Below are 288,358 nucleotides of genomic sequence, written 5' to 3'. Positions count from 1 at the left end.
TTGCCTTTTTGTGAGTTTCTTTTTGCCACAAATCCACAGTTTGACATTTAATTGTGTGGATTTGGTTTGCCAGAGGACTCCAGTGGTTCATTTCATGCCTAGGTCTGAAATAGAGTTGCTCGCAGCCATATTGCACTTGAAATGAAATTTTGAGGTGAATGCAAGCACTTCCTGTTCAGGTGGAACATTTGAGGAGTTTCAAGGGGAGGAGGAAGAATTCTGATAACAGCAGCAAAATCGCTCAGTACAATTTTGAACAGTGCCGTGTTGAAAATTCATCCTGTGAATTTATCTCACCATTCTCCATCAACTAATGAGATAAGAAATTGCATTCAAAAATTAGGGAAAGGGAGAGAAAAAAAATAGATGAGCTCCTCAAGAATGGGTTGCAGGGTCTCTGCCACATCTGCCTTACTTTTGAGGTGTCTTTATTTCATTCTACAAATCATCTCACCAGTGGTTTGCACACGGAAGCTTTCCTGGGTGATAGGCCAGGGAAATTACCATCATAAGTTCTGTGATGGGACTGTTTCAGATCAGTAGCCTGGGCAGCCATGGTTGAGGCTGCAGTCCTATACCCCGCTTACTTGGGAGTTTGTGCCACTGAACTGAACAGAGCTCACTTATGAGACTGCTCTGGCAAGATCTTAAAAATGACTCTAGTGCTGGAGGGCAGTTCTATAGCACCATCCATAAAGTATGCCACTGTTTTTAAAATTATTTTATTTATTATTTTATTTTATTTATTTATTTAGTTAGCCCTTCATCTGAGGATCTCAGGGCTGTTCACAGGATAAAATACAGAATAAAACCACAAAGTACATAATACGAACCAGAACAAAACAACCCCGCTCCCACCTTATCACATGGTTGCCCCCTTGATAAATCCTTTTCTTGTCAAAACATTGCTGTCCCCTCTTGGTGAGTGATATCCTCTATGGATGCTGTCTACTCTACTTTTTTTTTTTTTTAAGGCAAACAGCCATGTGTTCATCACAAGTCTACCCCTTGTGCAGCATGGCTGGCACTTCCCCCATTCATTATCTGAGGACTGGATTTCACAGCACAGGCTGTTGATAAGGATGGACATGGATATAGTCTTGAAGGGAAATTGCAGGCTTTCAAATAATTTTCTGAAAGGGGATTTAGCATTGAAAGGTGGCTTTAAAAAGATAAAGGGTAAAGGGACCCCTGACCATTAGGTCCAGTCGTGACCAACTCTGGGGTTGCGGCGCTCATCTCGCTTTATTGGCCGAGGGAGCTGGCGTACAGCTTCCTGGTCATGTGGCCAGCATGACTAAGCCACTTCTGGCGAACCAGAGCAGCACACGGAAACGCCGTTTACCTTCCCGCCAGAGTCGTACCTATTTTTCTACTTGCACTTCTACGTGCTTTCTGCTAGGTTGCTTTACTCTCTGCTAAATTTTAATCAAGAATTTTGGGACTCGACAGCAGATTTGCATTTCTCTGTTTTATTCAGCAGTTCTTACTACTTAACTCATCCATAATAGTCCCTGAGCACAACTCAACACCAACTTGATCCTCCCCTCCATTCATGAAATATTTCCTAGGACATGCTGAATATTTCCATATGAGCTGAATATTTCCATACGGGCCCATTGTGAAACATTTGGACTACCAATGGCATAGGCCAGATTTCATACTAAATGGGCAACTTGAGTTTACCAGATTTAAATATATAAATTGTGCCTGCCATTGAGTTGTGCTCATCTTTCAAAGAGACAGGAATGCAAGCAGGAAACTTTCCCACATAAATATTAAAAGCAATTTCAAAAAAGCACAACAAAATCAGCGCCTTTTCTTAAAAAGCAGAACTAATCTAGCTCTGTAAAATGATTCAGTCAAATTTAAATCCCCCCAGCAGAATATTGAGTGACTGCACACTCAACTAATGAAACACAAGGTCGGGGGATTACATTGTAGGAACAACTCTCTGTGCCTAATCATGCCCGGAGGCCAGGATGTAAGAGGCCAACTACTTCTGAAAGCTGATGAACCTCTTTGATAGCATCCCATTCCTGCTCTTGCCTGGGCAGTCTTTTTGCACTTTCTGATCACTAGGGCTAACGTAAATAAACAGTAGCTTCAGTTGCACGGACTGGAGCTAAGTATGTATGACAGGGAATAGAAAAATCTGGCATTTAGGCCCACCACTCTTACACCGACTTCTGTCCAGCTTCAAGGTAGCGGGGAAGGTAGAATTAGGCACAGTTCATCCTATCATATCATTAAGGTAAAGGTAAAGGGGCCCCTGACCATTAGGTCCAGTCGTGGACCACTCTGGGGTTGCAGCGCTCATCTCGCTTTATTGGCTGAGGGAGCCATTGTACAGCTTCCGGGTCATGTGGCCAGCATGACTAAGCCGCTTCTGGTGAACCAGAGCAGCGCACGGAAATGCCGTTCACCTTCCTATTTATCTACTTGCACATTGACAAGCTTTCGAACTGCTAGGTTGGCAGGAGCAGGGACAGAGCAACAGGAGCTCACCCCGTCCCGGGAATTCGAACCGTCAACCTTCTGATCGGCAAGCCCTAGGCTCTGTGGTTTAACCCACAGTGCCACCCGCGTCCCCATATCATTAGTGTCTAATTAATGCATATGTGAAGGGTGTGACCCTTGGCAGATGTAATTGTCCAGCATTTTGGAGCTTGAGTGAACATGGAAGGTCCTTAACTCAAGATGTTAAACCAAACAGTTGGTTGGCACCGAGCAAAACTCCACAGGGAGAGCATTTCTTTGGAAGGATATGATCTTGAAAAGCAGCATCAAAGTCACTCAAATAAATCAGTGAAACCATTCAGTTTGTAAGAATGTAAGATCCCTGATGGATCCAAGCAATGCAGTGGTCCACCTAGTCCAGCATCTTTTCCCCCACAGTGGCCAATCAGATGCCTCTGGGAAGTACGCAGAGAAGAGATGAAGGTAACAGCCTTGTCACACTGGTGTTTTCCAAGTATTCAGAGGGATAATGCTTCAAATTCTGGAGCCATCATGAGGGGTACTCATAGATAGCTTTATACTTACTTGTTTAATCCCCTTTTAAAGCCGTCTCAACTGGTGGATATTGCCACATCTTGTGGCAGTGAATCCCATAAATTAATTACCGAATCCTTCTTTTGTTAAGTGTCTCTTGAGCAGAATGGCCAAACGCCAAAGGTCTTCTCAGGAGGATAATATACATGCGAGCCGCTAAACCCCCTGGCACCTGGGAGGTGGCAAATGTCATTACATTACGATTATTATTGTCTTTGCAATTTTCTCTGCTTCTTGGACAGCAGTCCTCCTTAAATGAAAACTTCTGTGGCCTAGTCTAGTTTTAAAAAATGAGGTGTTTTTTGTTTTTTTAAAAAGTCACTGGCAAAAGATTGCAGCAACTGTTACTAAGGCCTAGAGCTCGGATCTGCCCATACCTGTCCAACAGTAAACAGAGCAACATGGGAGGACTTAGGGCTAGCTGAACACCTTGGTCACACGCTAAGCAAACTACCAACAGGTGTGCTTGCAGAACGGGCTCTCCATCAGCGTCCTGTCATGCATAAAATGTTTATCCAATTTGTCAAGCTAATCTTTCCTCAAATAAGACGAGGGTCTAGGCCCCAGGAACAACCAGAATTCAGGTGGTATAAAGTAACTCTCTCTCTCTTTTTCTCTCTGTTCCTCCTCCCCCCTTGCCCCTCCACAACTTATTCCCCCTCCCCCCTCTTAATCGCTGTGTCAATGTTTCCTCGGCTTTAAGCAAACCAAAAGTCATTATATCATCTGTAATGGGAGATATCTTTTGACTGGGGTAGCTGATTTGCCAGCTAACTTCAAAATGCTCCTAAAGGCGCTTGTATCTCTTCCCAAATACACATTCGCAGATGTTCCACAAAGTCAGGTACATCAATGACCTGACAATTTGTTTGACTAGCCGCGGATAATGGCTCTTTGATGGCTAAATTGGGGGGGGGGGCATGTGTAAATAAAATAGATGCTGAAGGTAGATCTCTAGTGCTAGTTTGCCATGATGAATGGGTGAGACCAGTGGCCTGTATGGGGTGAGTGACTCAGCATTTTAACCAAAGACACTGAGCAATTGGAGGTCATTTGCAGGAACGTTCACGGACAGGACACGGTAGTGACATACAACCGCTCCTGCCACGACTGGCAACCATAGAAAATCGGCAGGTGCAGCATTTATCGCCAGATCTGACACTCAGCTTCCTGAGGACCCCGGCTTCTATTTGTTTCTAGAAAATAGGTTTCTAGTCCACATGGCTGCAGAAATAGGCTTTAACCTCAGGCGTGTGACCTGAGGCTCAGGAGCCAAATTCTACCTTTCAGGCGTCTCCATCTGGGTCTCATGACTCTTTCCAGGCCACACCTCCTTCTTAGCCACACCCACTTTCTCCAAGCTAATCGTCTCACCGGACCTGTTTTGCACCCTCCTGTATATATATATATTTTGCCTGGCTGGAATGCATCCTAGCACTCTTTCTTGCCTGGGTAGATAGAGAGGGGCATCTGAGTGCGGGTAGAAACTGGCCTACTGTGCAAAGGTGAAATTTACACCAATTGCTCCTCCCCCCTTTCCTTTGGCCCTGCCCACCACTCACATGTGGCCCCTGGGAGGCTGCTCAGAAATGAATGAGGCCCCTGGTCTGAAAAAGCTACTGCACCCCTGCTTTAACTAATATGTGTGTGCACCCCATCTTTAGCCCTTGAAAAGACTTCTAGGATTTATGGGATCACTCAGTGAGGTTTCTGTGCTCTGTAAGTCATTGTTCCATCTCTTCGTGATGCCCAGAGCAGAATACATTATGCGAAGGAAAGATGAATAGGCAAGTATCATCTAATCTGCGTAATTTATTCAGTGCACAGAATTTATTCAGTGCACAGAATCCAGCTTTTACAGCAGGCTCTAGATTACTTCAGTACAAGTTAGAAAAGCGCACCGCAGAATTAACGCAGCCTCACCTGTCTGTAGGGGGACGCAGGTGGCGCTGTGGGTTAAAGCCTCAGCGCCTAGGACTTGCCGATCGAAAGGTCGGCGGTTCGAATCCCTGCGGCGGGGTGCGCTCCCGCTGCTCGGTCCCAGCGCCTGCCAACCTAGCAGTTCGAAAGCACCTCCGGGTGCAAGTAGATAAATAGGGACCGCTTACCAGCGGGAAGGTAAACGGCGTTTCCGTGTGCGGCTCTGGCTCGCCAGAGCAGCGATGTCATGCTGGCCACGTGACCCGGAAGTGTCTCCGGACAGCGCTGGCCCCTGGCCTCTTAAGTGAGATGGGCGCACAACCCCAGAGTCTGTCAAGACTGGCCCGTACGGGCAGGGGTACCTTTACCTTTACCTTGGTCTGTAACCAACACAATTTGATAAAAGAATATGCCTCAGAAAATGGGGGTTGCACTTCCAGTTATCACAGCGAGCCCACCTCCAAGAGATGAATCCTCAGTTTATTCACATTTTCCCTTTAAAAAAGACAATTATATGGGGGTGTGATTGATTTGCCTGGCACTTCACACACCTGCCTTCCTGAGCCACACCCTGTTTCCCAGCAAAGGTGAACTTCCAGCTCATTTCATTCAATTTAATACATTTGTACACTGATGTCCTTCGAGGGGTGAGCAGTGCAATTAAAATAGCCATTTAAAAGTTTTCAAAACAAGCAAGAAAAGCAGACAAACACAATACAAAATGCATACTGAACTGCCTCTAAGCAAGGGCAAACCCTGATGATGTAGGAGCATTACCACTGACGGTTCAAACTGCAAGCTGTGTTCAGCATGGTGGCATGAATCTCCGCCCCTTCTTTCCCCCTCTCTTTTTCTCCTCCTTGGCTTTCTGAATTTCACTTGGCAAGTAACAGTAGAATTTTCGCTGGCAGTGATTGACAGCTTCTGGCACACGCAATTCATTTGATTTATCTTCTGATTTATGAGTGATAACACCCTCGAGGGCGTGTCTGCCTAAAGACAATATTCATCTTTTTCTTTGTCAGGTAACATCATTCTGCCTTGTTTTCGCGATCCTTCTGAAGTGTATGCTCTATTCTCTGCTGCTGCTGTTTGGCGTACATCATTCTGAAAGATCCTAAAGAGCTATAAGTGCAATCCTATGCCTATTCTGAAGCAGGCTCCCTTGAATTCAGTAAGTACGCCTCTGCTCTGCCTCCGCAGTTAAGAGGCAGTAATCACATACATGCATTTCAATGGGTCTACTCTAAGTAAAACACAGTTGACTACCACTCCATTATGCAAGTATTTTAACTTGAAGTGAAGCAGATTTGTTCCACAAAGTATTCCTCTGTGAATTCTGATCAATAGCATCTGTGTGTTCAAATACTCAGAGAATAGCCAGCTTGGGAACCCAACTGGGATGAGCGATTGGGTTAGGAAGGTAAGGGAAATAAATGAAGAAATAAATATTAGCCGGGCACTCACAGAATATTTTATAGTTAGATTTTATTTCATATGCTGATGGTTTATCATCTGCTTGCTGAGAACAAACATACCATAGCATTTAAGCTGTTGCCCTATTCTCACTCAACTGGGAAATTAGGTCCCTTTACACTCCATGGGGCTTACCTCCAAGTAAACACGCATATCATTCCACTTATTTGACATTGATTGATAGATGACATGCAATGGTATTTAGTACACTTGGTATGTCACGCTATATGCTGTCTTTGATAGGGGACAGCCTGCGAGTTTTCATATTTGATGCCTCTCCAACTGCAGAAAGATGGAAAGATGCTAGCAAACGTAAAGCAGTTAAACACACACACACACACACACACACACACACACACACACACACACACACAGTGGTAACTCGGGTTAAGTATTGAATTCATTCCGGAGGTTCGTTCTTAACCTGAAATTGTTCTTAACCTGAAGCACCACTTTAGCTAATGGGGCCTGAAGTGTATGTAACCTGAAGTGTATGTAACCTGAAGCGTATCTAACCCGAGGTACCACTGTGTGTGTGTGTGTGTATATATATATATATATATATGCAGGTTTTGGTGTCCTCGGGTGTCTTCCCGTGTAAAAGTTGGGGTGTCTAGGCGACGTTTCGACGAGGTCTCACTCGTCATCTTCAGGCTGGTGCTTTCGGCTTCTTGTTACTGGAACAGAGCAGGATCTCAGTGTTTGAGTTCCTATAAATACTGTTGAGGGGGTGTGGTGTATAGCCTCCAATGTTCTGGGCAGAGAGGAAGTTCCCAGGCTAGTGTGCCTTTTCTTCTTTTGTTCCTTAATTACTTGAGGGATATCTTGAGTGATTTCTTGAGTGATATCCTGAGTACCACTTAGGTGGGTCATTAGGTGTGGATTAGTTGCTAAAGTCTTTGTGTCTTGACCTCTTGAACTTTGTGAAGAGTTTTTCTGAGAAGATGGCTGTACTGCACTTAGTTGTGCTCTGGCTTGGCTTCGTGTATAGGGGCGAGCTGTGGTTTTGTGGCCTGTGTCAGCCAGATCTGTGTAGGGATTGCAGGGGGGTGCAGCATCCGGAGGTGCCACCATGGTTTGGCTACTGGATGGTGTCTGTAATTTATCTGTGGAGAGGGTCTGGGTTTGGGTCTGGTGTGGTTGATTGGTGATAGCGTTCTGTGTGCTTCTGGATCTGGTGTCAGTTTTTGTGGGGAGGGCTAATTTCCAGATGTCTGGCAAGCGGGATGTGTCGTCACGCTTGTTCATGTTGTGAGGGTGTTTCTCTATCTCGATGGCCCTCCCCACAAAAACTGACACCAGATCCAGAAGCACACAGAACGCTATCACCAATCAACCACACCAGACCCAAACCCAGACCCTCTCCACAGATAAATTACAGACACCATCCAGTAGCCAAACCATGGTGGCACCTCCGGATGCTGCACCCCCCTGCAATCCCTACACAGATCTGGCTGACACAGGCCACAAAACCACAGCTCGCCCCTATACACGAAGCCAAGCCAGAGCACAACTAAGTGCAGTACAGCCATCTTCTCAGAAAAACTCTTCACAAAGTTCAAGAGGTCAAGACACAAAGACTTTAGCAACTAATCCACACCTAATGACCCACCTAAGTGGTACTCAGGATATCACTCAAGAAATCACTCAAGATATCCCTCAAGTAATTAAGGAACAAAAGAAGAAAAGGCACACTAGCCTGGGAACTTCCTCTCTGCCCAGAACATTGGAGGCTATACACCACACCCCCTCAACAGTATTTATAGGAACTCAAACACTGAGATCCTGCTCTGTTCCAGTAACAAGAAGCCGAAAGCACCAGCCTGAAGATGACGAGTGAGACCTCGTCGAAACGTCGCCTAGACACCCCAACTTTTACACGGGAAGACACCCGAGGACACCAAAACCTGCATTCCTGTACCCGTGAAAATCTACGAAAGCAAATATATATATATATATATATATATATATATATATATATATATATATATATATATATATATATAAAAATCTGAATTTCAGATATGTCACAACTGAAAGACATACCTTTGGCTGGATTAAGCTACTAAAGTTAGAATCATCTCAGAATTTCAAAGTAACTTGAAGAGGGTGAAGCTTAGAATTCAAGTGTTTGGAGGAGATAGAATCAAGAAGTTATGAACAAAACTGTGCCGTCGAGTCCGTTTTCCTAAGCCATCCGCCGGCGTTTTCCTCCACATGTCCCCTTGCATAGGTCAGGCCGTCCGTTCATTGTTGGCAGAGAAAAGATTCTTTCCCTCGTGTTTTGTGTTTGAGTTTCCTTTATCCTCTGTGTTTGTGTGTATCATTGTGGACTCTTGTTTGTATCGTTTGTGCAGCGCACGACTCCACATCCAAGAGGTTTGTTAGCAAAGGAGACGTGAACTATGAACACACGGCCCTGACATTTCAGGCAAGAGAAACAGGATCGTACAATTCTCTCGGGACCAGCCGCAGACTTACGAGCGAGCCTCTTCAGTATGAAACTCAGGTGTAATTGAGCATGCACAAAGGACGGGCAACATGAAACCCATGAGAATTGTGTCCGAAAGCTCTGCTGCCAGCAGGATTTCCACAGAATTTCCAGCTCTTCATCCAGATCCTGCTTGAGATTGGATGGGTGAGGCAGAAAACAGAGGGAAATTCTGTGCAATGCGCCTAATGCTGATGGATCAGACCATTGGTCCATATAGCTCAGTCTTGTCTACACTGGCAGCTCTCTAGGGTTTAAGGCACGTGTCCCTTCTAGCCCTACCTGGAGAAGCTGGGGATTGAAGCTTCTGCACTCAAACAGCTGCTGTACCAGCAAGGGTAGGGGACGCGGGTGGCGCTGTGGGTTAAACCACAGAGCCTAGGACTTGCCGATCAGAAGGTCGGTGGTTCGAATCCCCACAACGGGGTGAGCTCCCATTGCTCGGTCCCTGCTCCTGCCAACCTAGCAGTTTGAAAGCACGTCAAAGTGCAAGTAGATAAATAGGTACCACTCTGGCGGGAAGGGAAACGGGGTTTCCGTGCACTGCTCTGGTTCTCCAGAAGCGGCTTAGTTATGCTGGCCACATGACCCGGAAGCTGTATGCTGGCTCCCTCGGCCAATAAAGCAAGATGAGTGCCGCAACCCCAGAGTCAGCCACGACTGCACCTAATGGTCAGGGGTCCCTTTACCTTTACCAGCAAGGGTGCCAACTTGAATAAAATATTTGGGGGGGGGCAGGTAAACCTCGCCTTGCATAATCAATCACAATACACGGTGCATGCATACCATTTGAATGGCAAGGTCCATCAATTTTGGGAGGGCCCAGCCCCCTCAAATATTTCATTGTGGGGCCCGAAGGGACCTCAGACCTAGAAGTTGGTTCCTATGTGGACCAGTACGGCTCCATCATGCTAGTCCCACATGCCAAGGCTCAGGCCCTGTGTATTGTGATTTCGGGGTGTACATGTGTGCTACCCCTACACTTAACAACATGGGAACCTTCAGACTTCCCCTGCCCTGTTTTCCTTCCTTGACTAAGGATGTGGCTGCAGACTTGCATTTTTATAACCTGGCCAGTGTGCTGTATGGAACCCTGTTAATAAGCACAATATGTTACCTGGGCTTATTCGTTTATTTATTTAAAAGAATTTGTAAACCGCTTATAATTATATATATAACAAAACCGTTCAATTCTCTAACCCAGCAGTTCTCAATCTGTGGGTGCCCAGATGTTGTTGGACTACAACTCCCATCATCCCTGAGCTCTGGCCTTGCTAGCTAGGGGTGATGGGAGTTGTAGTTCAGCAACATCTGGGGACCCACATGTTGAGAAAGGCTGCTCTAACCCCTTTGAGGGTGCCCATGGTATAGTGTCCTTTGGTTGGCCATATTTTAACCCATTTGACAGCAGTGTGCTGCTCTGATTGGTGCTGGTTGCCACTAGGGGTTGCTCTACACCGCAAGCATGATGGCGGCTCTCTGGTGGAATTAATTCCCCAGGGAGCTTTGACTGGTGAACTGGATGAAGACTTTTCTATTTCCCCCAAGCCTCTTTAGTCACCAATATTTCAAATTTTTTATTTTAAGACCACAAGAACCCTGCTGGGACAGATCAACTGGCCCCGTAGTCTCCTACCCTATTTCACTCAGCATAGACAATCCTTCATAGACAACGATTGTCTATGAAAAGTCCACAGGCAGCGCCTGAAGACCACAGCTTTTCCACCTGCAGCTCCCTAGTAACTGGTCTTCATTGGCATATTGCCTCTGATCCCAGGGGCTGCGTAAAATTACCTTGGCTAGTAGCCAGTAAGGATTGGGGTGGGGGTGGGGGTTAGAGAGGAGAAGAATTCAATTTAGTTCACATTTCAATGCAAACCTACCTAATTCACACCTCCAGAAACAATGTGTGCATTGAAATGCAGATGCCCTTTGAAATTTGCAAACTTCTCCAAACTTTCTGATGCAGGTTCCCCAACCGAAATGTGCCTACGAAAAGCAGCGGCATATATACTGGTGGAAAAGTGTTCATAAAAGTTCACAAGTTGGTGAAAATGGGATACAAAGTGTATTGCATTGGGGAAAATGGGAGAAATTCACATCAAAATACTAACAAATTTTAATGACGAATTTTAAAAACAAACTAATGCAGAAATGTGGCCAGTTAAACTCAAGTTGGAAGAAGTAAGAAGTTCAGGAGAAACCAAAAGTGACAGATTTGTCCATCTCCACTCACCAGAGGCAGACCTCTGTTGCATAAATTTGCCCCGAAACCTCCTTTGAAGGGTACAGTTCTCTGTGATTTTGCCCTTTTTGTGATCCATTAGAATCTAGGAGATCCAAAGGAAGGGCAAAACCCAACAGGGTAGACAAATTGGTCTGCATCCTCTAAATTTCTAGCCTGCCGCCCTGGCCCCTTTGTCATTTGCGGGGACTCGCCAAACTTCACGCTCCGCTTTGACTACGGTTGTTATCACTTTTCCTAAGGAGGGAACCACGAAGCAGCTTCAAACAGCAAAGAAATCATAACCATTTTAAACAGATTAGATAATTGTGCTTAGCTGCCTGCCGTGATCGTGCTGTGTTTTCATTTATTTCTGAGCTAGAGTAGATGCATCATGTTGAGCAATACTTTCCTTCCCTCCCTCTTTTTTCTTTTCTTGCAGGGGGTGGTGGGAGCTGGAGGAGGAGGAGAAGGAATCACGTGCAAATACAGGCTAAGTCCTGATAAGAATCCTGAAAGTAAACAATGAATTCCTACTAATGGCTAAGTCACCAAGGTAAGATCAAGTCTAAATACACACCCTTAGTTAAATATGATTTCATTAACTCACATTACGTGGCTCTGCTGAAGTTTTTCTCCTTCTGATCCCTGTCGGGTGAATTGCACACGAGGTTGATCAATCATTTTCTGACAGTCTGTTTGCATCCGCTCCGGGTTCGAAGCAGGGCAGCCTGTGAAAGGTTTTGCTTTGCTTTGCAAGTCTCGGGCAACCACTGCTTCTCTCGGCCAGCTCCCCTTGCTGGGTCACAAGTCTGCCCTTCTCCAGTGGCTAGTGCAGGCATAGGCAAATTCTGGCCCTCCAGATGTTTGGGACTAAAATTCCCATCATACCCTTGCTAACAGGACCAGTGGTCAGGGATGATGGGAACTATAGTCCCAAACATCTGGAGGGCTGGAGTTTGCCTATGCCTGGGCTAGTGAGACTGGATAGGCTTGCTTAGAGAACACCAGGGGCTTAGAAACTTAGGAAGTCAGACCAGTATAATTTACCCTGATAGGCAGCAGCTCCCCAAGGCTCCAGGCACCCTACCTGGAGATGTCTAGGATTTAACCTGCGGCCTTCTGTATGTGGAACAGATGTTCCACCACAGACCTATGGCCAGCGGCTCATGTTGAGCAATGAGAATGATTGGGCAAAGGTTGGGGAGATCAAATGGTAGGTGGAGCCGGAGCCAATGACAGGCAGTCAACTAACTCTGGTTTTGTGCCGCCCTCCCTCCACATTGAGGTCTCCTCCCTTCTGCAGGCATCACCTGGTTTCAGTATATTTTTATTTAGCTTTTCGGATCTACAAACAGTTCTCAGCTCCAGGATATCGTCAAACCAGCAATTGTCCTTATCCGTACACAAAATAAACTGTGAAGCTTATGTAAGAACGCAAAAACCACAGGTGTATAGTAGTTCTGAAAGTTTTACTGAGGGCTGCAAGGTGGCCACATAATCACAACATCAAGTTTATGCTATATGTAATTCCTTGACCAAATCCACTCATAAGCAAGAGGGGGTTCTAGACTGTGTTCCTCTTTACCTACAAATGAAATAAAAGTGAACTGAAATGGCCCCTGGTAACTATTAATTTGCCTGTTAATTTCTCCAGAAGAGCAATATCCCAAACTTTAGTATACCAGCTTCTAATATTAGCCCCAGTAGTTAATAAGTGGCTATGGTTTTCCCAGTAGTGATGTATGGAAGTGAGAGCTGGACCCTAAAGAAGGCTGATCGCCGAAGAATCGATGCTTTTGAATTATGGTGCTAGAGGAGACTCTTGAGAGTCCCATGGACTGCAAGAAGATCAAACCTATCCATTCTGAAGGAAATCAGCCCTGAGTGCTCACTGGAAGGACAGATCCTCAAGCTGAGGCTCCAATTCTTTGGCCACCTCATGAGAAGACAAGACTCCCTGGAAAAGACCCTGGTGTTGGGAAAGATGGAGGGCACAAGGAGAAGGGGACGACAGAGGACGAGATGGTTGGATAGTGTTCTCGAAGCTACCAACATGAGTTTGACCAAACTGCGGGAGGCAGTGGAAGACAGGAGTGCCTGGCATGCTCTGGTCCATGGGGTCACGAAGAGTCGGACACGACTAAACAACTAAACAACAACAACAGTTAATAAGTGGGGGCTAGTTGAGAGTAGACTGAGGTTGGTAGGGCAGCACCCCAATAGTCCTAATGGACCAACCAGCCCCCATTGCCTATGGCCCCTTTCATTTGTTTGTTATCCCTTCTGTAGGCATAGTCTGGTTTCCATACAGTTAATGAGTGGCAGTGGGCTACCATTATTGAAACAAAGTTGGTTGCTTTGAGGTGAGGTGGAAGTTTTCCTGTAAGTGCCATATCTGTACTGGATCATTCCCATGTAGGGCTTGTTGTCTCCAATCAGTAGCACAGTAACAGTCAGAAAGGCATACATTCACAGACTTGATGGGCAAGTGGCTAAAAAGCATTCACTGCTGCCTGAAAGGCTGCTATAACACAGCAAAGCAAGCAACACTTTTGGAATTATTATTTCCACCACGTAATCCTTTGAGAACTGTGCAGTTGTGTTTCAGGTGCAGGCGCCCATTTTTTGGACGATAGGAATTACCTGTAACTGGAGCAAGGGTTTGTGCGACATCAAGAATCCGTATCAGATGTTGTAACAACATTCTCTAGTACAGTAAATGCACCCTTCAGTCTTGCTCAGCATCCTGTAGCCCTTTTTGAAAGTGCTTGCAGAGGGTTTTGGTTTTTTAAAAAGTTGTCAGTTGAATGTGTCAAACCAAAATTCGAAAGTCTGTGCATTTGTGGGGGCAGGAGAGGAGGAGGGTAACCAAGCTATTTAGAGGAGTGGGGGAGAGAAAACATCAGTTTTGATCTTGCCCCAAACTGACAGAACACCCAAAGTAAAGACAAGGTAAAATGATCCACTCTTCTCTTGAGTCAGGACTTGAGAAAGAAGGTAAATATCCATTCCAAATGGTATCCACTAAAGGCTTGCTAAATAAACAACTGTGCAATGCTGAAAATGTTCCCAAGAAGATGCAGAGGAGAGAAAGAGTTAAGATGGGCCAAAGGAGCTTGTGGGGAAAGTGGGCAAGCAGGTTTATTATGTGGAAAACAGATGCAACATCAAATCGCAAGTGGGATTATTATTGTGCAGCAGACTTGTACTGCTGTTGCTCAGGAATGCTAAGGAAACAAACAAACAAAAAATCCATTTCAGTTTTGAAATCAGTGGTTAAAACTAGTACAGCTTTGATAGGTTCAGTACCCTGTCTTGGTTCAAAATGGGATGCACTTGTATCCAAATGCATTACAAATAGACAAAAAACATTTCCTAAATATATACTAAATTTGCTTTGTACATTTATATCTTGCTGTGGTTCCATGGAGCTTCCCCCACCCCAATGTTTAAATCCTCACAGCAACTCTGTAAAGTGGGCTTTGACTAAGAGAGAGCAACTGGTCCAAGGTCTTCTGACAAGCAACAGGTTTGATACGACATTTGAACCCAGGTCTCCTGAAGTGTACTCTGCAGTCTTGCTGCACATCATGTGACTAGAGAATTTGTTCTTGTTTAGTCGTGTCCAACTCTTCATGACCCCATGGACCAGAGCATGCCAGGCACTCCTGTCTTCCACTGCCTTCCACAGTTTGGTCAAACTCATGCTGGTAGCTTCGAGAACACTGTCCCACCATCTCATCCTCTGTCGTCCCCTTCTCCTTGTGCCCTCCATCTTTCCCAACACCAGGGTCTTTTCCAGGGAGTCTTCTCTTCTCATGAGGTGGCCAAAGTACTGGAGCCTCAGCTTCATGATCTGTCCTTCCAGTGAGCACTCAGGGCTGATTTCCTTCAGTATGGAGAGGTTTGATCTTCTTGCAGTCCATGGGACTCTCAAGAGTCTCCTCCAGCACCATAATTCAAAAGCATCAATACTTCGGCGATCAGCCTTCTTTATGATGCAGCTCTCACTTCCATACATCACTACTGGGAAAACCATAGCTTTAACTATACAGACAACTATACAGAAAAGTTACTGCCAAGCATAGTTTGCAGTCTAAATTTAGACCAATGCCATCAATTTGCAGACTGGCTGGGGGGCGGGGAGGAACCAGGTCTCTTGTGTGAGTCCCCTTCTTTTGAACAGGACTAGGCTGTCCACCTGTTGCAGCACCTCCCTCCCAGCAGAAATGCATGTCCCCAAAACGGTAGAGATTTGCATAAAACTTGCAAACTTTAGAACTAATCGCTATCATTTAAATAGAAATAATGGCTGCATACATATTATACAGTACCTTTAAAGCACATTCAAAGTACATTTTCCCATAAATAGTTCTGGGCATTGTACCCCCAACAGCAACCCTCAACAAACTATGCACAGTGCCCAGAATTATTTGAGGGAGAGAATGTGCTTTGAATGTGATTTAAAGTTATAGTGCATAGGTGGCCGAAGGACATCTTCACCATATTGGCGAAGGCTGCGGCCATGTGACCTGTCTGCTGTCCAGGTGCCAACTCTGGGTAGGCAGCTGCAAAGCCCCTCCTACTGGCTCTTTTATCTTTAAACCAGACTTGAACTGGGCAGCTCTTCAGACGGACGGACTGCTCTGAAAAACAGGACACTGTGGCCAGTCTAAATGGACTGGTGCAGGTGATGCTGCGTGTGAATTGAACCCCAATTAGCCAAACCCATCTTTAAAGATCTTTTAAACTTTAAATTCCCAGCAGCCCTTAAAACTTCAGGGGAAGTGACTCCCTGGGAATTGAGGTCATATCTAGCATTCCCCTTGGCTGTGGTGTCTAAAGCTGGGCAGGCTGTTTGCTTAGTAATCTCCTTGGCTCTGTAAGTTGTTAGGGGTAACCAAAGGCAGCTGATTTCTTAATTGTTTAAGGCAGGAAATCAGCTTCTTTCATTAGTTGCCATAATAATCTTGAGAGCAAACCAGGATTCTGCCTGAGTGAGTTTTTGATCTTCTCCCATACAAAAGAGAAGCATTTTCTTGGTATCGGCAGTGAGCCTTTATCCTGAGAAAGCTGTTGTTCTCTTAATAAACAGGACAGCGGTTTGGGAACAACAACAACAACAATATCAGATTTCTTTCTGTACTAGGTTCAAGAACTTCTCATGTCTTGCAGTCCTGTGCCTGTTTACTCAGAAGTAAGTCCAACTGTGTCCACTGGGGACTGTTTTTGCTTATTTGTTTATACATCCATTCATCCATTCAGAAATGTTTATCCTGTTTTTCTTTCAAAAGTAAACCCAAAGCATATTAAAAAAAACGCTAGAAATTATTATTTTATGACACTGTTTTTAATTGCGTTTTATTTCTTGTAGGCAGCCAGGATCGGCTGTCATATAAAATAAAATAATATAATGATAAAAATGTATATAGCACACAGTGAAATTACTAAAATCAATTTCATACAATAAAACCAAAAGCAGAAAAAGATGATTACCAGTAAGTTTGTGTTTAGGATTGCAGCCTTGGCTCATTAAACAAAAACAGGTTGTTGGGGGTTTTTTCTGGGGGGGGGGACAAGAGGTGGTGAAATGTCCTGAGAGACTGAGGGAGGGGGTTGGTTTTGGTGTGTTTATTGTCCATTCTGACCAACTACTCCTTGGCAAAAAACAACGTAAATGGGGGAAGACTCTAAGCATTGTTTAAGGGGCAAGGAAGATCATTACCATAGTAACTGACATGATTTGCAAGGTTTAATCAAGGAATTGCAGAGAGGTGAGCAGTTAGGCATGCCTCTATGGTGAGTAACGAATGTGTGGGCAATTCCGCACTACAGCGATGGATGTGGGAGCACAGTCCAGCCTTTAATGAGCTATCATTCTTTGTTCCTTATACAGAGAGTTCTGTGACTGTGTTAGTTCATCCTTGGGACATTTTGGACTGCAGAGAGAAGTGTTTTAGGTTGGTTTGGGGGAAAAACACCCTTCTCATTCACACCAACAAGTGGCTGATAAGTGACCTCTTTAAATCCAAATCATGTAAAATCTAAATTAACTTGTTTACAACAGTTTGCAAGCTGAGCCACAAATCTAGGAAAAGCAACAGTAGCATAAGGAGGGTGGGTGTGGCATAGCGTTTAGAGACTTCAACTAAGGTGATCAGAGTTCAAATCTCCAGTCGGACGTGAAATTTGCTGGGTTATTTTTGCTGGTGGCCTAGTGGAGGTGAAGGCTAATGGAGTGCAGATCTGGAACTTTTCTTCATCGAAGGAGTGAGGATTTAATCCAGCGGTTCTCCAACTCATCCCCAGTGACGCCTACTCCACCCTATAAAAAGCATTATTCGGAATAGCAGTTTGCATAAATCACTGAGGAAGTCAATAACACGATAAAATTCAAAACAGTAACAATTAATTGCACAAATACAGTGGTACCTCAGGTTACAGACGCTTCAGGTTACAGACTCCGCTAACCCAGGAATAGTACCTCGGATTAAGAACTTTGCTTCAGGATGAGAAGAGAAACCGCGCGGTGGCGGCAGTGGGAGGCCCCATTAGCTAAAGTGGTATCTCAGGTTAAGAACAGTTTCAGGTTAAGAACGGACCTCCACAATGAATTAAGTTCTTAACCCGAGGTATCACTGTACTCAAAATCGAATTAAAACTACTTAGTTTAATTAATTGTTCTGAGAGGTTATCTATTAATAACCCACATCCACATACGTTGTCTTGAGCTCAGCAGATGATGGATGGGATACAAATAGGAGGATAACGATAAAAATTGTTGTATGCAGTGTTGTAAAAAAAGTTGTATGCAATGTTAGTTCTATGGCAGAGTAGAACCACTGAAATTGGTGGACATGACTAACTTAGGTTCATTTATTTTAGTGGGTCTACTCTGAGTTTGGAAGATCCCATTATTTTTAAAAGCAACTTTAATTTTTTAAAAATCATGGTCATACAATTTCCTAACCCTTGCCAGGCATGTCCAAAGTACATTTTGGGGGCCTAATCTGGCCTGCTGGTCGGTTTAATCCAGCCCCTGTGGCAGTTATTTCCTGGGGTAAAATCCTTAAAAAACCTCAATGATTTCGCTCAGCCCTCACGGCCCTTCACTTCATCAAATCTGGCCCTCTTTGAAAAAAGTTTGGACACCACAAAGCAGGGGGTATACCTGGCTTGAGACCTCTAAGTGCTTTCCAGATATAGAAGGGCCATAGCCTGAAGGTGCAGGATTCTGGATTCTGAATCAAACCAGCTATGAGTCTGGTCTGATGGAAAACATCTTGGAACCCTCTGTTCTTTCATTAGAAGAAGAGCTGGATATGAAGCCGAGGTATTTGGTTGTACCAAATATACCTAAGTACCAAAAGTTGCTGTGCACGGGGCATTTTTGATTTTGTAAATTTATTTCCCTGTCCTTCCTCCCAGAGAGCAGGACTTCTCCTTACTGTGTTGTTGGATGAACATTTTAGGAATTTAGTACTGTCCATTGTACATTGAAATGTTTGCTTGCTTTATGGGCATTGATTTGATCTGTTGGTATTGTATCTTGATAAATTACTTGGAGACTTTATTAAAAAAATAAAAAGCAACTAACAAATTTAACCAATAAATAAACTCCTGTGCTTACACCCCTGTGTAATGTGTCAACAGAAATAAACAGTGGCCTTCCTGAATTTGTCTGTTTGAGTCCTTCGTTAATTATTTGCATCCAGATGCTTGCCTTTTGAGAAGGGTGGGCTGACTCATTTGTTATATTTTGGTATGGCAAAGCTGTCACGAGATGCTTTCAGCTCTTTGCTTCCAGGCAGGGAATATTTCTGATGTATTTGCCCCTACGTGGCAACAGCTGGAGTTTGACACACCAGGACAGGCTTGAGGAGAACTAACAGGCTCTGCTCTGAGTTAAATACCAGCTCCCACCACCTCGGGGCATAGTATTAAGGAACACTTGCCATGTGGCACTGACAAAGCCAAATCATCTCCTCTGATGACTCTCTTTACTGTGTCAAAAAGCAACATGTGAATTGCTACTTTGACTTCCTTTCCTTGAAAAGTCCGGCATTGTTTAATTGACTTTAATGGATTTCATTGTAATAAAACTAATTTCCAACTGAGCTGTATTTGCATGCATGGACGGTGTCCTTATATTCAGTTTGGTAAAATCAAAGTAGTTTCTTTCATTTCCCCATTGCAGCGGCTCATAGCCTACTCAGAGGGAGTTCATACATTACATTTCCCTTCGGACGATTGCAGCTCTGACTTGATTGATTGAATCTGGGAAATCCCAGCGACCCAAAGGGCCAATCCCAGCACTGATTGGCATTAAAGATAAAACTGTTTCCCAGTGAATCAGCTGCACATTTCTTATGCAGTCTAATTTATTCCGTTAGTATTTTGTTTTCTTGCTGCAAGAGATACTGGCCATATGGCATTCCCTTAAGACTGCACAGGGAAATTCATGGTGGGTTTCAATACAGAGCGCACACATTCAATACACATGTTCTGTTCTGACATGAAGATGACTCCTAGGTAATACTGACCATGCTGAACAGGTGTATTTGGAGGTTCAGATAATCATATCTAATACTTGCTATCATCTGATGAAGATCTGCTTTAGAATGGGTCAGCAGACCAGCCTCCTCTTGCAGCTGAAAGCAGGTATCGCTGAGTAGCTTGGAGGCATGATGGATTATATTTTAACTTTAAGAAAGGTGGGAACATACAAGAACCTATCTGGTCCTGGAGAACACTCAAGGTTCATGAAAACACTTGGCTAAGTATGTTCCTCAAGTATTGTGATCCAGAAATGCCATGAATTTGAATACTGCCATCTCCTACAAAGCAAAATTAACTGCACTGACTATTTGATTGTAGAACATATACTCGACAGTTAAATAAGAGGCTGCTTTTTAATCATCACCATCGCCATGGTGGTAATAATACACTCACTGCTATAGCTAGCTACGTTCTTCATGTGGATCCTTTTGAATAATGTGGATAGTGGCGAGACAAGAGTTCCTGGGAACTACAAGAGATTTCTCCACTTTCCTCCACCTGCACATGCCCTATGCTGTCCCCAGATATTCTCCAGAGGATTGGGGGAAATTCCAGAATAGATTTAGAGAGCATTTGGTGGAATATGGTTCCATTGGGCAAGGAGAATTCCTTGTGCTGACAGGATGATGATGATGATGATAATAATAATAATTAATAATAATATATTTATTATCCCACCCATCTGGCTGAGCTTCCCAAGCCATTCTGGGCAGCTTCCAACCGAGTGTCAAAAACAGTACAGCATTAAATATTAAAAACTTCCGTAAACAGGGCTGCCTTCAGATGTCTTTTAAAGATAGGATAGCTGCTTATTTCCTTCCCATCTGAAGGGAGGGTGTTCCACAGGGCGGGCGCCACGACTGAGAAGTCCCTCTGCCTGGTTCCCTGTAACCTCACTTCTTGCAATGAGGGAACTGCCAGAAGGCCCTCGGCACTGGATCTCAGTGTCCGGGCTGAACGATGGGGGTGGAGACGCCCCTTCAGATATACTGGACCAAGGCCGTTTAGGGCTTTAAAGGCCAGCACCAACATTTTGAATTGTGCTCATAAACGTACTGGGAGTCAACGCAGGACCGGTGTTATGTGGTCCCGGCAGCCACTCCCAGTCACCAGTCTAGCTGCCGCATTCTGGATTAATTGCAGTTTCCGGGTCACCTTCAAAGGTAGCCCCATGTAGAGCGCATTGCAGTAGTCCAAGCGGGAGAGAACTAGAGCATGCACCACTCTGGTGAGACAGTCCGCAGGCAGGTAGGGTCTTAGCCTGTGTACCAGGTGGAGCTGGTAAACAGCTCCCCTGGATACAGATTTGACCTGTGCCTCCATGGACAGCTGCGAGTCCAAAATGACTCCCAGGCTGTGCACCTGGTCCTTCAGGGGCACAGTTACCCCACTGAGAACCAGGGAGTCCCCCACACCCGCCCGCCCCCTGTCCCCCCAAAACAGTACTTCTGTCTTGCCAGGATTCAACCTCAATCTGTTAGCCACCATCCATCCTCCAACCTCCAACAATCTGCTTAGAACTATGTTGACTATGACTCAATCTGATTGTACTGCTTTTGGTTTGATTTTTTGTGTATTATAGGGATTTTGTACTGAAGTGGGATAAAATGTCAGAATGGCACTCCATTTGTGCAAAAAAGAAAAAAAATGAGAAAAAAATGAGAGTCTCTATCCCGTCCCTAGAAGAAGCCCATCAAAATTGGTGAGATTACTTTTGCATAATGAATTTCATTTCTGAAACCCCAAACTGCAGCGGAACTTTTCTTTTGAATTAATCATGATTGGTCCCAGTCTGAAGCAATTGGCCTGCTGCTATAGCAGCAGATTTTACAGTAATTAAAAAAACACACACACAACACAACCACACGCACAACTAAGAAAGAAACTTCTGATGCTCATGTAATATTTCCCTGGAGGGGGAGTCAATTTCCCACAGCAATGAAGATATAATTATCCTGATGTAAATCACAGCCGGATAAGTAAGAAGGATTGGCCTTTCCTCCTCTTGAGCTCATTGGAAGATTTTATCTTTCTGACAGCTACTGTCTGGTAGAGAGAAAGGATGCTTCCCTTATAACCGGTTTGCTTGTGGAAGAAATCAACATGTCTCAGGAAAAATGAAGGAAGAGATACTTCGGAGACCTGTAGCTTTCCTATTATTGATTAGCAACCAAACTGCTGATGCATTAAAAACAAGAGCCGCCACCAAGAACTATAGAGAAGACTGGAAAACGTTTATTGAATAGATGGGGGGAAATTGCGTACACCTGAAAACGTTGGCAGTGTTAAGATAAATTCAACAGTGAAAAGAAGTTTTGATGGATGCAATAATGGAATACTGAATGGTTTAATTTTGGTAAAATATGCAGAGTCAGTGTGGTGTAGTGATTAAGAGTGGTAGTCTCCTAATCTGGTGAACTGGGTTGGCATCTCCGCTCCTCCACATGCAGCTGCTGGGTGACCTTGGGCCAGTCACACTTCTTTGAAGTCTCTCAGCCCCACTCACCTCACAAAGTGTTTGTTGTGGGGGAGGAAGGGAAAGGAGAATGCTAGCCGCTTTGAGACTCCTTAAAGGGAGTGAAAGGCAGGATATCAAATCCAAACTCTTCTTCTTCTTCTTATGATATGCAAAATGAACCATGGAAAGAGAAGAAGGGAAGTCATTGATATATTAAGGATGTTCAAATGAGTATTTTAAATTGTAAAACAGAAAATTTAATTACACACACAGAACTACAACCCTTGTTCAGCATCATCTAAATCTGGGTCATGCAGGTGCCCTGCCCCACATGCCTGTTTCTGAATGCTGATAAATTTAGAGGGTTAAAAAGTGTAAAAGTGAGACCTGCACTGAAGGTTGCCCTGTGAGATGCTTCTGTTCATGGTGCCAGTCAGGCCCTTTCTGCCATGATGCCCCCCCCTAGTTTTCTGTGGCCTCTTTCCCCTGCAAAGCCAATCAGCAATCCCTGGGCACTAAACACTCTCAGTTCTTATTGGGTGGTTTGGGGGTTACTGATCCCTTAGGGCTGTTTCTCCTAAAGATTTTTTTTTGGGGGGGGGGATACTTTTGCAAACCTTGAGATTTCTCCAAGTCTACTGAGACCTCCCTTTCGTGTGTTGGCTTGTGCTGTTTTGGCTATGCAAAGTCACTGTGCACCCCTGAACACCGGAGATTGAGGGAATGATTGAGTTTAAGTTGGTACTGAACTTTGTGGCCTTAAAAATTAGGGCTGTAAGCTTTAATCAGAAAATCAATCAAATTGCAGTTTAACTTGATTAATCGCTGGAAGCCAATTTGAATTGGAGAAGGTGAAGTTTAATCAGCAGTGCTGTGAGTTATAGACAAGCTTGTGTGTGTTTGTGTGTGTGTGTGTGTGTTGCAGTTCTGTCGTGTTAATACAGTAGGGAACAAAGCTGGAAGTATAAAGGAAGGCTTTCTTTTCTGACAACAAGTAGCAGCTTTTGTTGATTAAACTGTAAATTATCCAACAGGTTTTTCAGCATTTCAAAAAGGTTTCAGTATTGAGGCTTCAGTACAAAACTTTAAGGCTGTCTCTAAATAAAAGGACTATTATTATTATAATTATTATTATTATTATTATTATTATTATTATTATTATTATTGATTTCTCCATTTCTTCATTAATTAAGGTCCCAGCATTATGCACACTTTCTTGGGAGTAAGCCTCACTGAGTTCTTCTGAGTAAACACAACTAGTAAGCACAACTAGGATTGTGCTGCATAGCTGCATAAATAGCACAACATTTCTTTTAAGATGATGTGCACAGATAGAGGTCAAGGTAAAAAGGACCCCTGGACGGTTAAGTCCAGTCAAAGGCGACTATGGGGTTGCGGCGCTCATCTTGCTTCAGGCCAAGGGAGCCGGCGTTTGTCCACAGACATCTTTCTGGGTCATGTGGCCAGCAGGACTAAACCACTTCGGGTGCAACGGAACACCATGACAGAAACCAGAGCGCATGGACAGATATATGTCAAGCAGACAGATATATGTCAAGAAGCCATCCCTTGAATATGAGAAAGGGACGCACCAATTCTAATATGGGTGCTTGCTGTCCATCATAGCTGTCAACTTCTTCCTTTTTCAAAGGGAAATTCCCTTATTCCAAATAGGATTCCTCACAAGAAAAGGGAAAACTTGACAGCTATGCTGTCCATAGTTCTTAATCTATTGGATTAATCAACTACAATTTCTTACTTTGCAGAATAAAGGTGCAATCTTAACTCTAGATCTGTCAGGATGGGCAGTTAGGGTCTGCCAGGTCTCCAGTTCATCTGGGCTACACTGTCTTAAGCCCCAGCTTTGGTTCCTGGTTGAGCTGAGCCCTGTGGAAATTAACCCAGAATAAGCCCTGAAAAATGTGTCTTCCAGGCGAGTGGTGGGTGTGCTCCAGGTGAGTGGATCTACCTTGTTTTTATGGTTGTTGGTTGAGCTAGAGGAAAGGGGGCAGCCCCACCCACTTTGACATGAGCAGTGACGGACCTACATTTTGGGGACCCTGGAGCTTGAACTGTCATGGGGGCTCCCTCAGAACCAGGATTGTTCTTTTTTTAAAAAAAATAATTTTTATTCATTTTTCAAACACATAATAAAAAACAAACAAAACACAAAACAAAAACATACAAAACATTTAAACATGTATAATTTCATAATCTTATTTTCATGCACCTTCTTTCCTCCGACTTCCCCATACCTCCCTTTCGCTGCCAGGATTGTTCTACACTTCTACTGACTCTCAGACTCTGGGATTGTTGAAATATATGCAACCACAAAAAATTCAATTTGAGTTGTGTGACTCAAATTGGGTCTGCTAGACACAAATTATTTAAAGCAATGTGGACTAACGTCACTTCTGGGGCCCCTCTGGGATTAGAGGCCCTGAAATTTAAGCTTCGTTCGTTTCGTAGCAGATCCACCACTGGGCCTGAGCAGGTTGTTCTAAGGGAATGTGGTCTTTTCCTGAAGGAACAGATCTGACAGCATGACTCAGTGATCATCACTGAGGGAGTTCCCTGCCAAAGTTGGCATTCACTACTATGTGAAATTCATTCTGTAATGGCCTTTTTCTCACCTGCAGAATTGTAGCTACAGCTGCCTTGTAATGAGCCGTACTATTGGTTCCCCTAGCTTGGTGCCATGGCGCACTGAAGGACAGCAGCTCTCCAAACCTTCCACCTGTGGCTTTTTCTAGCTCCACTTCTTGAGTTCTCTGCAACTGGATCTGCCCGTGATTGAATCTGGGTTTCTCTTTTCACAATGCGAAGCCTGTGCTGTACTGCTACAGCTGGAGGTGTCTAACTTGCCAAGGGGGCGCCAAGTTCTATGGCCAATGCAACAGACAGTCTACCTCTGATTCCTTGGAAGCTGAATATTGCACCCAGCACTGTGCTGCTGGGCTTGTGTGGAATATATTGCAAAACACACATAAAGACACAGAGCCCTGCTTGAGCTATGCTCCTTCTGCCTGGAAGACTCGTTTCCCCTGTTATCAATCCGGCACCTTCCTTGCCTGCTGCTCCACATACACTTAAACGCAGCTGAGATGGAAAAATAAAATAGATGTCAATGAAATAAAACCCAAATGTTTTCCTTGATCATTTCATGTGGGGCCAATGCCTCTTTAGTCTTGGATGTTCCAAAACAGGATTCGCCTCTGGCTGCGGCGCCATCAGGGATCAATGAAGTGAGTGATTCTGCCTGCCAGCTGTAGCGTGTGGATCCACAGGGGGAAAAATTGAGCACATCAGAGGATGGCCTTTTTGCAATGGCTCACTTTTGATTTTGCTCATTTCTGTGGCAAGATTGGGCTATGCCCTATTACTTTCTCACAATGGAGCTTTTTCTCCGGTGCACCTTGCAGCACACAGCTGGGCTAAACGCAGGGGAGCTTCAGGTGGTCTGGGCTGCAGCGTCTAAGTCAACCCCCTGAAACCGGACAAGAGGAGCAAGCTCACCCCCACCTCCCTGGCAGTGGAGCTATTTTGTCCCTATAACTTTGTGATGTGTGTGTCTGCAACAAATCTCTCTCTTTCTCTCTCTCATCATTATCTATATCTATATCTATCTCTATCATCTATCATCTATCTATCATCTATCTATCTATCTATCTATCTATCTATCTATCTATCTATCCATCTATCTATCTATCTATCATCTATCATCTATCTATCTATCTATCTATCATCTATCTATCTATCTATTTATCATCTATCTATCTATATCTATCTATCTATCATCATCATCATCTATCTATCATCTATCTATCTATCATCTATCATCTATCTATCTATCATCTATCTATCTATCTATCTATCTATCTATCTATCTATCTATCTATTTATCTATCTATCTATCTATCAATCATCTATCTATCTATCATCTATCTATCTATCTATCTATCTATCATCTATCTATCTATCTATCTATCTATCTATCTATCTATATCTATCTATCATCAATCTATCATCTATCTATCATCTATCTATCTATTTATCTATCTATCATCTATCTATCTATCTATCTATCTATCTATCTATCTATCTATCTATCTATCTATCTATCTATCTATATCTATCTATCAATCATCTATCTATCTATCTATCTATCTATCTATCTATCTATCTATCTATCTATCTATCATCTGTCTGTCTATCATCTATCATCAATTTAATCTATCATCAATCTAATCTATCATCTTTCTTCTTTCTTTCTTTCTTTCTTTCTTTCTTTCTTTCTTTCTTTCTTTCTTTCTTCTTTCTTTCTTTCTTTCTTTCTTTCTTTCTTTCTTTCTTTCTTTCTTTCTTTCTTTCTTTCTTTCTTTCTTTCTTTCATCATCTATTCCCTTATCAAAATGAGTTTTTAATAACGAAAAGAAGGCATTCTGATAACCTCTGTGAATAGTGTGAATTGTACTAGTCTGAATTTCAGTCTGTGGCATGATGCTCTGCATCCTACTTTACAGAGGACAGTCCTCTATTAGACGAAGCCTGCATCTCTAGGTACAAATCAGCACATGTCGATTTTATGCAAACCAACGCTCCTCTTTTTGGTCAACACATCTGTGGCTGCCCTGCTTGATAGTTCTGAGGGTAGTGGCAAAACTGTGTCTCTGCACAGCACAGACAATGGTTCAATGACTGAATTCTCCACCTTGCAACAAGAGATTCCTTTTGCATTGAAAGTTACAGCAGGAAGAAGGGTGGGCTAAAATCCCCCGCAGGCATTTTATGTGGTTGATGTTGCTGCTGCTGTTGTTATTAATCACCTTCCCTTCACCCTAAGGTCCCAGGGGGATACAATAATTAAAATACAACATTAATATTAAAAACAGTATTACACAATTTTTTTTAAAAAAAGTTTAAAACAACTTTAAATTACAGAAATAAGGTGGGTTCTGAAACTACAGAGGAGTGTTTAGGAGCTCTTCTGCTCATTCTGCTGAGAGAAGCCCTAACAGCATTACAGTAGTACCTCAGGTTAAGAACTTAATTCATTCTGGAGGTCTGTTCTTAACCTGAAACTATTCTTAACCTGAGGTATTCTTAACCTTAGCTAATGGGGCCTCCTGCTGCCGCCACACCACCGCTGCACAATTTTTGTTCTCATCCTGAAGCGAAGTTCTTAACCTGAGGTACTATTTCTGGGTTAGCAGAGTCTGTAACCTGATGCGTCTGTAACCCGAGGTACCACTGTACTGTTTGCTATGACCCTTTCCAGGCAAGGTAATGACAGGAGAGAGAAAAACAAATTATGGACCACAAAGCTACTTTATTTGGGAGTGTTTATACCTTACCTCTAGGGACGTGGGTGGCGCTGTGGGTTAAACCACAGAGCCTAGGACTTGCCGATCAGAAGGTCGGCAGTTCAAATCCCCGCAACGGTCCCTGCTCCTGCCAACCTAGCAGTTCAAAAGCACATCAAAGTGCAAGTAGATAAATAGGTACCACTCCGGCGGGAAGGTAAACGGCGTTTTCGTGCACTGCTCTGGTTTGCCAGAAGCGGCTTAGTCATGCTGGCCACATGACCCAGAAGCTGTACACCGGCTCCCTCGGTCAGCAAAGTGAGATGAGCGCCGCAACCCCAGAGTCGGTCACGACTGGACCTAATGGTCAGGGATCCCTTTACCTTTATACCTTACCTATTCAGCAAAGTTCTCATGGCACCTTGCAATATATTTTAAATATGTTAAAATAGGCAACAATACATTAATTACTACAGCACGGCTAAGTGTAGATTGGTTTCCCTACCACCCCTTGTTCTGTGATGTTCCAACAACGGTCATTCTGCCACTGAGTCTCTCAGCCTAGAACGGATTGTTGAAGGGCCTCGAAGCAGCCAATGGCCTCCAACATCCTGTTCTTGCAGCAGCCAACCAGATGCCCATGGGAGACCTTCAAGCAGGACTCGAACGTAAGTCCTGTGGCTTGCGGCAACTGGTATTCAGAAGTGTTACTGCCTTCAAACATGGAGGCAAATCATAGTCATCATGGCTAGTAGTCACTGATAACCTTCTCTTCCATGAATTTTTCCAATCCTCTTCTAAAGCCATTCGAGTTGGTGGTCATCACAGCCTCCTGTGGAACTGAGTTCCATAGTTCAACTATGTGCTGTGTAAGTACTTTCTTATATAAGAACACAAATGATACATTCCCCCCCCCCCCCAGTTCTCAGATGTTCCAGCCAACAGTGGCTTGGTTACACATGTTGAAGAACAATTGAGAGTCCGCTCACACAAGCATGAATAAAAACCACAATCATTCCATTCTTAAGGGATCTATTATATAGACCATCTCCACTGAAGAGCATCACATCTGGGGTGGGGAGGGGGGAAGGCCCAGAAGTGCTATTTGATGTGTAATGGATCCTTTATGCATCATCACTTGTACATCTGTGTGCAACAACCTGAGCCAATTTGCTGTTTAATTTTTCACATGGTTTTTAAAAAATGTTTAAACCAGTGCTTTTTTTCTGGGGGTACACAGGGGTACACATACCTCTAAAGATTTTGTGAATCTAAGTTTGGCCTCGTTGAGAGGCGATATTTAAATATGAGTAGGAAAACGAGAGTACCCCTAAACATTTTTTTAGGGGGGGAAAGCACTGGTTTAAACCATCTACTTCCAAACGTTCTACAATTAGAGAAGTGAACAAATGAGGCGCTGTTGAGTTCTGCTGCTTCAGATCACAGGGAGAGCTGCAGTACCCACTCTTGGTTCTTACACACTGGGAATTACAGTCTTTTTCTTAGATGCCAAAACAAGGCGGTAATAATAGACGGCATTCCTAGCGACATGAAGGACCAGCAAAACAACCACCCCCACAAAACTGGAAGTGTATTATGTTACCCTCTTTTTTTCCTTGGGGAGAGGGGTGGGCAGACTGAAAGAGCATCAGACTTATTTACAGGAAGGGTTTGGGGAAAAGGTCAGGGAAAGTGTATAATTATTATCAGCTTTGCCAAGGCCACACCTGGATGGGGTGCTTAGTTCTGAGACAAGAACGAACTTGAGCTGCGTTTGGCAAGCACCACCAGCAAAGCTAACCGTAGAAATTAACAGGTCGGAATTAAAAGTGTATTAAGAAGGCCACGTCAGACGATGGAGGAAGCCAGAAGCAGCCCACGGAGATCTCGGAGTTGTAGCCAAGGCCACCCGAGTCTTTAATGGGGAGGCGTGGTCCACAAAGACTTCACTTCTGCAATGATGCTCCAACATGATCCATGAAGACAGTAGCTTAAAATTGCTAAATTTCATGCAAGCTTTCATGCGTCTGGCAAGTTCAGAAAGTCAGGTTGATTTTTCTCACTCTCCAGAGCAAGATCTTCTTTCTTACATCGAACTTAGTATATGTGTCTTTTTGTTTTTCTTCATTTGTATGTGTATTCATTTACCGTAATCATGCACGCACATGCCTCATAATAGAGGAGACCAAATTGTGTGCAGGAGAGGTGGGGGAGCTTCCAGACTTTTGCTGTTTTCGGGTGGCATTCCATTTGATACTGGCAAATTCAGGTTGCAAGGTCATAGTTATAGTTGATCCCCCCACCAGCCCAGCAGGGCTACAGAGAGCAGTCAAAGGTGCAACTGAGGTGGAAGATGGGGACGGATGGAGTTCTTCTTGCTGATATCCCCCCTCAGGCAGTGCCCAGTGGGAGTTGTATGGAAGCTGGCAGGGCTGGAGCAGAGGATACTCCATGCACACCTTGTTCCAGTGTAAAGTGGGTTTGGATTGCTCTGCTAGTGATTTTTATTTATGCAATTTTTAATTCTTGCTGGGTTTTTAAAATGTTTTAATACTGTTCTATGGCCTGTATTATGTTTTATATTCCATCCCTTGGGCGTTCTTGAGTTCAGGGACTGCCTGAACCCTTATATTCCAGCTGGATCACTGAGATCATCTGCAGGAGCATCGCTGGTCATTCCCAGGGTTAGTGAGGCTCCTTTGACCATAACAAGGGACTGAGCCTTTAGTGTTATTGACCCGGTATCTGCCAATAGAGATTCAGTAGGTGTCTTCTGTTTCAACTTCTAAATGCCTGCTGAAGACTTTTCCATTCTGCCACACTTATGCAGGCAGCTAAGGATGCATCTTCCGACAATAGCAACCTGATTTCTGATTTTTAACTTGTAAACATGGTTTCTGTTGTACAGGCAATTCCCCATTTGCACAGTGGTTGTGTTCTAAGGCACCACACACGTCGGCAAGATGCACCAAAGCCCGCCCTACCCACTTCCAGTGCTGAAAATGGTGCTTACGTCAGTGGTTGCAGATGACTTGAAAGTTTGCAAATGGGGAGTTGCCTGTCCTTTTTCTAAAAACAAAAACAAAAAACAAATGTGTTTTTATGAACCAGTGGTATATAAATATTTTAATAAATAAACAAATAAAATAAAAAGGGCCTTTTCAGTGGTGGCGCCTCAGATTTCAGGGTTGTTTGTTTGGCAATCCATCTCTCTCTCTCTCTCACTTTATTTTTTTATTTATTTAACTCTGTCTGTTCTGAGGTCCCATCTCTTTATAGTTTTAGGGAGCAATCTTAAACACAAGAAGCTGGAGCAAAGCAAACCAGTGTACGTTAAGGCACCATATGACCCAAACCCCATTCAGGAGGGGGTCTAATGCTGCCTGAACTGGTCACAGCCCCATAGAGGGTGTGGGGAACCTTTAAACTGGTGTTTGAGTTACATGTCCCTTTCTCCTGGCTTGATTTATGCTGGGTTCCCCTCACAGAACTACAATTCCTGTAAAGAGGGATAGATTGTTAAACCACGCTGAACTGTCACCCTGTGAAAGGAATTTTGGTCTCCTAACAACTCTCAACACCCATAACAAACTACAGCTCCCAGAATTATTTGTGGGTGGAAGCCATGAAGTGGTATCCTAGTGCTTTAGATGTATGGGGTGAATATGGCCTATGAGACGCCATTTTGAATTTCCTGCAATGCCCACCAAGTGATGTTGCGATTGTCATTCTTTGCACTGTTGGAAATTTGAAATAATGGCTGCCACCAGAGAGGAACACTGATGTCTGAGGTGGTCACCATCCCAGAGGTAAATCACCAGATATCTATTTTAGGTTTCCAGATGCTTGGCAGCCCCCCCATTTTGTTTTCCAATCTCGAGTAGGCTGAAAAAACAGGTTTAATGAGCCCTGATAGGTGCCATATACCATAACCACACTGGGTTCAACATGGTGATTTGTGGGTTGTGCCTCAGGCAGGAATCTAACCACTCCTCACACTTCACATTTTTCTAAGTGTATCCACTCCAAATGCCATTTTGCACAAATGCTATATATTGAATTAACCCTGGCACTCAGCTAAGGTCAAATAGACACCAATTTTGTTATAATCGTTCTTTAAAAATAGGATTCGATAATGACTCCAATTTAGTGTTTAAAAAATTACCAAAAAAAATTGCATTAAGGGTTACTGGTCGTGCTACTAGGGTACAACTATACAGAGATTGTATCTGGGGTCAGCACAGATGCCCATTAACTCCTGTGGATCCTCATTGAGCTCTGAAAAGGTGTTTAGAGAACCAATAAAAACTATTGCATTACGTTCTTCATTAAATTATCTTTCCATTCGATATAAAGTTTTACAGTATTACCCCCCCCCCAAAAAAAGTGGTGTTATGAGCCATCATTGCCAAAACAAGATGACATCTGATTGGCTCTCTAAACATTCCCTTTTCTGGTTATTTGGCTATAACTTTTGATAGAATACAGATAATTGAACCGCCCTTGTTGCATTACATTCTTCATCAAACGATCTTTCCACTGATACATACTTTGATGGTATTACTCTAAAAAGAAGTGATGGCAGGAGCCATCAAACCGCACAAATACACTTTTCCCAAAAGGCTTCCACAATTTTGCCACTAGTGTAGTTACATGCCATCCATATCTCCACGAGCAGTGAGAGATTCCAGGGGTTGCAGGCGTGCTTACCAGGGTCTGTATTTCCTTTTTGGACAAGGAATTATTATTATTATTATTATTATTATTATTATTATTATTATTATTATTTACACCTCGCCTGTCTGGCTAGGTTTCCTCAGCCACTCTGGGCAGCTTCCATCAAAATATAAAAACACAACAGAGACTGTGGTGTCTTTATGATGTATGGTTTTATTTACACATATAGGTAACCTGTAGCTAGATGGAGGTTTTTGCACAGAGTTCACACCCTATACTTAACTGGCTTGGCTTCTTAGCATAACTAAATCCGGGGGGGGGGGGGGGTCCATGTTTGGCGAAGTTTAATCAAACACTGATGAATTCAAACTTTTACTGAATCCAGGAATTATGGAGAGGATCTGACACTCAGGAATTTAGGAGAATCTGGCCCCCCACAAACCCAAATTCATAAAATATTATACACTTCTGCCCCCAGACTGAATTACTTCAAATGAGTGTTTGTCGATTCTTTTTGAATTCTGGATCATTTGGTAAAAAATAATAATATTGTAAATGAAGCGCATTGATTACTGACACATACTTGCAGGTACATGAATATTCACATGTGATGTGTGGATCAGAAACAAATTTGTCATAATTTCCTTTGGAGCCAGGATGCAGAACTGGAGATGAGGAATGGCAGTCTGTCAACAACAAAAAAATACTCTGAATGCGTAATCCACTTTCTAAGCCCTAGATGTTCCTCAACTTCCTTATGACTAATAGGTCCTGATCATAACTTAATTGCTGTGCAATTATTTCTTCCATTGCTTAATAACTAATTTTTCTCATTCATTAAGGAGCTTCTCCCGCTCTTCACACTGGGGATATGATGGTCCTGTTCATGTGCAAATGAGTGAAAGTGATGTGTTTGGGCCAATTCCACCACAAACAGCCAAGTGGATTTACCAGATTTTTCTCCCGCAAAATTCATGCTGAATTCTTATTTCGACAAAACACTTTCTCATAATTACTCTGCTGCAGCCATTAAGGCTGGCCAAACAAGCCCCATCCGCATACCAGCAAATGGAAGCCAGTTGTTTTTGCCATGGCATGGCCATTTGATTGTCAGATTGTTGTAACACAGAAGTTGACGTTTGCACTGGTGACCCCAGTGTTGCAGAATATTCTCTCTGACGAAATAAGAGAGACCCTTGATCACCTGACCTGAAGCTCCCATTCAAAAGAGTAATCCGATGCACAAACATCTGGCGTAAAGCATGCTGGTGTAAATTAAGCTGCCACAATGTTAGGCTAGATCCATACTCCATAACTGGCAAGTGCCCTGGAAAAAAATGGGGCATCCCATGTTATCTCACAAGATCTTGGTGGCCATTTTGGGTGCTGCGCTCTTGTGTGCTGCACTATTGACCCCAAAAAGCACTTTTTTGGGTGCCACATGAAATTTCAGGAGGTGGGGCTCATATGTTTCGCCCAGGAGCATATCCTAGAAGACGAGCATCCCAATTTTGGATCAGGAAAGTTGGAAGGTATGATACAGTACTCCACTCACCCGGAAGGCCACTGCTGCCTGAGTTGGCCTAAGCTTGGCAGGGAAAACAAGCCTTGAATTACACCACCCTCTTTGTCAGCTTAATTCATGCCAAGTTCCCGGGTCATGCGACTGTTGTCCTAACTCCTACTGCAGCAAGGATGAGTTAAACGGGAGTAGCCAGGGAACTTTCTGGCTCAGCTAGTGATCTTCTGGATCCTAACCCTATCATCCTGGCAGAACTTGCTATACGATTGCTCCTTTAATTGTTGTATGAACTGTTTTAATTGCTGTTCTGTTTTAACAGGCTTGTTTTATTGCACATGCTAATGGCAAGTGTTTATTTTAATATTTCTGTGGAATTATTTTGTCAATTACGTGTGTTTGCATCTTTGCAATCTATTTTATACCTGTTAACCACTTTGAAGCCAATCTGACAATTAAGCAGTCTACTCAACATCCATTTTGGAAACCATCTGTATTTATTTCACAGGGTGTCCATGATTTAATCGGTCTCTGAATTAGAAGTGCATTAGGCCTCTGCGCAACTCTGGAGTGCCTCAGGCTATTGTCCAAGTTGTGACATCATCACCATGAACCAGAGCGTGAGGACTCAGATCAGATTCTGGAAGAGCCTTCATGCTGCAGTCTAACCAGGTTCTATGGCACATAGGAAATTAGTTCCCTGACATGCCTTCTTTCTAGGTACAGTACAGGGATTATTATTCAATGAAGTGAGCTTCCCAGTTTTACCAGCTCCATGAAAGCCTGCCCTTCAATTTGTCATTTTGCAAAGATACATTGCAGCAAGTTGTGTTCACTTCGAACCCTTTCCATGATGAAAACTCAGTGCAACATTGCCCCATCTGAAACTTTAAGTAGTTATCACGATTCTAAAAAGTGAGGGGGATTTTTCTTTTTTTCTTTTTGGTAACAAGAGTATTTAATTTTCCAAATTCTCCATGGGTGAAATTAGGTATTGAAATGATACCTACAGTATTTCTAATTGCAATCTTATACTGCATAATAATAATAATAATTTTTAATTGCATCTCACCTCAGCTCCCTACCCCACCTCAGACACATTTTATCATTTGCAATTGTCACTGGTAATTTGAAATTGCCTGATTATCAAAAGCTTCATACCACACCCATCACTATGATATTGGAATACTTCAAGTGACAATTAAATAAGAAGGTTTTTAAAAAAATCCCAAAATCATCCTGGGAAGTTTTAGCACTCTTTTTAATTAAATGGTAAAGTTGGCAAGAGTTAAATAAATGTTAACAAATATTCAGGATTTTTGAAAGTGTTCAAACTCACTATTCAGTGTCTGAAGGCAAATTTTTAAATTCACAGTTGAATTTTGCATTTGCATGAAGAAGGTCTCCTGGTCTCCTGGTCTCCTGGTCTCCTGGTCTCCTGGTCAGGTCAGGCTGGGGGTGTTGCCTATTCCAGTGTTTCCCAACCTTGTGCCTCCAGATGTTTTTGGCCTACAACTCCCATCATCCCTAGCTAGCAAGACCAGTGGTCAGGGATGATGGGAATTGTAGTTCAAAAACAGCTGGAGGCACAAGGTTGGGAAACACTGGCCTATTCGATACCCTGGAGAGCCGCTGCTCCTCAGTGTAGAGAATTCTGAGCCAGAAGGTCAAAGAGCCTGAACTGCAGCCTGATGACAGCCTTACATTATTATGTATATGGGAAGATATCTAATCCTGTTTGGACCAGTTCTCCCGAAAAGAAGTAAAATCTCATTCTGACCTTGTTCTCTGCAGATCTGAGTTGCAGCCTGGAAGGCTTGCGTTGTCTTTTCATATCATATTTTTTAATCTCAGCCAGATCCAACCATCTATTAATCCTTCTACTACAGCTAAGTATCTTGTCATCTGCACTTACAACATGTTTGCTGTTCATATTATCAATAAAGTGGAAGATTGATTTCAATGAAAAGTGTGGCATTTATTTGTTTGTCACTTTGCTTCTTCTCTCTTCCTCCAAAAGGAGCTGAGAGCGGTGTACAATAAAAATTCAAAACAGTAGATTTCAACTGAAATAAATAAAACACACAATTAACAACATTAGAATTTCAAAAATCACAGCACAGTCACAAAACTGGCAACAACTCTTTGGTGCCCCAGCTGTCAGTCCTGCTTGCAGACTTTCCACAGGTTGACCAGTGTGAGAAGGAAGCATTGGACTAGATCCCAAACTTGGGTCTCCAGCTGTTTTTGGACTACAGCTCCCATCATCCCTAGCTAACAGGACCAGTGGTCAGGGTTGATGGGAACTGTAGTCCCAAAAACATTTGGAGACGCAAATTCGGGAAACCCTGGCCTAGATGGACCCTTTGGCCTGATCCTGCAAGGCTCTTCTTATGTTCGCCATATTTCTGGGGACCAGAAATCACAGTGGACTTTTACAATGTTTTATGTGTGGCAGTAGTGTAGACATCTAGAAATAATAAATGTCAGCAGTCAAGAAGGCCTACACAAGGACAACTATTTAGAAGGTAAAGGTAAAGGACCCCTGAATGGTTAAGTCCAGTTGAATTTGAATTCTCACTTCAGGCCAAGGGAGCCAGCGTTTGTCCACAGACAGCTTTTCTGGGTCATGTGGCCAGCATGACTAAACTGCTTCTACCACACGGAAATACTGTTTACCTTCCTGCCACAGTGGTGTTACCTATTTATCTACTCACACTGGTATGCTTTTGAACTGCTAGGCTGGCAGGAGCTGGAATTAAACCTTGCTTAGAGTCAAAGTAGCCACTAGATTTTATTGTTTATAGCCAATGGCCAAATGTTTGCTTGCCACTCAAAATGATGTGCACAGATCTCTGTTCTGTTAGATATTGTTGTGTTTGCATCCTGTCCTTCCTCCAATTTTATGACCCAAAATGCTAGTTATTCCCCCCCCCACCTCATATCCATCAATAGGTTATAATTTTCTGATAAAACCCCTTTCGTTTTATATTTTGTTATCCCCCCACCCCAGTTGATGGTATCTGTTGGCTTCTGCATGGCTGCTATGACCAAACAGAGCTTAGACATGTGTGTTTTACCTTCTCTGGTCAAGTCGGTCTTCTTAAAAATAACAGCTGCTTGGCCGAAAAGATGGGTTAATGCTCGCTGCTGCTCATGTTTATTTCAATCCATTTTATGCTGGCTTCCCTTTTTCTTTTCTTTGCCCCCCCCCCATTTTTTTGTATGTGTGCAAAATCTTTCATACCCGAGCCATTTATCTTCTACAACAGCTACTTAGTCGCAACTTTAGTGTTAAGAATTTGCCCTGAGATGGATGGGAAATGAAGGAAGCAAGACAGGGGTGGAAGTGGGGAGGGTGCAGAGCAGATGCTCATTTTTTTTTTTTAAAAAAAGGGGGGAGGGAAAAAAAAGAATAGAAATCAAACAGTATCAAGCCAAAGCACATGCCACCTCTTGTGTATCTTATTCTACAATTCTTTGAAGTCTTAATCTTTTGAAAAGAAAAGCCTTTCAGCTACTCTGTGGCAACAACTCGGGATTGTAACTTTTGACTCGCGGTTCATAAACGGATCTCATCCGTTTCCTGACAATTAGTGCTAAGTGAGTTTAAATTTCATCCTGAGCTGCCACTGTGTCAGCTCTCTGGGAATGGTCCCCCCCCTGTCTTTCCCCTTCATGTTTCCGCATCCCATTTTAAAACACACACAATCTAGCTGAAAACCAGCCTCTTTTACATCAGCATGCAAAGCAGACAGCTGTCAATTAGTCCTTTCCAGCTCCTGCCAAGCTAGCAGTTCAAAAGCACGTCAAAGTGCAAGTAGATAAATAGGCACCGCTCCGGCAGGAAGGTAAACAGTGTTTCCATGCACTGCTGTGGTTTCGCCAGAAGCAGCTTAGTCATGACCCGGAAGCTGTCTGCGGACAAACATCGCCCCCCTCGGCCAGTAAAGCGAGATGAGCACCTCAACCCCAGAGTCGTCCGCAACTGGACTTAACAGTCAGATGTCCCTTTAAAAAGGGTAAAGGGGAACCCTGACCAATGGCCGACTCTGGCGTTGTGGCGCTCATCTCGCTTTATTGGCCGAGGGAGCCGGTGCACAGCTTCCGGGTGATGTGGCCAGCATGACTAAGCCTTCTGGTGCTCTCAAACTGCTAGGTGGGCAGGAGCTGGGACCGAGCAATAGGAGCTCACCTTGTCGCGGGGATTTGAACCACTGACCTTCTGATCAGCAAGCCCTAGGCTCTGTGGTTTAACCCACAGCGCCACCCGCATCCTATGGGGTCCCTTTTTGTTGTTGTTGTTGTTTAGTCGTTTAGTCGTGTCCGACTCTTCGTGACCCCATGGACCAGAGAACGCCAGGCACCTCTGTCCTCCACTGCCTCCCGCAGTTTGGTCAAACTCATGCTGGTAACCTCGAAAACACTATCCAGCCATCTCGTCCTCTGTCGCCCCCTTCTCCTTGTGCCCTCCATCTTTCCCAACATCAGGGTCTTCTCCAGGGAGTCTTCTCTTCTCATGAGGTGGCCAAAGTACTGGAGCCTCAGCTTCACAATCTGTCCTTCCAGTGAGCACTCAGGGTTGATTTCCTTCAGTATGGAGAGGTTTGATCTTCTTGCAGTCCATGGGACTCTCAAGAGTCTCCTCCAGCACCATAATTCAAAAGCATCAATTCTTCGGCGATCAGCCTTCTTTATGGTCCAGCTCTCACTTCCATACATCACTACTGGGAAAACCATAGCTTTAACTATACGAACCTTTGTTGGCAAGGTGATGTCTCTACTTCTCAAGATGCTGTCTAGGCCTGTCATTGCCCTTCTCCCAAGAAGCAGGCGTCTTTTAATTTCGTGGCTGCTGTCACCATCTGCAGTGATCATTGAGCCCAAGAAAGTGAAATCTCTCGCTACCTCCATTTCTTCCCCTTCTATTTGCCAGGAGGTGATGGGACCAGTGGCCATGATCTTCGTTTTTTTGATGTTGAGCTTCAGACCATATTTTGCGCTCTCCTCTTTCACCCTCATTAAAAGGTTCTTTAATTCCTCCTCACTTTCTGCCATCAAGGTTGTGTCATCTGCATATCTGAGGTTGTTGATATTTCTTCCGGCAATCTTAATTCCGGCTAGGGATTCATCCAGCCCAGCCTTTCGCATGATGAATTCTGCATATAAGTTAAATAAGCAGGGAGACAAAATACATCCTTGTCGTACTCCTTTCCCAATTTTGAACCAATCAGTTGTTCCATATCCAGTTCTAACTGTAGCTTCTTGTCCCACATAGAGATTTCTCAGGAGACAGATGAGGTGATCTGGCACTCCCATTTCTTTAAGAACTTGCCATAGTTTGCTGTGGTCTACACAGTCAAAGGCTTTTGCATAGTCAATGAAGCAGAAGTAGATGTCTTTCTGGAACTCTCTAGCTTTCTCCATAATCCAGCGCATGTTTGCAATTTGGTCTCTGGTTCCTCTGCCTCTTCTAAATCCAGCTTGCACTTCTGGGAGTTCTCGGTCCACATACTGCTTGAGCCTTCCTTGTAGAATTTTAAGCATAACCTTGCTAGCGTGTGAAATGAGTGCAATTGTGCGGTAGTTGGAGCGTTCTTTGGCACTGCCCTTCTTTGGGATTGGGATGTAGACTGATCTTCTCCAATCTTCTGGCCACTGCTGAGTTTTCCAAACTTGCTGGCATATTGAGTGTAGCACCTTAACAGCATCATCTTTTAAAATTTTAAATAGTTCAGCTGGAATACCATCACTTCCACTGGCCTTGTTATTTGCAGTGCTTTCTAAGGCCCATTTGACTTCACTTTCCAGGATGTCTGGCTCAAGGTCAGCAACCACACTACCTGGGGTATACGGGACATCCATTTCTTTCTGGTATAATTCCTCTGTGTATTCTTGCCACCTCTTCTTGATGTCTTCTGCTTCTGTTAGGTCCTTTCCACTTTTGTCCTTTATTATGGAAATCTTTGTATGAAATGTTCCTTTCATATCTCCAATTTTCTTGAACAGATCTCTGGTTCTTCCCATTCTATTGCTTTCCTCTATTTCTTTGCATTGCTCGTTTAAGAAGGTCTTCTTGTCTCTCCTTGCTATTCTTTGGAAATCTGCATTCAATTTCCTGTATCTTTCACTATCTCCCTCGCATTTTGCTTGCCTTCTCTCCCCCGCTATTTGTAAGGCCTCTTTACCTTTACCTTAATTCCATTGGGTGGTGCATCCCATTCAGTATGGATATAATATTTCTTTTTGGAACAATCTGATCGCTACCTTGATGCTGAGGCCACTCCCACACCATCCATTTAAAGCACTATTATGATCACTTTAACGGCCGTAGCTCCCCTCCGCCAAGAATTCTGGGAACTGTAGTTTGTTAAGAAGAAGAAGAAGAAGAAGAAGAAGAGTTTGGATTTGATATCCCACCTTTCACTCCCTTTAAGGAGTCTCAAAGCGGCTAACATTCTCCTTTCCCTTCCTCCCCCACAACAAACACTGTGAGGTGAGTGGGGCTGAGAGACTTCAAAGAAGTGTGACTGGCCCAAGGTCACCCAGCAGCTGCATGTGGAGGAGCAGAGATGCAAATCCGGTTCCCCAGATTACGAGACTACCGCTCTTAACCACTACACCACACTGGCTCTCAGCTCTTAAGGGTGCTGACTGAGAGTGGTCATAAGTCTGATAGTCTCCTCACAGGGCTACAACTTCCAAACTTCCCTGGGGGAGAAGGGTTGATTGGGAATTGTATAGGCGATTCCTAACAATTCTCAGCACCCATAACATACTACAGTTCCCAGGATTCTGTTAAAGTGGTTTAACAGAGTTCTAAACATGTGACCTGTATGTTTCCAGAAGAGGTTTTTCCTTTTATTTGTTTCCAAAAAAAGTTTGCATAGTCCTGTCCAGCAGCATCATTCCATAAGGCTCTGTTTCTGGGAGCAGATGATTATGTTGCCTCTGGCTGACTCAAAAACATCACAGCTAAGCTTCAGCAAATTAAGACTTATTAGAAACTGCAGCCAAAGACTGATGGCTTATTCCAATGAAATATAGGGAACTCACCCGCCTTCCAATAATACCCTTGCCCAATAGTCTATGGTCCTACGACAGCTTCCACAGATTTAGTATTTATTTATTTAACAAGATTTATATAATGCCTGATCAAAGAACTATCTCTAAGCGGCTTACATAAAATGCCTCTCATTTATCAATGAGCAATATTTCAGTGTGTCTTCCAGCAAAAATGTTCACAGATAATCTTTGTAAATAAATCCAGTTAACAAACAACTGAAGCAATGGGGTTGTATCTGAACTTACCCCTACTCACAGTAGACCCATTGAAATTAATGGACACGGCTAACGTAGGTGCATTAATTTCAATGGGTTTTCTCTGTGTAGGCCTTCGTTGGATGCAACACACCATTTTTGCATTTATGAAATGCTCTTGCATCTGATTCCCAAGTAAAATTGGTAGGATTTTATTTTTTAAAACGTCTTCACCAGCTTCCAATGAGAGATCAGGGTCAAGCTGTAATTAAACTTTTTGGAGCACATGGAGAAATAGTTTAATAAGGCACCTTCCTACGTTTCTGTCTCTCCTAAAAGAGGCTTTACTTTGAATTTAGATGGTGTTCAGTAGAGTCAATGGATGTGCTGAGATAGAATAATAGAATCATAGAACTGTAGAGTTGGAAGGGACCCAAGGATCATCTAGTCCACCCCTCTGCAATGCAAGAATCCTGCCCACAGCTGTCCCTGGGTGGGCTCGAACCACCAACGTTTCTGGTTAACAGCCAGATGCACAGACCCATTGCGCCACTTCCTAATCCAGTGATGGCCAAACTTGGCCCTCCAGCTGTTTTGGGACTACAACTCCCATCATCCAGTGGTCAGGGATGATGGGAATTGTAGTCCCAAAAATAGTTGGAGGGCCAAGTTTGGCCATCACTGTCCTAATCCATCAGCAGACACTAGAGAATTCATTTCCCTCTCCCCCTTCCTGCAGCCCCCAGCACCTCCCAATCTGTTCCAGGTGGTCCCCCAAGCTCCCAGGGCAGATTTTGGAGGTGCATAGAGGGCTGTGGGGGAGAAGAGGGGAAAGTCCCATTTGCGTAAGTGGATTGTTGTGCATGGAACTGTTTCTTTCCTAGCCATCACAGCTCATTTGGAAGCTGAGATTCCCCACCCCTGATTTAAGCAGAGTTTCCCTAAAGGTAAAGGGACCCCTGACCATTAGGTCCTGTCATGGCTGACTCTGGGGTTGCGGCGCTCATCTCGCTTTATTGGCCGAGGGAGTCGGCGTACAGCTTCCAGGTCATGTGACAGCATGACTAAGCCGCTTCTGGCGAACCAGAGCAGAGCACGGAAACGCCATTTACCTTCCCGCCGGAGCGGTACCTATTTATCTACTTGCACTTTGACGTACTTACGAACTGCTAGGTTGGCAGGAGCAGGGACCAAGCAATGGGAGCTCACCCCGTTGTGGGGATTCGAACCACCAACCTTCTGATCAGCAAGTCCTAGGCTCTGTGGTTTAACCCACAGCGCCGCCCACGTCCCAGAGTTTCCCTAGGCCTAGATAATAGGTCAACGTTGATTTAAGAATGTTTTCACATGTATCGGATGAGAATGTGCAGGCAGCAGGGTCCACGCCGGTCCTCCTGTGCATTCCAGTTCTCAATTGGCAATGTATTTTCTATTGGGAAAAGGAAAGCATGTCCCATTCATAAGAAACCTGAACCTGAACGGACAGCAGAAATCTTGAGCTGCTTGTCGAAGTGTTATCTCCTGGATTACAGTTTATAATCAAATGGATGTGTCACTTGGGGCACCTTGCATTGGATCTTTGCCACATTTCAAGGTGAAGTGAAGCGGCCTGGTGTTTACCTGGGGCAGCAGGTGAAATCTTATGCCCAGAAAAGTCCTCGTTCCATTAAGCTTTAAACAAAAACAAAAAAAGTCTACCTGAGGTGTTAATTAGAATCTAGATTCAGGTGCTAACCTCTTTGACTGAAAGCGCCTGTTGAGTAATTGCAGGAAAGGGGCCCATTTCAGGCAGAGCAGTAATTACTGAATTAGTAGAAAAGTTCAAGTACAGCTTCAGATTTCCAATCATTACGGAGTTTTCTGAGAACTGGAACAGCTAATCCTGGAGGGACTGGACTTCTTTCTCACCTGTTGACATGGACATTGGCATGCTTTAAGGAACTCAAAGTTTCCAGTTAAAAAAAACCACTCAAAATTGTTGGGGGCTGCTTGTTAATTTTGTTTGCTCATTTCTTGTTGTGCCATTAAACAAGCATGCATGATGTTGAATACTGGTAGCTTTGCATGCAGAAGGGGCCTGTTTTCTGTTGAAGAGATCTCAAGCTGCATGCTTGGGACTTCTGTATCTCAGAGCTGTTGCTTATCTGAGCAGGGCAGCCTGCCCCAAGTTGGGGTTCTTCAACTGGAGAGCGTAGGTACAGATCAGGATTCAGCAACATAGTGCCCTGCAGATGTCTTGACCATCAGCTCCAGCCAGTATGCGCTAGGATGGTGAACCCTGGTAGAAATAGTGCAGCACTAGATAGATCAAAGGCAGGTTCATATGTCCAAACAGGATAAATAATATTTTCGGGATTTAAAAGATATTGCCAAACCTGAAGGGTGATGCCATGCTGACCCACACTATGTTTAAGTTCAGACATGCATACTAAAAGAAAGCAGAAGTCTGCCGTAAGAAATGCCTCGCCCACAATTTTCCAGGAAGAAGAGCGGGGTGGAGATCGGGATTTTGCGGGAGATCCACTTAATCATCCATATAGATGACTGAATGTCTGATGATTGAGCAGTTGGAGCAAACCCATGCTTTTCTTGGCAAGCATTAAGCATCATCACTAATACAGTCAAAACATTCTATGATGGCTTTTCATATGCCATTATATTAACCTAAGGCATTTCTAAGGCATATATGTCACTTGTTCCCACCAGTGAGATCCAGATCAGGTGGTACTTTCTCTCCAATTCTGTCTTATGCGTGGTGGGGATGTGAGGGCATGCCTGTCCTGGCAAACACCTGCATATAAGGATAATGTTTGAAATGGATTACACGCCCTCCAACACCTCTCCAATGATAATAGGGATGTCCTAAGGAAAAACGGGACATTCCAGGATCAAATCAGAAGCCGGGATGGCTTCTGTAAATCAAGAACTGTCCCTGGGAAATAGGGACTCTTGGAGGGTCTGTGATCATGTGTAAAAAAAGAAATAAATCTAATCTAATCTGCATGGGCCAAAATTGTGTGTTTGGTTTTGGTATTATATGATGAAACTTGATGTGGGCTAGATTGATGACTTTTATGAAGCGTCGGGTTACAGACGCTTCAGGTTACATACGCTTCAGGTTACAGACTCTGCTAACCCAGAAATATTACCTCGGGTTAAGAACTTTGCTTCAGGATGAGAACAGAAATCGTGCTCCGGTGGCGCAGCAGCAGTGGGAGGCCCCATTAGCTAAAGTGGCGCTTCAGGTTAAGAGCAGAATGGACCTCCGGAACGAATTAAGTTCTTAACCCAAGGTACCACTGTATACTGAACAGAGTGAGAGGCGATGGAGACCATTTTATTCTCTCTCTCTCTCTCTCTCTCTCTCTCTCTCTCTCTGTGTGTGTGTGTGTGTTGGGGGAAGATTTCAAAGCCTTTAGAAGAGGGGTGCAGAACCAGACGCTGTTGGATTTGAACTCCCATCATCCCTGAGAACAGGCTGGGCTTGATGGGAGCTGGAGTCTAAAAACATTGTTGCAGGGCGGGCACAGGTTCCCCTGAGCTAGGACCAACCATTTGGGCCTGGTACTGCCCATCAAATCCAAGCCATCTGACTTGTTAAAGGCCCAGTTACCCAGTACACATCCACAATATTAAGTGAACAAAGAATAATTTGCAAACAACTTGTAGAATTAGGTTGATTCACGGTCTGTAAATCACCCTCAGTCTTTTGCTTGTAGAAAATGCCTCTCACGACTGCACCCTCCTCTCCCCGAAGTTGTTTTTCAAAGTAATGGGAAAGAGGAAAAACATGTTAGGTTTGAAACCTGTGCCTGTTTATCTGATCCCCCCTTAAACCTTTTTTGACATGTTTAGAAGACAGTAACGTAGGTGTCCTTCAGGTGTGTGGGCTGCCATGTTCACTGGCAATGTTTGCTTTAGGAATTTAAGTGTCTGAACATTTATAATATCTAAAAGGATCTCCCGGCTCCAGCATGATGCAGCTTGCAGCCCCAGGCAAAACAATTCACGGAAATATAAGCACTAGTCCTCCTTAAGCTGACGAAGTTATCAAAATTCAGAAGTTCAGGTAATCAGGTTTTGGAAGTGAACAAAAAATCAGAGAGGAAAGACGTTTTAAAAATGTGCATTTGTGGGTGTGCTTTGGTGGTTATTTTCAAGGACTTAGCCAGATGCACATTTTGACAGAGCCCTGATCTTGTATAAATAACTTGGGCACAAAATATCTTAAGGATCACCTGATCCCTTATACTCCACCTCAATCACCAAGATCCTCTGATGGGGGACTGTCGGTGGCTGCCCAAGCCCCTGAGGTTCATTTGGACTTCAATAGGAACCGAGCATTCAGGGTGACAGGCCCTGCCCTGTGGAAGTCCCTGCCTCCGGAGGTTCAGCAGGAACAGTCGCTGGATTCCTTCCGATGTCTCTTGAAGACGGCACTTTTCAAACAGGCCTTTGCAATGTGCATTTTACTTTTTAAGCAGCCCGTATCCTTTGCTGCTTTATCGATGCTTTAAATTATGTTTTCCATACTGCACACCCTCCAATTTTTCTCTGATGAACATAGGGACATCCTATTCAACAACAACAACATATTTATTTATACCCCGCCCATCTGGCTGAGTTTCCCCAGATATTCCCCAACAGAATATTAAAAACACGATAAAACATCAGACATTAAAAACTTCCTTAAACAGGGCTGCCTTCAGATGTCTTCTAAAAGTCAGATAGTTGTTTATTTCCTTGACATCTGAGGGGAGGGCTTTCCACAGGGCAGGCGCCACTACCGAGAAGGCCCTCTGCCTGGTTCCCTGTAACCTCACTTCTCACAGTGAGGGAACTGCCGGAAGGCCCTCGGAGCTGGACCTCAGTGTCCAGGCTTAACAATGAGGGTGGAGACGTTCCTTCAGATATTATTATTATTATTATTATTCTACCCCACCCATTTGACTTGGTTGCTTCAGCCACACTGGGCAGCTTCCAACATAAAAGGTAAAGGTAAAGGTACCCCTGCCCGTATGGGCCAGTCTTGACAGACTCTGGGGTTGTGCGCCCATCTCACTTAAGAGGCCAGGGGCCAGCGCTGTCCGGAGACACTTCCGGGTCACATGGCCAGTGTGACATCGCTGCTCTGGCGAGCCAGAGCTGCACACGGAAACGCCGTTTACCTTCCCGCTGGTAAGCGGTCCCTATTTATCTACTTGCACCCGGAGGTGCTTTCGAACTGCTAGGTTGGCAGGCGCTGGGACCGAGCAGCGGGAGCGCACCCCGCCGCAGGGATTCGAACCGCCGACCTTTCGATCGGCAAGTCCTAGGCGCTGAGGCTTTAACCCACAGCGCCACCTGTGTCCCGTGGCTTCCAACATATATAAAACTTAATAAAACAATGTTAAAAAAACCTATACAGGGCTGCCTTCAGATGTCTTCTAAAGGTTGTATATACTTATCTCCTTGGCTCAGGGGGTCGCATAACTCCATACCCTCCAACATTTCTCTGATGAAAATAGGGATGTCCTAAGGAAACGCGAGACATTCGGGGGTTAAATCAGAATTCTGGACAGTTTTTGTAAATCCAGGACTGTCCCTGGAAAATAGGGACACTTGCAGGGTCTGATACCATCCAATTTTTGGACAGCCAAAATTGGGATGCGCATGTTCCAGGACACGCTCCCAGGTGAGTCATGTGACCTGAGCTTTGCTCTCGCCCTTCCCAAGCAGGTCCCAGCAGGATGAGGAGAAGATGATTAATTTAAGACTTGCAGGGATGAGATCAGCAAAGCTAAAGTTCAGCATGAAGTTGGTTCAAAGTCAAACTAACGTATGAATTGTGTGAACTGAATCGGGCCCAGTATTAAATAGGGAGCCACTGCAACTCCCAGGGAACAGGTGTATTGAGGGCTATACATCAGTACAGTGCTTAGACTTCTGTTAGAATCAAGCCTGTTGTTCATGTATGTTAAATTCATGGAAGATTGGTCTACCAATGGTTGTTTACCAAGGCTGCTTATAGTTCTTTGACTCCTGCAGGTTTTTTTTTAAAATAAATTTTTATTCAAGTTTTCACCAATTTATAACATTTCCACACAACACAATAATCAACAGAAAAAAAAGAAAGAGAAAAAGAAAAAAGACATTATAGTAGAAAAATACAAACATAAAACACGTATAAATTCAAATTTTTCTTTCTTATAACTTACTTTCCCGACTTCCTCATACCTCCCCTTTCTGTATTCTAATTTCTGATTAAGTTATCAGCAAATTCTTCCCTTACTTATAACTTAATTTTAGTATTATTTAATTTCTTTAAATTATCCTTTGCCGCAATTAACCCCTTAATTTATGATCCAGCGTCTTTCTAGCATTCATTAATTTTACAGTATTTCTTTAGATATTCTTTAAATTTTTCCCAGTCCTCTTCCGCCGTAGCTCTTCTCTGGTCCCGGATTCTGCTCGTCATCTCTGCCAGTCCCATATAGTCTAGACTCCTGCAGGTTTTTTTAATGGGACTGGAAGGGGGCTCCCATCGAACTCTTTAGCAGCCAGGCCTGTCTGTCTGTCTGTCTGTCTCTTTGGTTGTTCCACCACTGTGCACCTGCTAACCAAAAGTCTGTTAAAAGACAAATACTTGAAATAAATCAATCAGCAGGTTTTATGAAACAGTACAGACAGAAGCCAGGAGCATCGCAGAAAGTAACGTGGTTAGCGGCGCTCATCAAAAATGAAAAATATCCCCTGAAGAAATAAGAAAAGGGGGTGAGTGGGCATTAACAGGTGTTGTGAATAATCAGACCTACATTTATGATGAGTGGGACCTCTTGGGTGCATAATCAGATCACACACCTCGAAGAGCATTAATGCACATAAAATAGGTTCTCCGTGGTCTGTAATAATTATGCTTAAGTTGTTTTGTTGCTGAAATAAAATACTTGCCGGGGGTGGGGTTAAGGATAAGTGGCTGGGCGATCACTGCCCCTAAGTGGGGGTGATGGCTGTACCTTTAAAAGCACAGCACATGGCAATGATGGGCAAAGGCTCAGGGATAGATCAGCTGCTTTGCATGCAGAAGGTTCCAGCTGCTACTGGTCAGTGTAAACATTAATGAACTAGATAGAACATTGGCACAGCTTAGCAGAAGGCAGATTTCTGCATCTCCCCTCCTATTTACATAACTACACACTCACTCATATTCATGCCTCTTAGCTCTTTAATTAACTTGCGTATTTCATGCATCTAGCAACAAGGTGGAGAAGGAGTGTCAGAAAGAGAGGGGGGAGAGAAAAGGGTTGCAGAGAAAGTACCACTCATCTTTTGCTTTGGTCCTGCTCATTTTTGGCCCTCTCTCCCCACGTGTTCTGGCTCTGCCCCACCCACTGCCAGAGTGGTACATCTGAGAGAACACAGCCAGTAACAGGTTACCCCCAAGGAATGTGGCTCTCAAGAGAAAAATGTTTCCCTTCTGATCTGCATTCTGGAATGGGAAGGAAATTTCTGTACACCTTCTTTGGAAGACAGTGTTGGTAGCAGCAACGACATTATTCATTGCTTTTTATAAGACATCTAAAGTAATCAGCAAAATACCAAAATGTAGAATAACTTAAAGGTAAAGGTAAAGGGACCCTGACCATTAGGTCCAGTCGCGGACGACTCTGGGGTTGCGGCGCTCATCTCTCTTTACTGGCTGAGGGAGCCAGCGCACAGCTTCCGGATCATGTGGCCAGCATGACTAAGCCGCTTCTGGCAAACCAGAGCAGCGCATGGAAATGCCATTTACCTTCCCTCTGGAGCGGTACCTATTTATCTACTTGCACTCTGACATGCTTTCGAACTGCTAGGTTGAGCTCACCCCGTCATGGGGATTTGAACTGCCAACCTTCCGATCGGCAAGCCCTAGGCTCTGTGGTTTAGACCACAACTTACCCAAAGAAGAAGACGCAAAATAATACACAATTATGATAAAAGGGTTCATTCACCCAAAGTGTTCGTCCTACCCCACTAAAGAGACTATCCCCAAAATACACCAGAATCATACCACATTATGAATGTATTAAGATAAAAATACTGTTTTTGCCTGGAGCCTAAAGGCTGATAACGTTGGTGCGAAGTGAGCTTCTCTGGGGAGAGCATTCCACAGTCAGAAAGCCAACACTGAAACTATGATGAAACTACACCATCATAATGCCTAGCATTTATATAGTGCATTTCAAGTGTTCAAAGCATACCCCAAGAATCCCAAAGCCAGTCCTGCAAGGTTGGTCACAATTATTATCCCCATATTGCAGATGGGAGAGAGTGCTAATGAGAATTATGCCTTGTTCTTCCTGGAGGGAGTGCAGAGCAAGCAGCTTATATATATGGTTTGCACCTACAAGGCTCGAATTTGATTAGCTTTGGACATAAAATTGCATCGTGTATCTTCATTCACGATGAAGATACACAAGGAGGGCACAAGGAGAAGGGGGCGACAGAGGACGAGATGGTTGGATAGTGTTTTTGAGGTTACCAGCATGAGTTTGACCAAACTGTGGGAGGCAGTGGAGGACAGAGGTGCCTGGCGTACTCTGGTCCATGGGGTCACGAAGAGTCGGACACGACTAAACGACTAAACAACAACAACAATCTTCATTCTATTTTTTTCTCTCCTTTTTGGCCACTCTGTCTTAGCCACTGATCCTTACTAGTCTGCACAGCAGTTCTCTGTGCTTCGAGAGCTTATAAAGAACTACTGGGACTATTCATTCATTCATTTATTTATGGATTTGCCAACAGAGCTGAAAAACTGTAGCTGCCTAGTTTATGGCATTCGCAGTCAAATTCATGAGCTCCCATACAATGTGCTCCTGCACTCCTGACACAACGCACATGTTGTGCGTAAACCCATAAACTTTAAGGACAAATAAAACCAAATAAGATACAACTGGAATGCCTAAGTACTCTCCAGGACCCTCATTAAAAAATACAATAGGATGCTTTCAGCAGCTGGCAGTACCTCTTGATGAGAATCACAGGGTATGGACATGGCTTTTACAATCACACAGCTAGCAAACTTTGCGATACACACAAACACACACACAACTTGCTGTTGGCCCTAGGTAGACTGTTACTTGGGGCAGCGGTCCTGGGATCTGCATATACCCAGGACCAAGAACGTCAGCAGGCTGGTAGATCATGTTGATAGCAGTTGTAGTTATTGAACTCCCCTCAGCTGCTTGGGTGAATAGGGTCCCTGCAGGATCCTCCTTGTTATTTAAAGAAGAAGAAAGCTGGTAGAGGCTGGAATCATTATAGCCATCTTTAGATAGCTTAAGGCAGAGGGTTTTTTAAAGGTTTTTCCCCCAGGAAATAAGCTGCCACAGGGGCCAGATTAAACCAACCGGCAGTCTGGATTAGGCCCCTGAAATGGACTTTGGATATGCCTGGCTTAAGGGCTGTCACAGGGAGAGTAGGGCAAGCCTGCTCTGGAGGGTAGGACCTGCACCGATGGCTACAAGTTACAACAAATGAGATTCCGACTAACATCAGGAAGAACTTTCTGACTGTAAGGCTTGTTTGGCAATGGAACAGACTCCCATGAGAGGTGGTGGACTCTCCTTCCTTGGAGGTGTTTAAGCAGAGGTTAGATGGCCATTTGTTGTGTTGAGATTCCTACTCTGCAGGGGGTTGGACTAAATGGGCTTTGGGGGTCCCTTCCATCTCTACAGTTCTATGATTGTTCTGTTGCTTGGCTTCTTCTGGGTCATGCCATATTCAGGCTCTGGGGATTTGCAGGAGTTCAGCTTCCTGCACTGATGCCGGAGGGGCTCATCTTTCTCTTTCCATTCAATAAACATAGCAGGGCCAAGTCAAGTAACCTTTATTGGCACCACATAAGAACATTCAGAATACGTTCAGAATAGATAGGCCAGTGCGATCTCGTCGCCACCCCAACAACACAGTCACCCGCCAAAGGGCAGAAGAGGCGAGCAATCTGCCTCATCTTTGAGGGTTTCCAGCAAGGGCAGGATCCTGTAGCATACTTCGGCGACAAAACAATCAAATAAAGGAACTTAGCTACTGTCTTGGTGAGCTCTTGGTCTCTCCCCTGTAATGAGAAGTGCATAACCTCCGTCTCTGGCTTCCATGCTGGAATACATAGATGGTCTAGAAATTGTTGGTGGAGATCATCATACATTTTACATTTAAGGGCCGTGTGAGCTAGAGTTTCCACCAGGTGGGCATTGCATGGGCAGATCCTATCTCCTTCTGCCAAACTCGCAAACCTATCCCAAAGGAGGTTAGAAGGATTAGAATTGAACCTAGCCAGGGAAAAGGAGCAGGGCCAAGTGAATCTTTAAGCGAAGTACTCTGTAGCTTCAGGGCACCACACATTGTGTGCCACGGAGTATGGAGGATAACAGTGAAACCTATTCTGTTTTAATCTGAACAACTTTTGTTCCAAGGTCCCTCTTTAATTTAATGAACTGGGCTTCTTCTAAATTGGAAACCCAAATATCAGCTGGATTTATGAATTCAAAATTTGGGGATTCCAGCTTTTCCAACGAACCCACCCACCCATACGAGACAATGGAAGACAAACTAGTGCTTAATTGAACTCTTTCAGATCTCTAACCCTCCAAGAGATTCTCTGTCTCCACCCCACTCAATGAATCATTGATACACACATGATAATATCATCTACATTTATCCTTGTGCCTGCACTCCTATTATCCATGCACCTCAGAAGTGGCGCTGGCAAACAGATATTAAGGGTGACAGTTTCCTGCTGAATTGGTGCGTACATCGTGAGAGGCAAAACGTTGTAACTTAGTTCCACTGGGCTCTGTACAGATGTAAGGTTACTCACAGATCCGCCTCCGTTTTCATCTTTGCTTCTGCTTCACTGCCCACATATGGGTTTCTTGAGCATGAATTATTAATAACAGAATCATTTCTGAAATGCCGGATGATGTGCCAATTGTTGTCAGGTTATAAATATGCTCCTTCTAACTAATTGCATAGTTACCATTTACTATACCACATGAATCCAAGGATTTATAATTGTTAGAGAACACGTTCCACCCTTCCGCTAGTTGGTGGGAAGTCAATTGAGGCTGGGAGAGAGGGGGAAAATCTATATTATTATTATTATTATTATTATTATTATTATTATTATTATTACTTTTTTTCAGCCAGAACTCAGTTCTGGCACCTCTCAGGTGGGTGCCATTGCCATTCTATGAGAATGAGGGAGGTGTTCATGGAGAGTTCCGGCACCTCTCATTCTAGAAAAATATCTATTATTATTATTATTGCTATTATTATTAAGCAAGAACATACACCCTGTTACTTCTGTCTCTGTACAAACACAGGGCAGGAGATTAACCCTTTAAAAATACAATCCAGTGTTTCTAAGGGAGTAAGGGAATAAGTGGAGGGGAAGGAGTTCAAGAAATCAATGGTTCTATGACCAAAACTTTCCAGGGGCTGTCAACATGATGGTCTCCAGATCTTCCTGGACTACAGCTTCCACAACCCGTAAGGATTGGCTGTGGGGCTTCGGATGATGGGAGCTGGTCCAACAACATCTACAGATCACAATATTGGCTACCCCTCCTTAGGCAGTATTGTTGTTGTTAAAGGTTTCTATTAAGATTTTCCTGGGTAACAAGAAAATCTTGAACCATTGAAACAAAACAGTCCTCTTCAGGGTGAGACATTACTGTTATATGCATTATGGGCTTGAAGGAAAAGAGAATAATAGAATTGTAGAGTTGGAAGGGACCCTGAAGATCATCTAGTTCAGAGCTTTCCAACCTGTGTGTTGCAACATGTTAGTGTGTCGGCCGCAGTGTGTAGGTGTGTCATGCGAACGCTGCCTGCACTCCTCCCAGGGCTGGAAAGGGGTTAGTTAAACCTCTGGTTTGCTAATAAAACTGAATTACTGTGTCGCGAAATGATGCACATCTAAAAAGTGCGTCCCTGACAAGAAAAGTTTGGAAAGCTCTGATCTAGTCCAGCCCCCTACAATGAAGGAATATGCAGGTGTCCTAGTCAGCATCTTAAAAACCAGAGGCACCACCTTGCCAACAAAGGTCCATATAGTTAAAGCTATGGTTTTCCCAGTAGTGATGTATGGAAGTGAGAGCTGGACCATAAAGAAGGCTGATCACCAAAGAATTGATGCTTTTGAATTATGGTGCTGGAGGAGACTCTTGAGAGTCCCATAAACTGCAAGAGACTGCAAGAAGATCAAACCTATCCAAAGGATGAGATGGTTGGATGGTGTTCTTGAAGCTACCAGCATGAGTTTGATCAAACTGCGGGAGGCAGTGGAGGACAGAAGTGCCTGGCGTGCTCTGGTCCATGGGGTCACGAAGAGTCGGACACGACTAAACGACTAAACAACAACAAAAATATGGAATGTGGCTTTTGCCATATTAACTTGTTTGCCTGGTTGAGCAAGCAAGAAGCTGAGCAGACATCACAGCCTTTCACTCCCTCATCATAAAAAATGGGGATAATGCTTATTTGTCACATTTATATCCCACCTTTTCTTCGCAGTGGCAGTTTTATCCCCATTTTATCCCCACGGCAACCCTCAGAGGCAGGTTAATTTTACCATAACTGCACTGGGAGCTCTTTGGAACCAAAGGGCAGGATATAAAAATACATTAAGATTACAGTCCTATAACCATGTTGTTGTTGTTTAGTCGTGTAGTCATGTCCGACTCTTCATGACCCCATGGACCAGAGCACGCCAGGCACTCCTGTCTCCCACTGCCTCTTGCAGTTTGGTCAAACTCATGCTGGTAGCTTCGAGAACACTGTCCAACCATCTTGTCCTCTGTCGTCTCCTTCTCCTTGTGCCCTCCATCTTTCCCAATATCAGGGTCTTTTACAGGGAGCCTTCTCTTCTCATGAGGTGGCCAAAGTATTGGAGCCTCAGCTTCACGATCTGTCCTTCCAGTGAGCACTCAGGGCTCATTTCCTTCAGAATGGATAGGATTGATCTTCTTGCAGTCCATGGGACTCTCAAGAGTCTCCTCCAGCACCATAATTCAAAAGCATCAATTCTTTGGCGATCAGCCTTCTTCCATACATCACTACTGGGAAATAACCATAGCTGTCAACTTTTCCCCTTTCTTGCGAGGAATCCTGTTCGGAATAAGGGAATTTCCCTTTGAAAAAGGGAAACGTTGACATCTATGCCTATAACACTTTACTGGGAGTCTGGCCCACTGAACCTAAGAGGATTGGCATCCACATGAGGGTTGCAAGGTCAGGAGCATCCTGGAACTTGAGATTTCAGGGCCCAGACCTAGGGTCTAATCCCAGGTGATGGAGGCACAGGAGCTAAAGTACGTAATCTGCATCTACAATAATCTCTCTCTCTCTCTCTCTCTCTCTCTCTCTCTCTCTCTCTCTCTCTCTCTCTCTTTCTCTCTCTCTGTATGTGTGTGTGTGTGTGTGTGTATAAAATTAAAGGCACTCTCACCCAGGGGCGTACCTGGGGTTGGCCAAGTTGGCCCCCCACCAGGGGCGCAGGCCCTGGGGAGCGCACAAAAACCTTGCCTCTTGACTGTGGCTTGGAGCGGTTAGGAGCCTGCCTGTTCCCTACTCCTCTACTGCTCTGGATGTTCTGGTGAGGCACAAAGACTCATCTGGTAAGGGACACAAAGGGTGGTGCAACAATATGTCTTATTGCCAAGGGTGCAAGGTGTGTGTGTGTGTGTGTGTGTGTGTGTGTGTGTGTGTGTGGTGCTTGCTCCTGGGGCTAGGCAGCCTAGGTATGGCTCTGCCCTTGCCCACCTGGAGATTCAAGCCAGACCTGGAGGGGCCAAGCAAACCTGGAGACTTCAGGTCAGACCTAGAGGTCTGGTAACCCATGTAGTATTGTACTGTAAATACCTTAAGCACACTGTAGGTGAGAGGAGAGAATGCTCATTACTGCTCCTTCACCATATGGAGATAATCCATAGCTCGCTGGGCTTGTGAATCAGTCCTACGGTTGCTGTATTATTTGCCAGACAAAAGTTGCATTGATGCGATCGTTGCGATGTAGTCAAGCCACTGCGAGTTGCCTTTTTTATTTTTAGTTTCATGAATGCTCTGACTCATTTGAAGATCACAGCCAACACATTCCCCCTCGGCCCACAAAATTTGACGTAGGTTTCACGTAGCTCTGCAGGCGCAGATGGAAGAGAACATGCCATCATTCTTTTTAATTTGCCAGTTTGGGTGTGTGAATTGGGCCCTCAGGCCAGGCCTGGATTTATGGCACAACAAGGCCATCTTTGAATTTTTATTTGGGTTGGTATTTTTTTCGAAGTCACCCTCACCCCTGCCCCAGTTGCTTTGAACTTTCAGATTGAAAAAGCCGATAAATTTTAGCAACCTGTTGCAGTCAAGGAAGATTTTTTATTGCTTCTTCCCGCTTCTCATTAACCATATGGCGTGCCATTCACCGAGGGCGGCCTAATGAGAATTACGTTTGCAGGTAATTTTCTGTTGATTGTCTTGGGATAAACAAATTTTTCGTACTTGTTTTGCTAATATATTCAAGTAGGCTCACAGGGGGAAAAGATTAATCATCTAAAAAGCAAGCTGGGGCCTTTCATTATGCGGAAGGAGCCAAGGATGATCAGAGCAAAGCCACTTGTTGCTATGACAGCAGATACCTTTTTGTGAGGTAAATGGTGCCTCCCGAGCCGATTGGCCAAAATTAGATTATCAAGATGACCAACCACAGGGAGTTAACTTCATCAGCATGGAGAAATGGGGGGAAATCCTGTTGGGATCCTACAAAGGAATTTTTATGAGAAGGCAACCGAGTCAGGGGTTTGCTTTCATTATAAGGAATATGTTGCATCTAATAAAATAATTTGAGAGAAACAGACAATGGAATTAGCCTATCTACTATTGTAAGATATCCACATAAGCTTTAATCTGTTTTCCACTAATACCTCCATTCAAAGTAAAGAACCCCTTATTTTCTCCATAATTCCTCTGCTACCAAACACTGTCATCATGTACCTGTTTATATAATTGGAGATAAGCTAATTGCAGGCAATTCAAAAGGGGCTGGCGGTGTTACAAATATTTACTAGAAACATTACCAGTGGATGGGAAGAATGGACACAATCCATTTCAAAGAAGAAATGGTCTCTTCTTAGGAACATAGGAAAATGTCCATCTAGCTCAGTATTGTGTACACGGACTGGCAGCAACTCTCCAAGTTTCCAGGCAGATGCTAGGGATTGAACCTGCAACCTTCTGCATGGAAAGCAGATTCTCTACCACTGGGCTACAGCCCTTCCCTTCTTTGAATTGTGTATTGGGGTAGTAGCCAATGTGCTATTCTTCAGATGCAGACTACAACTTCCATCCTTCTGGACCCGTGCCTATGCCGCTTGGATTGATGGGAATTGTAGTCCTATGCATCTGAAGCGCATATTGTCAGATAGGCTTGCACAGTTGTAACCCACAAAGCCCAAAGCAGTCTTGTGGTTTGTCATGCATTGTGGCAAGCCCTCTGCTTTTTGTGGCCAAAAAAAGTGGGGCAGGCTGCCGTACGTGGCTCCTGGTGGGTCACATTTTGCATGGAGAGTTTGTTGCAAGCTGCTTAGGTATCTTATAGGAATTTTCATTTTGCAAATGACGGAAACAGGGATATGGATGCAAACAGAGGGGCACGAAGAAGCAATTGTGCTAAAGCTAAGCAGGTTTGGATCTAGTCAGTGCCTGGATGGGTTAATACCCAGGAACTCCACATGTTGTTATTTATTGAATTTATATCCTGTTCTTCTTCCCAAAGAAGCCCATGGTTGCGATATCGGCTGATTTGACTTCCAACCTGGAAGAAAGATTGGGTAGATAGGTAGATAGTTTAACAGTATTTGTTTCCTTCAAGCAAATACTCTGTACTTTGCCTTATAGCGAGTCAGAGCATGAGACCCTCTAGTGCAGGATGCTTGGAACATTTGCCTTTGAAAAGAAGAAGGATAGAGTGTTGAAACACTCTGCTAATTTTAGCTCTAGAAGGGGAATAGGGGTCTCTTAATACAGTGGTACCTCGGGTTACAGACGCTTCAGGTTACAGACGCTTCAGGTTACAGACTCGGCTAACCCAGAAATAATACCTCGGGTCAAGAACTTTGCTTCAGGATGAGAACAGAAATCGTGCGGCGGTGGCACAGCGACAGCGGGAGGCCCCATTAGCTAAAGTGGTACCTCAGGTTAAGAACAGTTTTAGGTTAAGAACAGATTTCCGGAACGAATCAAGTTCTTAACCCGAGGTACCACAGTAACTCTCAGCAACAAGGCTTTTTTTCCAGCTGGAACTCACAGAATCTCCGTTCTGGAAACTCTCAAGTGGGTGCCATTGCCATTATAAGAGAACAAGGGTGAAGGGAACATGGTGAGTTCTGGACCCTTTTTTTCTAAAAAAAAATAAAAAATAGCACTGCTCAGCACCCTTAACAAACTACAGATCCCAGGATTCTTTGGGGGGGATCCATGACCGTTTAAAGTAGTATCATAGTCACTGGCGGAGGAAGGGGGTGCACTGGGTGCGTTCCGCTCCGGGTGTCATCCCTGAGGGGGGGTGACATTGCCACACTGCCCCCCTGGGACACTGTCGCTCGCCATGGGAGGCACCTCCTGGGACGCTATCCCTGCCCCCGCGGGTGGCTAGCCCCACGGCACACAGCATCTGATCATAGTGCTTTAAATGTAGGGTATGGATGTGACAATAGATGGAGACCATTCTTAGCTTTAACAATGTAACAGCATTAAATGCTCTCTGACTATTACAGTGGCGCCCCGCAAGACGAATGCCTCGCAAAACGAAAAACGCGCAAGACGAAAGGGTTTTTCGGTTTTTGCGTCGCTTCGCTAGACAAATTTCCCTATGGGCTTGCTTCGCAAGACGTTTCAAGTTCTTGCGAGTTTTTTTCCTTTTTCTTAAAGCCGCTAAGCCGCTAATAGCCGCTAAGCCGCTAAGCCATTAATAGCCGCTAAGCTGTTAATAGCCGCTAAGCCGCTAATAGCCGCTAAGCCGCTAATAGCCGTGCTTCGCAAGACGAAAAAACCGCAAGACGAAGAGACTCGCGGAACGGATTAAAATCGTCTTGCGAGGCACCACTATAATCATTTGTGCTTAGCTGGCTTCAGTCTAGAAGAGGTGTGAAACTTAAATGCATTGCAAATCTCATGTTTGTTTGCCATGTGAATTCAATGTACCGTATTTTTTGTTCTATAAGGCACACCAGACCATAAGATGCACCTAGTTTTTGGAGGAGGAAAACAAGAAGAAAAAATTTTGAATCCCAGAAGCCAGAACGGTTGTTAGCTGTTCTGGCTTCTGGGATAGCCGCATGAAGCCTCTTCAGGGCAGCGGGATGAAGGCTCCCCATGCCTTGAAGAGGCTTCGCGCAGCGAAGCCAGAACAATAAGAGGGATCACTGCGCAGCAATCCATCTTGCTGTTCTGGCTTCTGGGATAGCTGCGCAGCCTGCATTCACTCCATAAGACGCACACACATTTCCCCTTACTTTTTAAGAGGGAAAAAGTGCGTCTTATAGAGAGAAAAATACGGTAATCATGAAGATTGTTTTGGGGTTTAAATCAGCATAGTCAAAGTGAGGGAAGTTACTATAGCTGTGAGCTGTAGTAGCTGTTTTAAAGCTTTTTTTTTTAACCTGAAAATGTTTTGCACTCTATTTTAAAACACTGCAATGGATAATGAGCAACATAAACATGGATGACACAAGGGAATATTATGGGGTACACTGGTATGAATTTGGGATCTTAATTTTCTAAGGTCAATGAAAGAGAGGCTGAAGTTTTGAATGTTGTGCAAGAATCTTAGCAATACAAATACACTGATTTAGGCTTTTGCTCTTGCTCGCTCTTTGCTATTTTCAGCAGACACGCCAAAAAGGAACCTTTCTCAGAAATTGTATTAACCTGAATTGACTTGATTTCTAAATAATCCCTTATAACTGCAACATTTTCCTCCTGATCCAAAGAAGATGGAGGGCGGGGGCAGAAACAGCATATGCGCGACACAAAGCCCACCATGTGTAGCAATGCATTGTTGATTTTTTAAAAAGCATATTTAAACCCTTCAGGAAACCCCTTTTTCATGTAAATTTAGTGATTTAGATTATTTTTTAAGAGTGCCCGAAACAAACTGTTTCTAAAATGTTTTCTTCCCTCCTGTGAAAGAATACTACCAGTGTAAAGGTAAGAGGTTAGGTAGACGAGGAATAATTCTTGCTCCATTAAAATTCAGCTGTCGTTAATACAGAAAAGTTGCAACTCAGAACTATTTCAGCCACACTTACTCAATTTGTCTCAGTTAAGGATGGGACGTGGGTGGCGCTGTGGGTTAAACCACAGAGCCTAGGACTTGCTGATCAGAAGGTCGGCGGTTCGAATCCCTGCGACGGGGTGAGCTCCCGTTGCTCGGTCCCAGCTCCTGCCAACCTAGCAGTTTGAAAGCACGTCAAAGTGCAAGTAGATAAATAGGTACCGTTCCGGCGGGAAGGTAAACGGCGTTTCCGTGCACTGCTCTGGTTTGCCAGAAGCGGCTTAGTCATGCTGGCCACATGACCCGGAAGCTGTCTGTGGACAAACGCTGGCTCCCTTGGCCAATAGAGCGAGATGACCGTGCAACCCCAGAGTCGGTCACGACTGGACCTAATGGTCAGGGGTCCCTTTAGCTTTTTAAGGATGGGAGAGAAGAATTGTGATCCAGTTCCCACTTAAAGGCAAATCTACCTAATTTGAACTTCTCAAAACAACATAGGAACTGAACCAAGGGGGCAAGAAAGAGATGGCTAGATATTACTATTAGAATCATAGAATTGCAGAGTTGCAGGGGACCACGAGAGCCATCTATTCCAACCCCCTGCAATGCAGGAATCTCAGCTAGAGAGGAAGACAGGCTCTTCTTATTTATCCCATAAGCATAACCTCTTATTTTGCAGTGCAAATAAGCGGCAGTATAATTTTTAAACTCATTTTTAGAATGTTTGAATAATATCGTAATTGATTTTATTGCCTCCCTGGGCTCCTTTGGGGAAAAGGTTGGGGTATAAACAGTGGCGTAGCATGGGGGGTGCAGGGGGGCCCGGCCGCACCGGGCGCAACATCTGGGGGTTAGGGTTAGGGGGCGCAAATCCACGGGTTAGGGGGCGCAAATTACTTGCCTTGCCCCGGGTGCTGACAACCCACGCTACGCCACTGGGTATAAATTGTAACAGCAATGGCAACAACAACTACTTGTCCTAGTCCTAAAAAACGAGACCATTACAGCACAGCTAGAGGATGTGTGGCCCTCCAGATCTGCTGGACTTTAGCTCCCATCATCCCTGACCATTGGCAACGTTGGATGAACAGCCATCAAGCAATGCCATTTCTCTTTAACCAGGCCTTTGGCTGATTAATTGTATTATTAATGTATTTGTATGGTTTTATTGTTTAAGCTTGTGCCAATAAAGGCCAATAACAATGTGTAGAGCTGCCATACATCTGGATTTTCCCAGACATCACCAGGATTTGACAGGTGGAATTGGCATTTGGGGGGAATTTCCAAAAAGGCAGCTCTTTGCCCTGGATGGATCTTGGACAATAAAAAAATTGCATTTTTTTTTTTGGGGGGGGTGTTTTGTAAAACAATTGTGGGAGGTCGGGTTATTGGTTTGTTTTCATTTTATTATGTATTTTGTGTTCTCATTTTGTATTTTTATGTTGTGAACTGCCCTGTGATCTTTGGATGAAAGGCTTATAATTCATTCATTCATTCATTCACTCTTCAAAGGGCCACAAGTTCCTCACTGCAACCATAAGCCACTTTTTGTGTGGAGAGAAAAACGTTCACAAAAGCTCTGTTTCAAAAAAAAAAAAAAAAAGATCTGACAGGAAAAAGGATTCCCAAGTCATCCCTAGCAGGTGAAATCAAGGAAGAGGTTATGGTCTCCAGTGTATGGTCTCCAGCTAATTAATATTTCCACCTTGTTAACTGTTGTCTCAAAACATTGAACTCATGTTTATTACATCCAAAATTGCCATCCCAATGGATTCTTACACCTCTAGCCATGAGAATATACTGTATTTTTCGCTCTATAGAATGCACCCGACCATAGGACGCACCTTGTTTTAGAGGGGGAGAACAAGAAAAAAAATTCTCCCCCCTCTCTGCTCAGCGCCCCTTCAGCGAAGCGGCAGGAGAAACGGAGCCCCTTCCATTTCTCCTCCCGCTTGGCTGAAGGGGCGCTGTGCAGCTCTCCCTCTCTGCTGAAGCCGGAAGAGCAAGACTCTCCTGGCTTCAGCAAATGGAACCTGAAGCCTGCGGAATGCAGTGGGAACTCGCACTGTGTTCCGGAGGCTTCACGTTGCTTTCGCTGAAGCCTGGAGAGCAACGCGAAGCCTCCGGAGCATGGAAGGAGCGCTCCCTCTGCGCTTCGGAGGCTTCACGTTGCTATCGCTGAAGCCAAGGAGCCTGCATTCGCTCCATAGGATGCACACACATTTCTCCTTAATTTTTGGAGGGGAAAAAGTGCATCCTATAGAGCGAAAAATACGGTACTTTGGGACTGGCTTTTCAACAGGCCTCTGACTGTGCTGCATCCAGAAATTCACTTGCTAGTTCTCGCCTGCTAAACTGATAAAAGCACAGCTACAGAGGCGGTTGAAAAGTTGGCAACTCTACTTTTTCTTTTTCATCCACGCATATGTTCCCATAACTGTTGCAGGCATCTCTCAGAAGTGGATGTTTATCAGCATGTTTATCAATGTGTGTGACTGACAATAAGATGTTAATAAAATGTGACTGTTCCTCCCATGGCATTTATTTCCCACCACAAACCTTTTCGCGAATTCCTCCACCTAGGATCAAAGAACGTTGGATATGCATCTATAGAATAACAGGGAAGCAGGGTAGGGGAAAAGAAAAGGAAAATGTTTTCCCCAAATTTATAGATAGTTAAAATACTGTGCACACATAATTAATGTCAGAGCCAGATCACAAGATAGGCAGGTGGGGGAGAGTCTGATGTTAAAAGCAGAAGAATAAACTGCTTCGTGACTTGAGGAGGGGAAAACCAGAGTCTGCAGCAGGTTAGATTATCCCTATAGATACTCCGACGGCTCCTGTCCCCTCCTGTAGAAAAAAACAGCTGGTTAGCAGGGAAGCAACTGAAGAAAGATCTTTTGCCTTTAATCTACTACAGTGCTGTTCTGTGCCCAGTTTAGTATAAGACTCAGTAGCTGGAGGACAAAAGCTGTTGATGGATCCACACAATTACCTGCTCTAATATTGCTCTCAGCTGTCTGCCCTGACTGACGATTGTGGATAAAATTTAGTTAAAGTCTGTGAGGTGGGGGGAATGCTTTAAAAATGTTTTAAAAGGTTGTGGGGGGGGGGAGAACCCTACATTCCTGGCCTTGAGATCATTCTGTTTTGGTTTGAATTCATTTTAGAATAATTATGGTGATTCAAAACGCCCGCTGGACATTGATATTAGTAATAGAAATAATAAAAATAAAAATAAAAATAAATAATAATTTTTATTTATACCCCGCCCTCCCCACCCAAGACCGGGCTCAGGGCGGCTAACACCAAATATAAAACAATTGATTGAAATACAACTTAAAAACAAGATTAAAATATAACATTAAAATGCAGCCTCATTTCAGCAGAAACTCAAGAACTTTTTTGGGGATGAAAATGTCAAGTCTTCACCAAGGCTAACTATCCAGACTGGTCCTGCGTGGGCCAGAAAAAAGCCAGGGAAGTCCCCAAGTAGGAGTTCTGTCACAGAAGGAAAAAAGAAAGAGGGGGAGGGGATCAAGTTAATTCCAAGCCAAAGGCCAGGCGGAACAACTCTGCCCTACAGGCCCTGCAGAAAGAAATCAGATCCTGAAGCGTCCTGGTCTCATGAGACAGCATTCCACCAGGCCAGTACTGAAAAGGCCCTGGCTCTGGTTGAGGCTAATCTGACCTCCTTAGGGACCACTAGGGTGTTGCTATTTATGGACCTTAAGGTCCTCCGTGGGACATACCAGGAGAGGCGGTCCCGTAGGTACGAGGGTCCTAGGACGTGAAGTAATCCAATATGTTTACATCACAGTACCTTAAGAACACAAGATCAGGCCAAAGATCCAGCACCCTGTTCTCATAGAGACCAACCAGATGCACACAAGGAGGATCTGAGTGCAATATGGCTTATAGCCCTATTCCTCCATGAATTTGTCTAATCCTCTTTTGAAGCCATCCACTCTGGTGCATAGCTGTCAACTTACAGATTTGAAAATAAGGGACCAGCAGCCTCGAAAATAAGGGATCAGCAGCCAAAATAAGGGATTTTCCGAACACAAGTATCTGTCTCTATGCTTGTTGATACTGTTAAAGAAATCTGGAAGGTTAGCGAGACAAAACTTACCCTTGCAGAAGCCATGCTGGTTCTGATTCAGCAAGGCTTGTTCTTCTATATGCTATATAAGGATATCTTTAACCTAATGCAATATCTTTAATATGGTGAACACATTGCATATAACAGGAATATTCAACTTTGAAACACAGTCAACACCATTGTAGGAGTCTGATTTCTAATCCAGTTTTTAATATATGCTAAAACGATTTTAAAATAAAGACTGCCTCCTTCCCTACAGACCCTCTCGGTGGCTAAGATCAGCAGAGGGGGCCCTATTGGTAGTTCTACCATCTTCAGAGGTTTAGGAAGTGATCTGGAAGAGGGCATTCTTTGCAGCAGCCCTATAGCTATGTAATTCCTTCCCCAACAGAGGGGCATCTGGTACCTTCATTGTACAGCTTTCATTTTATGTTGAAGATCTACCCTTTTATGTTGAAGATCTACCCTTTGGGTCCTAAAATATATATTTTAGGACCCACCTAGCTGTAATTGTAAGGGACGCGGGTGGTGCTGTGGGTTAAACCACAGAGCCTAGGTAGGACTTGCCGATCAGAAGGTCGGCGGTTCGAATCCCTGTGACGGGGTGAGCTCCCGTTTCTCAGCCCCTGCTCCTGCCAACCTAGCAGTTCGAAAGCACGTCAAAGTGCAAGTAGGTACCACTCCAGTGGGAAGGTAAACGGCATTTCCATGCACTGCTCTGGTTCACCAGAAGCGGCTTAGTCATGCTGGCCACATGACCCGGAAGCTGTACGCCAATAAAGAAGAAGAAGAAGAAGAAGAAGAAGAAGAAGAAGAAGAAGAAGAAGAAGAGGAGTAGTTTGGATTTGATATCCCGCCTTTCACTCCCTTTAAGGAGTCTCAAAGCGGCTAACATTCTCCTTTCTCTTCCTCCCCCACAACAAACACTCTGTGAGGTGAGTGGGGCTGAGAGACTTCAAAGAAGTGTGACTGGCCCAAGGTCACCCAGCAGTTGCATGTGGAGGAGCGGAGACGCGAACCTGGTTCCCCAGATTACGAGACTACCGCTCTTAACCACTACACCACACTGGCTCTCTAAAGCGAGATGAGCGCCGCAACCCCAGAGTCGCTCACGACTGGACCTAATGGTCAGGGTTCCCCTTTACCTTTACCTAGCTGTCTTGAGCCTCATATACTGGATTTTTGGTAGGAAGGCCCCAAATACTTAAAAACAACAACACCCAAGTGAGTTAGAAATTATATTTGACTGCTTCTGCTGTCAGTCCAGAACAATGAGGGAAACCCCAAATGTTCTTACAATGATTTCACCTGGTTTATTGCTTCCACCTAGGTTCCCTGGGCAAGCACAGTAAAACCCTGTTAGTGAAAGTGAGCTCTGTTCTCTCCCAACTATGTTTGTTTGATGTCACTACATCCTGGAACCACCTATGGAATTTGACTGTAAACCCTTAAACCGTTCGTTGATCATCGTGTATTTATGTGTTTCCAGGAGAATTAAATTACAAGGAAATGAAACGAGAAGGCACGCACATCTCCGAGCAAAATCCTGAGGTTTCCTTGTTGCCCTACAAATGACTGCAGTAAGTCTTTCTCTGATCTCCAGCCACAAAATCTAAGCAGGGCTGTGCGTGTCTGAAACTTGGGAAGCTGGGCTTTCGCGCAGCAGCGTTTGACATTCCAAGTCCTCCGGGCAAGTTTCTAGCCCTCAAAACACAGCAGGAAAGTTTTGAAAAGGAAAGGGGCAGTGCTTGCAACCAGGGATTAGGGAGCCCTTTTCAGACTGAGGTTTACATTCTCCTCTGGGAAAACCTTCAGGCAGAGATGTACTTATGGGTTGGGGAACCCGACCCCTGCTGGGGCGCAGACCTAGGAGAGGGTCCTTTATCGGACTACCCTTCAATATGTGGGGCAGGTGATGGCACTTCCTCCACTCTTCCAGCTACAGAATTATACCAATGCCCAACCGTCAATACCAAGAACGTTGTGACAATTTGCTATGAGGTAGGCGAAAACCAAGTGGCTGGTGCCAATTTGCCAAGTGGAAAAATTCCTACCAGGTCCCTCAACAGCGACCAACCAAGGTCCATAGCAAGGTCAAGGAACAAAAATCTTAAATGGCGGGAGGGTGGGAAACAGGAGCAGCTGGAAGTGGCAAAAGAGGGAGATCCCTGGCCGTGCCTGCCTTAAATAGGGCAGGCCACGCCCCCGAGCCAGCCAATTGGCTGGCCAGGGGGTGACACGCCGAGGATTCCCTGAATTGCGCGGAGGCTGAGCTCCAGCCACCGCGCGTGTGGTGGGGGCGTGAAGCCCGCAACACCACCTGCTTTGCAGGGCGGAAGTGGCTTTGTTGTTCATGGAAGCATTCCTGCCAGGCAAAAATACTCAAGGTGGGTGCAAAGCATTGCCAATGAGGCATATGACCTGGAGAGAAGGGACATGGCTGGAGGAGAGTCTCAAGGTCCAGATAGAGAGGGCTGGGGTTTTCTTGGTCTCCATCCCTGGCCTAGGAGAAGCCACAGAAAGCTCGCTTACATGGAGCAAATCCCAGCGTAGGCAGCAGGTGGGCTGTCAAACGTGTCGCCCACCACAGCCCTGCCCACACATAAAATATTATAAGACCTGAAAATGATTGCTCAGTACGGTGATTCACACAGGGTCACACTGAACCACATGGGTCTGTAAGGAAGCAGGTATAAGATTGCCCCTCTTGGACCTACTCTGCCACTGGGGTGAACTGTCCTGAGATCATATTAAGAAGGGTGGTATATAAATCTAATAAATAATAATTGTCAGGGAACTGCCATTGGAGCCAGAGGTGGAGGGAAGGCTCCAGAGGGATGCCGGAGAGGGTCCCAGTAGGGAGAGAGGCAGCCCATCTGCTGGGGAAGGAAATCAGCGTAGCACCAGTGGAGAAGGGGGGCAGATGGGGGAATCGGCGAGGGGGCTCCAGGACTCCTCGCTGGAGACCAGCGGGGAGAGCACGGGTCCTCCGCTGCCCACACCCTCCCTGCACAGAAGACTTCTGCGCAGGGAGAGTATGAGGAGACTTGGTGTCAAAGAACATCTTTGCTGGAAGAAGTTCAAGAAACGCCCAGTAATGGATTCTGCCAGCGATTGAGACAGCCACGGATGGGTGGCTGTCCAGACAGAAAGGGTTCACCCAGGTAACCCAGCCAGGTGTGGCGACAACTTACGCACGAGCAACCCCTAGAACCATTACAATAATAATAGGCCATTTCTACATTGTGGTGGCTGGCCGCTAGTTTAGCACTAAAGGGCAGCATCCTATAGCAGTGCTTAGTGCAGACATTGTTTCTGGCAACGTCATATTGGTGACATAAATAATTGCACCTGCTTCTTGCTGGCGTCATATGAGGTAAAAAGGTAAAGGGACCCCTGACCGTTAGGTCCAGTCGTGACCGACTCTGGGGTTGCAGCGCTCATCTGACTTTACTGGCCGAGGGAGCCGGCGTACAGTTTCCGGGTCATGTGGCCAGCATGACTAAGGCACTTCTGACAAACCAGAGCAGTGCACGGAAATGCCTGGAGTGGTGCCTATTTATCTACTTGCACTTTTGACGTGCTTTCGAACTGCTAGGTTGGCAGGAGCTGGGACCGAGCAACGGGAGCTCACCCCATTGCGGAGATTTGAACCGCCGACCTTCTGATCGGCAAGTCCTAGGCTCTGTGGTTTAACCCACGTCCCTTTGTCATATGAGGTACCCTGACATAAATAGGCATGATTTAGAGTCTCTTGAACTCTCTTTTTTTGGCAGAACATGAATGGTGGTGGCTTGTACACGCTATGCTTTTAAATGTGCTTTGAAAGCACATTTCTACCGTCAAGAGATTTTGGGTACTGTAGTTTGCCCCTCACTGAGTTACGATTCCCAGCAACCCTTAACCAACTACCCATAATTCTTTGGGGGGGATATGCTTTGAATGTGCTTTAAAGGCATAGGCTAAATGAGGTCTACCTAGGGTCATGTTTTGCCTAGGATAAAAAAGAGAAAAACAGACCCCACCTCCAGTATTAGAGCAATCAGCCATTCAGTGCTGACTTCCTCAATGTTTCTTCTCAAGGAATTCATCCTTACCTGTCAAAGGTCAGGGCGATTTTCACTTCCTGTTGGCTTAACCAGGAAGCAGCGAAAAGAGCTTCAAGCTTTGATTGATAAGCTTGAGACAGTCTATGCCAGGTATGTAGGTCAGGAAGATAACAGCTGGGGAAGTGTGAGATTGAACGAGAGAGAGAGAGACCACACAGGGAGACTCCCCAAACCCCGCTTCTTATTTATTGCTGAACAATTTCAGGATTACTCAGCACTTTCAGCACAATGCAATCTGACATGTAGCCCACTGCCTGTCTCATGCTTAGCCGACTGCTTATTTGTGATGTGTGCATTGTGCCTGATGGCTTTTTGCAAAGTTAGAGCGTTGCCAAGGCGACGCTTGAGTCAGAGTTTTAGCAGCAATTTTTGATCTGCCCTTACGGAGAAGCCGCTGAGATAACCTACCTTAAATGCATCACATGCACACAACATATATCACACCTACAACCACCTGCTTTGGGATTTTAATTTTGGAGTGGCGGGCAGGATCTACACAGGCAGTCAAATCCCCATGTCTGCCAAAGTTATTTCAAGCATGAGGGAATCATAGAACTGTAGAGTTGGAAGGGTTCCTGAGGAACATCGAGTCCAGCCCTCTGCAATGCCTGATGGGTACAAACTCCCCTTGCTCAGTTCCTCTGCATCAGACTGCTGTTAAAGACATGGGAGCTTGGCCACTTAAAACAATGGCAATCCTAATCATGAGACCAGCTGAACCGGGAAAAATAGCTAAACATGGATTAACTTCACCTCCGCCAAGATCCAAAGCATCACACCATAAGAGGGTGTTTCAGTTCCTCTTCCTGGCAGCAGACTCCTTCCACATCCTCTACAAGCCCTCAAAGGTCAGAGGCCCTCCAGAGCAATACCTCATGATGCTTAGGGGACTGAAAAGAAGAAGAAAAACCAGCCACTCCTATCGAAGAAGCTTCGTGCATGTAGACTTTTCTCTTTGGATCTAGACATTTGTTTATTTAGAAGTGGTTGTGCGAATCGGTTCCAAGGCGACACGCTCTGTTCTTCTAGCTCACCCATCATGTGCAATCTTACCCTTCTTGTCTTTATTCAACTGTCTCCCAGCAGTTTTAATTGTATAAGTCCACCTCCCCCGCACCCCACCCGCCCAGGTGTCAAGTCTTGAGTTGTCAGGTGGGCCTCGTTTCACATGTCATCTTGGAAGCTGATGGACTTACCAAGGTATGGCTGATTGAGCAAAGTGGAAGAGGGGAGTAGACAGAACTGCAGGTGTGAGCAATCTGTGAAGATCACTGCTAATCCATTAGGTAGTAGAACTCCCTGTGATGGGAGCTGGGGGGGGGAAGGCTAAGTGAACGGGGGGGGGGGGCGTGTAGGAGAAGAAAAAGCAAACAGGGAGGGAATAAATAGTGTGGTTTTCTTCTCCCAGGTGGCTTGGGGTTCATAAAATGTACTGGCTTTTTCTTTTTTTCTTTTTCGGTTGCTAATCTTTTCAGCCATTTTTATTTCCTAACAAAAACAGTCACAGGCTGCTTGTAGAGGTACTGTTTTTGGACCACAGATATATTCCTTGCAGTTCTGTCCATTTCCCTCTGGCACACCACCCTCATGCACTTCCTTCATTTCCTTGTTGTGCTTGTGGCATCCACATTCTGCTTACACTGTGATTTGTGTTTGCTGTCCTTCTCTTTGCCTCTGTGTCTCAGTGACAATCTTCTCTCTCCCTGTTGTGATCTCTATTCCTGTGACGGTCCAGCTCAAAACTGTAGCTGCACTCTTGGCTATAGTTAGGGCTGCCATACGTCCGGATTTTCGGGGTGTCCTGCTTTTTACTTTTGAAATATGGCAACCCTAGCTATAGTAATGATCCTTTCATCATATTTGTTGTGGTTGTCTGATCATGGTCGCTTTCCCTCCTTGAGCTTGTGACCACTCCTGGGAACATTAGATGCCTTGTCTACTGTAGTTACCCAGGGCATGTGAGATGTAGAAATCGGTGGCAGAGATGACTGGCAGAATCCGAGACCAGGAGACAGAGACAGTGGAAGAAGATTGGAAGAAATATAAAGACTATCTTAATAAGCACTATAAAATTAATGAAGGTTAGAATGACATGGGTTTAAAAATTATGTGGTTTGCAGGGGTGTTGATCAGGAAAAAGAACAGAATTATCAAAAACTATGGGAAATAAGGGAATGGATTTGCTGATTTGATAATGAAATAAGGGAATGGATTTGCTGATTTGATAATGAAATTAGGGGGAGGTATGAGGAGGTCGGGGAAATTAGGTTTAAGAAAATAAGGTTTGAAATTATACTTGTTTTCTGTTTTTTGTTTGTGTATGTTTTTATTGTTGTTTGTGTTTATATGTTTTTATTGGAAACTTTAATAAATATCATTAAAAAAAAAGAGAGATGTAGAAATCGGAAGGCGGCTGATGATACCTGAATCTGCTGTGTTCTGGCTAAAGAGAGGTGGCTGGCTGTTATTGTAGCTGGCAGAAGACATATTTGCTGCTGTCCCCCCCTCCCCTGCCCACAGTTTCAGATGCCTCTTCAAAGGGACCACCACATTCTCATGGGAAAGAGCATCGCTGGAAGTAACAGCCACAAATCACGCCAAGGATTCTGCCCAGAGCAAGTCATGAACTGGTCACCTGGGAGGTAGGGAGATATCTAGCTGGAGATTCAACCAGTATGACACTGCTCAGCAATAGCGGGAGGTACAAAATATCAAGTGTTGGGATCAAAAGAGCTGGCAGTGGTGCAAGAGACTGCTTCCTCTAAGCAGGCCTGGAATGGGGCCTGGGGGTAGCAAACTGAAGGATGGAGAGGTGGTGGGACAGAAGAAACTGATGGCGGAAGATGAAGAAAATGATGTGGAGGTGGGACACCTATTGGCGGTGGAGAACCCATTGGTGGCACCAGTGTCCCTGGTGAAAAGGACCACGTAGGAGACATGGAAGTTGCTTTTTGCATGGTTAATGCAAGTTCAATCAGAACATGGTCCATAATTTTAATATTTCCAATGTTAATGCTTTACACCAGTGACAGTAGCATTGCGTACCAAGGCAGTTAGGATGGAAGGAGAAACTAGAATCAACAGGGAGCTTTTCACTCCAGACATCAAAGCCCCATCTACAAAGTGGATGTAAAAAATGATATTGACTTTTCCATTTTTTATCTTTCCCCTAAGGGCAATTTTCAGATTTTTACATCCACCCAAATCTGCTAATGAAACCCTGCACATGTTCACAGGTAGATATACACCTAAGATTACTTCCCCTTTAGAAAATGACATGAGCCTATTTAAAGATTTGTTTAGAAAGTCAAATTGTTTTATATTTGCAGCATAGTGGGAGCCCGCTATTATTTCTTTAGAACCATTCAACAGACCTAGGACAAAAACAAACATACGACTCTGATCATGCATTATAGCAATGATTTTAAAGTCTAGATTAGCACTGATAATTACAGCCACTTCCGACGACTTATTAGAACCAGGAACCAGGACCTGCTGACCTGCTGGCTAAACTATTTATCATCTAAAAACTTACCTTTTCTCGTACTTTGTGGATTTCCTTTAAGAAAGTAATATGCGGTTTCATACTTAATAAGTATGTACTTAGCCATTTCCTTTTAATTACATCACCCAAAGCCTTCACATTCAAGGTCACTACTTTAAGAGCTGCCATTTACAAGAAAACATTTATACAAAATGTATTTTACATTTCAATAACCAAGGATCTGCATTACCCTGAAAATACAACAACAAAAAATGGGAACGCATGGAGAAACCTGGAGAGAAAAACTTGACTTTAATGATATGGCTGGTTTTCAATCTACACAGATCACCTACTTTGCCATGTAGGGCAAGAGATCATCAGTAAGAACAAAAACAATATTGCTAACACCCTTGAGCAAGTAAGCTCACAAAACTCAACAAAGGGGAGGAGTAATAAACTTACGATAGAACTAAATATAAACATGAAGCTCCATTAGTGCCATCATATGTATACTGATAATAGTTCAGAGGGCCACTAAGAGGAATCAAAATAAATGAATCATAGAAAGCCTGCTTTAGAAAAGGAAATTCTAGAAAGATTGGGGTGGGAGCAAGAGTGAGGAAAGAGGGGAGGGGAGAGATAAGGATAGCCCTAGAAAAATACTTAAAAGGAGAAAAGAGAATGAGAACAGAAGGAAAGGTGGGGAAAGGGAGAAAGAGAACTAGGGAGGAGAAATAAAAGAAAAACAAGGGGAATCAGCAGAAAATAAAAGAGGAACAATAAAAGGGAGAATAAAAATAAAATAAAACCATTACAATACATTGCCAAGAATTTGCAGCTAGTGGAGAAGAAAATGTTCACTGGCTGGTCAGTTTCAAACTTTACAAAATTGCGGTAGTAAAATCAGGTTGAGTGGATATGTCAACGGAGTCTAGTAGGACAAGGACGTAGAGAAAGGCTTGCCATTTCAGTGTAGCCTCTCTTATCTCTGTGAAGCTGCTTTTGGGAGGATGCTGTTTCCTAGTTATTTCCTCCCATTCATCATCTGAGAGATCTTCCTTTTCACCCAAAGTCCCAATGAGAACTTCATAGCTGAATGGGAGTTTGACCCCAGTTTTGTGGGGTGTTAGCATCCAAAATGCATATGTGAAGGGTTAATTGCAAGAGCTGTGGAACCCCATGACCTCATACACTCTGTGGCAGTTATGGCAGTTAGTTGAACAGTCTTAACAGTTAGAGCAGCCGGCATGTTGTGTTGTGATGCTGTCTGCCTCAGGGTTAGAGTTAGTCTGCAACAGTTTAAATCTATGTAAGATGTTTTAGCAACTCAATAAACACCCACCTGCGTTGTATATATTTTAATCTGCAACTGCAAGAACACTAAGTAAAAGTTATATATTATTTAAACTAAAAGAGGGCGTCTTGCATAGTTATAGGAGGGGAAAAAGAACAAATTAAAGGGTCAAATGACACAGAGCTGTTTTTCCACATACTCTGCAAATGGGAACTAGAGCAGACCCTCCAAGCATCCCTATTTTCCAGGGATTTCCATGATTTAGGAGAAGCCATCCCGGTTTCTGGTTTGATCCCAGAATGTCCCACTTTTCTTTAGGATGTTCCTATTTTCATTGGGAAAATGTTGGAGGGTATGGAATTATCCCCAACCCCTCTGCCGAGCCACCAGAAGGCAATCCTGTATAGGGAAGTTTTATTAATGTTCAATGTTTTATTATGTTTCTATAATGTGTTGGAAGCTGCACACTGGGCAGCTTCCAACACAGTAAGGTTTGTTTGTGGGGTGTGTGTTATAAATCATAAAATTATCATTATGGAACAGGATGTCCCTATTTTCACCAGAGAAATGTTGGAGGGTATACTAGAGTTTAATTCCCACAAGGTCTCCCCGGTCCTAATCCAGGGTGAGTGAGAATGTGTGGGCATGTACTGATACATACTTAGATTAGTCATAACCACATCCACATCTAGGCAGTGATGTGCATCAGTCTGCATATAGACTATACTAGTGGAAGCAAGACTCCTTTAGCAAGCGAGAGGAGCTGGCACGCACTTCAGGAAATACCTTAGTAACTCTCAAGGTGCTTGAGAGTTGACGCTGAGAAGGAGAACCAACTAAAGCTTCGGTAGGAAATGGATACAGATGTACACTGTGGGACAAATGCTTCAGGGATTTAAAGAAACACCATCTCCTGCAAAGCACCCGCCCACGCCATTGTATTATGTTAGCATACCAGTCACCTCTGCACACCTGGGAGATGTTGGCAAAGCCACATGCACATCAAATCTACCGAACACATGACCTGGGCAGTTTATTGTGTTGTTACTGTGCCAGGTGGATGGGCTGTACGTAGATTCTTAGGTCATTACTTATTCATTTACAGTTTTTAATTGATACTCTGCCGTATTCCTCAAGCTCAGGGTATTCTGAGGTATTCTCAGGTTATTCTGCCGTATTCCTCAAGCATTTGGGGGGCAGGGGGCAGAATAATCTTGGTGCTTCAAACTCACATCTCCCAATCAAGATAGTATTTTGAGCAATGCAACTAAATACAGTGGTACCTCGGGTTAAGAACTTAATTCGTTCTTGAGGTCTGTTCTTAACCTGAAACTGTTCTTAACCTGAAGGACCACTTTAGCTAATGGGGCCTCCTGCTGCCACTGCGCGGCGGCGGCACGATTTCTGTTCTCATCCTGAAGCAAAGTTCTTAACCTGAGGTAATATTTCTTGGTTAACGGAGTCTGTAACCTTAAGCGTACGTAACCTGAAGCATATGTAACCCAAGGTACCACTGTACCAGATCAAATGCCCATTCCTTGCTCCCACTTGCACTTCTTCCACTCCAAGGAAGAATGATTTAATTGATATTTCATTTGTTCTGCTTTTAAAACTTTAATAAACATTTGTTCTGTTCAGCTGCAGTACTCATTTGCCCAGACCACTCAAACACGCACACAGCCTAGTGTTTCAACACTTTGATAGTACACTTTGAAACGTACATATTTGTCTCAAGGCCTTCCCATCAATGGTACACACCTGTCTCTAGGCCATGTGTGCCAAGACATTTTTTCTTTTATTTCAGAGCCACTAGATTGCTCATAAACATTCACAACATGGATCCAATGATTCACAACTGATCCAATGGCTAGTGGGCTGGCTCGTTTCAATATACTGGAGCTTCAGTTCTTACAGCAAGCTGTTGGCATCCATCTGTCTCGAGAAACAATGGAAGAGTGCAGCATCAGGGGTAAAGTCAAACCCTTGGAGAATTACAGTGCCTGCTGTGGCTGTAGAGACCAATACAGGAAAGACATGTTTTATTGCAGCTGGGGTAGATGAAGGCGTCCAGTTGTGCTGCTGCAGATGCACCACAATGTTTTTTCCCCCTCTGAACTTCTCACAGTGGTCATTTCTCCTCTGGTCATTGCTGTGAATACACAATCTGTCTGTCTCCAGGCACTGCGGTCGTCTGCAAGGGATTCTCACACGCTGCCACATTTGGTAAAATATACTGTTGACATGTCAGCTCCTGTCAAATGTTAACTTTGCTGCCATCAGATATGATCAGATGTTAACTGTTCCTGAAAAATCACTGAATGTCCAGGGTTGGTGACAAATTGAACCACTAACAATCATCCAGGCTTAGCCATGCAATATTTTGGAAATATAATATATTGAGTACTATACAGTAGGAGGATAATTCACAATGTGGCACAAGGAAAGGAAGGTCAGCATGTTTGTGTGTGTGATTTTCCCCCCTGGGCTCTGTTTCTGAATCTTATGCTTTCACCACCCTTGTGCAAATATGAACCTTCAAATCTCTCCCAGGGTGCCTTCCCACCATCTTTACAGCTGCAGCTGGAGCAAAGCCCCTTTTGATGATTGGCAATTAAGACATTTTTGTGGTTTGTTGCCTTATCTAACCACTTAGACCTAAAGAAAGATGTTCTGACAAGCAAGATGGTACAAACTCAAGAGTAAACACATATTTGAATGACTTGGGTAGAGGAGGGAGGGAGGTTTAAGAGGCAGATAGCATCGCCTTTGTTATAGCAAGCAGTTATTCTTTCCTTCCGTAGCCTCACTTCTATCAAGAGAACTTGAGGAACACAATGGATTATATATATAAGTATTTAACACACACACCCAGCCAATATATAGGAAGCAGTGACAAGATGGTAGTTTATGTTGTTGTGGCTATGGCAGCTTCCAGCTCTGGCATATCAGAAATTGGGCCAGCCCTACCATTAGACAGAGCGAGGTGTCGCATCAGGCAGCTCTGATTTAGGGTATGATGAAAGGGTTACGGATGAGCAAATTTCTTTTTCTCTAGGTTTCTCATTTTCCCCTCAATCATAAATTCAGTTTTTCACATTTTCACATCAGTTTGCAATTTTCAAAAAAATAAAAGTGTGAATTTCTTCTAATATACACATTTTTTCCTTTGCAATTTTGCCTAATTGACTCATTTCTGAAAAGCAATTTCCCCTAACAAAATGCATTTTGTATGCTATTTTCCCAACATGTGGCTTTTTATGCCTTAGTATATGCATACCCCAACCTAACCCTGCTCCCAAATTACTTGGAGAACTGCATTGCAAAATTCAGAGAAGTGCAGATTTTGAAAACTGGCTACGCTTAGGTTTGCATATTGATTCAGAAAGTGCAGATGAGTTATGTTCATCTGAAAATATAAACCAAACAGAATTTATCACCCGACTGAGAGGTAATCTCCATTGAGTTTGATAGGACTGACTTCCAGGTAAGTATGTACTGGACTGCAGATTTAACTTCCAGTTGTATTTTTACTGCTAGAGAAGGGAAGAGGCCCCTGTGGGATATTCTGCTTCAGGTGCCAAATTAATTTGATGGGCCTTGGGTACCTTGCATCCAGAACTGTGGTAGTGCAGGGGAGACACCTCTCCACTTCGGCAAAATGTCTTTTGACCCCAGTCCTGAATTTGGGAATTACAATTGTATGATAATCTTAATATTTAGTTATCACCATATTTAGCCCGCTCTGGGACCTTAGGGTGAAGGGTAGGGAATAAACAAACAAACTTCACAGTTTTTTTCTCATCTGGAGGTACCATCCCATTGCACAACAACCAATAACCTACACTGCATGGCATAGGAAAGAATTTTGCACGATTGCTATTGAATACAGGATAGTGATTATATAATGGTTAATAATAATGATGATGATAAAAAACCACCCTATAGTTGAAAAAGTCAATGCAGAAGGAAGGTGTGAAACCACATCGGTGTGTAATATGACTCACAGCTAGCACATGTTTAAGAGCAACATTCATTTTCCATTAGATTAGCACCCAAATCATCAGTGATGCACTACAAAAACGAGCCTGCTAAGAAATCAGAGAGCTTTATGTTTCCTCCACACACTCCAGAGCTTCATTCAATTACACTTATTCTTCTGAATCCTTGATGTTGAATTAATAGCATAATTTCACAGCCTGATGACTTATAGAGCAACTCCCCTCTCTTCATCATATGAAAAGAGAAAACCCTCCTAGGAAGTGGAAGTCAGGTTTTCGAAATGTGGGGATTTCCCTCCCCCGGCCCAGTGACTAACACCACGAAGCCCCCACATTTCAGCCAAATTCTTGAACTCATCAAAACTTTCAACGAGCCCTCAGTCAAATAAACAGGTTGGTTTTATTGCCACACCCCTGCTATTTTGTGGTACACATTTATCAAATTTCTGAAAGTAGAAGATTCCTGAATTAAAATGGGAATGTCTCACTTATGCCTCGACAACATCTGCTTTCAGATATGCAAGGGTGTAAGAATTACCTTCCCCTTTGGAGGCCCCCAATCCACATTTTTGTGTGAATGAGTCACAGTTATTGGTGTTCCCCCTAATGTGAAGGAGGCATGTGTGGAATACTAAGCCATTGTGACGTGCAACAGGACAGCCTCCTCCTATGAGGGTCTGTAATTCAGAAGTGACTGAATGATCCATGCAGAGGCATGGCAAAATTATTATTAAGCAGTGCACTTGATCTAACTGAATCACAGATCCCAAGCAGAATTGGACCAATTTTGGTCAACCAAGGTTTTGACCACAGTGGGCTAAGGGACCCCAGGTCCACCAAGACCACCATGGGGCTGTAAAAATTGGGGAATAGTCTAGTGGCAAGGAGACAGAGGAGGAGATGCACAAAGGCAACTCTCCCCTTCTCCCCATGACAAGTTTAATTAGGGTTTAAGTAGGGTATAACAACCTGCCTTGCCTGGGTTTCCTAACGTTCCCTTCTTTTCTCCCTCTTAAAAATCTTTTCCAGTGGCGTAGCGTGGGTTGTCAGCACCCGGGGCAAGGCAAGTAATTTGCGCCCCCTAACCCGTGGATTTGCGGCCCCCAAACCTGTGGATTTGCGCCCCCTAACCCTCACCCCCAGATGTTGCGCCCGGTGCGGCCAGCCCCCCCTGCACCCCCACGCTACGCCACTGATCTTTTCTCCCCCTTAAAATAAATATCACACAAACTGTCATAAAAGGTGAAAATAGCATTTACTCAGTGTGCACACAGGAGCCGACCGAGCAGGCGGTGGGGGTCCATGGGCCGGTTAAATGACCCCCATGGGCCGCTTGTGGTTGCTGACCCCTGGTCTAGCCTAAAAATGGAGTCTGAGCTGGAGTTCAGAGAGACAGATGTTCTCACGTTACAGACATGGAGGAGGAACAAATATAGCACCCTTCCTGTCAGGTCACAAGAGGGAAGTGATCTCACAGAGTTCTCTTTAGCACGTTTACAGGAAAGTTCTGTGAGCCTCAGCCCCTTCATGTGCCTATCTGGCAAAACATGAATTGTTGACTTGGCTGCAATCAATGCCCCACATTTAATACTGCTTGTGCTGGAAGCCTGCCCCATGTGGTGAGCCAGTGCACTGCATGCTGCAGCCTCTGCTTGTTATTATTTATTACATATATATAAACTCAATAAATAATAATAATAATGGCAGCTCACAGTGGCAAACAGACAAGTGATGAAACATTTAAAAACAATTCTGATAGAGGTACAGACTGGGAACCATCTCTCCTTAAAAGGCTCGTTAGAAGAGGGAGATGCATCGTGCTATTCTGGACAGACTCTGCCCACCCTGGTTTGTAAGAGGGCTTCCTCTCCCAGTTAAGCCTTGGTCTTCCTTGCCTCCGGTGCATTCCTATATCCTTTGGCTGTCTTTCAGTCCTGCCATCTGGTCTGATCCTCAATCAAATCCAGTTACCTAATTGATACTGCTAGTGAATCCTAAGGGTTTTCACTGGATTACCTTCTTAGCATTTTCCAATGCTGCGCAAATGTCTGTATAATTGCATTGCTACATAGACCTTCCTATATTGGCACCTGTGCAGCTAAATGCACACCAAGAGAGCTTAATCAGAATGGTCTCCATTAACTTATCTCATCTAGAGCCCTCAACGTATTAATACAAGTTTCTGTGATGTATTAAAACATGGTCGAACTCACCGGGGAGATAGACAGAGTGTAAAATAAAACAATTTTGCTTTCGTAGCACAGGTATAATTGGTACGTTAATTGCAGTCAACTTTACCTCTCTCAATATTATTAACCTCCTGATTTTCTCCAGCACGGCAAGTGGAGGAATATCATTCTATAGTATATTCTCAAGAAGGGGATTAAATAATAGGCACAAATGAAGTCCAAATCTAGTACAAAAACATACACACAGAAAAGATACATCTCCCAGCTGTCTCACTAATATATCCCAAGTCTGAGATAGCTATCAGAGCCGCCATTCTGCAGCCCAGACTTCAAATTATAGCAATTATGACGGTTTGTACTAGTAGCCAGGAGGTGGGATTTTTTTGATGTGGTTAAAAATAACATCTTTTTAAAAAAATCCCATAAAAATTACAATTTGCTAATTTTCTGATAAGATAATGTTGGAGCTAGGCAGCGTGTCTTCCAGAGCCCTCTTTTCAATTACAACTCTTCTTCCCCTTCTGGGCTTTTACCACCTTGTCTACGGGATCCAATTCCATTCTGAGGAGTTCATTTGTTTTAACTTTCTTAATTAATTGTATTGTATAGGTTTTGCCTTTCAAGCCGATATCAATCTTCCAGACTTATTAACGAGCCTTGATTGCCATGGTGTGATACAAAGCTCAGCGCGGTTAAGTTGTTCTCTCTCACACACGAAGAACAGAGTTCCCACATTAGCCCGCTAAACAAAAATAATTGCACATAATTTAGAGGGGAACAAAGGACAAGAACCTTGCGATTGGGGAGGCTGAGGAATAATAACATACAGAAATCAAGTTGTGAGTCTGTCTGATGCAGAGCCAGTGTGGTGTACTGGTTAAGAGCGGTAGTCTCGTAATCTGGTGAACTGGGTTCGCGTCTCCGCTCCTCCACCTGCAGCTGCTGGGTGACCTTGGGCCAGTCACACTTCTCTGAAGTCTCTCAGCCCCACTCACCTCACACAGTGTTTGTTGTGGGGGAGGAAGGGAAAGGAGAATGTTAGCCACTTTGAGACTTTAGGGTAGTGATAAAGTGGGATATCAAATCCAAACTCCTCCTCCTCCTCCTCCTCCTCCTCCTCCTCTTCCTCTTCTTCTTCTTCTTCTTCTTCTTCTTCTTCTTCTTCTTCTTCTTCTTCACTTTCCAAACTAGATACCCAGGCTAGATACCCAATTGGGGCCCAACAGCCACCACGTTTGTTAAACAAAACTTCCCACTGACTGTCCTCTGAGCAGTCTGGGAGAAAGAGATATGCTTTTAAAAATACTCAGCTCATATGGAATCTATGGTTTTGGATAAATGCTGCAGCATCACCCAAAAAGCAAGTTGTTTTTTTATAAAAAAAAACCCCAGTAACAACAGAAATAGGAGCGTTACGAATCCGCGGACATCTTCTTTAAAATGGCACAAAGCCCTGGGTCCTCCTGCTCATTTTTCTGAGGGTATTAATTCGCACCGTTTGATCTTCTGCAATTTGTAGCAACCTCACCTGTCTTTTGAGATTTCTCTTCTCGGGATAAGCCTGTCGCCTCAGATAAAACTGCTGATTTTTAACAGGCTGGAAAGCATTTTGCTGAACAAAGAGAACAACCTAACAGTCAACAGCAGGGCCTGTAGCAGTGTGTGACGCAGATCCTCGCTGCCTCTGCCAAACTTCAGCAGCCATGGGGAGAGAGGTGTCTTGCACCCCTTGCAGGATACAGGTGACTGGTTTGCCAAATGAGTGCCGGAATACAGGAAGCTGGTTTGTAGAGAGTCAGAATGTTGATTTCATCTAGCTCAGTTCTGCCAGCTCTGTCTCACAGTGGCTCTCCAGGGTTCCAGGAATCTGTCTCAGCCCTACCTGGATATGCTGGGGAATGAATCTGGGACCTACACTGGAGAGCCAGTGTGGTGTAGTGGTTAAGAGCGGTAGAGTTGTAATCTGGTGAACTGGGTTGGTATCTCAGCTCCTCCACATGCAGCTGCTGGGTGACCTTGGGCCAGTCACACTTCTCTGAAGTCTCTCAGCCCTACTCACCTCACAGAGTGTTTGTTGTGGGGGAGGAAGGGAAAGGAAAATGTTAGCCGCTTTGAGACTCCTTAAAGGGAGTGAAAGGCAGGATATTAAATCCAAACTCTTTTTCTTCTTCTCTTCTATTGCAGGCAAGGCAGATGTTCTGCAACTGAGCTATGGAACAATGATATCTTCCGTATTCAAAAAAGTGGGAAGGGGGTGGTGGGAAGATGATTTACTGCACTAATTGTTGGTATTTGTTTGTTTTCTTGTTTATTTGTATAATGTATCTAAAATCTGACCTTCGCCTGAAGGTCCCATGGTGGAACCATACACAATTCAAACCGAAAATTAAACAAGATTAAAGCAGCACAAAACAAAATACAGATGAAACTATTGTTGTGCAATGAAGGATAAACTACTGCCCATTTGCAGCCCATTAGAGGTGTGTTTTCGTTTGACAGTGTTGCAACTAGAATTGATTTAATACAATATTTAATACAATATTTTAAGGCACCATTGAAGCATGTATTTTGGTTGGTTGGTTGTTTTAAAGAAGTCTGGTTGATTTCAGCAGGAGAGATACTACTTAATTCATCCATTCAAATCAACAAGACTTGGAAATGCAGATAGGTAGGCCATCAAGGGAAAGCACTTTGAACAGAGGAGCAGTTAAAGATCTTAATTCACTTTCTCTAAAAACTTTTATGAACTTGCCAAACATATATTACATATCTATTGAGATAAAAAGAGGAAGGGAGGAAAGTGTCAACAGAAAAGTCTCTGTGCTTCGCTGGGTTTTGTTTTGTGTACCTGACCGTATCGTTTACCTGGTCAATTACGTCTTCTCTCTCCAGGGCTCAGCAAGAATCCATCTGTCTGCTATGGAAGCCCAAACTGCACGTTTCACAAGCACTCGTGACAATATTTAATTGGGGTGGGGGAGGGAATGGAATGGAAGGTGAGGAATCCTTTTCTTAGGCAGGTGCATCTGAAAATCAAAAATGACCAAGGAGACCATAGTGGTTGGCCTTCAGCTCTTTAAACATCTCCCGGAGTTGCTATGCAGCAGAAAAAAAGAGAGAAAGGGCACTCTAGTGTGATGGTGGCAATAGGAAAAGAAAGAGGGTGGAATCTCTAGTATAGCATGTTCTCCCTAAAATGAGAGCATGTGTTGCGGTGGGGTCTGCCAGGCCAACCCTCTGTTGCCAGGCAGGTTAAATGGTTATTGCCTGATGCAACGACTGGATGACCGGGTTGCTGGGGCAAATTGCATGTTGCAAATTGGGTGGGACCAAAGGCTTTAAATATTGGGGGCACTCTGCTTTTGCTTTCTCTTTTGCTGAGTGCATCGTATCACCCGCCCACCCGCCCTTTGTTCCGGTTGACCTTGCTATGCCCGTCATGGGGTCGTCTGCCATTGGGGCAGGGGCCTAGCAGGAATTTTGTCCATTTGGCTGATTGGCTGGTGCCATTTGGTTTTTGCCTACTACTTAGCAATTCGTCACAACTTGTAAGGTTGCGGTTAGGCATTGGTTATAAAAATTGGTGGAGGAGGGGTCAGGATAGGCTGGGCCTGCCCCTCCAATGGTGGTGTGGAAGGGAATTCCGTTAAAGGAATCCTGGGGCTTGCCACAATTTCGTCCAATCCCTGAAATGGGACTAGGGCCGGCAAGCCTTGGGGAGCTGGTTGGGTGAGCAGTAAGGGACTGTCTCTCAGCTCAACTGATCCCCAACATTGTTTTCCCTTCACTGGCTTCCAAGGGAGTTCGGAAAGTCAGTTTTGTTCCAGGCGGGGGGGGGGGGGAGACAGATAGTCATAACAAATGCATAAGCATCCACTCACAGATTATGTATTTTAATAAAGTTGTAGCAGAAATTATGCCAAAAACCTTAAACAAAAATTACGTGTGATTTGTGAATTAGTTTGAGGGGTGGCTTGGGGACCTCCACACGCAATTGCTGATGATAATATCAGTGACAGAGCTAAGAATTAAGAAATGCCTCACTACATTCAACCATGAATAGCTACAAGGCCTTAGAAGGCTTATGAGCAGCACCCATTAGAGATTGCCAATATTATTACATTCAGTAAAAAACAACTGCAGCTTTTTATAGAAAACATAAATTTTTGGAAAGTCTTGTGGGGGGTTTTTCACAGTACCACAGCAGGGGACTTGAAGTCAGTGAAGTTTTCTAAAATATATATATTTGAGGGTTTGGGGACATTAAAATATGCTATGGAGCATAGAAAAACGTACATCAAGCCATCACAGAGGAGGACCCTTTGAAGCAGTAGGGGGAAAAAAACACTAGGGGAAAAATGACTATTTTGGGGGGGGAGGGGTTTGTGGCCCATAACATTGTTTGTGTGTGTTTCTAAATACAGTTTACAGGCTGCAGGTTAGCCACGTTTCATGTAGTTGGCAAGGTTTTGGCTTCCTAAGGATCCAAACTTGGAGAAGGAAGTTATTATTAATTGCTCTAAACACACACACAAAATACCCTCCATGGCTGACCTTGTGCTGACCTTTTATTTCTCAGCCTCCATGTTATCCACCTGCAATACAGGAGTGTTAACTGGTTGTCTATGTGTTTGTGCAGCTGTGCAGGAGACTTTTACGGTTTTTGTGTTGAAAGCCCTAAATCTACAGTGACTTAGAATTGTAGAGTTGGAAGGGATCACGAGGGTCATCTAGCCCACCCCCTGTAAAGTAGGAATCTTTTGTCCAACGTGGGGCTTGAACCCGTGAGCCTGAGATTAAGATTCTCATGCTCTACTGACTGAGCTATATCTTGCATACAGACTTGTACCTGCAAACACAGGTTGCTCTAGTGTATGGCTTGGGGTACAATAGATCACTGAGTGTGCTTCCTAATCCATCTTTTTGCACCCTGCCGCATCCTGCCAGCCCCCGTTTTGCACCTGGCTCCAGGTTGGTGGTGGACCATGGAGATCCAGTAAAGAACAGCCCCACAAGCCTGAAGTCTGCCTGCTCCTTATTCCAGAAATAGTGGACAGTTTCCTCCCAATCCGAGCTGTGCTGGGAGCCCCACTCCACAATTTCAGGCTGCCTATAAATAGTTCTGCATTTAGATCTCACTGTTTAAGCTCAATGCCTTGTTTATTCTTCCTGTCTAACCTGTGATGCATCCATTGTAGAGATGACTAAGAGATTCATGTTCAGCGGGAGAATCAGGATAAGGTACATGCCAATCACAGAACAGCATGCAGGAAGTGACAGCTCTGAATGACACAGATAGGTGTCTACATCAGTTACAAGCTCAGATCGACACCCGCCCCACAGCTGCCTGCCAGATCTGAAAACATGGATCCTGGGAAATATAAAAGAAACCAAAGAGCTGGTTTCAGTTCTGCTTTGCGTACAACATGTAGTGTTCTTTTCCCCTATCGTGCCAACGTCCTTTCTTCAAAAGGATGGAATTTGGGAAACATAGCTTCTTCTTTTTTAAAAATAATAAAAATAATAAAAGACATATATTTCTCCCACCTGCAAGAGGAACTACTTATATATAAACGCTGACCTTTAAAGTTTTTCAGATCACCTTTGCAAAGAGATACTCTCAGCTTTCATCCCCATAGGAACGCAAGCAATTTGCAAGGCACACAGAGCCTCTTAGAGCAATACTGCCCACCATCTTGCGGCACTGGGAAACTTTTTTAAATGGAGGAGAAAAATTCTCTTTCCCCCCCCCCACCTTTTCTCCCAGAATGGATAGACAGTCTTACCTCTGCATGTCAGCAACTGGCGGGCAGGTAAAAAGAGAGTGAAAGGAAAGATCTTTTTATTTAGATAGGACTTTGGCTTCTGTTCAAATTGGTCTGTTTTATCTGCTGTTGCTGCTTATAACTGTCTGTTTTGTTGCTCTGTATTTTTATGAGCTAGCTTTATATACCATTTCATATTTTATGGCAGGCGTGGAAAGCCCCAAGCAAAATGTTTTGCAGCAGTGGAGCACTGTTGCACAAGAAAATGTGCAAGAAGGTTGCTTGTTTCCACTAGCACAAATGTTGCAGAGGATTCCTGTGCTGACCAACATTAAATCTCACCTGTCCACTAGTGTGTTTGCTTGCATTTATCTGTCTCTTGAGGTCTCCTCTCAATGAGTTCTCCTTATTGGCTTGCTGCCGTTCTATTCACCCAATCCAAAGTTGTCGCCTACCGACACCCTTAAAGCACAAAACAAGGGCGGATAAATACTATCTGGTGGGTGAATAAAAATGAGGGGTAATGGCACTCTGTGGTCCTATAGGCTGCAGCAAAGGAGAGGGAACAGTGTGGTGTAGTGGTTAAGAGTGGTGGACTCATAATCTGGTGAACCGGGTTTGATTCCCCGCTCCTCCACCTGCAGCTGCTGGGTGACCTTGGGCCAGTCACACTTCTCTGAAGTCTCTCAGTCTCACTCACCTCACAGAGTGTTTGTTGTGGGGGAGGAAGGGAAAGAAGATTGTTAGCCGTTTGAGACTCCTTCGGGTAGTGCCTGGCGTGCTCTGGTCCATGGGGTCACGAAGAGTCGGACACGACTAAACGACTAAACAAGAACAACAGGGTAGTGAGAAAGCGGGATATCAAATCCAAAACTCTCTTCTTCATCCTCTGAGCCACTCATCCTGTCTTCCTATTACGGGAATCTTTTGGAAGTACCTAGGTCTTCAGGTATATACCCATCCTCTTACCCTTCTGTGGGCTAATCTACTTCCTCATATGGTTTTTGCTAGGCACCCCGATACTCTTAAGATGGTTTCAGAAGCGAACACAGGCCTGAATAACACGGCCAACTAAGCCAAATGCAGCCTGTCAGCCTGCAGCTTGGCAACTTCATTTTTGTTTTGTTTTTTTGGCAGTCCCAAGTAGCATAAAGAGGAGGCATTTTGAGCTGCTACCAAACATGGTGGGTAGGATGTGCTTGGTTTGGCAGGTCTAGTCTAGTGCAACCTTCCATGTTATATAGCACCCAGTTAGCTACACATTGGGACACGGGTGGCGCTGTGGATTAAACCACAGAGCCTAGGACTTGCCAATCAGAAGGTCGGCAGTTCGAATGCCTGCGATGGGGTGAGCTGCCATTGCTCGGTCCCTGCTCCTGCCAACCTAGCAGTTCGAAAGCACGTTAAAGTGCAAGTAGATAAATAGGTACCGTTCCGGCGGGAAGATAAACGGCATTTCTGTGCGCTGCTCTGGTTTCGCAAGAAGCGGCTTAGGCATGCTGGCCACATGACTCGGAAAGTGTACGCTGGCTCCCTCGGCCAATAAAGTGAGATGAGCGCCGCAACCCCAGAGTCGGTCACGACTGGACCTAATGGTCAGGGGTCCCTTTACCTTTACCTAGCTATACTTTTAGCACAGGCAGAGCAGAAAACAACTCTGCTGCAAGAGCTGCTTGCTTCATTTTTGGCCTTGATACCTCCTGAGATATGCTAACGCAGTTGGTCCAAATTAAGGCAAATGCTACCAATGGCGGCTCAACCGCATCAGTCTCTCAGCCCTGCTGCTCTTGAATGGCATTCCCTGTGGCTATAATTACATTTAGTTGTTTTTCCCCCCTTTCTGCCAGCATAATCCAATTATAAACCAATAGCTAAACCCACAACATATTTGCTTGTTTCTTTGAATAGTGAGCATGTAAAAGGGAACAGTCACAAAAGCATCGTGTTTAATACCCCCCCTAGGCAGTACTGGGCACCTGTCTTGTTGTACCCACCATTTTCTGTGCTACTGACAAGACTTTAGGCCAAAGGTCAAGGTGTTTGATTACAGAAAGACACGTTTTTAATAGTTGTCAACCGGCTGCCAAGGAGAAAGTTAGTAGGAAGTTCATGCAGAAATAACCACAGTCATACTGGCTGTTTAGAAAAATGAAGTACAGCCACAAGAAAGAAGGGACAGAGACTTCACAACACAATCCTATACAGGTCTACTCAGATTTTTTTTTAAAAAAAACCTCGGTGAGTTCAGAGGGCAAGTGTGGCAGTTCAGCTGCAACTTGAGGAAGCACTTCCCAAAATGCTTTTCAGCTTGCAAAGGAGCCGAGCTGCAAAGCGTCAGTTGTTTATCTAGCAAGCTCAGCTGCCGGACGATGCCAATTGCATTGTGCAGGAAATTTACACAAAGCAGAAAGGCAATTCCTGTGACCATTTCATCCCATGTTAAAAAGCCAGGTCCAATCTGTCTGGTGGGTCTTACTGCATTTTTAACCTGCAGCACTGCTCATTAAGACTAATAATAATAATAATAATAATAATAATAATAATAATTGTTACAGTCATACCTCGGGTTAAATGTGCTTTGGGATGAGTCCGTTCGAGTTGCGCTCCTCAGCAACCCGGAAGTAACGGAGTGCCTTACTTCCGGGTTTCACCACTTGCGCATGCGCAGACGCTCAAAATGACATCACGCGCATGCGCAGAGGCACCAAAACGTGACCCAAGCACGCGAAGATGCGTGGACACGGGTTACAGTTGCTTCTAGATGCGAACGGGGCTCCAGAACGGATCCCGTTCGCATCTAGAGGTACCACTGTATTTTTTTTATTTATTTTTTACTGCCCATCATCTCAAGATCACAGAGCAGTTTACAACAGAAAAAACACAAAAATACATACTATAGTAGAAAACCACCCCCATTCATTCCTGTTTTAAAGACCATAGATTGTTTCATTAGCCTAAGGCCTGGGAGAAGACGAATGTTTTTGCCTGGCACCTAAAGATATGCAATGAAGGTGCCAGGTGAGTCTCCCTGGGGAGAGCATTCGACAAGTGGGGAAAGCTGCCTTAGACTGATTCAGACCCCTGTTTTTTCTCCAGTGATTGGCATTCATTCTCCAGGGGTTCAGGCAGGAGACTAATGCTGAGACCTTCTGCACACAGAGCAGATGCTCTACCACAATTTTCCTCATTTTGGGCAGAATGCTTCATTTTGTGCCAGCACATCTAAGATCAATCTGCTTTATTTTTGTCCTACAGCGTTTGAAGCCAGTTACATATGTGCTGCTTTCAATCAGTCAATGTTATTGCTGCATCATCTCAAGGACACAGTGAACGAGCAAAGCTGAAAAGCAAAGTGAAGTGTTGCTTATTTTGGGTTGCAGCAGGATTGAGGATTTCACCTTGGTTTTTCCATACAGTTGTATAACAAATAAAATAGCCTGACAATTAAGCGTCTCAGATTGGATGTGGCATTCCCACAATGCAATACTGATTTCAGTCAGTTAGGACTGGCCAAAGACATTTTGCTGCATGAGGGCTCCTCCTGCAACCCCTTTAAGGAGCATAGGCCAGACATTCTCAATCATGGGTCCCCTGGTGCTGTTGGACTACAAATCCCATCATCCCTGACCACTGGCCCTGCTAGCTAGGGATGGTGGGAGTTGTAGTCCAACAACATCTGGGTCCCCAAGGCTGAGAAAGTCCGGCAAAGTTCCTAAGGTCCTACTCTCCCTGTCGGTAAAAATATATGAATTGTAGATGAAGTAACTATCAAAGTCCTGTGTTTTTCAGGACATCTAAAATCAGCTGTCTGAGGAAACGGCCTCTCTCTTCCCAGTAAAAGGGCTGGCCATGCACTATGGTTTGTAGGCAAACCTGGACTGTTTGTGCATTATTTAGGGCACCCATTTACGAAAGGGCACATGCTCTCTCTTTCTGCACATTTCAGGAAAGAGTGCGTGTGTATGAGCATGACCACCACAGTCTGTTTGTTTGTTTGTTTGCTTGTTTGTTTGTTGTTTCTCATGAAGCTTTGTTTATTTAAAGCCCTAAACAGCCTCGGTCCAGTATACCTGAAGGAGCGTCTCCACCCCCATCATTCTGCCCGGACGCTGAGGTCCAGCGCCGAGGGCCTTCTGGCGGTTCCCTCATTGCGAGAAGCAAAGCTACAGGGAACCAGGCAGAGGGCCTTCTCGGTAGTGGCGACCACCCTGTGGAACGCCCTTCCAGCAGATGTCAAAGTGATAAACAACTACCTGACATTCAGAAGACATCTTAAGGCAGCCCTGTTCAGGGAAGTTTTTAACGTGTGATATTTTACTGTATTTTTGGTTTCTATGGAAGCCGCTCAGAGTGGCTGGGGAGGCCCAGCCAGATGGGCAGGGTATAAATAATAAATTATTATTATTATTATTATTTATTTATTTATTTATTTTTGGCCATCCCTCTAGTTCCTTACATTGAAAAACTAGGTTGTAACAATAGTTCTTCCATGTAAGGAACTAGAGGGATGCCCGCCCCAAGCTTCATGAGAAGCAACAAACAAACAAACAAACAAACAAACAAATATTGGCTTGTACCCAACACAGCCTGAGGCCCACATTCCCTTATGGACAACTTGCCAAGACCTGCCTTCCAGTGGTGGGTGGGAGACAAAAGCAAATGCAGGAGAAGTCATGAACGTGACCCCTACCTTTGTATGGAGTCATAGCATTCTCATAGGCGCCGACTCCATGGGGCCTGAGGGGGCCCGAGCCCCCTCAATAATTCGTTTGGGGGGCTCCACCCCCCCAATAATTTAAGAAAATTATTAGTTATATTATGCTTTGTAAAATCACAAAATTATGTTGGTACAGTGGTGCCCCGCAAGACGAATGCCTCGCAAGACGAAAAACCCGCAAGACGAAAGGGTTTTTCGGTTTTTGCGACGCTTCGCTAGACGATTTTCCCTATGGGCTTGCATCGCAAGACGAAAGCCCATAGGGAAATCTTGGGGACCTTTTTTTAAATGCTGGCGGTGGGGAGCAAAGCCTTTTCCCCCCCTCCGGACTTCAGAAGAGGTCCAGGAAGGCCGGCGGGGGCGAAAGGCTTTGCTCCCCACCGCCAGCATTTTAAAAGCGGTCCGGGATAGCAGGGAAGCGCTTCCCGCTATCCCGGACGGCTTTTGAAGCCAGGCGGGGGGAGCAAAGACTGGACCTCTTCCGAAGGCGGGCAGGGGGCAAAAGTCTTTGCTCCCCCCTGCCTGCCTTTCCGGGAGAGCGGAAAAGGCAGCGCTGCCTTCCCGGGACTGGGGCTTTTAAAATGCTGGCAGGCGGCAGTGAAGCCTTCGCTGCCGCCCGCCAGCATTTTAAGATCGCCCAGGGACAGCGGAAAAGTCTCCGCTGTCCCGGGAAGGCAGGCGGGGGGGGGGGGGAAGCAAAGACTTTCGCCCCCGCCAGCCTTCAGAAGAGGTCGGGGGACAGACTGTCCCCAGACCTGGTCTGAAGGCGGTTCAGTTTCCATAGGAACGCATTAATTGATTTTTAATGCATTCCTATGGGAAACCGTGCTTTGCAAGACGAAAAACTCGCAAGACGAAAAGACTTGCGGAACGAATTAATTTCGTCTTGCGAGGCACCACTGTATTTTTTATTTTCCTTGTTTGACGATAGTTACCTTTTAAAATACATTCAGTAATGAGTTAAAACAAAGCCACTCCCGATCTAGAGAGGGGGTGGGGTTGCGGGCTCTCGACCCATCAACAATCTCGCGGGGATGGCGTCAGCCCCGCGAGAAGCGGGGATTCCCCCTAGCTCATTAATATTCACCGCCCACGCCAGCAGCCAATCGGCTGCCGCAAAGGGCGGGCCCTCACAGGTTCACTTAGGGTCGGGGCAGCCCGGGGCTCGCCCCTTTCGTTCCCCCAGCAGCAGCGGTTTGGAGGTCTTGGGCCCCCCCAATATTTTTTATAAGTCGGTATGGGCCCCCGCCCCCCAATATTTTTTATAAGTCGGCGCCCCTGAGCATTCTACTCACACATCTCTCCATCCTCTGAACAAGATAGAGGCATCAACATCATGAAAGGACATGTTCCAGCACTCCAGATGCAGGGTCACTGAGCGGTAAGAATTGGAGAGGACAGAGGGGCCCATAGAAAGTCTGGAATGGGGCCACATTTGAATGGTCCCCCTCCATGCCTGGGGTTCCCTACCCCTGTTATAAACAGCTAAATGGATGTCGAACTAGCTCATGTTCCTTTACAGTGGCCGCAGCATCTCCATGTGAGGTCCTGGCATTGCTAGTTTGGAAACCTCCTAGGCCTGGTGTTGGTTTGTCTGCAAAACTGATCTCCTTGCATTATAACAAATGAAGATGGTCTTCTCAATATAAACAATATCCTTTTTTTGTTGGGGGGGCAAAATCTTTTGTTTTGAGTTTTATCCAGCAAATGGAAATGAAGGAAGCTCTCCGTCCCTGCAGTATTAGTTACCACATAGCTGGCGCGGTTGCCGCGGGCAGTCCTCAAAGAGGTATGGAGCTAAGTCAACAAACATTTCTGATTTGTTAGTTCAACCGAGTACAAAGTAGCTGAAGGGAAAACCAAATTGGAAACAGAGCGCAACTATATCTGAGAGGCAAGCTGTGGCTTGCAGAAAGAGAAAATGTTTGCAGCAAACACCGGTGTTAGAGATTTATCTAAGGTGTGGCCTCCTTGCTTAAGCTGTAGTAATTACCCAGAATACCACTGTTAGGAGTTGGGCTGGGGGCGGGGGGGGGGTTGGAAATTGAAGCTTTTTACACATTTAACCCTTTCATGTCAATCAGGACCAACCAGAATGTTCTATCTAGGTCAAATCAGGATCCGTCCTGTCCCCACTGTTAAATCACTTTTCTTCCTCTTCCCAACTTTTAAAACAGCAAGCTTGAGCTCAGAGTTTGCATCTTATCCCATTGTTAATGGTACAAACTAGCAGAATGTTGACTCAGAAGCACCTAAAAAAGAAAATCTATGATAAGAGGTGTGCAAGGTGGTCCTGCAACAAAATAGGGCAGTGAGGTGTGCTCCTGCGCAATGCTCTGGCCAGCCAGACAGCTTGCCTTATTTCAGGGTACTCAATTCCAACCCCACATCCCCACCCCCAACACTCAGCAAATTTTGACCAGTAAGCAGCCCCAGATTAAAAGAAACTAGTTCAAGTTTAAGTGTCCAATTTGACTGTGAACATAAATATAGTTCACCTATTCCTGCATTGCAGGGCGTTGGACTAGATGATCCTCAGGGTCCCTTCGAACCTACAATTCTACGATTCCACGATTCCGTCCTTTACAAAACAAACTAGTTCAGTTCATGTTCAGCTCATAGTTCAATTCGAATTCATCAAAATAACCCTTGGCCATTCCCTTCCAGCATTCCTCATGTTACAGTGCTGAAGTATAAAACACACTTAACAAGACTGAGAAAACATCAGCACACACATGGTTGACATTTATTTCCCCCAACAATTATAACCTTTCATCTTCAAAGTGTCTAAAGTGTAAAGTACGCATAGAAGAGAATAAATGTGAAGAACTAGAATTTATTCAAATGTCTACCCTCAAATGAACTTAATTCGTGTTCAGTTCAGCCAGCAGTTATGGGAAGCACTTTCAGGTGTAATTCACATTTCATCTTCAAAGTGTCGAAAGTGTAAAATACACATAGAAGAGAATAAATGTGAAGATGAACTAGAAATAGTTCAAATGTCTAGCCCCAAATGAACTTAATTCATGTTCAGTTCAACCAGCAGTTATGGAGAACACTTTCAGGTGTAATTCAGATTTTTTTTTTGTTAATTCAGTGAAATTTGATAAATTGAAATAGTTCATTCCAATAGTTAATTCCAGATAAGGAGAGGCTGCTCATGCTAAGGACATTTAACCACTTAATTGCTGCTGCCAGCTACTCAGAAGGAAGGAATACAAGGCATTTCCGGCATCTTCCCTGCGGAAGAGATCCAATATTTTCCAACAGAAGCAACTTACATTGAGATACAGGTACAGGAACAAATGAATCAATGTCTTGTGCCTTTAACAGCTGTCTGGATGGCAGGCACAAATTAAACAGGGTAATTAAACAGGGTAGCATAATAATACAATATTTGAGGAAAGCTTAACCTATTGACATTCTGTCAGACATCTTATTACTTCTATGTGGCCCCTGATTTCTTTTCAGACTTCAACACAGCAGCTTGCAACATTCTGAATGCCGAGGCTTAGCTTTCTATGAACTAAAAAGTTCACTTGGATGAACTTGAAGAAAGCTAGTTCGTTCTGCAAAAGGACAAACTTGAACTAGTTCCTATTTGGACAGGATGAACTTGAACCCTCTCTGTCTGGAGATTATATTATATAGAAAATGGGGGCATATTTTCAAACTGTTGTTCAAATATTTGTAGTCCTTCGAAGGCCAGAGAGGCTTCAAGCAATTCTGAAGGCACAGAAGAGCCCTTTAAACTGAATGAAAATTATCGGAATAGCATTGAAAAGTGCCCTTGTGTAGATACACTAGAGACTTCTACTACTCTCAGATGTCCAAGACAGCGCGCAAAAGGCTGCAAGAATAATACACCAGGTCACACTTAAATGAATCTCTCTCAAAGAGCATTGCTTTAATAAGATAAACTGCCTCTGCGCTAAAACCACAGCACCACAGATAGATAATAACACAATATAGATCTCTTAAATGAACCCTCTGTTAAAGGAAATGACCAGGAAACAGAGTGCAGCTCTTGCACATGAAAAGAGAGGACAAAAATACCAAGGGGGGGGTGAACCCACCTCTTAAAAGAATCAATTTTGCTGGGTACCAGAGCAAATCGTTAACGGCTTGAAGGCCAGTTGTTTGGTGGGCGAAAGCTTTCTATAGGATTTTTTTCCTATCTTGTGCAGAAATCAATTCATTGAGGTAAGTTTTGAAAGCAATGGGAATCTGAAACAAACCAATGTCCTGGGCAAAAGAAAAAGGATTGAAGAGACCCTTCAACTTGTTTGTGTTTTATTGAAACTTGAGGTTTTAAGCCCCCCTGTTAGAGCAAGCGTACATTGGCACAATCCGCTCTCTCTGTGTGTATGTGTGTGTGTTTCTCAACAGTCGTCTGGTGAGCGGAGTTTGGTGACCAAGGTTACGTAAAGGTTCCCCAGCCATTGGGGGAAATTGGGCACATTGTCATCCTTTGCGGCAAAAGGGTACAAGATTAAATGAGCATAAAATTTTAATTGTCCTCCCACCCAGCATCAGGCTCGGGCCTTCTATATTAGCGTTGAGGTAGCAAGTTGAGCAGTGATTTCTGCTGGCCTGTTCATAAAGGGATGCATTCATGCTTATCAGTCTTTCAACTTTCATTAATACAGAAATTAATCACATAAATGAATATATATACACACACATACACACGAGCAGAAGTTTAACACACTGCATACTTTTGAAGATAAATGATTCATGTAAACATTTAGCCCAGCAACATAGAGATTTTTTTTCTATATTACATTTTATATTCCTGTGCTTTATTTTACTGTGTCTGGTCCTTGAGCAGCATAAAGCTGAAAACTCTGATTTCAATAAGGCACTGGATCCCGTATTCATATAAAATTAATGAGAACAGAAGCAAAGGCATTATTACCAACCCTTTCCCATAAATATATTCTAAAAAACAGTTTACTGAAGTTTCATATGCATGATGTAAAAATAGGTTCGACAGGAAACAATGGGATTTCAAGGAACATATTTAGGACCTGGAACTTTAAGGAGAACTTTTGATTCTAGGCTGATTCATGTAATGGTCTGGATGCTACAGCTAGTTCAGTGTTGTTGTTGTTGTTGTTGTTGCCTTTTCTCCAGATCCAGAATTCAAAACATATAAAAACAAATCTTTTTCACTACAGATTGTAAAGACAGCACAACACCATTAGAAACTTTTTCCTTAAAAAAAAAGTCAGTTCCCAAAGGGCTGTGGAAATAAAACAATCTTTTTCCTTAAAAAAAAAAGTGAGTTCCCAAAGGGCTGCAGAAATAAAACAATCTTCACCTGCCAGTGGAAGGACAGCAAGGCGTGAACTAGTCTAGCTTTTCTGAGAAAGGAGTTCCAAAGTCTAGGAACAGACACTGAGAAGGCCCTCTTAGATGTCCCCACCAAGAGGTTTGCAGTGAAACAGCTGCTGAAATAAGGGGGAGACCTATCTTTTAAAAACACTTTGTTACCCGTTAGTGCTTAGAAGCCTTGACTTTGGGATTTCAAAGCACCAAATCCCCTTACATCATTTGTGATGTCAGATAATAAACAGGTGGGCAGCCCCACCCACCTGTCAAATTTGGCCTGCAAAGCATATCCTTCTAAGGAACTGGCCCATGGAGCCAGGAAGGTGACCCACTATTGCCCAAAGGCATTCTGGACCAAAGTCATTTAGCGTTCTAAAGGGAACCTAGCAGTTTAAAGTAGCCATAACACCAACGTTCAAGATAAGCTGGTTTGCACATCAGATTTAGTGGGTCCGGAATTCTCAAATGTATAATGAACTCCGGCTTTGAGCTAACAAATTCTATGATTTTCACAATTCATATCAAGTTCTTATGACTTAATTGATACTTTATGCACCTGCAAAGTCTGCATGACTAAACATCCAAAGGCCACCATTTTTGCAGGTGCACAGGTGTTGGTTGCTATAATCCTTTACAGGAAATGGCAAAAGTCTCACTTGCAATATCCGTGAAATATGGAAGATTTACTTTAACCCTTTAGCTACTAGTGGTGATCACACAGGGTCCCCGGACGTTTAACGGTCTATTGATCCCTGTGCCACCACTGTGCTCGCTTCCCCACTGCCACCAACCAGTTAGGTAAAGGTAAAGGGACCCCTGACCATTAGGTCCAGTCAAGACCGACTCTGGGGTTGCGGCGCACATCTCACTTTATTGGCTGAGGGAGCCGGCGTACAGCTTCCGGGTCATGTGGCCAGGATGACTAAGCTGCTTCTGGTAAACCAGAGCGCGTACGGAAACGCCGTTTACCTTCCCACCGGAGTGGTACCTATTTATCTACTTGCACTTTGACGTGCTTTTGAACTGCTAGGTTGGCAGGAGCAGGGACTGAGCAACGGGAACTCACCCCGTCACAGGGATTCGAACCACTGACCTTCTGATCGGCAAGTCCTAGGCTCTGTGGTTTAACGCACAGCGCCACCCGCATCCCTGTTACGCAACCAGTTACTCTCTGGTAAAACACTGAGTCCAGACAGTTGTTAAAAGTGAACCAAAAACCCCAAGTTTATTTTACAAACATTAACAAGTTTATGGTTTCCCTGATAATATTCCTGTCAGTACCTTAACTTTAGTTTCTTATACCTTATGCCTATACCTTCCTAATACCTTCTGACTGATTATCTCAACTGCTTGACTGACTCCTCTTAACAAATTCTCTCACTCTCTCACACCAGACTAGCCCAACCCACACTTCTAACTCCAGACTGCCTTCTCAACCACCCTAACTCTAACTCTTTAAAAAAAGCCCCTCTGTGCTTAAACCTTATACACAGTTAACTCTGCCCCTGGGTTCCCATTGGTTAGTCATTTTACAATTAGTTAACCCTTTCCCTTTCCCTATGAACCCAGTATGATGTCACACACCTAGGAGGGCAAACGCCACACTATTCCTTGCATAAGAAACTAATTTTACATAAGAAGAGTCCTGCTGGATCCGGCCAAAGGCCCATCTAGTTCAGCATTCTGTTCTCACAGTGGCCAACCAGATGCCTTATGGCAGCGGTTCTCAACCTGTGGGTCCCCAGATGTTGTTAGACTACAACTCCCATCATCCCTGAGCTCTGGCCTTGCTAGCTAGGGGTGATGGGAGTTGTAGTTCAACAACATCTGGGGATCCATGGGTTGAGAAAGGCTGCCTTACATGAAGCCCACAAGCAAGTGCTGAGTCTCCCCATGTGTGATTCTCAGCAACCCGTATTCCAAGGCATATGGTCTCCATTTGTAGAAGTTAAACATAGCCACTGTAGCCATCGATAGCCTTATTCTCCATCTTTGTCTAATCTTTCAAAGCCATCACTACATCTTATGGTAGCAAATTCTATAGTTTAACTGTAGAATCTCTAAAAACTAGATAGCAACCAACTGCATTTGGGGGAAAAACAGTCATGTAGACCTATATCTACCCCCGTGTTTCACAACGTGGGGCACATGCCCCACAGGGGGCAATTTGATTTTTAAGGGGAGCAATTTGAGGATGAGTTAGACCAAGTTAATGGCCTTTTAGGCTTCCTCCACGTGAATAGGAGTTCACTTTTTGAATAATAAGAATTATATGTCGGGGAGGGCAATATTTTAGAGATGCTTAGGTGGGGCATGGCCAAAAAAAGGTTGGGAATCACTGATCTACCCTGTTGCTCAATAGTGCTTTGTCATTCAGGGTTAGGTTTTCATTTCTGATCCATTTCTCTCAAGAATCAGAATGCAACCCATCTTCTTCTTCCTCTTCAAAAAAACAAAAGTCTCATGGGAGACCTTTTCAAAAGCCTTACTGGAATCAAGATATACTGTCCACAGCATTCTCCTAATCTACTCTGTCAAAAAAAGAAATGAGATTCATCCGGCTTTACTTGTTTTTGAGAAACCCGTGCTGGGTCTTAGTAATGACAGCATCCTTTTCTCAGCGCTCAGTTGAATTATCTGTTCTAGGACTTTTCCTGGTATCCATTTCAAGTTGACCAATCAGTAGTTACCTGAGTCTTTTCTTCTCCTTCTCCTTCTCCTTCTCCTTCTCCTTCTCCTTCTCCTTCTCCTTCTCCTTCTCCTTCTCCTTCCCTGAATTTTACATTCCATTTTGGCTCTAACAACAGTATTTCCAGTCCCTTAGAGGAGCTCAAAAATGGATCATATTCAAGGATGCCAGTCTAGACATCACACTGAGTGGTTTTTATAAAGGATTACATAACGTGTGCCCTTTTGTAGCTCCAAGTTCTCGCACTGTAAGTTTATTCAAATAACGACTCTAGAATATTTTGCTTCCCTAAACGCAACTGCATTTTATTAGCATTTTGTGTTAAGTAATATGACCATATGAAAATCTTTGCTACAATAATTACTGAAAATCCTTTCTGGTTTCTATTTCCCTTATTTCCTGTGTGCAAGAGCCAAAACCTCTCACCTCCACTGGCAGCTTCTGTTCTCCTTGCGTGGCTGCTAAATAATTTCCCCCGATTATGTAACAAAAAGCAAGCATTATGGGTTCAGCATACCCTCAGTTGCAATTTGGGCATCTGCATGGTCTTAAGAACCAGATACTGGTCTGAAGAAAACAGTGTTTGTGTGATTTAGTAATTGGGGGCCTAAGGATCACCTCTCAAGTGGGTACATTTTGCACCCAGAAGACTCTTATTTGTTGATTTCTGCTTGGGAGCATTAAATCAACAATCACATTTTCAAGCAAAGTAAGAAAATGGAAAATAAGTTGTGTCAGTGGAGGGATTTATGTTGCTTATAACATTTCAGGTGCTATGTGGGGGTACCCATGACCTGTACAGAAATCATAACACATTACATGTGGGGAATGGAATAGCAATGTCACATCAGTGGAAAGAAATGTGTCCCCCCCCCAGTACAAGACATTGTATGCTGAATGCTTTTGAAATGCCCCACAGTAAAAGCATGGATGTAGGCTAAGATGTCTGATTCCAATGCAACACATGAAGGGGGGAAACTGCAAATAAAATGTTCTAGTTACAGGTAAATAGCCGTGTTGGTCTGCCGTAGCCGAAACAACAACAACAACAACAACAACAACAACAACAACAACAATTGTTATTATATTATAATAATTCCTTCCAATAGCACCTTAGAGACCAACTAAGTTTGTTATTGGTATGAGCTTTTGTGTGCATGCACACTTCTTCAGTTACACAGGAAAACCTCTCAACTCAAATGCTTATGTGCGAAGGACCCAAAATTACCACTAACCGTGCAGAGACTTTCATTCAGTTCCTGGAAGGTAGCAACATTTGCTTTAGTTAATCAATGTCTTACATAGGCAGGATTTTTTAAATTATTATTTTTTAACCCCCCCCCCCCACTTTTCAGTCCAAATAAAAGTTTGTAGGAAACGACTAAAAAGCAAGAGAAAACAACAGTCAGAGAATCAGTTTCAAAATACATTATTCCTAATTTTTACCAATGATGATCAACAACTTTAAAAAATAAAAATACATTGAACAGGACAATTGAGAAATGCAAAGCAAAAACAAAACAACAACAACAATCCAACCAAAGTGGAGCTGAAGACTGAGAAAAACAGAGAGAGCAGAGTTGTTTTTATTTATTTCTTCTTTGGAAATAAATAAATAAATAAATGCAAGCAAGCTGAATGTGTTTAAAAAGGAATGCTTAGTATTGGCAAGGTATCCCTCTCCTTTCCCATTCTGTTTAAAAAATATGAAATTACACAGCAAAAGGAAGTGGTAAAACTTCTGGGATTCAAAGCTCTGGGTACGTATCCTTCCACCTGTTTGCACCTGCTCTTTGCTCCCAGAGAAGGTCTTTCTGCATTTACCTGCTAATCCAGCACTTGGATCAGAAAAGAGCTTAGCCCAATCCCTTGATTTTGTTTTCGAGGTGATTTAGAGAGGAGGGTGGGAGAGAGAGTTATGCTCTGTGGCAAATGTTCTAAGTTTGGTTCCTTAGGTTCCTCTGACAAAAAAAAAGTGGAATTTTACATTTTCAGAACAGGAGACTTGACTATGTCTTGTGCAGGGTTCCTGACCGCCAGGATACTCCGTTCCATTCTCAACCCCCTGGCTTTTTGCATTCTGATTGCCATCATTTAGCCAGACTTCCATAGCCACTGAACATGCTCGGCCTCATTGAGCTGTTTCTGATTCCTCCTCACCCCATGGGTCCCCACCCTCTAAAGCTGTGTGTTGCGGTTCTTAAGAACTAAGTCAACAGACACTTCACTCTTTGGTGTTGTTTGGTGTAGACTGTTTTGCATGTTCGGACCCAGAAACCTCCCCCCTAAATAAATTCACACTTGACTCCAATTTTGGTTTTGGCAGAATTTAGGCCACAACTTTATTGATTACAGAAAGTGAATGGTTGCATAGGCTCTGGTTCGACTAGCTCTCTGCCATGCAGGTAGCGCTGACCCAGGGTTCCAGCACAGGTCAGCCAAGGGTGAACACCTGAATAAGCGGAAAGCCGGGAACAGGCTATCTCCGCCACCCAAATGTCCCCCTGGACTCAGGCACGGGCACAACCCCCTCTCAGGGGTTGACCAAACCATCAAGTCCTTGGATTCCTTTAATGGAATACCCTTCACATAGGGATGGCGAGAGCGTTCTCCCATCCCTATCACTTGAACCAGGCCTATCTGCAACCTTACAAGTTGTGACGATTTGCTATGTGGCAGGCAAAACCTAAATGGCAACAGCCAATCAGCCAAGTGGGGAAAATTCCTGCTGTGCCCCTGTCCTAATGACAGACGACATGCAATGGATTAGCAAGGTCAAGCACAACATGCCCTAAATATAGGGAGAGGTGGGCGGGTGCTCCGAATACACATGCCGAAAGAGGAAGCTCTGGGTCATGTGCATGGGCATAAATAGGTCCCTCGAACCGTTTGGACTACGTCCCATTGGCCAGATTGCACCCAGTTTTGAGGGACCTACCAATCGGGTGTTGTGGCTGACCAATTGTACCCACCCACAACACAGGGTGTCGGTTGTCCAGGTCTCACTGCAATACCTCTTTAAGGGAGGAGCCGATTTGGCGATGGAAAGATCCACACCCAGTGACTGGAGTTCACTATTGCTACGTAGGATTTATGGCACACAAGGTTCTTGCGAGGGCTGTGTGCCATTCTGAATGTATTGGAGGAAGGGTGGTATTCAAACGTTCCAAATGAACCTAGGATCCATTTCCGGAAAATAAATAAATAAATTGGTAGCTACTTAATTTTCACATTATCTTTTTTCCCCATAAAAAGAGAGAGAGAGAGAGAAGCAAAAAGAAACTAAGCTTTTTTTTTTTAAAAAAAGACTGATATTATTTATCTGGGACATTATTAAATGCAGTATTATCAAGTAGATTACACTCTTATTACTTCAGAACACTAATTATAGCATTTGTGGTGTCATGTTAATATGATGCAAGCACTGTTATTTTGAATATTATAGATGGGCACCCTGATGTCTTGGGATAAATGCTTCAGCTGGGCTTTTTTTTGGAGGGGGAGGGAAGGTAAAATCTACATGTGCACTCATTAAAATAAGGATTTTATTTTTCAAAAAAAAAGGGGGGGACATTTTACAGTTTAGCTTTTTTACATTTTTGACCATCTCTCTCTCTTCCGATCTTTTCAGTAGCAGCACATGTAATTTGAATTTGATTGCAGCAGACCTGAACACCAGCTACTTTGATTAAGTCTGAGTGATTAGAGGAAAAAAATATATATATCTCACACACACACACATACGTATAGTTAGCGTGCCTCTCTCTCTGTGTGGTGTATATTGCCTTTAAGTATATCATGTTTACTTAAATCCTCTCACGGATAAAGTCTGAGGTCATCAAAATGCTTGATTGGATGTAACTTCCGTGGAAATCAGCGACACTAAGAGAATAAATTTCTTGGACGCAGTCAAGCTTAGGATTCCACCTGTTGGGTCAATTCACGTGACCAAACCATTGCTTGAAGTGGCTTTTTTTCAAAGCAGGAAGCTCTGACACTCTCCTCTCCTATGGTTTCCAGCAACTAGGACTCCGAAGCATTACTGCCTACAACTGTGGAAGGCAGAGCAAAGCCATCACGGCTAGTCGCCATAGGTAGCCCTCTCCTCCATTAAATTGTGTAATCCTCTTTTAAAGCCATTCAAGCTGGCGACCATCACTGTCTTCCGTAGGAGCGAGTGCCGTAGTTTAACTATGTACTGTGTGAATAAGTACTTTATTTATTTAATGCATTTATATCCCACCTTCATCTACCAAGGTTCTCGAGATGGTGTGCATGGTCCTCCCCCCCCCCATTTCATCCTCACCACAACCCTGTGAGGTAGGTTGGGCTAAGAGAAAGGTGACTGGCTAAGAGAAGAGAGCTTCATGGGGATTTGTGGGGATTCGAACCCTGCTTCCCCAGGTCCTAGTCCAACAGTCTAATCATTACACTACACCGGCTCTTCTAGGCATGGCCAGCAAGGGGACCAGCGTCAAGTGCCCTCTTGGACATGCTTCTCCAGTGTGGTGTAGTGGTTAAGAGCGGCAGACTTGTAATCTGGTGAACCGGGTTCGATTCCCCGCTGCTCCACATGCAGCTGCTGGGTGACCTTGGGCTAGTCACACTTCTTTGAAGTCTCTCAGCCTCACTCCCCTCACAGAGTGTTTGTTGTGAGGGAGGAAGGGAAAGGAGATTATTAGCCACTTTGAGACTCCTTAGGGTAGTGATAAAGCAGGATATCAAAGCCAAACTCCTCCTCCTCCTCCTCCTCCTCTTCATTACTGCAACCTGTTTGTCATGCACCTCTTGCTCTGGCCCAGACAATGGTGGCGGTGAGATGAAAATGCAATAGAAACCGCTGCCAGCTTGTTCATTGGCGGCAGTGGGTGGGTAGCAATGGTGAAGGAAAGGAACAGCAGCAGCTGGTGAAAATGATCGTGAGGAGGAAGGGGAAGGAGATGCCCATTAAGGGCATTATGCCCAAGGCCTCTCTCAGACTTGAAGCTGGCACCGATTAATCGCGGCATTTGAGGATAGCATGCAGCCTGGGCTTTTGTTGTTGTTTTGTTTTCAAGGATGGGGAGTGGGGAGATTGCCTCGGTTATTTTTCTTCCTTGCCTCCTTAAACAATAAAAAAGGGAGAGATTTTAGGGAGATAAAAGAAACCCAGAGAAGAAACTGTATTTCCAGGTAATGCTCTTTTTCGGTGACAGCATAGCATTTTTGTTAAAAAGCACAGCTTTCAGCTTTCACAAAGGTTTAGCCAACAGTGTTCGCTCTGCTTTCCACAAGGTAAACCTGGCCCACCCTGGCAGCCTTTGGGTCATTCCAATCATGTTATTTTTCCCATAATGCCAGACGTAATGGAGTAGGCAGGAAGTGAAAGTAGCTGTTATAGAGCACTGCACTCCTGCCTTTTGTTTGCTTGTCTTTAACTACCTCAAACTACTTCCTCCTCATCATTATAACAATGGGATGAAATGGTTCTTTTATAAACGTTCCTGGAGTAAAGGCAGACAGCAAAGGTTGCTGCAACCTATTATTATGACCTTTCTCTCATCGGTAATTGTTTAGCAATTTGTACCTGGAGGACCCATGTGGTGCGTGCTGCGCCACACAAGATGCGGGGAAAAGTAGTTTGGGGACAGCTAGCATAATTATTAAGTACCACTATTACAGGGGAGCTAAACTCTGATGCTTTAAAAAGCATCAAGTTGGAGGAGCGGTGCTGGGATTAATTACTCTGTGTGTATAACAATTATCATAAGAATAATAATCAGGAGGTTCTAAAGGCATCAGAAATGGTGGCTCCCTCCCCCCCTTTGCACAATCTGATGCTCCCTGCACCTAGCATTCAAAGGTATACTGCCTTTGAAACTGGAGGTCCAAGCTAGCGATTAGATTTATCCAATCCCCTTTTTCTTTTAAGGCCCATCTACCAGGAGCTGCTGCCATACCTTCCGCTATTGAGTTCCATGGGTTAACCGAGCATTTTGAACCTGCTGCTAATCGGTTTTATGGTTCGAGTCCAATGTTTATAATCAGTCAAGCGTTTATAATCAGTGTCAGAGGCCTGTTCTCTGTCTCTGCAAAAAATGTAATTGAGAGATATCAGGGGCTGGCTCCACAGTTATGGAATTCTCTCCCTGAGAAGATCTGACTAGATCCCTCCCTTCCGATTTTTAAATGGGATTTGGAGACTTTTTCATTTTGGAAAGTGTTTTTTATTATTGGCTTCCCTGTTTTTACTGTGTCTCTAATGTTGCTGTGTATTTTCAGTGCTTTATTTGCTTTTTCTGCTTTGTATTCTATCCTTGTGCTTATTTTAACGAAACCCCTTTGGAAATGTAATTCAGTGAGTGGGGAATGAATGAATGAATGAATGAATGAATGAATGAATGAGTTCAGCCTCTCAGCCCCTGAGACCTTTCTTTGCACACCACAATCTGAAGAGAGGTGGGGTGCAGAGAAGAAGATGGGGAAAAGGGCCCTTTTAATCGCATCTCTTGAATTTTCTGCCCCGCAAGTGCCATCTTGGGTTCCTTTTTAGTATTAAGTGACAACTGTTTTCTATGCACAGACTTTCTTAAGCAGGGACACTTATGCTGGCATTTTTTTAAACTCATGTGCTCCACTGAATCCTGCTTTATTATGAAATTGACCTATTCTTTTTATTGTGATTTTGTACTCTTGTTGCAAGATGGTCTGAGAGCATCTGCTGAAGAGGGACCTGGAGAGATCAGAGAAGAGGAACCTGCAGTTCTCCCAGATGTTTCTAAACTGCAGCTCCCACCTTTGGCCAACTTGGGTGGTGCTGATGGGTTTTGAGGCCCAACGACACATAGAGAGCCATGGGTTCCCCATCCATGCTGAACATAGATTTCTGCACAATGGAGCATCAAATGGTTTGTGGAATTTGTATCCTTGGGAACCTCATACTTCCATCATCATAGTGTGGAGAAAATTGTTGTTTAGTCGTTTGGTCGTGTCCGACTCTTTGTGACCCCCTGGACCAGAACACACCAGGCACTCCTGTCTTCCACTGCCTCCCGCAGTTTGGTCAAACCATCTCGTCCTCTGTCGCCCCCTTCTCCTTGTGCCCTCAATCTTTCCCAACATCAGGGTCTTTTCCAGGGAGTCTTCTCTTCTCATGAGGTGGCCAAAGTATTGGAGCCTCAGCTTCAGGATCTGTCCTTCCAGTGAGCACTCAGGGCTGATTTCCTTCAGAATGGAGAGGTCCATGGGACTCTCAAGAGTCTCCTCCAGCACCCTAATTCAAAAGCATCAATTCTTCGGCGATCAGCCTTCTTGATGGTCCAGCTCTCACTTCCATACATCACTACGGGGAAAACCATAGCTTTAACTATACGGACCTTTGTTGAGAAAATACTCCTCTCTATTAAAAAAACAAACCCAAACCTTATGCAAACCACTGCACACAAATGGAGAGGCAGCTGCCATAGGGTGCAGTTTGCAGCAGCTTCCCTGGGGCAGATGTTTTGGCTGCACCGTCCTTTTGTGTTTGGCCCAAAGTGCCTAGCCACTGATTCCTGCTTTCTGCAAATGATCCTCTCTTTCTTTATCAGCCCAGCTGCTCAGTTCACAACTGGGAGTAAATGGCTGTCAGGCTATTTATACTCATTTCTCGTTAGTGTGTTTAATAACTTGTTCTTTAGCTAGCCGAATTTGGGGGGGGGGGGTTGTTGAAATATTCTGCAGTATTCTTTTTCTTTTTTTTCTTGGAACACTTTTAATTTATTTCCTTTCCCCTAAAATGCTTTTGACAGATTTTCCTTCTATCTTTGCAGTGTTGGCAACTGTGATTAATGACACCCCCCTCACCACCACCACACACACACACACACACTTTAAAAAGGCAATTATTATTATTTTTAACACATTCCATTTGAGCTGGTGTAATAATAGCCTTGCTACACTCGAGAGACTAGGAGGTATAGGTGTATTGCTCATGAAATTGTGCATGGGTACATTTGCTTCTTTTTAGTGCTAGCCTGGGGTAAGTGTGTGTGTGTGTGTGTGTGTGTGTGAGAGAGAGAGAGAGAGAGAGAGAGAGAGAGACCCTCATAATGCACTCAGAAGAACCTACATGAACATAAAGTATATAGGGAGAATCGGTCTGCAGCCAACCTGCTAAAAACACACACACACAAAATAAAACTGGGTGTAGCTGTTCAAACCAGACCTTCCTGTATGGAGTGGGAGCATATCATGGGGACTTCTGATTGCATTTGACTGGACACACTTCGAAGCCTCTTCAGAACTGAGAAGCCTTGCAAGGTTACCAATTGATGGGAGGCTTTTAAGTGTATTTAGCTGAAAGTGCTTATTTTCCTGTTTCCAATTTTTCTGCATTTCCGCAGTGATTTGCAATTAATAGCAAATCCTCACGAAAATCTGCCAGCATTTTACTGAGGATTTCTCCTATTATACATATTCTCTATGCTCTTTCAATGAATATACACATTTTTGCAAGCGAGTTGTATGTTATGCACACTTGTATGTTATTTTCATGAACATATGTTTTTATGCACAATTACCCCAAATGTATGCATGCTTGTATATATTGCTCACTTTTAATGCTGCATCGCAAAATTTGATGCAGTGCGAATTTCAAAGGACAGCGGTGTTTCGGTTTACGTATTGGTTTGAGAAGTGCGGATTAAGCAGTTTCTCATTAAAAGCCAAGTGATTCCAATTCCTCCACCATCCCTAGCTTAGAAGGCTCTGCTAGACTTTCCACTTAGTGCCAGATTTATGTAAAAATCTAAGTAAGCTACTGTTTAGGGCTTCAGATTATGAGGGGCTTTTAAACACATGAAATTTTTGCTCAAGTGTTCCATAACTGGTTAAAGAATAAAGGAAACAAAACTCAAACTCTAAAACAAACATTATCAGTCTGATATAACAAAGACACACTTAATGATGAGACAATTACCAGCCGTATTGTATTTATGAATCTGTGCAGAAATAACTATGATATAGTTTTCATATACGCTAAGTAAGAAATCATATGATATTTTCATTTAAAGGTATTTCACAAGCAAATAGACTTATTGCTAGAATCATAGAATTGTGGAGCTGGAAAGGACCATAAGGTTCAGACCCCTGCAATACAGGAATCTTTTGCCCAACTCGGGACTTGAACCAATGACCCGGAGATTAAAAATCTCATGCTTCACCGACTGAGCTATCCAAATGCTGTATGTTTTAGTTATACTGCTAGTTTTTAGTTGCATCCTCACAAGTGTGCTTTTATGAAAACATAAAAGTTAATTATTTCTATTTTTATTGTCCTTTTTGTTAGTACAGTTCTTTTGTAATGCATTGGGGTCTCTTAAACTTGTGTCTTAAATTGGCCCTGTTCCCACTAAAGACAGGGTGGAGTTGTCAGGGCTAGGGGTATTGTGGGTGTGGGTGACACAGCTCCACCCCTCTCCCCTACACATTTTATGCCGCCCCCATCCTTTTGAGCACACAAACAGGGCTTCTGTACGCATATCTCCCTTCATGACCTCGCTTCCTGAAATGAAAGGGTTATATAAGGAGTCTGAAGGCCAGACTGCTTCTTATCAAACTATGCTAGGCTGCGCTGCTTTTTTCTATTCATGGCTACTAGCTTAAATGAGCGAAGGGGTGGCAAAGAACACTATTAGGGTCATAGCTGTCAACTGTCCCTTATTTGGTGGGAAAGTCCCTTATCCCAGCACCATGTCCCACTGCTGTCCCTTATTGATGGTGTCCCTTAAATTTCCCGGGTTTCAAAGGAAGCAGCTCCTCTCCCTCCCTGCCTGCCGGCCAGGGAGGAGGGAAGCTCCAGCTGTGTTGCTTGGCTGTGTTGCTCACCCAATAAGGAGTCTAAGAACGACTGGGGGGTGGAGCTTGCATGCCTTGTGACGATCAAATCAGCCGCGTTGCTTGGGGACTCGCCTTTGCTCAGCACTTCCCAGCGCAGAGGTGACGGTGCTTTTCCTTGCTGCATCCCCTTTGCCGGGTTGCTGCGCTGTGCGAACCACCGCTTGAGGCTTCCTTTGGCTGCTGGCTGGGCTTTCTGCCTTTGGCTCAGAGGGGCTCAGAAGTTCAACATACCTGTACTTAGAAAATCCCTTATTTTGGCTGCTGATCTCTTATTTTCGGGGCTGCTGGTCCCTTATTTTCAAATCTGTAAGTTGACAGCTATGATTAGGGTAGCAAGGGCATATGCTGGAAAAACAAATGAGAGGCATGATGTCACACTGGAAAAAATGTGCCTTTTCAAATCTAGAGGTTGGGGAAGAAGGCAGAAGACTCCATGAGCTGCTCTGAATGTTAGATCTGTCTCGGCGAGCTGGCGGAAGGCAGGCTGGGAGAGAGGCACAGAGATGTCTGGGAATCCAATTCTGGGCTGCTGCGAAGGATGGGCTTCTCCTGATATGTGAATGCTGTGAAATCTTTCTCCATTGAAAGCTTCCAGTGCACATATGTGTAAATCTAGAGCTGCCATACGTCAGGAATTTCCCAGACATAGCTGGGATTTGTCCATCGGAAATGGCATCCAGGCAGAATATTCTAAAAAGCAGCTATAATGTCCAGGAAAACTTGGGCGAACAGCAGCCTGCATCGGAAGTGTTGATTTATTGGCGATTTTCCAAAAAAAGAAGAAGAAGAAGAAAGGAAGGTACAAATTTTCTATGGGGGGAGAGATAAAAAAGCCCAAGAACATTTGTGTCCTGCTTTTCACTTTTTGAACTATAGCAACACTATTTCAAAGACACCCCATCTCCTTTCCCCCAAAGGGACACAGGCCCTGTTTGAGTGCCATGACCCCCTGGAATCTTCTGCAGAGATTGGGTTGGCCAGTAACAAAATCTTCACGTAACCTCCAAGGGTGCCCCCCTTTTACTTGCTGCAGATACTTGTTTTCTCTCTGTTCAGTGCTGTATTTTGTGTTTTGTTTCCCCCCGATAAAGTTTGACACATGTGTTAACACCCCTAGCTAATTGCCATAGACAAGAATGTGCGTGAAAAAAACTGTGTGCATCAGTGAGACAAATTAAAGGTGGGTAAACAGGCATCCCTATTAAAATGGGAGCCAAGGGAAGTATGTTATCCAAGTTCCAGCTCAGCAAACAACCAATTATTATTTTCTTCCTTTTTATTAATGCTCTGCAACAGTCGGAAATTGGCTGAAGCCAAGCTTCATTTCAAAGTTAAGCAGGAGGAATATGAAATTAAGTTGTCAAGATGCAGAAATGAAGTGGGAAGTACATGGCTTTGTACACGATTCCTCCTCCCTCTTATCTTCTCCCACCCCTGGCCAATTCTTCCTCACCTCACCTCCTCTCTCAGTCTCATGGTGACTTGGTGAGTCTTTCACGGCCATGTTCGAGTCCGGGAACCACCTTTGAGTCATTCCTTTCTGCCTATGTCAGATTTCCTAGCAAGCTATTAGCGACATATGTGTCAACCTCACCATCACCCAACATATCATTGCTGTTTCAAACTGTTACCAGAGCTGTTGACACAGAATATTGTGTCTGTCGACAGCTCCAATTAGTTGGCGTGTCTAACGACTGACAGTACAATCCACTTTTGTTTATGAAGACGGTGTGAGCTGTATCTCACTCTTACAACCTTCAGTGGCAGACAGATGGGTAGAACTATATAATCATCAATGCAAGTGGGTGATATTCTGCCTTGCAAATCGGCATGTGCAGCAAACAGCCAACGGCCCTTTTGTCTGCCTGCTGCGGTGACGGGAAGATCCCTCCCATCTGTCAAGTTATGAGAATGAATATGCATAAAATGCATCTGATATATACATCCAAGGTTGTTGTAGGAAGGCTCATTCTCTTCTGGAGTTGGAGAATAAGGAGGAGGAGAGGGAAACAACTAGATTCCCCCACCCCAGATTCTACTCTAATGTGATATGAAATTCCTTTTTAAAAAGGGGGAGAGGTCTACTGAGGCCAACCTTACAGCTTCGAAGCAAGGACCCAGGAAGGGGGTGAGCCCCTTCTAAAACCACTGCAAGGACCTCTTTAATGAGATGCATCCCAGCAACAAGACTTGGAAGCAGAATCCTAATTGGAGGCACCAGGCAGGATGCAATGTGGACTCCACATGCTTCTCCTGAGACATCTTCTATGAAAAACCATTGATAGGAAGCCACCTTAGAAACAAAGGCATTTCCAACTATAAATGCAATGTCAGATTTCTGGGTGGCTTGAAGGCTTAATGTACTGAATGCAGAAGTTAAAGAATCCATCACATCGGTGGCTGTGATTCTCTTATCAGGATAAAAAACATCAATTAATGTGATCAAATTGGGCATGCTGTTATGTGCATGGGATGATCAGAAGAAGCTGAACCAATGAGGTTGTTTATTTGAGAGTTCTTAGTTCTCTATGGTAAGGAGTGGAAGGGGATTCATTAATGGTGTAAGTCAGAGTTTGGAGATGTCCAGACTCATTACAGTCACAGGTTCAGGGCCCAGCAGGGGTGCATCTGTTGTTCAGCCAACCTGGCATGGTGGCTGGGATGAGTGGGGGCCTTGTCCACAGCTGGCTGTCACAACCATTGTTGCAAGGAATAAAAATATATATACTAGAAGTAAGTGGAGCTTGTAGCAGAATCATGCATCCCCAACACCATCCATAATGCAAAAACATTGTTATGAATGATGGACATAAAACGACAATGAAGTTATAAAACCATGGCTTTCAGAAACCTCGTTTTATTCCTGTGTTCCACCATCCTCTCTATGGAATAGGTTTTACATGAAAGGAACAAGGCCAAACCAACAACCCAACTCCGAAAAGAAAACATGAGATGCTTCAAAGAATATAGGAAGTGGGTTGTGGAGAAAGAGACATGTGTAAATTAGGAAGCAAGATCTCCTCCAAGCATATGCAAAGTCATAAGGGGAGGGAGCTATTTGAAACACCTGAAGCGCAGTCCTCTTCTGTGACTCCTTGAGGCAAAAGGAACTTTTTCTAGTTCAAGTGCAACATATTCAGAAAGAAATGAATTCCAGTTTCCATCCATCCCATTACAAAACAAACAGTTCAATTCAAGTTCATCCAGATGATCCTCTGCAAAAAGAATCCAGCATTCAGAGTGTTACAAACTTCTTGTATAAAATATGCTTAAGAAGACTAAGAAAACATCAAAACACAGTGGGATGTGTTTTACTCCAAAGAGTACGTCAAAAAAAGACATGTAAGAGAACAAACTTGAAGATGAACTAGAAATTGTTCAATGTTCTACCCCAAACTGATCTTAATTCACATTTAGTTTGCTCGACAGTTATAGGAACAACTTTCTGGTGTAATTCAGAGATGCTTGAACTAAATTAAAAGGTAAAGGGAACCCTGACCATTAGGTCCAGTTGTGGCCGACTCTGGGGTTGCAGTGCTCTTCTCGCTTTACTGGCCGAGGGAGCCAGTGTACAGCTTCCGGGTCATGATGCTAGCATGACTAAGCCGCTTCTGGCGAACCAGAGCAGCACACGGAAATGCCGTTTACCTTCCTGCTGGAGCGGTACCTATTTATATACTTGCACTTTGACGTGTTTTTGAACTGCTAGGTTGGCAGGAGCAGGGATCGAGCAACAGGAGCTCACCCTGTCGCGGGGCTTCGAACCACCGACCTTCTGATTGGAAAGTCCTAGACTCTGTGGTTTAACCCACAGCACCACCCGCATCCCTAAATTAGTGAACTAAATTAGTGAACTCCATTAAACCACACTGGTTCATGCCAATCACGCCTCAAGAGGAGCCAACTCATTCTAGTTTTTGCCTTCACCCACCTCCCTAATGAGTTCTAGGACGGCAGCATGAAAGAGGAAGAAGCTGGCAATAAGGGCCACCCCCTGGGTTGGTTCTTAGATTGCAGGCAGGTGAGGGCCTAGTGGGAGGGACAGTGCCCCATTCGCCCTAATGCACCAGCCTCCACTGCCAGCCCTGGCAAATGTATGTCTGCAATCCAAACTGAGAGACAGGTAGCAGGCTGAGGTTGCAAAGGAAAAGCAGTGGCAGGGTAATGCCTGGGAACACGGGGAGATGCCTTATACCCCAGCAGTCTGGCCAGGTGGAAAAGGGCCTGCAAGGCAGGGGGCAGGTCTTCCAGGACTCACAGTTACCATTCTACCAGCTGCCATGGCTGATAGTCAGGGATGATTGGAGTTGTAGTCTAAAACTTCTAGAAGCACCAGGTTGGGAAAGGTTTCCATATGGTGTACTTTAAAAAAATATTAGTATAAACATAAATAATGCAATGTGTGAAGTACTCCTAATATATGGCTGTCATTTGGCTGACACCCATTTATGTAATCTGTTCCATCGAAAGCTGCACAAAGCCTGAATACAGAGCATCAAATCCTGTGTCATGCCCTAATTAGCACTCCATTACCAGGCTATGCAGTGTTAAAATTAGCACCTCATAAGACACCACCAACCTCATTTCAGTGTCACATCTGAACAGAGTCTGGGCTCATGCAAAATAAAACCAAGTGAATTTTTTTTTTATGTTTCTGACAAGGCAATGATGGTCGTCACTTCGCTGCAACACCCCAGCAGTGACACTCTGGCTGGGAGCAGCAAGAGCATCGACCATGAGGCAAACTCTGCTTTCCCTATTGGTTATAGTAATGGCTTTCCAACTACTTCCAGACCAGCAAAGGATTGAACAAGAGGAGTGTGGGATATTTAAAGTGCAGTCAAACCAACAATTCATGTTTTGCTAGATAGGTGCATGATAGGACCTGAAGCTCACAGAGTTTTCCTGTAAACTTGCTAGAGAGTACTCTGCGAGAGACATTCCCACTGTGCCCTGACAGGGGAAGGGTGTAGCCCTATACAGTGCTTTTTTCCCCTTTTCTTAAAAAAATGTTTAGGGGTACTCTCACTTTCCTACTCATATTGAAATACAGTCATACCTCATGTTACGTCTGCTTCATGTTACGTTTTTTCAGGATACATCCCATGGTGACCTGGAAGTACCAGAAAGGGTTACTTCCAGGTTTCACTGCTCATGCATTCGCAGAAGCACAAAATGACGTCACGTGCATGCACAGAAGTGGCAAATCGCAACCTGCGCATGCGCTGTGCTACGGGTTGCATTCTTTTCATGTTGTGGACAGGCCTCTGGAACGGATCCCCTTTGCAACCAGAGGTACCACTGTACTGCCCCTCAATGAGGCCAAACTAAGATTCACAAAATGTTTAGGGGTATGCGTACCCCTGTGTCCCCCCCCCCAGTAAAAAGCACTGGCTCTATATTTTCGCCTACCTACCTGGGCATACTCTCTTCCTCTCTTTCCATTTCTTTTACCACCAAACGAGCAACATGAGAACATCAGCTTAGTCTGAGCTGCAAGCTCAGACAGCATTTTAAAGCTAGACTTAAGTATGTCTTTGTAATCGAGTGACCATTTTAAGCCTGCCTGAAGAAAGCTCCTGTATCTGTCACTCTTCAACAAACATTCTGAGTGAGTAAATGTTGTTTTTACCCTTTACGAGACCATTTGTGTGATTATTGTTTTAAGGGGGAAATACCAGGAGAATCCAGTCTGCCTTAAAGCTTCCTGGATTACTTAAACTAAAAGGCTAAAACTAGCCTACCTACCATATTTTCCGCTCTATAAGACGCACCAGACCACAAGACGCACCTAGTTTTTGGAGGAGGAAAACAAGAAAAAAAATATTCTGAATCTCAGAAGCCAGAACAGCAAGAGGGATCGCTGTGCAGTGAAAGCAGCAGTCCCTCTTGCTGTTCTGGTTTCTGGGATAGCTGCGCAGCCTGCATTCGCTCCATAAGACGCATACACATTTCCCCTTACTTTTTAGGGGGGAAAAGGTGAGTCTTATAGAGCAAAAAATACGGTAAGTTTCTCTTTTAAGCTGCAAATGGATAGCATGAGGAAGGAAGGATGATATCTAACAAATATATCCTCTCCTAGCATCTCGTCACATCCCAAGAAGGACCATATTGATGAGTGTGTCACTCAAGGGAGGGAGAGGATAGCCCCGCCTCCTGGCCTCCATGTTGACAGTGCAGCCACCTGACCTGAAGGAGCCTTCATACATACAGCTGCATAGACAAAAGTTTCCATGAGACGCAGAGGAACCCCAACTAGGATTCTGGGTCACATGCAAGACTTTGTTCATACAACTGTACATGTGAAGGCACTTCTGGTACAGATTGCCAGGCTTTCTGGAGTGTGGGGCTTCTCAGTGTATTCTGAAACCAGGAATCCATATTGTCTGAACAGGATGGTGCTTGAAGCCCCCTAGAAGGGAGAAGGGGCTGTACAGGAGTACAAAAGCGAACAATGAACATTTGATGGAGGCGGGTGAAGACTGATCTAATCTGTTAAGATTAATTGATTATTACCTTTTAAATCGACTAGAAAGGTGCCCTCCAATTAACTGGGCAGTAGATTTCACGCACCATAACCATGATAATAATAATAAAAAACCCTGCAAACGGCAAGCACCCTCTTGAAAGAAGCGTTCTCTGATTTAACAGTCAATCCCTATTCACAGGGAACTCTGATAATTGTAGCTCTGGGAGGGGAATAGGGGCCTTCTAAGAACTCTCAGCACCCTTAACGAATTACGACTCCAAGCGATGCCTGTTTAAAGCGGTAGCGCAGTGATTGAATGCATGGTGAGATTGTGGCCACAGTTGCTATTGTTTGATCACAGAAACGCTGGAGAGATAGCAAAAAGACCACACACACCAAAGCGCAAGCACGTGCACACACACACCTGAATGCAGCCACAAGGTTCTAAGTTTAATGTAGAAAATCCTAGGGGAAACATGCTGGCTTATATAGCTTTGGAGATTAATCATTAATGGTCCCTCCCGGCTCTTAGAAATCTAATGTGAATTTGTGGTTCCTTGGGGAACTGCTACCCTCCTCTGCGACTTCTGGTGCATATGTGTGCACTTTTCAATTACAAAAATACAGCTTGTAAAGATGTAATCCGATTCCATTTATTTTTGTTAAAAATAACCTCAGACATAATAATAAAACGTGTGGTGGTGGGGCTTTGTAGCAAAAAAACACACAAAAACACCCTCGTAGCTAAAAATTACCCACGGCTAAATTGCTTCTTAAGACACTACAAGGAGATATTTAATTTCCTTTGCATCAATGCATGTTCTTCTTCTTCTTTCCAGTTGCCCATAGCCTGCAGGTAACTTAAACCAACTTTGAACTAGGTCCATAATGAGGCTACTAATTCTCCACAAAACTCTCCAAAGAAGAGATTCAGGTGAGCCTTTTAAAAGTTAAACCTACAATATCCACAGTACTGTTGCAAAAGTTCTTAAACCACTTGTTCTTATTTTGTGAATTATTTACATATTGTTTTTGATGCTGTTATCTGATTTAATATATCATTATTTCACTTTATTAGCTAATAATTTATTATGGCATGACCCTTTCCCCCACATACAGAGCCTGTACATAGAAAGCTACCGTAATTGGCTGCCATTGCTTTCTCTCACTCTCAGATTCCTTCCATGAAATTTATACATAGACAAATCTCATCGGTTCTGATTTTATTTACTGACACAGATAACATCATCCTATAACTTCATTATATCAGATGGTACTGTGATGTCATCACATTTCCTACGTGATTCCTGATTGGATGGGATTACCTGTGTCAGTAATTCAGGAAGAAGCTGCTGGAAGGATGCCACCACAGATAAGGCCCATCCTTGTGTTGCTGCTCTCTTGACCTCTCCCAGAGGAGGTGAATAGAGAAGGACCTCAGTTGAAGACAGCTTAACTAGCACTGCCCCCCAGCATCTTACTGACAGCATATAAAACAGAGTGCATCATCATCATCATCATTTTATTTGTATGCCGCCTTTCCACAGTTAAAACAATGCTCAAGGCCAGGCATAGGCAAACTCCGGCCCTCCAGATGTTTGGGACTACAATTCCCATCATCCCTGACCACTGGTCTTGTTAGCTAGGGATGATGGGAATTGTAGTCCCAAACATCTGGAGGGCCAGAATTTGCCTATGCCTGCTCAAGGTGGCTTACAATATGAAAAATAAATAAAACACATCAAAAGCACATAACCAAACTATACAATTTCCACATAAAAATAAATATTCAAAAAAATTAATATCAATAACAGCAAAATTCCCAACAAAACTTTCCCCAAAATACCCCAGTCCTTGCTGTACCGCCTGTCAGGCCCTTGGCCAGGTGGAGAGAGGCAGGAACAGGGCCCTCAGACTCCCAGAAGGTCAGACATCTGAGGGTAATACCTTTGGGAGGAAGAAATTATAAACAAGGATGACAGGGATGCTAACTCTTTCCATTCCTACTCCATGTCAACCCATCCCTGCCAAGTTGCCACTGCAGGATTTCACGTATATGTTTGCAATGGCTGTTTGCTGCCGTAACACATACACTTAACAGGCAATTCGTCCTCGTGTTAACGTCCTACTCATTCATCATGATAGACACATGTCAGTCAAACGACTGTGCTCCTGTACCCCTGCTATACCCTGCCTTCCTCCTTTCTGCCTTTCCTTGGCCAAACCCAGTTTCCACCCAGTTTATTGGATGGGAGAAATTATGCCTTTTTTGTTTGTTTCCGAAGGTTTTCTCTGTGCAGACTTAGTGAGGTTGCCCAAATACTTGTGTGGGTTTCTTTACTTTGTTTTAATGATAAAAAGCCAAATCCAATAACACAATAAATTGCACATCCAATCCATGCCACTGGATGTCTGCTAGACTGCTGAACAAGAAAAACCCTTGCAAACTTCACAAAGAAAGAAATTAGTAGTGAAAAAAGACCAGGGCTGGAGCATTAGTGCATTGTTGTGGAAAAACAAACTCTGTTTATAGTTCAGATGCATCTTTAAGACTGCAAACCAATATAATAATAATAATAATAATAATAATAATAATAATAATAATAATAATAATAATATATTTATTTATACCCAGCCCATCTGGCTGAGTTTCCCCAGCTACTCTGGGCGGCTCCCAATCGAGTGTTAAAAACAATACAGCATTAAATATTAAAAACTTCCCTAAACAGGGCTGCCTTCAGATGTCTTTTAAAAATAAGATAGCTGCTTATTTCCTTGACATCTGATGGGAGGGTGTTACACAGGCCGGGCACCACTACCGAGAAGGCCCTCTGCATGGTTCCTTGTAACCTCACTTCTCGCAATGAGGGAACCGCCAGAAGGCCCTCAGCATTGGACCTCAGTGCAAAATCCTTCAAATTAATGACCAAAAGCCCAGGGGGGAGAAATGTTTTTGCCTGGCATCTAAAACTACAGGCCAGGTGAGCCTACCTGGGGAATCCATTCTATAAGCAGGGACCACCACTGAAAAGGCCGTTCTCATATTGTCACCCTCCAAAGTTCTCCATGATGGGGTACATAAACAAGGTCATCAGATGATGACCACAGAAACCTGGTTGGTTATTGATGGAAGAGGCAGTTCTTTAGGAGTGGAGAGAAAATACATTTAGAAATTGAATAATAATAATAATAATAATAATAATAATAATAATAATAATAATTCCGCCCTTCTGACTGGGTTAACCCAGCCACTCTGGGCAGCTTCCAGTCAATTAAAACACAGTAAGACATCAAACATTAAAAAACTTTCCTATACAGGGTTGCCTTCAGATGTCTTCTAAACGTCAGATGGTTGTTTATTTCCTTGACATCTGATGGGAGGGCGTTCCACAGGGAGGGCGCCACTACCAATAAGGCCCTCTGCCTGGTTCCCTGTAACCTCACTTCTCGCGGTGAGGGAGCTGCCAGAAGGCCCTCAGAGCTGGATCTCAGTATCATTGTTTTGAGAAAATATTATTAAAATATATATTTAAATATGTAGTTTCATGGCATTTTTTTTTAAAAAAGTAAACCACAGTTTAAGGTGTGAACGAGATGGAACGGACTTATGAACGAACCCATGTGAAATGAGCAGGGACTGGGAACAGGCTTTGTGGTCCACCCACAAATAAATTAATAAAATATCCAATTCTACCATCTCCTTCTGCTGCTTGTGCAGCATAGGGATCTGCGACAAACACCCAGGACACACATTTAATGCTAGGCAAATAATAAATATTCTTCTTCAAGTTGTAACTGCTAATCAAACAGCTGGGTAGCACCTTCCCCTATAAATATATCTCCATCAATGAAAGGTGTTTCCTTCTTGTCCTTTTTTTCTCCCCTTTTCATCTTCTTTTGCTTGGCTCCTTGCGTTGCCTGCTACTAATCCCAGGACCTACCCTAATTCTCTGCGTTCTTCTGCCATTTTCCCTTGTAGGATAACAAGTATCTTGACTGTAATCTATTAATTGAATAATTGAATAAACTTGTTTCCCTTGCAGTGAGAGCATATTGTTTGCACACACGGTGTCATCCCGAGCCCTCCAGCTATCGAAAGATTGCCAGATATGTTTATTAAACCCCTTGTGCTTGGAAAGAACACAGAAATCTGTCATCTGGGGTAATACGAAAGTGCCTATCTCAGCTGGAGATCGAGCTGTTATGGATAAAAGAAGAGTTTGCGTTACAGTTTGGAGATGCAAAGAGAAAAGGCTTCCCTATGGTGCAAATGTGTTGTAACCCTCAGGCAAGGAAGGGGAAAAAAATAATATTGACGTCTTGCTGGCAGTACAGTGTAATTATTGAGTTTGCTGTAGCTTGGTCAGCAAGCTTCTGAAGAAAAACTATCCCAGTGAATTTGTTTGTTAGAAGAAGCGGGCAAACACCAACATGTAAATATTTTGCATTCGGCGTGCTGAAAATTAGGAATGGCCCAGGTGATCTGGCAACTTTCAGCCAGATTTGATCCAATGTTTGGTGAGATTTAACAAGTCTCATTGGGAAGCCTAATTATTCCAAGACATGCCCAGACCAATTGACATATGAGCTGCCATATTGCTTGCAGTCACTCGTGAGCAGCCTCACACGAAGACTGCCATTTCATTGGGCACATGAGCGCCACCATATTGTGTGTACTTAATGTTTTTAGACCTGACTGTGTTTATAAAACACATTAGCCATCTTTCCATGACTCAGTCTCAAGGCACACGGCATAAACTCCAAATGAATGTGACAAAATAATAAAAACAGTTGTAGAAGGGATTAAAGTGCTTAGGGGAGAGGGGGTACTCCAGAAGAGGGGAGGTATTTTATTTTAAACGTGTAACAAGCTTTATTAATAGTCTTATAATACATTGCATATATATAGTACATCTCTAAAGTAAATTGAAATTTCAATCATGTGCACAAAAAACAACAACCGCATACTTATCTTTTCTTACATAATTATGAACCTTAAGCTTCAGCTGTATTTATGCTACTTTTTATGCGAATATTAGCACAAATTATTAGCAAAGATTATTAACAAAAAATTTCATAAAGACTTTGGACTTCCTGTCAATTCCCGTTGTATGATTTTATTGTAATAGTGAATGTACCTACCATTATTAATCCATTCTTTATATATTCAAAGAGGGAAGGGATTTAAAGATATATTTTTTTAGTAAACTGTTAATTAAAAGACACTAGCACAACAATAACAACAACAAAGTTTTATCCTTTGGCTAAAACCGATGATCCCTGGTGGACCTTTCTGAAGAGAACATTATATATTTGTGGTGCCACTGTGGTAATGGCCCAAAGGGCCACAATAAATATGATAATGTGAACCCTTATAAATCCTTGAGCGTGCTTCTAATAGAGAAGTTATGGTAACCTGTTGCTTTATGAAACTGATGATTTGCAAGTTGCTGCCCCCGCCCCAATTGGGGCAGAAGTACAGCTAATATGTGAATCACAAAGATACAGTTCATAAACTAAAACTTAAGTTAATACATGGTGCAAATGGTTACACGTAACACAGGTTCGCAACATGCACGCTAACACAATGTAACAGAAATTAGTATTTTAACAGAGTGGTGGGAATCAGAAGTGAATCAGCAGAAATTGCTAATTGTGCATGTGTATTAAACATGAAATGAGGTAATGATGTACAGTGGTACCTCTGACTGCAAACGGGATCCATTTCGGAGGCCTGTTCACACCATGAAAAGGCCGCAACCTGAAGCGCTGTATCTGTGCAGGTGATTTGGTGCTTGTGCGCATGCACAAAGCGCGATTTAACACTTCTGTGCATGCACGAACGGCGAAACCCTGAAATAACCCTTTCCGGTACTTCCAGGTCGCCGCGGGACGCAACCTGAAAAAATGTAGCATAAAGCAAACGTAACATAAGGTATACAGTGGTACCTCGGGTTACATACGCTTCAGGTTACATATGCTTCAGGTTACAAACTTCGCTAACCCAGAAATATTACCTCGGGTTAAGAACTTTGCTTCAGGATGAGAACAGATATCTTGCTCTGGCGGCACAGCGGCAGCGGGAGGCCCCATTAGCTAAAGTGGTGCTTCAGGTTAAAAACAGTTTCAGGTTAAGAACAGACCTACAGAACGAATTAAGTTCTTAACCTGAGGTACCACTGTAACTGTATATGATTGGTGAAATTGAAATGCTTTGTTTGAAATTTATAAATACCCCTACTGGGACCGCCTGTAACCTGTTGCCTAGCAATAAACAAAAATGGACTCCTAACTCCTCTTGTCTCTGATTTTTATTGGCGTAAACTCAGAAGATAAGCCATTTTTGGCTTACAACACCACCACCACAGAAAAAGCACTTTCCTCATAGGCCTGACCTTACCTTCTTGTGGGTGCAAGAAAAAGCACCAGCAAAAAAACCCCCCACCAATAAACGTTACTTCACCTGCAGAAAAAGGCACCTGGAGATATTACCTCACAAGTGTGTGTGTGGTGCAGGAGGGTGACATATGTGACACCATTTACTGGACACAGACAGAGGGCTTTCAAGAGGCATTTGTTTGGTTGCCATGGAAACCAGGATGCTGGGTCATGTAGGCCTTTGGCCTAATTCAGCAGGACCTTCCCTTTCCAAGAGGCAGAGGGGAAATCACAGAATTGCAGAGTTGAAAGGGACCTCGAGGATCACCTAGTCTAACCCCCTGCAATGCAGGAATATTTCACCCAAGATCGGGTTCAAACCCATGAACCTGAGATTAAGATTCTCATGTGGTACCAAACTGAGCTATATAAATGGTAAAACACAAGCATTCCCTTGTGAGGTGGGCAATGTGGCCAACTAGATGGGGGGGTGGAAAGCTGGGCCTGGGGTCCTGCAGAGTTAACCCTTTCCTCTTTGCATTTTGTTGATTTAAATCCGCCCCACCCCCACCCCAAGCTGCTACTTGCCCCTCTCCAGGAAAGCCTATGAGTGTCAAGTGAGGATGGAAAAGAATTTCAGTTTAGCGAACGTTTCCAGTTTGCCTACCTAAATTCACAGAACCCAAACCCAAAGTTTATAAACACAAGCTTTTAAAATGTTATACCAAGCCTCCGTCTGAATACCTTTCAACATCCTAAGTGTTGCCGCTAGAGGCTGAGATGTGGGCGGCGAGGGTGGCAGTGGGCAGACGGTTCCATTGCAGGAAAGAGCTAAAACGAGAAGAAATTAAACTAATGACAATTCAATCCTATCTCACTTTTCCTCTCCAGGCTTTCAAGGTTCAATAGATATATCAAGAGAAGTTTCTCATTAACGTGCCATTAAATCTTCTGGCGGAGGCGGGGGGGGGGGGGCGATTGTCTGCAAAGCGACCTATGGTGGATGTGGGTTTTTTTTTTTTTAAAAAAAGCTCTCCACACTAATATGATCTTGTTTACGTGATAAGACTCATGCTCCACACGGCACTTGCTGCTGTACTTAATATTTTTTAATATAGGAGATGCCTCAGGTACCTGCATTTTGGCAGCTCTCGGAGTGCACTACAGCATATTGTCCTTAATATTTCATGAAGGGGAGACATGGAAAATATGTCCCACTGCAATAGATCGCCCTTGGCACTGCTCTCAAGGACTGCAGCGGAGGTTACGGGAAGGGCAGTACCTGCCTTGCATAAGGCAAAACGTTTTGATATGGTCAGCTGTTAGGCTCATGCCATTTCACCCCAGTACGGAAGCGGAAGAATACCTGCCAGCCCCCCAGTGTTTCGAAACAGACAAAGCTTGCAGGAGGAGCCATGAGCACAGGGTCTGTGTTCCAAGTTTGTCCCAGACCCGAGAAAGGATGCCTGGGCATTGCCAACACCTATGGAACTCTCTCCCACTAGACACTCCCCCAAGCCCTGTCACTAGCTTTGGGGTGGGGTGGGGTGGGGGGCAGTGCCTGCCAAAGCATTGAACCATCTGGCATAAGCGAATCTTTAATAGGACACTGGATGTTTACCTCAAATATATTATTACCTGTCATGACCTGTCAGGCTATAAGGAGGGAGGAAATGTGCATTAAAACAAACGGATAAATATATTTAGATGCAAATGCATACTTCATGGCAGCTCACACACTTTTCTTTCTTTCCTTTTCATACTATGCCGAAGTCACATTGTCTCCAGTGCTCTCCCAGAGCTGACAAACTGCGTTCCCCATTAGCCTTTTACACAATATTCGGTTGTTATGATATTGTATATATGCATTAACAAATAAAAGAATGCATTCACAACAATTATGGTCCCCTTCTGCTCGATTTACTTGTCAGCATGCATTCATGGCTGTGTAAAGGATCTCCTTTGCAGGCTCTCATCAAGCGTGCAGTTTCCTCCTGGTAATGTCAACTTAGTATGGCAGGCAAGGGAACCGACCAGGTGAGGCTGGCCAGCTTTCAGGTTTTATCCGTCTCCCCCCCTTTTTTTAAACTGGTGGTGGTATTGATATGTGCATGGTGGGAGGGGGGAGGAGGAGAGAAAGAAGTGGCTCGAAAAGTAATTGCCATAAATTACACACTGTCTCTGGTAAATTGCAATGAGAACAGGAGTGAAACGTGAGCCAAGCGGGACTTCCTGGAATGAGCCAGTAAGAACAAGAAAAATGGCAATTAGGGGTTGACCTAAAAACAATCACAGCCAACTCTGGGGCCTTGGGTGTGGGGCTTGCCAAATGACCAGAAAAATAGAGTGGCTCAGCCAGTCTCCCCAACCCCCTATTTTGCACACTAGTTTCTGGAAAAGTAAAGGCTAGGAATAGATTCCCCCTCTCCCCTCACTAGGTGATTGACTACCAGAGGCAGAGCAAAGTGGAAGATTGCAGAGGCCGTATCTTTCGACCTCCACAGCTGCTGGGATGTGTCCAAGATGCAGGAGGGAGTTACTCAGCATTCGTTGCAAACCTGTCTTCAGATTTGACGGCCAGAAGGGGGAAGGCCGAGGTGGGAGGGACAGGCCTGTTGTCTGATCATCCGGGAGGGGGAGGTGAATACAGTGGTACCTCTAGATGTGAACAGGATCCATTCCGGAGCCCCGCTCGCATCTAGAAGCAAACGTAACCAGCAACGGCACATCTGCGCACGCACGCGTCACTTTTTGCCGCTTCTGCGCATGCACGTGATGTCATTTTGAACGTCTGCGCATGAGCAAGCGGCGAAACCCGGACGTAACACACTCCATTACTTATGGGTTGCTGCGGAGCACAACGCGAATGCACTCATCCTGAAGCACATTCAACCTGAGGTATGATTGTACAGTGGTACCTCGGGTTACATACGCTTCAGGTTACAGACGCCGCTAATCCAGAAATAGTACCTCGGGTTAAGAACTTTGCTTCAGGATGAGAACTGAAATTGTGCTTCAGCGGTGCAGCGACAGCAGGAGGCCACATCAGCTAAAGTGGTGCTTCAGGTTAAGAACAGTTTCAGGTTAAGAACAGACCTCCGGAATGAATTAAGTACTTAACCCGAGGTACCACTGTAGTAAACATGGGGCAGAATATTAGCACATGTGGGGTCAGATGGATGAGAACGACAGGGCCTCATTATCTTCTACTGTCTACCAGGTGTGTAAAGAGAACCTTGAGATGATTGTGTTGAGCCAAGTGGGGAGAAATTTCTTGCTGCACCCAGGTATGGTGGTACAGAATTTTAGCCCTTCCTGAGGACGGTCTCACCATCAGGTCACCTAAGAAATATTGCAGACCTCCCATCATTCTGTGTCAAGTTTCTTCCTAGTTTGGGGTAAATAGGGCTCCTCCTTACAATTTTTCCACTCCAGTCCACGTATTGTTGGCGTCCATCTGTGTTGGGAAGACAATGGAGGAGTGCGTCTTTGGGGGTGAAGTCAAATTGTTGGGAAGCAGTGCCTGCTGTGGCTGTAGAGACCGATATAGGAGAGACATGTTTTGTTGCAGCTTGGGCAGAGGAAGGCTCCCGGTTGTGCTGCTGCAGATGCACCATGGCATTCCTTCTCTCTGCATTCCTCCCAGCGGTCTTCCCTCCTCTGGTCACTGTTGCGGATACACTTCTTGACTGACTGACTGACTGCAAGCACTGCAGTTGTCTGCAAGGGATTCCCACATGGTGGGGTCGATGTTGCCAGCCTTCATGACTTGTTAGCAGACATCTTTGTAATGCAGATGTCTGTGGGAAGCCTGCAAGCTGGGTATGAGGTCAACAGCACTCTGCTCATGTGTGATGCTCAGTGACAGGTATTCAGAGACATACTGCCTCTGAGAGTGCAGATAGAACACAGCCACCTGGGAACTGGTGTTCCAAACAACAGACAATATTTGCTGAAAGGCAAAGACCATATTTGTATCACCTGGCCTGCAAGGCAGAAGTGTTTCAGTGCAAGGATTTACAGTATCACCAGCAACTGCTTAAGTCCCACTTCATTGAAAAGAGGCACCAGTTAAACCACTATTAACATGAAGGTCCTTTGGGACAGTGCAAACCTTGCTTGGGAAGAAATTGCGAGAGAAGGACCGCAGGAGGTGAAGCGCTCTCTATTTGCAAATAAGATCGGGAAAGGAATCTGACCTGCCTGGGTCCTCTTACCAAATCTAAGCCCGTTGTGTAGTGCCAACAAGTAACCTAACGCTTGTTAATAAAAACATATCAAAGCAAACAAGACCCAGTTAACTGCCACAGAGGACAAATAAAAGTCAGGCACGCACTCTCCACAGCCTTCCACAGATGTCCCCACAAAAAGTGTTAAAACTCAAATACAAGCAACCCAATCCTTTGCCTCCTCCCCAAGTTGCATGGAATAAAAGGCGCGACTGGTGGGAGATGGGGACAATGTAATTTTGCCCCAGATCCTCCAGCACAGAACTGCCTTTAGTATAAGGATGGGGCGGGGGGGGGGAGAGATTCAATTCGGTTTGCACTTCCTGAAACAATACACAGATCAAAACACAGCCATCTTTTGAAATTCACACTTATTGGAATTTTGAAATGCAATCCGTCAGCCAAGTGATGTGTACGAAAATGCATCTGCTAGGGTAAGATGGGCAAATAAATGAACAGATTAGTGAAAATAGCACAATCTTGGAAGATGCCGCTTAATTGCACGGAGAACCTTCCTGGGCAGAAATGGCTGGTGTTACACAAGGATGGTGGTATGCAACGAGGAGAGGAAGGTTAACAGTGCCGCTTTTGCAGCTGTGACACCTGAAGAGGGCTTAAGAAAGGTCATTGCTTAGTGGCAGAGCATCCGCTTTGCATGCAGAAGGTCACAGGTTCAGTTTCTGACATCTCCTGGTAGGACTTGGATTGTCCTCTGTCAGAAACCCTGGAAAACTGTTGTCAACCAGTGTAGTTCCTGCACCAGATGCACCAAGATGTTGTTGTTGTTTAGTCGTTTAGTCGTGTCCAACTCTTTGTGACCCCATGGACCAGAGCACGCCAGGCACTCCTGTCTTCCACTGCCTCCAGCAGTTTGGTCAAACTCATGCTGGTAGCTTCGAGAACACTGTCCAACCATCTCGTCCTCTGTTGTCCCCTTCTTGTGCTCTCAGGGCTGATTTCCTTCAGAATGGAGAGGTTTGATCTTCTTGCAGTCCATGGGACTCTCAAGAGTCTCCTCCAACATCAATTCAAAAGCATCAATTCTTCAGCGATCAGCCTTCTTTATGGTCCAGCTCTCACTTCCATACATCACTACTGGAAAAACCATAGCTTTAACTATATGGACCTTTGTTGGCAAGGTGATGTCTCTGCTTTTTAAGATGCTGTCTAGGTTTGTCATTGCTTTTCTCCCAAAGATGCACCAAGGTAGCTCCCTATATTGATTCCTGGACCATCCGCAGGCCGGATTTAGAAGGCAATTGGGCTGGATCCAGGCCCCGAGCCTTAGTTTGCCTACGCATGGTATATCCTGAAGGTTCCTCTGCAGGGGATTAACATAGGACCCCATATACTGCTTGATATGCAAAAGCTAGCATGTACATTTGCAAATAAATGGTTTTGCTTTGGCCTGGTTGTCTTTCCCCACCAACTCTCACTGCTCCCCCCCCCCGCTACCCTTTGCACGCAAGTGCATACCCCATATCTGCGTTTGCTGAATCCCACACCCCGGATGTTTTATTACTTCTGACAGGAGAGAGCTCCCCAACTCTTAATTGACCAGGCACAATTGTAGTTACATGCCCAGCAGCTTCAGTTCTTTGGAAGTTACGGTGCGGGGTGGGGGTGGGGTGGGCAATGTTGTTGAATTGAGGGGAGGTAACTAAGCTGCTTTGAATTAATGTCACATTACAGTCTCGGCAAGCATCTTCCAGAAATCAGGGTGCCCCTTCAGCTCGCCCCTAGAAGATCAGCCACCTTTGATTCATAAAGAATTACCTGATTTGCCATGGAATCTTTAGGAACAATAATGTATTATTATTATTTTCTCTCCTGCCCCCTCGCCCCCAGTACTAGTCCCTGTATTTTAAGGGAAGAGAGAATCTACATTCTTTTCTTAGCTTAGTGACTCTACGTGATATAGGTTGGCCGCAAAGCTGGCCTTCAAGCTTTTAATGCTTTTTAATGCGTTTGACTATAAACCTTCCAAGCAATTGTTCATGATTCTTACTGCAATTGATGTCAGGAGGCCAAGGCCTTCCTTCTACATCTTCTTCTGACTTGCTGGCTCCTGATGTTTTGGTATTCTACTCTGCAACAGAGGAGAATATAGGCAAGGCTTGAGAAGCAATGCATAGAAGTTTTAAGGCCACACCAGAGCTTCACTTTTGGGGGGAATCATGGGGTCCCCACTCTCCTAACCCTTTGCTACACCTCCTAAATAACTGGGCTTTTTTTAGAAGACAGGGGGCACTGTTTGGTTAAAATTGGGGGGAGTCAGCTGTCTGAGGGAAGAACTCTGTGGCAGGAGCTGCCTCCTGGTCTGGATATTATCACCTGTTCTGCTTCTGGTAGCTTCATTCAGGGGAGGAGAAAGACAGCCAAAACTACCACTGACTTTGCAAAGGAGTTGCAGCTCTTTTAGACAGCCATACAATCACACCTTGGGTTGAAGTAGCTTTGGGATAAGTATTTTTGGGTTGCGCGCTGCGGCGACCAGGAAGTAATGGAGCACGTTACTTCTGGGTTTCGCCGTTCGCGCATGTGCAGACGGTCAAAATGACGTCATGCGCATGTGCAGAAGCAGTGAATATTGACCCGCACAGACGCGCAGACATGGGTTGTGTTCGCTTCTGGATATGAATGGGGCTCCAGAACGGATCCCGTTCGCATCCAGAGGTACCACTGTATTCTGCACAGACAGAACTCTATAGCTGTGTAGGAACTTTAAGATCTTCTGATAGAGCTTGCTTTCCCCTTCTCCCTCCTGCTCGGCTTTTCCTTGTGTTTCATGCCCTTCCAGATTGTGAGCCCGAAGGCAGGGCATGTCTTGGTGCTGACTTTTGTAGTCTGCTCTCAGTTTGAAAGCATGCCAGTGCAAGTAGATAAATAGGTACCGCTGCAGCGGGAAGTTAAACGGCATTTCCGTGTGTTCTGGTTTCCGTCGCAGTGTTCTGTTGCACCAAAAGTGGTTTAGTCATGCTGGCCACATGACCCGGAAAGCTGTCTGTGGACCAACGCCGGCTCCCTCAGCCTGAAAGTGAGATGAGTGCAGCAACCCCATAGTCACCTTTGACGGGACTTAACTGTCCAGGAGTCCTTTACCTTTTACCTATAGGAAGCTGCTGGATCCCACAGATCCATAGCCTTCTCCAACTTTCCCTGAACACCCTCAGAACTTTTTTGCTATCTCCAATGGAGCACTGACTGCTATTGCTGGGGTCACTGCTGGTTACTAAGAAGGGGAGGTGGTGGGGGCACAGCGGCAGAGCTCTGCCGCTCCACCCACACTGCGCTGACCTCTTTGCCTCTCCTCCTCTTGGTAAACAGCAGTGACCCTCGAGCAGGGAAGCCAGGTGAGCAGGGCAGCCTCTCTTTCCTTGCCCCATTGACTGACTGCTTCTGGGACTTGTGGTCCAAAACATTGGGAGATCATTAGGCTGGGGGAGGCTACTATTGATTATAAAACATTTCTTGCATTGCAAAATGCATTTTAATTATGAATAATTGCACCTTCACTGCTGATCTTGCTGTTTCTTGTAATTTATTCAAGGGGGGAGGGAGTGGAAAAACCCCGATCTAATGTGATAAAGGCTGTGTAGGAAGAACGGGTATCTAGTTAAAGAGTGGAAAGTATCACACAATTAAGACAGTCAATCTTACGGGTTGCGCTGCTGCTCGCTATTATTTAATCAGCTGCAATTAACACGAGATGAATGTTTACTCTCCATCCCTTTTCAAAACATATTTAGAATTCTGACCACAACACAAAAAATGTCATTTATTTATGCGTCCTTATTTGGTCCCGAGACTAAACCACTTGTACAGCGGTGGAGGCATTTTGAAAAGGAACGTTCTTACTCAAATTACCAAGTTCAGTAAGGAAGCAGAAGAGGCATTTTGCGAGTTCCACGCGGGGTCCGTCGTGTGAAGAGTTCAGCCGCTAAGGGGAAGGAAAGGAGCAAAACATGAAAAGCGGAGGCTGAATGGAAAGAAATAGTAGTTAATTGGCCCGGGCTAAAAATGCAACCACACCATTCCCAGTAATAACTTTGAGGCAGGATTGCTGCCTAGTCAAGATGGGCAAATCCACTGCGGTTGTTATTCAAAGGATAAAACAGCCCTGCTCCTAACAAACTTGGTTGTGGCCTTCTGAGTCGCCATCTGTCTGAAATTATGGAGGTTGTTTGGTACACAGAGTCTTCTACATTCCTGGGGCCAGCACATGGTGTTACCCACAGAGTCATGCAAAGGAGGAGGGGGGCGACATGGGGCTGTATCTGCACATGCATTTTTAGTGCTATTATTTCTTGTGGGTGAAGGCATGCCTGATTGTGTGTAGGCCACAGGTGTGCAGAGGTCTGAATGAAAGCAAGTCATCTTTCTCAAAGCATGAATGGTGAGCCCTCCTCTCTCCTCAATTTGAAGATATTCTGAATATTCCACTGCCGGTTCCCTCCACCCCGCAATGCACAAATCTGTTTTCAAGGATTTGCATCTCAGAATTTTGTTAATTTGTCCTGTTGGGAATCTGGATATGTTTCTGTTGCTTTGGACAACCTGAACTAATCTGGCCTTTCACTGAGATGTTAATAATAGCAACAACAACAGCTACTGGAGTACTCAGAAATGGCGGAACTCACAGTTAAAATAAAGAATCAGAAAGATGAAATATATGTGGAAGAATGGAAACCCTTTTCTGTCTATATAAGAATGCAGTACAGCCAAATGAAATTTTAAATAGGCTTTGACTTATGAGCAATGGAAAGAAAATAGAAAAGATATAGGATTTAGGTAAATAGACAAGGTTAAGAAGTTGGACAGAGAGCAGGGAGGAGAATTAGATCATTGTGGATGTAAGGTTGGGAAGCTGCCAAGATAAATAAATAGATTTTGATGTAAGTTGTATGTTATATGAACTTAATGTAAATGAGTGTAAAATAATAAACATATTTTCGGAACCAACAACAATCATTGCCTGTCTGGTCCTCCTCTTTCAGATAGAAACTCAAAGTGTAAAGAAAGTTAAATGGTATTTGGATATGCAAAACCAGTGGCGTAGCGTGGGTTGTCAGCACCCGGGGCAAGGCAAGTAATTTGCGCCCCCTAGCCCGTGGATTTGCACCCCCTAACCCTAACCCCCAGATGTTGCGCCCGGTGCAGCCGGCCCCCCCTGACCCCCACGCTACGCCACTGTGCAAAACAAACCCTTTGCATAGGAATAAGCAGGCTTTTGGAGCTATGCAGAACTCTTCATTCATCAGACCAGGAAGAGAGATTGTGGTGATGGAAAGCAAAGGGGCGCAGCTGATCTGTGACATTACATTGCCCACTAGCTGGACTCTTTGCAGTTGTGTTTTCGCAGCGTTGCTTCCCTCCTCCCCTCCCAACGTGCCCCCAACACGTGGTGGCCTTTGCATATGGAACAATGACTTAAATATAATGACCTCTGCAAAACAAACAGGAAAACCAGGGAGGAAGTGGCACGCAAGTGCGATGCCGAAAAGACCACTGAGGTTAATGCTGAGAAAATGCAAAGAGGTTATAAGGTCAGATGTCAAACACCTTTTGTCCGGCACTTAAAAGGGTGATTAATAGCTATCAGTGGTAAAGTGGAAGTGGGCAATTGAATTATTTGGCGGAGAAGCTTCAAACTCAGCCCTGTGCATATGCAGAAAACAGAAATTTGTCTAGCGATCCAATCACATCACCCTAAGCTGATGGGGTGAAGAGGCTAATGTCCATGCTTGAACAGGTAAAGGTAAGTAACTTTGCTGCTAGAGAAAGTCTGCGCCCCAATGATTGCCTGGGTGTTTCTCTCATAGAATCGTGGGCTTGCATGATTGGAAAGGACCCCAACTCTCCTGCAACCAGGAGGTGCAGCTTAATGGTCGATCACATGCTCAGTCTCCAGGGAGAGATGGGAAAGGCTTCTTACGGCCTCAGATCTTGGAGAACTGCTGCCAGTCAAGGCTATGCTGAACTAGATGGCTTAATGTTGTTGTTGTTGTTTAGTCGTTTAGTCGTGTCCAACTCTTCGTGACCCCATGGACCAGAGCACACCAGGCACTCCTGTCTTCCACTGCCTCCCACAGTTTGGTCAGACTCATGTTTGTAGCTTCGAGAACACTGTCCCACCATCTCGTCCTCTGTCGTCCCCTTCTCTTTGTGCCCTCCATCTTTCCCAACATCAGGGTCTTTTCCAGGGAGTCTTCTCTTCTCATGAGGTGGCCAAAGTATTGGAGCCTCAGCTTCATGATCTGTCCTTCCAGTGAGCACTCAGGGCTGATTTCCTTAAAAATGGATAGGTTGGGTCTTCTTGCAGTCCATGGGACTCTCAAGAGTCTCCTCCAGCACCATAATTCAAAAGTATCAATTCTTTGGTGATCAGTCATCTTTATGGTCCAGCTCTCTTTATGAGAGCTGGACCATAAAGATGGCCTAATGGTCTTACTCAATATAAGGAAGCTCTGGTCCATGGGGTCACGAAGAGGTGGACACGACTAAACGACTACACAACAACAAGCAACACCCTTTGGCTTTCGTAGCCCCACCCTGACTTCCATTTCCAGTGTTTCAGCACATGCAAACTGCTTCAGATTTTTTTTTTTTTTATAAATATTTATTAAGATTTTTAAAGAAAAAAAAAGTACATTAATAATAAACAGTATTGTTTTGCTTTAACAAAGTTTCATGTCATCTTTGAACTTCCTCCCGCCTCCCGCTCCCATTTACATCATTAATAAATTTTTGTCAAGCAAATTATCATCTTATTTCCAACTTGTGTACCAATAAAATACATTAAAATAATTCTCCTTCAACTTTGTTTCTCTTAATCTCTCTTATCATCATTTCCTGATCTATTTTAGTGATGGCCAATTATTTATAACCAAGCATGTTTTTTAACATTCCATTAAATCACAATATTTTTGTAAATAAGTCTTAAATTTCTTCCAGTCCTCTTCCATCCTTTCTTCTCCCAGGTCTCGGATTCTGCCAGTCATCTCCGCCAGTTGCATATAGTCCATCAGTTGCATCTGCCATTCTTCCAGTGTGGGTAGATCTTGAGTTTTCCAATTCTTGGCAAGTAGTATCCTTGCTGCTGTTGTCGCATACATGAAAAATGTTCTATCTTTCTTTAACACCTTCTGGTCGACAATGCCCAGGAGGAAGGCCTCTGGTTTCTTAGTGAAGGTATACTTAAATACCTTTTTCAACTCATTATATATCATTTCCCAGAAGGCCTTCACCTTAGGGCAGGTCCACCAGAGGTGGTAGAATGTTCCTTCATTTTCCTTACATTTCCAGCATTTGTTATCTGACGAATGGTATATTTTGGCAAGTTTAACTGGGGTCATGTACCATCTGTATATCATTTTCATTACATTTTCTTTCAAAGCATTACATGCAGTAAAATTCAACCCAGTGGTCCACAACCTTTCCCAGTCCTCAAACATAATGTTATGCCCAATGTCCTGTGCCCATTTTATCATAGCCGACTTAACCATTTCGTCTTGTGTATTCCATTTCAACAGCAAGTTATACATTCTTGAAAGTACCTTAGTCTTAGGTTCTAACAGTTCTGTTTCCAGCTTCAGATTAAGCCTTGCTTTGCGAACCACACCAGCTCCCGCCCTGACGTGCCTGCAGAAGTTTTAATCCTGCAAACACTCACGTACAATCTCAACTTGAAGCAGCAACTTAAATCATTCTGACATCAGTCGGCTTTCTGATGTCCTTTACGCTTAGCCAGCGAATAAAGTATCGCCAGCAGTGTGGCTTAAATATTCAGAGCTGGCAAGAATAAAAGCCAGGGCATCAGTTCATCTTTATTCTTTCCCTTTGAATGCAAAAGCTTTACACTTTGGGCACAGAAAGATGAATGTAAGTCTCCAGTTTGGATTTTTTAAAAAATGAAATAAAAAAAATAAAAAGTAACAATTAGTTAAAATGCATGTATTGTGTTTTTTAAAATATATATATATGGAAATGGCAATCCATGAATCAGTTGTCTTTAAAAAGAAAAACACTTTCTTCTTTCTGAACAGTTTTAATTTAGGGTCACTTCTCTGAAGGTGTGAGATTAGTCAAACTGAGATATCGAACTACAGATAGCTCCTTCAAACTGCCGTGCAAATTCTTGGTTTTGTGGGGTGGGTTAGCTATTTGGACAAACAGCAGAATACCAGAAATAGATAAGAAAGAGAATTTATTATGAGAATTAGACTCCCTGGTACTGAAATGAAATCAAAGGCGTTATAGCAGGAATATGAATATACTTACGTACGCAAAACAGAATTGACATTTCCAGAAATGAGACCTCTCTTCATAATTCTCTTTCTGAAGAGACAACCACACCATGGTCTCAAACATCTGATTATATACCCTCAAATATGCCCCCAAACAGCATCATTTGTGATTTCAAACATTTAGGGGTCTCAGTTGGATTATCCATATCTGTGATGGAGCAAGCTTGTTCTCTGCCCCCCTGGAGGGCAGAACTCGAACCCATGGCTTCAAATGGAGATTCTGACTAACATAAGGAAAAACCTCCTGACAGTAAGAGCTGTTTGACAGTGGAAGGGGCTGCCATGAGGAACATAAATTGTTGTCAGGAGTTCAGCCTACACTCAAGTAGGACCCTGGCAGAGACACATGCCCGACTGGCATGTTCCCTCCCTCCTGGTCGATCGTTCGGGAGCTTCATAAGCTTTCTTCAGCCTGAACATCACAGCGACCAATGCCAACCGACACCCGCACACTTAGAGATTCGCAGTTTTCGCAACTTGCATGACAGAACCCCAGCAACTCAGCATTTTGGCTAATCTACTTTATTTACATATAAACACACATGGAGCACTGCAACATGGCTCCCTCTCTCTCTAGCATCAGACAGCAAAGAGAAAAGAACAAAGAACAATAGTCCCACTTCACGGAACACCGGAACACAAATATCCTGTCTCCGTCACTTCCCACTCTGTGGAGTCAAAACATATACTGACATGTGATAGACAAAAATTCCATGACTGCAATCATGGAGCAGGAATTCTAACAGGAGCAAGCTTGTTCTCTGCTCCCCTGGAGGGCAGAACTCGAACCCATGGCTTCAAATGGAGATTCCGACTAACATCAGGAAAAACTTCTTGACAATAAGAGCTGTTTGACAGTGGAACGGGCTCCCACGAGGAACATAAATCTGTTAAGTTATTAACCTCCAGGGCTATCTCCAGGTTTGAGGGTGCACCTGGCAAAGGGTGAATGCAGCGTAGAAGCTGCTCCAGGTAGCACCATTTAACATTTCCTAAAATGCCCCAACTTCAGGTCATCAAAGCGAAATCCTGTCATGGGGGATAAGGCAGGTGAGTGGGCCCAACGATGAAGTGCCAACAGCCTTTGGCAGCAACCTGAAGATGGGGGAGTGCTGTAGTTTCATTGCTGAGCAACAATGTGTTCTTGCCGGAGTCAGTATCCAAAGTCAGGCCCAATCCTTGAGTTGTGCAAGCAGCAGTCCAGGTGGTCAGAAGGACCAGGGGTCAGGGAATCCAATGAACATGGGGTCAATGGGCAAGATGAGCAGGGAGCAGCAAGGTAGGACCAGGAACGACAAGCGTTGTCGCCAGCATCTGACAGCTGCTGGAAGCTCTACTTAGGAAGGCTGAAGCCAGCTGCTTCTCATCCATGCCTTCTCCGCTGAGTCCCTGAAGGCTGATCAGCTGCAGGTGGAGTCCGTCCACCTTCTCCTCTTTCAGGCTGCTGTTCAGCAGGCAAAGCTGACCCCGGGCCCATGACACTGGGCACCAATGCCAAGCTGGTTTACCATGGCTGCTGATGTGGAACCTCCATACCCAATGGCAGTATACCTCTAAATACTGGGAACAAGACACTGATTGTCTTCATGCCCTGCTTGCGCACCTCCCAGGGGAATCCAGTAGTAAGCAGGACTTGGTTTGATTCAGAAGAATGCTTGTGTTTTTATGATCTTATTATACGGTTTCCCAAACTGGGGTCTCCAGCTGCTGTTGGGCTTCAACTCCCATCGTCCCTAGCTAGCAGGACGAGTGGTCAGGGATGATGGGAACTGTAGTCCAAAAGCAGCCGGAGACTCAAGTTTGGGAAATCCTGTCTTAGATCAGCAATAAATCTTCTTGAGTCAGTACCAAATCTGAATACAGTCATACCTCGGGTTGAAGTAGCTTCAGGTTAAGCATTTTCGGGTTGCGCTTTGCGGCGACCCGGAAGTAACGAAGCATGTTACTTCCGGGTTTCGCCGCTCACGCATGCACAGACACTCAAAATGACATCGCACGCATGCGCGGAAGTGGCAAAAAGCGACCCGTGCATGCGCAGACGCATGTTACGTTCTACTCAGGATGCAAACGGGGCTCCGGAACGGATCCCATTCACATTCAGAAATGCCACTGTACAGTCATAATATAACTGAGGATTAAAGTAGAAAGGGATACATGCTAGGTATGTGTAGATGTCCCACAAGTGTGTCTTCCTTTTTTGTGAGGAAGGGCTGCCTGTCACTGGGGACAGAGCTATAGCAGTAAGAAACTCTAGGGTGGAGCAGTGTGAGTGTGTGTGTGTGTGTGTGTTTTTGAAGGGTGCCCAGATCATATCCTATGTTTTTCCATTGAGCAGAGGAAAATACATTTCTTGGAAATATGTTCTCTCTCTCTCTCTCTCTCTCTCTCTCTCTCTCTCTCTCTCTCTCTCTCTCTCTCTCTCTCTCTCTCAATAACTCATTCTATAATTGGTTTAAGGGAGAAATGGATTATTCTCAAAATGCATTTAACAGCCCTAGCAATAGGGACATCATTTAATATTTGCACACTTCTGGAAATGATTAAAGTGTGTCAGAATCTGTCTAGAATCACCTGTGTAATTTGCAGCAAATCAGACCAATTTGAAAATGGATGGGGGCTGGGACTACTCACGTGGGGAAGGGCTTCTCTCCCTGAAAGCTGTGATTATTCAAAAGGCCTCAATTGTAAAGCTATCAAGAATGGGGTACTTTTGAACCATAATAGAATCACTAACGATGCCCTTTTATATATCAAGCTATATATAGGTTTATGTTTAGCTTCTTTTCTTTCTTTCTCTCTTTTTTAAAATGAGCCTCAGAAAAACAATTTACACAAGAGAAAACGCCGCTTTCCCCTTTTATTCTAAAACGATTAACCCAATTTTATTAATATTCCTTGGATGACCTTCATTTTTGTGTAGATGAATATCTAAACCATCAGGGGAGCAATGTACTAAGTTATATTGAAAGGGGGAACTGAGTTATCAATATCAGGAGACTTATTTAATCTTTTTAAAACTTGCCTAGTATGAAATATTCAAATTGATTTTTTTAATTATTTCTTCCTTTGTATTTAGACACATTATATATTTCAATCCTCATTCCTCTAGAATTTTCTCCCCACGTAGAGGATTTGCTGATGAAAATTATATGTGTATTCAATAATCCTTCCTAATCATTCCCCCTTGAGAAATGTCCAGTTGTGGACGTATTTTGTACACATGCAAAATTACCGTCTCTTCTAGGACCGCAACATTTTATGAATTCTGTCTGGACCTGTCCTCACTAGGAGCTCAATGGAACAACAACAAAAAGGTCTTCAGGTGAGCTTATTTTCTGCTGGGACTTCCTGTAGGCATCTGCTTAGCTACTGTGGGAAGGGAAGCAGGGTGGCTGATTACCGGTACTAGGTGGACCTGTGACATGATCCAATAGGGCTCTACTTAGGGTGCTATCTTAAGGTGCCAGGCAAAAACACTCCTCTTTACCCAGGCCTTATGAAGCCATTAAATAATCTATGGCCTGTTAAAGCTGGGGCTGTTATTACGATTATTTCATTATTATGCTGTCTGTTATTAGAAGAAGAGGAGGAGTTTATATTTGATATCCTGCTTTATCACTACCTGAAGGAGTCTCTCAAAGCGGCTAACATTCTCCTTTCCCTTCCTCTCCCACAACAAACACTCTGTGAGGTGAGTGGGGCTGAGAGACTTCAGAGAAGTGTGACTGGCCCAAGGTCACCCAGCAGCTGCATGTGGAGGAGCGGAGACGCGAACCCGGTTCCCCAGATCATGAGTCCACCGCTCTTAACCACTACACCACACTGGCTCTATGCTTTTTATTATGCTTTTATTATTGATGCTCCTTGTTCTCAATGTTACCTATACAGCCCTGTTGGGTTGGGTGCTAAGGCAGTTCTGGCTTGAATCTATGAGTCAAATACGGGGCCCGCTCCACAATCAACAATCTGGGGATATCTATCGATCTTGCCTTATCGATAGAGCCGCGACGTCAGACAGCTTTACGACAGAAGCTTCTGTCTCCGCCCAGCTTCTGTAAGCTGACGTAAGCAGGTGACACACACCAGGGGAATTTAACCAGATAAATTCTGAACCATCACAACCGTCTCTTCTAGGACCGCAACATTTTATGAATTCTGTCTGGACCTGTCCTCACTAGGAGCTCAATGGAACAACAACAAAAAGGTCTTCAGGTGAGCTTATTTTCTGCTGGGACTTCCTGTAGGCATCTGCTTAGCTACTGTGGGAAGGGAAGCAGGGTGGCTGATTACCGGTACTAGGTGGACCTGTGACATGATCCAATAGGGCTCTACTTAGGGTGCTATCTTAAGGTGCCAGGCAAAAACACTCCTCTTTACCCAGGCCTTATGAAGCCATTAAATAATCTATGGCCTGTTAAAGCTGGGGCTGTTATTACGATTATTTCATTATTATGCTGTCTGTTATTAGAAGAAGAGGAGGAGTTTATATTTGATATCCTGCTTTATCACTACCTGAAGGAGTCTCTCAAAGCGGCTAACATTCTCCTTTCCCTTCCTCTCCCACAACAAACACTCTGTGAGGTGAGTGGGGCTGAGAGACTTCAGAGAAGTGTGACTGGCCCAAGGTCACCCAGCAGCTGCATGTGGAGGAGCGGAGACGCGAACCCGGTTCCCCAGATCATGAGTCCACCGCTCTTAACCACTACACCACACTGGCTCTATGCTTTTTATTATGCTTTTATTATTGATGCTCCTTGTTCTCAATGTTACCTATACAGCCCTGTTGGGTTGGGTGCTAAGGCAGTTCTGGCTTGAATCTATGAGTCAAATACGGGGCCCGCTCCACAATCAACAACAAAAAAAGCAAACTACTTCAAGATGTGACAAAACAACAGCCTTGCTAGGGATGGGTGCATATGTCAATTATGGTTTCTCATTTTTCCAGGCTTAAATTCAGCTCTCCGCATTTCCACGCCACACTTTGCAAATTATTGTTTTTTAAAGCCCTTGTGAAAATCCCTCAGCATTTTAGTGCAGATTTCTTCCTGCATGTATACCTGTGTATGCAACTTTCCCCCATATGCACATTTTTTGCAACACATTTTACCCTCATTTATGCATTTATTTATTTTTTTGGTGGAACATTTTCACAAATATATGCATGTTACCCTAGTGAAGTACATTTTCACACTACTTGCCTGGAGAACTGCATTGCAAAGTTCAGAGAAATGCAAATTTCAAAAGATGGCTGTGCTTCGGTTCACATGTTATTCTGGAAAGTGCGGTTCTGGAAAATGTGGTTCACTGTTAAATGCAAGCTACATGGAATGTCGCCTCCATACTTAGTCCTCACATGCAGCAAAAGATCACAGGCACAAACCAAGAGTTGGGTACTAGGCAAAATCCCATAGGACAGGCCCTGTGCCTTGAAGCAGAGCAAGCAAACTTCTGGGAGATGATATATAATGAGATGAAAAAGATGTTGAAATATACATTTATTAAAAAACCAGAAGCATTTTTACTTGGCATTGTAGGGGATGATATTAATAGACAGGATTGTAAGTTGTTTTTATATGCAATGGTGGCAGCAAGAATATTATTGGCACAAAAATGGAAACAAGAAGAATTACTGATGAAAGAAGAATGGCAAATGAAATTAATGGACTATGCAGAATTAAATAAATCAACAGGAAGGATTCGAAACCTGCGGGATCAGAGATTCCTAGAAGACTGGAGTAAATATTTGAACTATTTGAAAAGCAACTGTAATAAACAGATTACCATAGTAGGATTGCAAGAAGTTCTGTAAGGAGGACTATTTGAAACATTGCAAGAAAGACTATGATGAGAATTATTAGTTAAGGACAATTAAAAGTAATAGAGAAATTAAGAAATGCAGAACAAGTGATAGAGAACGGAAAATCTTCAGAAGTTGTTGACGGAAGTTTAAAATATTGTATAAGATAAGAAGTTATGTTAAATGATTGTTGGAGATTATATGTTTAAAAAAACAATAAAAGTGTGTGTGTGTGTGTGTGTGTGTGTGTGTGTGCGTGTGTGTAAAATCCAGAAATAGTGCCAAGTTTGGGGGGTGAAACACAAAGTTACTGTGCAAAGTTACTCGAGGCCTAGCTTCAACCCTCTGGAGATACTTTATTACACATCTGATACAGATGCATGGTGCAATGGCTGGTGAATGGAAAGGGACTCAGGGCTGGCTCTGCCATTAGGCAATGTGAGGTAGGTGGCTCAGGTGGTGGATGTTGATGAGGAGCAGGATGGCTCACCCCAGCCATTCTGCTTGAACTCTCCCAGCTACTCCCATCCTCCAGAGCCAGCACAGCAGTGCTTTCGTCTTGCGGTCATGCCTAGTCATCTTCTCCCTGAGAAAAGGTCTGTGACCAAGTGACCAGGCAGAAAGGCCGCCTGACAAAGCTGTACCCTCCACATGGCTCTGTGATGAGGCATTGGGAGGTCAGATTTGTACCCCCCTCATGATTTCCATTCCACCCTACATGCGCAGTGGAAGACCTTTCAAGTCAACTCTCAGCCCAGTTGAGTCCTCCTGTACATGGAAGGGAGAGGAGGCAGGTGACCAAATGCTGGCTCTCAATGGGCTGCTCTGACATGATGGAAATAGATGTATCAGGCCAATGGCCCATTTTGGTTCAGCATCGTGTTCTCACAGCGACCAACCAGACGTCTGTGAGAAGCCTGCATTTGAGCTCAATGGAGCTCTGCCTGCTATGATTCCTAGCAACTGGTTTTGACAAGCATAAGACCTCTGACAGTGGAAGCATGTTCACCTTGCCCTGTGTGAATTTTGGAGCTGTCCAAAGGATACAGAATGTAATAAAGGGTACAGGATACAGATGTAATAAACAAAGGACAGCAGAAGGCGAGAGAGTTAGGAATGGGAGAGGGGGAAGAATGTAGTGATCAAATGCCAATAAAGTGCATAAATGAATTGACTGAGAGATACACCATAATATATATGTGATGTGATTTGCGAACGCATCAATGCCTGCTTGCCCCCTTCTCCCCCTTCTATAATCTGGCAGCCACACGGCATGGAATGACATAACTGAGAAAATCCAGATATTGTGCAGGAGAGAGAGAGAGAGAGAGAGAGAGAGAGAGAGAGAGAGAGAGAGAGAGAGAGAGAGAGAGAGAGATGGTTGGTAGGAAAGGAAGGGGGGAAAAGGGGGGAATCTTGCAAAAAGTGCTGGTGGTGGAGGGAAGAAAGACCCCTGTGAAATGTGGCAGACATAAAAGAAAGTGAAGGAAAGTTTTTGTTTTTTTAAAAAAATTACCATAGGGGTAGCAGACAGGACACCTGCTAAAGAACCTTCTTCTGCCAGTCACAGCTGGAAGGGAAGAATGAAAGGGATGCAAACAACTCTCCCAGAAGCATGAAATCGGGGTTTTGTGTCCCCCCTCTCCCCCTTCTCTCCCCTTTATGAACAGTTACAGTATGCAAAAGCGAGAGGGAATTGGAACACAGGGTGGCGTGGGGAGGGGGGGGGAGAGGAAATTCATCAGGTTCTACATATAAAAAGCGGAGGCTCAGGAAGCGTGCCTCTTTGAAAACAGAACCATGTTTGGGAGCTTCCTGGTGAACCGCAGAAAGCAGTAATTAATGCATAATGAATTACTCCGAATGGAGCCTGAATAGGGGCATAACAATGGGAAGAGGGATTTCTCCCGCTCCCTCTCTCCCCCTCCTTCCCCCTTCTCTTTTAGTTTTTAAAACGTTGAAGAAAGGATGCTGTTAAAAGATGGCCACTGTGAAGCGGAATGCATCCGTCTGCGCCCCTTTCAAGACTGCGGTGGGGCTTGTTTTGTGTGGGTCTCCAAATGCAATCGAGTTAATTTGCAGCAATTTCATTTCGTGCATGCACTGAAGGTTTTTTTTTTTCTTCTTCTTCTCCATTTTTTTATTTCTAACAAGGGGCATTGGACTCTTTGATGGTGCTTTTGAGCCAATGGTTCGCCTAAAGTTCAGATGATGTTAGCGCCACCTCCTTCTCTCCCTCTCCCTCTCCCTCCCTCCCCCATTTATACAACATCAAGAGGATTGCAGAGAATAACTTTGTTGCCCAACATCAAGGATCTACCTTCAGGCTACTAGAAAGGTAGTTCTCAGAAAGTGTCTCTGTCTTCTAATATTTTAGAACCTCCACGGGCTTCAGATAAAACAAGTATTAAATACAAAAAAAGCCTGCCAGGATCTTGAAGAAGGTTAAACTCACAGAGCCTCCATGTCAAAAACCTGAAATGTTGTGTGTGTGTGCTTTTTGCAAAGATGGCTGGAGTGTTATCTTAGTGATGAGAGCACTCAGATGAGCTGGGGTGTGTGTGTCATTTTGTTTAAAGGCTGGTGATCTACGGTACTTTAAATGGATCACGGAAAATGTGCATTTTAAAAAGAAGGCTCTCTCATGGAAGAGGAATACTGTTTTGCACTTTCCCTTCTTTTCTTTCTTTCCCCCCTTTCATTTGTTCCTTTCTTTTCCTTCTGCATCTTTCCACTGTGCAGGGTCCCCCCACCCCCATTTTGATGCATGAAATAAAGTGCAGCAGCTATTGTGTCTCTTCTTCTTCTTTTAATTCTACAAACACTAGGTAATTTAGGGCTGAGATCACAGCTCATTTTTCAAGCCCAGGTTTAGCACGCAAGTAGTCCCAGGCGTAGCCTTTTTTTAATGTTCAGTTATTAGGGTCTCAGATAGCCGCAGCTAATGGCAAAGACCTCTGCGCCAGAACTTGGAGAGCTAGCCAGAATAGTCAATACTGGACACAGCAATGTGGGGTTCGTGCCCATTGCAACTCATGGGGCAGAAAGCAGGGGAATGAACAGTAGGTGGAACCAGAGTCAATGACAGGCAGAGTCAACGCTCCATCTTCCTCCCAGCTGAGTTCAACAAGTGCAACGCTGGCACTAAGGGGGGAGGAAAACCACAGGCAGTTCCATTCCTTGGGTGGGTTGTAAGTATCAAGGCAGAGCAGGTGAAGGGGGGGGGGAGGCTCTGTCCCAGAAGGACTAATCAAAATGCCATGAAGGTATGAGGAAGCATTTGAGGTCTCCAGGACTCTTAATCAAACTGACTGTTGAGCAAAAGAGCGGGTGGGGGAGAAGAAGCTGGGCATGGCATTGTGGCTCCCACATCTGTGGTTTGCTACAATCTTCAGATGGAACGCAGGAGGAGTTTTTGTGTGTGTGAGTGTGTGTTCCGCTTACATGCCAAAATGGTTTCTAAGTGGTTTAGAAGTATCAAATCAGTTATGAAATCCATGCGTAATTAAAACACACAAATCCCCCCCCCAATTCCATCAAAAACAGGCCTTCTGGCGGTTCCCTCATTGCGAGAAGCAAAGCTACAGGGAGCCAGGCAGAGGGCCTTCTCGGTAGTGGCTCCCGCCCTGTGGAACGCCCTCCCATCAGATGTCAAAGAGATAAACAACTACCTGACATTCAGAAGACATCTTAAGGCAGCCCTGTTCAGGGAAGTTTTTAATGTGTGACATCTTAGTGTATTTTTGGTCTTTGTGGAAGCCGCCCAGAGTAGATGGGGAAGCCCGGCCAGATGAGCGGGGTACAAATGATAAATAATTATTATTATTATTATTATTATTATTATTATTATTATTATTACGGTTAAAAGAGCAGTTAAAACCATTAGATCAGGAAGTTCAAGATCAGGAGAATGCCTGACTAAACAGGTGGGATGCCATTGTTCATGGGACCTATTGTATTTTGGCTGCAGCAAAACTAACCAGGTTTCATTTGCTGATCTGAATAATATCAACAATTGGCCTCAGTGCAAGCTAGACTGCTTGGAGGATGCGTCCCAGGGCTACAGGGACAAAGACTCAAGCACTATTTCCATTCAGGAAACCCTCAATTCTGGTTACTACCATATTTTATCGCATCATTACACTGTCCTTCATGCAAGAAACTCAGGGCAGGATACATGGTTCAGGGATGGAAATATGGCCTACAATGGGTATGGTCTTCATATGCCCTCTGAAGGTCCAGGTTTGCAGCTTGAGGCTGGATTGAGCAGCCCTGTTGCATCAGACCCATCTAGTCCAGGATCCTGTTTTCACAGGGGGAAACCAGATGTCCATGGGCAGGACACAAGCAGGACCTGGATAGAAAAGCACATTCCCTTCTTGAGATTCCCAGCAACTGGAATTCAGAGGCATGCAGCCTCAGACAATTAGAGATAGAACAAAATTCTCACTGCTGGCAGTTCACTTTTAAAGCCATCCAAGTTGGCAGCCGTCATGACCTCTTGTGGGATGGAGAGCCATCATTTAGTTTTGCACTGTGTGAAAATGTACCCATATGGTTAGAAAGCTGGTGTGAATTTCAACCTGTTTTAGTGTTTTAACTGTTTGTATGTTTTAAACTACTGCTGTATTTTTCCTCTTGATTTTCTTCTTCTTGCTTTACAAACGTTCTGGACTTTTTCTTTTCTTTTAGCAAAATGGACAGATTAGGTCTGGCTGAAATTTCATTGTGAACTCTCTCCCCCACCCCCAGCAGTTTAAACTTAGCAAGCTGCTAGGCTGTTTTGTCCAGCATCTTTAGGGTGTGAAAAGTCTCCTCATCACTTTTTGCTGCCAGAGATTTCGTATGGCTGTTCTTCTGGACATAACCTGTGTGTGTTTGTGGGGGTGCAGCAAGCTGTCCAGCACTCCAGTTATCTGAATTTAAAATGCACTCCATTGTTAGCCATAATGGCCCAGAATTTAGGAACATGTGAGTACATCCTGAAAACACTTTGTAGGGCAAGGGCTTCTGCTTATCAGATGATATTTCCTCCCTATGATTTTTTTTTTGAATTATTAGAAATCAGTGCCCCATTCCACTTCACTGTAATTAATATGTGCACGTAATAATAGGCAGATGCCACACACCAAACTGAAGGGGTGTGCTAGTATTTGAAATGCTGCCCATTATTTCTTAGTCTAGTGTCACTTAGGAAATTCCTAGTGTTTTAATGCTGGTGAAACCTATTATTTGCGGGGGGGGGGGTTGTGTCTGGTGGAAAGAGACAGTTTAACTCATCCTTTTGCTGTCTGCAAACTGATCCATTTAAATTTAACCTCAAATGCTTTATTTCCTGCAAAGAATAGAATAGAATAGAATTTATTATTTATACCCCTCCCAACTGGGCAGCTTCCAACCAAGTATTAAAGTACAGTGGTCTTTTAAACATTAAGAGCTTCCCTAAAGAGGGCTGCCTTCAGATGTCTTCTAAAAGTGTTAGCATTCTCAATCCTCAATCCTGACCAGCTGTTGGTTTTCAGCGGACGGGGGATGTAAACATGCCCAAAACCATGGAAGGCCAGTACCTGTCATAGAATTATAGAATCGTAAAGTTGGAAGGGAACTCAAGAGTCATCCAGCCCAACCCCCTGCAATTTTATTTTATTTATTGAATTTATATACCGCCCTATACCCGGAGGTCTCAAGGCGGTTCAGTGCAAGAATCTCAACTAAAGCATCCATGACAGACGGCCACCCAACCTCCAAGGTTAAAAACCTCCAAGGAAGGAAAGTCTACCATGTCCCAAGGGAGGCTGTTCCACCGTCAAACAGCTTACTGTCAGGAAGTTCCTCCTGATGTTTGCTCAGAATCTCCTTCCTTGTAACTTGAAGCTATTGGTTCGAGTTCTACCCTCCAGAGCAGAAGAAAACAAGCATGCTCCATCTTCCATGTGTCAAATGAGACCAAGGCTGTTTACAGACTATACCTTTAAATTACATCAAAAACACATTCTCTCAAAGAATTCTGGACACTAGTTTACTGCTGATAGTTACAATTCCCAGGAAACCTTAACCAATGGCTGTGCCCAAAATTATTTGCTCTGTGTATGCTTGAATGTTATAGTGTCTACATAGGCAAAGCTAGGCTCAACAGACCAATGGACCACTCCATTCAAGGTCGTGTTTCCACTGATTTTCCATCTAAAAGGTGGTAGTGCTCCATTGTTTTATCACTGGTTCTGCTACTCATGATATACTTTGGCTGAAACAGCTGCTGCTGTGTGACTACCCTCTTTGAGATTAATGAATGAGGAGAGTTGGGGGACGGAGGGCATTTTGTATCACCATCAGTACAGTTTTAACCATTTCCAATCTGCATCCTTGTCAGACTATATGCACAACACCTAACCACTCCACTTCTATCCTCTCCTGGGCTTCAAATGTCCACTGGGAGCCCCAATAACTCAAGTATAAAGTGCAACTTGCAGAAGAACATCAGGGAATGAGTCAAATAACCCTATTTTTTGACAGTGTTGAGCAATTCCAAATAACCGCACGGCAATGCAGAAAAAGACCACGATACCCTTTCACCAAATGCTCCTGCTCTGTCATTGTGACCTTATGCGGCTATCCTTGCTTGTTGCAGCAGGGGACTATTTTTGAATGTCCTAGAGGTCTGGAGCCTAATTCAGCTCTAATGTAATAAGACATGGTTGCAATAAACCCTCCATCAGTTCTGAAGTTTAGGGGAATTGTTGTGTAGCAGTTACTACCTTACATCAGCTACAGGTAGGTAACTGTGTTGGTCTGCTGTAGTCAAAATAAAAAAAATCCTTCCAGTAGCACCTTAAAGGTAAAGGGACCCCTGACCATTAGGTCCAGTCATGACCAACTCTGGGGCTGTGGCGCTCATCTCGCTTTATTGGCTAAGGGAGCCGGTGTACAACTTCCGGGTTGTGTGGCCAGCATGACTAAGCTGCTTCTGGCGAACCAGAACAGCCCAAGGAAATGCCGTTTACCTTCCCGATGGAGTGGTACCTATTTATCTACTTGAACTTTGATGTGCTTTCAAACTGCCAGGTTGGCAGGAGCAGGGACCGAACAATGGGAGCTCACCCTGTCACATGGATTCGAACTGCTGACCTTGTGATCGGCAAGTCCTAGGCTCTGTGGTTTAACCCACAGCGCCACCCGCGTCCCAGTAGCACCTTAGAGACCAACTCAATTTGTTATTGGTATGAGCTTTTGTGTGCATGCACGAAAGCTTATACCAATAACAAACTAATAATAATAATAATAATAATAATAATATTAACAACAACAACAACAACAACAACAATAATTTTTATTTATACCCCGCCGTCCCCGACTAGAGCTGGGCTCAGGGCGGCTAACACCAATAAAATCACAGTCTCTAAGGAGCTACTGGAAGGAATTTTTTTATTTTGTTTTACCTTACATCATTTAGTCTTTATGGTACACATGCATGACAATATGTTCAATGTGACTGCATTTAATGTGTCTGGTTATCTTTAAAAGTAGCACCTCTAAAAAACCCCAAATCTTTCTAACTTCACTATGCTTCACCTTCCCAGCAAGGCTGTTGTTCACCCTAGGAGAGAAGGTGGCATAAGTTGTTTTTTAAAAAAAACCAAAAAAAGAAAAAAGAAACTTGGAAACCATTATTTGTTATTATTGTTAATTTATTATAGTTATTTATATCCTACATGTCCACACCTCATGTTTCAGTGGAGCTAATTTCCATTGTTTAACATGGTAGTTTAAGGCTGCAATTCTTCATCAGACTCAGTGGGGCATGTATAAGACTGGCCTGGAAATATACCATGTCAATATCATTTCATAAGGACTAGCTCCTCTCTTAACTGTAAAAAATTGGGCTGTTTAAACATTGGGAAATGAGCAGCTGCATGGAAAGGCTTTGTATTCTTACAGTGCGTGATTAGGTACAAATGAAATTTTAACCTACATGTGGGATTGTGAGGATGTAGTCGGAGGGTGACTGATATTCAAGAATATTATTATTATTTCTTGAGAGAGAGCAGGGTTGGGAAACGTCCACTCAGATCTTTCACAAAGAATTCCCCCTTCAGTTAATTTACCCCAAGTACACATTTCTTCTCTGTCTTCCCAAAAGAAAGGAAAATCCATTCCCTCCCTCCCCCATCCTACTCATGCCTGTCCGGAGTTTTCCTTCAATACAACCAGCATGGATAATACCATTATATAGTTTAGCGACCAGGAATTCCTTGCGAGTTCCATTTTGCTCCCGTGCTCTCATTGGCCTGGTGACCCCCCAAGGTAGTATCTGATTGGCTCTCCTTGCTTCCACTCTCACCCTGGGGGGAGAGCATTTAATTCGAATGACAGACAACTTGATGGGCTTTCAGCTACCAATACAGCACCATCCTTCTCTGCATGTACCACCACTGCCCCCATTAACTTGCTCCTGCCCTGCCACTTAGTTTCTAAGTTGTGGGGCCTCCGACATTTGCCCAGCAGCCTGGCCCTAGTGGCACCACTGCATGAATGGTCTATGCACAGATTCCCCGCTACATTAAATGCTCTTTGGAGCAGTGAAAGTTCCTTCCCCCTTGCTGCTTTCTAACCTTGTGTGAATTGAATGTGATTAAAGAGCCAACGTCTATCAATCCAGATCGAGAGATCATGTGAATGACCCGTATAAAATGCCAAGCACTGGGAATTCTGTGCTTTGCAAGCCCTTTGAAGAGAAATGCATTAAAGGGGGAGGAACAGGAGGGTTATATCAAAGCATTAATTTCTGTTATTTTGAGTGGGAGGGTTCTATCAAAGCATTAATTTCTGTAATTGTGGTGACCTCAGGGGGTCCCGGTCTGATCTGAATTGGCCCAGAATGGAAAGCCAGGGCTATTGTTATTTGAGATATGATGTTCCAAAGGAAGTCTATGAAGGCTCCCTGTCTGTCGATTACATCCTGGGTCATTTCAACCCAACATGCAGTGGCTCCAGCCTGGTATATATGAAAGTGCCTTCAAATCTGTTCATGCTAGAAATTGAGCTAGGAACCAGTTTAGAAAAAGCCTTTTTTGACTGGATTGCTTTCCTCTTAAAATATCCCTATAATGAGGCACTATTGAGAACACTTGGTTATAAGAGCAAAGCGGGGTCTCGTGGTTGGGCTGCCGGTAATTTGAAAGGCTGTGTATCTCTTGGGCAGAACAGTGTGGAAAAAGTGATAGTGTGTAGTGTCAATCACACACACACACATTTTTAAAAGGCCCGTGGACCAAATACTGGCATTTAAAAAAAACCCAACCTAGCCATATAAATCATATGAAGAAATAATCCTCAGATTGCTTATTTGCGATCTTTGTTGAGGAGTGGCAGGAGTTGTGCAAAATACAAAGAAGTCTGGCAACATTCATGTTGCCTATATAGTCACTAATGTGAGGTGGCTATAAGAACAATAGAAGTTTTTGTTGCTGCGAGATATTCACGCATACTTGGCAAGGGTCGTAGCGCATTAGCAGAGAACATACTTTACAGTGCAATCCTATCTGTGCCTACTCAGAAGTAAGTCCCACTGAGTTCAGCTGGGCTTGCTCCCAGGTAAGTGGGGCTAGGATTGCAGCATCACACGCAGGAAGTCCCAAGATCATCTCTGGCAAAAAGTGGTGTGGGGTTCATGCCCCAGAGCCCATCTCAGAAGCCGGCCAAGATGAGGGCAAGCTGGATTGTTATCTTTCCAAACCTGCTCCTGAGAAGTCCCATCTTTACGGGATACTGCTGGACCTCTTCTCAGAGTGTAGCCCTTGCACAGCAGAAATTAAGTTTGGTTTTAGTCTGCCATACGCCAAGGTCTACAGAGATCCGTTAACAGCACTGAGTGCCATCAGGGTGAGGTCCAGAAATAAAACAATGCCAAAATTATGTGGTAGGACCCTCAAGCTTGCTTTCACACAAGGGTGACTTCTGAATACCCAGGACTGGAATGGAGTCTCTGGAAGAAGAAGAAGAGTTTGGATTTGATATCCCGCCTTTCACTCCCTTTAAGGAGTCTCAAAGTGGCTAACATTCTCCTTTCCCTTCCTCCCCCACAACAAACACTCTGTGAGTTGAGTGAGGCTGAGAAACTTCAGAGAAGTGTGACATGAACCCGGTTCCCCAGATTACGAGACTACCGCTCTTAACCACTACACCACACTGGAGAAGTCCCAGTCATGACCTATGAGAGTAGAAGAACAAACTAAATCTCCCACAGCCGTCTCTTTCTCTTCCCACTCTTTGCAGCTCTGGTGTGACTGCTGCTTGCTGTTGCTATGGCTGCTCCTTCCTCTGTCCCCTGGGATTGTGAAAGGAAGTCTCTGCTATTCTTCAGCCACGCCCCTTCCTCTATCTCCAGCACAGCCCCCTGCAATGCAGGAATATTTTGCCCAACATGGGGCTCAAACCCACAACCCTAAGATTAAGTCTCATGCTCTAGGTCCCTAGAGCACAAGAGGATGCTGAGACCGGGCACGTCACTCTTTCCAGAGGGACTTTTGGCTGTGACCTGAAATACAGACCTTTGATTGGCAGACCCGTGCATGAATTACAGGGTGAAACGGCCATAAATGATGCTTCTTCCATGACAAGTAGGAATGGACAAATCTGTCAATTTCAGTTTCTCTGCAGAACCTTAATTTATATGCACACTTCCCTCTTATGCAGATGTACAGTGGTACCTCGGTTTACGAACTTCATTAGTTCCTAAAGTCCATAATTAAACCAAATCCATTCTTAAACCGAGGTGCGCTTTCCCTAATGAGGCCTCCCACCGCTGGTGCCCTTCCACTGTTCAGCTTCCATTCGTAGACCGAGGTAAAGTTTGCAAACTGGAACACTATTTCCGGTTTTGCGGAGTTCGTAAACTGAATAGTTCATAAACAGGGCTGTTCGTAAACCGAGGTACCACCATATATATATTTTTGGTTGGGAACGGCATCACAAACTTCAGAGTCATTCGGATTTTGAAGGAAGGCAGTATGTTCTCATACTGTTTTTTGGAAGCTGTGAATGTGGGAGGTTCACCTTTAATTGTGATCTGAATTGTATTTTTCGTCTACTCTGTAGCTGCTGGGTCTGTGTCAATGGTATAATTACTAGCACCTACAGACTCTAGCAAGACCTAGCACAATGGGAAATGGCTTTCATAAATTGTTTTCAGCCACCCACCCAACTTAGATCTAGACCAGTAATCTTTATACATGCAAATTCCATAGGTGTGTGCTTATTAATGCTGTGCGATTTCCCCCTCATCTTCCCACCTCTTCGAATTTGTATATATTTATTGAACATCATCTATGTTATCTGGTCACTTACCATAGCAGACGACTCTACAGGGCAATAGAATAGACCACTCAATCCTGGGGGAGAGGATATAAATCTGCAAGCCGTAAAGCAATTGCATGGATTATTTTACTAGATTATTCCCCCACCCCATCTACTTCTCTTAGGATGGGCCAATGATTGTGTAATAACTATTTGTCAATGGATGAGTGAAAAGAGACTGCAGGCAAATAGACCTGAGTGCTGAAAGCAGCATCAACTTGAAAAATTCTTGGCAACTGCAACTAAATGCATAGCAGAAAGTTTTCCACACACCTTCTGGAGGTGGACCTGTCATGCAAGTTTAGCTGTCTCGCTTGAACTGGCTGTCACACCACCGATTTCAAAGTCAAGCCTAGGGAGGATGCTGTGAAATAAATACCATTAATCTCCCCAAGACAAACTTCATGTACGTTTGGAAAAGGACACATAGGCTATTTTGCCAGTAATTGAACATTTGGCAATATATTATTTGATAATCACATGTCACTTTGCCTGGAAGAGTGCAGGAAGGTAAAAATAAGAAGTCTTTGTGGGTGAGTAGCTAAAAACACCTGCCTGATCTCGAATGAGATCAACTATGAACTTAGAATAAGATGCACAAGACATCATGTGAAGTGCCAGTTAGATTAAGGCCTCAGAAGAATAAGATAAATCAGAGGAGGCAGCTACATTAGAGTAGGCAAGTGTTGCTTTGTTTGTTCATTGTAGATCCCGCCTTTCCATATATAATGGCCATTATTGGATTAATATAGTCATATTTTGTTTTTCAAAAGAAAAAAGTATTCATGGAAATGTCAGGGGAAATGTAACAAGGAAAGAAAACCCCCTACATAAATCATCTCCTGTCTTTATTTCTTGGCACACAGCAGAATGTGATGTAGATTTATGGAATGTTGGTTTTGGAAATAGTTCCTGCCCCACTGTGATGTGACAAGACACTGTGTACTTTGTGGAGGGCAGCCACTCAAAGATGTGAATGCTCAGGAGTGAGAAAATCCCTCCTTAAATAACCCCACATGGCCTTCAATGTTCTCTCCTCCCATTTTCACGTTATTTATAAGCAGCAGAACATAATCTCCTGTTGACATCAACTAAACCATTCTAGTAACTGTGCTAGCAAATTTTATGAGTAAGAACAATGCATTCTAAGGAAGTCTACTCCAGAAGAACACTTTCGTTTCCCATCTGCATGGACCACGTGCTCCTTAGATCTTTGGGGTTTGCTCCTGCGCCTATAGGGTTAAGGGTCAATGGGTGAAGACCTGGGTCTGGCATACTTAATGTCAGCTTGGCATAAACTGGCGTGATTTACGCTGGCTTCCAATACTTACTAGGATCGTTTCCTAGGAAATCTTCCGATCAGGAAATAAAGTGCTTCACTATATTAGCTGAAAAAGTCCTTAATACAGTAATGCCCTCAATTCTGTAAACAAATAGTTCCTTTGAATAGTTTGTTCAAATTCACCGAATAAAGTGCTTCATTACAGTTCATTAGGAGATCTTCAGATTCAGGAAATAAAGTGCCTCACTACAGTAATTGGGGTAAAAACACACCTTAATAATATCCTTAAGTCTGTGAGCAAGTAGTTCATCAGAAAATATTCAGGGTTAAGAAGTAAGGTGCTTTGCTGTATTAATTTTCACCGCTGATTGAATTTAGAGAGTCATTGATAGTATAAATATCACTTCATTAAGAGATAGAGAAAAAGTTCATTGTAATGACATTGGCCAGATTATTACCACCCCCACTCCCCCCAAAAAAAGAAAGGAAAAAGGGGAAAAAGAGAATGGGAACTCTACTTAGATATTGTTATGATCTTGTTAATCAGCTGGCAGTCAGTTTACAATTTCTCAAACAAATTGGAGCAGTTCACTACAGTTCTTTAAACGAACTATTCAAATGAACTATTTGTTTACAGAACTGAGGGTATTATTAAGGACTTTTCTTGACTGTCACCCCAGCTTTATGACAGGATCACTGTAACGATGGGTGCCAGACTTATAACATGGACTTTTCCTATGGGTCATGGCAGCAGTTCAGCTGGCATGAATTTAATATAAAACATACCACTCACGAATTATCTGTAACCCTGGTACAAGCTCCTATCTCATATGTGGCCTAGAAAGTACAGCTAACATCATGACCCTAATAGTTGTGGAAAAGATCAGAGCACTAATCCTAGCTATTAGCCTCCTGTTATAAGGAAGCAGACTTCACACAGACAATGAAAATCTCTTACAAGGTAAATTTTTGGTTTAGGAACGTTGAAGATTATTATTATTATATATTTATTTATATCCAGGCTTTCCCCATGAGAGGCCTCAAGGAGGTTTGCAGATAAAAAGGAGAATCCCTAAAAAACACAGGAAAAAATAAAATAACAACAAAAAAAAACAATTACTAAACATTAATAGAACTAAAACTATAAGATAAAGATGTGGTCTTCCCAAAATGAAGGTCATGTCCTCTTCACTTCAAATGCATCTCACAAAACACAATAGCACACCAGAAGGAACAAAAACAGTTCAAATAGTGCATGGGTAGGCAAACTAAGGTCCGGGGGCCGGATCCGGCCCAATCGCCTTCTAAATCTGGCCCACGGACAGTCTGGGAATCGGCGTATTTTTACATGAGTAGAATGTGTGCTTTTATTTAAAATGCATCTCTGGGTTATTTGTGGGGCCTGCCTGGTGTTTTTACATAAGTAGAATGTGTGCTTTTATTTAAAATGCACTTCTGAGTTATTTCTGGGGCATAGGAATTCATTCCCCCCCCAAAAAAAAATATAGCCCGGCCCCCCACAAGGTCTGAGGGACAGTGGACCGGCCCACGGCTGAAAAAGGTTGCTGACCCCTGAAATAGTGCTATGTTATTCACTCACTAAGGAAGCTCCTTCCTCTTTCCATAGGAGTCAAAATATACTTAAACCCCAGGTGTCCAATGGTTAGTTAGCTCACAGCTCCAAAAGACCCCGTCTTTGCTCCTCAATGATCTCCATGATCAACCCTACACTTCACTGGCCCATGGACCAAGGAACCAGTGAGAGATGCTGTTGCTTTGCTGCTATAGGCCTTTGAAGGGGAAGCTTAAATCTCACAGAAGGTACAGATCCCTGTCTTTGCATTCCATTTGCACCAAGATTAGGCTGCAAGATCTCACCTCCTTTCCATATATTTATTTAGTGTGAGCAATGCAGACTTTCCTTAGGCTTTCAGGACTTGCTTACTCTTTAGAACTAAGTTGTGTATGTATTGAATTATTATTTGCTGCCCACATATTTGTAACCTTACTATTTACTCACATATTCTCTTTCATTTCCATGCCCAAAACCAATCTTTTCCTGCTTCCTAGTGTGCAAGGTAATTGAGACTATGGAAGTCTAGGGAAGTTTTTAATGTTTGATGCATTACTGTATTTTAATATTTTGAAAGCCGCCCAGAGTGGCTGGGGAAGCCCAGCCAGATGGGTGGGGTATAAATAATAAATTATTATTATTATTATTATTATTATTATTATTATTATTATTATTATTATTATTCCACAGGGAGGCAATGATGGCCACCAACTTGAAGAGGATTCGACAAATTAATGGAGGACAAATGTAGCCTACTGTACGAAGGTACAAGTCACATTTATTGGTCTGGCTACTTTTGCCTATGATCTCGCCCACGTTTGCCAATCGCTAGCATGTGGCTAGCATGTGGTGATGAGGGCCTGTGATCTCAGGGTCAAAAGAGCCCCCCACCCATTCAGCTGGGCTTTCCTGCCTCCTCCTTTCGATTCAGTTCTTTGTGGCCCTTCAAAAGCCAGAATGACACTGGATGTTGTCCCGGGAGCAGCAAGCAGCTTGAGGGCGAAACTCACTGAAATTAGAGCCTTCCATTGCATGGACAGAACTGCTTTCCACTCATGCAAGAAGGTTGTTGGATCCTGGCCAAAGAAAAGACAAAGAAGAAACACACAAACTAATAAAACAAGGCTGTAGTGCCGAAAAGATCCTCCCACCCATAAGCTAACTGGAGGAGTGCAAAAGGTGATCGTTGATATAATTTTGGAGGAAATGTAATCTTGCGATGACAGATCAAAGCACTTCAGTCTTTTAAGTCAGGGTTAGTCATACATTTTGCTTACTTTCAAATGCCTTGATTCTAGGAGGTCTTCTTCTGTAGCAGCCTTTCTCAACCTGTGGGTCCCCAGATGTTGTTGAACTACAACTCCCATCACCCCTAGCTAGCAAGGCCAGAGCTCAGGGATGATGGGAGTTGTAATCCAACAACATCTGGGGACCCACAGGTTGAGAACCGCTGGTAGGGCCATGCAGTCTCCAGTTCACAATTTATAATGTCTCATACACTTGCTAGAAAACACATCCACACCCGGTCGAAACCATTTTTACAGCTTGAGCAAAACTTAAGCAAACAGGAGATGCTGACTGCTTTGGTTGCCCGAACAGGACATGTTTGGCCACTAAAGGCATAAATGGATGGATTCCTGCAATATACCCATTTGCAGAATTCCCCTTTCTGGGCCTTGGGTTGTTTAACATCTTTATAAATGGCTTGAATGGAGTGGAAAGGATGTTCATAAAAATTTGCAGGTGACACTGAACTGGGGGCAATAGCTAGTATTCTAGGTAGGTCTGCTGCCTTGTGGGCTACCTTCCGGAGAAAAGGCTAAACCCTACACAAATCCTGAGTGGAATCCCTAAGACAGTTGGATGGCGCTTTGTACTCCTCCTTCTGGCAACTCCTGCAGCCAAGCTGGTGCCAAATGTATTGCATTGATTTCCTTTGGACCACATCAGCGATGTCTTTTCCTCTAGGCAGGACCTCCATACACAGTGCCCAGCCTTGTGCCCTGGTGAGGTCAATTCACCCCCCGAGACACACTCCATTGTCTCTCAAAACAGACGGATGACAACAACAACATTAATAGAGTCCCTGCAAATAGAAAACTATCACAATGAGGAGCAGACTATGTTAGTCTGTTTCTCCCTGACACGCTAGTTTTAAGTTGCATGAGTTTATTTTATGTGGGGTAGCAGCCAAAATGGCATCCCGTGCCCGCAGCCCAACTTTAGGCCCAACCTCAAGTGGTATAGTGCCAGCACAGTAGGCATATGACTTGAGGTAGAACCTCTCTCCCAGATGCACTACAGTGGTACCTCGGGTTAAGTACTTAATTCGTTCTGGAGGTCCATTCTTAACCTGAAACAGCTCTTAACCTGAAGCACCACTTTAGCTAATGGGGCCTCCTGCTGCCACCGCACCACCAGAGCACGATTTCTGTTCTCATCCTGAAGCAAAGTTCTTACTATTGCTGGGTTAGCGGAGTCTGTAACCGGAAGCGTATGTAACCCAAGGTACTATTTGCATGGAGGGTGTGTGTGTGTGTATGAATCTTGGGGTGCCTTCAAAAGTGGAACCCCTTCACCTGTAGTTTGAACAGTCCATTCTGTCACCTCAGCTTTTCTACCATTTCATTCTGCTGCCTGTGTGGACCCAACCTCTGAAATGGATGAAAACAAGGGAATGCTTCCCCCTTGCATTTTCTGCATTGACCACAAGGATCCTACTGTCCTCTACATTTGAAACAAGAGATGATGAACTTGTTTGCCAGAGGTCTACTGGTGTTCAGCAAGCCGTGCTTCCTAGGCAGTTCATGGAGGCTTCCCACAAAGCCTTGCACAAGCACAGGGCTTTGTTCCAACTTTTGAGTGAAGGGGTTCATTCAACAACTTGTGTGGGTGCTACTCAGGCCTCCCAGCTTTTCATTTTTTAAAAAAAAAATATATCTTAGACTGACCTGTCAGATTCAAGCACAGGGAAGGGTCAGCTATTTGATGTGAGGCTTATATCTCCAGGCCATTCATAGATCTTCATAGCAAGCTCTCCAAATATAACTTCCTGCCACTGTGACCCACGCGTACCTTTCAAGTTTGTGGGGAAGCCTTCAGATAACAAGATCATTTCCTTACCCTCTCAAACTTCATTGGCCTCACACAGTTGGCCAGTGCTAAAACAATTGCCTGGCTTATGTTTTTTGAAACAAGGGAGAGTCTATTCTCAAAATATATGTTCTGAGGGGGAGGAAAAACCCCAGAATGGAACAGCTTTGGGAAGGGCGGGCGAGGAGGGGGGCGGGACAAACAAGCCATAATTAAATGGAAACTTTTGCAGGAGTAGGAAAGGCTTTTCAGAAGTGTCTTGCGGTATCTCTGCTTCATAATTACCTGTTGTGTACTGAATCCCCAACCGGGAAGGATACCAATCTAACATCTTCATTCATATACACCACCTTTTGAGCCTCTTCACAATTCAGTCAGCCAGGGGTATCACCAGGTGCTTGAAGAGATCCAGAGGCAGGCTCATGAGGCACATTTGCATAACATTTGTATATGCTAATATCTATCCCCGGGAAATTAAGATTTGCTGGGTTGATAAGAGACTCCTCAGCATTGTACTTTGCAGTGGGCTCAGCTGCCCTACAAACAAAGCAAATAAAAAAATAATAATTACATGTTTAAAAGGGGGAAAGAGATTGGGGGCCTGAGGTAAATGTAAAGGTACCCCTGACCGTTAGGCCCAGTCGTGGACAACTCTGGGGTTGCGCACTCATCTCGCTCTATAGGCTAAGGGAGCCGGTGTTTGTTCGCAGACAGCTTCCAGGTCATGTGGCCAACATGACTAAGCCACTTCTGGCGAACCAGAGCAGCGCACGGAAATGCCGTTTACCTTCCCGCCAGAGCGGTACCTATTTATCTACTTGCACTTTGATGTGCTTTCAAACTGCTAGGTGGGCAGGAACAGGGACTGAACAAAGAGGAGCTCACCCTGTCGTGGGGATTCGAACTGCTGACCTTTCGATCAGCAAGCCCTAGGCTCAGTAGTTTAGACCACAGCGCCACCTGCGCTGTAAATGTAGAAAGGAGCATAGGAACACAAGAAGCTACCTTATACTGAGTCAAACCATTGGTTCATCTAGCTTAGCATTCTCTACACTGACTGGTAGCAGCCTCCAGGATTTCAAGCAGGGGCCTATCAAAGTCCTTCCTAGAGATGCTGGGGATTAGCAGCACGTTTCTGAGCACAATTCAAATTGTTGCTGTTGACCCTTAAAGCCCTAAATGGCCTCGGCCCTGTGTACGTGAAGAAACATCTCCTTCTCCATTGCCTTGCCCAGACAGCTCCAAGAGCCTTCTGGTGGTTCCCTCACTACAAAAAGTGAAGTTACAGGGAAGCAGGCAGAGGGCCTTCTCGGCAATGGTGCCCGCCCTGTGGAACGTCCTCCGAAGTCAAACAGATAAACAACTATTCTAAAAGTCCAAGACATCTGAAGGCAGCCCTGTTCGTGGAAGTTTTTAATGGTTGATGTTTTGTTGTGGTTTTTAGCATTTTGTTGGGAGCCACCCAGCGTGACTGGGGCAACCCAGTTGGATGGACAGCATATTATTATTATTATTATTATTATTATTATTATTATTATTATTAAAACTGGGACCTTCAGACTCCACTTCATCTCCATAATTTTCAGACCCAGGTGCTGCCTTTAGCCCAGGCTTGAGAACTTGTGGCTCTGAAACCTGTTGCTAGATTCCCACTTCCATCAGCACCAACATGGCCAATGGTCAGGGAAGATGGGATTTGTAGTCCAGCAACACCTGGTGGCCCCCAGTTTCTCCATCTGTGTTCTAACCCAAATGCATGTTGGAAAACACTCTTTTTGTTTTGTTTTTAACCACGTATGTTCACGGTGGTGGCACCACTGGTGAAACCAGTCTTAAGCCACGAAGCAATCAGTGGTGTGTCCCAACCTACCATTTAACGTCCAATACTTTATTTTTAGTTTCAGGTAGCTTTCTGGAACAAAGTGGGTTGTTTTACAATGTTTTGAATTCAGCCCTAATAGCGCTTATAACTCAGGTTGCCTTCATTCTTCCTTTAAGACTTCCTGTAACCCATCCAGGGCATATAAGCAGGTGTGGGGAAACCCAGATCTATAATGAAAGCACTTTTCGTGGGAGGCTGCACCACATCTCCAAAAGTTAGCACTCCTAAAACATTTCCCAGCGTCCCCAGTGATGATAAGGAAGCAGCAATCTCCATTGATGACAAGTAAAAATTTGTATCATTTCCCGACAACCAGTGATTTGAAAATTGCTGTACACAGCAAAATGTGAAAATTAAGGTTCCCCCCCTTGCTTCCCCCTCCCTCCCAAACCTCTGTGAATTTTGCATTTAGCTCTGACATGACATATTTTCTGAAGTGTGGCAATTCAACCAACGGCTCAAGACATCTCTGGGAGCAGATTGTGGCTGTCATACTTATCACATTTCATTATAGCTGTTAGAATATTCCAAGCGTGTTATTATGGTATAATAAAAGGGGCCCTCTTCCTCTCTTTGTGATTTGCAGATCTAAGAGTGATACCATATGTCAGTCATTTCACGGGAGATATCTGGGGAACGGGGTTCTGCGAAATGCTTAATTATAGAGCATACGGATAGCTTCTCCCCTCTTTCTTTCCTTGAGATGTAGAAGAAAAAGCCCGTTTAATATCAATGAGTCCCACACTGAAGGATTTCATGGGTAATATTAATTCAAAATATAATTTTCATTATGAGATCTTCTTCCTATAAAGAACCTACTTGCATTAATGCCAAATATTATCAGTGGTGTTGCCGGGGGAGAATACTGGGCCCACATCTTCTGATATACCATTGCTAGTGGCATACAGTTCTACTCTGAGAGTTCACTCACAAGGAAAGCTGTGACTTGGACCATTTGTGTTGTGCTCTAATACTCATAGAATCATAGAATCATAGAGTTGGAAGAGACCACAAGGGCCATCGAGTCCAACCCCCTGCCAAGCAGGAAACACCATCAGAGCACTCCTGACATATGGTTGTCAAGCCTCTGCTTAAAGACCTCCAAAGAAGGAGACTCCACCACACTCCTTGGCAGCAAATTCCACTGTCGAACAGCTCTTACTGTCAGGAAGTTCTTCCTAATGTTTAGGTGGAATCTTCTTTCTTGTAGTTTGGATCCATTGCTCCGTGTCCGCTTCTCTGGAGCAGCAGAAAACAACTTTTCTCCCTGCTCTATGTGACATCCTTTTATATATTTGAACATGGCTATCATATCACCCCTTAACCTCCTCTTCTCCAGGCTAAACATGCCCAGCTCCTTTAGCCGTTCCTCATAAGGCATCGTTTCCAGGCCTTTGACCATTTTGGTTGCCCTCCTCTGGACACGTTCCAGTTTGTCAGTGTCCTTCTTGAACTGTGGTGCCCAGAACTGGACACAGTACTCCAGGTGAGGTCTGACCAGAGCAGAATACAGTGGCACTATTACTTCCCTTGATCTAGATGCTATACTCCTATTGATGCAGCCCAGAATTGCATTGGCTTTTTTAGCTGTCGCGTCACACTGGCTTTGTCGAACTCAGGACACAAGGGAGAAACGTGCTAAGAGGAAGGCACGCTTGGCAAATCCACACTGTGATCAACTCCTGCCCGGAAACCAATGTCCCCACTGTGGAAGGACGTGTGGATCCAGAATTGGCCTCCACAGTCACTTACGGACTCATTGTTAAAACCGTGTTTATGGAAGACAATCTTACTCGGCTATGAGTGATTGCCAAAGAAGAAGAAGAAGAAGCTCTGGTACCACAGCAACAAGAGAACCACTGTGCTGCTCCTTTTCCTAAACAACATGCTATTTACAGATAGGTAGCCGTGTTGGTCTGCCATAGTCAAAACAAAAAAAATTCCTTCCAGTAGCACCTTAAAGACCAACTAAGTTAGTTCTTGGTATGAGCTTTCGTGTGCATGCACACTTGTGCATGCACACGAAAGCTCATACCAAGAACTAACTTAGTTGGTCTTTAAGGTGCTACTGGAAGGAATTTTTTTTGTTTTGAACATGCTATTTGTGATGGTAGGGTATGCTGAAGCAGATTAGTCCAGTATAGGCCTGCCCAGGCTTTAAGAACTGCCTTGGATACCCTGCTCTGTGTGTGCTATCCCCTCAGGCCACCAGGCAAGTGAGCATGACAGATGGGCCTTCTCAGTGGTGGCACCCCAGCACTGGAATATCCTCCTGGATAATAATAACCAGGCTTTGGCTTTGCTGCCTTTTAGAGAGAAATGGGAAAATGCAACCTTAAGCAAACTTACTAGGCAGGGAAATGAAATGAATACAACAATAAACTGTTCCCCTCAGATTTGGAAGGCCTCTTCAAATGACCATGTTAGTTTCTTGTAGTCAAGGGGGTGGGGTGGAATCTTGTGCAATCTGGCTTGTAGCTTATAACTACAGTGGTACCTCGGGTTAAGTACTTAATTCGTTCCGGAGGTCCGTACTTCACCTGAAACTGTTCTTAACCTGAAGCACCACCTTAGCTAATGGGACCTCCTGCTGCTGCCGCGCCGCCACCGCGCAATTTCTGTTCTCATCCTGAAGCAAAGTTCTTAACCTGAAGCACTATTTCTGGGTTAGCAGAGTCTGTAACCTGAAGTGTATGTAACCTGAAGCATATGTAACCCGAGGTACCACTGTAGTTATTCTTGAGCATCTGCTGCCATAACATGGATTCTGCTTTTGATCACAGGCAATGCTTTCATTAATGCTTCATGTGCTCAAGAGATGGAGTGAACGGGGGCACTAAGTTTCCCCCCACCCCCAAAAAATGTTAGCCTGTGTGATCCACTGCTCTGTAACTCCCATTATTTGACGTTTAGGTGTCTTTTACATTACTATTTACTTGCATTACAGAATGCAGAACTATAATGATTTATTATGATGGGGGTTTGTTTGACTTCCTCTGTAGTGGCATAAGAGGGAGTGCCTCTATTTGAATTAGCCAGAAAAAGGATTGTGGGCTATTATCTTCCTCTGTTATCTGAGCTAGGAGTGTATGAGGAAGTTTCTTCTGCTAATGGTTGAGCTGCTCTTCAGATAAACCCCTCCACTGGATTCCCTGCAGTCCTAATTAATCAGCTGTTAAAACAGTGGTTGATAAAGACAAGCTTGCTTAAAGTTCGAATTGCCTGCAATTGGAGATAATAGGTGAGTCCCTTTTGGCAGAGAGATATGAAGACCGTAGAACGATCTCTTATATCAAAGAGAACGGGACACTCCAGTGAGAAATCTGTTTAGCTAAACAGACTTGCAGAGGAAGATGAAACCAAGCCTGGTTTTGCTCTTAAAAATACAAAGAAAGTCATCCCTCTCTTTATTTTTTTATTTGTTGTTATTTGCAACAAAACAGAGGATAATAATTATAAAATGAGGCAATCACCTGATGATGACTGAATAAGAAATTTAAAAAGCTAAAACTTCAAAATTCAGAATTTTGAATATTTGCTAGATTTGGAATTGATTCAAACTTTTGTTGATTGAATTTTTCTGTCTGCATTATCTAGCTTGATTTCTAAGTATATGACACTCAATTCTCATAGAAATGTAATTTTATTACATTTAAAAAGGGATCATTTTATATGTTATAACTCAGTATTTGCTCCATGCACACATATGCACACCAAAAAAGTATTTGCCAAGAACCTTCTTAACCTATGGCATGGTCCCCTGGGATGAGCAACTTATGTTTCCCTCTAAACAAAGATTGTTTAGGGAAAACAAGAAAATATAAGGGTTACTCACATTAAATGTCTTGCCAGGCCAGGCTTCAACAGTTACAGTGATGAAAATTAGGCAGACATTAATCCTTAAAAGTTACAAAATTCCATAGTTCAAAATGGAGTGTGCCCTTTGGAGAAGAGCTCACAGACAATCTACCCCATTGCACGTAGGGGTGTGTCATCATAGGAAGAAAAATATTACGTTTCTATTGTTTCCATTCCCGCCACACAAGATTATAGGATATGACACCATAGAGTCCCCTGTTTGTGACTAACTAGCAATCATGCATTTGTGATTTGGCTGCAGATCCTCCCAGTTGTAACCAACATTAGACCTACTCAGAGTAGAGACATTGAAATTAATGAACATGACTAATTTAAGCCCATTAATTTCAGTGGTTCTACTCTGAGTATAACTTAGATACAACTCATTGCTCACCACTGCATGTAAGGGTTTAAAACTCTAATGAAACATGAAATTAGCACGTTTTCTACAAGTATCTCATCTCATCCCCTCCCCTCACCAAACCACTATCCACCTCAATCTGGGTGGACCCGGTCCAACCAAGTTAATCCAGGGCCATCTCAACCTTCTATGGACAAATCCCAGGTCAACCCAAAGTGGCTTGATGTGGTTCAGGATCTGGGATTGAGTCAGAGTCAGCCCATGGCCCTGACACATAGTATGTTAAACCCTTTCAGATAAAACTATAAGTTGATGGACATGTCAGCAATAGATTCCCTCCCCCAATATGTTGTAGGACTTTGTATGTTCTTGGAAATATTTGGAGAGTTCAAAGTATTGATGGACGAAATTCTAACAGTCCATCCCTAGGCATGGCCACACAGACGTAAGTCCCATTGAGTTTTTATTCTATTTTATTAGACTTCTTACTTTGCTCTTTACCATAAAGTGCGGTGAGCAGTGGTCTAAACCACTGAGCCTAGGGCTTGCTGATCGGAAGGTCAGTGGTTCGAATCCCCGCAATGGGGTGAGCTCATGTTGCTCAGTCACAGCTCCTGCCAAGCTAGCAGTTTGAAAGCACGTCAAAGTGCAAGTAGATAAATAGGTACTGCTCCGGCAGGAAGGTAAACGGTGTTTCCGTGAGCTGCTCTGGTTGTGCCAGAAGCGGCTTAGTCATGCTGGCCACATGACCCGGAAAAACTGTCTGCGGACAAACGTCGGCTCCCTCAGCCAGTAAAGCGAGATGAGCGCCGCAACCCCACAGTTGTTCATGACTGGACTTAACTGTCAGGGGTCCTTTACCTTTACCTTTATAAAATCCCAGGGCAGGTTACAACAATAAACTTTTCAACTGTAAAAACAAATAAAAGTGTAAGAAGTGTAAGAAGAACTAAAAACAGTTCCATATAAAAAAAAAGTAAAAACTATTCCACATACAAAAACAATACTTGTGTTTCAAAACCATTTCACACCTAAAAGCAGTTTACAGATAATTCCAACAGATGCACACTGGGATAGAAACAGGACTTGCTCCCAGGTAAGTGGGGATAGGATTGCATCCTTAGTTAGTATGTCCTGTTCAATTAGATCCATTGTTATCCCTTGTCAAATGATATAGATAATGAAACCTTCAGTAAATATCGATTTTGCTAATCCTATATTTAAAGCAAAACTAATCTAGAGATAGGGAGAGAATGGTGTGGAATTTGGAAATGGAGCTGTCCATTAGCGATTCATGGCATATTAATCTTTCTACCATTGTGAACATAATTAGACAAGCAAATACACCAACGAACCAAAACAAAAAAAATTCCTTCCAGTAGCACCTTAAAGACCAATTAAGTTAGTTCTTGGTATGAGCTTTCGTGTGCATGCACACTTCTTCAGATACGAACGAACCAGTTTGGTATAACACTTGCTGTTTACATGAGCAGCCGTGACCAGCCTGGGTGCAAAAACAGAAATAATTCGGGCAGATGCAGTGATTTCAAGATCATTGCACAGACTGTGTGTGTGTGTGTGTGTGTGTGTGAGAGAGAGAGAGAGAGAGAGAGAGAGACTTTTCTTTCTCACAAGGACTACAGAAGTCATTGTCAGGCAGTGAGCATAAGTATTTGGTTCATGACTTAGAGCTCATCCAAACTTCCATTTGCCCCACCACCCAGGGAAACGTGCAGTTTACCACTGAATCAGGCCAAACAGCAATTGGGTTTTCTGCGAATTGCTGTTTGTTCTGATTCAGCAGTAAAGAGTGTTTTCCAGGGGAAAGCTGTGGGGCAAATGCAAAACCGCTCGGACCCACACTTTCTAGCTGAAGCGCGGATGAGCCCTTAGATCAGGTGTGATCACATTCCAGTGGTGGGTGTAGCAACCCACAAAGTCTCACATGCATTCTTGCACATGCACACTCTCACACACAATCACCCCAGATATAGGGCAAACGGATGTACAGTACAAAACACAGGACATAGAAGCACACAGAACCCCTTGCTCCACTAATCTATGCAAATAAGATGAGAGGGGTTATTGCCCCCTCCCTCCTCATCAAGTTAACATGAGGGAGGATTCTTGGGTTGTTTTTGTTTTTATTATGTATTTTGTGCTTTTATATTGTGTTTTTATGTTGTAACCACCCTGGGACCTGTGGGTATAGGGTGGTGGTATAATGATGATGATAATTTGATGACAGAGGAGGGAGCATTTTTGCCTACCTATCCTCATATCTACATTCCTCATTTTGCAACTGCTGCCAGAATTGGAAGGGTCTTGGTGGTCTGGATCAGGACCCTAAGCCAGGGGTAGCCACCCCTGATGCAGAGAGGTTTGAAATGACCCAAAGACTGGGCTGGCATCTTCACTCAGCCTTGTTAGAGGAAGGGGAGGTTAGGGAGATGTGGGAAGAAATGGATTAGGAAGGAATTACTTTAGAACCGGGGTGGGGAAATCACTTGAGAAAGGTGTTATCATGAAAAGAGTTGAATGCCTTTAGAAGATACGATAAAATGCAGTCTTGAGGTAGCATTGATGAGATATATATATAGGGGCACCCAATTTCTATGGCGTGTATCCTATTGAAGAGTCAATGAAACCTACAGGTTGCAGTCTTGCCATTATACTGCTATTTCTAGATTCAGGTAGGTAGCCGTGTTGGTCTGCCACAGTCGAAATAAATAAAAAATAAATTGTCCAGTCGCACCTTAGAGACCAACTAAATATGTTCTGGGTATAAGCTTTCGTGTGCAATCTTTTTATTTATTTTTATTTATTTCAACTGCTATTTCTGTTTGGATCCGAGACTCATATCTTAGACCAGAAATTTAAATCGAGTTAAAACAGGTTTAACTCTTGTTGCTTCCTCCAACGAACCTTCGAAAAGGGGCAGAGAATCTCCAGCAAGAGGTGAGGAGAAGGAGTAGATCTGAATGCCCGCTGGCTCATCGGTTCTCTGGCAAACAAGCATTTGGTAGCATCGACGAAGAAACGCAGGAGACGCTGCCAGAAATAGCAGTGAGGATCTCTTGCTCAGGGCCTACAAAACCCCAAGCCGGCCCTGTTTCATCTGCTGATATGTTATAGCTAAGCAGAGCAAACAATAACAGAAAAGAACAGTTGTCTTCTGCATCGGACTTTCTGTCATTTTGACTGTAAGCTTCATTTGCCAAGGAGCTGGCTAATCTGACAGGGAATGTCTGCTCAGCCTTCTGTTGTTGATGTGACAGATTGGTTAGTATATTGACTGACACCTTGGCTGCGAATGACTGCCGAGAGCCTGGAGGGTATATCTGAAAATATCAGTTGGCCACCTTCCCTCCTCTCCCCCTGCCCCAGCAAGCTTGAATGGCATATTTACTCTAATTGAAGTCAATATTGCTTCACTTGATCGTGTTAATTAAACTCCGTAATTGATATTAAGCCATTGAACAGCTTGCATAGGCTGCTTCAAGCTCAACGCTGTAGCGATGGCTGTTGGATTTCAAACTGGTGTTCGAACCCTTGGGGCTATGTATGACAATGATCCCCATTTAACCCAAGTCAACAGTGGATGGCGACGGGGGTATTACTTCACAGCTTCTTTAGTCTATGCATGATTTAACAAACAGAGACATAAACTAACCACAGAGACCCCAGTTTGGCATATACCTTCTCCTATACGATTGTTATTGTTTTGTGCCCCAGGTGCTGATGTTAATTTGTGCACAATGCTGGAGTGTATTCTGCAAATATACCTATTTGCTTCTGAAAGGTTACAGATCCATTCCTTCACAAAGAGGGCTTGCAGTTTATCAGCAGCTATACCTTAGCTTACCACATCCAGTAGTGATGTATGGAAGTGAGAGCTGGACCATAAGGAAGGCTGATCGCCGAAGAATTGATGCTTTTGAATTATGGTGCTGGAGGAGACTCTTGAGAGTCCCATGGACTGCAAGAAGATCAAACCTCTCCATTCTGAAGGAAAGCAGCCCTGAGTGCTCACTGGAAGGACAGATCCTGAAGCTGAGGCTCCAATACTTGGGCCACCTCATGAGAAGAGAAGACTCCCTGGAAAAGACCCTGGTGTTGGGAAAGATGGAGGGCACAAGGAGAAGGGGACGGCAGAGGACGAGATGGTTGGACAGTGTTCTTGAAACTACTAACATGAGTTTGACCAAACTGCAGGAGGCAGTGGAAGACAGGAGTGCCTGGCGTGCTCTGGTCCATGGGGTCATGAAGAGTCGGACACAACTAAACAACTAAACAACAACAACAACACATTAGCTACTGAATTAGGTTCAAGAGCAAAGCATTGTGGAATGCCAAAGACACCAAGACTGGCAGGACAAGAATGACCCATATAAGGGCACCAGCAGCTGCTGGGGGTCCTTGGGTCTTGGGTCAGGAGACCTCAGTATCCCCATGAAACCAGAGAGATGTCGGAGGAGCTGGTGGCCAATGGGAGAGCAAGAAAACAGCATGGAATACCAGGAACTTAGGGAAGAAGAAATCACACAGCCCTCCAGCAAGAAGAGGGCTAGGATTCTGGAGGAACATGACTCTTTGACGGCCTGCCAAGGAGGAGGAGTGCAAGACTGAGAACACATGACTCACCACCTGAAGCCAGTTAAGAGCCAGGTCAGCACCTGAGACCAATGAAGCCAAGTGATGAGTCTTCACCCAGCAACTGAGCACCATATAAGAGGAGAAACTGCAGGCACTCAGGGTCACCATAACTTTCCAGGGTACATGCTCTCTCGAAGTGAAAGTTGCACGGGAGGAGGGACATTGGAGACATGCAGAGGCAACAAAGATAGAGGGAAGAATGGAGAGCATCACCTGAACAGTGGAGGAGTGTGTGGGTCTTGCCAGAGAGCTGCTGTGCAAAGCAAGGGGTGTTAGGGGAAGAACCAATACCTAGGAGCCACCAGGGCTGGAAGACTGCAGCATAGCTAACTAACAGGAGCCTCTGGCTCTGGTATTGAGACTGAGAACATCTCTGGGGCCAGCAAGGCACATGGCCGCTGACCTCGACACTGAGTCCCCGCCAGAAAACACAAGGTGTTGTGCATGCAACTCTTCATTATGTAACCTATTTCTAGCAGCAGTGCAATGAACCATGAAATACAGAAGAAAGATCACCAAATCTGGGTAAAGCTTGGGTGTGTGATAAAGAGTCACAATCTGTAAGTCACATTCCATTTACACTGACCTCCTTCACACATACTGTAGTATTGAACCATGGTTTTTTTTAAGCCAAAGTGTAGGGTTGTTTGTTTGTTTTTTAGCATCTGAACCCAGCCCAGCATACTAGCCATGGTTGGTTTTCATTGCATTAAACCACAATGTGAAGTCATGGTTTGTTGACGGCTTACAAATCGTGGTTTTTAACAACTATGGTCTGACCATGGCTTGTTTTCTCATCTGTGAGGCAACTTATGGCTTGTTGAACAAACCATGGTTAAAACAACCCATGATTCAACATTATGTGTAAATATAGCCATTTTCCATGCACCATCTTGATAATGTGAGTTTGCTCTTTGGCAACGTGCAACATTTTAGGAGCATAATGCGTAATAGTTTACAATCAATTACACACTGACGGCTATGCATAGGCCAAATTAAATATTGTAGAAATGTTCCTGGGTGGATTGAGCTGTTTCCCTTTTTTTGTCCTTTCCTTGCATTCTTATCCAAATGATCCAGATTGGTTGAATCTACCTATGAACAATTGGTACACAGCACTATGGACTCCATGAGTATTTCTATGGTCAAGTTTCTGAACACCATGTTCAGACATTGGAATTATTTTCTTCCTTCTCAGTGTTGCTGTGTTTCTAATTTTTGGCACTAATTAATTGTGTTATGATTAATGCTCCACATACTGGTAGCTTTGTTCCCCTGTATTTGTGATAATGTTAATTAATCCAATTTAGAAAAGAAATGTGTTCTGTTTCAATGTCCCGTTCTGAAGAGTGGGCAAGAGGACCAATTAGGGATCTATTTACACAACATTCCTTATGGAATCTTAGTCCAAGTGTTATGGTTGAAATACTCACACACCCACACCATAAATCCAAGCCATTTTCATATGAAAATAATCCGTGCTCTCCCCACTGAATTCTATGAATGAACTTTAAGCGGTTGTAATTGCCAATAAAACTCTGGAGGGAACAGCAAGACCTGATATCCCTAAGAAACTTAGGTCACTTGGACTGGAGGAAAGTTAAGCTGCCATCCTAATACCAGCTAAGCACTTACACATAAGAATATAAGGAGAATCAGCCAGGAAAATCTCTAGGGTGCGGTCTAAATTATGGTTCAGCAGGAGGTGAATTGGAATCTATCGGCTGTTTGCTAAATCAGGGTGTTCTAATCCATAGTGTAACTTGGACATAGATTTATATCTGTATCTTTAATTCCAGCCCATGGGTCACAGTGTGCAGTTGGTAACTGGCTTCACTCCTTGAGCCATTATCTTTCACCTGGCTCTGACTGGTGGATCCCAGGGATCTAGTAAAAAAAAACCCTCAAAGCAGATCCTGCAGTGTGCAGTTCATCCTTTGGCTCTAGTCTCAAGGCTACAGACTCAGGTATCTTCACTGCAGGTTTCTTTATGACTGCCGTACGTGAACAAATAATAAATTCAGAGGATCCTCATGGCAACAGGCTGAACTCCTAAGGCTTGCACTAAGAGAGAGGGAAAGGCCCCATCCAGACCTCCAGGAGCGAAACCTTACAGGCTCTCTTATATGCAATAGCAAGCATGAAGACTACCAACACCTGATGACCCTAAACATTTACCAACGTTGTTGTCATCATTACCTATTTGTATGTTGCCTTTCCGTGTTAAACTTAAATCATGCTCAAAGCAGTTTACAACATTGATAAGCTTATGTAGTAATTCTTGATTCTTACGACAGGTAAAGATGGAGTTGACAGAGCCTGCCATGCCCACTGTGTGCATCATCGCAGAATCCAATCTCCAGTGGCCAAAGTAGTTGAGGAGATGAGAACACCAGCTCACTCGACCTGGGCATCATCTGGTGCAGTAACTGAGGAAAAGATTGAGGAAGAGAGACAAACAGGGGTGCAGGAAGTGCCAAATACCCAGTGGACCCAGGAATAATAATAATAATAATAATAATAATAATAATAATAATAATAATAATAATTTTTATTTATTTCCTGCCCTCAGCCGGGCTCAGAGTGGCTAACAACAGTAAAATAATACAGCATTCTAAAATCAATTCATTATAAAATCAGTTCAAATCAAATTAATGACAACCATTGGGCTAGAGTTCTGTGAGGATCACCAAAGGAGGGGGTCAGGCTGTGCCTTGGCCAAAGGCCTGGTGGAACAGCTCTGTCTTGCAGGCCCTGCGGAAAGATGTCAAGTCCCACAAAACCCTAGTCTCTTGTGACAGAGTGTTCCACCAGATCAGAGCCACAGCCGAAAAAGCCCTGTCTCTGGTTGAGGCCAGCCTAACCTCCCTGTGGCCCGGGACCTCCAAGATGTTTTTGCTTGTAGACCGTAAGGTCCTCTGTGGGACATACCAGGAGAGGAATGTGATCCCACAGCGAGGACCCTGTAAGGAATCTCGCTGCGGCATTCTGCACCCGCTGAAGTTTCTGGGTCTGTCTCAAGGGCAGCCCCACGTAGAGCGAGTTACAATAACCCAGTCTGGAGGTGACCGTCGCGTGGATCACAGTGGCTAGGTCAGGGCGAGAGAGGTAAGGAGCCAACTGCTTAGCTTGGCGGAGATGAAAAAATGCCACCTTTGTTATAGCTGTGATCTGCGCCTCCATGGAAAGGGAGGTGTTGTAGATTACACCCAAACTCTTAACGAACGGTGCTGGCACTAACTGCGCCCCCACAAGAGAGTTGCCCCCCTCAATCCCATATTGTCCCAACCCAGCCAAAGGACCTCTGTCTTCAAAGGATTTAACTTCAACACATAACCATCCAGCCACAGCTTCCAAACATCTGATCAGTGTGTCTGGGGCTGAGTCAGGATGGTCATCCATCAACAGATAGAGTTGGGTGTCATCAGCATACTGATGGCAACCCAGCCCAAAACTCCAGACAAGCTGGGCAAGGGGGCACATAAAGATGTTGAAAAGCATCGGGGAGAGTATCGCACCCTGCGGCACTCCACATACCAAGGAGTGGAGCAATGACAGTTCCCCCCCAAGCCCCACCCTCTGTCCTCGACCAGAATAGAACTTTATCACCTCATCAACCAAGTCCCAAATTACAGCCCATTTCTTGCACCCCATAGAACTCATTGGGAATCAGTGGAAACTGGGCCAGGCCAGGCCAGCACAGCCCTTTCCCAGCCCTTCATTGTGTGATGGGAATTGTCTGATTCTGTTGGCGAGGATAATGATGTCAATAGCAGCTAACTTGTCCAGAATGTTTTGGTATGTCTTAGGGCCGGGCTGGATGACCCTTTTTTTAAAAAATCAAAAAATCCTGTTCCATGGTTCTACAGCACATGCTCTGCTGCTCTCCTGAGTTTAAAGGTTGATTAGTGTCATGCCAAAGGCTCTGCGAATGTCTGTAGACCTGATTGCCTAATCACAGCCCTCCGAGAAAGCTCATCCCTGTAAGGCGGGTGTCGTTCAAGATTATCCTTTCAATCAGAATCCTTAGAAGAAATGCCAGTTTGTTTAATGGAGACAGTTAATCTGACGGGAGCAGAGTCAAGTTTTGGCAAAGATCTGTGGCTGGGATCTAGTGCGGAACTGCCAAATCATTGGGAGTGGGGAGGAGGGCGCTGTGAGTGGAAAAATTGACGTGCCTTCCCCATGTGAAATGCCAGGTGAGCACACCTACCTCGAGTGCAGTCATCCTGCAGAAAGTAAAACCAGGATATTTATAGGTGAATTAAGACTTAGCACACATTTAACCGGGAGGCTCATTGCTGAAATGGGTTTATAATCACTTGCACTGACTCCCAGGGGTAGTATTGGACTTAATAAACATAAGATCTGCTAATGATTATTATTTTTCAAGGAAAAACAACCCTGAGCTGTAGGATCTTCATGCACTGCCGACTGGGTGTCACTGATATCAGCTGCATTTGGGATTTTGGGGGGTGCAGTTAAGTTCAGAACGGCTTTTCACTGAAACCTACCAAATTCGTATCTCCTGAAACTATACATGACCCAAAGGGAAAGAATCCATAGAAACATGGCACTTCTCCAAATTTTGCAATGTAGTTCTGCAATGATAAAATGTACGTATCACTGAAAAGTGTCCACGGAAAGCATACGTTAGCAAAAGTAACCTATTAATTTGCTTGCAAAAATGTGTGTATTAAGGGGAATTTGCACCAAGAAACTGATGGGCTTTCATGAAGGCTTTCCGAAAATTGCAAACTGGTGTGGGAATGCGAACATAATATTGGGGCAAAATGAGAAAGTAGGAGAAACTGAAAGGGACAAGCTCCGTTCATCCCTAAGCTGCATCGGCTTGCCGCAGCCACGGTATCATGTTATGACGTGCCCCTAAGGTATCTTCTTGGTAGTGCATTAAGAAATGACAACCTGCTTAGCATGGATTTGGGGAATTTCTTTTTTATCTTGATGAAGCAACTTTAGGGAAGGGAAATGCTTTTCAAAAAGAAGAGGTCTCTCCTCCCTCCCTCCCCTCTTCTCCTCCTTCTTGCTCCACTCCCGCTATATCAAATGTTTTCGATGGAATGAAAACAAAGATGTGTTCAGTCATTTCCTAGACGGTCTTTTCTATTTGTCGAGATGGAAGCAGCAGATAAGCCCGGAACATTTCTGCACCTTGAGGGGGAAACCAGTCTTCTGTTAAGCTCATTATTAGAAAATAAGCTTGTATCTGATATCGCTGCCATTAGGTGTAACTCCAATTGCTTCACCAGAGGCTACTGTAGCTGTGGGAACTTCCCCAAGATCGAGAGAGTGAAGGCTGCCATTGGCGCAGGTTTACTTAATTTTGGGAGCTGTCAGGGCAGAACTTCCAGCGCCTCACTCAGCGGAATGAGCTTGCCACAATACCACATTGTTTTAAGCACTAAATACTATGAGCATGCTAACTTATCAGTATATTTCTATGCAATTTGCCTTGTATTTGCATTTTTTGTTAGCAAGTCTCCTTAATATCACATTTTATTTCTTCCTCTCACATACCACCTTCCCCATATGCTGATTTCTACTGATCCAGAATATTGGTCCCCCTAGCTCGGCATTGTCAAACTAGACTGGCAGAAACTCTCTAGGCTTGAACTCTCCCAGGGATTGAACCTGGGACATTTGGCATACAGAACATGTGCTCTAACACGGCTCTTTCCCAGAGTGATCAAGGCGGAAGGTATGGCTTGATTAAGAACAGGAGCCAAAGCAACTGGTGGCTGAAGCACCACACATCAGACACAAAAGAGGATGCCAAAATATTAAATACATATTAGCATCATTGGAATCTGGATTTGATGCAGTGGCACAAAGAATCTAATATTTGTATATCTGCAGATAGACCAAAAGGATAGATAAAACAGTGGTTGGTTAAAGGTTGGGAATTAAAAATAGTGGAGAAAGACTGACTAACGTTTCAGAGAAAGCTAAAATTAACCTAATTGCAACCCGTTAAAAAGCATGCAGCAATGGCAGCTCATATCCTTGTATATAATAACAACCTGTTAAATGGTCTTTATTAAGAACAGGAACCGGAGAGGTATTGTCTGTGAATTTCCACAAAGCTACGGAAGAATCTACGCTCTCCAAAGTGAGAGAATCACGAGAAGGAATTCTATGGTGGTAGCACTGGAGAGCTGTTTTGACGTATGTGGATTTCTGTCCCACCTTTTTGTTTTGTTTTTAAGAAAACCCTCTCAAGTTGGCTTTCAATAAATGTGTGACTGAAAAACATAACAATATTATTCAAAAAGACAGCAGAGACCAGTGCAACTATTATTATTTGTTACCATCACCATCATCATTGATTTATTAATTGCCTTCTAAACAACCACCTCCAGGAGATTTACATATAACATTAAATAGAGATAACAACGCAGAAACAGCAGAGTGGCTTACAGATCTTCCCAAGCGACTCTGGGAATTTACCTCACTGAGGGGAAGAGGGAGGTCTCCTCACAACTCTCAGCACCCTTAACAAACTACAGTTCCCAAGATCCTTTGTGGGAAGCCATGAATTTTTAAAGTGGTATGATGCTGCTTTAAGTGCATAGTGCAGATGTGACCCCATTCTAAGTAGATGCACTAGACAGTCATGGGCATCTTGTCCCTTGGGTTCTTCTCAAAGCCTGGGCGTAAGGTCTTTGATCTTATCTGCACTGGCTTTGGTGGAAAGTTGAAGGTACAACATTACAGCCCTACAGTAATGTGAGAGGAGAGGCAGTACCTGCTGAAGTTCCCTCTTCCACTGGTGCACATGTAGAGTCGTGAACAGTCCAGGAAGTACACCCTCTATTGCATCTATGGCAGAGGATGAGCTGGCCCAAGAAGCAGCCCTGAGGATGGAGTTGAGAGCAGGGCCACCATTTCGGAAAAGAAAAGGATGTATTCGAGTTTGAATTTCCCCTGAAAGAACAGAAAAGGGCAGTGTATTTGAAGAGCATTTGTTGTGGTTACTTTGCTGTGCCTCATAATGATGCTATCAACACAGATCAAACAGTAGCCCTTTCAAGTAAAGTGACTCGAGTCTTTGACATAGATGCCTGTTTGATAGGCCCATTGAATTGTTGACAACAATAGCTGGTGGACAGGTTCCAAAGACGCACACAACCAAGTTCATGTCTGGGGTGGGGTGAGGTTTGGCCTAGTTCAGGGACGGCTGGGCACCTGTTGTGGGCCCAGAGCCCAGTGACAAAAGCAGTGACAAAAGCCCCCTGGACGGGCTCCTCCTCTTCACCAATGCAGCCTCCTTGTTCACCTGCTTCTTTCTCGCCCACAAAGGGCAAACAAGCAAACAATGGCGGTCAGAAGAGGGCAGAGGAGGAGCAGCCACTGCCTGCTTGCAAATGGGCTTTGTCTGGTCTGCAAACAAGTGGGAGCCGTGGTGGGAGCAGAGGAACTGCCGGCAATGGCAGGGAGAGAGGGGGCGGCTGAGGGTATCTTGTCCAAGGCCGGCCCCAAATCTGGAGCCAGACCTGAGCCCTTGTGTTTCTCCAAAGAGCAGCCTCTATACGCCACATGGCAAAGCACTTTTGAAACCACAGCCCAATCCGTACTATACATTTAAAGCACATGGTTTTTCTCCAACGAATCCTGGGTACTGTAGTTTATTAAGTGTGATGAGAGCCATTAGGAGACCCCCTATTCCCCTCACAGAGCTACAATTCCCACAGTGGTTTAATAGTGAATCTCTCTTCCCAAGGAACTCTGGGAAATTGAGCTTTCTAAGGGGAATAGGGGCCTCCTAACAACTTTTTGCACACTTAACAAACTTCAGTGAAGAAGAAGAAGAAGAAGAAGAAGAAGAAGAAGAAGAAGAAGAAGAAGAAGAAGAAGAAGAAGAAGAAAAAGAAGAAGAAGAAGAAGAAGAAGAAGAAGAAGAAGAAGAAGAAGAAGAAGAAGAAGACAAGAGGAGGAAGAATTTATACCCCACCCATCTGGCTGGGTTTCCCCAGCCACTCTGGGCGGCTTCCAGCAGAATATTAAAATACAATGATTCACCAAATATTTAAAGCTTCCCTAAACAGGGATGGACTCAACCAATGGATGGACACCTTCATTGCTAGTTAAAGAACCTTAAGTAGCAAGACCAAGGAAGACTCTTCTATTCTGGTGGCCCCGGTGAGCCCTTATCACACAGATGGGGACCCTGTGGCTCTCCAAATCTTGTTGGACTGCAACCCCCATCATCTGTGAAAATGCTGGCTGGGGCTGATGGGATTTGGGAGGCCAACAATATTGGCTTCCCAGTCATGGTTTCCAAATCTCATACACTCCAACACAACAGGGTGAAAAACCAGGATGCTGTCTTCCAGGGCCACACTCCCACGTGAGTCCCATGACCTGTGTAAGATTGTGGCCCTGAAAAAGCACTTTTTCAGGAGAACACCCAAAAAACACATTTTTTGGGAACTGCACAAGATTGTGGCCCTGAAAAAAGTGGGGGTTTTTTCCAGGGCAAGTTCATGACACAAGATTGCATCACCCAAAATGGGCACCATGCTCTTGTGCAAAAAATAAAATAAAATAAAATTGGATGTCCCGGTTTTCCCAGGACAGTTGAGGCATATGCAATCTCTGCTGTATCTGTTGTAGATTTTGTGGGCTGGATGAGCCAATGGCCTAACTCGGTGAATGGCAGCTTCATATGTGAGGGGTTATCACCATCATCAGATTTATTATCTCACCTTCAACCGCAAGTCCCATGGCAAGTTACAACAATTTAAAATTCAAGATTAAAATCAGTGTACAATCACAGGAATGGTTGGGGGCTCTGAAAGCACACATATCAGGTGACAAAGGCCAGGACAAAGAGGTGTGTCTTCAGCATTCACCGAAAACTGTATAGTGAAGAAGCCAGACCCATTCTTGTACTGAGCAAATTCCACAACCTAGGGGCTGCTGCAGAGAAGGCCCTGTCTTGGGCCACCCATCCGGAACTTCTTAGGGAGGTGGAACTACCAAGAGTGGGATTCAGCACCCGGGAAAGTCAGTATACTCAGTGAGCCTATGTACACAGCAGCTGAACTGCACAAGTCCATAAGTGTGCACCCTTTCACACAAACACTTGCATGTGTCTAAAGGCAGTCTGTACCTGTGTTCAGTGTGGCATCTGAATGAGCCGATGACCTTCCTGGAGCCAGCTGAGCAAGGGAGGGAACAAGAGCTCAAAGAAAAGATGGAGCCATCAATGGAGAGCAGAAGGGAGCATGATGGAGGAGACACGGCTGAGGCAGGAGAGCTTTGCCCTCGCCCTGTTCCATTGCTCCAAGCAAATACAAAATTCTCTCATTAACAAATGACATTTTCAAAGCCGCGGTGCTCTCCTGCATGATGACGGTGCCCTGGGCTTTCTTGTCTCCTTTTGTTTTCCTTCGCATCCATTAATGTTGAGAAATAGAGTTGGCGAGGACTGCTGGGTAACCCCATGAACTAATGAAGTAAACATTTGCCACCACCGAGACATGGAAGTGGGCCAGCCCTCCCCAGCGTACACCTGCAGAAACCTGTGATTCACCTCTGAGTCATTCGGCAAACCTTTGCTGGATAAAGCCAACAGCAGCTCTGAGAACGGGCTGTGCTGCCAGCTCTCTCTCCCCCCCCCTCCTTTTTGGAATAATGACACGAAAGATGCTTCCAAATGGCTCACGGAGTTGAGAGAGAGAGAGAGAGAGAGAGACCCAGAGGTGGGGACTGGGTAGGGAGGGATGCTGAGAGGGGGAAATTGTTGTGCCAGCCTGATTTGCTAACAAAATGCATTAAGCAAGGGCATTGCATGTTTTACAAGCTTGCGTTTGATTAGGCAATAAAAAGAGGTAAAAAGTGGGGGCGTTGCTTTGGGATTTTATTTTATTTTTGGAAGAAAAGATCAAAGCCTTACAGGGGTAATTAGATAAAAAAAAGTTTCTGCCTATCAGCATAATCCACAAACACTCCAAGTACCACATTTGGTGTGGCCTGATCCACCATGGCTCAGAATGTCTTTCTATTTGCTCTCATTTTCTCGAATGCAGATCCAAAGGAAAGCAAGCGTTTTGTCATCCAGTGTTTCTGCTTGCATCAGGAATGACTTTTTTAAATCCTGAAGGTAAGAGGCGACAGTGATGGAAGACAAACCATTGTTTCGTTTCCGATGGTGAAATGGGATCGTTGTTTTCTTTCTCTTGGGGACAAGCACATTGTGCAGGGGTTGCCCAGAGGACTCAGTTATGGGTTTTTAGTGCCAAGACCCAGATCTGCAAAACTGTCTGCCAGCGAAACCCAGCCACTCACCACCTTAAATCTTCCTGGGCAATCGTCATGGGCTAATCAGTCCTGTGCAGCATAACCCACCACATAGGGCTGCTGTGTACCTGTGTACCCAGTGTACCTGAAGGAGTGTCTCCACCCCCATCGTCCAGCCCAGACACTGAGGTCCAGCACCAAGGGCCTTCTGGCGGTTCCTTCGCTGCAAGAAGTGAGGTTACAGGGAAGCAAGCAGAGGGCCTTCTCGGTAGTGGCGTCTGCCCTGTGGAATGCCCTCCCAGCAGATGTCAAGGCAATAAGCAACTATTTTACTTTTAAAAGACAAGTGAAGGCAGCCCTGTTTAGGGAAGTTTTTAATGTCTGATGCTGTATTGTTTTCAATATTCAGTTGGAAGCAGCCCAGAGTGACTGGGGAAACCAAGCCAGATGGGCGGGGTATAAATAATAAATAAATAAATTATTATTATTATTATCATTATTATTATTATTATTATTATTATTATTATTATTATTATTATTATTATTATTACTTCTCATGGGAGTCTGTTCCACTGCTGAACAGCTCTTACTGTCAGAAAGTTGTTCCTAATGTTTAGTCAGCATCTCCTTTCTTTTTCAAACTTGAATCTATTGCTTCGAGTCCCACCAACCAGAGCAGGAGAAAACAAGCTTGCTCCAAATTCCATGTGACAACCCCTTGAGATATTTGAAGGTGGCATCTAAAACAAAGCTTTGTTTCTCATCTCCTGAGTTTAAAGTGTTATGTTCTCTAAAACGGGCAGATGATGTGTTCTGGAAAGCCTTCCACGTGCTTAATTATGTTCCAGTCAGGTGTGTGTGTGTGTTGCTCAACTGCCTTCTGAGCACTGAGTGCCATGGCTGGATCCTGAGAGGGAGAGGGTGTGAGACAAGGTGAGTGTGGCGATCACACAGGGTCCCTGGACGTTAAACGGTCTATTGATCCTTGTGCCACCACTGTGCTCACTTCCCCGCTGCCCCCAACCAGTTACTCTCTGGTAAACACTGAGTCCAGACAGTTGTTAAAAGCGAACCAAAAAAACCCAACAACAAGTTTATTTTACAGATATTAACAAGTTTATGGTTTCTTTGATAATATTCATGTCAGTACCTTAACTTTAGTTTCTTTACCAGCCTATACCTTCCTAATGGGACATGGGTGGCAGTGTGGGTTAAAGCACAGAGCCTAGGACTTGCCAATCAGAAGGTCGGTGGTTCGAATCCCCGCGACGGGGTGAGCTCCCGTTGCTCGCTCCCTGCTCCTGCCAACCTAGCAGTTCGAAAGCAAGTCAAAGTCCAAGTACCGGTAGATAAATAGGTACCCGCCGGCAGGAAGGTAAACGGTGTTTCCGTGCGCTGCTCTGGTTCACCAGAAGCAGCTTAGTCATGCTGGCCACATGACCCGGAAGCTGTACACCGGCTCCCTCGGCCAATAAAGCGAGATGAGTGCCACAACCCCAGAGTCGGTCACGACTGGACCTAATGGTCAGGGGTCCTTTTACCTTTACCTTCCTAATACCTTCTGACTGATTATCTCAACTGTTTGACTGACTCCTCTTAACAAATTCTTTCACTCTCTCACACCAGACTAGCCCAACCCACAGACTTATCTATCTGTCTCTTCTAACTCCAGACTGTCTTCTCAACCACCCTAACTCTTCCAAAAAACCTCTGTGCTTAAACCTATACACAGTTAACTCTGCCCCCTGGGTTCCCATTGGTTAATGCTTTTACAATTAGTTAACCCTTTCCCTATGAACCTAGTATGATGTCACACTCCTAGGAGGGGAAACACCACAGTGAGGCTCAGTGTGTGAGGTGTGGGCAAGGCAGCAGAGCCAATCCGCCACTCCCGCTGCTGTCCCCTCCCCACACCTTGCTCCTTGTACCTCCTGCCTTCCCCTCTCAGGATTTGGCAGTGACCCTTGGTCGCTGTCCTGCTTTCTGCACCCCACCGGCTGCTACGGAATGCATATCATATGTGCTTTGGCTCACTTCCTTGAGCTATCTGCTCGGTACATAAAGCATTTCCCCACTTTCCGGTTGTGGGAACCGATTGTGTTGATCTGTGTTTGCTGTGCGGCATGTGAGGGTGGTTACAGCCCTTTCTGTGAGACTCCCAAATGTGTGAGGAACCTCCATGCCTACAAGTGGCTCTTTGCTGCAAATAGCTGCCTTCTGTGATGAAGGGGGGAGAAAACAGGAAGAGAAGGAGCGGAGCTAATATGTCGAGTATCTAGAATTTGTTGCCTAGGATGAAATTTGGCTACACACACAAGCACATTTATTAGGTCCCAATGGGGCAAGTTTACTGCATTTGTTAATCTGATTTTTACAACTCACGTTTCTTTGACAGTTATTCTTTTATCAGAATGGGAATAAGACATGCTAAAACAATGAAGCAGTAAGAATGACCATTGTTGGGACACCCGAGAGTTAGATTAAAAAGAATGCGCTGCTTTTTTTCTTTTTTAAAAAAGCTTTTAAAACAGCTCGTTTGCCTGTTGTCTTTGAAATGCGAGAAATAAAACCGAAGACAAAAAGATTGTTTATATACTTGATTAATTAGAACAAAATCATAGATATTATTCTGCGAAAGAAAAGAAAAGTTAGCAATTTAAAGAAGTTAAATTGCAGCCATTGTGCTTAAATTACATCGACTCCGTTGAATGTTACACAATTTAGGGGAAAGTGGGCAGAAATAGTTTGTATTTTGTGTGATTTTTTCTTAAGATGCCGCTCTGCTTCCAGGATTTCTTTTGTCATAGGAAAGACAATGATCCATTGTGTACTTCTCTTACTAATGATCCCGTAAAGTATTGTCTGCTGCTAAAGATAATTAGAAAGGGTGAAATTTAATTCCATTAAACAGAAGTCAGTTGGGACATAATGAGAATTTGTGGTGAAATGATGGACTTACTTTGAAGCCATTTTATTTTTTAGTTTTTTTTAAAAAAATGGAATCAGCAAGGTTTTAAAACTCTCCAACCTGCCTGCTCTCTACTTCATACGAGCAACAGTTTAAAAAGAAAACAAATCTGAATGAAATTGTGTTAGCAGTACTCTCAGAAAACATTCACAATAGACTCAGCTCAGTCTATGCCTTTCCCAAAATGGAGCATTCTACTTAGTTAGAAGCAAAGGTGGAAACTTTGGTCAATTTTGCGTTCTCTCAGTTTTTCAGTTTTCCAATCTTAAACTCAGTTTGCCACTTGTTCACATCAATTCACATTTAAAAAACAACTTCTTGAAAATTCATTAGCACTTTTGCGTACATTTATCCTAAATACACATTTTGTATACAATCCACCTAATACACACATTCTTGCAAGCATTTCCTGCTAATATAATGCATTTTATGTTATTTTCTCTAACTAGCTTATTTCTGTACACATTCCTTGGTCGGAGAATGCCAAATTCAGAAAGAAAATGCAAACTTCAAAGGATGCCTGTGTTTCAATTTGTGCATTTTATTTTGGGAAATGAAAAATAGGTAGGCTTGACCTTCGAATGCAAACTGAATAAAGATTCCCCTCCTTCCCTAGATGAAACTGAACAAGATTGACTTGCAGCAAGTCAACAAGATTTTAGTTTAAGACATGAACAATCCACCCTAAATTAAAGGGCCATTTCACTTGTCCAGCAGGACAACAATGTTGGTTGTTAAGTACCAGTGCCTTTTTTCTAGAAAAACAGGTGCTGATACATACCATGACATTGTTACAGTAAGTGCCACACTTTTTATTTTAATTTTTAATTTTTATTCATTTTTATTGGGTTTTTCATTTTTACAATATCTGTAATCATTACAATACATTACATTCAAGTTTCAATTTCCCCTTTCCCTACTGACTTCCCTCAACTTCCAGCCCTGGTTTATTACATCTCATATTACATTCTGCTGTTTATATATACTTCTGTATTACCGTGCTATTAAGTTTCTTGTTTTTTAAAAAATAAACTTTGCAAATGTTTATTTAAAACCTGCCAATGACTCTATTTTTTTGTTGTTTCTGCAAATATGATGTAAAAGGTTCCCATTCTTTTTCAAAGTCGCTATTGTCTTTTTCACTTGGTTTATCTGTTAACTTTGCCAACTCTGCATAGTTCATCAACTTCTCTTGCCATTGTTCGTTTGATGGTATTTCTCCAGACTTTCAGTTCTGTGCTATCAGAATTCTTGCCGCTGTTGTCGCATACAGAAATGATGTCGGTTTTTCTTTCGGCAGTTGTCCTAAAATTCCTATCAAAAAAGCTTCTGGTTAGTGCCACACTTTTTAACAACAACAAAAAGAGGTGCTGGTACTGCGTACCCTTGAGTACTGACTGCAAAAAACACACTGTGCAGTACAAATTTAATGTCAAAGGATAGCTCAGATGGTAGAGCCTGAGATTCTTAATCTCAGGGTTGTGGGTTTGAGCCCCACATTGGGCAAAAATATCCCCGCATTGGAGGGTTTGGACTAGATGACCCTCATGGTCCCTTCCAACTGTACAATTCTATGATTCTATGAAAGGGCCAGATGTGTGCAAGTAGGCCTCTCCCATGTGACCCATGCCCTGGGTAGTGTGTTTGCCTGTATTTGTCAGGGGCTGGACTGAGGAGGAAAGGTGTTCATGAGAACAAGAGGACAGTATAGATTTAGAACAGTGGTTTGTAGAAGGGCATAGCTCAGAGGCTGCAGAGGGGGAAAGCTGGGAAATATTGGGAGAGGAATAGCAGGAAGAAGAAACACTGGTGAAGAGATAGCTGACAGATTCAGTCTTTGGAGAGCATTCCTGAGCCCCACTCTCCCCGGACTCGGCGTGCATTGAGAGCAGAAGAACAGAAAGCTCAAAGGCAGAAAGCCCAGATCAGCCGGTGAAGGGATGACTTAGGATAAGAGAGATGGAGGGGGTTGGGTTTTACTTGGAGCAACGCCATTATTTAATAGGGGCTACATTTCTCTCTCTCTCTCTCTCTCTCTCTCTCTCTCTCTCTCTCTCTCTCTCTCTCTCTATCTCTCTCTCTATCTCTCTCTATCTCTCTCTATCTCTCTCTATCTCTATCTCTCTCTCTCTCTGAATACTGAATAAATTATGTGGTAAGGACTCTTCTTGTTTACCTGCTTTTTTGGCTGCCACCAGGGGAGGGATAGGATTCCCTGAACCTTGACAGTATCAATTTATGGCCCTTTCAGACTAATACAGCAACAGGAGGGGCCTTGTCCACAGTTCCCCCCAGAATGCTACTCTATGTCATGATGTAGCCCCACCCCAAGTGCATTATGGGGAATTAACATTATAAAGCAAGCATAGTCTTAGCAAGCATTCAGGAGAAGTGCTGGTGAGATTGCCACTCCTGTCCTTTTAGCTCCCCCTACAAATAGCTGGCATTTTCTCATGTAACTTCACTTGCCACTTGGCCCTTTCTTATCATGATTGCAGAACAGCTTTGGAAGATGCCAAGGTGGATGCAGGTGGCGCTGTGGGTTAAACCACAGAACCTAGGACTTGCAGATCAGAAGGTCGGCAGTTCGAATCCCTGCAATGGGTGAGCTCCTGTTGCTCAGTCCCTGCTCCTGGCCACTTAGCAGTTCAAAAGCACATCAAAGTGCAAGTAGATAAATAGGTACCGCTCCGGCGGGAAGGTAAACGGTGTTTCCATGCACTGCTCTGGTTCGCCAGAAGCGGCTTAGTCATGCTGGCCACATGACCTGGAAGCTGTACACCGGCTCCCTTGGCCAGTAAAGCGAGATGAGCGCCGCAACCCCAGAGTCGGTCACGACTGGACCTAATGGTCAGGGGTCCCTTTACCAGTATGACTAAGCCGTTTCTGGCAAACCAGAGCAGCACACGGAAACACCGTTTACCTTCCTGCCGGAGTGGTACCTATTTATCTACTTGCACTTTGATGTGCTTTTGAACTGCTAGGTTGGCAGGAGCAGGGACCGAGCAACAGGAGCTCACCCCGTCGCGGGGATTCGAACCGCCAACCTTCTGATTGGCAAGTCCTAGGCTCTGTGGTTTAACCCACAGTGCCACCCACGTCCCACAGTTTATCATACTGCACTTTATCATAAACTCTTAGGTTGCAACCCCCCGTGGTCAGACTGTGAGCTCAGAAGTCTCCAACTGGCATCATCCATCACAAAAGGACCAAGCATTCCTTAGGCTGCAATGCCAAACATAGCTACTTGGAAGTAAATTCCATTGGAATCAATAGAGCTTAGAAGGAAATTTGTTTAGCAGCTGGAATGCTGTTTGCTGGTGTGCTCACTCACCGGCTAAAAAACACCCTGCATATCTTTTAAATCTTCACTGCATCTCAAAAGGCATGGAGCCTAATTAAAAATACCTACAAGGAGCAGCTTTTATTTGTAAGAAACCAAATTTGTTCATGGTGAAACGGGTCAATTTTCTAATCAGTCAGGATGAAACTCACCCTCCATCAATTAAAATTTACTTGTAAAGCAGGGAGGGAGAAATGGGGTAGTGTCCTCCCTGGACGACTAGTCTTTATCATTTAATTTGTTGAGAGTTTAAAATTACAGTAATTGTCCTGAAATCACTGACATTATTTGACACTGTAACAACAGAGAAGTGGGAATGAGTGACAAATGCACAAAAGACTTTTGTTACCTTTGTTTGTCTGAATAAATCTCAACAAGCAGTGTGGAGATTCAAATTTTATAGCATATTTAAATTGTCATTAGATGGTCAAACCTATTGACTTTAAGCGGCGTTTTGCTGACAATGGAAAACGGTGATATCAGATTCTAAGTGGCATGACTCATCAGCAATCCATATGTGAAATTATAACCTCCAGATATGAAATTGGAGTAAACAGATAGGATTAGCCCGAGTGATAAAGCAGGTTCTTTTTCTGTAAACATCGTGGCCTTTCCTGATCTTTCTTTTTATTTTATTTTATCTTCCTGAGATGATATGTGTATAATATTTCAAATGCTGCAGCCTCACCTAGCAATGCTAGGTTGCAATAATGGAATTAAACAAAAGAATGTTGAAGATGTCGTTACATGAAGACTGGAATATTTGCAGCCAAGTTCGTGACTGCCAAGTGTGAGATGATTCGAGCAGTTTGCTCAGTTTGTTCACAGAGCAGAACGTAACATAAGGCTTGAAGGCCCCTCTGTGCATAGGCATCTGTCTTCGTGCAGGTACACCAAGCGTAGAACTAAGCTCTCTGCTGCTTCATCTGCCTAGGAATGTGAGCATGCTTTATACCTGGGTCAGACTACTGAGCTGGCAACCCTAATTGGCAGCCATTCTCTGAGAGCCTTTCCCAGACTTGCAACCTACAACCTGTGGTTGAATCTGGGTCAGTTGAGCAGGTATGGAGAACTTTTGCCCCTCCAGATGCAGAGACAGGCTCAGGGCAGCACGACCAGTTCCGTCACACTGAGCGCTGAGCCTAGGGGGTGCTGCGGCTATAATGTAGTGAACTGAGCATAATGCAAGGTGAGAGGCGAGAGAGTGCCGCTGAAATCTGAAAGACCAAAGTCCGCCTGTACCAGGTGTGGCTGAGCTACAACTCCCAGTAACCCCAGTAAGCATGGCTAGAAGCCAGGGTGATGGAAGTTGTAGTTCAACAATATCTGGACGCATAAAGGTTCCCCACACGTTTCTCCTGAATCAGTTCCCACCAGCCTTACATGATGTGGTCAGATTACCACCCATAAAGGTAATGATAAATATTTCCATTTTGCACTTCTTCTTTTTATGAAGCAAAAAATAAATGCAAATAATGATGATTATAATGATGATGATAATAATAATAGCAAGTGATATATGTACATGCCTCTTTTTGGTAAGTATTTTTGGAATGCATTTCTGTGCATGCTCTCTTTAACTGAAACTGCTTTGCAAAATTTGGAGAAGTGCAGAATCTGGTGGATAGGTGCATTCTGACCCACCTACACAACTGGGACTGCTTGAAGATGTGGTCCAAACAAATGTCTCTCCACCCTTGCCTGCATCACAATAATTCTTCCTTGATGATATATAAAAAGAAACAATATTGCCCAAGACAGGGAAGACACATGTATTACTTTTTTAAATATCTTGTTGGACTTTTAAAAAGGTTTTTTAAAAAACTTTTGTGTGTGTGTGCTGCAGGACACATTTTCACTATAAGGCAGGACAGAAGATTCAAGCATAAGGGGCCTTTTCTTTTGAACGTAGCTGTGTGCAGATCATTCTGATAGGATCAGTAAACTTCCGAAAGCCTACAGGGCAAATTGAGGTAATTCAAAGACTTGTTTGGTAAAACAAGGGCAGGAAAAGCTCACAGCCTTTCATGCAAGAGGGGAAAGAAAGGGGTGGGGGGGTGGGCAGGCATCTCCAAAGGGATTATTCCCTTGTTGATTCCATTCAAAGGGAAGAAGAGAAACTGTGTCCTGACAATGTTTTTCCTTGTCTCCTCTTTATACCTATGTTTGCTCTACTCTGTTTCAGCCTGCGGAGAAAGCAAAGTTCACTGTGGCCAAAGGATACACTCAAGGCAGTCTGAAAAGTTTGCCAGAGATCTCTTTGAGCGAGAGCCAGTTCACACATTGCATCGGATGATGAGTTTTGCAGATACAGGAGAGTCACAAAGAGGGGGACATGCAAGGGAGCTTTAACACATGGCCTTTATTTCTGCCCTGTCCCAGTTACTGCCAGCTTTATAGATCATAGCAGTGATGTGTCTCCACACCAGACATACACAGTGCTTGATGAGTAACAAAGTCCTGAAGATGACTGTAGATTCTGGCAGCTGGTACCCAGAAGAAGTACCATACATAGCTAGTAGCCATTTGTAGCATTCTCCTCCATGAGTTGTCTAATCCTGTTCTTCCAACCTTGTGGCCATCACAGTGCCTGGTGGTAGCAAATCCCATAGCTCAAGTCTGCACAGTGAGAAGAAATACGTCCCTTTGTCCGTCCTGAATCTCCCAGCAGTTAGCTGAGCGACAGAAAAATGCACTGAGAAGTGTGGAATGAACAAGTGATTAATGGGAAGATGTATCAACACCTGGCAAGCAAAACGGGATCAATGCAGGATGAATAATCTCCCTGCAAACAAATCGGAACAGGTGCTCAATAAAGACATGATATAATCTAACCTCCGCAAAAGCATTGTGCAAGCAAATCAGGATGAATGCTCACTAAATAGGTCATATTGGGGATTGGGTTCTTACCGTCATTATTGTATAAATGGAATATTATGTTTGTGAGTACAATCTAACGCCATTTTAGATGCACTGGGGTCTTATGGTTAAGTTTGGTGTTGATCTCGTGTGAGTACTTTAGGAAGGAGAGTCAAAAGTGCTTTTAAATAAACAACACAGAGGTATTCGGCTGCATCCCTCCACAGAGTAAAGGCATAAGCTACACCAGTTTAAGATAAGTTGACTGTAGATTTCTTTTTCCAGGTCCCAGTCCAACAACAGCACACCGGCCCTCTTGTCTACAGTACCTGGTGTTCCTGAGAGGTCTCCCATCCAAACACTAACCACGCCTGATCCTGCTTAGCTTCCAAGAGCAGATGAAATCAGGCGTGTTCAAGGCGCCGCTTATCTCTGTTTGTCAACATCCTATTTGGAGCTGCTTAGTAACTACCTCAAGTAACCCCAATCAATGCGCATAATGCTGATTCTGTATGGGACGACCTGCTGTTTGTTGAATCTCAAGTGTCCCATTTACATTTCTCAAGGATAACTGGGAAATTTGATGTTTGCCAAATATGACACTGAAGGACACTTGACTGGCATGGATTAGTTCACCGATACGTTTTCACCAAATGTTCGTATTTTCACTTGATCAAGTTCTGCATTTTGCAGACTTGCATAGCTTTCCTTTGCATGCCTAGGAATGGACAAATTTGTCAATATCAGTTCTCTATGTTCTCATTTTCCCCACACTTAAATTCAGTTCACCCCATAACTGCAGGAATTTGCCATCACCCCCACTATTATTATATTATAATATTATAATAATATAATATAATATAATAATAATAACATAATTTTTATATTAAATTATTATTATTACTATTATTATTATATTGTACATTGTTTTGCATATTTCCCTCCAATATATGTATTTTTGCACATATGGCTTGCTTTGCAATAATCAGAGTAGTGCATATACCAAAAGATAGCTGCTGTCTTTTGTTTTGCATACTGATTCATTTGTTGTTGTTTAGTCGTTTAGTCGTGTCCGACTCTTCGTGACCCCATGGACCAGAGCACGCCAGGCACTTCTGTCTTCCACTGTCTCCCGCAGTTTGGTCAAACTCATGCTGGCAGCTTTGAGAACACTGTCCAACCATCTCATCCTCTGTCGTCCCCTTCTCCTTGTGCCTTCAATCTTTCCCAGCATCAGGTTCTTTTCCAGGGAGTCTTCTCTTCTCATGAGGTGGCCAAAGTATTGGAGTCTCAGCTTCAGGATCTGTCCTTCCAAGGAGCACTCAGGGCTGTTTTCCTTCAGAATGGAGAGGTTTGATCTTCTTGCAGTCCATGGGACTCTCAAGAGTCTCCTCCAGCACCGTAATTCAAAAGCATCAATTCTTCGGCCATCAGCCTTCTTTATGGTCCAGCTCTCACTTCCATACATCATTACTGGGAAAACCATAGCTTCATAGAATCACAGAATTGCGGAGATGGAAGGGACCCTGAGGAACATCTAGTCCAACCCCCTGTGGTGCAGGAACATGCAGCTGTTCCAGATTGGGATTGAACTTGTAACCTTGGCATTATCAGCACCATGCTCTAACCAGATGAGCTGTCCAGGCAGATGAGCTGAATTTCTCCTCCATCCCAATCTGTGCCAGCCTAAATGCACAGATCTTCCTCTTTCTTTCTTTCTTTCTTTCTTTCTTTCTTTCTTTCTTTCTTTCTTTCTTTCTTTCTTTCTTTCTTTCTTTCTTTCTTCCTACCTACCTACCTACCTACCTACCTACCTACCTGTATCAGGTTTTATTACCTTACAGAAAAGGTAATAAAAAACATGGTTCCTACAACTGTCAGCAGCAAATGATTCATAAATCAGATGGAACCAAGACAGGGCAAGAAGAGCGCCTAATCAGAACTGCGTCATGCTATCTTGCAACAGTCACCACACAGAATGTTTTTTGAGTTGTGTGGCAAGTGAAAAGTTGGCCAACCTGCCAATAATTATGTTAAGTTCAAAAGAGGTTTGTTAGAAAGCCATTAGCTGGTGGTCATCATTTACTGAACTGCTGCTCAAGGCCAGACTATTCGTATATATAATTTACTAAAGATCCTTAAAATCACATAATAAATTCGGAGCAATTCACATTCAGCTAAGCACTCGATCTATTCAGCAAACACCCCCCCCATCTAGCCGGTTCCATTAGTACAGCATGATAAGTAGGCATTGCACTGCTGTTTAGGTGGGATAGGAAGGGGGGGGAATCAAAAGCCCCCAATGTAAAACAAAACATGAGGTGGTCAGTAGCAGCACAACTGGCGACACTTTAATTAATTCTAAATGGTGCTTTTCAGGGTGTTAAAAGCTCAGGCTACTGAAGTGGAAAAGGGGGGTTAGTTTGTGTCTTGATATACTGGTAACCTTACTAATCTGAGCAAACTCATCTCAGAGGCTTACATCAGTGACTTGGAATGTGGAGGCAGAGTTTCCCTAGGACTGGGAGCACACTCAAACCATTTTACAGCCCAGCTTGCTGTGGGAGGGAGCATCCTGACCAAGGAGGTGGGAAGATTTTAAAATATCTGGGCTGGATCCACATTACCGCCCTTCACATTTGTGAGGAAGTGGAGGGCTGGGATTTAAAAGCATTTAAAGCAGGATCACATCACTATAAATGCATAGCTCTGGCTTCCCCCAATAATCTTGGGAACTGTGGTTTGTTAAGGATGCTGAGAATTTTGTTGTTGTTTAGTCGTTTAGTCGTGTCCGGCTCTTCGTGACCCCATGGACCAGAGCATGCCAGGCCCTCCTGTCTTCCACTGCCTCCCACAGTTTGTTCAAACTCATGCTGGTGGCTTCGAGAACACTGTCCAACCATCTTGTCCTCTGTCGTCCCCTTCTCCTTGTGCCCTCCATCTTTCCCAGCATCAGGGTCTTTTCCAGGAGTCTTCTCTTCTCATGAGGTGGCCAAAGTATTGGAGCCTCAGCTTCAGGATCCATCCTTCCAGTGAGCACTCAGGGCTGATTTCTTTAAGAATGGATAGGTTTGATTTTTCTTGCAGTCCATGGGACTCTCAAGAGTCTCCTCCAGCACCATAATTCAAAAGCATCAATTCTTTGGCGATCAGCCTTCTTGATGGTCCAGCTCTCACTTCCATACATCACTACTGGGGAAAACATAGCTTTAACTATACGGACCTTTGTTGGCAAACTGATGTCTCTACTTTTTGAGATGCTGTCTAGGTTTGCCACCTGGAGGAGGAACCGGCAAGCCACTCCAGTATCCCTGCCAAGAAAACTCCATGGACAAAGACAACAGGCTGAGAATTTAGGAGACCCCTACTCTGCCTGGCTTTCTTGATCCCTTGCAGGCTTTTTGGGTAGGATTTGAATGGTTTTAGGAGTTTTACTTACTGGATATGAATTATGCAGTAAACAGTCTGAGTTGTGGCAATGAGGGGGAGCAGGTACATATATGGCATTTTTCGGACTACTGATGGAATTTGATGCTGGGTTTAGAGCAGTGTTTCCCAATCTTTGGTCTCCAGCTGTTTTGGGACTACAATTCCCATCATCGCTGACCACTAGCCTTGCTAGCTAGTGATGATGGGCATCATAGTCCAAAAACAGCTGGATACCCAAGCTTGGGAAACACTGGTGAAGTGTGATTTGAACCAGGGACTTTTGTTCTCACAGTTCACCTTCTCAACTCCTGTTCTACCCTGGCATTTGTATATTGGGATACAACAGTTCTGCACAACGTTACCACCTCTTAAGGAAGTCAGCCTGGCTTTTTAAATAAAGTAGTAGATTCAGAAGTAGCTTTGAATCCCACATCTCAACTGAAACAGGCTCTCAGAGTGACTAACAAGTATTGATGATAAGACAGCGTCTGCTCTGAAAGACATGGCATGAAAGAAAAATGGGTTTGAAGGGAGGAGAAAGAAATAAGAGGAACTAAGCTCTTCTTAGTTAAAGAGTTGTGAACCATCTTGAGATCTACAGGTGATGGGTTGTATACAAATTTGGATGATGATGATGATGAATAGAAAGATTTAAGATTTCAAGAAGAGAAGGGAACCAAAGTTGATGGTCTCTAAGCTGAGTCAATGGGGAGGTCCTGCAGCCCCATCTCTCTCCATCTCCTGCAGCCTGATGCTGTTAAGAGTAGCTGCTGAAAGCTAGTTTATAATTACGGGCCTGCAATTGCTTCTGTTCAGCAAAGTCCTGCAAAGCTATGAGTGCAAAAGTCTCACTGATTTCACAGCTGTGTGCTGAACCACAGCCTTGAAGATTTATGAATGAACATCTTCTTCAGGGTCCATTGCCTTTTGTTTACTGAGGTTAAGCAAATGATTTCTTAAATGCCCTTTATAGAAGCATAAAGGGATGAATCTGTTCCTCTGGTCATATAAATACCAAACTGATCTTAAAAAAGAAAGCAAGCCTGTTTTACCTGTTATGCCATTTTACTGGAGAGGGAATAAGTACTAAATTGGAGAGGAGAAAAAGGAGCCCATTTTTCTTAAGTGTATGTCTGCTATTGGGGGGAAAAACATGCTGCATCATTGTTCACAAATGGAGGGGAAATTTCCCTCAGCATAGGAAGGGAAATTTTATTAGAAGGAGTGGAAGCGGGCATTTCCTTTTCAAAAAGCGGAAAGTCCTCAATAAGCAATAAATCAGTTAACACTCAGGTTTTCCTGGTTTCAAAATAGTTGCACTTCTAAAATCTTTAGGTTGCCTCCCCAGGCTGTATTTTCTGTAAAGGTAGTTCCTCAGTCTTTCTCTCCGAGAAAAGGAAGCTGAGAAGCTGAAGAAGAAACACACACTCTCTTGTTATGAGTTGGGGGAGTGGGTCTGGATGATGCCCTGGTCCCTTCCAGTTCTTGCGATCCTGTATTTGTGGAGGGAACCAATGTCAAGGAAAATGCTTTAAGCCTTTGTTGTTGTTGTTGTTTAGTCATTTAGTCGTGTCCGACTCTTCGTGACCCCATGGACCAGAGCACGCCAGGCCCTCCTGTCTTCCACTGCCTCCCGCAGTTTGGTCAAACTCATGCTGGTAGCTTCGAGAACACTGTCCAACCATCTCATCCTCTGTCGCCCCCTTCTCCTTGTGCCCTCCATCTTTCCCAACATCAGGGTCTTTTCCAGGGAGTCTTCTCTTCTCATGAGGTGGCCAAAGTACTGGAGACTCAGCTTCACGATCTGTCCTTCCACTGAGCACTCAGGGCTGATTTCCTTCAGAATGGATCGGTTTGATCTTCTTGCAGTCCATGGGACTCTCAAGAGTCTCCTCCAGCACCATAATTCAAAAGCATCAATTCTTCGGCGATCAGCCTGCTTTATGGTCTGGCTATCACTTCCATACATCACTACTGGGAAAACCATAGCTTTAACTATACGGACCTTTGTTGGCAAGGTGATGTCTCTGCTTTTTAAGATGCTGTCTAGGTTTGTCATTGCTTTCCTCCCAAGAAGCCTTTAGCTGGCCAATTAAATGCTCATCAGCATCTCAGATAATGAGCTAAGTGATGGTGCTCTCCAGGAGCAGGTAGGCTTATCCTCCACCCCACTCACCTGGCTGGTGGCCACATGACCCTAGGTAGAGAGCAATAGCCAGGGTTGTTGTGGATGTGAGCTGGAAGCTGGAGACACAGAGACATGTCTTGCTCTGTGCTGGACCCCAAGCTGGACTTGATCAGTTGGGGTGTTAATGCTGTGGCCCTTCCACCCTCAGGTTGCTCAGGTTGTATATAAAAAGGTAAAGGACCTCTGACAGTTAAGTCCAGTTGCGAACGACTCTGGGGTTGCGCTGCTCATCTCGCTTTATTGGCCGAGGGAGCCGACATTTGCCCGCAGACAGTTTTTCCGGGTCATGTGGCCAGCATGACTAAGCCGCTTCTGGCGGAACCAGAGCAGTGCACAGAAATGCCGTTTACCTTCCTACTGGAGTGGTACCTATTAATCTACTTGCACTTTGATGCGCGTTCGAACTGCCAGGAGCTGGGACCGCGCAACGGGAGCTCACTCTGTCATGGGGATTTGAACCGCCGACCTTCCGATCGGCAAGCCCTAGGCTCAGTGGTTTAGACCACAGCGCCACCTGCGTCCCTAGGTTGTATATATGAGTAAATAAAACCATGCATCCTTACGTCACCAGAGTCTACACCAGTGGCAGGGCGCAGAGGCAGCATTGCTGCTTACTTTCCACTCTCAGCTGGAACTGCTGCAAGGAAGCAGGAGCTTCCTCATGCACCATAGCCTCTCTCTGCCCCTGGGTCAGCCCAGGGAAGGAGGAGCCTCTGTCGGGCGTGCTACAGCCGCTCTCCTTCTCCAGGTCAGCCTTGACTCAGGGAAGGAGGAGTTGTGGCCAGGCACACTGGGCGCCACAGCCGCTCTCTGCCCCCGGATCAGCATTGACCTGGGGAAGGAGGAGCTTCGGCTGGGCATGCCGTGCACCACAGCAGCAGTCTGCCCCTGAGTCAGGCTAATAATAATAATAATAATTTATTATTTCATAGAATCATAGAGTTGGAAGAGACCACAAGGGCCATCGAGTCCAACCCCCTGCCAAGCAGGAAACACCATCAGAGCACTCCTGACATATGGTTGTCAAGCCTCTGCTTAAAGACCTCCAAAGAAGGAGACTCCACCACACTCCTTGGCAGCAAATTCCACTGTCGAACAGCTCTTACTGTCAGGAAGTTCTTCCTAATGTTTAGGTGGAATCTTCTTTCTTGTAGTTTCGATCCATTGCTCCGTGTCCGCTTCTCTGGAGCAGCAGAAAACAACCTTTCTCCCTCCTCTATGTGACATCCTTTTATATATTAGAACATGGCTATCATATCACCCCTTGAACTCCTCTTCTCCAGGCTAAACATGCCCAGCTCCCTTAGCCGTTCCTCATAAGGCATCGTTTCCAGGCCTTTGACCATTTTGGTTGCCCTCCTCTGGACACGTTCCAGTTTGTCAGTGTCCTTCTTGAACTGTGGTGCCCAGAACTGGACACAGTACTCCAGGTGAGGTCTGACCAGAGCAGAATTTGTACCCCACCCATCTGGCTGGGGAAACCCAGCCACTCTGGGCGGCTTCCAACAAAGATGAAAAATACACTAAAATGTATTAGCTTGACTTGAGTCAGGAGCTACGGTCATGCCAGGCGTGGGCAGGACACACAGAGGGTGTGATCTTCACCCTCTGTGCTCTCCAGCCCCCACCACTGGCAGGGGATCTCAGGGGGGAGGCCCAGTTCATGCCCCCCCCCAGACTGTGTGCCTGGGGCCACAACTGCTAGGGCACTGATGCTACGCCACTGGTCTACACCAGTGTTTCCCAAAGTGGGCGATAACACCCTGGGGTGTGTGTGTGCTGGAACGACCCAAGGAGGTGCAATTGAGGGGTGCTGAATAAAAATAAGGGGGCAGTGAAAGAATGAAGAAAGAAGAGAATGGTTTTTTAAAAAAAACTGTCTGCACGTGTTTCATCTGTCTTGCAATGATGCTTACCGCCAAGTACTGTTGTGGGATTGCACCAATGTCTCCCCTGGATTTGGCCGCCGTGCTGTAGGCAAGGGGTTGAGGTTGGGTGAACCCTGTTCAGCTTCACCCAGGCCCAGGAAGTGGATGGCAGCTTGCCTGCTTATTTGGCCAAGGGTGAGTGGCCTATGGTGCCCCCCCCCCCGGGGCATGGATCAGACTATTACTTGGGGAAAACATGCATGGAATCGAGCTGTTTGTTAACTTATTTTTCAAGAAGTCATAGGTAGAAATACAGATACATAAAAGAACGCAAGTTTGTCACTTCGTCTTTCTCTCCAAGGTCTCAGGCAGAGGGTGATGGTGGCTGGTGCCCATTGGAACCGGTAAGGCATCCAAACTGTGGGTGGAGTCAGAGCCGCTGGCCGGCCGGGTCAACTAATTCTAATTTTGTCCCCATCCTCTTCCCTGCTGAGTTCTACAAGGGTGACACTAAGGAGGAGGAAGCTGACAAGCAGCGCCCCCCTCTGGACTTATTTTAGGTAAGAAGGCCGGCAAGGGTTGGCTGGGAGCGGACTGAGGTTGGTGGGGCAGTGTCCCATGAATCCCACAGGTAGAAGGTCTTTCCCATCATTTGCTACCTGATCTATGTAACTGGAGATACTGGGAATCGAACCTGCAACCTTTTGTATGCAAATTGTTGTTTTGCCCCTGAACTCTGGTCCCTCTGCATTATAATCAGACACATCAAAGTTTCCAAGAAACAACTGCAAGGAGTCTGGAGTTAGGGAGGAAACTCCGGGCACGTTTAGGATTGCACACATCATTTTGGGGCCTACTTGTATTTTACTACATAAACCCTGTTTTGGTCACCTTAATTCTGGAGATAATTTTGGTGCGTGCGTTGTTCCTCCTCCAAGAAAATTCCCATGCACGCAGAGTGAAATTTGAGGAGGGAGAATCCTGGCACTCTGTTCTGTATTAGGGGTGTGGGGAATATGGGTCAGTTCTGGGAAATTCAGCAGAGCAAAGTCGAAGATTGCAGAACCCGAATGCATGAATTCCTCCGCCCTGTGAAGGCAACAAGGCATAAATAGGCGCTTATTAGATTATGTCAGGCCTTCTCAAGCTGCTTGCTTCCCCAATAGGCAACTTGTTGATAATAGGAAGTCTTCTGTGAGGAAGTGCCTGCAAAAACAAGGGGAACGGTCAGATTTAATAAAGTATCCGAGGAAAAAGTCTTAAAATGACACCCGCTCTATGAAGGGAAGACTAAATTTGCTTTCCGCGAATTTATGTTTGTCAGGAAGGGCTCCCAGCGGCTTTGTTTGTGGTCCTTGATGTGTGACCAGCAATAGGCTCCTGGCTGCCCCCCACCCCTGGCCTTATTCTGCCACTGCTCTGCCCACCCATATTGACACCGCAGGGGGAAGGGGGTTTTCAGAGGAGGCAGAATCAAAAGCGGAGGGAGGGAGGGGAAGGGTAGGGGGGGCTGGAAGGCTGCTTTTCAGAGTCTGATGTGTGGGAATCAAATGAGAGGCCTAGCTCAAATCCGGTCGCCAGGCAACCGGAGTGATATGCCGAGGGAATATCATTAAAGTTGGAAACTAGGCAGAATTAGTAAACCTGACCACAGTGAAGACAACCAGCTCCTGCAGAACTTCTCCAGAGCTAACCCCCCCGCCCCAGCCCAAGCTAAATTTCGACACGTAGATATGGAAAGAGGATTGGGAGGGGGGAAGCAGCTGATTTGTAAAGCTTTTCATGCCAAAAAAAAAAGACAATGCTTGTGTCCAGACACAGAGTTGGTGGTGAGATATGGTAACTGCCACAGTTGCAGCTGGCCCTCTGACAGAAGATTAATATCTTGCAGTTACCTAGCCGACCAGAACCTAGTGGGAACTATCCAGCGTTTCTCCCCCTGTGGATTGTGGGTAATGGCTTTACTGCAAGCTGGCCCAGCGGATGGTCCTGCTCCACCCCCACCCCACCCCCCGCTCTCCTAAAAGTGCAGCGAGCATCTGTGACTCTGGTGAGGTCATCTGGAGAGGGTGTCCGGCAACCACGGCTGGCAAAAGTTAGCATAACCTTTGCTGAACCCAAAGCACAGGCATTGTTTCCCAAAGGGAATGCGTGCAAGGCGGAGGGCGAGAGGAGGCAGGGCCTTCTTCCCGTAAACACTGAAGAAAAATGCTCACAGCTATCATGGGGAAAGTAGGGGGAGAGTTCAAGTTCCGAAGGGGAGATACCTTGCCAAAAAACTGCAGCAGAAGACATGTAGGATTCACATTTGAAAGTGCCCCATAAGAATACTGATGAACAATTTCTTTCTCAGATTTCAAGGCTGACTTTAAGTCACAGATATATGTAATGTTTTCATCGCTTTGGGGAGAAAATAATGTCTAGGAGAAGCTGGGCAAGATCACTGAAAGCAGAGATAGCATTAATCTAGCAGCTGAGCGTACGGATGTGTTTGACAGCAACACCTCATACGTGGTGTGACGGGGTATACATTGATAGACAATTTGATTGCAGGGGCAATGTAATCCAAACCTTACTTCCCTAGGCGCCAGCATGTTCCGTTTTTAAGCACACAAAACATAATCAATATATCTAATATAATTCTTTCATTTTCATAGCAGATTTGAGATTGCTTTTCTCACCCAAGGTACCTGGGAACCCCTTAAAACTTCAAGCATGTCCCTTTTGAAAGGCTTTTCTGTGTGGGAAATTGCGTGTTAATTGCACTCTTTGCAATTAACATGCACGTTAATTTCCCTTTGCTGTGCATTCCTTCTGCACATCTCTGTTGGGTGACTTACAACAGCTAAATAGATATGCAATGTGATTCTCACCAATGACTTCTTCTTTGGCAATCACTCGTAGCTGAGTAAGATTGTCTTCCATGAACACAGTCTTAACAGTGAGTCCATAAGTGACTGTGGAGGCCAATTCTGGATCCACATGTCCTTCCACAGTGGGGACATAGGTTTCTGGGTGGGAGTTGATCATGATGAGGGTTTGCCAAACATGCCTTCCTCTTAGCACGTTTCTCCCTTTTGGCCTGAGTTCGAATGTCTTCAAAGTCCATGACAACTTTGGGAAAGGCTGTTCTCCAATTGGAACGATCACAGGCCAGTGTTTCCTAGTTGCCGACATTGATGCCAAAATCCAGCATCACTTGAGCTTTCTCCCGATTGAAGGGCAGAGTGTCTGAGGACTGACTGGTTATGTTGTTCAGATGCCTGATTATTGTCTTCCAAAGCAACTCCTTTATTCCAAACTTAAATGCTGGTGGTCAGCAAAAGAGGTTTAAAGACTCTCCCAAGGCAAATCACAAATGACAACCTTCTTCTTTCTTCTCTGGAAATACTGTCTGGTTAGGAAATTCAACATGCTTGAAATAGCACTTGGAGAAGTGAAAAAGGATCTTGTATTCACCTCTGCTGTTTTTCGAAATTGAAATTATAAAAGTAGCAGCACTTCTTTATGACACGGTCAGAGGTTCCCTTGAGTGGCCACTCAGGGCTTTAGGGATTACATGTTAGTATGAGAAATAGCATAGGAAGTGGGGAAGAGCTGCTATTTAGTGTGCCACATTGCTTCCCATGCATAGATGGCATGCTCTCTGCACATCACAGGTAGGTTCTGTGTTGGTGCAGGTTTCAAATGGCTTGCAGAGAAACCAAGTGCACAGAAGGCACCCCCAAAAGCCCCTCATTTGTCCTCAGGGACGCGGGTGGCACTGTGGGTTAAATCACAGAGCCTAGGACTTGCTGATCAGAAGGTCGGCGGTTCGAATCCCCACAACGGGGTGAGCTCCTGTTGTTCAGTCCCAGTTCCTGCCCACCTAGCAGTTTGAAAGCACCTCGAAGTGCAAGTAGATAAATAGGTACCACTCCGGCGGGAAGGTAAACGGCGTTTCCGTGTGCAGCTCTGGTTCGCCAGAAGCAGCTTAGTCATGCTGGCCACATGACACAGAAGCTGTACGCCGGCTCCCTTGGCCAGTAAAGCGAGATGAGCACTGCAACCCCAGAGTCGGTCACAACTGGATCTAATGGTCAGGGGTCCCTTTACGTTTACCTTTACTAGCTATTCTGCCACAAGCAGTCTGCTATTGTAGAATCCCCTCTAAACATTCATATGGAAAATGGAAGGTAACATCCAGCTCTGAGTTTTGGGACCAAGTGGGAGTAATTCAATGCAGCCCTCTGGCCATTGTTCCACCAGTGCAAGCATTTCAGCTCTCCCCTCCCCACCCCTATGCACTGTTCACCTAACCCCTACAAGCCAGTGGGAAGGAGATAGGGGGCATGTGGTAGGAGGGGGGAAGCCCTGTTGCACTTGCAGAGGTCCTTGCATTAGTGGGCTTCCTCTGGCCCACAAATAAAACAGTTAGAAGTATAGAACAATAAAGGTATAAAAACAATTAGGAACAGTTCCATATATAAAACCCCTTCAAACAGCTCCATATGTTGTTGGACTACGACTCCCATCTTCCATGGGAACTATACATGGGGCTACCCCTGGGGTTGGTTGGGAGTCTGCAGCTGGTGCAGAACATGGTGGCAAGGCTGCTTTTGGGGGGCAAACTACTGCCAGTATCTAAGAGCTTGCTTGCAGATTTTGAGCTAGCTGCCAATCTGATGCCAGGTCAGGTTCAAAGGGTTGCTGCTAACTGTATGTAACATACATGGCTATAACTTGGTGAGGACCAAGCTACTTGAGATACTGCCTTATACCTTCTGTACCCAGTAGACCTCTGCAGTCTCCAGGACAGTTTCTCCTGCAGCTTCCAAAGACTGCAGAAACCTGCTTCGCAGTGACTTGGAGCAGGGTTTTTAGTGAAGTACTTTCTGCACTGCCCATTTACACATTGCTTTATTTATTTGTAAAAATATTCATATACCACTATACATAAAGAACACCATAGCAATTTACAACGGTTATACATAAAACCAGACAATAAAAACTGTATGAAAATCTTATAATCAGGTATCAGCTAACTATGGTTAAACTACAACTAATCCAGAATGTGGCAGCTAGACTGGTGGCTGGGGGCGGCTGCCGAGACCATATAACACCGGTCCTGAAAGACATAAATTGGCTCCCAGTATGTTTCCAAGCACAATTCAAAGTGTTGGTGCTGACCTTGAAAGCCCTAACGGCCTCGGCCCAGTATACCTGAAGGAGCATCTCCACCCCCATCATTCTGCCCGGACACTGAGGTCCAGTTCCGAGGGCCTTCTGGCGGTTCCCTCACTGTGAGAAGTAAAGTTACAGGGAACCAGGCAGAGGGCCTTCTCAGTAGTGGCGCCCGCCCTGTGGAACACCTTCCCATCAGATGTCAAGGAAATAAACAACTATCTGACTTTTAGACGACATCTGAAGGCAGTCCTGTTCAGGGAGGTTTTTAATGTTTAATGTCTTATTGTGCTTTTAATTGTGCTGGGAGCCACCCAGAGTGGCTGGGGAAACCCAGCCAGAAGGGCAGGAAGGGTATAAATTACTACTACTAGTACTACTACTACTACTACTACTATCATTGCGGCCCATTTAAAATCCAGTCATTCATGCTGCAAATATAGAAAATGAAAGAAGCAATGGAAGAATCTTACATTCTGAAAGCAGATACAAGATGGCACAAACAACACAATATATTAAAATTAATGTCCATATGCCACTAACATTGATAATTGACACTGCCAGCCATGGTTCTGGTTCTGATCCCCACAAAGTGCTGCTAGGTAAAGGTACCCCTGCCCGTACGGGCCAGTCGTGTCCGACTCTGGGGTTGCGCGCCCATCTCGCTTAAGAGGCCGGGGGCCAGCGCTGTCCGGAGACACTTCCAGGTCACGTGGCCAGCGTGATGAAGCTGCTCTGGCGAGCCTGCACCAGTGCAGCACATGGAAACGCCATTTACCTCCCCGCTATAAAGCCGTACCTATTTATCTACTTGCACTTAAGGGTGCTTTTGAACTGCTAGGTGGGCAGGAGCTGGGACCAAACGACGGGCGCTCACCCCGCCGCGGGGATTCGAACCGCCAACCATACGATCGGCAAGTCCTAGGTTTTACCCACAGCGCCACCCAAGTCCCACTTTCCTGTTCTGGCCTCTATGACCATGCTCTCTGTCCTATCCATTCATGAAGTTAGGTGTGTGGGTATAAGAGACAGGGACCTGTTGGCGGTGGTGCCAAGACTATGAAATCCTCTTCCAGATGAGATCTGCCAGACCCCTTCTTTGCCAGTCTGTTGACTTACAATGTATGATCTGTTGTTGTAATCTTTTTAATGTGATTTGCTGGATTTTCTAGTTTTGTGCTGCTGCTTGTCGATATTTTGGCCATTTCTACTTGATTGTTATTGTTTTGTTTGTTTCTTTACTAGGCTTCTATTTTTGCCTTAACAATGTTTATTTTCCTGTTTGTACAGAATGCTTCTTTGTTTCAATAGAAGAGGAGGATACAAATATTAAAAGTACTAGCAGCCCTGTACGTGGCATTGCTTGGGAATGCTAAGAAACCCCCAAAATCATAGAATCCTAAAAGGAATCCTAAAGGTTATTCAGGAATCTCAACCAGCAAACAAACAGAGGTTAAAGTCAGTGCAGTTTTGAAAGGTCTAGTCCAGGCATAGGCAAACTTGGCCCTCCAGATATTTTGAGACTACATTTCCCATCATCCCTGACCACTGGCCCTGTTAGCTAGGGATGATGGGAGTTGTAGTCCCCAAACATCTGGAGGGCCGAGTTTGCCTATGCCTGGCTAGTCCACCAATTTGAATAAAAATGGTGTCCAATTCTATCCAAACTGTGGGAATGTTCTGGGGTGCAGGAGAGGATATATTGACTAATTATATCCTTATCCAACTTGTGCTAACAAGTTCCCAAAATATCAGCAGAGTTTATAAACATTCCCTTTTTAGTTTGCAACGGTAACGTGTGCACAGGTTCGCTAGAACCTCTATAATAATTACTCTGGTAATTTCCCCTTTGATCCCTCTTAAAATACAAGACACTACACAGTCTTTATAAAAGTATAAAAGAGTTTACTCACGTTCTGTTCACAATATGATCCCAGAAGGCACACAGACTTAAAAAGGTAAAATACATTTAGAATCTATCTTGTAGCAAGATAGTCCTTATCTCCTCTCTTGGCTGGGAGCCAAGAGAGCATCCTTAGATGTTCCTCATGGAAGGAAGATGGCAGCGAGAGGCAAGAGAGAGAGGCAAGAGGCAAGAGAGAGAGATGGCTGCCTGCCCTGTGCTTTTATCATTACCTGCACAGGTGAGGCCACACCCACCTCTGGTCACATGCGGAGGAAGTCCGTCCCCAGGAAGTTTACCTGCTTGCTGGACAGACATCCCTCCCCATGTTCTAACATGTACACTCTAGGAATGTTGTCATTGACTGCTCCTGTGTTTTACATCCCACATACCCCTTCTCAGGCAATACAACATACACAAAATATAAACAACTTTATTCAACCACCCAGAGTCCCAGCTTGACACGTAGATTCTGGAAACTCTCTCTTGGTAGGGGTTTCGTCAGGATGTCAGCAGTCATCTCTTGGGTGCTGCAGTAGGATAGCTCCACAAGTCCATCCTGGATCATCTGGCGTATGTAGTGGTATTTAACCCCAATGTGTTTTGTTCTGGCCAGGAACTTCTCACTCTGTGTCAGCTTCAGGCAACTTTGATTGTCCTCCAGCAAGCTGACAGGCCCTTTTCTCACCAACCCAAAGTCCTTTATGAGTTGATCAAGCCAGGCGATCTCTCTGCAGGCTTCTGTTGCTGCAACGTACTCTGATTCTGTGGAAGATAATGCTACACAGCTCTGTTTATAACTGCCCCATGCAACAGGTCCATCACCAAACATGAAAACATGACCACTTGTTGATTTATAATCAGCATTATCCCCAGCCCAATCCGCATCAGTATACCCAACCAACTTAGGGTCTCTGACGGCTGGTAACCTTAATTTACAATTCATGGTACCCTTCAAATATCGCACCACCCTCTTTACACCTGCCCAATCATGCTCAGTGGGAGAATTCACTTTTCTGCTAAGAATCCCCACAGCATTAGCTAAGTCAGGTCTACATGTGGTAACTAAATACAAAAGTTTACCAATCGCTGACCTGTAGTCATTGTTGTCTGGCAACTGCTTCGAATCCTGCTGATTCTTCAGGAAGTCAGTAGCCATCGGTGTAGCAACTGGATGTGCGTCTTGCATTTGCATGTGCTCAATTAGCTCGTGGATCTTCTGTCTTTGGCTGAGAAGAAATGAACCGTCCTCTTCTCTTTCCACCTGGATCCCGAGGTAGTACTGGACATCTCCTAGCTCCTTGACCTCCACCTCTTTGCTAAGGTGTTTTACTATCTGTGTATAGTCTTTTTCACTTGCTGTGGCAATAATCAGGTCATCAACAAATGCTAGAATATATGAGAATTGTCCATTATTTGACTTACTGTACAAGCACTTGTCAGCGTCGCCTTGCTTGTACCCAAGTTGCGTCAGCATTTTATGCAACTTCTGGTTCCAGGCTCTAGCAGCCTGTTTAAGTCCATAAAGTCCTTTCTGGAGTTTGCACACTAAATGCGCCTCATGTGGTTTCACAAAACCTTTGGGCTGTTTCATATAAATTTCTTCTGAAATCTGCCCATGTAGAAAAGCGGTAGCAATGTCTATGTGTTTCACTCTCATTTTCTTGGAGGCTGCAATGCTTAAAAGCATTCTTACACTGCTGTACCTCACGGTTGGTGCAAAAACTTCATCATAGTCTTCACCAAAACGCTGTGAAAATCCCTGTGCTACAAGTCTAGCTTTGTAGCGCTGCACTTCTCCTTCTGACCCCTTCTTAACCTTGAAAACCCATTTACTGCCAATGGCCTTCTTACCGGGAGGCAGCTCAGTGAGTGTCCAGGTCTTGTTCTGATGCAGTGCATCCATCTCCTCCTGCGCGGCCTTCCTCCAGAGACTGGCTTCTGCAGCTGGCATCTCCTGTATCTCTTCCCAAGTGGAAGGTTCCTGTGGAAACGCCGACCCTGCAAAGTAGGACAACCGTAATGGTGGGACACCTTTGTTGGTTCTGGACGAGCGTCTGACCTCTGGTTCTGCAACCGCATCAGCTTCCTCATCCTCCTCCAACGCAGGCATGTCCCCATCTGAGTCCTCATCTTCGTCTCTGGTGCCGCCAGGGTTCTGGTCCTCTGCGTCTTCTAGTGTGTTGCCTGTAGGGGGCGCTGTAACACTCGAAGGCAGATTATTACTTTGTGGGGTCTCAAAAGGGAAATATACAAACTCTTGAGTCCTTTCTGACTCATCTGAAGAATCCACAACAGTGTTCTTAGTGTCTACTTTTCCATATTCATCAAAATAAACCGCATGGTATGCATTTGTCTTACCAGTTTGTAAGTCCATAATTCTGTATCCTTTGCCTCCAGAGGCATATCCCACAAGGATACCTGCTTTTGCCCTGGAGTCAAGCTTGTGTCTGTGTTCTTTGGGCACGTGGAAGTAACACGGACTTCCAAACACACGTATGTGCGAAAGATTGGGAGCTTTCCCATGCCAAAGTTCAAATGGTGTGCGCTCTGCACCTTTAGTTGGCAGTCTATTCTGCAAATAGACCGACGTGTACACTCCTTCGGCCCACAGCTTCTGTGGCAAACATGCATCCTTTAGCATGCACCTTGTCATGTCCATAATGGACCTAAACTTTCTCTCAGCTATGGCATTCTGCTGTGGTGTGTAAGGAATTGTGGTTACGTGTGCAATTCCTTCCTTGGCCAGGAGAGCCTGCGTTTCATTTGAGCAGTACTCACCTCCATTGTCACTCATTAGCACAGCTGGAGCTCTTTGGAATTTATTCTTGACCATGGCAATGTATTCCTGGAGCTTGTCCACTGTCTCACTCTTCTCTTTGAGGAAATATACAACACAAAATCTTGAAAAGTCATCCAGAAATATTAAAATATATCTATTCTTTCCCAGTGAGGGAACATTCATGGGTCCACATATGTCAGTGTGCACTATGTCAAGCACTTTGTTGCTTCTTCGTTCTGCACAACGTGGAAATGAAGGTTTTACAGCCTTCTCAGTAATACAGCTTATGCACTTTGCTGGAGCTTTGTTGCTCTGCTTTACCTGCAAACCTCTTACAAGATCTCTTTTCTGTAGATCCAGAATGACGTTGGTGTCTCTATGTCCAAGCCTTCTGTGCCATAGGTCCAGATCTGCTTCATCCTTCTGGCTGGAATGTGCCACTTTTGCAGACTGATTCTCTGAAAGATCAAGCTCATATACACCATTGATTAGCTTTGCTTGAGCAAACACTTTGCCATTTCTAGTCACTTTACATTCTCCATTTCCAAATGTGATCTGGAAACCTTTCTTGTCCAAAGTGGACACGCTAATTAAATTGCAGCTCAGCTCTGGAACATACAAAACTCTAGAGATTGTGTTCTCAATGCATTCATTGTTTATATTGCATTTCAGACTCATGGAACCTGCACCTTTTGCTTTAACAATGTTGCCATCTGCAATCTCAATTTCAGATCCTTCTTCATCATTTATCTCATTAAAATAGTCCTTTTTATATGAAAAATGTGAACTGGCACCTGAATCTAAAATCCATTTATTACGTCTATTCTCACGATTCTGGACTGTTAAATTCCTTTCTTGCAGTAGCCATGTGCATTCACATTTCCCCTTCTTTTCTCCTTTTGGCTGAAAGGGGTGGGGTTTCTTTGCTTTAGGAGCCCTGCAATTCTTTGCAATGTGTCCTTCTTTGTTACAATTGAAACAAATCACTTTCTTAGGCATCTCTTTCGACTTTGTAAATTGCCTAGATGCATAACTACTGTCTTTGCTTCTAGCATTTCTCACTGGAGATTCAGCTCTATCTCTGCATTCTTCTTTTAAATAACCAATCAAGTCTTTAAAAGTCAGACCTTGTCTATGATCCATCAAACTTACAAATGCGCTAAAGCGTGGTCCAAGTGATGATAACAAAAATGCTATCTTTGTATCTTCATCAAAAGCTTTGGGAGTCAAATCAATTCTTTGAATAATCTCAGTAAACTTGTTGATGTGCTCTGTGAATTCCTCTTTTGAATTCATCCTCAATCTGGTTAATTTACACACCAAGTTTCTGAAGCAGTTTATGCTAGATTCTCCATACACGCGCTCAATATCTCTTAAGATTTGAGATGCATCATCTGTACTATTTATTAATGATAGCTGCTCATCGCGAAGTCCACTCAAAATTATGTGTCTAGCTTCGCTGTTCATGCGTTTCCAAGCACTTATCTTGGCTAAATCCTCCTCAGACAATCCTGTAGGCTGAGGCTTTAAAGCTTCCAAAATGTGCTTATAATCTAAACATGCTATCAAGCGCTGCTTCCAGTGTATGAAATTGTGTTCATTCAGCACAGGCATTCCTAGCTTTGCATCAGTATCAAAAGCTGCTCTAGCCATCTTAAAATCCAAAAATTTGAAAATTCTTCAAAATTTCAAAATTTCTCAAAATTTTAAAATCAAAATCTCAAAAATCTCAAAATAATTCTTCACTGCCTTGGGTCACTGTGAACTCTGAGGGAAGGGGGGGGGTTGCTTAATCCCCACTGCACAATGGAACAAAGGACCATGTGCTTACCAGGAAGTTAACTCAGAAAAACTACTCAACTCAAAATCACAATCCAAAGCAATCCTTCAAAAATACGCAGAAATATGCAATACTGGGGCCACTAACCCTTTGTGGGAATGTTCTGGGGTGCAGGAGAGGATATATTGACTAATTATATCCTTATCCAACTTGTGCTAACAAGTTCCCAAAATATCAGCAGAGTTTATAAACATTCCCTTTTTAGTTTGCAACGGTAACGTGTGCACAGGTTCGCTAGAACCTCTATAATAATTACTCTGGTAATTTCCCCTTTGATCCCTCTTAAAATACAAGACACTACACAGTCTTTATAAAAGTATAAAAGAGTTTACTCACGTTCTGTTCACAATATGATCCCAGAAGGCACACAGACTTAAAAAGGTAAAATACATTTAGAATCTATCTTGTAGCAAGATAGTCCTTATCTCCTCTCTTGGCTGGGAGCCAAGAGAGCATCCTTAGATGTTCCTCATGGAAGGAAGATGGCAGCGAGAGGCAAGAGAGAGAGGCAAGAGGCAAGAGAGAGAGATGGCTGCCTGCCCTGTGCTTTTATCATTACCTGCACAGGTGAGGCCACACCCACCTCTGGTCACATGCGGAGGAAGTCCGTCCCCAGGAAGTTTACCTGCTTGCTGGACAGACATCCCTCCCCATGTTCTAACATGTACACTCTAGGAATGTTGTCATTGACTGCTCCTGTGTTTTACATCCCACACAAACTTGGACATAAACCTGCTCAAGAACCAGAACCAAAAAATTGTGTCTGGACTTTTACTTCTTGAAATATGGCAACCCTGTGCATAGTGAAGACACAATATATGGCTGGTGTGTGTGTGTGTTTCAGTAGATATACAGCACTAGATGGGCCAGTGGTCTTTATTGGGATAAGGCAGTTCCCTCTGCTCCTGTGTTCCAGATCACACGTTGATCTGGAGGTCATCAACTAAGAACATAAGAAGGTCCCTGCTGAGTCACAGCAGTCTCAGCACCCACATTCCCCACAAGCTAATAAACAAGCAGGACAAGACATGAAGGTAATGGCCTTCACCTCCTGTTGTTTCCCAGCAGGTTAGCTGCTTCTAACATGGAGGTTCTACCAAGCCATTGTGACAAACAGAGACTGGCAAAGCCAACCTCCAGGAAGCGCTATGTCTCAGGGGGCTTTGCAGGGATAAAATGGGATTATATTGGCCCAAAGTGTTGGATTGATTTAGATGAATCTATTTTATTTATTTATTATCCTTCCTCTTCTTACTCGTGTAAGAATGCAGATAACATTTTTCAGCAGAATAGATCCACCATCCGTGTGCAGCTTATCTCTAGAAGCTTTTAGAGACGAGGTTGCTAACCTTCTAGAACAATTATGATATCCAAGAATGCCTAGGCAGAGTTGGACCACTTTCCTCCCTTCTACGTTTCCCTCTTAACAAAAAGAAATCACTCTCAGACTGTTTAAGTAAACAAGAAAAATATGAAGTTTACTCACATCAAAAGACTTGCCAGGATTCAACAGGTACAGTGATGAAAATCAGGCAGGCAATAATCCTTAAAAGTTACAAAAGTCCATAGTCCAAAATGGAGTGTGCCCTACCTCATTGCAGGTAAGAATAAGAGTGTGCTGTGACAGGAAGAAGATTAAGTTTTCTATTGTTCCCTCTCCTGCCACAAAAGCTTAGAGGATATGACATCAATGTCCCCTGTTTGTGACTCTCTAGGAATCTTGCATTTGTGATTTGGCTACAGACTCTCCCGCACAAAGATTCTGCCTTGAGCAGCAAGGTATAAATGTGACATGTCAGTAAATGACATCATACACCTGATGAAGGTGGTTCTCACACACAAAACCTTATGCGGTAAATGATAGCACCAAGGTGAAGCCCTTTCAAGTTCTGTTGACTTTGATGGGTCTCCAGCTGAAGCCATTCAAACTTAGAAGTGCCTGACACTGGTTGGTTTTGTAGCCATCAGCTCCAGAGCAAGGAACGCAGGATGTGTTGAGATCCCTCTTTCTCATCTTCGCAGCCCTTTGGAATCCAGTCAAGGTGTCAACATCTCTCCTTGTCTTGCTGCGCCTCAACTTAATGCAGTACTTCAAATAAGAACCCTCCTTTCTGTCCTCTCTACATGAGTGGTAAAAACTGTCCCTGAATTCCACAGTGTCGGATGATGGCAGTGGAGTAGTGCAATGTTATTATTCGTTGTATAATAACGTGCTACTCATTTTCCTTCCACATCTTTTAAGATCTTTTTCTCCTGGCATGGGAAAGATACCATATTTCTAAAGTTTAAAGTAACCCAGATTCACACACCTCAGCCTTCTTCCACAATTATTCCTCTACACAACCTCGTCTTGGCACTGGTTTTTCCTGTAAGCCAGTGTGGTGTAGTGGTTAGACTGTTGGACTAGGACCTGGTCGTCTTGGGTTCAAATCCCCACTCAGCCAGGAAGCTCCCTGAGTGACCTTGGGCCGGTCATTATCTCTACATCAATTTGCAAACAAACACACAAAATTTAAATTTAAGTCTTCATGAACATATATCTGCCTTCTTGACTAATATGCACATTTATCCAAAGCAGTTTCCCCTGAAATATGACATTTTAAAAATGTTATTTTTCACTAATGTATTTTACCCTAGCATGTGCATTTTTGTATACATTGTTTGACCAGAGAACTGCACTGCAAAATTCAAAGTGCAAATTTTGAAGAATGGTTGGGTTTTGCTTTGCACATTGTTTCAGAAAGTGTGGTCCAAAACAGCATCATTCCAGGTCATTGTGGGTGAGAGAGTGGCAGCTGACATCCCTCTTAATGTCCCCAAATGATGCTGCACCAGGGCATTGTGGGAAAAACAACACAGCAGCTTTCCAGAGCAGTTCTTCACGTCTGCTTGATGACTGCCGTAGAGAGCCAGGGAAGCGGGATAGGGGAAAGAAAAAGAGAAGAAAATACCAATGATGGACATGAGAATCAAAATAAAACAAAATGCAGTTTAAGAAAACGTGAATCACCTGCCAGCAACGCCATGCGCTCCTTTCTTCATAGAACAAACTGTGCAAAAGTATAGATAGAGAAAAATTTGACATCAGAAAACTGAGCATTCCAAAATCATTAAGGGAACATCACAAATTCCGTCTGATGCTAACTTGAAAGTTCTTTTTCTGCATTAGATGAATTCAGAGGGAAATTCCAGCATAAACTATTTGAACTGGAACTACAAGTTTGTTATTTTGTTTTAGGGGTCTGAATAGAGGCAACAGTTTCATGTCTCATTGCATTAATAAATTAATAGAGGTTTTGGCATATTCATGCAAGGTATAACTATCAGAAGGGGAAATAGAATATATAAATACAAACAGAAGGGGAAGAGATGGAGGCAGTGAGAGATTTTACTTTCTTGGGCTCCGTGATCACTGCAGATGGTGACAGCAGTCACGAAATTAAAAGACGCCTGCACCTTGGGAGAAAGGCGATGGCAAACCTAGACAGCATCTTAAAAAGCAGAGACATCACCTTGCCAACAAAGGTCCGTATAGTTAAAGCTATGGTTTTCCCAGTAGTGATGTATATAAGTGAGAGCTGGACCATAAAGAAGGCTGATCACCGAAGAATTGATGCTTTTGAATTCTGGTGCTGGAGGAGACTCTTGAGAGTCCCATAGACTGCAAGAAGATCAAACCTATCCATTCTGAAGGAAATCAGCCCTGAGTGCTCACTGGAAGGACAGATCCTGAGGCTGAGGCTCTAATACTTTGGCCACCTCATGAGAAGAGAAGACTCCCTGGAAAAGACCCTGATGCTGGGAAAGATGGAGGGCACAAGGAGAAGGGGACCGCAGAGGACGAGATGGTTGGACAGTGTTCTCGAAGCTACCAGCATGAGTTTGACCAAACTGCAGGAGGCAGTGGAAGGCAGGAGTGCCTGGCGTGCTCTGGTCCATGGGGTCACGAAGAGTCAGACACGACTAAATGACTAAACAACAACAACATAACTATCAGAGGTTGCTGGCAGTTTTATCTCTTGCACATCCCTGTATGGCAGTCGCCATTCCCCATGGAAGGACCACAGGAAGGCAGACCAGTGGTTCACCTAGTTCAGTATTGTCTACACTCACTGGCGTATGCTGCGTATGCTGAACCACAGAGCCTAGGGCTTGCCGATCAGAAGGTCGGCGGTTCGAATCCCCGCGATGGGCTGAGCTCCCGTTGCTCGGTCCCTGCTCCTGCTAACCTAGCAGTTCGAAAGCACATCAAAGTGCAAGTAGATAAATAGGTACCACTCCGTCAGGAAGGTAAACGGTGTTTCCGTGTGCTGCTATGGTTTGCCAGAAGCATAGTCATGCTGGCCACATGACCCAGAAGCTGTATGCTGGCTCCCTCGGCCAATAAAGCAAGATGATTGCCGCAACCCCAGAGTCGTCCGTGACTGGACCTAACAGTCAGGCGTCCCTTTACATTTATGCTCTCAGGACATTGACTGCATGAGGCATATTTTATTGCATTGCGGAGAATATGATCAAGCTAGGGAACTATTGATTAAACCACTGTTGGCAAATCAGCCGGGTCAATCTGAAGCCTACTATACCAAATATCTTCTGGACGACAAGTCCAATGATATCACGGTGGCCGTGGCAAAGTTTCTTTCAGTAGTCGTATGAATCAAAGATCAACATACCCATGACTAAACAAATAATGCTTTGGTCTCCCTTCCCTGGGGGGTTGTCTGTATGAATCTATACAGTGGTACCTCGGGTTACATACGCTTCAGGTTACATAAGCTTCAGGTTACAGACTCCGCTAACCCTGAAATAGTGCTTCAGGTTAAGAACTTTGCTTCAGGATAAGAACAGAAATCAGGCTCCGGTGGCATGGCGGCAGCAGGAGGCCCCATTAGCTAAAGTGGTGCTTCAGGTTAAGAACAGTTTCAGGTTAAGAACGGACCTCCGGAACGAATTAAGTACTTAACCTGAGGTACCACTGTATTTTATTCTGAATCCATGTTATGGGTCATTGGACCACAATAAAGATTAAAATAAAAGATCACCACCCATCAGCCTTCTTCAACCTTCTGGGTCTCGAGATGTTGTTGGACTACAACTCCCATCATCCCTGACCGCAGTCCAAGCTAGCTGGGGATGATGGGAGTTGTAGTCCAACAACATCTGATTGCAGCCACGTTGCACTATGGTACATGGATCTCTTATGATCCCATGTTACGGCTTCTCTAAAGAGATTAATTCCCACCAGAATCCTCCTCTTCTTCTTTGTGTGCTGGGGGGCAAAAGAGGCTTTGAACGAAATATTGCTGCAGTCCAGAGTCTGCGGAGGGATCAGAATCCAAGAGCTTTGGATCGTAGTTTGCTGAAGCCCTGAACTTGGCTGCTTAATATTGTGAGCCATTACTCAAAGTCCCACGATGCCAACGCGATTAAATTTGTATCTGAAACCAGTGTGTGCAAGTTAAACAACCAGGTCAGTCTTGTCCTTTGTCCTTTGTACAAGTTGGTGATGAAGTGGTAGCGCCCTCTGGTGGCACAAATCTTGACTAACTGCCCACAAAGCTGTTTTGCAAACATACTGTAATTCCCTCTTTACAAAGCTCACATTAGGGGCAAACCTTCTTCTTCATCATATCTGAATTGGGGTGGTAGTGGTGGAATCTTCCAAAGCCCAACATATGTTCTGTCTCCGTTTTTCTTTCTTTCAACCCAAGTAGTCGTAACGTTGTCCTTGGTTAAGTATTTTGGAAAGCTGGGAATTTTGCTGTTATGTAAAAGTTAATTCCAGGGTTCTCCTGTGGAATAGACCTTGTTAGATCATTACAGCACCCTTTTCTGGTAGGTTAAGAACTAGTAGGTTAAGAGAAATTACCTCACTTTTGTTCAGTTAGTTGATCAGACTCATTCAAGAGAGAGACAGAACCCCACCCACATCCCTCAGATCTAACTTGTGAAACCGCAGAACAGCTCGGGTGCAAGTCCTGAAAGATTTGCTTTCTGCCTGGGAGGCCTTTTCTCGCCTGGCTTGTTAGAGAAGGGCCAGACTGACTCCAACTACAAAAGCTGAGACTGCTGAGCAGACTCTTGGGACAAGGGGCGTTGCTGGGGGTGGAGGCGGGTTGTTGCTGGTTTTTTTTCTACCTGTATTTTATATCTTGTGATTTATGTGTAAATTGTTCAGTTTGGTTATGTCTTCGTAATGTTTTATTTACTGTTTATGACTACTTTTGTTATGTTGCAGTTATGCATTTTTTCCCATGTTGTGAGCTGCCTTGAGCATGGTTTGAACTGTGGAAGGGTGACATACAAATAAAATTATGTATGTATATATGAACGGATGAATTAAATTTAGTTCAGAAAAAGTTTCTAGCCTTCAATATTGCAACAACAGTAACGAATGTATACAATTCCCTATAGCCCATAAATATACAACTCAGAGCAGAGTTATGTTCAAGTCCTGTTGATCTCAATGCCTCATGTGTTTTTATATGATGTTGGGAGCCAGCCAGAGTGGCTGGGGCAACCCAGTCAGATGAGTAGGGTATAATTATTTCTTCTTCTTCTTCTTCTTCTTCTTCTTCTTCTTCTTCTTCTTCTTCTTCTTCTTCTTCTTCTCCTCCTCCTCCTCCTCCTCCTCCTCCTCCTCCTCCTTTTCTTCTTCTTCAGACCAATGTTCTGAACTCTAATTCACAAGTAAGTCCTACTGAGTTCAGTGTGCATTTCAATGAATTGTGCTGTTAGAATTACGCTCTTAGTTGCTTTTTGTCATATTGTTGTTGTTGTTTAGTCATTTAGTCGTGTCCGAGTCTTCGTGACCCATGGACCCATCTTCCACTGTCTCCCGCAGTTTGGTCAGACTCATGCTGGTAGCTTCGAGAACACTGTCCAACCATCTCGTCCTCTGTCGACCCCTTCTGCTTGTGCCCTCCATCTTTCCCAACCTCAGGGTCTTTTCCAGGGTTTTGTCATATTACATTGTAGGAAATGATTGCTAGCATGCCATCTATAGATATATATTTATTATTTGTTATTTATTAGATTTATTAGTCCTTTATCTTGCCCAGGGCAACCCAAAGTGAATTACAGTCATACCTCCGTTTACGTAACCCTCTGGTTACGTAAACTTCGGGATGCGCGCACGGCAAACCCAGAAGTCTTTTACCAGGTTTTACTGCTCGCACATGCGCAGAAGCGGTTTGCGCATGCAAAGAAGCGGTCCTCAAGTTGCAGAAACCTTGGGATCTGACTGGATCTCCGGAACAGATCCTGTCCGCAACCGGAGGTACCACTGTACATTATTATATTCTCTCTCACACACACACACATACACAGAGAGATGTTAAACAAAGATGTATATCAGCATCAGATAATGTATTTCCTTTTATCTACAATAGCTATTGTACTATCTTATACTATCTTATTGGGCTATCTTATATTTATAATATAAAAAATAAACTTTGAACTGGATACATCTGACAAGGTTTGCAAATTTAGTTTAAAGCTGAGCTTTTTGAAGCACTAGTTAGAAAACTGATGCCAAGAAAAGCACATCAGCAGTCATAAAGGCATACATTGAAGCAGGGTTTAAAGTTACAGAAATAGTTCATGTATATTATACCACAAATTTCTCCTGAGCAATAAAACCCATTAAAGTTAATGGGTTACCATGCTATGTTCTTCTGCAGCTCCCAGCAATATCCATGGACATGAAACTTCCTCATGAGTAGTGCATATAATAATGAAAGAAAATGATCTTTAAAACTAGCATTATGTGGTGGAAATTCAAATGTTGTTGCCAATGGATGAGATACAATAGTCTTCTTTCTTCTTCTTTGGCGATCACTCGTAGCCGAGTAAGAATGTCCGGTTTTAATGGTGTCTCCATAAGATACAATGGTAGTCCTACTCAGACCCATTGAAGTAAATGGACCTAAGTAGGCTCCAGCGGGTCTACTCTAACTTGAAGAAGAAGAAGACGAGGAGGAGGAGGAGGGGTTTGGACTTGATATCCCGCCTTTCACTCCCCTTAAGGAGTCTCAAAGCGGCTAGCATTCTCCTTTCCCTTCCTCCCCCCACAACAAACACTCTGTGAGGTGAGTGGGGCTGAGAAACTTCAGAGAAGTGTGACTAGCCCAAGGTCACCCAGCAGCTGTATGTGGAAGAGCGGGGAAGTGAACCCAGTTCACCAGATTATGAGTCCACCGCTCTTAACCACTACACCACACCGGCTCTTAAGAAATAATACTGACTCCGAAATTCTTTGGGGTGCTGACAAAGGGACCTTGGTCCCTAGGAGCTGGCTTTGATGACCCACTATTAGTCTCATCCGCTCGATCCACTCAGGTATGGAGTAAGTGAGCAAAAGAGAACAAAAAGTAATTCCTACTCAGCCCCCCAAAGACAACCATCTAATCCCACATTGTGTAAATGAATGGGAGGGCAGAGTGATGCTTTAGCCAATCAAGAATTCTGAGCATGGGCAGAACTGACTGATGATAGACACACCCATGTCAATGCAGGAATGTTCTTCTCGTGGGAACTTGTAGCTCTCGCGTTCTTCACTCTAGCAAACAGGTGAGGGAAAACAGCCCATGACGAAGCTGCAGACATCACTGGCAGCAAGTGAGTTTGCTAATTATCATCAATGATGGCTTACCATCATGACAGCAACTGCTGCTTTGGAATCAATAAGTGATTAATAAAGGATAGTCAGAATAATAATCCTCTCCATGACAATTACGGGGAATCACAAGTAGAAGGAGAGCTATTGTAGTCATGTTCTGCTTACTGATTTATCCCTTCATAAAAATATTTATATACCACTAATTCATGGTTTTCCCAGTAGTGATGTATGGAAGTGAGAGCTGGACCATAAAGAAGGCTGGTCGCCGAAGAATTGATGCTTTTGGATTATGGTGCTGGAAGAGACTGTAAGAAGATCAAACCTATCCATTTTGAAGGAAATCAGCCCTGAGTGCTCACTGGAAGAACAGATCCTGAAGCTGAGAAGAGAAGACTCCCTTCTCTTTGTCCACCTCATGAGAAGAGAAGACTCCCTGGAAAAGACCCTGATGTTGGGAAAGATTGAGGGCACAAGGAGAAGGGACGACAGAGGACGAGATGGTTGGACAGTGTTCTCAAAGCTACAAAAATGAGTCTGACCAAACTGTGGGAGGCAGTGGAAGACAGGAGTGTCTGGCGTGCTCTGGTCCATAGGGTCACGAAGAGTCGGACACGACTAAACAACTAAACAACAACAACAATTCATAAGGAAAATATCAAAGTGGTTCACAACAAAACAGTATGGTGAAACTCATATTAAAAAGTCAAAATCACAAATAAGATAACGATCATGGAAAGATGTATTCTTAATTGTCTGCATAACCCTGACAGAACAGAAAAGTTTTCAGCAGGTCTTTAAAAGTTGGAACAGAAGGTCAATGAATATCCATTGACACGAGTGTCCCACAGGACTGAGGTGGTGACACAAAAGGTTCAGTTCCTTCTGGTTGTCAAATGAGCCTCACCAACTTGGGGAACAACCAACGACCACTCTGGCAAATGATCTCAGTGGTCGATCTGGAATATAAGGGTCCAGGTGATCCCTGAGCCCTGTTTGTGGGCTTCCCCACTGTGAGAACTGGATGTTGGGCTGAATGGGTCTTCAGCCTGATCCAGCAGATTCTTCTTACTTTCTGAAGTGATATTCAGCCTTCTATTTTCTCTCTTCTTTAGCAATTTGATTTCAGAACCTCATTAGAGGTAATATTATGTTCATGTTCAAAGAGTGAAATATTGTGCAGCAATAATAAGCTGACCAGTGAGATACAAAGATTTGAGAAGAAATGCCATGGTGCATCTGCAGCAGCACAACTGGACGCCTTCTTCAGCTGCCCCAGCTGCAACAAAACATGTCCCTCCCATATCGGTGTCTACAGCCACAGCAGGCGCTGCAACCTTCCAAGCGTTTGACCTCACCCCCAAAGGCGCACTCCTCCATTTTCTCCCGAGACAGATGGGAGATAATAAGTATTTATGGGTGGCCTCTAAATGTGAAACATCAAGATCCAAGGAAGCAAAGTGTATGCTCAAGAGGGGGGGAAATCCCCATGGAGCCAGGGATTTATTGGTGGATATTGCTGATGACGTTCCTGCTCCCAAGGAGGCAAATTGATTTTTTAAAGGCTTGTCTCTTTGGCAGAGGACTTGTTGGGATTGAAACAACAAAGGGAGCTCAAGACATATTTTATTTCACAATTTTACAATTTGCACACAGGTGTTCAGGTAAGAACATAAAAAGATGGGTCGTGATCTGCGTACCCCATTGCCATAAGATGTGGCACTACTAGAATATTCTTACAAAAGCCTGATGCCTGCCCCTCTCTCTGCCAAGCAGTGGCAAGAGCCCATGGGGTCCTAGGCACCCACACAGGGTCTGTGTCCCTTTGGAGGATGGAAGACATGGTGGAGACTGTCATGATTTGAGAAATATGGTTCATTCACCCATTTACACCTTCGGTTTGCATGGAGGGGTCCAGATATTATGGCATAGTCATTCCAAGAGGCAGCAGCATAAGCAGCCTGCAGTCAGGACACTCCAAAGATGGCTCTCTCCCCTTCCTCCTCCCAGAAACCCCCTCACCTTCCCCCAGAGAAGTTACCCTGGCAACCTTCCCTGTTCCCAGTCTCTGGCCACACCTGGGGCAAGATGTTCTCTTGTCTTGTTAACGACCCTCAGTGGCAATCTACCGTTCCCTTAATGGCCCTAGCTTGGCCAGGCTGCCCAAGAATTCTCCGGCAGTTTACATTTCTCCCTTCATACCACAAATAATTTATTAGTTTTACCCACATCTATAACACGTTTCCGAGCACCATTCAAAGTGTTGGTGTTGACCTTTAAAGCCCTAAACAGCCTCGGTCCAGTATACCTGAAGGAGTGTCTCCACCCCCATCGTTCTGCCCGGACGCTGAGGTCCAGCTCTGAGGGCCTTCTGGCAGTTCCCTTGCTGTGAAAAGCCAAGTTACAGGGAACCAGGAAGAGGGCCTTCTTGGTATTGGCGCCTGCCCTGTGGAACGCCCTCCCATCAGAGGTCAAAGAGATAAACAACTACTGTACCTAACATTTAGAAGACATCTGAAGGCAGCCCTGTTCAGGGAAGTTTTTAATGTGTGTCATTTTAATGTATTTTTAATCTTTGTTGGAAGCTGCCCAGAGTGGCTGGGGAAAGCCAGCCAGATTGGTGAGGTACAAATAATAAATTATTATTATTATTATTATTATTATTATTATTATTATTATTATTATTACACCATTAAGAACTCTCAGCTGAAACGGAACTGGCCTGCCATGTTCCTGGCAGCAACTGATGCTCGTGTACAGTTTAGGGTGCCCAATTATGCATAATAAACAATGGCGACACGAGTGGACACTGACTTGGGTAAAAAAAAATTAAAAAAAATCCTTCCAGTAGCACCTTAGAGACCAACTAAGTTTGTTATTGGTATGAGCTTTCGTGTGCATGCACACTTCTTCAGATACACTGAAACAGAAGTCACCAGACCCTTATATATAATGAGAGGGTGGGGAGGGGTATTACTCAGAAGGGTGGTGGGAATGGGTGATTGGCTGAAAGGTGTGGTAAATCTGTTGACGACTGCAATTGGCCTTACAGGAAAAAGCCAGGGGTGAGATGGCTAAAAATAGCTTTATCATGTATAATGAGATAAGAATCCAATGTGTCTATTCAGACCAGGTCTCTCCATGGTTTTAAGTTTGGTAATAAGTTGCAATTCAGCAACTTCTCTTTCCAGTCTATTTCTGAAATTCTTTCCTAATAAGACAGCTACTTTGAGATCTTGTATAGAACGTCCTGGGAGATTGAAGTGTTCTCCTACAGGTTTCTCTGTCTTGTGATTCCTGATGTTAGGTAAAGTTTGCATTAGCTAATACATATTTATAGGTGCAATTTTATAAATAATTGCTCTGATTTAAATAGGAATGCAATATATTTCCCCATAAGCTATTTCCCCATAAGCAGAAGACCTGATGTTCTGCGTGCTTCCTTAGTCAGTCCCTTCTTAGGGTTCCTTATCTTTAATCTGGACTTGGGATGGACAGCCCTTCAAACAGAGGGCTGGCCTTGGTGAAATAGCATATCCATGGCAAGCCTAATACATTTCTCTGAATCCACATATTTTATTTTATTCGTTTATTTAATTGCTATACTGCCCTTCACCCAAGGATCACAGGGCAGTTTACAATATAAAATACAGTGGTGCCCCGCAAGACGAACGCCTCGCAAGACGAAAAACCCGCTAGACGAAAGGGTTTTCCGTTTTGGAGGCGCTTCGCAAAACGAATTTCCCTATGGTCTCCGGGGACCTCTTTTAAATGCTGGTGGTGGGGAGCAAAGCCTTCCCCCCCTCCGGCCTTCAGAAGAGGTCCAGGAAGGCTGGCGGGGGCCGAAAGGCTTTGCTCCCCACCGCCAGCATTTTAAAAGCAGTCCGGGATAGCAGGGAAGCGCTTCCCGCTATCCCGGATGGCTTTTGAAGGCAGGCGGGGGGGGGAGCAAAGACTTTTGCCCCCCGCCCGCCTTCAGAAGAGGTCAGGGGACAGACTGTCCCCGGACCTGGTCTAAAGGCGGTTTCCATAGGAACGCATTGATTGATTTTCAATGCATTCCTATGGGAAACCGTGCTTCGCAAGACGAAAAACTCGCAAGACGAAAAGACTTGCGGAACGAATTAATTTCGTTTTGTGAGGCACCTCTGTAAAAACACATAGCATAGTAACAAACAAAATAATAATCCCCCCAGTTTAAAAGGCCATTAAAATTTTTTAGACCAAGTCCTGGGAGAAGAGGACTGTTTTTGCCTGGTGCCTAAATATATGTAAAGAAGTTACCAGGCAAGCCTCCCTGGGGAGAGCATTCGACAAATGGGAAGCCACCGCAGAAAAGTCCTGTTGTCATGGTGCCACCCTCTGGACCTCTCGAGGACACATAAAGAAGAGCTTCAGATGATGATCACAGAGCTCAGGGCGGTTCATTTAAGGCTTTATAGGTCAAAACCAGCACTTTGATTTGGGCCAAGAAACCAATGAGCAACCAGTGCAGTTGGGCCAGGATTGGTGGCATTCTGTGCTCAGGCCATCTTGCCCCAGTGAGCAACTTGGCTGCTGAATTCTGCACCAACTGAAGTTTCCAAACCCCCTTCAGAGGCAGCCCCATGTATAACACATTGCGGTAATCTATCCTAGAGGTTACCAGAGCCCAGACAACAGGAGATAAGCTATCTCTGCCCAGCCAAAGTTGGTGGCAAGCACTCCATGCCACTGAGGCCACCTGCTGGCTCCTCGGATCACGGAGAAAATGTGCTTTTTGCATTATAGAGAATGGCATTATTTAAAACCTGTCGTTCAAAACGTGTTACCTCCAGAGCCCATGGAAACGAAATGATCTGTTGTCTGCCTTGTTCACAGCCACAACTTGTTCTCTTTAAAGTACAAGGGGTTTGACCTACATTTTCAGCTGCCAAATGTTGGAGGGCAAGACCTGAGCAGACCACCACTTAAACTTTATACATTGAAGTTGGAGATGTTCGCGCTAAGGCGAATGATGGGCGAAGAATGATCTGTGCAGCTGTATTTATAGAACGAGTGAATAGAAGTTGACCTTTCCCCATGCTATTTGCCATTTTGAAAAAGTCTTCTGTAGGTACCGCTGATATGATTGCATCTTTCCAATTCAGTTCACATTGGGAAGATTGTTCCACCGTCCAATGAGTCTCAGTCTAGGTATGTTGGAGCTGGGGGTGGCAGAACAGTTTGCCCTGAAAAATGAAATCCAAAATGATCGTGGAAGCTTCCCTTCAGGCAAGATGTCTGAGAACTTTCGAGAGAAGCCCAAGCGGTTGTGTGAATCGTCTTGCAGGCGCCACTTCATCTTAATGTCTGGCTTCCCAATCTTCCCGATGAATGCCTTATCCTACAGAGTTTGTAAACTGTACATTTAATACAATGTGAAATAAGAGGGTGATGTTTCTAACCTGAAAGTGGCTTTCTAGGCAACCAACAGCCAAGAAGATTCCCAAGGGGGAGATCTGGTGACCAACACTTTAAAATATAAACAGCGAGTAAGTGAAGGAGTGAAATGCGTAAGGAACTGATAGATAAGGGGGAAAGGGGGGGAGATGCAGAAACTCAGCAAAAGGGGGCATATGACTCAGTTTTCAGAAGACAAGAGAAGGCTGTTTGGAGAAGGAATTTCATATCAGCCCTGCGCCACCCACACCTGGTAACAAACTACGTTGATAAGCATCATGAGAACACCAAATAAAATGGAGCAATTTAAGAAACAATGGCCAGTTGGAAGTTATATCTGAAGAAATGGCAGCAGATCAAAGGAAGAGAAGAAACCCAACACAAGAACTAGTAAGCTGGGAGGAAAATAACGATTAGCAACTAGAAAATTTGTCTTTAAGGGTACATTTACACAAACCTGCTTTCATCAGCTGCAGGGAATGGTTTGAGAAACATAAGCGCACACCATTGTCCTTCGCTTCCCTTTTCCCTGTCCCAAGGTAAATGTTGCCCCAATATAAACATTTTCTGAGCCCAGGTCCCCTGTGATTTGCCTCTGGGCACTGCCAAGACCAGCTTCCCGTAGCGGGAGAGAGATCTCAAGTAGTCAGCACTGATGGCAAATACGCGGTTGTGAAGTATATGGGGCATGCAAAATACCACAACTGCAACACTTGGGGTATAGGACACGGGGGGCCTTCTAGTGGTTCCCTCATTGCAAGAAGTGAAGTTACAGGGAACCAAGCACAGGGTCTTCTCGGTAGTGGTGCCGTCCCTGTGGAACAGCCTCTCATCAGGTGTCAAGGAGATAAAAAAACTACACAACTTTTAGAAGACAGCCCTGTATTGAAAAGTTTTTAGTGTTTGGTGTTTTGTTATGGTTTTTATATATGTTGGAAGCCACCCAGATGGGTGGGGTATAGAAGGAGGAGGAGGAATGACAAAGGTGTATACATAAGAACATACCCTCCAGCATTTCTCTGATGAAAATAGGGACGTCCCATTCCATAATGATAATTTTACTATTTATGCCCCACACATCTTACTGGGTTGCCCCAGCCACTCTGAGCAGCTTCCAATATATATAAAAACATAAAAACATTTTAAGAAAAACCCCTTTCCTATACAGGATTGCCTTCATATGATTCCATACCCTCCAACATTTATCTGATGAATTTAGGGACATCTTAAGGAAAACTTGGACATTCCAGGATCAAATCAGAAACCGGGACAGCTTCTCTAAATCAGGGACATCCCTGGAAAATAGGGACACTTGGAGGGTCTGTAAGAACAGTCCGGCTGGATTAGGAGAGTGGCCGTTTTAGTCCAGCACCCTGTTCTCACAGTGGCTAAACAGATGCCAAGAGAATCCTGCAACAGCACTCATTTTCCCAGCAACTAGCATTCAGAAGCATCTTGTGGTGGTAGACTTTAGCCATCAACAGCCTTGTGATTCATGAATTTGCCTCATCCTCTTCTAAAGCCATCCAAGTCAATGGCTGTCACTATACCCTGCAGGAGCAAATTCCAGGGTCTAATTAAGCGCTGTGTGAAGAAGAGTTTCTTTTTCTCTCTATTGAACCTTCCAATGCTCATCTTCGTTGGATTGGCCCCCCAATTCTACTGGTGTATAATTTCACAGACAAACAAGAAAGTATAAGAGGAGGCAGTGGTGCTGACATCAACTGAAGTTGCACAAAAAAGGAAGTGAGAAGTGATTGTTTCCCTGTGCTCACCTGAACCTAGGTAGTTCAGCTCATCCCAGGGATTAGCTGGCCTACAGTGTCCACTGCAGTGTTTTCAACTCTTTTTGGACTACAACTCCCATCATCCCTAGCTAGCAGGGCCAGTGGCCAGGGATTATGGGAAATGTAGTCCAAAAAAACCAGTGGGCAACCCATGTTTGGGGAACAGTGTTTCTTCACAGTGACTCAGACTGGCTGCCTTGTATTCACATGGCCCCAATAAGTGACTGGTGGAACATGGCAAAGTGAGAGTGAAAATAAAGGGAGACAAATGGAAAAGCAGTTAGAATTAGGCCCCATCCACACTGTACCGTCAAAGCAGTATCCTACCACTTGAAACAGTCATGGCTTCCCCCAAAGAATTCTGGGAACTGTATTTTTTTTTTTAAAAAGATATTTATTAAGGTTTCAAAAAAGGTTACAAAATAAGAAAATAAGAAAAAAAGATAAAATACAAAGTACAGAAAAATAAAAAGAAACAATTAAAAACATATCAATCTTTTCGTGTCTTGTCTTTCATTTGCTTGTTTCCCTGACCTCCTCACACCTCCCTTTTTTGTATTCCAGTTCAGTTAGTTAATTCAGCAAATCCTTTCCCTCCTTGTTTTTATCTTAATCCTTTATCCTAATGTATTGTAGCTTTGCATTCTCACCTAATAACAATCCGTTTTTACATACTCCTTTCTGACATTGCTGCTAAAACCACTTAACTTCATTCCAACATCATTCTAATATTCATTAATTTTGCAGTATTCATATAAGTAGTCTTTAAATTTCTTCCAATCTTCTTCCACCGACTCTTCTCCCTGGTCTCGGATTCTGCCAGAGAATTCTGGGAACTGTAGTTCATTATGAGAGTTGTTAGTCGACCCACATGCCCCTCACAGAGCTACCGTTTCCAGATTGCCTGTCAAGCCGCTCTGATAATTGTAGCTCTGTGGTGGAGATAAGGTTCTCCAAACAACTCTCATCACCCTTAACAAACTACGCTTCCCAATATTGACTAAAGGGCTGCAGTGGCTCCTTGTTTGTGGAATGCTCTCCCCAGGGAAGGTTGCCTGGCACCTTCATTAAGCACCTTTAGGTGCCAGGCAAAAACGTTCCTTTTTAACCAGGTTGATCCGATTTACAAACTATGCCCTTTTAAAATGTGTTATTTTGGGAGGGGTGGGCTATTGGGTTGCTGTTGATATTTTTATTAGGTATTTTGTGGTTTTATATCTTGATTTTATTCTGGGAACTGCCCTGAGAGCCCCAGGTATAGGGCAGTATATCAAACAAACAAACAAACAAACATTCTTTGGGGGAGGCCATGACAGCTTCAAGTGGTAGGATACTGCTTTGAAGGTATTGTGCAGATTCCATACAGTGGTACCTCAGCTTAAGTACTTAAATCGTTCCAGAGGTCTGTCTTAACCTGAAACTGTTCTTAACCTGAAGCACCACTTTAGCTAATGGGGCCTTCTGCTGCCGCTGTGCCGCCGGAGCACGATTTCTGTTCTTATCCTGAAGCAAAGTTCTTAACCCGAGGTAATATTTCTGGATTAGCGAAGTATGTAACCTGAAGCGTATGTAACCTGAGGTACCACTCTAGTCCTGGAGATGAGCCAGAGTAAAGAGAGCCCAAGAAACAACAGGCTAAATCAGGACCCATGAAGCTGGGTGATGTGAGCACCTTAGACAGCAAGATCCCCATGTAGATCTCTAGTCTGCCCTTGTTTCTGAAGTAGATCTTCACTCACCCCTTCTTCCCTGGTGGCGGCGGGGGGGGGGGCGGGCGCCACTTGCTCGTTCGTCTCAGGTACCCAAATGTCTCGGGCCACCCCTGGACTTAATGCTCAGAGGTCATTACATGGAAGTGAATGTTAGCCTTGGATTATCCCTAACTAAAAACACCGCGAGGTCCTGTTCACTTGCAGCAAGCCGCAGGTTCAAGAGTGCGCAGCTGTGCTCTGGCTTTCTTGAGGAGAATGTGGCTCCTATTTACCCAGCATGCCATGCTCCTTAGAAAGACCTGGCCCTAAATGAGGGGAAGGGGAAGCTTCCGGGTGCTTTGGGTTTTCCAAAATCCAGGTTCCCAGAACGGAAACAAGGCATATGTGTGTTTTGGGGGACTGCTGTGGTTTGACTGCTGAGCGCCTGACATTGTGGCCCCAGCAAATCACGGAGCCCTTGGGAACCCCAGAAGATGTCCCATGCGCCAAATGTCAGAGTCAGCACATTCCAAAATAAAAGGGGGAATGCAATGAATAAGAAGGTGGTGGTGATAATAACAACAATAATAAAGACAAGAGTAAGATATTCAGTTAAAAAAAATAAGGACAGCAATCTCTCTTCCTGATGGGTGCGATTTCTTCCCTACCTGCACCCCTCCTTCCCCTCTTTCTTCTTTCAGCCAGACGACAGGCAATCATTTACATGAGGCTCTCCATTATACGCCGAAATAACAGTGCAGTTTTCATTAACAAAAGAGACTGCCTCTCTCCTCTTGGTTTGTGTTGTCAAGATACTTTAGCTGAAATATACAGCGATTTCCAACACTTACCCTGCTTGTCACACTGAGAGTGAAATAATGGCTGACATTAGGAAGATTATTTCTCTGCAATAAAATTACCTTTCACAACATATTTCTATCTAAGTGGAAATGATAGAAATCATAGATTCTATTTTCAAATGGAGGGACGGGGTGGAGTAAAGGGAGAAGAGAATGAAAGCAACAGGATTTCTCTCTCCACCCCACCTCCCCAGAGCCAGTCAGGAAGGCAGCGCCTGCCAACAGAGGCCTAAACGGAACGCTGTGGATTTGCCAAAAAATAAAGAGGAAGACCAAAAATGCTTTAATAACAGGAATAATACATTCAAACGAGTGGCTCCCCTTTCACGCACAGGGCAAGCTTAAAGTTTTGTGGGGCGCAAAGTGGGATTGGGGAGAGGGGGGGGATCTGCCTTAACTGGCAATCCGTTGTAAAACTGACCTTATCAGCAGCTAGGAAAGTCTGTTGCAGGACTCTGCAGGTGTCCAGCCAATTTTCACCAGGAAGGTGACATCTGAAATTATATCTGCATAGCTTTTGCTGCTTAAGGCCTGGGCTAGAGATGGACAGGGTGAGGGGGAGTGGGGCAGCAAATTTGATTTAGTTCACGTTTAAAGGCGGACCTACCTCATCTGCACTTTTTGAAACAACGCCCGAAACAAAACATAGTCACCCTTGGAAATTCCCCCAATTTTTCCCATGCTTCCAAGTACAAAAACGCATATGCTAGGGTAAATATGCCTAAAAATAAATACAGTTGATGATCATTTTTCAGGTTTTTTTTGTTCCCAGCCCCTGTATGCATCAACAGAGTGCATCACAGGGTTGCCATATTTTGGAGATCAAAAAAAGAGGACACATTTGCCGACTTCTACTTCTAACTATGGATCGCTGTGATGACTCTACCCATGAAAATTACGACCTGCTCTGGAAAAAGAGGATATCTAGCAAGTATGACGCCTTGTCCTGTTAGACCCCGCCACCATTTCACCCTTTTTGTGACATATTTTGTGACATTTTCGGTGATTTCCGGGCTCAGCACTGTGCATGTGTGCACAATCACACATCTTTAGGACGCGTGTCAATCGGTCATGGCCTGTACGTTAGTGATGACCACCAGTCTTCTAAAATGTGAGTTGAGCTTGCTTTAGGGTTTTCCTGAATAACAGAGGTATGTTTGTCAAGGAATCCCTGTTGGCTGCAGCTCTCTGTCCAAAGAGCCTGGCACTACTCATGTATGAAATGGACCTCATTTCGAAACTAATCTTTAGTCAGACCAATGTCTGGATCAGACCAAGCACACATCTTGCCCAGCATTCAGTTCCTCAAATGCCTCTTGGGAAGCCCATGAACAAGGCACAAAGGGAGCAGTCTATTCCTTCCCAGAAACAGGTACTCAGAGATCCACCTGATCCTAGATCAGCCATCCTGGTTAGTAACCATTAGTGGACCTCTTTTTCTCCACGAAATCTGTCTGATCCTCCTTTAAAGGATCAGTTCCAGTATTATGAGAGGCAGAGAAAAAGGCTTATTTCCATTTTCTCCTTATCATGCATAATTCTATGAACTATCAAAATGCCTCCCTTTAGTCATCTTTTTTCTAAAACCAAAAAAAACCACAACTTCCCATATTTTTGCTTTTCCAGTATCTTTGGTCATAGAATCATAGAATCATAGAGTTGGAAGAGACCACAAGGGCCATCGAGTCCAACCCCCTGCCAAGCAGGAAACACCATCAGAGCACTCCTGACATATTTTGGGTCATATTTCTCACATTCAATCTGGGACCACAAGTACCAATAAAACTGCCTTGGGACTGGAATTGGTTAGCCTCTAGTGAGTTTCCTTGACGGACCACAGCAATTCCACCAGTGTGGCCATGTACCCTACTTGACAGAGGCAGTCCTCTATCTCATATGCTGCCAGAGAGGATAAACAACCCAAAGAAAGGAGAACAGTGAGAGGGGGTTTAAATTTGCACATCCACCATTTGCACCCAGACAGTGGGATGTTCAGGCACACGGGACATCGAATCTCAGGTCACCTCTCACCCCCTATGGTGTGATGTACAGTGGTACCTCGGGTTAAGTACTTAATTCATTCCAGAGGTCTGTTCTTAACCTGAAACTGTTCTTAACTTGAAGCACCACTTTAGCTAATGGGGCCTCCTGCTGCTGCCGCACCGCCAGAGCACAATTTCTGTTCTTATCCTGAAGCAAAGTTCTTAACCTGAAGCCCTATTTCTGGGTTAGCGGAGTATGTAACCTGAAGCGTATGTAACCTGAAGCATATGTAACCCGAGTTACCACTGTATTTCTATTTAAGCTGCGCAACTATTTCTAACTTCCAGCTATAAAGATTAATTCACGTATGCACATTTCATTGAGCCTTTCCCTTCCCCCTCATTTTTAAGAATGGCGCAAGTGGCTGCCGTAAATCACTTGTGCACGCACCTCCAGACTAGCATTCTGGAGAGCAGAATCTCTTCTGTCCCCCTCCAAGAGTGTTTTTTGCATAAACGAAGAGCACGTAGTCTTGGAAAAGCACCTCTCCGCACACATCCACACCAGCCAGTCCCCAGGCATCCTTTTGTAGTTTAACCTGCACGAGGGGGAAATGGTTCTTTGCTCTGTTCAAATCTGACAACATTGCTGGCATTTTTCTGCAGTGTAAGAAGGCACAGTGTGTTAAAACTGCACAACCCCGCACCTCGGGGAAGAGATAGGGAGCCTACCTGCTCCTTCTGCAGCCACTGTTCCAAGTTCTCATAGTGTTAGCTGTCTTCTCTTTAAATCCCTTCAGTTCTGCCTGCCACCGAGGGCGACCCAGATCACATTAGATTCCCAAAGCAAAGGGAACGGTTCTCATCTATCCGTCACCAAGGAGGCAGACAGGACCGGGGAACAACAAGGCAATTGTACCTGAGGAGGAGGACACTCCTGGGAAACAAACAGATGAGCCACCCCACGAATCCGAGCTATTCTCCAGAGGTAAACAGAACTGCATGAGAAACACACAAATTATCAGGGACATCTCGGTAATTCTCCCTTGCTTCAAGCTGCTGGTGAGGTGGGCTCGGGGTCTGAAACACTACATTGTCCCAGGGGTCGAGCGTGTGAGAATGTTAACCCTTGGAAAATAATGAGGGTGTTGGGGGAAGGCAGGGGGAGAGCGGGGGTGGGTGGGGGGAGGGAGGAGGCAGGCTCCAGCCTTGCAGAGACCTGCCATTCGTTTCACAACCACCACAACATGCTGAGCAAGCCCTTCCCAAACCACATGGCGTTATGCCCAAAGGCAGAGGCATGCTTCTCACACACACACACACACACACACACACACACACACACACACGAGTTCCCCTGCTACATCTCTGTGAGAATCATGGGCCTGCATGTGTCACTATCCCATTTTATCAATGGAAATTGGTGGCTTGCTTTGAGTATTATGTCCCAAACAGACATGTTTTCCAACGTAACAGGGATAACACCAAGGCTGCAGGTTTGAAAACAGCATAATCCTGCATTGCAAGGGGGGGGGGGTTGGACTAGATGACCCTTGTGGTCCCTTTCAAATCTACAATTCTATGATTCTAAGTGTGCCTCCAAAGAGAACAACTACCAGACTTTTAGAAGACATCTGAAGGCAGCCCTGTTTGATGTATTACAGTATTTTTTGGAAGCCGCCCAGAGTGCCTGGGGAAGCCCAGCCAGATGGGCGGGGTATAAATAATAAATTATATTATTATTATTATTATTATTATTATTATTATTATTATTATTATTATTATTAAAATTTAAAAATGCTGAATGGTCTCATTCCAAGGGCAGCTCAGGCTGTGTTCACATGACAGATTGATGCATTTTCACAGTGTTTTCCTAACTTCTTATTTGCACGTTATAGTCGTATCTCCGCTTCTGTATCCCCCCAGTTATGTAAACTTCAGTATACATAAGCGGCAAACCCGGAAGTATATTACTGGGCTTTTGCCGTGTGTACATGCGCAGAAGTGTTGTCTCCGGTTGCAAAAACCTCGGGATCTGGCTGGACCTCCAGAACGGATCCTGTCCGCAACCAGAGATACCACAGTATTTGAGCTTTCACACAATGTAAAAGCCACTTCTGGAACAATGGTGGAACTATAGTGCATGTTTAACAATCATTTCCATCTTACTTGCAAATGGATTTTTTTCGGGAAGCAAAATGCGTACTATTTTTATTTTTAAATTTGCATACTGCCCTTCATCCGTAGATCCCAGGACAGTTCACAACATAAAAATACAAGGTAAAAACACAAAATGCATAATAAAAACAAGAACGAACAAACAAGTAAACAAACTAAAAAACAACAACCAAAATCCCTCCACTCCTACCCTCTACCACAAACAATTTTTAAACCTTGCACTATATTCCACTATAGTTTCAGAAGCGGATTTTACATCATGTGAAAGCTCAAATACAATGAGGAACGTAACAAAAGTAATGACAATTGAATAAATTGCTGTGTGAATGTTGCACGTCAAAGCAACACTGTGTCTTGAGGGTCCTTACAAAAGGCACTGCCAGGCATAATCTTGGGAAATAAATGGGGGTGGGCAGAAATAAACATATAAAATAACATTTTAGAAAAAATAAATGCAATTTATAGTTAGCAGTAAAATGATGCATTCCTAAAATTAAACACAATTAGCAAAATGGTCTAATTGTGTCCTTTGGTATGAAGTTCTTCGTTCTGATCTGTGAGTGAAACAACTATACACAATATACTTATGTCAAGACCAAACCCCAGCACAAAGTATGCATTCCGCCTGTTGCTTTCATTGCTAAATGAGCTGCCTGAGCCATGGTACATGTGGGACTGCAGACCTTCCACAGGCAAACCTTTGAAAAACATATGTTATAATTGTTGGCATCCCTCAAGGGACACTGAAGTGCTTCTTCAGAGATGAAGTCAAACGCTGGAGAATCACAGCGCCTGCTGTGGCTGCTGAGACCAGTAACTCATAATGGCTGGCTCCCACATTGCTTTTGCTGCATTAGCCGCACCAAAGGGACCTCTCCAGGGCACAATCTTAGGCAGTGTGTGTGGAAGTCCTGGGTTGCCCGGAGGACAAGACCCCCCTCTCAGCCTTGCCGGACTGGTCCAAATAAAAGCAGAGCAATGTTTTTGGCACCAGCTTAGCTGCAGGAGTTGCCAGATGGAGGCATACAAGATACCACCCAACGGTCTTAGGGACTTCACTCTGGATTTGTGTAGGGTTTACTCCTGAAGACATCCCGCAAGGCAGCAGAGGTTTAGGATCAGAGTTTTCCTTCTCCTAGATGGGCTACCTTCCCAGGTGGATGAGCCCCAGTTGCCCCTCACTTCCCTCTACAGCACATGCAGAAACCACCTACTTGACTGTTGGACCACCAAGCCAAACTCAACCCACCAGCTTTCTGGACAAGAGCTTTTAAGACAAGGTGGCTGAGTGGCTTCATTCTTTTCTGAAGCAAGGGGGGGGGGGAACTGCTCGTCATTGCTGCAGCAGTGTCTTGGCTTCCCGCAGCAGGTAGCTTTCTAAGTGGGAATATAATGCCTCATTGAGAAAAATGCTACATCACAAAACAGTGTTCCAGGCTGGAATAGAATGCACAGTAGGAGTGGCTCTACATCATGTAACACCATTCCCAGAGCGTATTGGTTCCAAATGCTGTGAGCCTCCTCCAGGAAGCCAAAAAAAGCCAAGCCAATGAAACCCTCAGCTACCTATCTAGAATTGCTCCAATGTTTTTATCCTGGCAATATGTTGACTGTTAACTGTTTACACGGTACAAACCTAAGATTATGAAGCCTGTGATGCAGTGCAAACGTGGAGGGAAATATTCATGCACAAAGAACCAAGAGCTCATACTTGAAATAAATGGTTGGTCGTTGTGAAGGAATGGAATGGGCAGCCCAGTTTTCCCTAGATGTCCAATGCTTAGTTTGAAATATGGATTACAAGGTAGAGTTCGTTCAGCTGGTTTTGGTGACAGCCATGGAAATCAATGGACTTTCCCCCTATGAATTCCAATGGAATGGAATATGTTCTATGTCTCAGTTGGTGGTATTGTACTATATAATAAAATTATGAGGCTGTCGTCATGCTGTAGTTCCTGTGGCAACCAACAGGTAGCCACAGAAACTTCAGCATGAAGACAGATTCACATGTGAGCACACAAGCGGTATGGGTGGCAGCCAGCCAGGTCAGCTGTTTAAAAGTGAGAGCCACTTCAGAGTGTGGTTCGACAAACCACTCTCTGAAGTGCCTCTCCCCCACCCAATAAACATCGCTGTCATGGCAATTAACAGAGTGGGGAGGTGCTTCAGAGAGCGGTTTGCCAAACCAATCTATGAAGGGCCTCCCACCCTCCTTTAAAAAGGGGTGGAATGGGGTAAATTGTGAATGGAGGTGGGCTTGGGGCAAGTAGGGAGGGTTTGGGTGAGCTGGGAAGGGATGGGGTGCAGCAAATCTGCATTCAATTTCCTGTATCTTTCACTAGCTCCCTCACATTTTGCTTGCCTTTTATAAGGCCTCGTGGGACAGCCACTTGGCTTTCTTGCATTTCCTTTTCATTGGGATGGTTTTCGTTGCTGCCTCCTGTATAATGTTACGAGCCTCCATCCATAGTTCTTCAGGCACTCTGTCCACCAAATCTAAATCCACCAAATCGAAATCTGAGATATTTTGTTCAAGTTACTGGGATGAAACCTGATCTTGAAAATATGAAGAATTTTATTAAAATTTTATGCAATAAATATCATGTTACTGGTTTCACATCTTCATCTCTTTTTCCTTTTTCCTTTTGCTATATGAATCTCTAAATAGTTTACACTGATGATTCTAGCTTGCTAACCAATCATATCATTCAATTAATGAGTTCAGTTTCCATGACTTGTGAAGCAATTTGCAACATCGAATTGCTGAATGTACCCCTGGTGAAAATAACCTCCCACCACCTTGCAATTAACAGAATGTTCAGGTCAGTTCCATAATTCCATTTTGCACTCCCATTACTGTTTATAAAAGAAGAGCAGTTTCTGCAGGAGTAGAAACGAGCACATTTCCTGCCACTGCTCTCAAGAATGATGGTGACGTCTGTGCTTGTTAGAAATCATTTCGATAGACCATAATCCAGGGAGATCAGGTGGCACTTTAGCTTTTTGTTTTCCGAAGGTTAAAAAGGAAAACTATTTCATAGATTGTAGGTTAAGGCTGCAACCTTCAAACCTTTCTTTTGAGGAATATTCCATTGACATTCCATTCCAGGATCAGAGTGCACAATAGTTTGGCTTGGCCTCATTTTTCACTGAGTTTTTGGAAATATGTAGAATCGTAGCACAGATAGGGATCTCGAAAGCTCCTCAAGTCCAACCATCATCCAAAACAGGAAATCCACTACTACAAGTTTTGCCCAGTCTTTTGGAACGTATTCCTTGTAGCCCCACCCAAATCATATGTGGTCAGAAGTGATTCCTGCTGACTCTTTCTAAGTAGGATTAGAGACTTTCACTTAGAGTGGCTGTGTGTCCTATTTTACAGAGCATGGTCCTCTCTTGCAGCAGTGGCTAGCTTGCGGCCTCTGGATATTGTTGGACATGGTGACCACATCTTAGCTCTCCCCGTTCTCTTGTCTGAAGGGTTGTCCTGTCCAAATCTGGTTTAATGCTAAAGATCTATATGAGCAAGTGTGGTCCTTGCAGTTGCCCACCCACAGTTAGCAGCACATGCACAGCAAACTGAGAAGGCCCACAGGTCGCAGTCTTCCCCATTAGGGTACTATGTATTGCATCTCTATTTAAACTATAGTAATAAAACATTTCTAATTTTTACATCGATACAGATCCATTGGCACATGCTAATCATACGCAGACCTGTGTCCTCTTTCTTCAGAAATGCCAGGAACTGAGCCAGAGGCCCTTTGAGTGCAGATCATACGCTGTGCCACTGAGTTGCTAAGCTAAATAGTACAACAATAAAATAATATTTGGAACAAATTACTCCATTATAATTAGGCACAGATAAGTCCTGATAGCTTCATTTGAAACTGAGACCTTGGGCTTACCAGAGTATCAGTTCAAACACTTCCCCTAATGCTTTTGATTCTATCTCTTCAGGGGAACAGGGAAATAGCTTTGCTGCAGGAGAGCTGACATTGACTAAGCACACGGCAAAGTGTGCTAACTCTTCGCTTGAGCAGGTGTAAGAAGGGACGTCTGCACACTCTGCCAGTAAAATATGGGCTTCTACTGCCATGCAGATACCACAAGGAGCATCACAATAAAGCATGAATCTCTCTGTGTGTGTGTGTTTCATTCATTGGACACAATCCGATGGAGACTGACATTCATGCCACCGGCATTTGAGTGTCACTGCCCTACCGGCTATCTAATCAAGGCTTGTTTGCACCTCTTAAGGTTACGTTTCCCCACCACCATTTTGCAAGTGGGACATCGTGATTCAGATCCATATCTGATATAGACTGTGGACATTCCGAGGTCTAAATTTGCTTCCCACCACTACCACCACCACCACCTTTGCCTCGTAAGACTGCTGAAGAATCCTACGTCAGTATCCTTTTTGAGGTGAGGGAAGCAGAACTGTTCACAGTATTTCAAATGTGGTAGCTTGTGGACACAAAGAGTGCGATCCATTTCAGATGTACACACCCCACACCAAGATCTTCCATTCTTGCATGCCTGATATGAGAGCCTGCCCAGCCCATCTTCCAGTTCCTTGACCTCATCTCTTTTCTTCCTCTTCAGTAGTCTGTGCCTCTTCCTGTGCCTTTGTTACATGGCTCCCAGCAGAATTATCTTCATAAAAACTGTTTGATTAAACAGGCTCTCTCAACAAACAGGAGGTGTGTACAGCAAAACAGGACAAGAGTATTAATCAAAGGGTAAATGTATGGAAATGGTGCACAAAAGCCAAGCAGGTTGGTTTGTTTAGTCTTCTTTCACTGTTGCGCATCTTCCTAAATCTGCCTTTCCTGTCTGAGTCAAGGTATTGTGCCCGACGGTATTGTTACCTTCAAAAGCCAAGGTCAGGTTGAGGTAAAGCTCAGAAAAGATGCAAGGGCAGGCAGCTCTATTCTGCGACGGGAACTTTTGCTGCAAGGTATCATCCCGAGGTCACCGGTTTACACCCTCCATGATTTTCGTAAGTTCCTTCATTAAAAATTGAGGGTCGACCACAGTACAAAACAGACTGGCAAGCTGGCTTGAAATTTCTATCAATAATGGATCAGTTCCTCTATACTGATTTCTTTCCAATATGACCCTTCGTTATTTTTAGCACAAAAGAGAGTGTATCTAAATACACAACACTGCTGAAGAGAGAGGGCAGAAAGAGAAGCCATCACTCAGCTAGACTCAGCTGAATCACCATCTTCCTGAGCTGCAGACTGTCACTGTCAAAGAAGGTGGATCTGAACTCCCAAGTACAGGGAAGACATTTCCATTTAAGAAAATAATAATTCAGATGCTGAGTTACCCTGGGTTGGCTAAGTACCGCCTTCTCCCTCCAGTTGTATTGGACCACAACTCCCACCAGCCTTTGCAGCACACCCTATGGTTGGGGATGATGGGAGTCTGAGTCCAGCAACATACACAGGACAATGGGTCCCCCATCCACTGAAATATCCACTGAGACAAACAATAGAGGAGAATTTGTGCAATAAATTCATAAAACAGCCATGCATGATCGAAGGGGATTGGCTGAACTTTCACATCCTCCCACAAATCCCTCAGACTTGGACTACACCAAATATCATCCAGTTTCACTTTTCAAATGATAATTTATTGATCTCAATGTGTTTGAAACGTTCCCTGAAAGACATTTTCCCTGTCGTGTAATGTGATATTGTTTCTTACCCCAACTGCTACTTCTGTTGTTCTGTTCACCTTCTTGTGTTAGTCACATGGGTGAGCTCAACCAATCAGGAATTGTGCATTGAATGAGGTGGCATCACGATGCCATGCAACCAACAAGATTTAGCCATGTGGCGGAATAAATAATGGTAAGTCAAGTCAATGGTGAGTGACATCAGTCAAAGGAAATGTAAATGAATCATCTACCATTTTCACATGGAACTGAGGGTCGGGGGCTAACCATACAGGGAGGCATTGTTTGACACTGCCACAATAAATTGTAAGTCGTGTTATAATGAAGGTAGCTTAAACACTGAACTGTAGCGAATGGAATCAAGGAAGTATTCAGACAATACTCTTCTTGCTCACACGCTCAGTTAGATAATATTTTATCTATTTTATTTTATTTCGATCTGTATCCTTCCCTTCCTCCCAACAGAGCCCAGGGTGACCATGCAACATCTCAGCAAGCTGTTCCAAATCTGCTGAAACCAACCATCTTTCAACTACTAAACAATGTTTACATGGGCAAATACAACGTGTGATCTGAGTTACCATAGAATTGCCTGGCAACCACTTTGCAAACCCTTCCACAATTATCTTCTGGCCTTCATGCAAGTGAAGGCCCCCCACCCAACCAGTAAATGCACCAATTGATTTTTTCCCCCCTGTTGGCATCTTGTCTCTTTACCGCAGATGCCCCCTGCTACAAAGATTTCTATAAATATTTACACCCACAGTGAGAAAATGCCCATACGTTGTATGCTAGAGGAACTTCAGCTGACCTCGAAATCTCCATTGAATTGAGTTTGCAACGAGGTGATCTATTGAGGCTTGGAATCATGCAGAAACCTGGCAGGTGGATCACAGGTAAATGCTAATAGCGAGGGCAGGGTTGCCTCTTGTTTTCTTTATATAATCCTTTCTCTCTTGTTGCTTGGTTTCTCTCTCCCCCCCCCCTCCATCTCTTCTTCCTCGTTTGTTCTGCTTCTCATGTTTGTTTCGGCCCATTGCCTGACCTTTAGGCATGTGCCTTGTTCTAACTTGATGTTACTCTCCCAGGGAAATGTTCTGCTCGTTCCAGATGGGATTTGTGTACCTGAAAAGGGACACTAGGTGAAAGAGTCATTTTCAAGGGTGTAGAAACTCGGGGTTTAGAATTTCTCAGCATGCAAAGTGAGGATGGGGAGGAAGACATTGATAGTCTTGTTTTGCTACAATTGCCTTCGGAAATCAAAGCGTGTGCAATAAAACAGCCCTGAGATGAAGCATATCCCGGTGCAAATGCGGCCATAGTTAAACTGAACAGCATACATTATTAAAAAGATAAAAATTGTATTTCAGGAACTATTGCTTTTTAATCGCATAGCTTGGCTCGGGCCTTTCAGTGTCAAAAAATAGTTTGGATCGGACTCATCCCAAATACTCCATCAAGGACTGATCGTGTCTAAGGACCGGAGCATCATGTGGGAATGGTGCACCCAAAATACTAGGCAAAGGTTTAATGCTGTAGCATAGAATATTGTGATGTCATATAAGGTAAAAAGGTAAGGGACACCTGGACGGTTAAGTCCAGTCAAAGGCAACTATGGGGTTGCGGTGCTCATTTCATTTTCAGGCCAAGGGAGCCAGCGTTTGTCCACAGACAGCTTTCCAGGTCTAGTGGCCAGCATGACTAAACTGCTTCTGGTGCAATGGGACACCAAGACGATTGCCAGAATGCACGGAAATGCTGTTTACCTTCCTGCTGCAGTGGTACCTATTTATCTACTTGCACTGGTGTGCTTTCAAACTGCTAGGTTTGCAGAAACTGGGATGGAGCAATGGGAGCCCATCCTGTTGTGTGGATTTGAATAGCCGACCTTCCAATCAGCAAGCCCAAGAGGCTCAGTGGTTTAGACCAGTGTTTCCCAACCTTGGGCCTCCAGCTGTTTTTGAACTACAATTCCCATCATCCCTGACCACTGGTCTTGCTAGCTAGGGATGATGGGAGCTGTAGTCCAAAAACAGCTGGAGGCCCAAGGTTGGGAAACACTGGTTTAGACCACAGAGCTACCTGTGTCATATATACTGAGGCAGTTCTTTTCAGTTATCGACTGTTGTGTGACTTTTTTTTATATAGAATATTTATTAAAATTTTCAATAATAATACAATGAAAATAAAAAGAAAAAAATAACAAAAATACAAAAATAAAAATAATTAAAAACACACAGAATTTCCATTACTTATTTTTCTTTAACTTATTTCCCGGACCTCGTCATACCTCCCTTTTTTGTATTCCAATTCAGATTGTTAGTTCAGCAAATCCTTACCATTAACTTTTTACCTATTTCTAAACCTTTTTTTCATATTCTCTTAAAGCATTACAGCTGGAAACCACTTGATTTCTATCCAACATCATTCTAACATTCATTAATTTTACAATATTTCTGTAAATAGTCTTTAAATTTCTTCCAATCTTCTTCCGCCGACTCTTCTCCCTGGTCTCGGATTCTGCCAGTCATTTCTGCCAATCCCATATAGTCCATCACCTTCATCTGCCATTCTTCCAGAGTGGGTAGGTCTTGTGTCTTCCAGTACTTTGCAATAAGTATGCTTGCTGCTGTTGTAGCATACATAAAGAAAGTTCTATCCTTCTTTGGCACCAATTGGCCGACCATGCCCAGGAGAAAGGCCTCTGGCTTCTTCAGGAAGGTATATTTAAATACCTTTTTCATTTCGTTATAGATCATTTCCCAGAAAGCCTTAATCCTTGGGCACGTCCACCAAAGGTGAAAGAATGTACCTTCATTTTCTTTGCATTTTCAACATTTATTATCGGGCAAATGATAAATTTTTGCAAGCTTGACTGGGGTCATGTACCACCTGTATATCATTTTCATAATATTCTCTCTTAAGGCATTACATGCCGTAAACTTCATACCTGTGGTCCATAACTATTCCCAGTCAGCAAACATGATGTTATGTCCAAGATCTTGTGCCCATTTAATCATAGCAGATTTCACTGTTTCATCCTGAGTGTTCCATTTCAACAGCAAGTTATACATCTTTGACATGTTGTGTGACTTTTAACTGTGAGAGCAGCAAGTGTGTTGTGTTATGCTGCCGCCTGCCTCAGAGCCAGTTTGTAAATATTAGTCTCAGATACAAATTCACGTAAATATGTTTCAGTAACATAAGTATTACCTACCTCTCTTATGGGGCGTGGGTGGCGCTGTGGTCTAAACCACAGAGCCTAGAGCTTGCCGATCAGATGGTTGGCAGTTCGAATCCCCGCGACGGGGTGAGCTCCCATTGCTTGGTCCCTGCTCCTGCTAACCTAGCAGTTCAAAAGCATGTCAAAGTGCAAGTAGATAAATAGATACCACTCCAGTGGGAAGGTAAACGGCGTTTCTGTGCGCTGCTCTGGTTCGCCAGAAGCGGCTTAGTCATGCTGGCCACATGACCCAGAAGCTGTACGCCAGCTCCCTCGGCCAGTAAAGAGAGATGAGCGCCGCAACCCCGGAGTCGTTCACGACTGGACCTAACGGTCAGGGGTCCCTTTACCTTTTTGCCTCTCTTATACATTCAATCTGAGAAGAGAAAGCACAGCAAGTAAAAGTCATATGTTATTGTTCAAACTTTAAAAACAAGTGTTGCATGGTTTTTCTAGGGGGGGGGGGAGAACTTTTCAAAAGGGTCAAACAACCTGGGGCAACTTCCACACAACATTGTAAAGTATAATTACCACAACTGGCCCAGACTGCCTGTGTTTAGAGAGCTCAGACAGAGATGTGCATTCATTTTATCAATAAATGAAAGACTGAACAAATGGGGCCTGCTCACTTCAACTTTCATCCGTTATGAAATCAAGGTCATGGATACAAATGATAACAGGGGGACAACTATGTATGTACTAGGTAAATCCAATGCAGACTAGTGTTATTTGCCTGGAAAGAAAAACTTGCAGAGCCATTGCCAATGTGTGTGGACAATATTGAGCTGCAGCAGATGGACCAATGGGCTGACTTGGTAAAAAACAACTTTCTATGTTCCCAGGTTATGCAAAACCATAGCCCCAGAACCCTATTCAGGGAGAGAAAGGAATAAGAGTATATGCAACACCTCTTGCCTACTATAGGAAGAATGATGCCTCTGCATTGATCAAGCTTGGCAAAAATGAAAAATGAAAAAATCCTGGGCCTTCTGCTGAGTCAAGAGAATGGTACCTAAGTCATGGTTCTTGTTTAAAAAACAATTTTTAAAAGTTGTAAAAAATGTGCATTGAATATGCTTTAAATGTACAGTGTGGATGTCCCCTATGGATCACATCCTGCCTCTTCTGTTGCTGTGCCCTCTCTGACAGCCCATCTCTTCCCCAAGCGAAAAGGACTTAACTTTGGGAAGAGAGGCAACAGGAACTAAAGCGATCCCATTGGCGCAAGATTGCTCCTGCAGGTGGGCAAAAACTCACTGTAGTCCCCCCCCCCCAGGTTGGCAACTGCCCCTTTAATTTCCCAGAATGCCCCGGAATAAGGCTAAATAATGATGTGACATTGTGCCCATGGCATTTTGTGGCAACCAAAATGGCAGCCCTCAGGTGGGAGCAGCCACTGTGAGCTTTGTGTCCCTTGACATTCGCTGCATGCACATGTGTTGAAACATGGTATGCATGTACCAAGGACATATTATTATTATTATTATTATTATTATTATTATTATTATTATTATTATTATTATTATTATTTATACTCCACCCATCTGGCTGGGTTTCCCCAGCCACTCTCGGCGGCTCCCAACAGAATAAATGATAATAATAACAATAATAACAATAAAACATCAGAAATTAAAAATTAAAAACTTCCCTAAACAGCTGCCTTCTAAAAGTCAGATGGTTGTTTATTTCATTGACATCTGATGGGATGGCATTATTTTAAAATAATAATAATAATAATAATAATAATAATAATAATAATAATAATAATAATAATAATAATAATTTATTATTTATACCCTGCCCATCTGGGCGGCTTCCAAAAAAATATTAAAATACTGTGAAACATCAAACATTAAAAGCTTCCCTAAACAGGGCTGCCGTCAGATGTCTTCTAAAAGTCTGGTAGTTGCAGTGGCGTAGCGTGGGTTGTCCGCACCCGGGGGCAAGGCAAGTAATTTGCGCCCCCTAACCCATGGATTTGCACCCCCTAACCCTACCCCCAGATGTTGCGCCCGGTGCGGCTGGCACCCCCCTGCACCCCCATGCTACGCCACTGGGTAGTTGTTCTCTTTGACATCTGGTGGGAGGGCGTTCCACAGGGAGGGCGCCACTACTGAGAAGGCCCTTTGCCTGGTTCCCTGTAACATGGCTTCTCGCAGTGAGAAAACCGCCAGAAGTCCCTTGGTGCTGGAGCTCAGTGTCCGGGTAGAACGATGGGAGTGGAGACGCTCCTTCAGATATACTGGGCCGAGGCCGTTTAGGGCTTTAAAGGTCAGCACCAACACTTTGAATTGTGCTCGGAAACGTACTGGGAGCCAATGTAGGTCTTTCAAGACCGGAGTTATATGGTCCCGGCGGCCGCTGCCAGTCACCAGTCTGGCTGCCACGCTCTGGATTAGTTGTAGTTTCCGGGTCACCTTCAAAGTAGCCCCACAGGGCGGGAGCCACTACCGAGAAGGCCCTCTGCTTGGTTCCCTGTAACCTCACTTCTCCCAGTGAGGGAACTGCCAGAAGGCCGTTGGAGCTGGACCTCAGTGTCTGGGCTGAACGATGGGGGTGGAGACGCTCCTTCAGGTATACTGGGCCGAGGCTCTATAGCTATGCTCTGTAGCTCATAATCTCAAGCATGAAGATACGGTCAAAAAGAAAACAGGGCACATGGGAAAGCAGGTGAAGGCAAATATATTTTACACACCAAAAGCCAGAACTGGACCAAGACGGAGGAAGGCAAGCTGTGGCACAGAAAGATGTTCCCATTGCATTGGAAAGACACCTTGCCGGCCATCTGGGTCTCTGTCTCTGTCTCTCTGTGTCTCTCTCTCTCTCTGTCTCTCTCTCTCCTTTTTCTGCCTCTCGCTAGCGCATGCAGTGAGGAGCATTCAAAAGCAAAAAAGCAGATACAAATGCAGATGTTGCAGTTAAGACATAATATATGACATGCTGGTTGTCTGCCAGGGATTTAATGAGGAGTTAAAACGCCGTAGGCACCATTTAGTGTGTGTGTGTAATGCACTTCACAACAGAACAGTTTCCCTTTACTTGCCCTTAGGAGAAAAAGCCAGTTAAATATTTTCTTTGCTTTCTTCTTTCTTTCTCTCCCCCCCCCCTTTTTTTAAGAGAGAGGCATTAGAGTTGGGTTGGTGTTTTTTAAAAAAGAGAAGCATTTGCCTTTCTTCCTTTTTTTTCCTAATTGGAAAAAGGGATGCACATCTGTTTCATTTAGTGCTGAGATGAAACAGGATGGGGCACATTTCGTGCACATTTCACCCCCCTGTAAACAAAAAAAAAGCCAGTGATTTTGAACCCCACCCTTGTTAATCGTTGGGGGAGGGGTTGAGTGCATCTAGATATACGCCTCCGCCCACACTCTTCCCAACTAGGGAGGGAGGTCAATCTTATTCACATCCTAAACAGGGCTGCCTTAAGATGTCTTCTGAACGTCAGGTAATTCTTTATCTCTTTGACATCTGATGGGAGGGCGTTCCACAGGGCGGGCACCACTACCGAGAAGGCCCTCTGTCTGGTTCCCTGTAGCCTCACTTCTCGCAATGAGGGAACCGCCAGAAGGCCCTCGGTGCTGGATCTCAGTGTCCGGGCTGAACGATGGGGGTGGAGACGCTCCTTCAGGTATACAGGACCGAGGCCGTTTAGGGCTTTAAAGGTCAGCACCAACACTTTGAATCGTGCTCGGAAACGTACTGGGAGCCAATGCAGATCTCTCAGGACCGGTGTTATGTGGTCCCAGCGGCCACTCCCAGTCACCAGTCTAGCTGCCGCATTCTGGATTAATTGCAGTTTCCGGGTCACCTTCAAAGGTAGCCCCACGTAGAGCGCGTTGCAGTAGTCCAAGCGTGCGATAACTAGAGCATGCACCACTCTGGCGAGACAGTCCGCGGGGAGGTAGGGTCTTAGCCTGCGTACCAGGTGGAGCTGGTAGACAGCTGCCCTGGACACAGAGAAATGTGAGAAATGGATTGCACCCAGGTCCAAATTTTGTGGTGCATACAGTAAAGTGCGTTTTATGGGGAAAATGGGGACAAAGCTGCATATTTTTTGAGGAAGTGTGCAAAGAAAAAATGCACTCAATTTAAATGTGTGTCTTTCGTATATGTGTTTATTTTTAATCCACAACAAAAGTGATAGGGGGACGCAGGTGGCGCTGTGGGTTAAACCACAGAACCTAGGACTTGCCAATCAGAAGGTCAGTGGTTTGAATCCCCACGATGGGGTGAGCTCCCGTTGTTCGGTCCCTGCTCCTGCCAACCTAGCAGTTTGAAAGCATGTCAAAGTGCAAGTAGATAAATAGGTACCGCTCTGACGGGAAGGTAAACGGCGTTTCCGTGCACTGATCTGGTTTCCCAGAAGCGGCTTATTCATGCTCGCCACATGACCCGGAAGCTGTATGCCGGCTCCCTCGGCCGCATCCCTTGTTCCCTGTTTAGGGAAGCTTTTAATGTTTGATGTATTACAGTAGTGCCCCGCAAGACGAATGCCTCGCAAAACGAAAAACGCGCAAGACGAAAGGGTTTTTCGGTTTTTGCGTCGCTTCGCTAGACTATGGGCTTGCTTCGCAAGACGAAATGTCTTGCGAGTTCTTGCGAGTTTTTTTTCCTTTTTCTTAAAGCCGCTAAGCCGCTTAGCCGCTAAGCCGTTAATAGCCGCTAAGCCGCTAAGCCGCTAATACAGTGGTGCCTCGCAAGACGAAATTAATCCGTTCCGCGAGTGTATTCGTCTTGTGTTTTTTTCGTCTTGCGAAGCACGGCTATTAGCGGCTTAGCGGCTATTTCGTCTTGCGAAGCAAGCCCATAGGGAAATTCGTCTAGCGAAGCGACGCAAAAACCAAAAAACCCTTTCATCTTGCGCGTTTTCCGTTTTGCGAGGCATTCGTCTTGCGGGGCACCACTGTAGCCGCTAAGCCGCTAATAGCCGTGCTTCGCAAGACGAAAAAACCGCAAGACGAAGAGACTCGCGGAACGGATTAATTTCGTCTTGCGAGGCACCACTGTACAGTATTTTAATATTTTGTTGGAAGCTGCCCAGAGTGGCTGGGGAAACCCAGCCAGATGGGCGGGGTATAAATAAATTGTTGTTGTTGTTATTGCTGTCACCTGAGGCTCAAAGAGCCTTGGTGGCCCGGAGTGCCTTCCATCAGCTAACTTTTGTAAAATGTAGGTTAGATTACTGCAATGCTGCCTCTGAAGACTGTTCAGAAACTTAAACTGGTGCAGAACTCAGCAGCCAGATTGCTCACCAGGGAAAGATGGTCTGAGCGCATCACACCAATCCTGGCCTCACTGCACTGGCTAGCAAATAGTTCCCGGGCTCTATTCAAAGTGCTGATTTAGACCTATAAAGCGCTTTGTGGCTCAGGACCTCAAATGCCGCCTCCCCACATATGAACTGGCCTGGACTCTGCAATTACGATTGGAAGCCCTGCTTCATGTGTCCCACTCCATGGACACAGTAGAGCAGGCCTTTTTGGTGGTGGCTCCTCGTTTTTAGAATGTTCTCACTGGGGAGGCTCGCCTGGTACCTTCATTGCCAGCTTTGATTTATTTATTTTTATTTATTTAAACAGCTTGTATGCCACTTTACTACAATCATTAAGAAACAGTTGTACATACAGGCACGAGGCTAAGATGTGCCTGTTTACCTAGGCTTTTGGTCATTAACTTGGATCATACCATGGTATGATTTCTTGCCCGCTTTGTGATGTCCATCTTTCATTAGGGTAGGGTAGAATTTGCCCGCTTTGTGATGTCCATCTTTCATTAGGGTAGGGTAGAATTTGTTCTTTATAGTTATTGTTGGATAAGAGCACTTTTGAGAGCATTATTCCACTGTAATGTGATTTCCCCCCCCCATGTGAATTTTCGTTTTAAAATCATTGTCAGGCTGTTTTGTACTTCATGGATTTGTATAGGGGACGCAGGTGACGCTGTGGTCTAAACCACAGAGCCTAGGGCTTGCCGATCGGAAGGTTGGCAGTTCGAATCCCCACGACGAGGTGAGCTCCCATTGTTCAGTCCCTGCTCCTGCCTACCTAGCAGTTTGAAAGCACATCAAAGTGCAAGTAGATAAATAGGTACCACTCCGGCGGGAAGGTAAACGGCATTTCCGTGTGCTGCTCTGGTTCACCAGAAGTGGCTTAGTCATGTTGGCCACATGACCCAGAATAACTGTCTGCGGACAAACACTGGCTCTCTCGGCCAGTAAAGCGAGATGAACGCCACAACCCCAGAGTCGTTCGCGACTGGACTTAACAGTCAAGGATCCTTTACCTTTAACTTTCACCTTTGAGACATCTTGTGAAAAATGATGAGTGAATGTAAAACAATAATAATACTTAATAACTTATAGATAATTGCATCAGAAAGTTGCCTCTCTTCCAGATTCTAAACCTATAAGTAGGAACTATAGGAACCTATAAGTAGGAACTTATAGTCAAGTAGGAACCTATAAGTAGGAACTTATAAGTAGGAACTAAGTAGGAACCTATAAGTAGGAACTTATAGTCAAGTGGACAAATTGCCATTTTCTCTATGAATCAATCAGTGGTTCCAAAACATGCCATTCAGCAGACATCTTCCTTCGATACCCTCTGCAGAAGATGAACAAATGACTAAGTGGCGTGATTAAACAACTAAACTGTTAACATTTTGCCTCTGAAGGAGACTCGAGTAAATCCAGAGGCTTTAATAACAAATCTTTGATAACCAAACAAACAATTTCTTTTGGGGGCGGCCATCTGCTTTATCACTTACATGGTGTTAACGTCCTTTCCAAATAGGCAGATGGACCTCATTCAAGTTCTGACAGTAACCCTTTGTTATTGGTACAAATGGCTTCAGAGGTATTTAATTACCATTAGTAATCATCGGTTTGCTGCTAGCTGGTGACATTCGGAATAGTAAGCAGGTTGCATTCTTTGTGTCCAGCGAGTTCATAGAAAGTTAAACCTACATTTGACAACAGCCTCAAGCTTAGCCACCATTAACCCCTCTTCAGTTACAGGATGATGTGTTTGAACAGTATGAATGATTAATGGAAGCTAAATAGGCCCATTTCTAGCTTAAAAACCTTTTGTTGTTGGCAGGGCACGGGCGACTGGCAAGGTGAACAGGAATTCAAGCGTTGGGGTCCTCACTCACAAAAGGGATGTTAATTTAATTTTATTTTACTAGGTGGTTGACGGCAAACAATGCCAGGCTGCAGCATGCCACTTCCGCCTCCTCCGTGTCCAGCGCTGTCTCTCTCAGCCCCCTTTCCAAGGGATCAGCTTTCCCTGGCAAGGTGGGTGTGGTGCAGCGCAGGCTGGCAGAGATGGGCAACCTACAAAACAAGGAAGCAGCTCACCAGTAAATGTGATATTTAATGGTTTGTTCTTGCTGAGGAAGTGAGCGGTGCCCTCAAGTTCCACACCCAGTTTGGGATTTCTGTTCAGGCAGCTTCCAGAATGTTGGCCTATGCAATTCGCTACAGCTGATCATTTTGCTTATTTTCTCAATGGACAAGTGGGCGGTTTTTAATAGAAGGAGGAGAAATATACCTCTCCTGGTCCTAGGAGACCAGCAGCGAGGGGAGCTTGTCACAGCAGGAGGGGGAAACACTTGCGCCTCTTCACCAACTTATCTCCCTCCTCTCCTGCTTCTGCTTCTAGACTTCTCTCTGTCACAGACTCCCCCCACTCACTAAGCCCTGTCGCCTCTTCAGCTTCCGAAAGCTCCTCTTTCCACTCTGTTCCCTCTTCTTCCTCTGACCTCTCATCATCATCCCACCACCAATCCCCAGGCTCTGATGGTGGCTCCCCCCATTCCTCTGCATCCACAACCAGGCCGAGACATCACCTTTCCCAGAACATGTATTTAAGAACAGTAGAAGCAGCTGGGAAGAAAGGAGTTTTATTTTTTAAATGACAATTTTATAAGTTGCTTGTCTTTGTTTGAGCCTTCCGCATGGTTCTGTATGTACTGTGGTACTTTATGCATTGCAACCTGCTGTTATTTTCATTGACTATAGTTTAGTAATTAAGATTGTTAAGAGTGAATTTCTGTTTAATCATCATCTGCTGAAATTTGATGTTTTTGGGTACTATTATATGTTAACGGATTATTAACTATCACTTTATTTGATATTAGTTGTTTATTTTAAAGCTGTGTTTTTATTATAACTTTTGTTGTATTGGATCACATTGTTATAAGGGCTATGATCTTTGTTGTTTCTTCAGATGTCAGAGAAATAAGCAACTATCTGACTTTTAGAAGACATCTGGAGGCAGCCCTGTTTAAGGAAGATTTTAATATTTGATGAATTATTGTATTTTAATATTTTGCTGGAAGTTCCCAGCTGAGAAACCCAGTCAGATGTGTGGGGTATAAATTATAAAGTATTATTATTATTATTATTATTATTATTATTATTATTATTATTAAGCTTGTAAACAGCCTTGTGTACAAAGAAAGGAGGTGTACAAATTAAAAGTGAAATGAAATGGGGGGAGGTGAAGAATAGTGTTGCTTTTCTCAACAACAGATGTGCATGTAGGACTGTCATTTTTCTGTTTCTCCCCAAAAAAGTTGTTCCACAAACTAATGTACTGCACATTATAGCGTTGGGCTGGTACATGTTTATTCACCACATGAGCTCACTTCGGATAGGAATGTACATCCCACAGACATCAATGTGGTGCTGACAGACATCTGCACCTGAATTCCCCTTCAATTTCTCTGTCACCTTTCCCTGCCTATCTCTCCCACAAGTTTGTGTATCCAGCTGCTGATTACTTTCTTTGGCCCATGCTATACATAACACTAACTCAGTGCTTATATATCATGTGTTTATTGCTGTTCTGCTTACATACCTGTTGTTTCATCTATCAGTCAATAACATCAGTGATTAAATTAATACTTATTAACCCGAGACCAGGAAGAAGAGACGCTGGAGGAAGATTGGAAGAAAATTATTAAAAATTTATTTTGGGAAGTAGTGTAAAATTAATGAGTATTAGGAAAAATGTTGGAATGAAAATATTTGGCTTTAGTAGAAATGATATAAGGAATTATGTACAAACAAATATTAAGTTTTAAGCTTTAAGATAAGGTTAAAATAAACAAAGGTACACTGAATGACAGAATATAGTGAAAGATGGAAAGGTTTTGCTGAGTTAATTAATAGGTTAGACTGTTAAGACAAACTACTCAATAAAAATTGAGAAAGATGGAAAGAATTTGCTGAAATAAATAACTAAACTAGAATACAAAAAGGGAGGTGTGAGGAGGTCGATGAAACAAGTAAATGAAAGAGAAAGATATGGAATATTGGGTGTGTGTTTTTATTGTTATTGTTGTATTGGCTTTTATGTTTTTTTTCACTTTTTTATGTATTGTTACGTATGTTTTGAAAAAAAATTGTTTTCTTCTTTTTTCTTTCTCTGTAATTTTTGAAAATTTCTAATAAATATCTTTTTTTTTTAAAAAAAAGTAATACTTATTAACAACAGTTATTAATAGTAGCCAGAGGGAGGTGGCCTGGGTAGATATGCCTCAGAACTATGATACGCAAGAATATGGGAGTGTCGTTTCATTTTTTTAATATTTCATGCCGCTTTTCACACACGCGAGTCACAAAGCGGCTCAGCAACAATAAATAACAGTAACCTAACAGAACATCGCAATTATAGAATAGTTGACAAATCATCAGCGAAACAGCCACCTTCTATAAACAACTATTAACAAAGCAACTAACAAAATAAGCTGAACACTGCCAGTCAGTGTAGACCAGGGGTGGACAACTCCCAAGAGACTGCGATCTACCCACAGAGTTAAAAACTGGCAGTGATCTACGCCCTTTTGGGGGGTTCAGGTCAAAGTTGAGCTTTTTTTTTAGGAAGGAGGAAGTCTGATTTTTTAGGGGTTCAGGTCAAAGTTGTTTAGCTTTTTTTAGGGGAGCCAAAGCTGTTGAGCTTCTCTGGGGGGAGCCAGTGATCTACCAGTGATCTACCACAGACGTGCAGTGATCTACCAGTAGATCACGACCTATCTGTTGGATATGCCTGGTGTAGACCATGGGTAGGCAAACTAAGGCCCAGGGGCCAGATCCGGCCCAATCACCTTCTAAACCCAGCCCACAGACAGTCTGGGAATCGGTGTGTTTTTACATGAGTAGAATGTGTGCTTTTATTTAAAATGCATCTCTGGGTTATTTGTGGGGCATGCTGTAGGAATTCGTTGTTGTTGTTTTTTCAAAATATAGTCCGGACCCACACAAGGTCTGAGGGACAGTGGACCGGCCCCCTGCTGTAAAAGTTTGCTGACCCCTGGTGTAGACAATATTGACTTAGATGAACTTATGCTTTGTGTCAATATAAGGCAGCTTCCTTCTGGAAGAAATCTCAACAACCTCAGATATGCAGATGACACAACCTTGATGGCAGAAAGTGAGGAGGAATTAAAGAACCTTTTATTGAGGGTGAAAGAGGAGAGCGCAAAATATGGTCTGAAGCTCAACATAAAAAAAAAAAACTAAGATCATGGCCACTGGGCCCATCACCTCCTGGCAAACAAAAGGGGAAGAAATGGAGGCAGTGAGAGATTTTACTTTCTTGGGCTCCATGATCACTGCAGATGGTGACAGCAGCCACGAAATTAAAAGACGCCTGCTCCTTGGGAGAAAGGCGATGGCAAACCTAGACAGCATCTTAAAAAGCAGAGACATCACCTTGCCAACAAAGGTCCGTATAGTTAAAGCCATGGTTTTCCCAGTAGTGATGTATGGAAGTGAGAGCTGGACCACAAAGAAGGCTGATCGCCGAAGAATTGATGCTTTTGAATTATGGTGCTGGAGGAGACTATTGAGAGTCCCATGGACTGCAAGAAGATCAAATGCATCAATTCTTAAGGAAATTAGCCCTGAGTGCTCACTGGAAGGACAGATCGTGAAGCTGAGTCTCCAATACTTTGGCCACCTCATGAGAAGAGAAGACTCCCTGGAAAAGACCCTGATGTTGGGAAAGATGGAGGGCACAAGGAGAAGGGGACGACAGAGGACGAGATGGTTGGACAGTGTTCTCGAAGCTACCAGCATGAGTTTGACCAAACTGCGGGAGGCAGTGGAAGACAGGAGTGCCTGGCGTGCTCTGGTCCAGGGGGTCACGAAGAGTCGGACACAACTAAACAACTAAACAACAACAAGGCAGCTTCCTATATTTCCCCCATCCCCGGTCCTGCACAGCACTCAAGGCAGGTCGCCAGCTCAGATCTTGACTCTGCCATAAACTTGCTAACTGACCTTTAGCCCGTTGGCAGACCAACTCTGCATTATAAAGATGTCTGCAAATGTGACATGAAGACTGGCAATGTTGACCTCAATGTGTGGGAATCCCTTGCAGATGACAGCAGTGCCTGGAAAAAGAGAGGTTGTGCATCCATAACCATGACCAGAGGAGGAATTACCGTTGGGAAGAGCATAAAGAAACGCCATGGTGCATCTGCAGCAGCACAACCGGGCGCCTTTCGCTGCAACAAAACATGTCTCTCCCATATCGGTCTCTACAGCCACAGCAGGCGCTGCAACTTCCCAACGATTTCACTTCACCCCCAAAAAATACACTCCTCCATTGTCTCCCAAGACAGACAGGTGCCAGCCACCCTAGCGAAGACACTCTCTCCCAGCTTCAGTCTTCCCATCTGAAAAATGGGAGATAAGAACACCGGCTTTGCTGACGGGGCTGTTTTAAGGACTGCAGCTACATAAAGTGGGCCTTGAAACCACTGTACAAATGCCAGCACCGACAGAAACTGAAAAACACCATCTTTGTCAAGGATCTTCAGATCCCTATGACACCCCCCCTCATTGGCGGGGCCATCTCCTCCTTTCACCCTAAAGCACTTTCCCCATTTTCCACCATGTTAAATGTATACATGCGAGGGGGCGGGCAGAATTTAAAGATATACTTCACTATTTGAATTTTTGATATGAGGGTGACTCATCTCAGCTCTGTACCAACTTTTCATTTGGTTGTGTGGCGTGTTTTTTTCAAATCCCCAAGGGAGGCAGCAGGATATTAATTAGCCGCGTGCCCATTACTCAACAAATACACAGGCTTTAATTGCACCTTTGGTGTATTTTGCTCTCTGTCACAGGATCTTGCTTTTATTAACTACAGTCATTTAAGGCTCTGCGTCGCTTTCGCGGCAACGCATGAATACCGCAGGGCCCCAATGAATCATTCACCCGTACAGAGCTGTCAAGACAATTTGCCAGCCCAGGTGCAAAGCAACTCACCCGTCATGATAAAGATGAGGAGATTTTTATTTTTATTTTTATTTAAAAGATATTTGTCAACAGAAATAAGGAGAATTATTTGCTTCAGACAAGTGGATGGGTGTGAGGAGGCCAGAGAAATGGCTTCAGTAATTTTCAACTGAAGGGGGGGAAACCAGGAATTTCTTTTTCTGCTCCTCTCATTCTCCCTCTCTCTCTCTCTCTCTCTTCATTTCCTACCCTGGGATTTTTTTGCTTTAATTGCAATTTGCTCCAGGAATGTAACAGTCTTTTTCTTTCCTTGTTGTCTCTCTTTGCTTGTACAGCCTCCAACTGTTTTTGGTCGTAGGTTTGTAATACTTGCCACCCAGTACTCTGGGTTACCCACAGCAGCAAGGATTTGGCATGCTCAGCTTGTGACCTACCAAACCAAACAGAGCCCATCTGCCATGCATGGCAGCTTGTTAGAGGCTGAATGAGACCCCTGTTTTGCGCTGTCTGCTGCGATTGCAAGAAAAGGGTGTGTGTGTGTGTGTGGAGATGAATGGGGCAAGCTCTTGGCAGGCTATAATAGATAGCTGCTGGACTGGGCTCAGTGAATCACAAGTTCTTCAGAGCTGGGGGTGTTTGGGGTTGGGGAGTGTTCACCCCCGTGCACAATTGGTAATTGTTTTTGAAAATATTCACCTAGCCTCAGGGTCCCTTCCAACTCTGCAATTCTACGATTCTGCGATTCAGGAATCATGGCCCTCAATCTGCACTGACTTTGTTTGTTTTCAATAATGGTAGCATGTAGCCAAAACTGATTGGCTGTATAGGCTTGTGATATCAGAACAGTCACTAGATGACCCATGATGATTAACTAGGATCACCCACAACGTGACTTTGCCTTTAATAATAATAATAATTGTTAAGTTGTGGGTGAACATATCAGACGACACAGCGATTCTTCAAACAGCTCTTGTTTATTCACAGGCCAGAACTGAACTGAACTGAAGGGTTCAGCCAGCCTGCTTATATAGAGCTCCAGTACAACGTTACTGTAACAGCTTTCTAAAACTATCCAATCACTGAACGTCACTTTTGATCCTTCATTTGCATACAGTATCTCCCTGGCCCAGGGTGAAAACATCAGTTCATAATAATAATAATAATAATAATTTATTATTTGTACCCCGCCCATCTGGCTGGATTTCCCCAGCCACTCTGGGCGGCTTCCAACAAAGATTAAAAATACAAATGTCACACATTAAAAACTTCCCTGAATAGGGCTGCCTTCAGATGTCTTCTAACTGTCAGGTAGTTGTTTATCTCTTTGACATCTGATGGGAGGGCATTCCACAGGCGGGTGCCACTACCGATAAGGCCCTCTGCCTGGTTCCTTGTAACTTGGCTTCTCGCAGTGAGGGAACCGCCAGAAGGCCCTCAGAGCTGGACTTCAGTGTCCGGTTTGAACAATGGGGGTGGAGATGCTCCTTCAGGTATACTGGGCTGAGGCCGTTTAGGGCTTTAAAGGTCAACACCAACACTTTGAATTGTGCTCTTTGCCTTTACTCTTAACTGACTTTTTTGGCCTTCAGCGACATACGGGCATCTTGGCACATCTGATCGACTATGTGTCATTGTGAAATTGCCACATTCACTGCTACGTGATCCTGGGCTACCTCGGAGTGAGGGGTGCCTGAGGAAACAGCTCAGCAAGAAATTCATTCCAAAGTTTGCGCAAACTGATATGCTGCGGATGCTTTGATGCTCCTCCTCAGGTGAGCAATTCTACACAACCCGCACTGCCCCACTGGTCTCTACTGCTCATCACTTTGCCTCTTCCTTGCCACATCATGTTTTTGCTCCTAGTCCCCTTCCTTGGGGTCTGTGTGGGACTGACTTCACAGAATGTTTATTGGATGATTATTCCATCTCCCGCAAGGAATCCTAGCCACTGCAGTTCTGTTAGGAGAACCTAGAAATTCTACCTAAAATTTTCTGTGGAAGCAATGTGCAGATCTGTCAGGAGAAAGATGCTACTTTTGAGGGGGTTTTTTAAAGCAATATTTGCAGATGGAGAGAAAGGAAAAGTTTTGAAACTGGAGCGCTCACAGAGGATGAAGCTGCAAGACTTGGTCAGGAAGCAAAATGGTATTCCCACCCACCCCCTTGTTTAAACTGAGCTGTAGGTATTTATTTATTTATTTATTTATTTATTTATTTATTTATTTATTTATTACACTGCTTTTTACCATAAATGGCCACAAAGTGGTTTCCGTGACAATCGACTGAACAACACATCGATCAAAACAATCCGATATTTAAAACTAAATGAGAACCATAGGTAAACAAGAAACCTTCCAATTTGTAGCTCCTTGGCTCTTATTCCAAAACTGCAGTTCCCTGGATTTCCCCAATGCAGACCAAAAAAAAAGGAATTATGAAAGGGAAAGTCTGCAACAACAAAAAAGGCAGTTAATATTGGTGGAAATAATGTACTGAAATGCATCCTTCTTTGGAAGAATCCCTTGCAAAAATGTGTACATCAGGCAAAACTGCATACAGGAACATATATGTTAGGTGCAATGCAACTGAAAACACATAAAGGTTTTAAAAACTCATTCACAAACTCCTGCAGAAATGGGGAGAACCGAAGTGAAGGTGGGGGGGGGGGGAAATGAGACATTGACATTAACCAAAGTGGACACGATTTGTCCATTCCTAGCGTGGCTGGCCATAATGAGAGAAGGGGTGTATTGGTGTATACAGTGGTACCTCGGGTTAAGTACTTAATTCGTTCCGGAGGTCTGTACTTAACCTGAAACTGTTCTTAACCTGAAGCACCACTTTAGCTAATGGGGCCTCCTGCTGCTGCGCCGCCAAAGCACAATTTCTGTTCTTATCCTGAAGCAAAGTTCTTAACCTGAAGCACTATTTCTGGGTTAGCGGAGTGTGTAACCTGAAGCGTATGTAACCTGAAGCGTATGTAACCCGAGGTACCACTGTATGTGTATTTATAATCGACTCCTTTATGAAGTTCCGAAATGTCAAGCGTCCAAGGAGGACATTTTGACTGCGCTATTTATAAGTGATAGAAATGTGATGGCTGCCTGCTCAAATGATAAAGAATAATTGCTGCGGGCACCTCCCGGCACCAGCAAAGTGCACAGATGCATGCGGATATCGAATCCAGGCAGAGGGGAAAATGCCCCCTTGTTGTGCAAAAGGAATGGCTGATCATATGCTCAGGAACTCACAGAGACCCTCATTCAGCCAAGCACAGCGGCAGCCGCCACCTGCAGATTCGGCTTGTGGCACACAAGAGGACGGGTATGTCTCTTACATAGCAGCTGTCCTCAGCCAAAGCAAATTACAGCGTCTTCCTCTTCGGAAGACAACCCAGCAGTCGGCTTTTCTTACACCCTGATCCCGGGCGTAATTACTTGGAAGGAAATCTCATTCATTTCAATGTAACTTAGGTGTGATGAGGAAGCTTAGGATCTCAGCCCATAATCTCACAAGTAGGTTAATGTGCGTGCACACACACACACACACACAAACGGGCTGGCTTAAGAAATCTCCCCAAAAATGTGACAACTACTTGCTTTTCTTGCTTTTCTTATCTTTTTTCTTTCTTTCTTTCTTTTTTTTTTTTGCATAAACTATCTGTTAACTCAAGCGTGCTACACATATGACAGCACAATATACAATCCCATTAAAGTTGATAAAAAAAACCCTGAAGCACTTTAACTTTAGTGCAAATAAAATGTGCACATGAAACGCAGAGACTTTTGGACATTTTTTTTAAAAAAGCACGAACTGTCTAACAGGAATCCTGAAACAAAAACAGTTTTTATCAAATGATCACCTACACAGGCAAGAGCAATTTTACATCTCGGTGAATTTATGTCATAATTTGCAAGCCGCAACAGAAAATACAGAAATTCTGTAGGTTATATATGATTACGGTATGATTGCGGGGGGCTGATCTTTTAAAAAAAAAATCTCCAAAAAAGAAACTCCTGAAATGAAATTTAGTTCTTGGGTTACTGCAAAATGAACAGTATAATAAATAACATTATTTACCACATTAGGGCTGTGCCCAAACTTGCCCTCCGATTTATCCAAGCTTCCTACCTCTACAAAAAAGGCTTCTACTATTCTGTTTAAAGCACTATGATGCGGCTTCAAATATACATGGCTTCCCCCAGAGAAATACCCCTGTCCCCCTCAGAGAGTGACAATTCCCAGAATTCCCTGGGAAGAGAGATTGATTCTTCAACCACTCCTAGACACCTCCTGCCTGAAACCCTGCAGATCAGCTACCAACCAGTGCAGACAGTACTGACCTTGATGGACCAACAGTCTGACTTAGTATAATGCCGCTTCCAGTGCTCCATTTGCAACAGAGCATGGCTAAATTTCCGCGGATAATGCCACGAGGGAAACTAAAACCCATTAAAAATGTTGGCACTCAGCTAAACCTGTTTTAGGGAACGTGGTATTGGTTTAATCGTTCGTGGTTCATAGGCAGTGCTTTGTGTATACAGTGGTACCTCAGGTTACATACGCTTCAGGTTACAGACTCCGCTAACCCAGAAATACTGCTTCAGGTTAAGAACTTTGCTTCAGGATGAGAACAGAAAATGTGCTCCAGCGGTACGGCAGGAGCGGGAGGCCGCATTATCTAAAGTGGTGCTTCAGGTTAAGAACAGTTTCAGGTTAAGAATGGACCTCCGGAACGAATTAACTACTTAACCTGAGATACCACTGTATTACTGGCCTTAAGAGAAGGGAGGCCAGCTTTGGCATCAATCATTGGAGTGGTGGGTACCCCAAGAAAGGGGTACTAATGTGAACACATAGAAACTAATGTGTTTTCAAGATCCAGTTTTGAATAACGTCCATGGAATTCACTTCAGCTCTGTCTTAGCACCACATAAAATGTGGGCAAGCGCTTTGAATCATAGAATTGTGGAATACTTCTACCACAAAGGACTTAAAATGCTTAGGATAAACTAGATAATCACCCTTTTCTTGGGGAAAAAATATCGGGAGCCTGATGTCAGATTATTAAAGGCCATAAGCAGGGAGGCTGGTCCCTCACCTGCCTGCTTTGTTGTTGTTGTTGTTGTTGTTGTTGTTGTTGTTGTTGTTGTTGTTTAGTCATTTAGTCATGTCCGACTCTTCATGACCCCCTGGACCAGAGCACACCAGACACTCCTGTCTTCCACTGCCTCCCGCAGTTTGGTCAAACTCATGCTGGTAGCTTCGAGAACATTGCCCAACCATCTCATCCTCTGTTGTCTCCTTCTCCTTGTGCCCTCCACCTTCCCCAACATCAGGGTCTTTTCCAGGGAGTCTTCTCTTCTCATGAGGTGGCCAAAGTATTGGAGCCTCAGCTTCACGATCTGTCCTTCCAGTGAGCACTCAGGGCTGATTTCCTTGAGAATGGATAGGTTTGATCTTCTTGCAGTCCATGAGACTCTCAAGAGTCTCCTCCAGCGCCATAATTCAAAAGCATCAATTCTTCAGCGATCAGCCTTCTTTATGGTCCAGCTCTCACTTTCATACATCACTACTGGGAAAACCATGGCTTTAACTATACGGACCTTTGTTGGCAAGGTGATGTCTCTGCTTTTTAAGATGCTGTCTAAGTTTGTTACTTAGAAGACATCCAAGGCGTTGTACTGCCTATCAGCCTCCTCCTTCCTCTTCCTGCACTAGAATTCATTGGCTATGCCTATCAGCGCCTCTGACTCCACCTAGTGTCAGCCTCCTGCCTCACACCCCACAAGTCCCATTGGACACTAATCACCGCTGGTCGTATGGAGACTTTCCCACAATGACAAGTTCCCAAATATTTTGAGTTTGGCACTTGGTCAGTATCACGGCTATGCAAATACAGTTTGCATCTAATAGGGTGCTTGCCAAAAAGGACCACTTTAGTCTTCTCATACTTTACAACTCAGAATTCTTTTGATATGAGTTCCAAGTTCTATAAGCAGCTCCTTAAGTCGTTTCTGAGGAATAATGGATAGCTGAGCCAATCCCTTTCTGGCTTCAAGCAACACTTTTTCTAGCTTGTAACTAATCCCAGTTAAAATCTGTGATCTTGAAAGAGGTGCAAATTACTTCTGGTGGGGGTTGGGTGAGAAGGGGAGATTTTAAAAAATGTCACTTCAGTGAATACAATGTACATTTTTGGTGAACCAAGAAAATATTTAATAAAAGTTATATTTTAAAAAAAGGAAATAGGGGTGCCTAATAATAATAATAATAATAATAATAATAATAATAATAATACCCTGCCCATCTGACTGGGTTGCCTCAGCCAGTCTGGGCGGCTTCCAGCATATATAAAAACATAATAAAACATTTTTAAAAACTTCCCTCCATACCCTCCAACATTTCTCAGATGAACATAGAGACTGTGATGGCCTGGGATTCCGATTCAGAGGATGAACCAGAGGAATCCCAGCCTGCACTGGAGTCCCCGCCTCCAGGGCCGGCTGAACTGGGGCAAGGCCTAGATGCTGAAGAGCCTGCACCTGTGTCAGAGCTTCAGGAGCTGGCCCCAGGTGAAGCCCTTCTGGCCCCAGAGGGGCTTGACGACTCAGTGGCCACAGGTGAGCCTCCTCCAGGGCCCAGTAACCCTTCGGCCTCTCCTGATCTGCAGAGGCTTAGGGCAGAGAGGCGAAGGGAACTGGTTGCCCCCAGGAGGAGTGCTCGTCTTAAGGCCAGAGGAGGCGGGGCTCCTGGGGGCCGGGACCGCCCCCGGCCTTAGAAGAGGATAAAAGCCCAGTCAGCCTGGCCCCAGGTTGCGGGAGCAACGTCGTTGTTGGCTTCGGACCTTCCTGTGTTCCTGATCCCTGCTCGGCCTCCTGTTCCTGACTATCCGGTGTTCCTGATCCCTGCTCGGCCTCCTGTTCCTGACTATCCGGTGCTCCTGTTCCCTGCTCAGCCTCCTGTTCCAGCGTTCCTGTTCCCCGCCCGGCTCTCCACCTTGGACCTCGCCCCTCTTCGTGTGGACTCTGCTTACACCCACGGTACCTACCCCCGGGACCAGCACAGTTTGCTCCCGCCACACCCGCACTCCCCCTTCGTTGGGGTGCGTTCGGGAAGAGCCAGAGGCCATGGCTGACCAGGCGGCTGCGCTGGAGGCTTTGGCCCAGGAGAACCAGGCCTTGACCCACACCGTGCAGCAGCTCAGCGACGCGGTGACGGCTCTTCAGCAGCGCTTGGAAGCCCCACCGGCTCCTGGCAAGTACCCAGTGGCTTTGCCCGAGAAATTTGATGGGGCCCCGGCCAGCTTTCCCATGTTCCTCGCCCAAGCCAAGCTGTATATTCAGGGGCGAGCCCGGAACTTCCCTGACGACTGCACCAAGGTGCACTTTTTGATTAGTTTGTTAAAGGACCAGGCGGCCAAGTGGGCGTTGCCGCTACTCAGGCAAGACTCCCCCTTGCTGGCAGACTATACGGGGTTTTGCAATCTCCTGGAGGCCGCGTTCGGCAACCCCCTGAAAGGGAGTCAAGCCAACCGGGCGATTTGGCGGTTGGAACAGGGCAAGTCCACGGTAGCCGCATATACCACGGAGTTTCAGCTGTTGGCACAGGATTTGACCTGGAACGACTCGGCACTGCGGGACCAGTATCTCGAAGGGCTTTCGGACGAGATACTGGACCAGCTGGCCACGATGGAACGCCCCACCACGCTAGACACTCTCATTCAACGGAGTCTACAGATAGACGACCGGCTGGAGGATCGTCGCCAGGCCCGGGGCCGACGACACCTCCAGTTCTCGGCACCAGTTTCTTCCGGCAGCCCCTCGGTCACAACTAAGTTATCGGAGGAGCCTATGCGGCTCGGGGCAGTGCGGCCACGCCTTTCCCCCGTAGAGAAGGAGCGGCGTCGGGAGGGGAATCTATGTCTCTACTGTGGCGGAAGTGGACACTACGCTCGGTCCTGCCCTGAGAAACGCCGGCCGCAGGGAAACCGCCAACCCCCAGTAGCTGATGGCCCTAGCTACCGGGGGTCCCAAACAGCGCAGAATGGGCCCACACCAATAGACTTGCAACATCTTATGGTTCCGGTACATTTATACCCTCCAGGTGGGCCCTGGATTCTTACCCATGCTTTGGTGGATTCAGGAGCAACCCGTTCTTATATGGACGCTGCTTTTGCTGCCCATCATCAGGTGCCACTTCAGAACAAGCCAGAACCGGTCCAGGTGGAAGCAATTGACGGACGGCTTCTACGTTCGGGAGCCGTTACTCAGGAGACCCAGCCCCTGGTCCTGTGTCTCCAGCAGCACCGGGAGTTGCGAACTTTGGACATTGCCTCTATGCCCCGGTTCCCCCTCGTGCTCGGGATGGACTGGTTGGAAGCTCACAACGTTCAGATTGACTGGGTCAAACGGACTGTGCACTTCCCAGACCCATGTTCCCATGCTCAATCCGAGACGCTGGCGGCCGCGCCCACGGAGCAGGCAGCACCCACGCTCCCAGCCGTGTACCAGGACTACCAGGACGTGTTTGAGGAACGGGGGGCGGACCAGCTGCCGCCGCATCGGCCTTTTGACTGCGGCATAGACCTCCAACCCGGAGCGCCTTTACCAGTGAGTCGCTTATATTCTCTAACAGAGCCAGAGCGCGAGGCTTTGCAGGACTTCTTGCGCAAGAACCTGGAGCGTGGGTTCATTAGGCCTTCCACCTCGCCTACCGCGGCACCAGTGCTCTTTGTTAAGAAGAAATGTGGGGAACTCCGCCCTTGCCATGATTACCGAGCCCTGAACAAAATTACCATCCCAGACCGGTACCCCTTGCCCCTTATTTCGGAGTTGCTGGAGCGGGTGCAAGGGGCACAGGTGTTCACCAAGCTGGACCTCCGGGGGGCCTACAACTTGATTCGGATCCGAGCCGGGGATGAGTGGAAGACAGCGTTTGGGACCCGGTACGGGCAGTTCGAATACTTGGTTATGCCCTTCGGTTTGTGCAACGCGCCTGCTGTATTCCAACGCTACATCAACCACGTGTTCCAGGATTTGTTAGACAAGTACGTGGTGGTGTACTTGGACGACATACTGGTTTACTCCCGTGACCCGGCTCGCCATGAGGGACATGTCCGGACCGTGCTGCAGCGCTTGCGTGAGCACCGTTTGTACGCAAAGCTCAGCAAGTGCGAGTTCCATCAGCGGACTGTGGACTTCCTTGGTCACCGGCTCTCTCCAGATGGGGTGCAGATGGACCCTGGGAAGGTGGCAGCGGTTCGAGAATGGGCGGCACCCCGGAACCACAAGGACCTACAGCGTTTCCTGGGGTTCGCCAACTACTACCGGACCTTCATCGCAGATTATGCTCATCGCACCACCCCGTTGACCCGGCTACTGCGCCCAAAGACGCCGTTTTCCTGGGACAAGGAGGCAGAGGAGGCGTTTCAGGGGTTGAAGGCCTGTTTCCAGAGGGCGCCGATCTTACAACATCCTGACCCCTCTCGACCCTTTGTGGTGGAGACTGACGCCTCCAGTACGGCTCTCGGTGCCATCTTGTCTCAACAGAATGGACCTGAAGCGCCACTCTTACCCTGTGCCTTCTATTCCCGCCAGCTCCTACCAACGGAGCGTAACTATACTGTGTGGGAGCGGGAACTACTGGCCATCAAGGTGGCCTTTGAGGTCTGGCGCCACCATCTTGAGGGGGCACGACATCCGGTGGAGGTGAGAACCGACCACCGGAACCTGGAGTACCTTCAGACCACCCGCAAGCTGAACCAAAGACAGATCCGGTGGGCGTTGTTCTTTTCCCGGTTTCAGTTCCGGATACACTACATTCCTAGCTCTCAGAACCAGAAGGCGGATGCCCTGTCCCGGAAACCTGAAGACAACGCAGACACGGTACAGCAAGCAGAACCCACCACGATCCTACCTCCAGCTGCATTCCTGGCCACCCAGGAGGCGGAGCCACTGCAGGCTCGGGTGCGGGAACAGCAGCAGATCGACGCTTGGGCCCAGGAACGACTCCGGGAGCTGGCTGAAGGGTCCAGCCCACAGTATCCGGGGCTGGTCCTGCATCAGGGCCTTCTGCTGCACCACGGCCGTCTGTACATCCCGCCAGGGCCACTGCGGCTGGAGGTTCTCCGGATGGCCCATGATGCCCCAGCAGCGGGGCACTTTGGACGGTATCGGACCACCCATCTGGTCAGTCGTGAGTTTTGGTGGCCCCGCCTGAAGGCTGACGTGGCTCGCTATGTTGCTGGTTGTGAAGTCTGCCGGCATGCCAAGGGCCCTACCGGGCGACCCCCCGGCCTACTTCAGCCATTGCCAGTTCCACCGCGCCCTTGGCACACGGTTTCGTTGGACTTTGTAGTGGACTTACCCCCGTCTCGTGGCTGTACCTGCCTTCTAGTTTTCTCCGACCATTTCACCAAGATGGTGCACTGCACCCCCTGCCCATCTGTACCCACAGCCAAGGAAACCGCTCAGCTGTACCTTCAGCATGTCTTCCGCCTGCATGGCCTACCTGAGCGCGTGGTGTCCGACCGGGGCGTTCAGTTCACATCCCGGTTCTGGCGAGCATTGCACCAGACCCTCGGGACAGAGGTCTGCCTCTCGTCAGCCTACCACCCACAGACCGATGGCCAGACGGAACGGGCGAACGCGGTGCTGGAGCAGTACCTCCGGTGTTACTGCAGCTACCAGCAGGATGACTGGGTCGACCACCTGGCATTGGCGGAGTTCGCCTACAACAACGCGGTGAATGCGTCCACCCAGCAGACCCCGTTCCAGGCCAGTTACGGTTACCATCCACGGCTGTTTCCAGATGTGCTGCCGGCATCCGCGGTCCCGGCGGTGACGGAGTGGCTTCAAGAGCTCCAGTCCCAGCAACAGCTTTTGGTGGAGCAACTGCACCAGGCCAAGGAAGCGTACAAAGCCCAGGCTGACCGCCACTGCCAGGTGGGGCCGGAGCTTCGCGTCGGAGACCTGGTTTGACTCTCCACTCGCCACCTCCACCCCTCTCGACCTTCGCGGAAGTTGGACGCCCGCTTCACCGGCCCGTTCCCTATCGTGGACCAAGTCTCTCCTGTGGCATTCCGCCTCCGGTTACCCGCAACCCTGAAGGTTCACCTGGTCTTCCACAGGTCCCTTCTGAGTCCGGTAGTTCCACCCGAACTGTCCCCGACCGCAGCCGGTGTTGGTTCAGGGAGAGCCTGAGTACGAGGTGGAACGCATCCTGGACTCCCGATACCGCAGGGGAAAGCTGCAGTATCTCATTGACTGGAAGGGGTACGGACCGGAGGACCGTTCCTGGGAACCAGCGGCCAATGTCCACGCACCTGCCTGCCTCCGAGAGTTCCATGCGACGTACCCCGGCAAGCCGGGTCCGGACCCTCGGTTGAGGGGGGGGGCTGGGAGGGGGGATGGTGTGATGGCCTGGGATTCCGATTCAGAGGATGAACCAGAGGAATCCCAGCCTGCACTGGAGTCCCCGCCTCCAGGGCCGGCTGAACTGGGGCAAGGCCTAGATGCTGAAGAGCCTGCACCTGTGTCAGAGCTTCAGGAGCTGGCCCCAGGTGAAGCCCTTCTGGCCCCAGAGGGGCTTGACGACTCAGTGGCCACAGGTGAGCCTCCTCCAGGGCCCAGTAACCCTTCGGCCTCTCCTGATCTGCAGAGGCTTAGGGCAGAGAGGCGAAGGGAACTGGTTGCCCCCAGGAGGAGTGCTCGTCTTAAGGCCAGAGGAGGCGGGGCTCCTGGGGGCCGGGACCGCCCCCGGCCTTAGAAGAGGATAAAAGCCCAGTCAGCCTGGCCCCAGGTTGCGGGAGCAACGTCGTTGTTGGCTTCGGACCTTCCTGTGTTCCTGATCCCTGCTCGGCCTCCTGTTCCTGACTATCCGGTGTTCCTGATCCCTGCTCGGCCTCCTGTTCCTGACTATCCGGTGCTCCTGTTCCCTGCTCAGCCTCCTGTTCCAGCGTTCCTGTTCCCCGCCCGGCTCTCCACCTTGGACCTCGCCCCTCTTCGTGTGGACTCTGCTTACACCCACGGTACCTACCCCCGGGACCAGCACAGAGACGTCCTAAGAAAAAGCAGGACATTTCAAGATCAAATCAGAAACCAGGCTGGCTTCTGTAAATCTGGGACTGTCCCTGGAAAATAGGGACACTTGGAGGGACTGATATTGACTCTGGCCTAGCTCCTCAATTTCAGCAACTTCCAACTCATGATAGACCCAGCAGTTCTTCAACTGGACATTATCAACTGAATGCCTGCCTGCTGACATTGGTGCCCAAGACTGCCCACCGGACACCATACTTGGTCTCTTCCACCAGCTCATTTCTGGGCTGTTTTCCTCAACAGATAATTTGTGCGTTCACTGCAGCTCCTTCGAAAATGGCTCCAGCTATTTTGCAGGCTCGGGATCACCTCCAGAGGAAAGCCTACTTGAAACTAGAGCCACTAACCTCTATTTCCAGGAGCAAAGATATTATGTTGGGGAGTGCAGGAGCTGGGCTCAGTCAACTCCCTCCCTCCTTCCCTGCAGTTTCCATATCTGTTATCCAACTGGCTGAGTTACTGTGATTGAGAATGAGAAGGCACAGTCTACCTGACGACACAGACTGAAGTCTGCAATGTGTGTTCATAGAATCATAGAATTGTTGAGTTGGAATGGACCCCATGGACCATCTAGTTCCTGCAATGCAGGAATGTGCAGACGTCCCATACGGGGATCAAACTTGCAACCTTGGGATTATCCATTTTCTTTTTTTTTATTTATAAGATATTTATTAAAGTTTTAGAAGTACAAAAAGAAAAATCAAGAAAACATCCTTTTAAACAAGAAAAAATAAAATACAAAAAGGAAAAAAAGAAAAACCAGTATGTCCCATTAAACTTTAATTAGTTTAATGTAAATGCCCAGTGCACTTCCTTCTTTAAAAGTCTCACCACGGCAGAGGATTTCGCGCAGCAGCTAAGAAGGGCAGGAGAGGCAGCATCTTCCCAAAAAGGAGTCCTGGAGCATGCGGTTTGTAAATCAAAAATAAGGTTTATTTACAAAACACCAAAAAACAATCCTGGCGACGAACCACACATCTCAGCAAAACACACACCCAAAAGGGAGAAGGGGAAGAACAAACAAACAGGGGGACTATTTATACAGACTCATGTTCCTGGAAGCCTAATGACCTCCAGCTGCTCAGTGATTAGAGCGTTTCTGCTACTCTTTTAACCCTTTGATAGCAACACCCCCTCTCGCTCGTAACACTGAGCTGTACCAACCTTAATACAAATTTAAACCTGAACAGAAACATTTATGAGATTGCGGACTCAAAGCTTTTGTAAAACCGTCTGCGAGATTTTCTTGGCTTGGACAATACTTTAGTTCAATTAAACCTTGTTTTACACTTTGGCATACATTTTGATAACGGATATCCAAGTGTTTTGTGTGCGCCTTGAATTGACCTGATTTAGCTAGTTTAATACAAGGTTGATTGTCTTCCCACACTCTGATAGGTAGGGAACATTCTCCAAACAATTCTTGTACCAGTTGCTTATAAAATTCCAGTTCTCTACATATATCTGATAACGCATTGAACTCAGATTCAGTTGAACTTAAAGCTATAAGTGATTGTTTTCTTGATCTCCAACCAATTAGTGCATTTCCAAATTTTATTGCCATTCCTGACACTGATTTTCTATCTGGTCCAGCATCTGCCCAACTGCTGTCGGCCCAACATTCAAGTTGTGTGCTGCCCTCTGCTGATAGTTTTAAGCGAAAGCTTTTGGTAGTTTGGAGATACCTTAAAACTCTTTTTACTCCTTGCCAAGCATGCATTGATGGTTTTTCAGCTTGTCTACACAGCATGTTGACAGCATATGTTATATCGGGCCGAGTCCACTGTGCAATGTGGAGTAGACTGCCTATCGCTGACTGGTAAACCCCGGGATTACAGAACTCTGCCTTTTGCTCAGTTTGAGCATCCTTTGTGTAACTTAACTCCATTGGGGTTTTAACACCAGCACAGTTGTTCATTTTAAACCTTTCCAGCAACTGCTGGATTTTTGCTTCTTGGCTAAGCCAATAGTTACCATTTTCATCTTGCTGAATTTTAACTCCTAGATAAACAGATACATTGCCTAGTGATTTTATCTGAAACCTTTCTCCGAGCTTTGTGGCAAATTGTTGTGCAAGTTTATCATCCTTTCCACTGTATAATAAATCGTCAACAAATATCAAAACTGCTTCTTGTTCACATCCCGAGCCTTTTAGATAAAGACACGCATCTGCTGCGCTCTTTCTGAACCCCATGCTCTCTAGAGCATCGTTTAAGCAGGAATTCCAATTACGGGCGGACTGTTTCAACCCATAAATGGATTTGTGTAGGCGCCAGACCTGGTTTGGCTTGTCTCCTTCAAAACCTGGTGGTGGTGTCATATAGACTTCCTCCTGTAAGTCTGCATTTAAATAAGCCACATTGACATCAAAATGAAACAGCTTATTTCCCTTCTTAGCTGAAGAGGCTAGAAGCATTCTTAATGACTCCGATCTTGAAGTAGGGGCATAGATTTGAGAATAGTGAACACCTTTGCGCTGCGAAAACCCTTTTGCAACTAGCCGGGCTTTATATTGCAACTCTTCAGTAGTTGTGGGCTTTAAACGATATACCCATCGACAACCTACAGCTTGTTGCCCTTTCGGAAGCTCTGTACTTGTAAACACACCGAGAGACTTCATTGAAGCCATCTCTTTTTCCATTGCTTCCTGCCACTTTACGGCTTCTGAGCTTGGAAGCTGTTGTACTTCCATATAGCTTTCTGGCTCACACTGTGCCATATTTACGTATACACTTGTCACCTTAAACCGCTCTGGCGGCTTGCCCTTCGTGGCGCGTTTTGACCTGCGCAATTGCTCCTCTTGTGCCCCCTCTGACCGTTGGCTGTCAGAATCTGTCTCAGACTTTATGTCTGGACGTGCCTCTAGGGATAAAGACCTCCGTTTAGATACCTCCCTTGGGCTTGGTGTTGCAGGTGACCTGCTTTGCTTTTGCTGTCTGCTAGGCCTACTGACTGGCGAAGTTGGAGCACTCCTAGATTCTGGCTTTTCTACCTTAGGAGAAGAACCTCGTGCCTGATCAGAATCTGCATCTGAACCATGTGCACCATCCCCTTCTGGCTCATCACTCTCTGGACTTTCTTTCTCAGCATGAATGCCTAAATCATCTCTCAAAATGTCAGGGTTAGCGTGTAAGTGAGTCCATCCGGACTGCTCACAAAAATCAGCGCTCCTACTGAGGACCACTCTTGTAGTATCCCCACCTGGGTCCACAAACCTCCAAGATTTGGCATGTGGTTCGTACCCGCAAAAGATGAGTTTCCTAGCCCTTGGACTTCCCTTTTTCCTTAACGCTTTTGGGATAAGTACATAGGCTTGAGATCCAAACACCCGAAAGTAATTAACTTTGGGCTTCTTCCCATATAAAGCAAAATAAGGCGTAGTATCAATTACCGAATTATATACTCGGTTCAGAATATGAGTAGCCGCCTGCCAGGCTTCCGCCCAGTAACTCTGAGGAAGTTTAGCATCAAACAACATAGAGTTTGCCAACTCTTGCAGAACCCTATTTTTACGTTCGGCCACGCCTCCTTCTTGGGGGGAATAAGGTGTAGACAGACGATGCTTAATTCCCTTTTTCTTAAAGAAATTCTGCAACACAGACCCGGTAAATTCTGACCCTCTGTCTGTCTGAAAAGCAAGTACTCTAGTACCGAATTCAAGTTCTACCGCATGAACCCAATTTTTAACTGTTTCTGCAGTATCTGCTTTTGTTTTGAGAGGAAAAAACCATGTAACCTTTGTTTTGTCATCCGAGAGACACAGTGCATACTTCGAACCTCCCATGCTAGCAACAGGCATTGGGCCACATAGGTCCATATGCACAAGTTGGAATACTTTGTCAGATTTCCTATCTGAACTGGGATAGCTGCATCTATGAACCTTCGCACTTTTGCATGCAGTACAATCCAAATACTTAGTACATTTGTTCAATTTGCACCCTTCTGATAATTCAGGTTGCCTTTTAACATACTGAAAATTAATATGCCCTAAACGGCGGTGCCATAAATGAACACAAGAATTATGGGTAGGCGTGTTCACACAACCAGCATGAACCTGTTCAACTTCATCTGGACTTGTCTCAAAATAATATAACCCATTTCTGCATTCCACCTGCAAAAGAGATACGTTATTCTTTGAAATAGTGCAAACCCCATTTTCAAACACAGTTTTAAACCCATTTCTATCAAGTTCTGACACAGACAAAATACACCCCTTCAGTCCCTTTAGCATGTAGGCATCAATTTCTGTTTGCAAACAATTCAAGAACACTGTGCCTACAGTCTCTAAGGAACGTTTAGTTGAATCTGCCATTGTCACAACTTTAGGGGTTTGCAAATGTCTGCAATTCTGCAAACGGACACTAGATGGCGCCACCAGGTGGTGAGATGCACCACTGTCGATCAACCAGCGTAGATTGCTGCCTTGGCCACGCCCTTGCATCAACGCCATTGCTGAAGCCATGTGCTGTGTGCTGTGGGAGTAGCCACGACCTCCTCCTCTTCTTCGACGTCCCCTGGAACTCCTTGTCTGGTAACTAGGGGTAACGGCCTTGTTGCTGTCTTGACCAGGTTCACGTGTGCAATTCCTGATTAGATGGGAAGGGGAACCACAGCGAAAACAGTGTCTAGCTGCAAAAGCATTTACTGTGTGCTCAAACTCAGCATCAACACTCTTAGGCACAGCATAACTCCCCTTTAAAGACAAACCTCTTTCTCTTTGCCTTTTATCCTGTTCATCCGCAAGCCGAGAAGAAATGTATTCAAGGGTTAATTCAGTTGAAGGCATAGCTTCCAAAGTTAGAGCTAGAGTCTCATAGCTTTTATCAAGAGAAGACAACAATATGTATGACTGCTGCTCCATAGAAAAAGGAATGCCCAGCTGTCTTAGTTGATTAAAGGCAGACACCATTTTGGCAATATGTTCTTTCACACACGCTCCCGGTTGGAGACGTAGATCAAACAAACATCTTGTAGCATGGATCTTGGCCCCCGCAGTGTTTCTGGAATTTAACCGCTGCAGAACCGTCCAGACCTCATGCGTGTTCTTTAACTCAGAAACATAAGGCATTTGCTCTGGTCCCACTGCCAAAACTAGTAGACCTTGGGCTTTCCTGTCGCGTTTCTGTGAAGCTGCTGCTGCTGCTTTGGCTTCTGCAGACGCGTCTGCAGCTGCCTGTAAAGGCGGTGCTTCAGTACAGCTCCACAACTCTTTTGCTTGCAACCAAACCCTTACTCTAGCCTTCCAATCTTGCCAATTTTTCCCATTGAGTCGCGTAAACGGGACAGTAAAACTTTCCTGGGACTCTGCCATCCTCCCTGGGGCTTAGGAACGATACTCACACACCTGTAGACCGTCTCCCAGCTGCTGAGGTGGCTCCTTGAGGAATCAGACGTCTTCCAGCGAGTACAAACTGCGCAGTGCCTCTTTAAAACTTTTCTAGGCACGTTGCAGGACTCAAGCTGCTTTGGAGGCTTTCGTTGTCAGCAACCGCTTCTGTCTTCACTCCAGTCCTTGCATAAATCACTCTGAACTGCTCTCCTTATCTCCTTCTTGACGTACAAACCTCCATAACCTGTCCCATTAAACTTTAATTAGTTTAATGTAAATGCCCAGTGCACTTCCTTCTTTAAAAGTCTCACCACGGCAGAGGATTTCGCGCAGCAGCTAAGAAGGGCAGGAGAGGCAGCATCTTCCCAAAAAGGAGTCCTGGAGCATGCGGTTTGTAAATCAAAAATAAGGTTTATTTACAAAACACCAAAAAACAATCCTGGCGACGAACCACACATCTCAGCAAAACACACACCCAAAAGGGAGAAGGGGAAGAACAAACAAACAGGGGGACTATTTATACAGACTCATGTTCCTGGAAGCCTAATGACCTCCAGCTGCTCAGTGATTAGAGCGTTTCTGCTACTCTTTTAACCCTTTGATAGCAACACAGTAAGCAAAAAGAAGAATCAAGAAGAAGGAAAAAAAGGGAAAAAATACAACAAATCTTCCCATTACTTTCCTTTCATTAGCTTATTTCCCTGACCTCCTCACACCTCCCTTTCTTGTATTCTAAGTCAATTATCCATTTCAGCAAATCCTTTCCCTCTTTCAAATTTTTGTCCTGAGAATTTATCTTGATACTAATATAAGTTTACTTTCCCTCCTTTCACCAATTAACAGTCTATTTTTCTTAAATCTTTGTTACATTTCTGCTAGAGTCACATAAATTCATTCCAACATCATTCTAACATTCATTGATCTTACAATACTTTTGTAAATAGTCTTTAAATTTCTTCCAATCTTCCTCCACCGTCTCTTCTCCCTGGTTGCAACCTTGGGATTATCAACAGCATGCTCTAACCAACTGAGCTATGATGGCATGTCAGGGTTGTGTCCAGCTCTGTCTGTGTGCACTTTCCCCCTGCCTTCTGATTATGGGACAGACAGTGCTTTTTCTGGGGGGATGCAGGGGTACGCAAACCCCTAAACATTTTGTGAATCTTTGTACTTTTGTCCATTTACTGTATTTATTTCCCCCGATTTGAACTATAAAATGGTGATTTTCTTGAGTCAAAATGAGAGTACCCCTATTTTTTTATTTTTTTTAGAAAAAAAGCACTGGGGACAGTTATAGTCTGAAGTGGGTGTGCACACTTCATGAAGCACGGACAAATATGTCAATTTCAATTTCTCTCAGTTCCTCCTTTTTCCACCCTTAAATTCAACCTACCACATCGATTTCTGAATTTTCTTTTGAGAAGCCCACATGGAAATTAGCATATCACGCACATTTCTCCTAATATATGCACATTTGTCTTAAGATGGGTATTGTTGTGAGACATTTCCCCTAATATAATGTCATTTGGTGTGTCATTTTCACGAGTATGTGCACTGATTTGGCTGGAGAACTGCACCACAAAATTCAGAGAAGTGTGAATCTTGAATGATAGCTGGGCTTCGATTCATTTATAAGTTCAGGAGGAACAAATTGGGAAGATTTGCATTAAAATGCAAACGGAATGAATTTCTCCCTATTGCTAGGGAATCGCGTGAAGGGGTAGCTGTACCTTTATAGTCTGGATTAACACAATGCCTACTATGCATTGGTTAGGTGAAATAATATATTATTATTTTTTGTTTGTTACATTTGTATCCCACCCATCCATTCCCCAAAAAGGACTGTATATATGATTTCGCCTCCCCAGTTTTAGCCTTACAGCAGCCCTGTGACGTAGGTTAGACTGAAAGATAATGACCATGTTATCATCTGAGCCTGCATTCAGACAGCACTTTATTTCATTTTCCCAACGTCTCCTTACCTGCTAATTTCTACATTTTATGTGACGTTTCAAACAATGTAAATGCCGCTTCTGGGAAATGTAGAAGTTTAATACTTGTGTTAAAAATCTATTGCAACCCCATTAACCTAGAAGATTGCTGGAGTTTTGCGTTGTAATTTCATGTGACAAACTTCAATGCATGCAGTATTCCAGCATTCAGTTCTTTCCCACCATTTAAAATTAAGCATAAAACGGCAGTATTTGGATCAAAAAGCCACTGTTCCATAATGCAACAGGTTGTTGTTGTTTAGTCATTTAGTCGTGTCCGACTCTTCGAGACCCCATGAACCAGAGCACGCCAGGTTCCACTGCCTCCCACAGCTTGGTCAAACTCATGTTGGTAGCTGCGAGAACACTGTCCAACCATCTTGTCCTCTGTCGTCCCCTTCTCCTTGTGCCCTCCATCTTTCCCAACATCAAGGTCTTTTCCAGGGAGTCTTCTCTTCTCATGAGGTGGCCAAAGTCTTGGAGCCTCAGCCTCAGGATCTGTCCTTGCAGTGAGCACTCAGGGCTGATTTCCTTAAGAATGGAGAGGTTTGATCTTCTTGCAGACCATGGTAAAGGTAAAGGGACCCCTGACCATTAGGTCCAGTCATGACTGACTCCTCTCACTTTACTGGCCGAGGGAGCTTCCGGGTCATGTGGCCAGCATGACTACGCCGCTTCTGACGAACCAGAGCAGCACATCAAAACGCCATTTACCTTCCCTCCAGAGCGGTACCTATTTATCTACTTGCCCTCTGACTTGCTTTTAAACTTCTTTGGCAGGAGCAGGGACCATTGGTACATTGGTATTAAAATCAGGACCACTAATGCAGTAATATCCACAACTGAATGCACTCTAAGTCAATCATTTTAGCTGATAATATCTAACATTTATATTTTTAAATCAACAAATTAGCAAAAATTTACATTGGGTCAGTTACAGTAGAGCTAGCAAATTTTATGCTCACTGTTCACCCTAAAATGTCCCAATTGCTGCATAAATTCACACTGGCCCAAGTTTGATTGCATTTTACTAATACCTTCACAGAAGCAGTTTCAGTTCTATTCTGACTATCATCCTGCCCTCCTGGCACAACACATATCCTAACCAACATGTACAAGAACATGAGAACAGTGCGAGACTGACTGCCTGGGCTATAAGGTTCAACTAAGAAAAGGGTTTAGCTGGATCATACTTGACTGGCAACTGATGCCAGATTATGGAGCTGTTCGGATATCAGAAACAGGACATTGGCAACCGCAGAGTGTTAACTTACTGGATTTTTCTCTGAAAAGATAAATCTAGAAATAAATGGGAGGAAAATACAGACTGCCATATTGATGCCAATCTTGTTGTGTGAATTCTGCGAAAAAAAGAAAATCACAAATAAGGACTACCCATCACTTGTTTGCGCCCAATGCCAACTTAGAAATGCACAGAATTTATTTATTTTTAAGCATTCAGAAAAACAGCCACTAGTATAGGGGCAATCCTCTGGCAAGATCCACCATAAGGAGCCGCTTTGGACGTAGCAGATCTCAGGCTCAGTTGGCTGATTCCTGACTCGGTGACGTTTAAGTCCCCAACCCCAGCTCAGCTAAAGATATGCCAGCATAACTTGTGCATCTTTTTTTAAAATGTATTTTTATTAAAGATTTTCTTGATTTACAAAGGTATGTGCAATGTCTCTCTCTTGTATTTCCCCCCCTTTTTTTTTACAAATCGGTTTCATTTGTTGAGACATTAGGAAGAATAGGGGGGAAGAGGGGGTGGGGGAAGATGAGTGGGGGTGGGGTCGGGTGGTGATGTTTCTATTTTACTTAATATATATAACTTGCTCATCTTGACTCAGCCGGAGCTCAGCCATTTAAGTCTAAGCTAGCAGAACTGAGGCCAGTGTAAAGGTAAAGGGACCCCTGACCATTAGGTCCAGTTGTGGCAGACTCTGGGGCTGTAGCGCTCATCTCGCTTTATTGGCCGAGGGAGTCGGCATACAGCTTCCGGGTCATGTGGCCAACATAACTAAGCCGCTTCTGGCGAACCAAAGCAGCGCACGGAAACACCGCTTACCTTCCCGCCGGAGTGGTACCTATTTATCTACTTGCACTTTGACATGCTTTTGAACCGCTAGGTTGGCAGGAGAGGCCAGTGTAAGTCCCCCCCAAAAGGAGCATTCCAGGAACATGCTGTGGCGGAGCCAGAGAGCTCCCTTCAGCTCAGCCAAGTGACCTGGCAACCCAATACATTTCGAAGGCTTCCCTCTGCCAGCTGTAGGTAGAGCAGCAGCAGCAGAAGCCTCACTGCAGGCCAGGGTTGGGATCCAGCGCAACTTTATGCCAGCTTCACTTCCACAGGCTTGCAATACCTCCTTGGGCATAGGATTGCTCCCTAGGGTAATCAGAAGGAAATGGGTTGCTCTTTTTTCTCATTCTCCTCCTTTATTGTCAAAAGCTTACAAAAACCTTAGCACTGCAAAGAAGAAAAATGCATCCTGCTTCGTCCTCCGTACATTCTGAAGTATCAAATAAACCTTCCACCTGCAATCTGCATCTAAAGGAAGACAAACCCTGTTTTGGGGAAGAAGAGATATTCTCTCGCTGCTCCTTTTTTTAAAAAAAACAACCAACGAACCAACCAACCAATCCATCTGACTTTCTCTGAGCTCCGAACTGTGTCCCAGATTTCCCAAATTGCAGAGAACTCGGAAGAGGTTAATTGGAGAAGGCCTGGCTGCAGACTAGGGATGCTTAGCGGGGCAGCTGCTTCCTCTGGTCTGCTTGTTAACGTGTTGTGTTTTTTTGCCGTGCCTCGGGGCCCCAGCAGCTTGTGTCATTGCTGTCGCCAGCACCCTGGCTGTGAGTCCACTCCCCAGCCTTACTGGCTCCTCATTTTTGCACGCTTCACTTTCCTGGGCCACTCTGAGTTGGCGTCATCCATCCAGTCACAGCTCTCTAAGTTTGCCATGTGCACTGACCCGGCGCTGACCCCGAACCATGATACAAACTATGGGATTGTAATTAATCTCTAATTACCCACAATACATCACTGTGTCCTCACCAGCCTGCTGTTCGGGTATTTTCCTGACCACTTCCAGTCACTAATGGAGCGTTCAAAGCTCGGTGCAATTTGGGGCTGGGAAGACAGAGGGAGAGGCACAAGGACTGAGCCGTAACTCTGGATGAATTCACACAGCCTCTTTTTGTCCCCGTGATCATTGCAGTCACAGAGTCACTGGTCAGCACATAGGCAGACCTCTCACTTCTGGGCAATTTTGTCTTCACTGCATTTCGTGCCCACGTTCTGCATCTGTCTTGTGGGGGGGGGGTAAGGGGTAGGATTTAGCTCAGGGGTGCAGCAGTGGCGAGGGAGGTTACAAACGCTGCCCCAGCGCTGGAGCCCACATCCACATCAGAACACACAGACAACCACATTTTTAAGCCAAAGCAAAAGACTTCATGAGATCAGGTCATGACTCTACTGTGGTCAGTTTATTTTGGCCAACATATTAATTAAATGATGAAATAAATGCTGAAGCTGAATGTTGGAATATTCTGGACAGAAGTGTAACTGAAAGAGTTACTTCCTTAGGTCCTGTTTATGCACCAATAACCAACTGGAAATGATGGATGATGATGATGTAAGATTTCCTGGACTTAAAGCTAGGATACCCTGTGTAAGAGTTAAAACGTTCGTTCCCAGTGATACAGTCAGGTAAGTTTGGGCTCTGGAATTAATGTTCTCTGCCTTTAGGTGGTCATGTGCATTATCTCACTTATTTTAACACATATTTGGGGCACTCTTCTGCTGATTCTGCTGAGAGGAGCTCTGGGCACCTGCAGAAGTATTCCTAGCATCAAGTAAGCAAGCATGCTAAAGAGAAGGGACAAGGAATGAAATTCCAATTCAGTTCTCATTTAAAGGCAAACTGACCTAATCCACACTTTCCCAAACAAGATCTGAAAGTGTTTCCAAAACACAGCCATCCTTTGGGTCTCTGCGCTTCTTCAAATTTTGCAATGGGCTTCTCCAGCCAAGTAAGGTGTACATAAACGGATATACCAGTGTAAAGGATGCATATAAAAAGGCACACGTTAGGGAAAGTGCATTCTGTGAAGGGAAAATGCTTTGCAAAAGTGTGTAAATTAGGCAGAAATGCATGCAAAAATGTATGTATATAGGGCGAAATGTGCCCTAAAATGCTGTCAGATTATCAGGAGAACTTTTTTAAATTGTTGTTATCGTCCCAGATTGATGTAGAAATGTGGATTTAAGGTGGGGGGAGGGATGCAAAATTGAGAGAAACCAAACCAATACATAAAGCTTCGCTGTATGATTTCAATGGGCATATAAACCGGCATGCAGACACCGTCCTCTGTAGGGAGAGAACTGCTTCTGAATGTTAGGAAGATGTTGGAAAAAGAAAGTTAGGTGGTTTTGGTAGAAATGATATAATGGATTAAGTAAAATGAGTTGATGAAATTGACGAAAGAGAGGACGTTAAAATTTAATATATTAAATTAAATTACTTAAATGAAAAGTAGGTTGGAAGGATGTGCTGAAACAATGATTTGAACTAGAATACAAAATTGGGAGCTGTGAGGAGGTCAAGGAAAGAAGTAAAGGAAAAAAGTTATATTAAGGTTTAATATTGTTTTTTTATTTATTAAGAGAATGTATCTTTATTCTTTCTTGTTTATCTGTTGTTGTTGTTGTATTTTTTCCTTCATTGTATTTGGTATTGCTTTTGCTTTTTTTGGTAACTTTTAGAATCTGGAATAAATATTATACAAAAGGATAAAAAAAGAGAGAACTGCTTCTGCACGGTCAGCATGAGGACCTCTAAGTGTGGCAAGGGAACATGACTTGTCCTATTTGTGGATTAGGGTCGGGATTTTCACATTTGTTTAGCTCCGTCTTGGAAGTGGTGTCAGTAGGGAAGAGGTTAAAGCAGAGCAGCTACGGAAGCTGGAATTGCTGCCGTTAACAAAGAAGAAGAAGAAGAAGAAGAAGAAGAAAAGCAGCCATCATGGAGAAGACAGGTGTGCTAGTTAGGGGCTGACGCTGAGAGTGCAAACAGCAGGCCTCAATCTGCTCCAAACCAAAGGAACCTACAAAGGTTTGCCAGGAGGCTGCACATGGAGCAAGGAACTCTGATGAAGGATGAAGGCAAACAGCTGTTGCAGGCAAGTAGGGGGTACCTGCTCCACTCTGAGTTATTGTTGAACTGCCATCAAAAGATATCTATATTTATACCTATATCGGTATCTCCTTTGAGGGTTTGTTTGGTTACTTCAGGCCTGGGGTGCAGCAGATGTACCATATCTACGCACCACTTTTGGACAGGGCACACTCAAGAATGCAGTCCTCATTCATTCTGAAGGCTGATCGGTTACCGTCATTTTAGAAGCAAAATGATCTTTCCTGGTGGGAAATGGGGTGGGGGTAGGCATGCTTGTAAAGCTTCCTCACCACCCACCTCTGGCCCAGATTCAAAGACCCAGGGCTGGACCAAGACATTTTGGTGGAGCAGCAAGTTGACACCCCACCCCACCCCCACCCCAAGCCAACGTGCATCATTCATACCTGAGACTGGTCATGCTATTTTTCACATCGTTCTGGCACTTCTTACTCCATAGCAACAGAAATGCAGCAATAGCTCCTTAAATACTATTTGCGACCCTAAATGACACCTGAGATATGCTCTCTGGGGTGGCCACATCACGCTGCTTAATAGTCCTGCAAAAACCTATTATTATTATTATTACCCCACCTATCTTACAGGGTGGCTCACATCATATCTAAAAACATTATTAAAAATCAGACATTAAAAACTTCCCGATACAAGGCTGCCTTCAGATGTCTTCTAAAAGTTGTGTAATTCTTTATCTCCTTGACATCTGAAGGGAGGATGGTCCACAGGGAATTCACATTTTAACTCACACACAGGGTACCCATAGCCTTAAGTCCAGGAAACCTTACATTTTCCCTCTTCTTCTTCTTCGTCCAGCACATTCCAGATTGCCCAGGAATGTGGGGTGGTGGGCTTTGCCCCCCTTCCCTACCATAACCACATTCCTTTTTTGTGTCTCCACCCTATCAGGGAACTCAAGGTGGCAAACATGTGTGGCTCCCAGGTGGACTCCCATCCAGGTGCTGACCAGACCCGGATCTGCTTAGCTTCAGCAAGGCGGTGCCCGTTCTTCTATGTACTTCTCCATCTCAAAGAAACACACACAGAGGGAACAGAACTACCTGTGAATAGGTTTACAGGGCGACAGTGATGACAGTGAAAGTCTCGTCACTTTTCAAGGAAACTGGCCCGTCATTGCTGCTGCCATCAGAAGAAGACAGTGTCTACATTGGAGGTTCTTAAACAGAGTTTGGGTCACCATCCGTCAGAGAGTCTTTAGCTGCAATTCCCGTATTGCGGGGGTGGGGGTTGGATTAGATAACCCTTGGGATCCCTTCCAAACCTTCTCCATTTCCCACCCCCTGCTAACTGGGCTGCAGTGGCTCTGTGGCTCCGAAAAGTGAGAGAGGCTCCATGCTGCATTTTGGGAAAGGGCTCTGTGACTTTTCATGGATGGCCCATCGACAAATTTCCACTGAGGAAGAACCTCTTTGTGTTGTGTTTTGATTTGGGGAGGGTTACTTCACCCCTCCCCTTTACTAAGATCTCAGATAGATCAGTTTGTCTCCAAGTATCTCAGGCACCCTCATACAGCTATTGAAAGGCCTATTTCCTGCCATATTCCCCCCCTTCCCCTCCTTTATTGATTTCCTCCCTTATGGCTGGCAATTCACTCTTCTGCACTTGCCACAGATAAGAGATGAAATTCTACAGATCATATAGATATGACATCCTACCCTAGAATGGGTCATTCACATCTCATATAAGAATGCCTGCTTTCTGCAGATTCCTACCGACTCTTTTTTCAGCTCCCCTTACTCCTCTTTTTGGTATCTCTTTTCATATATTTCCTTTTAAAAAATAAAACAAATCCTACTCTCTCTGTTGCTTTCTTGGTATTTGGCTCTCAAATCTCCAGCTTGATTCTTCACGCTGTGCTCATCCGGGGGGGGGGGGGGAATCTGCCAAAAATTGTGTGTGTGTGTACACACACTGTTGCAGACTGAAGGCACCAATGAATGGGGATGTTTAAAAATATAACACTTGCCATTTTTAGCGCTTCGGTCATTAAATCACAATCCCAACTCCTTTGCCCGTTTTATTTATGTTTCGTCCAATCTGAAAAAAAGGATTTTATTAAAAATAGTCTATAAATAAACACACACACACAGAGAGAGAGAGAGAGAGAGAGATGTAAAATCCCCTCTTTATTAATTTAATTTGCTGGTACTTATAGCCCATGCTAAGGGACGCAGGTGGCGCTGTGGGTTAAAGCCTCAGCGCCTAGGACTTGCCGATCGAAAGGTCGGCGGTTCGAATCCCTGCGGCGGGGTGCGCTCCCGCTGCTCGGTCCCAGCGCCTGCCAACCTAGCAGTTCGAAAGCACCTCTGGGTGCAAGTAGATAAATAGGGACCACTTACCAGCGGGAAGGTAAACGGCGTTTCCGTGTGCGGCTCTGGCTCGCCAGAGCAGCGATGTCACGCTGGCCACGTGACCCGGAAGTGTCTTCGGACAGCGCTGGCCCCTGGCCTCTTGAGTGAGATGGGCGCACAACCCCAGAGTCTGTCAAGACTGGCCCGCACGGGCAGGGGTACCTTTACCTTTACCTTTATAGCCCATGCTGGAGCAAAGGCCCCAGGACCAGTTACCAAAAACGTGGCAATTAAAACAAATACAAATTACATTAAAACCACCAAATAAGCACACAAAAGAGCCAAATAGCCATGTGCGTTCCCATCCTCCTGAGTAGCCTTACATGCAGTTAGCCAGGAACTTTGGCAGCTGCTCTGCTCCTTCCTGGTTCAGCATCTCAGGGTCACTGGCAACATGGAGACCTGCTGGAAGGTCTTGCTCCCTTTGTTCCTCATCAGTGGAGACCTCACAGAATCACAGAATCATAGAGTTGGAAGAGACCACAAGGGCCATCGAGTCCAACCCCCTGCCAAGCAGGAAACACCATCAGAGCACTCCTGACATATGGTTGTCAAGCCTCTGCTTAAAGAACTCCAAAGAAGGAGACTCCACCACACTCCTTGGCAGCAAATTCCACTGTCAAACAGCTCTTACTGTCAGGAAATTCTTCCTAATGTTTAGGTGGAATCTTCTTTCTTGTAGTTTGGATCCATTGCTCCGTGTCCGCTTCTCTGGAGCAGCAGAAAACAACCTTTCTCCCTCCTCTATGTGAAATCCTTTTATATAAAAAAAACTTTTCCTGTTTCCGCCCGGTTTCGAACCGGGGACCTTTCGCATGTTAGGCGATCTGAGGTTTGAGATCTGGACAAGGCTGAATGACAACACATACAAGGCTAGATAGACAAAGAGTCCGACCAGGTATAAGCCCAGAGCTCTGTGGTGGAACATTTGCAGATGTCCGAAGTTCAATCCCAGGTAGGGCTGGGAGATAAAGATGTTTTCCTGAAGCCCTGAAGTGCCACTGGTAGCTAACATGGACAATGCTGATCCACATGGAAGTTGTCCTGTTCACCCAAGGGCACAGCAGGACTTCCTCTCCGTCTCCCATCCCAGCACCTCCACCCGCAACCCCAATCCACTCTGGAGGAGTGTGGGGAACCCACAGAACAGATTTGGGGAAGCACAAGAGGCAAACAGGAGAGGAAGTTCCATCGCACAGGTGGAAATCCTTGTGCTAACAGGGACGACTTTGTTGGGTACAACCCTAGGTTCCTATTCTTGCGGTGGCACTCGGGTCCTGCTTCTGGGTTTCCCATAGGCCTGTGTTTCTCAAATGTGGGTCCCCAGCTGTTGATGGACCACAACTCCCATCATCCCTAGCTGGCAGGACCAGTGGTCAGGGATGATGAGCGTTGTGGTTCAAGATTGAGAAACACTCCCATGATGCAGGGACACCCTACAAAGGTGTTACATGACAATTGACTTTGTACTCCTGCCCTTTTGAAGTGGAGGGGGTGGTCAAGAAAATGTTCTCTAACGCCGTTTCTAACCATAACTATAGGGAGCGAACCCTGCTGCACACTGTAGCCCAACAACGTTGAAGAAGGGGGGAGGTCACAGATGAGCCACCGCTACCCTAATGCAATAATCAGTCCTGGCAAATCCAGTGGGTGCTCCCTGCCTATTGAGGTCAACTGTACTGTTTTCAGCACCTGTTAAAAACATTTCTGTTTAGATAAGCCTGCCCAGATGCTTACAAAGTTGGTGCCATTTTATTTTATTTTTTAAAAAAATAATATTTATTACTTTTAAACACTACAAAAAAGAAAAAAGAAAATGAAAAGAAAAACAATATAATACAATATATAAACATTACACAACACAACATTTACACAATAAACAAAACCAAACCAAACAAAAACAATTTAAAACTCAAATCATGTCATTTCAATATCTTAACTTTCATTCACTTGTTTCAGGGACCTCCTCACACCTCCCTTTTTGTCTTCCACTTCTATTAATTGTTTCAGCAAATCCTTTCCATCTTCCTCTATTTTCTGTCATGTAGTTATCTTAACATATTTTGATCTTATTTTCCCTTTAATACTCTAATAGTCTAATTGTACTTAATTCCTTATAACATTTCTACTAAAGCCACGTAACTTCATTCCAACATTTTTCTAACACTCATTAATTTACAATATTTCTGTAAATAGTCATTAAACTTTTTCCAATCTTTTTCCACCATCTCTTCTCCCTGGTCTCGGAATCTGCCAGTCATTTCCACTAAATCCATATACAGTAGTCCATCAACCTGGTGATCTTCTGTCCGAGGCTCTTAACTCTTTTCCAAGTTGGTGCCATTTTAATCTGTTTTCGTATTTTACCTTTTGTAAGTTTTAAAGTAAGGTTGCTATTATTATTATTATTATTATTATTATTATTATTATTATTATTATACCATTTTACCTTCTGTAAAGTTCTTTGACATTTTGCAATCATGGGGTGTATAAAGTTTATGAAATAAATAAACGAAACAAAAAACAAAACCAACCACCATATGAATGCTTGCCCACGTGATCCAAGACTGATCCCTGCTATTAAAAAAAAAATAGGAAGATTGGGCGTGGCATACTCTGGTCTGGGGCAAGGAATGGCCCCCACAGCTGCAAAAGAAGCAGAATGTTGGCAAATAATTTGCTTGCTATAGATTAGAATTGTGGGAGGCCTTGCTGAGCTACGAAAGGCATTGACAGCCACCAAATATACAGCAGAGTCCACGTTACCCCAGTGAATGCTGCAAAGCCACTGCAGTTTTGCAAAGATGGATGGCTGCCAACAGCCTTGGAATTCAGAGTTTGGCTCCGGCTGGGTGCCTGACCCGATCCTTAGAGGGTGAGTGACCGCTGAGAACAACCTCCACGTCCCTCATGGCCACAGAGAGGATCTTGAAGACAGGCTTGTTATGGCGCATGCGCATTATTGCGCACATATCTCCCTGGTCTTGGTTCCCCTGCCTTGATTGGCACCGGACTTGTTCCCACTTGCAGCTTACCCTTGAGAATAGGCAGGCCTGTTGAGTACGAAGGTTTCATTTCTCTATGTCTGGCTTTACAAGGACTCTGTATCAATTATTATTACCCAAGCAGGTTGGAGAGCCAATTGTGAGACGTTCATTAAAAAAACCATGCCTGCCTGAGATTTATTTCCGCTCATCTGAGATGACCTAACCTACCACTCGTCGAAGCCTTGCTTCAGTGCGCTAATTAGGGGTGAACATCCCTTTCTCCTCCAGAGTGTGCCTTTCATCCTCAAGCTCTTACTGAGGCAGAAGATCCCTGTGGAGTTTCTACAGGGGCTTTGCCTGAATATCTTCCATGTTGGGTCCTGCATCAAGGTACGCTAGGCCAAATTCTAGTGCTGCCAACATGCACGCTATTGTTGAAATCACCCTGGCGATATGTACGTTAATGAGCAGGCGATAGGTACTTTAATGAGCAGGCTGCAATGCGCCAATAGCCCTGATCCAGAGAGAATGGATCCATTTCCCTCGACGCAAGCAGAAGCCGAAACAAAAATGCGGGGTTTATCAGTCTATTCTGTTTCCCCAACAGTCTAAACACTGCAAAGCGTAGCACTGGTGTTTGGAAGCAGGGCAGGTCCAGCCTTTGGGGGGGGGGGGCAAAGGACATGTTTACATGCATGAAATCCCAGGTTTATTCCTGACCAGAGGCCTCATGACATTGTGCGACTGTCGCAGACCTTCCATGTTTCTGTGCGGTGTTTCACTACGCTGTGTGGCCTGGAGCAACCTCCAGTCAGGCTGTGCCAGGCCACAAGGCATCTCCCAAGGCAGCAGAGGACAATGGGAGGAGAGAAGGGTAGGGAGGCAAGGAAGGACTTGCGACGTTGGTGCAATGTGGGTGATATGTCTTTCCAGCCATTTTTCTCCCAGCTGGGGAAATGGTATTTGTACCCTGGATCTTTTACCCCCTGTCGGTGGGCAAGCATAATTGGGAAAGCAATTTCAGAAAGGAAGAAAGGGAGAGGAACGAAAGAACGAAAGAACGAAAGAACGAAAGAATGAAAGAACGAAAGAACGAAAGAGAAAGAAGGCAGGCAGGCAGGCAAGAAAGAAAGAAAGAAAGAAAGAAATCAAGGAAGGAAAGGAAGGACGGAAGGAAGGAAGGAAGGAAGGAAGGAAGGAAGGAAGGAAGGAAGGAAGGAAGGAAGGAAGGAAGGAAGGAAGGAAGGAAAGAGAGAGAAGGAAGGAAGGAAGGAAGGAAGGAAGGAAGGAAGGAAGGAAGGAAGGAAGGAAGGAAGGAAGGAAGGAAGGAAGGAAGGAAGTCTGGCCTGCTGTGAAAGGACCCTCTCTCCCCACAACTGCCAGCAGCTCAAGTCCAATTTGGAGCCCTCTCACAGTAAAGATGTATCACCCAGATCGCACCAGCTTCACATCCCTGTTGTGAAATTACAGCAAATTAAGACAGAAATACAGGTTATCCTGAGGACAATGTCCTCTCAGCCCTCCCTGAATGGCTCACAGAGTCTCCCATCAGTCAACAGGAGCTCCTAGCCTTTCAAGAACGGCACCCTCCAAAGAATTTGCCAGGGGTGTGCCTGATGGAGAGGGATTTAGCGCGGGGGGACATGTGTTTCTTCAACTGTCAGTTTTAATGTTTAATGTTTCCACCAGGTGGTCTATATGGTTGTTGTTGCTGCGCTAATATATTCCTGTTCTTTTCTTTTTAAAGCCCACAACAGCTTTTACAAAGCACAGAGCTCACCAGAGCCAGCACAGAGAGCCGGTTTAAAGATCCGACATAAAGCCATCGTCTCTCCAGATGTGAGAGGTGGGAGAGCAGAGACGGTGTTTTGTTATGAAGTCGTCGAATGCCAGTTTTAAAGTAAACACGTTTGAAGTCCTAAGTGGACATGACAGAATTACACATTTTCTGAATAAAGGAGAACCCCCAGCAACTCCAACACCTTTTTTTGTTTTGTTTTGTTTCTGAAAGCCTCCCAGGATAATTTGAGCCACATTTGGTTTTAATGCTGCTCCTTAAAAAAAAAAAATTCCACACAGGCGATGCCAGTGTTGTGATGCTTTGAAAACTGAAGGTCCTTGTCCCCTGAGAGATGAGCCCCCCAGAAGATGTGTGCCCAGCTTGGGGCATGGAAAAGTAGGTTGGCACCTGCCCACATTTCACCGGGCGCCATTATTGGACACGATCCTTCCTTCTGTTATGAACAGAAGAGAGGTGCAAAGAGATTTCTCTGTGAGCAAGTGGAGCAGTGGCTGATGTCAAGTGATTTCCTCACCACTGACAGGGCAGCTGATAGCCTGGGCATTCCCATACCATTTTGTGATCTGTCTCCTTTTCTGCTCTTTCCTGTTTAGGGAAGTTTTTAATTCTTTAAAGGTAAAGGGACCCCTGACCGTTAGGTCCAGTCGTGGACGACTCTGGGGTTGTGGCACTCATCTCGCTTTATTGGCCGAGGGAGCCGGCGTACAGCTTCTGGGTCATGTGGCAAGCATGACTAAGCCGCTTCTGGCGAACCAGAGCAGAGCACGGAATTGTCGTTTACCTTCCCGCTGGAGCGGTACCTATTTATCTACTTGTACTTTAACGTGCTTTCAAACTGCTAGGTTGGCAGGAGCAGGGACCAAGCAACGGGAGCTCACCCCATCGCGGAGATTCGAACCGCCGTCCTTCTGATTGGCAAGTCCACAGCTCAACCTGCAACCCTTTTTAATGCTTTAGCGTGGTTTTAATATTCTGTTAGGGACGCGGGTGGCGCTGTGGGTAAAAACTCAGCGCCTAGGACTTGCTGATCGCATGGTCGGCGGTTCGAATCCCCGTGGCGGGGTGAGCTCCCGTCGTTCGGTCCCAGCTCCTGCCCACCTAGCAGTTCAAAAGCACAATTAAGTGCAAGTAGATAAATAGGTACCGCTTTCTAGCGGGAAGGTAAACGGCGTTTCTGTGTGCTGCGCTGGTGCTGGCTCGCCAGAGCAGCTTCGTCACGCTGGCCACGTGACCCAGAAGTGTCTTCGGACAGCGCTGGCTCCCGGCCTCTTAAGCGAGATGAGCGCGCAACCCTAGAGACTGTCAAAACTGGCCTGTACGGGCAGGGGTACCTTTACCTTTACCTTTAATATTCTGTTGGGAGCTGCCCAGAGTGGCTGGGGAGGCCCAGCCATCATTGTCATCGTCATCATCATCATCATCATCATATAGAAGCCATTTTGTGTTATGCCACACACCCCTGGCAGCTCTGTTGTGACTGGCATCCACAACACTTTCTTAAAATGTACTTACAGCACTGTATAAGGAAGTTTTTTATGTTTGATGTTTTATTGTGCTTTGATATTGTTCGAATCCGCCTAGGGTGGCTGGGACAACCCAGTCACATGGGGGTACAAATAAAATATTAATATTTAATCATCATCATCATCCGCCAAAGTTTGATGACCTCTGGTGTACAGCATCAACCAAGTGCAGAATCATAATTCAGGAGAATGTAATAGTGTCAGGCAGGGCAGTGAGGACTAGTGGTTGGAATATGGGTGTTATGCAAGGACTAGGAGTATGCAGTACCTCTTGCATGAGACTGAAAGCACGGTTTGAATCAGGGTAGCTTTTCAATCAATTTGGCTTTTCCAAATTGAACTGCAATGTTAACCCAAGTGTTAGTAGGGGAGCGGGTGGCACTGTGGTCTAAACCACTGAGCCTCTTGAGCTTGCCAATCGAAAGGTTAGCAGTTCAAATCCCCACGACAGAGTGAGCTCCTGTTGCTCTGTCCCAGCTCCTGCCAACCTAGCAGTTCGAATGCACACCAGTGCAAGTAGATGAATAGGTACCACTGTGGCTGGAAGGTAAACGGTGTTTCCATGCGCTCTGGTTTCTGCCACGGTATTCCGTTGTACCAGAAGCGGTTTGATCATGCTGGCTATATGACCCGGAAAAGTTGTCTGTGGACAAACATCAGCTCCCTCAACCTGAGATGAGCGCCGCAACCCCAGAGTCGCCTTTGACTGGACTTAACCGTCCAGGGGTCCTTTGCTTTTAACTTTTTACTTCTTTTCACATGGGGGGAAAAAGTTGGAAGGCATACAATATGTTATGGTGATGGGGTTCTTTTATGTATCTCTGGAAAAGGTCTGGATTATTCATTATGGAAAGCACTTAACCAAGAAGCATCCCTCAGGCTATCTGGGGCCTCCATAGTTTTCTAGAAGTGAAAAATGAGCCCCCTGCACGCAGCCCCTTAACGCAGCTCACGGATGCACCTATAATTCATGCGGAAGATGTGTATTTGTGTGTTGTGTGATTTAAAACAAACACCAAACACCTTGGCCATAGAAGGGACGGATTATTCTGAAAATCTCGATTTCAAGTTTATCAGTGCAAATTTATTTTTCCTAACTCCAGCCTCAAATCCTTGATCTCAATAGGAAGCGAGGAATGTTTCTACCAGTTCCACTAAAAATACAAACAATTCTCTGTATATTATATTCATTATTACACAGTAATAGTATATGCATATTGTACATATAGACACTCCATGTTTCCTAAAGTAACAACACATAGAAAGACACACATGTAAGTGTATAAAAATATTTGTGTACATATTAATACTGATAGAATTATCCTGCAGAAATGTCATACCATATGCTGCTCGATCTTTTTATGCACATTATGTGTCTAATGTATGATACATGAAGGTGTATTAATTTGCATATAATTAGGGTTTTTTAAAAAGGCAATGCTCAGGTGGTTTGGACATAAGCAGAAACTCAATGGTCTGTTGAAGGAAAAGCTCACTCAGATCACACCTGCCAAATTCTGCATATAAATCTCTTGAAAACATATTCCTCCTTCATCAGCAGAATACAGGAAACCTCCTTGAACTTCAACAGATCTTTCTTCCCCTATAACTGTGCAATGCCCTTCCCTCTGTCAAACCTGAAGCATCAACAACCCGTTGCTTGAGACGTCTTGTAAAGACCTATCTTTCTTGCCCAGGCTTTCCCTGACCTATAAGATTGGAGCCTGATATCTCAGTTGGTAGAGCATGAGATTCAATCTCAGGGTTGTGGGTTCAAACCCCAGGTTGGGTGAAATATTCTTGCATTGCAGGGGGTTGAACTAGATGACCCTTTTGTTGCTGTTGTTTAGTCGTGTCCGACTCTTCGTGACCCCATGGACCAGAGCACGCCTGGTCCTCCTGTCTTCCACTGCCTCCCACAGTTTGGTCAGACTCATGCTGGTAGCTTCGAGAACACTGTCCCCACCATCTCGTCCTCTGTCATCCCCTTCTCCTTGTGCCCTCCATCTTTCCCAACATCAGGCTCTTTTCCAGGGAGTCTTCTCTTCTCATGAGGTGGCCAAAGTACTGGAGCCTCAGCTTCACGATCTGTCCTTCCAGTGAGCGGATCTGACCTTCCAGATGACCCTTTTAGTCCCTTCCAATTCTACAATTCTATGATTCCATGTCTGTGAATTCCCTGAATCTGTTTTGCTCACTTTGATATTGTTTTATTGGTTCTAAGTTGTGCTTTCGTTTTAATGGATATGGTTTAGACAATGTACACAGTGTACCCCTCCTTACAGATTTTTAAAACACTACACAGTTTAGAAGTGCAATTCAATAAATAAGTGGCTCTAAGTGTGTGGTAGCTACCCGAGCCCTGCCAGCCTGATGGATGGAGCCCACACAGAAATCTGCTCTGGTTTCTCCCTCCCTGCCCCTTTATTCTGGCACCGAAAGCACTTTCCCATCTCAATGCTCACAATGCCCCTGACATCGTGCTCCTCCAGTGAATTGTGGGAAATTAAAATGGCAGCTCCCAGCATCCTCCTCTGCCTGATACCGAAGGCCCAGCAGGGGTCCTGCAAAAGGGCGCTTTGCTGAATGTCCCTTGAGACATGGACACAGCCCTGCTCAGTCATCCCAAGGAATATAATTGCGCACAACTCCCATACTAACCTGGGTGGGTCATCACCCAACCCGCACCATTAGCAACATGAATACACCCAAAGCCCACAAAAGTTCATAGCTGTTCAGGAAGGAGCTTTCCCCCACATCCTATATTTAATCACCTTGCCAGTTATACAGCAAATTCTGGTGATCATTTCCGCCTTAATAAAATGAAATAAAATCTGGAGAAGTCAAAGCTTTTCAGCTGATATAATGCGCACATTTGGGCCCGTGTTTTCCGTCATAGAAATGATTGAAAGCAAATCGCAACGTGTCTTTCTAATTGAACTGATTTCCCCAGAAGCCTTGTCACAGGTTTTCTGGTGAGTCAAAGAGGAGCACGCTAGTGCTCCAGTCGCTCCTAATGCTCTGCAGGAAAAGGAGTTTTTTTATATATATACATGTGATGTTTGTTGGCTCTCTTATTCCTTTCGCCCCCTTCTACAAGGTCTCGCTCAACAGCGGGAGAGGTCGCCCTCCGTGAAGCACTTTCCTTCTCGGGAAACAAGAAAAGAAATCACCAGGAAGGCGAGAGAAAATGCGTCTTGGTAACAGGAGGAGATCTTGTCAGTCTTCAGTTTGCTAGAAAATGATCATGGAAGCCTTTTGTTGAAGAAGCTTATAAGGGTACTATTGCTTGGCGATTGTGAGCCGTGGCTGCAAATAGCCTCAAATGGGAGGGGAGACATGAGATTAGGCGAAATTGGAAAGAAAGGGCCAAAGGTACTTGAAAAGTGCATTACTGCTCTTGAAGTTCGCGGAGGTCAAAGCACTGCCACCATCCATTCCCACTGGTGGTGTTTTCGCAAACAAATTGACCTTAAAAACAAGGTCCCCTGTTTATGTCCCTCTTCCTACTTCCTTTTTTCAGATCTGTGGGGCTCCCCCTACTTTTTGCAAATTCCACCCTCTCTGCATCACCTTCTCTGGCAAACTGCATTGTCCTAGTCTCTTGTTTTCACATCTCACATGCGCTTGCTTTCTCCTTAGGGAGCTGTACTGATTCCTCTCCGCTTCCTAGCTGCAAGAACTGCAGCCCTAACCATGTCTGCACATAGGAAGCTTCTTATACTGATTCAGACCACTGGTCCATCCAGCTTAATAATGTCTACACTAACTGGAAGAGGCTCTCCAGGTTTTCGGTAAGCATTCTCTGCCAGCTTTACCTGGAGATACCAGGGATTGAAGCTTTTGCACGGCAAACAGATTCTCCCCCATTGTCCCATGTCCCTCCCCCATAGATTATTCAGCGCTTACTACCAGGTAAACTGGCGTAGGTTTGCAGTTGGAATTATTTATTTTATAGATATACCGTATTTTTCGCTCTATAAGACTCACTTTTTCCCTCCTAAAAAGTAAGGGGAAATGTGTGTGCGTCTTATGGAGCGAATGCAGGCTGCGCAGCTATCCCAGAAGCCATAACAGCAAGAGGGATTGCTGCTTTCACTGCGCAATGATCCCTCTTGCTGTTCTGGCTTCTGAGATTCAGAATATATATTTTTTTGTTTTCCTCCTCCAAAAACTAGCTGTGTCTTGTGGTCTGGTGCGTCTTATAGAGCGAAAAATACAGTCATTGTTACATACCTTTCCACTATTTTTCTAAGAAGGAAGATAGCCCATCTAGGAGAAGGAAAATTCTGACCTCCACTGCCTTGCAGGACATCTATGGGATAAGAAAAGACTTGGGAGTAAACCCTACACAAATCCAGAGCGGAGTCCCTAAGATGGTTGGAGGGAGCCTTGTACGCCCCCTTCTGGCGACTCCTGCAGCCAAGCTGATGCCAAGCATATTGCTCTGCTTTCCTTTGGACTCCATCAGTGAGACCAAGAAGGGGGTCTTGTTGTCTGGGCAGCCCAGGACCTCCAGACACACTGCCCAGGCTTCTGCTCTGTGGAGGTCACACTTATGCAGTGGTTTGACTTCATACTTGAAGGCGCACTCCATTGTATCTCGAGACAGATGGATGGCAGCCAAAAATTTATTAGATATCTTGGTATGACTTCATTACATCGTAAATTACATTTCAGTTTTAACAGTTCCCTCTAATAAACCTAAACATAGCATTGTTGGATCCCAAGGTAAATTATATGTTGCCATCTGCTTAATTTTTGTCAATAGCTCGACCAAATAGGTATCTAATTTTAGACCAGTCCACCACAGATGCAAGAAGTCTGAAGACACCTCCTGAATTTATATATTCATTAAATTCTAAAGCATCTGTCCAATTGGTACAGTGTCAAACAGTAATTATAAAGTATTTTATAATGACTTTCTTTCACATTGATGCAAACAGAGTGGATAAGGCTTTTCATAGACTTTTTTCAGAATTTGAGATGGATCTTCCCAGTAGCTCATCCCAACCTGTTTTAGGATGGTTGATTTATTGTTTATTGTTTATTCATTTATATCTCACCTTTCCTCCAAGGTGCTCAAGTTTCATCCCTCTTCATTTTATCCTTAGTCCCAAAATATGTCTCTAATGCCACTTTGAGACTAGAGACAGATTTCATAAAAGTGGAGGCCAGAGTGTGGGTGACCATACTCAACTACTGGCCCACTAACTATGAACAACTATTTTCAATCCACATGGAAACAGGCTGTAGTAACTAAAATCTCAACCCTGGGCTTCTCTCCATGCTTTTTTCCTCAGCATGGAATAATAATAATAATAATAATAATAATAATAATAATAATAATAATAATAAATTATTTGTACCCCGCCCATCTGGCTGGGTTTCCCCAGCCACTCTGGGCAGCTTCCAACAAAGATTAAAAATACACCAAAGGTCTCATAAAACAATGTGTTGCAGACACTGAGCACCAATTGGATTTAGACAGGACCCCAACTTTTATTGCCAATGAACCCTCCAGGTACTCTGCCTGCCCTTTGTCATACCTAGCTAAACTCAAAGTCCCTAAGCATCGGAGGGCCTTTACCTTGGCTGAATGTCATGCCCTTCCCTCAGCTATCTTTGAAGGCCGATACAGGAAGATTGCTTATCTGAGAGGCAATGCCCCCGTGACTCTGGACAAACAGAAACAACAGAGCATGTGCTGCTCCAGTGTCTTTATTATAGAGACTTTCGTACTAGCCTCATCTTACCATCACTGCATAAGTACCCAGGGCGCACAGGACAATTCTCTTCTTCCCTGCTGCTCTCAGATACCGATCCTGCTACAACATGCAATGTTGCCAGAATCTGCATAGCAGTGCTCAAGATTCAACGGATGATGACCTGTGCCACAAACTAAATATAATGAGCACTCATATTGGAGTGCTCTGTAGACGGATAGTTAGACTTTCTTAGCTTTTTTTGGATTCTTATTGAGACACACACACACACACACACAGTTTTAACTCCTTTTAGTTGTTGTTGTTTTTAGATTTTAAATGATTTTAAATGATTGTACCTCTCCCTCCTTATGCTGGTCTATGACCGTAATAAAGTGTTGATTGATCGATGCATTTTATTCTCACATCAACCCTTCAAGGTAGTTTAGGTTGAGAGACAGTGACTGGCCCAGGTCACCTGCTGAGAAGGGATTTCAGCTCTATTTTCTCATCTCCGAATCCAACTCTTACCATTACACCGCACTGGCACTGCAGTTTTTCATTTGATTGATATCTACCGTATTTTTTGCTGTATGAGACTCACTTTTTCCCTCCTAAAAAATAAGGGGAAATGTGTGTGCGTCTTATGGAGCGAATGCAGGCTGTGCAGCTATCCCAGAAGCCAGAACAGCAAGAGGGATTGCTGCTTCCACTGCACAGCGATCCCTCTTGCTGTTCTGGCTTCTGAAATTCAGAATATTTTTTTTCTTGTTTTCCTCCTCCAAAAACTAGGTGCGTCTTGTGGTCTGCTGCGTCTTATAGAGCGAAAAATACGGTAATTAGTCAGCCATCTGTATCAAATACAACACTATCAAAGACTAGTAGCAGTTGAGCTTTTGCTGCTTACTGGGAGAAGGAAGGCAGCAGGAAGGTCAGTATAGTGCAAACACACCAGCGGATTCAGCCCAGGGCATTTGCACCACGCTGACCTCCCCACCAGCTTGCCTGTCCCACTATCCTTCCCAGAAAACAGCAGCAAGACAGCT

The 288,358-nt window shown here is 44.5% G+C and overlaps 1 protein-coding gene and 1 long non-coding RNA gene across 6 annotated transcripts in view; one reads left to right on the top strand and one right to left on the bottom strand.

Moving 5' to 3' along the window:
* The window catches only part of LOC309369918 (uncharacterized protein), a 456,081-nt gene extending 446,618 nt beyond the window's left edge, over positions 1 to 9,463 (top strand). For 2 of the 5 annotated variants that reach the window (XM_081911391.1, XM_081911395.1), the window contains one exon: positions 6,000 to 6,089. Coding sequence is in view for 2 of the 5 variants with exons in the window: in XM_081911392.1 (XP_081767518.1) it covers positions 6,000 to 6,085 (86 nt within the window). In the remaining 3 variants the exon portion in view is untranslated. Of the gene's footprint in view, positions 1 to 5,999; positions 6,818 to 8,807 lie in introns of those variants that run through there. The other 3 variants (XM_081911392.1, XM_081911393.1, XM_081911394.1) reach the window with 3 other exon arrangements.
* A 48,436-nt stretch (positions 9,464 to 57,899) lies between these two features.
* LOC309370039 lies at positions 57,900 to 241,077 on the bottom strand. Its single transcript, XR_014168380.1, has 2 exons — positions 240,966 to 241,077; positions 57,900 to 57,953 (listed from the first exon to the last, which is right to left on the bottom strand). It is a non-coding gene; the product is annotated as an uncharacterized lncRNA (long non-coding RNA).
* Between the last annotated feature and the right edge of the window lie 47,281 nt (positions 241,078 to 288,358).

This window comes from Podarcis melisellensis, assembly GCF_964234715.1.
Source record: "Podarcis melisellensis genome assembly, chromosome: 5".
In the NCBI taxonomy this organism is placed as follows: Eukaryota; Metazoa; Chordata; class Lepidosauria; order Squamata; family Lacertidae; genus Podarcis; species Podarcis melisellensis.
Note: the sequence above shows the minus strand (reverse complement) of the source record. Positions and strands in the feature narration are given on the sequence as shown.